The 288,358-nt window shown below is 45.9% G+C and overlaps 2 protein-coding genes across 4 annotated transcripts; both read left to right on the top strand.

The window, feature by feature from the left end:
• The first annotated feature begins 63,342 nt into the window (after positions 1 to 63,342).
• On the top strand, positions 63,343 to 202,536 carry ppox (protoporphyrinogen oxidase). Of its 3 annotated transcripts, XM_056285918.1 has the most exons (13): positions 63,343 to 63,579; positions 76,615 to 76,703; positions 76,872 to 77,006; positions 103,741 to 103,856; positions 109,611 to 109,743; positions 113,203 to 113,347; positions 122,863 to 123,056; positions 130,699 to 130,759; positions 144,833 to 144,951; positions 160,419 to 160,532; positions 176,189 to 176,338; positions 190,040 to 190,082; positions 202,109 to 202,536. In XM_056285918.1, exons 2-13 carry the CDS (start codon positions 76,620 to 76,622, stop codon positions 202,246 to 202,248), a joined length of 1,434 nt encoding a protein of 477 aa, XP_056141893.1. In that variant the 5' UTR covers positions 63,343 to 63,579; positions 76,615 to 76,619; the 3' UTR covers positions 202,249 to 202,536. The 3 variants fall into 3 exon arrangements, with proteins under 3 accessions (XP_056141893.1, XP_056141894.1, XP_056141895.1); XM_056285919.1 differs by lacking the exon at positions 76,615 to 76,703; XM_056285920.1 differs by lacking the exons at positions 76,615 to 76,703; positions 76,872 to 77,006.
• A 40,617-nt stretch (positions 202,537 to 243,153) lies between these two features.
• On the top strand, positions 243,154 to 273,014 carry fbl (fibrillarin). Its single transcript, XM_056286203.1, has 9 exons — positions 243,154 to 243,229; positions 251,686 to 251,811; positions 252,102 to 252,227; positions 254,732 to 254,826; positions 262,893 to 263,063; positions 265,059 to 265,191; positions 265,599 to 265,711; positions 271,402 to 271,547; positions 271,792 to 273,014. The coding sequence occupies exons 1-9, from the start codon at positions 243,220 to 243,222 to the stop codon at positions 271,814 to 271,816; spliced, it is 945 nt and encodes a 314-aa protein (XP_056142178.1). The 5' UTR covers positions 243,154 to 243,219; the 3' UTR covers positions 271,817 to 273,014.
• Positions 273,015 to 288,358: the final 15,344 nt, after the last annotated feature.

Below are 288,358 nucleotides of genomic sequence, written 5' to 3'. Positions count from 1 at the left end.
CTCCCAGGCCGCGACGAGCGCGTTAGATGCCCTCACCGCGCAGATCGCTGCACTCTCCACAGCGGTCTCCAGGATGAGCGACCACCCTGCCCTGGCCTCGGTCTCTGCCCCCAGCTCGGCCTCCGGTTTCCCCGTTCCTGGTCCCGACGTTCCCCCTCCTCCGAGTCAACCCCCACTGGACCCCCGGTGCGAGCCTAACCTCCCCTGCCCCAAGGCCTTCGGTGGGGAGTTCGAGCTGTGCAGGGGTTTCCTTGGTCAGTGTGAGCTCCTGTTCAAACACCAGCCAGCTAGGTATAGGACAGGAGAGACCAAGGTAGCCCTTGTCATGTCCCTCCTCACCGGCAAAGCCCTCAGCTGGGCCATAGCGGCGGTAGGCCATACCGAGCAGCTCGCCTCGGACTATGGTGCCTTCCGCCGCGAGTTCAATCTGGTGTTCGACCACCCAGCTGACGGGCAGGACGCTGCCGGCCGCCTCCATTCCATCCAGCAGGGAGCCAGGTCGGTGGCAGATTATTCCCTGGAGGTAAGGATACTCGCGGCAGACAGTGGGTGGGATGACACTGCGCTCAAGAGCGCGTACAGGAGGGGGCTGAGCGAGCCCATCAAATATCTTATCGTTCGGGACCGCCCTGCCTCCTTCAACGAGCTCGTCACCCTCGCCCTCCAGATGGACGAACGGCTGCGGGAGCGGCGCCAGGAACGCGCCCCGCGCGCTGGCCCCTCCCATAGACCAACCCCCGTCCGTCCTACCGGTGCCTTCCCTGGGTCAGCGTCCCGTGGGCTCTCTCCACCCTCACACTCCCCCTCGCAACCCTGGGTGGCTTCTGGATCCAGGCCGGAGGAGGAGCCCATGCAGAACCTCCCGCAGTAGAGGCAGAGGATGCATGGCCACCTCTGCCTCTACTGCGGGAGGTCGGGCCACTATATCAAGGCCTGCCCGACTTGCCCAAAAAGACCCGGCTCACTAATGAGGGGTGTCCTAGTGAGCCTGACGACCCTTCCTCAGCCCCAGCCCAAGAAGGAGCACAACCACCTTTTTCCGGTCACTCTCACCTGGGGTAACCGCTCACTGTCTGTTGGTGCACTCCTGGATTCGGGGGCGGACGAGTGTTTGATGGACACCTCGCTGGCCCGGCAGGCCGGCATTCCACTCGTCCCCCTAGACACACCCCTCACAGCCCAAGCCCTAGATGGACGTTCACTTGGTAAAATCACACACAGCACTGCTTCCCTCACCCTCACTCTTTTGGGTAATCACGTGGAAGCTATCCGTTTCTTGGTTTTGCACGCCCCCACAGCGCCCCTGGTGTTAGGAAGACCGTGGTTGGAACGGCACGATCCCTACATCTCTTTTTCTACTGGGCGGATTTTGGGTTGGAGCGTTGCGTGTCATGCCAACTGCCTTCGCTCCGCCCACTCCCCGTCCAGCGGCCTCAGGCCCGTGCCTCCTCCCACGGATCTCACTGGTGTTCCTTCCATTTATCACGATTTAGCCCCTGTATTTAGTAAAGAGAGTGCACTTTCCCTCCCCCCTCACCGTCCCTATGATTGTGCCATAGATCTCTTTCCCGGGGCCGCCCTTCCCACCGGTCGGTTGTATAACCTCTCCGTCCCAGAGAAGGAGGCTATGCGCAATTATATCACAGAGTCCCTGGCCTCAGGAATCATAAGGCCCTCGTCTTCCCCGGTGGCGGCGGGCTTCTTTTTTGTGGCAAAGAAGGAGGGCAGCCTGAGGCCTTGCATAGATTATCGAATGTTAAATAATATCACGGTGAAAAATAAATACCCACTCCCCCTTATGAGTTCCACGTTCGAGCCACTCACTCACGCCACGGTGTTCACGAAGCTGGACCTGCGCAGTGCGTACCACCTGGTGCGCATCCGGGAAGGGGATGAATGGAAGACGGCCTTCAACACTCACCTAGGGCAATTCGAGTACCTCGTTATGCCCTTCGGCCTCACCAACGCCCCGGCCGTCTTCCAGACATTGGTCAACGACGTGCTCCGGGACATGCTGAACACGTTCGCGGTGGTGTACCTGGATGACATACTCATGTTCTCCAGGACTGAGGAGGAACACCACCAGCATGTCCGCCTGGTCCTCCAACGGCTGCTGGAGAACAGGCTCTTCGTGAAAGCCGAGAAGTGCGTGTTCCACTCCGCCTCCGTGGAGTTCCTTGGCCACATCGTGGAGAAGGGGCTCGTCCGCACTGACCCCAGGAAGACCCGAGCGGTGGAGGAGTGGGCACGGCCCACCAACAGGACGCAACTCCAGCGCTTCCTGGGGTTTGCAAACTTCTACCGGCGCTTCATCAGGGGGTTCAGCCGTGTGGCCGCCCCCCTCACTGCACTCACCTCCAACCTCCGCCCCTTCTCCTGGACCTCGGAGGCGGAAGCCGCCTTCTCGGCCCTGAAGAGGCTGTTCACAACGGCTCCGGTGCTCGCCCACCCGGACCCGTGCAGACAGTTCATCGTGGAGGTGGACGCATCGGACACGGGCATCGGAGCCGTCCTCTCCCAGCGGTCGGAGGAGGACCAGAAGATCCACCCGTGCGCCTTCTTCTCCCGGCGTTTCAGTCCTGCGGAGAAGAATTATGACATCGGCAACAGGGAGTTGCTGGCCGTCCACGCCGCCCTAGAGGAGTGGAGACACTGGCTGGAGGGAGCAGGGCAGCCGTTCATCGTATGGTCCGATCACAAAAACCTGACCTACGTACGGACGGCTAAGAGGCTCAACCCCAGGCAGGCGCGCTGGGCTCTCTTCTTCAGCCGGTTCGACTTCACCCTCACCTACCGCCCGGGCACCAAGAACGTCAGGGCAGACGCCCTCTCCCGTCTGTTTCCCAAGGGGTCCCCTGACGCCCCAGACACCATCCTTCCCCCGGCCCGGGTGGTGGGTGCCGTCACCTGGGCCATCGAATCAGTGGTGAGAAGGGCCCAGCGCGCCCATCCCGACCCAGGCAATGGACCCCGGAACCGGCTATTTGTGCCTCCCTCTGTCCGGCCCCAGGTGCTGGAGTGGGGCCACTCCAGCCATCTTGCCTGCCACCCCGGTGTCTACCGAACGGCGGCCTTCATCCGCAGGGGTTTCTGGTGGCCCACCATGGAGGCAGACACCAGAGAGTTCGTGGCAGCCTGCACCACCTGCGCCCGCAGCAAGGCTCTCCATCGCCCTCCAGCAGGTCTCCTGCGCCCCCTTCCTGTCCCCGGCCGACCTTGGTCCCACATTGCCTTGGACTTCGTAACTGGCATCCCCGTGTCCCAAGGCAATGACACCATTCTCACCATTGTCGACCGCATTTCCAAGGCCGTCCATTTTGTTGCCCTCACCAAACTCCCCTCTGCAGCCGAGACGGCGGACCTTCTCGTCTCCCACGTCGTCCGACTTCATGGGATTCCCCTGGACATTGTCTCTGACCGTGGTCCCCAGTTCACTTCGAAGGTATGGCAGGCCTTCTGTAAGGGGATTGGGGCCACGGTCAGCCTCTCCTCCGGGTATCACCCCCAGACCAATGGGCAGGCAGAGCGGGCCAATCAAGCCCTGGAGGCGGCTTTGCGTTGCGTTACCACCAGCAACCCCGCCTCCTGGAGCAAGTACCTGCCCTGGGTGGAGTACTCGCTCAACTCCATGGAGAGTTCGGCTACCGGTTTGTCCCCCTTCGAGTGTTCCCTGGGCTATCAACCCCCTCTGTTCCCCCATCAGGAGTTGGAGGTGGCAGTCCCGTCCACGAGGGCCCATCTCCGCCGATGTCGGCGCGTTTGGAAGACCGCCCGGGCCGCTGTGTTGCGAGCTACAGAGCGGGCCCGGCGCAGCGCCAACCGGCGGAGAGTGCCGGCCCCAGCTTATCGACCTGGCCAGAGGGTATGGCTCCTGGCCCGGGACCTGCCCCTCCCTACCCTCAACCGGAAGCTGGCTCCCCGCTACGTCGGTCCCTACACCATCGACCGCATCGTCAACCCTTCGGCGGTGCGTCTCCATCTCCCTACCTCACTCAAGATCCATCCCGTCTTCCATGTCTCGCGCCTCAAACCCGTAGCCACCAGCCCCCTGTCTCCCCCTGTCCAAGCTCCTCCACCCCCCAGGGTCCTCGACGGTGGTGACATGGTCTGGGATGTCGACCGGCTGCTCGCCGTACGCCGCCGGGGGCGTGGGTACCAATACCTGGTGGACTGGGTTGGCTATGGGCCCGAGGACCGCAGCTGGGTTCCCCGGTCCTACCTGGCCGACCCTGCACTCCTGGAGGAGTTCTATCGGGCCTACCCCAACGCCATCGGACTGTCGCCCGGTGTCTCCCGTAGGAGGGGGGGGTCCTGTTGTGGTTACACCGCCCCGAGCTGCCTCCCCGGCACGTTCAAGCCACTCCCCCAGCTCGGACGTGCCGGAAACATCCGAGCGCTCGGCTCGCGCTCTGAGGAGACGAGCGCTGCACTGCACCAGGTGTTTGCCATCATCCATCAGGCACACCTGTGGCAATCAGGCAGCCTTCTACAAGAAGCCTCCCAGAACGTCTCTCAGTGCTTCGACGTACTGAACCCTGCGACTCTCCCTCCGCGATTTCCACGGCTCCCCGCGTCTCCCTCGTCCCCAGCGACCTTCACGTTTCTCCAAGGACCTCTCCTGCGATCTCCCCCCTTGTCCCTCTATCTGGACCCCTCCTTTCGGACTCGACTTCCCGGATCTCGGACCTGGACTTTCTCGGACAACCCCTCTTGGATCACGGACTGGACTTTCTCGCCAGGTGCACGCACATTTTTTTCAACACCTCCTGGTCATTTACATACCGCACCACACATTGGCTAAAAACACTCACACATAGTTATTCACGCAAACCACGGGACACCACACATAGTTTATTCACACATCCCACTAACAGAACGCCTTTTTTCACCATACATTTCCCTCCCACAATAAAACCGCCCTTTGTAGCTTTTGAAGTCATCTCGTGTCTGTCTGTCTTGGGTTTCGCCACACGGGTCAGGTTCTGGTGCGCGAGCTTAACAGCCCCCGTTACATTGGTGCCGTGACCCTCCTGGGGCCTGAGAGCGACATCAGTTGCTCGCCGCGGGAGGCTGCTGTCGTCATCAAGCCCCAGACGTCCTCAGGTATTTCTATAGACTGTACACTCATGTTACAGTGGACTGGAGTTGAGCTGTGTGGACACTGGACAGTCATAGCTGTGGTTACCATGGACTGGGCTTGTGAACAGGACATTTGTATATACTGAAGGAAGAAAAACACACGAAAAAAAAAGGAAAAAAGGTTAATGTTGATGTCACTGAAGAACTCGTGTGAATAATCTATTGATGTAAACTACTGGATATGTGCATATGTGATTAATCTATTGGTGAATTTGTTGATTGTGTGTGATTGTTTCAATCTCTTAGTGATTTCTAGATTCAATTATTTAAATTAATTGAGCTTTTCACTTTTTTATTTTATTTTTTATTTTATCTGAATGTTAGAGGTAGGAACATGGCAGAGGGTGGTTCGTACGTAGGTGGGGGTAACATTGCTGATCAGGATCTTTTGGATCGCCAGTGTGCTATGGAGAGGGGGTACCAGTTAGATGTGGGTGGGGGTTTACGGCTAGGTGTAGGTAGGAGTTTCGGGCAGCTCTTAGAGGGCAGGGAACCAGACACCAGAGCACCAGGACCTAGAGACCCGACCACATTTGGCACTCCTCAGTTCACCTCCACACGCTACGTAGAACGGGCCAGGCCAGGTATCAGCGAAGGGGCTGTGCTAGGTACCAGCGAGCAGCCAGTGGGTGAGTTAGCCACGCTCATTACTCAGTTAGCAGAGAAGATAGGAGAGTCAATCACTGCTAAGCTGCAGGAAACACAAATGCTTAGAAACACACACACAGACAGTGCTAGGTCTGCTGAACAGCGTTCGGAGACAGTGTCTAGTGTTAGAGTAGTAATGCAGACAGACGCTAGGGAGCCTCCTATTTTCAGGGGCGATAGCTCTGATAAGTTTACAGTTCATGAGTGGGAGAGCCTTATGACTTTGTATTTGAGGAAGCGAGCCATTCCAGTTAGTGAGCAGTCACATGAGATTCTAGCTAAGCTTATGGGGAAAGCAGGGGACGTGGTGAGGATAAAGCTGCGCAACACATCTATCGACCACATAGCGAACCCCCACATTATTTTTGATGTACTGAAGCAACACTTGAGTGACCTCACATACTCGAGCATGCCCCTGGCGGACTTTTACAGTACGCTGCCCAAGCCAGGTGAGGATGCTATGGAGTATTGGATTAGGCTTAATAAGACAGTGGAGGTGGCTGACGAATGCTTGAAGTGGCAGGGCCGTAGTATTGAAGAGCCAAGCCACGAGGTAAGCATGATGTTTATCAAACACTGTCCAGATCAGTCTCTTGCCAATGTTTTTAAGTTCAAGTCCGCAGGGAAATGGTCTGCTAGCGAGATCCAAGAGAGGCTTGATGAGCACATGCTGGAGAGGAAGTCCCGTGTTGCTGCAGGTGGACAACGTGAAGCAGGCGCGGTAGAGCGTAGGTTCCATTCACAGGTTCATGTCCCTGTAGTCGACGTGACTCCCGACTTGAACACGACCGTGCCGGTGGTGCCATCTCCCGTCCCGGCTCATGCGTCATCTCCTACACCATTTTGTGCAAGGTCTCCTACACCGTCTCCCGCACCTGTCTCTGGCGGTGATGACTATATGAGGAGTTTGGTGAGCTTGCTAGACCGTTTGGTCACAATGCAGACTCAGGTTCCAGTTAGCGCTGCAGTCCGGACACCGACGCAGACTCAACCGCCAGTTAGCGCCGCAGGGCAGGTGCCAGACGCACCGCAGCCGTTGTGCAGGGTTTGTAAGTCTCCGGATCACTCCACATTTTCCCACTGCAGCCGGAAGAACCGATGTATAAACTGTTTGTCTCCTGGTCATTGGAAGAGGGACTGTCCTCACCTTCAGCTACCCAACCAGCTCCGTTTTCAGCCTGGTGGAAGAGCTGGTTGTCAGTCTCGTCCGTTAAACTACTAAACCCACACCTAGAGAGGGATGGTGTGGGTAAAGTAGATGTATCCCTCACTGATGTCTCCGACCTGGCTCACTTGTATGAAGACAAGTGTGCCAAAGCACCTCAGGGTTCGCGTATGGTCATTCAGGCGACACAGAGGATTCAGGCTTTCAGTGACTTGTTCTTGTCAACCAGAGTGTGCAGCTTAATGGCATGTTGGATACTGGCTCTATGTCATGCAGTATCAGTGAAAATGCAGTAGAGAAGCTCCGCTCTGGGGGTGTTTTACCTGAGAAGCAGCAGCCTGAAGAGAACATTGTCTTGATTGGCTGCGATGGTCTGGAGACTACGCCTGATGGTTTTTATGACCTCAACATGCAGCTTTATGGTGTTTCCTTTGTCATACCCACTCTGGTCGTGCCCGGTCAGCATGATGATCTGATAGTCGGCACAAACGTCATTAAACATGTGGCCCATGTACTCAAGAGTGCTACTGAGTACTGGGACATCGCGTCCAGACAGGAACATCCGTTTAGTCCTGACGTTGAACAGTTCTTGTCCATGTTCACGAATGTAGAGCGCTGGAGGGGTGGTGCAGTTCCTGAGAAGATAGGTACTGTTAAGCTCACCCAGGCTGTGACACTCTTACCGAGGCACGAGCACTTAGTCTGGGGCAGACTTCCTGCTAAGGTGCCTATGTCAGCTGGAAGCACTGTTGTTGTGGAGCCGACAGACTCCAAGGCCATGCCACGCAGTGTCCTCGTAGGTCGACTTGTCACACCGCTCTGGGGCGATAGGTGGGTACCCATGACTGTTGTCAATCCATCTGACAAAGCCATCACGCTGAAAAGGAACTGCAAGTTGGCTGATGTGTTTCCATGCTTGGCGATTGAGGACTTTAATGTTTTCCAGGGACTGCAATCAGTTGCGGGGAGGCATGAGTCCAACGCCACAGATAGTGCCTGTCCCCCTGTCCAGCCGGCTAGGAGTTTGTCAGAGCTCGGACTCAGTGACATTGACCTCAAATCCTGTCAGGTTAGTGAGGCATGCAAGTCCCAGCTCACTCAGCTGCTCACCGAGTACCATGACATCTTCTCCAGGGACTCTCTGGACTGTGGCGAGGTCACAGGATACACACATCGCATCCATCTGGTGGATGAGCGCCCCTTTCACTTGCCCTACAGGAGGGTTCCCCCAGCCCACTATCAGAAGTTGAGACAGGTTCTCACTGATATGGAGGAGAAAGGGATTGTCCGGAAGTCCTCGAGCGCATACGCTTCACCGCTGGTTATGGTATGGAAGAAGGATGGCGGGCTTCGGATCTGCACTGATTTCAGATGGCTGAATGCTCGGACCTTGAAAGACGCTCATCCCTTGCCACACCAGTCGGACTGTCTTGCCGCGCTGGGTGGTAACTGCCTCTTTAGTACGATAGACCTCACCTCTGGCTTCTTCAACATCCCAATGCATGAAGATGGCAAGAAGTACACTGCTTTCACGACTCCCCTTGGGTTGCATGAATACAATCGCATGCCACAGGGCCTTTGTAATAGCCCTGCAGCCTTCATGAGAATGATGATTGGGATCTTTGGGGATCTGAACTTCACGAAGCTTTTGTGCTATCTTGATGATCTTCTTGTCTTCGCGCCGTCAGAGGTTGAGGCTCTGTCGAGGCTCCGTACTGTGTTTCAGAGGTTGAGGGAGAACAACTTGAAACTGGCTCCAAAAAAGTGTCATCTGCTGCAGAAGCAGGTGCGGTTTTTGGGCCACGTGGTTGATGGCGGAGGTGTGTCTGTCGATCCCTCCAAAGTAGAGGTCATCTCCAACATGACAGTGCAGGATCTCATGGAAGGTGATGGGTGCACGCCTTCTGTTCGTAGGATCAAATCTTTCCTTGGTATGATATTTTACTACCAGCATTTCCTCCCGAACTGCTCCTCCGTGGCTAAGCCCCTGTTCGCCCTTACAGCTGGAAAAAAGAGGAGGGGGAGGTCAGCTAAGGATAAGAAGCCCCATGGCAGGTTCCGTAAGCTTACCTCCACAGACTGGACGGTGGAATGTGGGGAAGCATTTGATCTGTTGAAGACGATGTTACTGGAGTGTGTGGTGCTTGCCCATCCAGACTTTGAGGTGCCTTTCATTTTGTCGGTCGATGCGTCTTTGGACGAACTCGGCGCGGTGCTGTCTCAAGTGCCCCGAGGAGAGTCCAAGGCCAGACCTGTTGGTTTTGCAAGCAAGTCCCTCAGTGCCTCACAGCGGAAGTATCCAGCTCATAGACTGGAGTTCATGGCGCTGAAGTGGAGTGTTTGTGAAAAGTTCAGCCACTGGCTGAAGGGTCAAAGCTTCACCGTTTGGACAGATAATAATCCGCTGACTTATCTCCTAACGAAGCCGAAGCTTGACGCGTGTGAGATCCGCTGGGTGTCTAAGTTGGCGTCTTACACCTTCGATCTCAAACACCTGCCAGGGAAGAAAAACGTGGTGGCGGATGCCTTGAGTCGCGACCCTTTTTCCAAGCCCATCAGTCAGAGGCTACTTAGGGAGCCCTACCCGGGCCTTGTTCAGGAAGCCGACGGGGTTGAGGGGGACTCTGTGCAGGATGTTTTCAGACTCCGTTGCCAGTCCCAAACAGTGAGTAGTGCACGATCTGGGTTTGCTTGTGATGCAGCTGAGGTCAGGGCTTTTTGTCAAGCCAAATGTGACTGGCCTGATGCATCAGTATTCACAGCACTCAGTTTGGTCCAGCACGTTCAGCATCTGTCGGGTGGTCAGGATACACTGCCAATGTTATCCACCGAGGAGCTCAGGTTGAGTCAGGAGCAGGACCCCTGCAACTCCAAGGTATTGCCCTTTGTCGCTGTTCGGAAGCGGCCATCGAGACGTGAGAGGCATGGTGCTGACCAGAAGGTCCTCAGGCTGTTGAAACAGTGGGAGAAGTTGGAATTCAATGATGGTGTCTTGTACAGGGTGACAAAGGACCCAGTGTCCAAGCAGAGGAGGTCTCAGTATGTTTTACCTCTGAGTCTGAACGACAAGGCACTGTCTGGCATCCACGATCACGCTGGTCATCAGGGCCAGGACCGTACTCTCTCTCTTGCAAGGCAGCGTTTTTATTGGCCTGACATGGAGAGGGATATCAGAGCATATGTCAGATGCTGTCGGAGATGTGTGTTTGGGAAGACCCCAGAGCCAGCTGCTTGCGCGCCCATGGAGAGCATTAAAACCTCCGCACCGATGCAGCTTGTGTGTATAGATTTCTGGTCCGCTGAGGACAGTAAGCAGCGGTCGGTCGATGTCCTAGTGGTTACTGACCACTTCACTAAGCTTGCTCACGCGTTCCCCTGCGCCAATCAGACAGTGAAGCAGGTCGCCAAGAAACTCTGGGATCATGTATTCTGTGTTTCCGGAGAGAATACATTCTGACCAGGGCACAAACTTTGAGAGCAACCTGATTGCAGAGCTTCTCAGGTTGGCGGGTGTAGCGAAGTCCCACACGACGGCCTACCATCCTATGGGTAATGGCGGGACAGAGCGGTTTAATCGCACGATGGGGAATATGCTCCATTCCCTTCCGCTTCAGCAGAAGCAACAGTGGCCTCAGCAGATCCATTCTCTCACGCTCGCGTACAATGCCACTGTTCACGAGACCACGGGTTACGCGCCTTTCTTCCTGATGTATGGGCTTGTCCCAAGACTGCCGGTGGATGTTATGTTCAGGCAGGTTTTGCATGACCCTCACGTTGTTGACTATGACTCTTATGCTCAGTCTCTGCTTTCCTGTCTAAGGAGTGCAATGGAGATCGCTCAGAAGCACTCCACGGCTGAGCAGCAGCATCAGGCGCGACAGTACAACAGACACGCCAAGGGCACTGTCCTGTCTGTCGGGGATCGTGTTTTGGTTGCGAACCAGAGTGAGCGAGGGAAGAGAAAGTTGGCTGACAAATGGGAGAACGGAGTGTACACGGTTGTCGGTGTCAACCCCAATATCCACGTCTACAAGATTCAGGATGCAGAGGGGCACACCAGGGTGGTGCACAGGAACCGTTTGTTGGAGGTCAACTTCTTGCCCCTCCCTGAGTTAGATCAGGGTGAGGAGTCCAGTACAACCAGTCAGTTGCTTGACTGCGCAGAGTCCGATGAGGAGGACAGTGCAGATGGCCTGACGGTCTCAGGGGATGCAGTGGGGCTAGCAGTCTCATCACTTGGAGACTCGCCTAGATCTGAGTGGGCAGAAGCGGAAGAGTTCATTCCGTCTAGTCTGGTAGTCAGTCCTGTGGGGGCCACTGCTCAGTCTCCACCCAACACACACGCACCACACAACACACATGCACCACACATAGAGGCATCACACTCACTCGATGTAGGTGTTATATCTCACACTGATTCGCACACAGGGGCACCACCCTCACTCGATACAGATGTTGCAGCTCGCACTGTCTCACGCACACAAGTAGAGAGCGATGGTCGGGTTAGGACACGCACAGGGAGGGTGGTGAGGTCAGTGAACAGGTTAATAGAATCTATGGCTCAGATGCCATTTCTACGGAGTGTGAGGGTTTGAACTTTGATGGAGGTTGGAGTCATTCAAACTAGTTTAATGTGAGTTATTAGGTGTCTATCAGACAGGGTTGTTTTGGGCCAAGTGCATGGTGTGGCGTATCAGGCGTCACATTGATCTAAGGGAATTCTGAGACTTGATCAACCTCATTATTTTCTGGACCTCGTAACCGAGGTAGCTCCTAAGTTGACTGGAGGACTAGGTCCTTCTTTTCACTTGTGCCAGTAGTCAGTGATGGGCTTTTCCTTTCCTCTTTCTCTTTTTATCCTGCTGTCAGGATGTTGGTGAATTTCAGGAGGGGTGAATGTAACCAGGTTAAAATTAATGTTTTTATTTTGTTTGAGCATGAAATATCACCAAATCCTGTCTGTGTGCTGTTATTTGTGTTTACTACATTTTATTTTATGTCATTATTTACTTTTATGTATGTTTTACAACGACCGTCATATACGTGTACTGTCGCTTTAAGAGAGCGGTCTTGTGGGTACACGGAAGAGAGAACGCGGGAGAGGCCATTTTTGTTTTGTGGGAGGAGTCTCAAGCAGCGATCGAACCGAGCCACGCGTGTTTCTTACCGTAGCACAGTTTTGCTGATAGAGGAGAACGTAACCTTGAGTGTCCCTGTAAGAAGATACTGCAAGCTGTGGGATAAAATACTTGTTTATCCTTTCTTACATCGGAGTCCAGTGGACGGTTTATCCTTCTAAAGCACACGAGCGAAGTCCGGGCAGTGGTTGAGCTTCGACCCCCACGTCCGTAAGAAACACCACTCCAGCTGGAGGACTGGACGTTTGTCGAAGAGTTTGAAACCAAAATAAATGGAAAGGTGGGCCAAATAGAGTCCTGTGTGTCCCCCCTCCTTCCTTGATCATGATGATGATGATGATGAGAGACTGAGGGCCCCCCACAACACCTGGGGCCCCACCCAAAATAGAACACAACGCAGAGCTAATGATGAGAGTGACGGGTGTGCAGCAGGCTGACCAGCATAGGACTGCCCCCGATACACACGCAACGCTCCAACCCAAAATCCGCCCAGTAGACCAAGAGATGTGGGGATCGTGCCGGTCCAACCACGGTCTTCCTAACACCAGGGGCGCGCAAAACCAAAAAACGCATAGTTTCCACGTGATTACCCGAAAGAGTGAGGGTGAGGGAGGCAGTGCTGTGTGTGATCTTACCAAGTGAACGACCATCTAGGGCTTGGGCTGTGAGGTGTGTGTCAAGGGGCACGAGTGGAATGCCGGCCTGTCGGGCCAGCGAGATGTCCATCAAACACTCGTCCGCCCCCGAATCCAGGAGTGCACCAATAGAGAGTGAGTCGTTACCCCAGGTGAGAGTGACCGGGAAAAGCTGGTTGTGCTCCTTCTTGGGCTGGGGCTGAGGAAGGGTCGTCAGGCTCACTAGGACACCCCTCGCTAGTGAGCCGGGTCTTTTGGGCGAGTCGGGCAGGCCTTGATGTAGTGGCCCGACCTCCCGCAGTAGAGGCAGAGGTGGTCACGCATCCTCTGCTCCCTAACCTCCAGCGGGAGCCGTGACCGACCCAAATGCATGGGCTCCTCCTCCGACCTGGATCCAGAAGCCACCCAGGGTTGCGAGGGGGAGTGTGAGGGTGGAGAGAGCCCACGGGACGCTGAGCCAGGGAAGGCACCGGTAGAACGGACGGGGGTTGGTCTATGGGAGGGGCCAGTGCGCGGGGCGCGTTCCTGGCGCCGCTCCCGCAGCCGTTCTTCCATGAGGAGGGCGAGGGTGACGAGCTCGTTGAAGGAGGCAGGGCGGTCCCGAACGACGAGATCTTTGATGGGCTCGCTCAGGCCCCTCCTGTACACGCTCTTGAGCGCAGTGTCATCCCACCCACTGTCTGCCGCGAGTATCCTCACCTCCAAGGAATAATCTGCCACCGACCTGGCTCCCTGTTGGATGGAATGGAGGCGGCTGGCAGCGTCCTGCCCGTCAGCTGGGTGGTCGAACACCAGATTGAACTCGCGGCAGAAGGCACCATAGTCCGAGGCGAGCCGCTCGGTCTGGCCAACCGCCGCTATGGCCCAGCTGAGAGCTTTGCCGGTGAGGAGGGACATAACAAGGGCTACCTTAGTCTCTCCTGTCCTATACCTGGCTGGTGTTTGAACAGGAGCTCACACTGACCAAGGAAACCCCTGCACAGCTCGAACTCCCCACCGAAGGCCTTGGGGCAGGAAAGGTTAGGCTCGAACCGGGGGTCCAGTGGGGGTTGACTCGGAGGAGGGGGAACGTCGGGACCAGGAACGGGGAAACTGGAGGCCGAGCTGGGGGCAGGAACCGGGGCCAGAGCAGGGTGGTTGCTCATCCTGGTGACTGCTGTTGTGAGTGCAGCGATCTGCGTGGAGAGGGCGTCTAACGCGCTCGTGGCGGCCTGGGAGCCGGACTAAAGATCGCCGATCTCTCCGGTGACCTGTGTGAAGGCAGTAGTAAGCTCTGAGTGGAGAGAGGCAAGTTGGCAGCTGTGACTTCTTACTACTGCCTCTAGGGGGACAGGGCTCTGGGGCGTCACAGGGACCGTCTGCTCCTTAGGTTTGCCTGGGTCCATAATGGCTCCGACGTTCTGTTGTGCTCGCGCACCAGAACCCGACCCGTGTGGCGAAACCCAAGGCAGACAGACACAGAATGACTTCAAAATCCAAAAAGGTGGTTTTATTGTGGGAGGGGAATGTATGGTGCGAAAAACGTTCTGTTAGTGGGATGTGTGAATAAACTGTGTGGTTGCCAGTGGTTTGCGTGTATAACTATGTGTGAGTGTTCTTAGCCTATGTGTGGTGCGGTATGTAAATGACCAGGAGGTGTTGAAATAATGTGCGTGCACCTGGCAAGAAAGTCCAGTCCGTGATCCAAGAGGGGTTGTCCGAGGAAGTCCGGGTCCGAGATCCGGGAAGTCGAGTCCGAAAAGAGGGGTCCAGGTAGAGGGACAAGGGGGGGGGGCGGTCGCAGGAGAGGTCCGGGGAAAAACGTGAAGGTCGCTGGGAACGAGGGAGACGCGGGAAGCCGTGGAAGTCGCGGAGGGAGAGTCTTGGAAGGAAGCAGAGACACAAATATAAGACACTGGGGACTAAACAGAATGCAAGGAACGCTGGAGGGCTTGTCAGAGCTTTACCGCAGGGTTCAGTACGTCGAAGCACGGAGTGGTGTTCTGGGAGACTTCTTGTGGAGGGCTGCCTGATTGCCGCAGGTGTGCCTGATGGATGATGGCAAACACCTGGTGCAGTGCAGCACTCGTCTCCTCAGAGCGCGAGCCGAGCGTTCGGATGTTTTCGGCACGTCCGAGTTGGGGGAATGGCTTGAACTTGCCGGGGAGGCAGCTCGGGGCGGTGTAACCACAACACCTTGGCTGAAGAACCTGCAGATCAGTTTAGCCCACCCGGGACGGTCCCTCCAACACCCACAAGCCCTACCAACCAGATGGACAGTGGGTAGCAGGGACCCGTGACTCCGCGGCGGCGGAGACGGCTTCCCCTTCACTATAGGGACTTTGTTGTCGGCTGAGGACAGGCGACACGCTGGAGGGGGTAATGTAGCGAAGAAGTCTACCCCGTTAGAATTGTTCCCTCCTGTTTTACCCATCGGGCACTGCGTTCAGATCGTTAGTTATGTTATTAAATGTTTTGCAAGTGTTTTAAGTGGTTGCATTACTACTTAGTGTGGTATAATTTTAGTTATCATTCTGTTATGTTGTATAATGGAACTTTAGTACTGAAACCATGATCGACATTGTTGTTCAGGTAGATGACTCCCAGTAGATGACTCCCATGTATTATTTCACATTTAACAAGTTTCCGTCTCTGGGTGAGTTCATTAAAGGAGACTGAAAAGTTACCTTTGTGATTGCTTCTGAGTTCGGCACAATACTAATGACAGGTAATGCAGTAAATGGAGTGAATTGTTAAAAATCTTACCTCCTAACTTATCAACTTACCACTGAAAGGGCTTGATATGCAATGGAAAGCAATGCTGTGAATATCAATGTTTGGAACTATTCATGGTCCCCATAACCTGGAAGCTGGCCGGAAAAGTCTCCGCAACCACTGTGTGTGTATCAGTGGTAATACAGTCATCAAACTAAGCATCTTCCCCGTTAGTGTCAGGCTCCCCTGCTAACGCCTGCCGTGAGATGGCATCAGCTGCTGCATTGCACCGCACGATACTGAAATTCAAAATCAAATGCGGCCAACTGTGCTACCCACCTTTGCTCTATGGCCCCTAGTTTTGCACTTTTGAGATGACAAGGGGTTGTTGTCAGTCACTACTGTGAATTTTGAACTAAGCAGATATCCACAGAATTTCTCTACTATTGGCCATTTGAGTGCCAGTAGTTCGAGCTTCATGTCAGGCCCTATACAGTTTAGTTTGTTTGGGTTTTGACTTCCTGTTTTAGTTTTGTGGATTCCCTCACTTCCTGGTTGTGTTCATTCTAGGTGTCTTGACTCCGTGTGTGTGATTGTCCATTGTCTTCACCTGCGCCTCATTATCTCCTCTCCTCATGTGTATAAATGCCTGTTTCCCCAGTGTGTCTTTGTCAGATTGTCTGCATCACTTGTGAGTAGCTTTCCGGCAGTTTTCTTGTGTATGTTTCCTCGTGTTCCGACCCAGTTTTTCCCTTGAGACCAGTTTAGCCTAGCATTCTGTTACCTTAGCCTTATCCCACCGTTTGATGGTTTTGACCCTCGCCTGTTTTTTGGACCTACCTTTCTGCCTCGTGTTTTTGTACTTCTGCCTGAGCTGACTGCCTTTTGTGTACCGACCCTGGACTGGTTAATAAACTGCCTCTCCACACCTGTCTGTCTCTGGTCTGCTCTGTGGGTCCCAGTTTGTCTGTCTGAACCTGACACTTCATGTTGCTATAATTCTTGTCATTCTTTTCTGCCTTTCTCAACCTCCGACTGGAATATGCAATTACCCTTTTTCTGTCACCTTGTTGCTGATATAGGACCGCTCCTAAGCCATGACTACTCGCATCGGTGTCTAATATGAATGGACAGGTAAAATCAGCATAACCAAGTGTGGGTGCACTGGTAAGTTTTTCTTTCAAGGTGTCAAAAGCATTTTGACATTCTGTGTTCCATAATGCACAAAACACTTGGTTGACGTTAGTTGTGCTGCCAGCATTAAGACACAAATTCACAACATCATGAAGTGGACTGGCAATCTTTGAAAAACCCTCAACATATCGCCTATAATAACTGCAAAAACCAAGGAATGATCTAAGTTCCTTCAAAGTAGCAGGGGCTGGCAACTGTTTTACAGCTGCTACTTTTCCAGGATCTGTAGCTATACCGTCTGGGAAGATTTGATGCCCCAGGAACTTGACTTCTTTTTGAAGGAGATGGCATTTCTCCAACTTCACCTTGAGTCTTGTCTCTTTAAAGCGTTTTAGCACTGTTTCTAGCCTCTCTGTGTGTTTATGGAAGCTCTGCGAATACACTAGTATGTCGTCCAAATACACTGGCATAATCTGGAAGACCAGGTCACTCATTGTTGCCTGCATTAACCGTTGGAACATTGCAGGTCCATTGCAAACACCCATGGGCTTGCGAAGATATTCAAATAGACCAAAAGGCGTTGCAAATGCTGTCTTATGCCTGTCACCTTCATCTACTGCCACCTGGTGGTATCCCCTGGCAAAATCAATGGTTGAGTTGCGCCTTGTAAAGTATAAAGGCTCTTGTCGATGCGGGGTGGTGGGAACGCACCTTTCTTTGTCTTCTGATTTAACTTTCGATAGTCTACACACAGACGTATAGTGCCATCAGCCTTTCGTACTATCACCACAGGAGAAGCATAAGAGCTGTCACTATCCTGAATGACACCTTTCCTCAATAGCTTTGAAATGTGCTCTTGGACCTCTGTACTGTGTCGGTGGAATGCGACGGTACGGTTGTGCAACTGGTTCCTCATCAACCAGCTTAATTTCATGCTTAACCTGATCGGTATAGCCAAGGTCATTATTGTCATCAGTGAAAACATTTATGTACCTAGCTAGTAACTCATATTGTTTGTTTCTCTCAACTGGGCCACTCAGCTTGTCAATAACTGACTGCACTCTACTCTGAGCATCAGAATAATTTCTCTCCACTGTGACCTGCTAAACATCAGCAGAGATGCGCTGAAAATTTACTTCGCATGTCTGTTCACTGTCAAAACTGTCAACTCGAGATACAATACCCAGTTGGGTTCTCGAGCACAGCCACACATCCTCTTGTGAGAAACTGACAACTTGGACTGGGAGAGTTTGACGCTGAGCACTCACCAGCGTTGGAATGACCGCCAGACCTTGAGGGAGCGGTGTGTTTGTTCTCAGGTTCTACCAGCAGTTGAGTATCTTTCTCAGCCCCCTTAAGGGTTCCCTTTACCATGACAATGGCTACGGATGATGCAGGTGTGTGTACCTTATCTCTACCATCGACTCTGGCAATGGCTTTCTTATCAACATTGCATGTCTGCATTTGCTGAAACACAGTTCTCCATTCCAAATCGAATGTCCCAGTGTAGTGTCAAATTCAGATTGATGATACAGGGTTCTGTCACCTGGGAGCTCTTAAGAGTCCTTCACAACCAAAAAGCCACAATCTGGAATTTTCATATCCATTGCTTCAACTTCCAATTCAAGGTAGCCTAGATAAGGTATCTCGAGTCCATTTGCTGCGGTTATTCGAAGCCAACTGGAGGTGGAATAAACATCCTTCCCTTCCAAGTGCTTCCGAAAGAACTTTTCAGTGATGGTGCTTACATTGCTACCAGTATCCACTAAACAATTTGTTGTAGTCCCACTGATATTAAGCTCTTTTACTGAGCATTTTCCTATTGCATGCTCTATCACCTGCTCTCGGGTTGGTTGACCTTCCTGTGAGTTGTCTATATGTCCCCGAATTGCCCGACTCTTTACAACCGGGGGGGGGGTGTCTCGTTACCCTGAACATCTGTGAAGGCAAGGTCTGTAGAAGCATTGTGTCACTTCTATCTGCAATTCTTAGCAATATGTCCCGCAGTCTGGCACTTGAAACATATCGGCACCAGTGCCCTTGGTCTGCATAGCCAAATCCTGTACTGTCTGAGTTAATTTACTGATGGCTTTCCCTTGCTCTGCAATGATTTTCATCAGATCCTCTAGAGAGACTGTCTTCTCACTAGCTGTAACTGTTGTACATTGCACTTCGGTAGTCTGATGACTAAAGCCCATGTTTTTACTTTTAGTCACCTTTACATTTTCTCCTGACTCCTCCATAATCCACAAGTAAGCTTCCTCACACACTTCTATCATAGTAGCATTTGGGTGAGTTCTGACATATTTACGGAGTTCTCGTTTCAATTAATGGTCTATGACTCCCTCAATAAACTGATCCCTGTGTTGTGGTTACACCGCCCCGAGCTGCCTCCCCGGCACGTTCAAGCCACTCCCCCAGCTCGGACGTGCCTGAAACATCCGAGAGCTCGGCTCGCGCTCTGAGGAGACGAGCGCTGCACTGCACCAGGTGTTTGCCATCATCCATCAGGCACACCTGCGGCAATCAGGCAGCCCTCTACTATAAGTCTCCCAGAACACCACTCCGTGCTGCGACGTACTGAACCCTGCGACTCTCCCTCCGCGACTTCCACGGCTCCCCGCGTCTCCCTCGTTCCCAGCGACCTTCACGTTTTTCCCTGGACCTCTCCAGCGATCTCCCCCCGTGTCCCTGTATCTGGACCCCTCCTTTCGGACTCGACTTCCCGGATCTCGGACCCGGACTTCCTCGGACAACCCCTCTTGGATCACGGACTGGACTTTCTCGCCAGGTGCACGCACATTATTTCAACACCCCCTTGTCATTTACATACCGCACCACACATAGGCTAAGAACACTCACACATAGTTATACACGCAAACCACTGGACACCACACATAGTTTATTCACACATCCCACTAACAGAACGCTTTTGCACCATATATTCCCTTCCCCCAATAAAACCGCCCTTTTTGGATTTCGAAGTCATCCTGTGTCTGTCTGCCTTGGGTTTCGCCACACGGGTCGGGTTCTTGTGCGCGAGTGTTGCAGCTGCCATCAGGACTGTGTAGGTAACATATAGCTAGCACAAAGCACTATTAACGGGGACAAACTGATACACGGTAGCCATCGGATCTCTGGTCTCACCGGAATGCCAAATAAGGGCAACCGGCCGTTTATTTATTGAAAAGCATAATTAGCAGCACCTGTAGAGTAATCACCCCCCCCCTCTGCACAGTGACGTCAGCATAAGGACATTCAAGACAGACAGTGTTCATCGGTGTTCAACACCCCCACTTGCTCTTGGGCTGATCACAGTATACAGTTGTCAGGTACATCTAGCAAAGAAAATAAAAACATCTTACATACCAAAAACAAAAGAAACAAACTTGTCAAGCAGAGCTTTAGTTACAGGTTTATTCAAAATATCTGCAATCATGTCTGATGTGGGGCAATACTCAATAGGTATCCTTCCATCACTAAATGCAGACCAAACAAAATGATATTTGATGTCAACATGTTGGCACCTTTGACGACATACAGGATTCTTGGACAGAGCAATGGCACCCTGGTTATCCTCATGGATAGTCACTGGTGTATAATCACACCCCATATCCATCCCATTCAACAGTTGAACAGGATACATACTCTCCTGTGTAGTAGCCGCCAAAGCCATGTACTCGGCTTCACATGTGGATAAAGCAACAGTCGGTTGTTTCTTAGACTTCCAAGAGATAACAGGACCCGTTTCAGAGAGGCAAAAACAATAACCAGTAATACTTCTTCTGTCATTCTGGTCTGCGGCCCAGTCAGCATCACTGAATGCACTAAGGTTAAGGTTCACATCACTTCTCTTGTAACACAATTCATGGTTAACAGTTCCCTTCAAATATCTGAGCATATGCTTTGCAGCTACCCAATGCTGCTGTCTTGGGTCAGACAGGTGTTGTGACAGTTTACTTACAATGAAGCTAAGGTCTGGTCTAGTACTTGTCATTACATAGATCAAACTGCCAACCATTTCTCGGTACCTCCTCGAATCAACAGGGTTACCTTCATCATCAAATTTCAGTTTGTTCTCACATGGGATCGATCTTGGTCTGCAATGAGTCATGTCAAACCTCTCCAGGATTTTTGTGATGTACCTCTTTTGGTTCATCTTTATTTCACCATCTCCCTGTGTAAAGTCAATACCAAGGAAATGTTTTAGTTTACAAAGATCTTTCATCTTCAATTGGTCTCCCAATAGCTCTTTCACATTCCTGAGGGTTTGACTGTCACTCGCTGCAATAAGAAAATCAAAATGATTCTATCACTCCCAGTTTGTTTGCTGTAAACACAGTGGTCAGCTGGGTTCTGAACAAAACCATTTTGGCAAAGGAAATCATGCAGCATTTTATTCCAGTTTCGTCCTGACTGTTTCAGGCCATAGAGTGACTTCTTGAGCCTACAGACTAGTCTCTCACCAGTTTGAGACTTAACCTCAAAACCCTCTGGCTGTTCCATGTATAGCTCACAGTCAATGGGAGCATGTACATATGCAGTTTTTACATCCATTTGGTGCAGCTCCAAACCATATTGTGCAGCAACCTGCATTAAACTGCGTACAGAGGTCATATCAGCGGTTGGGGAAAAGGTCTCACTATAGTCTATCCCTTCAATTTGACTATAGCCTTTAGCTACATATCTTGCTTTATATGTGGTTTCAACTGGGTTTTCCTTAACGCTGTAAACCCATCTGCCCCCCCACTGCATGTTTACCTTCTGGCAATGTTGTTAGGGTAAAAGTGTCATTTTCCCTCAGGGAACTCATCTCATCCTGCATAGCTTTAGCCCATAGTGAGGACTCTGGTGAGCCTAGGGCTTGTTTCAGGGTACATCACAAATAACCCTGTAACAATAGTCAATGCTGGTTAAAACCTGGTCATCACACTCATAATCATCTAGATACGGGGGAGGTCTCCGGTCTCTCCTTGGACGACTACCTTCCCCACTCATGTTGGTGTCTGACTCACATTGCTCTACATCTTGTGTACTCTGACTCGTCATTTCGATTTGTGGTTGGGTCTTAGCGCCCTCTCTAGGCAGAACACATGCACTGGTTTCCTGGTCTGTCTGAGTCTGACATTCAGTAGCGCTCTTTGTAATGAACTTCACCAACCTGTTCTTAAACACTTTCCCTGTGTCTGGATAGTATACCAAGTATGCAGGACTGTTCATGTCATAACCAACAAACATGCCCTTTTCACATCGGAGATCAAGCTTTTTCTTATTTTGTTTGTATGCATAGCACGCAGAGCCAAAAATATACATTTTGGAAAGATCAGGCTTCTTCCCGGTCAACATGTAATATGGAGTCTGCCCTACACGCCCATTATAACATCTGTTATGGATAACCGCAGCAGTCTGAACTGCATATGTCCACAGTTCTTTCGGTAGGCCACTCTCAAGCAACATACATCTAGACATTTCAAGCAATGTTCTCCAGCTTCTCTTGGATGTCCCATTTTGATGAGTTGAGTAAGGGGCCGAGGTCTCATGTCTAATGACATTTTTGCTAAGCTACTACTACTACTTTCGGCTGCTCCCGTTAGGGGTCGCCACAGCGGATCATCCGTTTCCATTTCTTCCTGTCTTCTGCGTCTTCCTCTGTCACACCAGCCACCTGCATGTCTTCCCTCACCACATCCATAAACCTCCTCTTTGGCCTTCCTCTTCTCCTCTTCCCTGGCAGCTCCACATTCAGCATCCTTCTCCCAATATACTCAGCATCTCTCCTCCACACATGTCCAAGCCTCTCAATCTTGCCTCTCTTGCTTTGTCTCCAAACCGTCCAACCTGAGCGGCCCCTCTAATATAATCGTTCCTAATTCTGTCCTTCTTCGTTACTCCCAGTGAAAATCTTAGCATCTTCAACTCTGCCACCTCCAGCTCTGCCTCCTGTCTTTTCGTCAGTGCCACTGTCTCCAAACTATATAACATAGCTGGTCTCACAACCATCTTGTAAACTTTCCCTTTAACTCTTGCTGATACCCCTCTGTCGCAAATCACTCCTGACACACTTCTCCACCCACTCCAACCTGCCTGCACTCTCTTTTTCACCTCTCTACTGCACTCCCCGTTACTTTGGACAGTTGACCCCAAGTATTTAAACTCAAATGCCTTTGTCACCTCCACTCCTTGCATCCTGACCATTCCACTGTCCTCTCTCTCATTCACGCATAGGTATTCCATCTTGCTCCTACTGACTTTCATTCCTCTTCTCTCCAGTGCATACCTCCACCTCTCCAGGCTCTCCTCAACCTGCACCCTACTCTCGCTACAGATCACAATGTCATCCGCGAACATCATTGTCCATGGAGACTCCTGCCTGATCTTGTCCGTCAACCTGTCCATCACCATTGCAAACAAGAAAGGGCTAAGAGCCGATCCTTGATGTAATCCCACCTCCACCTTGAACCCATCTGTCATTCCAACCGCACACCTCACCATTGTCACACTTCCCTCATACGTATCCTGCACCACTCCTACATACTTCTCTGCAACTCCTGACTTCCTCATACAATACCACACCTCCTCTCTCGGCACTCTGTCATAAGCTTTCTCTAAATCTACAAAGACACAATGCAACTCTTTCTGGCCTTCTCTATACTTCTCAATCAACATTCTCAAAGCAAACATCGCATCTGTGGTGCTCTTTCGTGGCATGAACCCAAACTGCTGCTCGCTGATCGTCACCTCTCCTCTTAACCTAGCTTCTATTACTCTTTCCCAAATCTTCATGCTGTGGCTGATCAACTTTATACCTCTGTAGTTGTTACAGTTCTGCAACCCAGCCACTGAGGATGCACAAGCCAGTGCATCCTTAGTGCCGGTCCCAAGCCCGGACAAATGGGGAGGGTTGCATCAGGAAGGGCATCCGGCGTAAAATCTTTGCCAAATCAAATATGCGGATCAGACAGGAGGCGGAGCTGGAGGTGGCAGAGTTGAAGATGCTAAGATTTTCACTGGGAGTAACGAAGAAGGACAGGATTAGGAACGATTATATTAGAGGGAACGCTCAGGTTGGACGGTTTGGAGACAAAGCAAGAGAGGCAAGATTGAGATGGCTTGGACATGTGCGGAGGAGAGATGCTGAGTATATTGGGAGAAGGATGCTGAATATGGAGCTGCCAGGGAAGAGGAGAAGAGGAAGGCCAAAGAGGAGGTTTATGGATGTGGTGAGGGAGGACATGCAGGTGGCTGGTGTGACAGAGGAAGACGCAGAGGACAGGAAGAGATGGAAACGGATGATCCGCTGTGGCGACCCCTAACGGGAGCAGCCGAAAGTAGTGAGTTGTTACAGTTCTGCACATCGCCCTTGTTCTTGAAATCGGTACCAGTATGCTTCTTCTCCACTCCTCAGGCATCCTCTCACTTTCCAGGATTGTGTTAAACACTCTAGTTAAAAACTCCACTGCCATCTCTCCTAAACATCTCCATGCCTCCACAGGCATGTCATCAGGACCAACTGCCTTTCCATTCTTCATCCTCTTCATAGCTGCCCTCACTTCCTCCTTGCTAATCCGCTGAACTTCCTGATTCACTATCCCTACATCATCCAACCTTCTCTCTCTCTCATTTTCTTCATTCATCAGCCCCTCAAAGTATTCCTTCCACCTTCTTAGCACACTCTCCTCGCTTGTCAGCACATTTCCATCTCTATCCTTGATCGCCCTAACTTGCTGCACATCCTTTGCAGCTTGGTCCCTCTCTCTAGCCAATCGGTACAAGTCATTTTCTCCTTCCTTAGTGTCTAATCTGTCATACAACTCTACGCCTTTTCATTTGCCTTTGCCACCTCTCTCTTTGCTTTATGCTGCATCTCCTTGTGCTCCTGTCTACTTTCTTCATCTCTCTTACTATCCCACTTCTTCTTTGCCAACCTTTTCCTCTGTATAATTTGCTGTACTTCCTCATTCCACCACCAAGTCTCCTTGTCTTCCTTCCTCTGTCCTGATGACACACCAAGTACCTTCCTAGCTGTCTCCCTCACTATTTCTGCAGTGGTTGTCCAGCCATCTGGCAACTCTTCACTACCACCCAGTGCCTGTCTTAACTCCTGCCTGAACTCCACACAACAGTCTTCCTTATTCAACTTCCACCATTTGTTCTTCGGCTGTGTCTTCACTCGCTTCCTCTTCGTGGTCTCCAAAGTCATCCTACAGACCACCATCCGATGCTGCCTAGCTACGTTCTCCCCTGTCACCACCTTGCAGTCTCCAATCCCTTTTAGATGGCGCCTTCTACATAAGATATAGTCCACCTGTGTGCACTTTCCTCCACTCTTGTATGTCACCCTGTGTTCCTCCCTCTTCTTGAAATATGTATTCACCATAGCCATTTCCGTCCTTTTCGCAAAATCGACCACCATCTGTCCTTCCACATTTCTCTTCTTGACTCCATACCTTCCCATCACCTCCTCATCACCTCTGTTCCCTTCACCAACATGTCCATTGAAGTCGGCTCCAATCACCACTCTCTCCTCCTTGGGTACCCTCTCCACCATGTCGTCCAACTCACTCCAGAATTCTTCTTTTTCATCCATCTCACACCCAACTTGCGGGGCATATGCGCTGATAACATTCAGCAATAAACCTTCAATTTCCAGCTTCATACTCATCACTCTGTCTGACACTCTCTTCACCTCCAGCACGCTCTTGACATACTCTTCCTTCAGAATTACCCCTACCCCATTACTCCTCCCATTCACACCATGGTAGAAGAGTTTGAACTCACCTCCGACACTCCTGGCCTTACTCCCCTTCCACCTGGTCTCTTGCACACACAGTATGCCTACCTTTCTTCTTTCCATCATGTCAGCCAGCTCTCTCCCTTTACCAGTCATAGTGCCAACATTCAAAGTTCCAACTCTCACCTCCACATGCCTACCCTTCCTCCTCTCTAGCTGCCTCTGGACATGCTTTCCACCAGTTCAAGTGCGACTTTAGCTTTTACATCTGCCTCTCTATTTCTGCTTTGGGCAAATTTACCTTGAATGCATATTTCACATGGCACCAAGTTACACTCAGTTTTGCCTTTAACACTCATTCCCTTAGTGACACTTTCCAATTTTAACACATCATCATAATTGCAGTGACCAAGGATTTCGTGCCAAGTCTGTACATCATAGCATGCATGACATTCATCATTTTCGAGTTCATGCTCACCATTGTCGAAGGTGTTCAGGTAATAGAGCCTGTTGCGCTCGCTGATGTCGAACCTGGTACCGTCCTTATGGACGAGCTGGTCTCTGCCTTGTTGAAAGGTCACTGAGGCACCGTTTGCAGTCGCTGTCTTCACGGAGAAGATGTCCTGTGGGTAGGAGGGAATGTGCAGTGCTTCCCTCAACGTCGCTTTCACCCGTCGGCCGTTGGTGTCCTCCAGAATCACCTCCGCGTCTCCTCTTCTCGTGGCAACACCCGTTGTCCTGGTCCCGTCAGCCAGCTCCAGGGTGTGTTTCGCTGGCTGGAACGTTGAGTCGAAGCTCTTAAACTTGCGTTGGTCGGTGATGATGTGGGATGTCGCTCCTGTGTCCACCATCAGGCCACCTTCGGAGCCCTCCCGCTGTCCGTCACTGACCCGGAATGCGAACTCGTGCTCCTCTTCGTCGGCGGTAAGTATGGTGGCGCGCTTCACGTCATCCCTCCTCCTCCGTCTGCATGCGGCGTCGCTGTGTGTTGTGCTCCTGCAGAGAGTGCACCACTGCCTGGGCCGCTGGCCCCCCTGGTCGTTTTGCTGACAGGCCCGGGCAATGTGACCCCTCTCCCCGCAGGAAAAACAGGTAACGTTCGCTCTCCCGCCCGCCCCGGGAATAGCAGTCACCTTCATCACTCCGTCATCAGGTTGCGTGTTCAGCTTCTCAGTGTTCTCAAAGCTTCTCAACTTAGCTCGGAACTCGGAAAACTCATGTTGTCATCAGCTTGGGTGGTGATATGAACAGCAAATGGCTTAAACGACTCGGGAAGTCCTTTCAATAGCATAGAAATTAGCAGCCCGCCGCTCAGAATCTCGCCTGCGTTTCTAAGTGCTGTTATCACCGTTTCGGCTCTGATGACATAGTCAGTAACAGTCTCGTTTGCTGGCTTCTGCAGCGTGGTTAATTCGACGTACAAGCTTATCACACGAGGCTTTCCTTTACCTGCGTAGTGTTCTCGGAGCAATTTTAATGCCTTTCGGCCATCATCTGCCGCTTCCCTCATGATCAGAGAGAGACTAGTGTCATCCAAAAATTGGATCAGTTCAGCGAACGCTTCCTCATTTCTGCTCTGCTCGCTCTCCTCGTCATAATCCGCGTGAGTTGTGTCGGGCTCGTAAAGGATGCAGTCCTTCAAGCCTTGAAGGCGCAAATGTCCCAGAAACTTCGTTTCCCACAACTCATATTTCTTTTCGTCCACGTCAAAAAACAATCTTCTCCTACGCGTTCCCACGTCCCTCCTGGGCCCATAACCTGTTGCAGCTGCCATCAGGACTGTGTAGGTAACACATAGCTAGCAGAAAGCACTATTAACGGGGACAAACTGATACACGGTAGCCATCGGATCTCTGGTCTCACCGGAATGCCAAACCAGGGCAACCGGCCGTTTATTTATTGAAAAGCATAATTAGCAGCACCTGTAGAGTAATCACCCACCCCCCTCTGCACAGTGACGTCAGCATAAGGGCATTCAAGACAGACAGTGTTCATCGGTGTTCAACAGCGAGCATAACAGAACGTCGAAGCCATTATGGACCCAGGCAAACCCAAGGGGCAGACGGTCCCTGTGACACCCCCGACCCCTAAGCCCCAGAGCCCCGTCCCCCTAGAGGCAGTAGTAAGAAGTCACAGCTGCCAACTTGCCTCTTTCCACTCAGAGCTTACTACTGCCTTCACCCATGTCACCGGAGAGATCAGCGATCTTCAGTCCGGCTCCCAGGCCGCCACGAGCGCGTTAGACGCCCTCTCCGCACAGATCGCTGCACTCACTACAGCGGTCTCCAGGATGAGCGACCACCCTGCTCTGGCCCCGGTCCCTGCCCCCAGCTCGGCCTCCGGATTCCCTGTTCCTGGTCCCGACCTTCCCCCTCCTCCGAGTCAACCCCCACTGGACCCCCGGTTCGAGCCTAACCTTCCCTGCCCCAAGGCCTTCGGTGGGGAGTTCGAGCTGTTCAGGGGTTTCCTTGGTCAGTGTGAGCTCCTGTTCAAACACCAGCCAGCCAGGTGTAGGACAGGAGAGACTAAGGTAGCCCTTGTTATGTCCCTCCTCACCGGTAAAGCCCTCAGCTGGGCTATAGCGGCAGTTGGCCAGACCGCGCGGCTCGCCTCGGACTATGGTGCCTTCCGCCGCGAGTTCCGTCTGGTGTGTGACCACCCAGCTGACGGGCAGGACGCTGCCAGCCGCCTCCATTCCATCCAGCAGGGAGCCAGGTCGGTGGCAGATTATTCCTTGGAGGTGAGGATACTCGCGGCAGACAGTGGGTGGGATGACACTGCGCTCAAGAGCGCGTACAGAAGGGGGCTGAGCGAGCCCATCAAAGATCTCATCGTTCGGGACCGCCCTGCCTCCTTCAACGAGCTCGTCACCCTCGAACGGCTGCGGGAGCGGCGCCAGGAACACGCCCCGCGCACTGGCCCCTCCCATAGACCAAGCCCCATCCGTTCTACCGGTGCCCTCCCTGGGTCAGCGTCCCACGGGCTCTCTCCACCCTCACACTCCCCCTCGCAACCCTGGGTGGCTTCTGGATCCTGGCCGGAGGAGGAGCCCATGCATTTGGGTCGGTCACGGCTCCCGCTGGAGGTTAGGGAGCAGAGGATGCGTGACCTACTCTGCCTCTACTGCGGGAGGTCGGGCCACTATATCAAGACCTGCCCGACTCGCCCAAAAGACCCGGCTCACTAGCAAGGGGTGTCCTAGTGAGCCTGACGACCCTTCCTCAGCCCCAGCCCAAGAAGGAGCACAACCAGCTGTTCCCGGTCACTCTCACCTGGGGTAACGACTCACTCGCTATTGGTGCACTCCTGGATTCGGGGGCGGACGAGTGTTTGATGGACATCTCGCTGGCCCGGCAGGCCGGCGTTCCACTCGTCCCCCTAGACACACCCCTCACAGCCCAAGCCCTAGATGGTCATTCACTTGGTAAGATCACACACAGCACTGCTTCCCTCACCCTCACTCTTTCGGGTAATCACGTGGAATCTATGCGTTTTTTGGTTTTACACGCCCCCACAGCGCCCCTGGTGTTAGGAAGACCGTGGTTGGACTGGCACGAACCAACATCTCTTGGTCTACTGGGCGGATTTTGGGTTGGAGCGTTGCGTGTCATGCCAACTGCCTTCGCTCCGCCCACTCCCCGTCCAGCGGCCTCAGACCCGTGCCTCCTCCCACGGATCTCACTGGTGTTCCTCTCATTTATCACGATTTAGCCCCTGTATTTAGTAAGGACAGTGCACTTCCCCTCCCCCCTCACCGTCCCTATGATTGCGCCATAGATCTCCTTCCCGGGGCCGCCCTTCCCACCGGTCAGTTGTATAACCTCTCCGTCCCGGAGAAGGAGTCTATGCGCAATTATATCACGGAGTCCCTGGCCTCAGGAATCATAAGGCCCTCATAAGCAGCGGGCTTCTTTTTTGTGGCAAAGAAGGAGGGCAGCCTGAGGCCTTGCATAGATTATCGAATGTTAAATGACATCACGGTGAAAAATAAATATCCACTCCCCCTTATGAGTTCCACGTTCGAGCCACTCACTCACGCCACAGTGTTCACCAAGCTAGACCTGCGAAGCGCGTACCACCTGGTGTGCATCCGGGAAGGGGATGAATGGAAGACGGCCTTCAACACCCACCTAGGGCATTTCGAGTATCTCGTCTTCCAGGCGTTGGTCAATGACGTGCTCCGGTACATGCTGAACACGTTCACGGTGGTGTACCTGGATGACATCCTCGTGTTCCCCAGGACTGAGGAGGAACACCACCAGCATGCCCGCCTGGTCCTCCAACAGCTGCTGGAGAACAGGCTCTTCGTGAAGGCCGAGAAGTGCATGTTTTACTCCGCCTCCGTGGAGTTCCTTGGCCACATCGTGGAGAAGGGGCTCGTCCGCACCGACCCCAGGAAGACCCGAGCGGTGGAGGAGTGGGCACGGCCCACCAACAGGATGCAACTCCAGCATTTCCTGGGGTTTGCAAACTTCTACAGGCGCTTCATCAGGGGGTTCAGCTGTGCGGCCACCCCCCTCACTGCACTCACCTCCACCCTCCGCCCCTTCTCCTGGACCTCGGAGGCAGAGGCCGCCTTCTCGGCCCTGAAGAGGCTGTTCACCACGGCTCCGGTGCTCACCCACCAGGACCCGTCCAGGCAGTTCATCGTGGAGGTGGACGCATCGGACACGGGCATCGGAGCCGTCCTCTCCCAGCGTTCGGAGGAGGACCAGAAGATCCACCCGTGCGCCTTCTTCTCCCGGTGTTTCAGCCCTGCAGAGAAGAACTATGACATCGGCAATAGGGAATTGCCGGCTGTCCACGCTGCCATAGAGGAGTGGAGACACTGGCTGGAGGGAGCAGGGCAGCCGTTCATTGTATGGTCCGATCACAAGAACCTGATCTACGTGCGGACGGCTAAGAGGCTCAACCCCAGGCAGGCGCACTGGGCTCTCTTCTTCAGCCAGTTCGACTTCACCCTCACCTACCGCCCGGGCACCAAGAACATCAGGGCAGGCGCCCTCTCCCGTCTGTTTCCAGAGGGGTCCCCTGACGCCCCAGACACCATCCTTCCCCCGGCCCGGGTGGTGGGTGTCGTCACCTGGGCCATCGAATCGGTGGTGAGAAGGGCCCAGTACGCCCAGCCCGACCCAGGCAATGGACCCCGGAACCGGCTATTTGTGCCTCCCTCTGTCCGACCCCAGGTGCTGGAGTGGGGCCACTCCAGCCGTTTTGCCTGCCACCCTGGTGTCCACCGAACGGCGGCCTTCATCCGCAGGGGTTTCTGGTGGCCCACCATGGAGGCAGACACCAGGGAGTTCGTGGCTGCCTGCACCACCTGCGCCCGCAGCAAGGCTCTCCATCGCCCTCCAGCAGGTCTCCTGCGCCTCCTTCCTGTCCCCGGCCGACCTTGGTCCCACATTGCCTTGGACTTCGTAACTGGCCTCCCCGTGTCCCAAGGCAATGGCACCATTCTGACCATTGTCGACCAGTTTTCCAAGGCCGTCCACTTTGTTGCCCTCACCAAACTCCCCTCTGCAGCCGAGACGGTGGACCTTCTCGTCTCCCACGTTGTCCGACCCCATGGGATTCCCCTGGACATTGTCTCTGACTGTGGTCCCCAGTTCACTTCTAAGCTGTGGCAGGACTTCTGTAAGGGGATTGGGGCCATGGTCAGCCTCTCCTGCGGGTATCACCCCCAGACCAATGGGCAGGCGGAGCGGGCCAATCAAGTCCTGGAGGCGGCTTTGCGTTGCGTTACCACCAGCAACCCCGCCTCCTGGAGCAAGTACCTGCCCTGGGTGGAGTACTCGCTCAACTCCATGGAGAGTTCGGCTACCAGTTTGTCCCCCTTCGAGTGTTCCCTTGGCTATCAACCCCCTCTGTTGCCCCTTCAGGAGTTGGAGGTGGCGGTCCCGTCCACGAGGGCCCATCTCCGCCGATGTCGGCGCGTTTGGAAGACCGCCCGGGCCGCTGTGTTGCGAGCTACAGAGCGGGCCCGGCGCAGCGCCCACCGGCGGAGAGTGCCAGCCCCAGCCTATCGACCTGGCCAGAGGGAATGGCTCCTGGCCCGGGACCTGCCCCTCCCTACCCTCAACCGGAAGCTGGCTCCCCGCTACGTCGGTCCCTACACCATCGACCGCATCGTCAACCCATCGGCGGTGCGTCTCCATCTCCCTACCTCACTCAAGATCCATCCCGTCTTCCATGTTTCACGCCTCAAACCGGTAACCTCCAGCCCCCTGTCTCCCCCTGTCCAAGCTCCTCTACCCCCCAGGGTCCTAGACGGTGGTGACATGGTCTGGGATGTCGACCGGCTGCTCGCCGTACGCCGCCGGGGGCGTGGGTACCAATACCTGGTGGACTGGGTTGGCTATGGGCCCGAGGACCGCAGCTGGGTTCCCCGGTCCTACCTGACCGACCCCGCACTCCTGGAGGAGTTCTATCGGGCCCACCCCAACGCCATCGGACGGTCGCCCGGTGTCTCCCGTAGGAGGGGGGGTCCTGTTGTGGTTACACCGCCCCGAGCTGCCTCCCCGGCACGTTCAAGCCAATCCCCCAGCTCGGACGTGCCGGAAACATCCGAGCGCTCGGCTCGCGCTCTGAGGAGACGAGCGCTGCACTGCACGAGGTGTTTGCCATCATCCATCAGGCACACCTGTGGCAATCAGGCAACCCTCTACAAGAAATCTCCCAGAACACCATTCCGTGCTGCGACGTACTGAACCCTGCGACTCTCCCTCCGCGACTTCCACGGCTCCCCGCGTATCCCTCGTCCCCAGCGACCTTCACGTTTTTCCCTGGCCCCCTCCAGCGATCTCCCCCCGTGTCCCTGTACCTGGACCCCTCCTTTCGGACTCGACTTCCCGGATCTCGGACCCGGACTTCCTCGGACAACCCCTCTTGGATCACGGACTGGACTTTCTCGCCAGGTGCACGCACATTATTTCAACACCCCCTTGTCATTTACATACCGCACCACACATAGGCTAAGAACACTCACACATAGTTATACACGCAACCACTGGACACCACACATAATTTATTCACACATCCCACTAACAGAACGCTTTTGCACCATACATTCCCCTCCCCCAGTAAAACCGCCCTTTTTGGATTTCGAAGTCATCCTGTGTCTGTCTGCCTTGGGTTTCGCCACACGGATCGGGTGCTGGTGCGCGAGCATAACACCCTGAGTATCACTTTCCATTAGCCACAGAACCGGGACTTTGTTTCTGCACTAAGTTTAGGGCTTGTGACAAAGCATGAGAAAAGTCACGTATGTTCTCACCTTCCCTCAGTTTACAGCTATAAAAGCTCTTCAGGACTGAGAAGCACTACGTTTGTCCCCAAAGGCTTCCTTGAGATAGTTAAATAGCTAGGTCACTTATCTGATCAGTTCTAGCATCATTTCTCAAACACACCTTTAAGGTTGGCTCTTTTAGGAGGGACATGACAAAATCAAACTGTTCTGGGGCAGATTGATTTCTTGCACGTAAAACACGTTCAACCTCTTCGATAAAATCATCAGCAGATCTCCCATCTTCATCAAAATCACAACTAAATGGCAAAATGTGACGTTCTCGAAGAACATAAACATAGGATCTTCTCTGACACACCAGGCACTGCTTCCTATATTTCAAGGGGACAGCTGGGCCACTTTTCATCACTACCGTGTTATTTATTTGAAGCTGCATTCACAAAATTTTTCCGAACTATCGGAATAGGGACCCCACTCCTGGTACCAAAATTTGAAGCCGGGGGAATTACACACGGGACATTCAAATATAATTTTAGGGTCTTTATTCAGATAGTAAAAATATGAATAGATAAAAGGGTAAAGGGTTCACAACGTCCCACTTTAACTCTGTGGGTGGGAGAGGGTTTTTTTTTGGAGGGAACAGCCGTTTCAATTCAATGTAGCTCGAAATAAAAAAAAAACTTGTATAAATCCAAATACAAATACAATAAATACGGCAGAGTGTGGTGATGCTAAGGGACCACTCGAAGACACACGTCTGTTAGCACTTCAGGTTTCAAAGTGGAGGCCGCGGGGGTCCGGGAGAGGAAAATGAAAAATGCAGTTAAAAAAAACTAATAATAAAAATTAAATTAAATATTTCAATTCAAATTCAATTCATAATTTTATTGTGCCGGTTTAAAATAAAATATCAATTGTTATAAATCCTTCCATACCCAAATGAGGTCTTTGCCACGCCCTTCTTTCAATCGCAGTCAATAAATAACTAACCATCTGCCTGTCAGTCAAAGCATTACGTTTAGCTGCTAACTGCTGCCCGAGCGTGTTAATCAAATCACAAGTTAGCTTACGACTGCTGCTTGCGCTAGTGAGCTAATGTTAGCTTTTTACTGTGGCCTTGGAATTTACCTAGTTAGCTGGTGCTCGCTTAAAATAATGGAGAAATTTTTGCAGAGAAAAACGTCAGACGAGCAGACTGGAGGCAGCAATGAGCAGTCTGGAGGCAGCAGCTCAGCTGCAAAAAATGCACGAACACGGAACTCCTGGCCAACTAAAACGCGACGATACGACCAAGCGTACATAAAGTATGGCTTTACATCCGCACGTAAAAATGGACATGATATTCCTTTTTCTAAAATTTATTTCTGATTTTTCCCTTTTTTCTCCCAATTTAGTGGCCAATCGATCCCTATTTTAATTCAAACACCCACCCTCGTACTGCATGCGTTCGCCAACTGCATCTCTCCGGCCGGCAGTCTCGAAGGAGACGCCTCCCCACTTTCCCCCCACAAGGCGACTCCAGGCCGAACCACTGTTTTTTCCGACACACACAGAGACGCATTCACGTGACGAACACAAGCCGACTCCGCCCCCTCTCGAAGACAGCGTTGCCAATGATTGCTGCTTCATCGAGTCCGGCCATAGTCGGATCTGACGAGAGCGGGGCGCGAACCCCAGTCCCCAGTGGAACATGATATTCCTAAATGTGTTCACTGCCTCGAGACCCTCTCGAATGAGTGTTTGAAGCCGTCTAAACTTGAACGACACTTGGAAGCAAAAGCACCCGTCAGAGGCCGACAAATCAGCAGAAGTTTTCAAACAAAAAGAATAACATCTTGCCAGGCAGTCGGCTACTATCGGGCAGCAAGCTACGGTCTCTTAACGGGCATTGAAGGCATCCTTTTTTGGCTTCATACCACATTGCCCGTGCTAAGAAACCGCACACAACTGGAGAAGAATTAATTCTACCAGCTACCAAAGATATTGTCGGAGAACTGCTTGAGCTTAGGAAAACGAGAGCGCCTAGTGCAGTTTCTCACCCTTCCCTGTGCACCAGTTACAAAACGGGGGACAGATCAGTTCCCTTTCTGTGTGTCGGGTGTTGTTGTGTCGTCTTCTATCTCTGCTGGTTCTGTTGCCAATAAGATCTGGAATGGCCTAGTCCACCTCCGTTGCTTCCAATCCTTTCTTCTTAGGTCCTTCACCACTATCCAGTCCCCTGGCCTCAAGTCAGGTAGTGGTCTGGATGCTGGCGGGGGAAAGACTGCTTTAACCTGCTTGTGGATATCAGAAAGCACAGGGGAGAGGTTAACATAAAATTTCATCTTCACAATAACTAGTTTGTGGGAGTTGCCATTTAACAGGTCCAATCCCAGTGTTGAGTGGTATATTTTCCATAATGCTGGTCAGCCGGGTCTTTTACCCTGTCACTGACGTGTTTTGAGAAACTGAGTCCTATTCTACAGTTGTCTTATTGTACAGTTGTCCACTCAATATCATCCTTCTCGTCTCGGGGTGTTCCACTTCCTCCTGAGGACCCTCACGTAGACGTCGCCACCTGGCTGGATCTGGTTTGGGACCTGGTCTGTAAACCACTCCTTCTCCTTACTCTTTTCCTGTTGATAGATAACTTGATGGACATTAAACAATTGCTTCACATAAAATTTTATTTAATCTTCCAATACCCCTAAGTTAGGTCCCTTTTGCATGCATCTATACAGCGGTGTAGGCATGGGCTGGCCCGTTAGCATTTCATGTGGGGTTTGTTGCGTTTGCAGTTAGTCTGGGACCTATTGCTATTAAAGCATATAGGTCATCTACCCAGTTTAGTTTAGTATCAGCATATATCTTATTTAGCTTGGCTTTTATTGTTCTATTCCCCCTTTCCACCATCCCTTGCGATTGAGGGTGGTAAATACATCCTAGCCTTTGCTTTATCCCTAACTTCTGATACATTCCTTTAATAGTTTTCTGTACAAAGGCCTTACCATTGTCTGAGCTTATCAAGGATGGTATCCCAAATCTAGGGATTACTTCTCTACATAAAAATTTTATGACCGTGTCAGCACTCTGATGTTTGGCTGGAGTGGCTTCTACCCATCTACTGAATCGATCTTCCACTACGAGAATTAATCTTTTTCCCTGAATCGGCTTTATCATGTCTACGAAATCCGTTGTGATGTGTTTGAATGGTCCCTCCGGAATAGAGATGTGTCCAATTGGGGTAGTTATACCTTTTCTAACAGTGTTTTTTATGCAGATTTGGCAATGTCCTAGTACTGCATCGACCTGTGTTTGTAATTTTGGTGACCAGAATCCCATTTGTGCTATTTTTCTTAGTACCTTCCCCATTGCACAATGGTCAATACCATCCACATCTTAAATCACTAGGGTGAGTAGGTCAACTGTTGCATCCAGGAGACCTTCATGATTTCTCCATATGCCCTGTGAATCTTGGGAAGCCCTCCTTTGTTGCCATAGCAACCGCTCCACATCTGATGCCGCTGCTTGGATATCAACAATATCCTTTTCTGTGATTTCTGTTGTCATTTCTGCTGTTAATGCCAATTGTGCTGTGACTGATGAGATTGAAGCCCTTTTGGTGGCCTCGTCTGCAGCATTGTTTCCAACTGTTTCTTTAGATTTGTCTTTTTTGTGCGCTTTGCATTTTATAATTGTTATTTGTTTTGGCCACATCATCACCTCTATTAGTGCTATGACTTGCTCATGATGCTGTATGGGTGAACCATCAGTCTTCTTACTTGCCGACATGGAGATCATCACCTTGATGAAGTTTTTATCTAAGCCATGCCAGACATTGGGATTTTCCGTTTTTTCCCATTTCTTGGACTGTGCCTCCAACACCATTGGTCCCAAGTGTTTTGACTCATAGTCTGGATTTATCAATAATGAAATATGGGGAGTAGCATGGAGCATTTTGACCTGGGTTTTGAGATACAGATTTGTTTCAATTTGTATAGCTGCACCTTGTTTCCCAATTATTATGGCTGCAGCGTTAATCTGCACATTAGGTGGTTGCTCTTTTATCCATTTGTCATTAAGCCTTTCATTGCTTTGTTCATGGTATTGCAGGGTGCAATGGTAGTCCAGAGAGGGGACGACTGCCTGTGGTATCTGTGCCCCAATAAAGGGTAGCAATTTGTTTACTACTTCCTGCATCTCCTGCTGCATCTGTCCTAACCAAAATACAGTTGCTGTGCTGCCTGTTCCTAGCACTGGCATCTGCAAGGCTTTGTTGCTTATGTAAATTCCGTCTGATGTGCATGAGATTCTACATCCTAACTTGCACAATGCATCTCTCCCTAATAGATTGACTGGAGTGCTATCTGATATTAGTATAAGGATGTGTATTTCTTGATTATTCACAGCTAGGGATACAGGTGCTGTGGTGGGAATCAGCTGCACCTTACCCGAGAATCCAACCGTCTTGACAAATTGTCCAGACTGGGGGAGATGAGAGGCACAGGATCGCGAGACACAGGTGTAGGCGGCCCCTGTATCTGTCATCATTGGTGTATTTTTGCCTTCAGTTTGAACCTGCAGCATTGGTTCACTATCAGCTCCGCTTGAGAGCATGGGCAGCTGACCCCCCCCCCCCATTAAATCCCCTGGGCATCCCTAGTACGCCTGGTTAGGGCCCTGCCAAACATTGACAGGTTCCCAAGGGGGGTCTCATGTCCTGCTGCGGTGCTTGTGGCCATGGTTGTGTGGGGCATTCGTTTCTCAGATGTCCCATCTGTCTGCATCCCCAGCAGGCCCTTGGTCCATTGTTGGGTTTTCTTCCTGGCCTCCTTCCTCGGGATGGTCCTGAGTGTCCTCTACCCCACCACCCTTGGTATCCTTCTCTTGGATAGGGAGGTTGTTGATATATGACCATTGGATGATGTTGCAAGGCTTGTATTCATTTTTCTGCTCCCTCATGCAGGTCAAAGAGCTTGTTAATAAGACCACTCATGTCCATTAATGTCCATGGAGTGTACTGCATGACTCTCCCTTTTACCAATATAGGAGCCATAACATCACTTTCCCCCACTCCTTGAGAGAATGAAGACTCCAGGCAGAGGGGTCCCAACAGCCCAGTCCCCGCTCCACCCGCTCTCCCCCTCCCCTCCTCTGGGGTGAATGTAAATGAGCCGGTCAGGGTCCCAGCGGTGCAGCCGTTTTTCACCCTATAGGGAGTCCCTTTCTCTCCTCTGAACCTTATCTGCTTTAGTTCTGCTATCTCCTCTGCTTCCCTCATAACATACTCCTGTTGCATTCGTAACTCCTCCTCCAGCTTTTTTATTTCCTGTCGGTAACACTCCTCCATATATAGACAGCTTTCAGCTGCCTCACTGCTCTCATTTCTCTCCCCCTTATTTCCTCTCTGCTCTTTTCAAGTCCTCTCTTACCCCTTACGGCATCTCTCTCTGTCTACTTACGGTATCTTTCTGTCTACTTACGGCATCTCTCTGTCTACTTACGGTATCTTTCTGCCTACTTACGGTATCTTTCTGACTACTTACGGTATCTTTCTATCTACTTTCTCCTGACCAAAGGAATGGCTCCTCATTATTCTCTTCCTCAGTGGCCTTCCCTTTAAATGTGAATTTCTTAGTTTGTGCCCCGGTTAACATCATATGGGAACTGTATGGTGGTGGAGACACCTGACCTTCTTTTTTTCTCAGTAATCCCCTGTATTTGTTACATAATTTTTCCCCTTGCTCCCTATACATTCTTATTATTTCTAATTCTTCTTGTCTTTTCTGTTTTCTCTTCTGATATTTTTCTTTTGGTTTATGGTTTTTTATCAGCGTCTCCATTTCCTCACACATGCTCAGATCAAAAGTGCCTTTCTCTGGCCACGGAGTGGCAGAGCCGCTTGTTCTTCGATGCCATCTCTTGTTTACATCTTTAATCTGATCTTGCAGCAGCGGGTGTTGCGTCAGCAGTATGCTTTCTGCTGTTCGAGGGGTTGCCATTGTCCCTAGTTTGGGGCCCTCACGTCTCACTGTATCGTCTCCTCTGTTTTCTATCTTGAATAAATCTCTTATTCGTTTCACTGTTACAGCAGGCACTGTTTCTTAATATGCAAATCCTGTCTTCAGATCTTAGTCAATTAACTGTTCGTGTTTCTACTGTAATTGTCACAACTAGATATGCCAACAATGCTCCAGTCACCCCTATTTGTGCTTCATAGCCAATTTCTGGTTGTTTTAGGTATAGGAGAAGACTTCTCCCATCAACAATAAATCTCCCGTCAACGATCCACACCCTGTTGTTATTATTTTCTCTAATACAGGTCCTTTCCTTGTGGGGCTTCCACAAATAATTTAATAATGCACTCGAAAGGAATTTTGGCTACTCTTGTTCAAGTTGAGCTATCCCTCTTAATATAGTAAGATTCTGTAACAGTGATCACTTATTTTCATCACTTAGGATTTCACGTCAGAATAAAACTGTTCTTTCCAGAAATGGTCTCTAAATACTTTTGTTTTTATCGACAGTTTTTCTCTATTCTTTCCTTCAATTAATCCCTCAGCTATCTATTCTCCTGTAATGCCTTTTGTTTATTTTACTCTTCCATCTTAACTTGCACTCATCTCCATATTATTATACAGAACAAAATCACAAAGACTCCAAAGAGTTTCTACTCTTAATCTTGTCTGGTCGTTTATTTTTGTTTCCTCCTCCCCTGTTATCATTTATACTAGTGTGTTATCTATAAGGGGCCTGACTCATAGGTCCTACAGTATTGTGGAGAGAAGTTTTTTTTTTTCCTTTTAGAGGTCAGGCGCTGGCTCCGTCCCGGAGTTTATGTGGGTCACACAGGCTTAAAGGGCTGGCTCGGATAACCTTGTCGTCTTTCCGCTGTTTCTCTCCAGCCTTCAGAAGGGGCGTCCACAGGCACTCTCCCCTATTGGGTGTCATGGGTCACACGTCCCTCAGCGAGAGTCAACCTGGAATGCAGCCCGGCCCCTCCGTTGGTTTTACAAGACTGCGGACCGGTTTAGGGCTCAACCAGGTCCAGGCTTTTATCTACAAGCTTATTATCCTTCAGGCTGGAGGATTTAGATACTGTATCCGGATGTACTATTACGCCCTGATACTATACCGTACCTGTCCCTGTTTCCCTAAACAGGCGCCTAACTCCCCTGAGCTAGGTCTTGGTGGACACGATATCAAACGTTTCTTACTGTTCCTTGATACTGTATCGTGCCCGAGACACTGTATTTTGCAAACGATACCGTATATCCCTATATACTGTTAAACAAAATACTGTCCCGTGCCTCGTCCCTATCTTTTCCTAAGATAGACGATTCAGGATGAGAAGCGCACGCATTCTCGCTTCTGACATGTTCTCCGCCGAAGCTAGCAGACAATTTTCAAAAGCACGTAGCCAGCTTGAAAAGCTTATCGAAGGTTCACCTGGAGACATGAGGAAAGGCGGCATTGGGTTCACATTCACAGCCAATCGTCGCCAATATGTGGTGATGCTAAGGGACCGCTCGAAGACACACGTCTGTTAGCATATGCTTCTTTACTTTAACTTCTTTGACAAGAAGGTAAATGACATCAGATCCTCCTTTTCTCAACACCCGGTTAGTGCTGCTTGCACTATCCCACCCTCTGCACCCTCCTTCACCTCTCCACGTCCCACCATATCCCACCTCACTCCCCTCTCCCCCGACGAGGTTCTAAACCTCATCACATCCAGTCGCCCCACCACATGCTCCCTTGACCCGGTCCCCTCCCCTCTTCTTCAGTCTATAGCACCTGAACTCCTTCCCTATCTAACACACCTCATCAACACCTCCCTCCAGGCAGGATGCTTTCCATCTGCCTTCAAGACTGCTAGAGTCACCCCCCTTCTCAAGAAACCATCACTTAACCCCTCTGATGTCAAAAACTACAGACCAGTTTCCCTTCTACCCTTTCTATCAAAAACTTTCTAACGTGCTGTCTTTAACCAACTTTCTTTGTACCTCCACCAGAACAACCTCCTGGACCCCAACTAGTCTGGGTTCAGGATGGGTCACTCGACAGACAGCCCTCCTTGCAGCTGCAGCGTCCAGGGAAACGCCAGGGCCGGCGGCGAGAACAGCAGGCTGTTGTTTATCAAGGACGCCTTATCTGGCCGGCGGCTGCTGGTCGATTCGGGCGCTCAGCGTAGTATCCTGTCTGCATATGCCGCGGACACCATGGCCGGTGGACAAGGCCCCCCGATGGATGCCGCGAACGGCACACCCATACATACCTACGGCACCAGGTATGTGGAGGTGTGTTTCGGCGGGCGGCGTTTCGGCTGGGACTTCGTTATGGCCGCGGTGTCGGTTCCCCTCCTGGGCGCGGACTTCCTGTGTGCCTTCAGGCTGCTGGTGGATGTTACGAACTGTCACTTGATCGATGCTGTCACTTTCGCTACATACCCGTGCACACTGGGAGGTGCAGGGACGCTCGGCCTGTCAAACATGCTCGCCGTCGGAGATACGTATCAACGACTGCTCGCAGAGTTCCCTGACCTCACCACACCTACGTTCTCATCAGCGGTGGCCAAGCATGGCGTGGAGCACCATATTGCCACCACCATATTGCCACCACATGTTTGTGACTGTGTCTAACCAGACACAGACACAAAAATGGGCATTGTAGCAGATGCTGAAGATTTCATGAATGGGAAATAGGCTGAATTAGTACAGTGTTACCTCCTTCAGTGAAAGATAGTGGTTAATCTTGACCAAAATCAACTTTATTTTTTATCGAAAAAAGTTAAAGAATGCTACTTTAATTGTTCAAATCCAGGGCAGACGATAAGTTACAATGCAGCTTCAAGTTTTCATTGCCAATCATTTCTAAATCTCTCATTCTTTTTTTTTTTTACAGGCGTGATGGCTTTACACCAAGCCCCTGCTCAAGGGTGTGCAGTTGGCATTTTCCAAATGGCAAAGCTGCTGGCCCATCACGTTTTGCTTGGAACGAGGGGAAGACTTTCCCAGGCCACCTCAGCCTTCCACACAAGAAGAGAAAAACAGTACCACTCCCTCCCAGTGGTGAAGAAGGGACAAATGAACTTGAATTACAAAATTCTGACATTGCAACCGCAGAGCCCCCTAGTACTTCAGACAACCCAACCGCAGAGACCCCTAGTACTTCAGACAACCCAACCGCAGACACCCCTAGTACTTCAGACAACCCAACCGCAGACACCCCTAGTACTTCAGACAACCCAACCGCAGACACCCCTAATACTTCAGACAACCCAACCGCAGACACCCCTGGTACTTCAGACAACCCAACCGCAGACACCCCTAGTACTTCAGACAACCCAACCGCAGACACCCCTCGTACTTCAGACAACCCTTTTAACAGTGTTGCGCTGCTAGAGATAGAGGTTGACATGTTGAGAAGAGAGAATGAAAAATTGAAAAGAGAATTGGAGAAACAAAAACAGACCTTTTCCTTCAGCCAAATATCTTCCAATCGTGTCAAAGTAAAATATTTCACTGGCTTACCAGATGTTGCTACCGTCCTGGTTTTGGAAGCACTCTTATCTAAGTTTGAGCTACAATATCATTCGAATTGGACAGTCCAGTCTATGCCACTAGTCGATCAGTTGCTACTGACTTTGATGAAGCTCAAACTTAATTCTGGTCATGAAGACCTTGCAACCAGGTTTAATTGCAGTACAGCCACAGTTACCAACATTTTTATCACCATTGTCAGTGCCCTGTATGACATTTTATATGTTGGTATGCTTGAGAACAACATCCCCTCCATAGAGAAGAACCAGGCATCGTTGCCAGAGTGTTTCCGTCCATTTCCTAACTGTAGGATTGTGCTCGATTGCACAGAGTTAGCAGTCTCCAGGACAGAGAGGCTTGACAAACAGAATCATTTATGGAGCCAGTACAAAAAACGGACCACACAACACACAAAGCCTTAATAGGTGTGGCTCCTAATGGAGTGATAACATTTGTCAGTGACTATTATGGTGGAAGTGCCTCAGACAAGGCTATTACATTAGATTCTGGAGTTCTCAATCATCTATGCCCAGGAGACATGGTGATGGCAGATAAAGGCTTCACAATCCGGGACATCTTGCCAGAAGGGGTTTCACTCAACATCCCGTCTTTCCTTGTTAATGGACAGTTCACACAAGAAGAAGTTAAGAAAAACAAACTCATATCCAGTGCTAGGATCCATGTGGAGCACTCCATTCAGAGGTTGAAATTGTTCAACATTTTGGACAATATCCCATATCAGTTCACTAAAAACATAAACAAAATACTGAAAGTGTGCGCGTGTCTTACCAACCTACAAACACCAATTCTTCGGGAAATAGCATGAAATGACTTGAATAAATGTAAGCAGAATCAGATTCATGTATTTATACTTTTAATAAAGTAATACTGAATTAAGAACACTGCTTGATTTTTTTAATCAAAACACATTTGTAACAAAATGCATAGTGCAAAAACTAATGTCACTGTAAAAAGTATAAAATGCAAAACATCAACATTAGTAACAAAATGCATAGTGCAAAAACTACTGTCAACGTAAAGAAGAGGATCACCATATGATGAATACAACATTTAAATATGCAAATTTGCATATTTAAATGATAATGATGTACCGTGCATGTTCACATCATGTATACTTTACATTACTTAACCACTTATCCAACCCATATGGTTGGACAGAGTCCTTCAGGGCTCTAACTAAGTGTCTTGTGTTTTATGTTATTATGTTATGCTCTCCTCGAACCATCACCTTAACGTGGTGGAGAGGTTTGAGTGACCCCATGAATCCCGAGAGCTATGTTGTCTGTAGCCTTGCGCTACTGTAGGGTCACACATGGCAAACTGGTCTAGGAGGGAACAGACTAAGAATGGTTCAAGAGCTGTGAAGAGTTGTGCCCCACAGTCCTTAAATACGCACAAAGGTTTAAATTTGATTAATTTGATTAATTAAATTTAATTAAAACCCTTGGCAAACTCGTCTGAGGATGACTAAATGAATGCTGGGGTTCATGTGGTTAAGACCGTTCTTCTAATATTACATGTTTCCAAACATTTTGGACAAAATAGAACATTTTACATCAAGGTGCCCAGAGATTTCCTGGTGCCCAGCTGACCTGTATCCAACGTGGCCTATAACGTTAATAAGAAACAGATCGTAGCACACATGGTAGCCCTAAAATGGCTGTGATCTTACATGTAAGTCTATATTTCATTAATTCCTAATATGTATTTTAAATTCATTAAACCTTTACAGCGTTACAGTATGTACGATCATAGCCATTCTGGAGCTAGACACATGAAAAGCTAGCCTTGGATCCAAGAACGTCAGAGTTATTTTAACAAGTCAAACGTCGGAAAACAATTATCTACCGACAAAATAAAGCACTGGCAGTCTTTATCCAAGGCTTATGAATCGCCAGTAAACGTGGGATATAACATCAGAAGCCAGAATACCCAACATTACCAAGCTAACGCTAGCTAACCCTGTTAGCTCACTCACCTCAACCTGATAAACTTTCTGTTTCATGGAAGCCTGTACCTTGCCTTTTATAATGCCCCCTGAAACATTTACGTTCACAACTCTATCTGAATTGAAAGCATTGAGACCCTTTTTCACCCTGAGAGGTTCGTCTTTAAAAAAAGACGTTAATGTAAATATATTTACGGGTTCAGACATATTGTTTTGAGTGGAAAATAATGCAGTGAGATTCCCCAAGGCACCGGAAGTATAACCCCGCCCACACGTGACGTCGCGTCGTGACGTCGTGCTTAAGAGCCGAATTGGCGAGAGATGCGTGCATCCGGGGTCTCAGTTGGGGAGCTGCTGTGATTGGCTGGTTTGCGTTCTGGGGGTGACGTCGGGAAGGTTGGTGCTGTAATGATCTGTGCCCTCTGGCTATGTTAACTTATAACATTAATAAAGCAAGGACGACTTCTCTCGTGCTGGGTGTTTATTCATCGACCGGATTCCGACTGACGTTGTTACGTACATCACGTGACTTTGTTGTGGCGCTACGGAAAGCCGTAAGGGACATTAGCAAATCAAATATTACTAGCAAATATTACATCTCCCTTTTTCTGAAAAGTGCTGCTTTCTCTGCAGAGATACAGACCACGTTGAGCACGTTTATAAGCGAATACAATCTTAATAAGAAAGAATATGAAAGTGGAACTCTTATATAACTGGACTGCAACAAAGTAGTGTAAAACATTTCCTTCACTGTCTAAATGTGACACCGTAATAACATTTCATCTTTTTTTTTCATTTCATTACTGGTAACTGCAAACAGCAGGTAGGTACACAAGGTAAGTGAACGCTGTAAATATTTCTTTTCAAAACATAGCAGGTATAGTACAGGTTGGTGTAAAATTATCTTTTTTTAACATTCATAAGTCAAGGATTTGTCTTGGTTTGATCGTGCGACCTGACCTCGTGGTGTAACCAGGCTGTGTGTCTGGTTGTCGCTGATTGTTCGTGTCTGGAGGTTCAGCATGCTCTTGCTGATGGGCTTGTGTGTTGTTGTTAGCGCTGGTAACAGTCTGCTGTGAAGTGTGTGTGTGTGTAGTGTGAGTGTTCACTCTGCTTTGTCGCAGGTGTTGACGGTTGCGTTGGTAGATCTGACCTTCTTTGGTTTGGATGTGGTAGCTCCTCTCTGTGTTCGCTGGTCTTTCCACAGTTGCAGGTCTCCAGTATCCATCCTCCTGCCGGAAGCGGATTGGTGTGCCTGCGGGCAGGTGGGGCAGAGGTTTGGCTGTTCGGTTGTAGTATGCCTGCTGGCGCTGTTGACATACCTCTCTCCTTTTGTGAACATCCTCCTGACTGGCGATCTGTGGCTGCAGGTGTTTTGCTGTTGATGGGAGAATGGACCGCAGCCTCCGACTCATCAGTAGCTGTGCCGGTGATTTCAGGTTGTCCACCGGTGTGTTGCGATACTCCAGTAAGCTCATGTAGGGGTCTTTGTTCTCAGCTTTGGCTTTGTCCAGGATGCGTTTGGCCGTCTGGACAGTCTTCTCGGAGAGGCCGTTGCTCTGTGGGTAGTGGGGGCTTGTGGTGGTGTGTGAGAAACCCCATGTCTGTGAGAAGTTGCGGAACTCACCAGAGCTGTAGCACGGACCGTTGTCGCTGATGATAGTCTCGGGGATTCCGTGTCGAGCCATTGCTGCTTTCAGCTTCATGATGACGGCAGATGAGGTGCAGCTGTAAAGTCTTTCTAGCTCGAAGAATCTGGAGTAGTAGTCCACAGTGACTATGAAGTCCTGTGAGTTCCATGTGAATAGGTCTGTGCCTATCACTTGCCACGGCCGCTCGGGTATGGCGTGTGACATCATTGGTTCCTTTGCATTTGCGCTGCGCCGTTCTTGGCATATGCTGCAGTCTGCTACCGCATCCTCGATCTGTTTCCCCATGCCAGGCCAGAACAGTAAGTCTCTTGCTCGGCATTTGCTTTTTTCCACGCCAAGGTGGCTGGCATGGATGCGCTGTATCATGTCCTTGCGAAGCTTTTGGGGGACAATGATTCTCTCACCTTTGAACAGGATACCGTCCATTTCTGAGATTTCTGCTCTGTGGTTCCAGTATTCCTGGATGCTGGGCGGGCACTTTTTCTTTGTGTCTGGCCAGCCAGTGAGTGTGGCTCGTCTGAGTGCGGTGAGCTGTGGATCTTGCGCTGTTTCCTGCTTGATTTCTGTGAGTCTTGTGTCGCTCACAGGGATGTTGCTGAGGACTGTGTGCACTTGGGCCTCCATCCCTTCCTGTAGGTCACTGTCGTGGTGTTCTATTGACTTGCGTGACAGTGTGTCGGCCACCGGTATGTCCTTACCGGGGCGGTGGATGATTTGGATGTCGTATTTTTGGAGCGCCAGGATCATCCGTTGCAGCCGGGGTGGTGCTGCTGCCAGTGGCTTTTTTAGTATTGCCTCCAGAGGCTTGTGGTCTGACTCCACAATCACTTTTCGTCCATACATGTACTCGTGGAACCTCTTGCAGCCGAAGACCACAGCGTAGAGCTCCTTCTCTATCTGTGCGTAGTTTTCTTCAGTGCTGTTGAGTGACTTGGACGCATAGGCAATTGGTTTGCCATCTTGGAGCATGACAGCCCCAAGGCCACTTTTGGATGCATCCACTTGGAGTCGCAGCTCTTTCTGCGGGTCGAAATATGAGAGTACTGGACCTGGGTGCTGTGTAATGAGATTCTTCATCTCTTGGAACGCCTTGTCGTGGACTGCATCCCACACAAACTCACTGTCCTGTTTCAGAAGCTGTCTGAGGGGTGAGTTTATCTGTGAGAGGTGTGGAGCAAATCTGGCGAGGTAGTTGATCATGCCGAGGACTGTCTCCAGCTCTGCTTTGTTCTGTGGGGGTTGCATGTCCTTGACCGCCTTCACCTTGTGTGGGTCTGGTTTGATGCCTTCGTGTGAGAGCGTGTGGCCGAAGTAGCTTACCTCGGACACGCATATGTGACACTTGTCGGGGTTGAGCCGCACCCCTCGCTCCCTTGTGCGCTTCAGCATCGCTCTGAGACGCTGGTCATGTTCCTCTTTAGTCTTGCCGAACACTAGTATGTCGTCCACTATGGCCGTCACACCGTCCAATCCTTCATATGTTTCATCCACGCGTCTCTGGAACTCGTCTTGAGCGGACACGATTCCGAATGGCAGTCTGAGGAAACGATACCTGCCAAACACTGTGTTAAATGTCGTCAACATTGAGGATTCAGTGCTCAGTTTGATGGCCCAATAGCCTGACCGCGCGTCTAACACGCTAAAGTACTCAGCTCCAGCGAGCTTTGTGGTGGCGTCCTCCAGCGTGGGGAGGGGATAGTGAGGTCGTTGTATCACTTTGTTAAGAGCTCTGGGGTCTAAACACACTCTAAGTTTGCCTGTCTTTGGCTTCTCAACAATGACGAGTGCGTTCACCCATTCTGTGGGTTCTGTTACCTTACAGATTATGCCGCCTTTCTCCATGCTGTCAAGCTCGTCCCTCAGTTTGCTGCGTAGGGCGATGGGGATTCTGCGTGGCGGGCAGACGACCGGCGTTGCATCTGGTGTGACGCGGAAGGTGCACTCGCCTGGGAACTCTCCTATTCCCTGGAAAACATCTGCATACTCATCCATTATGCTCTGTGATGTGACATTGTTTTCCTCGCTCACAGCCATCACTATTTTTACCAAGTTTAGGTCACGGCATGTTTTCATTGCCATGACTGGTGGGGCGTTTGTGTCAATGACGTAAAAGTCCAGCATCATTGCATTGTCTCTGTACTTACATTTGAGTTTGCATGTGCCTTTCACGCTCAGCGCGCCTCCTCCATATTCAGTGAGTCTGTGTATTGCTGGTTTCAGTGTCACATTTTTGAACAGCGCCTGGAACAGGTTGGTGGGAATAGTATTGGCCTGTGCCCCAGTGTCTAGTTTAAACTTTACCTTCTGTGGAGGTGTGCCAATTCCAACCTCTACGTAAGCCTGCTCGTTGCTTTTTCCGTTGTTCTCTATTGAGATGCAGTCTATGTACAGCTCTGTCTGTTCTCCCACAGCGGTGCTCTCCACTGTAATGTTGTCGAAGTACAGTTCTTCCTGTTCTCTGTCAGTGGTGCACTCTTCTGGGTTCTCTCCGACGGCATGTACTGTGCCGCGGTAGTACTTTGTCTGTCCCTGGGAGCTAGACTTGCATACTTTAGCAAAATGATTGAGCTTCTTGCATTTAATGCATTGTTTACCCTTAGCTGGGCAAGTGGCTTTAGCGCCGTGTAGCCCTCCACAATAGCTACACGCCCTGGCGGCGGTGCTAACGTCCCTTTGTCTGAAGTTAGCGTTAGCTGCTTTGGGTGCGTTCGGTTTGTAAGTCTTTCTGCCTATTGCGTGCACCGTTTCATGTGTGCTGCCCTGGCCCATAAACTTTAGCTGTTGCTTTGCTAGCTCGTGTGAGCGGGCTACATCTATGGCTTTTTCTAGCGTTAGCTCAGCTCCCTGGCTAAGTAGCTTTTCTCTCACTCTGGGTGAGTTGGTGGCAAACACGATGCGGTCCCTGACCATCTCGTCGGCATTTGGGTAGCCACAGTCTTTGACTAGGAGCTTTAGCTCAGTTATAAATTGTTCGAAGGATTCACTCTCTCCCTGCATCTTTTCATGAAATTTATATCTGGCATAAATCGGGTTTGCTTTGGGGGTGATGTACTCAGTGTACTTATCGTAGTACGTTTCTAGCTTCTTGGCTTGTTCTCCGCTGAGTGTCCAAGTGTTGTGCACATCGCGCCCTTTTTCCCCTATCCAGAGCAGGAGGTAGCTGCATTTCTCCTCTTCATTCTTCCCGCGCAGGGGGCCCGTGAACATTAGCTCCGTTGTTTGTCGAAATCGTCTCCATGCTTCAGGTAAGTTCGCCGATTCCCAGTCCATCCGTGGAGCTGGAACGCCGTACGAATCCATATTGGGTATTTAAACTCCGCTACTCTGACACCATGTAATGATCTGTGCCCTCTGGCTATGTTAACTTATAACATTAATAAAGCAAGGACGACTTCTCTCGTGCTGGGTGTTTATTCATCGACCGGATTCCGACTGACGTTGTTACGTACATCACGTGACTTTGTTGTGGCGCTACGGAAAGCCGTAAGGGACATTAGCAAATCAAATATTACTAGCAAATATTACAGGTGCAGCTTCGGAGCGGGGACTCTTTAGTATGACGGGACGAGGACGGACTGGTGAGTGATTGCGGGAGTGAGTGAGTTGTATTGTGTGTTAGTTTTGAGTTGAGGGTACTTGAATGATGTATGTTTGTATTTTGTGTGTTTTCTTTTTCAAGGTTCGTAACCTGTTGGTTAAAAATAAAGAAATTTTCGACCATTGAGTGACGTCCTGTTCATCCTCGCCTCAGCTGCGGGGCTTGTTTGAGAGTTAGCAGCACAGTGAGCTCTTCAGGTTGAAGAAGGAACAATTGGGGGCTGTAGCCCAATATTATGAGATAAAAACTGGGTCTAGAACAAAAGTGAGTGAGACTGTGCAGCTTACTGGGGATCGCCTGAATCTACCTGATCCAGAGAAGGAAGAGGCAGCCATGTTCAAGCAGGAAGAGGAGAATAGGAAGGTGGAAATGGAGAGAATTGCGCTAGAAAGAGAGAAGCTCCGGATTAAATTAAAAGAGGAGGAGTAAAAGACTGAGCAAACCCGCCTGGCTCTAGAAAGAGGCAAAGTGCTGTCTCAGGACCCTGCTTTGCGGCAGGTCCCAGAAAGCCACTTTGATCCCACTAGTTGTCTGAGGCTAATACCCAAGTTCAATGTAACCGAAGTAGGTGTTTTCTTTGAAGCCTTTGAGAAGGTTGCTGAGGAGATGAAATGGTCACGGGACAATTGGACATTGCTGATTCAGGGGAGTTTGCAAGGGAAAGGTCTGGAAGCATACGTCGCTTTAGATGCCACGCAAAATAAGGATTATGGTGTGGTAAAGAAAAATGTGCTAGCGGCGTATGAGTTAGTTCCAGAAGCGTACCGCCAGCAGTTCCAGTGCCTAAAAAGGAAAAGTGATGAATCTTTTCTGGAGTTAGCTAAGAGACTGGAGTTGGTGTTTGGCAGGTAGCTGGCCTCTACTGGGACCTCCACTTTTGAAGGCGTCTGTGCACTTGTGCTAATGGAACAGTTTAAAAAGTGTGTGCCCCAGCCCTTAGAAATATATGTATCTTCATGAGTTGGACGAGACAGATCTCAGAAAAGCAGCCACATTAGCCGACCAATATGAGGCAACTCACTGTAGCATGTCTGATAGAGTAAGATCTTTCAGACAAGATAGAGAAGCTGAACGAGATCCTGGTGCGGCAGGGAAAAATGCTTCTGACTTTAAGAAGTTTTCTGACCGACCCCGACGGGTCCAGGTTAAGTGTGAATGCATCTCTCCTCCTCCTGAGTCAAGAAGAGTTGAGCGACCTCCTCGAACTGAGGTTTATTGCTTTTATTGTAAAAAAAAAAAAACCCGGTCCCACGGAGTCTGTTTGCCAGAGGTTGCAGCACAAGGAGGCTAGTAAGGCCATAGCCTGTGTAGGTGTTTTGCCTCAAGTACTGGAAACTAGTGAGTTTATGAATCCCTCTGAGGAAGAAATATCAAAATATTACACGGGTTTTGTATCTCAAGGTACAGTTGCAGTGTCTGGAGATGGTCTGGAGGTCCCAGTTAAGGTGGTTAGAGATTCTAGAGCAGCTCATTCACTACTTCTGAAAGGAGTGTTGGATTTACCGCCGTCCACCGCCTCTGGGGTGCCGGTTGTGGTCAAGTGGGTTGGTGACAGTTATGTTCCCGCTCCTAAGCACAGATTTTCTTTTTTTTATAAAAACTGAGCTGGTGGCTAAGGTAGTGACTGTGGGAGTTATAGACACTCTCCCAGTAAAAGGTATTACCTTCAGTTTAGGTAATGACCTCAAGCACTTGGGTGCGCCCAAGTGACCCCGAAGACGCTCCGGCAGAGGTAGTTCAGAGTGAAATTGTTACCCCTATTGTGCAGGAACAGCCATGCGAAGCACCACAAACCATAGCCTTAGAGAAAGAGCACCCTGAAGTTTCCCCTGCCTTTGTCGTGACCAGATCTGAGTCACGGTCCCAGGGAGCTATGGGAGGCTCAGGCAGAGGAATCTCCTGTCGACCTGTCGGACTGATTTTTGGCTGAGTTGGCTGGAATGGAGCAAGGCAGTCACTTTACTCGAGAAGCTCTGGTTAAAGCTCAGTGTAAGGAGCCCTCTACAGTGGCCCTCAGGAAAGCAGCTATGTCATTCAAAGAAAGCCAAGAGGTAGCCACAGAGTACTATTTACATCATGATGTTCTAATGCGAAAGTAGTGCCCACTGCACCGTCCAGCTGATGAACACTGGACAGTACTCTCACAGGTGGTGTTACCCAGTAGCTTCACGAGAGAGGCGATGCACTTGGCCCATGAAAGTGCTTGGGCCAGCCATCTTGGTATCCGGAAGACGCAAGATAAGGTTATGCGCCATTTTTATTGGCCGGATGTATGTAAGGATGTGATTAATTACTATAGCTCCTGCCACATGCGTCAGCTAGGGGGAAAGACCAACCAAACTTCCAGTTGCACCATTGAGTCCCCCTCCGGTCATGGAGGAGCCGTTTTCCAGGGTAATGATTGATTGTGTTGGCCCCCTCCCCAGAACTAAGAAGGGGAACGAGTACCTAATCATGGACGTGGGTACCCGATTTCCAGAGGCAGTGCCATTATGCAACATCAGAACCAGACCTGTAGTAGAAGCCCTGTTACAGTTTTTCTCTTGGGTAGGGCTGCCGAAGGAAATTCAGCATGATCGAGGCACCAATTTCACATCAAGTCTGTTTCAGGAAGTTGTCTGCCAGTTAGGCATTAAGCGGGTGATGTCATCTGCCTAGCACCCACAGTCCCAGGGTGCAATAGAGCGGTGCCATCAAACACTCAAGACTATGATAAAAGCCTATTGCATGGAGTTCCCTGAGGACTAGGATATGGCTATGCCTTTTCTGTTATTCACCATTAGGGATGCCACTAATGAGTCTACAGGTTTCAGTCCATCTGAGTTAGTCTACGGACATGAGGTCCAAGGACCACTGAAGATGATGAAGGAGAGGTTGCTCCAGTGAACTCCTCAGAATGACATACTGCAGTATGTAGCCACATTTAAAGACAGACTACAGCCAGCTTGTGCAGTGGCTAGGCAGAATCTGCAGGCAGTGAAGGGCAAAAGGAAACAGCAGTATGACAAGAAAGTTGTACAGTGTACCTTTGCAGAGGGTGATAAAGTGCTGGTATTGTTGCCAATGAATCAGCCTAAGTTAGAGCTAAAATTATGTGGCCCCTATACTGTGGTCAAGCGTGTGGGTGAGTGCAACTACGTCGCTAGCACCCCAGAGCGTAGGAAGAAAACAAGGTTGTGCCACATTAACCTGCTCAAACCCTACTTTGAGCGGGATGCTGAAAGCGCTGTGTGTCTGGTAGTAACCGTGGCAAGTGGTGAGCCTGATTGGGGGGAAGGACGGTCCCAAACCCCTGAAACCAGTATCTGCTCGCTTACTCAATTCGGGATTACTAGCAGAGAAGCCCATAGCCTATTACTCTAAAAAATTGAACCGTCATAAGCAACGCTATTCAACCATTGAAAAGGAGGCATTAGCCCTGGTATTAGCCATACAGCACTTTAAGTTCTACGTGGCAGGTAGTCAGAAGAAGTTATTGGTTTATACAGACCATAATCCCCTTGTCTTCATTGAGAAGTTTAAAGGGAAGAACCAGAGGCTATTTAGATGAAGTTTGGTCTTACAACCCTACAACCTGGTGATCCAACACCTGCTGGGGAAGCTGAATGTCATAGCGGACACTTTGTCCAGAGGGTGAACCTCGCATGCAGTATCCAAGATAGTTCGGTGAAGGAAAGCTGTTCTCATAAAGGCAGGGGACCAATTTATTAAGGCAATGACCAATAAGACTAGCCGTCTTTGAATAGAATTCATTACCTATTCTGTCATTACATACGGGCTTTTGTGCCATAAATAACACAACTAATCAACAATTAATCAACAACTAATCAACTAACTTCGCCTAATCTCTTCATGTAAATATTTGTCTATATATAGTGCTACATTTGTCTCTAAAAGACTTTTGTGGTTTAGGTCTCCAGTAGGCAATTTTTGTAGTTCTAGGTTTAATGAAGGAAGACCAGGAATTTTAAGAAAATGTATAAAATGCTTTACTATAAAAAGGGGAAAAAAGTGAGAGAGAGGAAAAAAAACATCTTTGTATATGTATCTTTAGATTTTTTGTTTTTTCTCTTATAAAGGGGAAGGGACTGTTACGGATATGTTTTGGGGTCTTTCTTTCCACTTCCGGTCTATTTTTTGTGCAGAGCTGATTGTAAACATGCGATGCCACGGCTATACTTATTATTATGTGTTGTACGCTGTGTGACGCTTGAGAAGTTCAAAGGGAAGAAACTACAAATCCCAGTGCAGCAGGTTTCCTGAGTGTGGCGTCACATCCTGCCCATTCGTTTGGCGGGAAGGGCTGATTGATAATTGGTCACCGCCAGTGGGCACAAGATAGGGAAAGAGTTAGGGAACTGTATGGCACACGCTTGGCAGAAGCAACAGCATTTTCTACACACCTCTCTCTCCACCAAAAGACAAGAAACTTGAACACCATCCACATGACCAGGACTGGCCGCTCACAGGTGCTGAGACTGCATTATTTGGACCACTGAGAGGAGACGTCCTTGGGGGGGTCCCGAACCGGCTCAGTAAGCATAGCTGCCAGTTTACTCGCCTCTTTTTCCATATCAGCTCTGTGTATGTTTTTCTCTCTGTTCCTTTCACTTTGTGCTACTGCAGTGGCAAGCTCCAGTTGTGGGCGTGTCGCGGCTGTACCATAACACCGCTCGATGAAGACAGTCAGAGGCTAACAAATTTTATCACCCCTTTTGCCAGATATTGCTTTGAATGGCTCCCTTTCGGCATTAGCAGTGCCCCAGAAATATGTTCCAGCGGAAAATGGTAGAAACACTGGAAGGGCTGCAGGGCTGATGGATGACATCATTGTTCACGGGAGGGACATAGCAGAGCACAACCAGTACCTACAGAGGGTCATGGAGAGGCTGGAGTCTGCTGGGCTGAAATTGAATGCTGAAAACTGTGCACTGAGACAGAGAAGGCTACACTTTCTGGGCCACGAGATTGACGTAGATGGTGTGCAGCCTAACCCAGCCTAAGTGTCAGCCATCAATGAGCTCTCCCAATCCGAGAATGTTCAGGAGCTCAAGAGGGTCCTTGGTATGGTGAACTACTTGGGAAAACACATCCCCAACCTCGCCACTGTGGGCCAACCGCTATATGAACTGCTCAAGTCCAAGTCTGCGTGGACGTGGGGTCCAGCGCAACAGTTAGCGTTCCAACAGATCAAAGTACTCCTCACAACCTCACCTACCCTGACATATTACGATGCCCACATGCCCACAGCAGTCTCTCCAGATGCAAGCAGCTACGTGGTTGGTGGTGTGCTGATGCAGCTCCACGGCGAGGACTGGAAGGCCATGGCATACTGCCCCCAATGTCAATGCTCAGATTGAGAAAGAGTGTCTGGCAAGTGTGAAGTTGATCACAAACCCCGAGTCCCACTGATGAACTCCAAGGAGCTGGACAACGTACCCATCCGCTGCTAGAGGTTGCTAATGTGGCTGATGAGGTTTAACCCCAAAGCGGGGTATGCACCCGGCAGGACCCTGGTCATGGCGGACACCCTATCCAGGAGCCCCTTGAGAGACAACAGCGAAGACACACACATGGATGTAGTGTGCTATGTCGCAGCCATCATTGATGGTATGCCAGCTACAGAGCAGAAGATGGACAGCATCAGAGCAGCCACAGCAGCAGATGACAAGCTACAAGCCCTAATCAGGTACATACAGTCTGGATGGCCAGAACACATATGTAAAACACACCCGACTGTTAGAGAGTTTTCCCCCATGAGAAATGAACTGTCAGTACACAATGGGTTGGTGACGAGGGGTAACAGAATAGTCATTCCGGAAACGTTGAGCGCAGACATATTAGACCAAATACATGATAGCCATCAGGGCTTGACTAAATGCAGGGATCAAGCAAACACCTCGGTATGGTGGCCCGGGATATCATCCCAAATCAAAAACAAGGTCTTATCTTGCCCGTCATGTCAGGAACTGAGAAGAGGGCAGTCCAGAAAACCTCTAATCTCCACACCCCTTCCAGATAGACCTTGGAATAGAATAGGAATAGACTTGTGTGAACACAATAAGCCGAGTTACCTGGTCATCTCAGATTACTATTCACGGTATATAAAAATACTGCACATGCCCACGACCACCAGTGCTCTAATGGCCACAAAGTTAAAGGCTATGTTTGCCCGGTATGGAATTGCAGAGGAGAGAGATAGTGACAATGGGCCACAGTTCGCTAGTGTGGAATTCAAAGAATTAGTGCGCAAGCTTGACTTCCAACCCATAACCTCCAGCCCATAACATCCCCAGGGAAACGGGCACGCTGAAAGGGCTGTGCAAACAGTGAAAAGGATCTTAAAACAAAAAGACCCTCTTCTAGTACTCATGTGCTATAGATCCACTCCATGCAACAGCACAGGTGCTAGCCCTGCAGAACTCTTAATGGACCGGAAGATCCGAACAACCCTGCCTATTCTCGACAGCAACCTGCTACCCAAGTGGCCGAGTAGGCAGCACATCAAGGCCAAGGATGCGGAAAAAGGAAAACAAGCACACTATTACAACCAACGTTACGGGGTGAGATGCCTAACTTCCTTACAGCCAGGGGTCCATGCTCTCACCGAGCTGGGCAACCAAAAGTACTGGCTTACAACCACAGTAGTGACCAATGAGAGTGTCATACCGAGGTCCTACCTCATTGAGACGGAGCAGGGAGCTACACTCTGCCGTAACAGGTGCCACCTCTAGGCGGTGCCCACTGAAGGATCAACGGTGCCAGATACCACACCCATACTTAGCCCAGACCAGCCGTCGGACACCCTGGTAAGGCCAAAGAATGGTCCTCCTGTCCTGAGCGGGTGTAAACCCAAAGACACTGATGGACTGATACGGACTAGGTCTGGCAGAGTCAGTAAACCAGTCAAGAGACTGGACTTGTGAAAAAAATTTAAAAGGTAAATAATGAGAAAGGGGGGGGTATGGGGCAAGACATTGGCCGTTGAAATACCGTAAGTTCTTGGTTTTGAAATGTGAAGGGGAAAAAAAGAGTGCCACAGAAAACTGTAAACTAATGAGTGGTTACTTATTGTTCTGTAAAGTGAAAAGAGTTCCAAAAAGAGTTATAGAAAAGTAAAAGTAGCCAATAGGAACCCTAAAACTCAGTAACAGAAATGTAATGTTCTAGTTCGGGTTACTTAATGTTTTGTAGTGAGACAGAATATGCGTCACTGTTAGTTAAAATGTTGAGCAGTTGCACTATGGTGAGAGGGGAAAGAATTTAAAGGGGGAGATGTAATGGTATGCTTGATTGCGACAGTGTGAGTGACGTAAAGCAGAGTGGGATAGCCATAAAGGGGGTTGGACGTGGGCAGAACGACGACTGTGATACGTGAATGTAGTGCTTGAGTTATGCTAAGTAAAAGTTAACAAAACAAACATCCTAAGACTGGACATTGGATTATTTTAACAATAAACACCAAATGGGTTTATTACACTTATTACTGTGTTTTTTGTGGTCATCATATCCCTTGACATATTGCCCCTGACTGTGGCTTACTGTTTCATTTCTTTTGGGCTTCTTATTTATGGCACGTATCGTCACTGGCGCGGCTGCCACCCATCGTTCTGATCTGTTCCTGTGCTAACTCATGCAATCTAGCAATTTCAATGCCTTTCTCTAAAGTCAAATCTGGTTCGTGGGCAAGTAACTTTTCACGCACTTTTGATGAGCTGGTTGCAAAAACAATTTTATCCTGGACCATTTCATCACTATTAGCATAGTTGCAGTCTTTAACAAGTAACTTTAGCTCAGTTACAAAATGCTCAAAAGCCTCACCCACTGTTACATGCATATGTTAATGCTGAGTCTTTAATTACATCTACTACTACTACTACTACTACTACTACTACTACTACTACTACTTTCAGCTGCTCCCGTTAGGGGTCGCCACAGCGGATCATCCGTTTCCATTTCTTCCTGTCTTCTGCATCTTCCTCTGTCACACCAGCCACCTGCATGTCCTCTCTCACCACGTCCATAAACCCCCTCTTTGGTTTTCCTCTTTTCCTCTTTCCTGGCAGCTCCATATTCAGCATCCTTCTCCCAATATACGCAGCATCTCTCCCCCACACATGTCCAAGCCATCTCAATTTTGTCTCTCTTGCTTTGTCTCCAAACCGTCCAACTTGAGCGGCCCCTCTAATATAATCATTCCTAATCCTGTCCTTCTTTGTCACTCCCAGTGAAAATCTTAGCATCTTCAACTCTGCCACCTCCAGCTCCGCCTCGTCTTTTCGTCAGTGCCACTGTCTCCAAACCATATAACATAGCTGGTCTCACAACCATATTGTAAACCTTCCCTGTATCTCTTGCTGGTACCCTTCTGTCGCAAATCACTCCTGACACTCTTCTCCACCCACTCCACCCTGCCTGCAATCTCTTCTTCACCTCTCTACTGCACTCCCCGTTACTTTGGACAGTTGACCCCAAGTACACTGCTCAAAAAAATAAAGGGAACACCTAAAAACACAATATAGACCTCGATGAATGAAATATTTCAGCTGAAAATCTTTATTTATTAGACAGAGGAATGTGTTTAGAGCAAAATAACCCAAGAATGATCAATGGAAATCAAAATCATTAGCCCATTAAGGTCTGGATTCAGAATCATACTCAAAATCAAAGTGGAAAATGAGAACATAGGCTGATCCAACTTCTGTGGAAATTCTTCAAGACGATTCAAAATGAGGCTCAGTAGTGTGTGTGGCCTCCACGTGCCTGTATGCACTCCCTACAACGTCTGGGCATGCTCCTGATGAGACGACGGATGGTCTCCTGAGGGATCTCCTCCCAGACCTGGATCAGGGCATCGGTCAACTCCTGGACAGTCTGTGGTGCGACATCGCGTTGGCGGATGGTACGAGACATGATGTCCCAGAGGTGCTCGATTGGATTCAGGTCTGGGGAACGTGCAGGCCAGTCCATAGCATCAATGCCCTCGACATACAGGAACTGCTGACACACTCTGGCCACATGAGGACGAGCATTGTCATGCATGAGCAGGAACCCAGGGCCCACTGCACCAGCATATGGTCTGACAATGGGTCTGAGGATCTCATCCCGGTACCTAATGGCAGTCATGGTACCTCTGGCTAGCACGTAGAGGTCTGTGCGGCCCTCCAAGGATATGCCTCCCCAGACCATCACTGACCCACCGCCAAACCGGTCATGCTGGAGGATGTTGCAGGCAGCAGAACGTTCTCCACAGCGTCTCCAGACTCTCTCACGTCTGTCACATGTGTTCAGTGTGAACCTGCTCTCATCTGTGAAGAGCACAGGGCGCCAATGGCGAATCTGCCAACCAAGATGTTCTCTGGCAAAGGTCAATCGGGCTGCACGGTGTTGGGCTGTGAGCACAGGCCCCAATTGTGGACGTCGGGCCCTCATACCATCCTCATGCATTCTGTTTCTCACTGTTTGAGCAGAAACCATAAAAAATAAGACTCTGCATTGACCCAAAATCCCTAAATCGAGCATTGCTGAAGTCTCACTACCACATGCCAACACCGGAAGACGTGTTGTACAAGCTGCCCAAGGTTCGCTTATTCACACTGGTGGATGCTCATGATGCCTTTCTACAGTGCAAGCTGGATGACAAAAGTAGCTCTCTGATGACCTTCTGGATACCCTGCGGCCGAATGAGATGGCTCAAACTCTTGTTTGGCATCTCAGTGGCACCAGCAATCTATCAGACCAAGCAACATGAACTGCTATCAGGTCTGGCTGGCATTGAATCAATAGCTGATGACATCCTGGTGGTCGGATGTGGTGACATGGACGCAGAAGCGGAACTGGACCATGACAACAACTTGTTTGCTCGAATAGAGTGATGCAGGGCCGTGAAGCTCAGACTGAGTGAGCACAAGCTGCAGTTCAAACTCCAAGTTTTCCACTTCCACGTCCACATACTGTACTTGGAAGGACTGAAAATCAACCCAGAGAAAACACGGGCTATGTTGGAGATACCGACACCCACTGATGTGAAGGCTGTGCAACACTTCATTGGGTTTGTGACATACCTTGCCAAATGCCTGCCAAGCTCTCAGAGGTCTGTGAGCCACTCCGCATGCTCCTGGATAAGGACACTGAATGGCATTGGTTGCCCAAGCATGAGGATGCAGTGCATGAAATAAAGCGGATGGTCTCTAGCACTCCTGTTCTCAAGTACTATGACGTCACAAAGCCTGTTACGATCCAGAACGACGCTAGCACGACTGGACTGGGGTGCTGTTTGTTGCAAGGAGGCAGCCTGTGACCTTTGCCTCGAGAACACTGATGCAGACCAAGCAAAACTACGCTCAAATTGAGAAAGAGTGCTTGAGCATTGTTTTCACCTGCCAGAGATTCCACCAATACTTATATGGCAGGGAAACAGTCACTGAAGAAACGGACCACAAACCATTGATCAACATTTTCAAAAAGCCCCTCCTGGGCGCACCGAAATGTCTCCAGGGTGTGTTGATATAGCTGCAATGTTACAACCTCGACACTTTAAGCAAGGCTACACCGCTGTGCCACGGGTCAGACAATCCATACCTGCGACATGCAATGTGTACCATGGACAGCACTCAGACAGAGTACTCACAGCTTGACCAAGCGCAGCACCTGGATGTTACTGCCTTCAGATTCCACCAAATAGCACAGCACACAGAAACGGATGATGTACTTCAAGAGCTGAAATCAGTCATCTTTGGTGGGTGGCCTGACTTCAAGGAGGACATCCCATTGGCAGTGCGGGAATACTGGCCTATTAGGGGCTAGCTGAATGTGCAAAACGGGGTACTGTACAGAAGGTAGTGCATCGTTATTCCAAAGGCCTTGAGAGCCGAACTGCTCAAACGCATACACACCAGCCACATTGGTGGCGAGCCCTGTTACAGACAGGCCAGGGATACACTCTTCTGGCCAAATATGAAAGCTGAAATAAAGGACTGTGGCGAACTGCTCCACATGCAATGAATACGCACGGACCCCGTAGAAGGAATCTATGATGTCACATGAGATAGCAGCATGTCCATGGCAAACGATGATCATGGATATCTACTCATATGCTGGCAAAGACTTTCTCATCCTAGTAGACCATTACTCGGATTACAGGGAATAATAATTTCACCAGCTGCCAGATCTATCAGCCGACACGCTCACCACGCACTGCAAAGCTCAGTTTGCGTGTTATGAACAGCCAGACAGAGTGATTACTGATAATGGCCTGCAGTTTGCTTGTGAGCAATTCATGAGATTTGCAGCGAGCTAGGGTTTTACCCATATCACATCCTCACCCTGACATCCAAAATCGAATGGCAAGGCTGAGTCGGCCGTGAAAATAGTAAAGTCTCTGCAAGCAAGCAAAACTGGATGGTACAGATTCATGGATGGCCATCTTCTACTGGTGTAACACACCCACAGAGGGGTTAGACAGCAGCGCAGCCCAATGCTTAATGTCACATAGGCTCAAAACTTCTCTGCCAGTCACAGACAGCTTGCTTCTACCACATGTAGTGGTCGGAGTGACAGAGTAGTTGCGGTGGAAACGGTAGATGGCAAAATCAACCTACGACAGATCTGCCAGGGACCTCCCAGCGCTGAATGTGGGAGATCATATAAGAATGAGGCTTCTACCTGGTGATCGCATGGGATGATGACCTCTGGGCCAATGGCTCCAGAAAGTCACTCCTCGTTCATTTGTGGTGGATGTTGATGGCACACTCTACAGACGCAACCGTGTAGATATGCGTGTAGCAGAGCGCTCAACCCAAACACAGCAGTTGGGAATGCCTGAGCAGAGCAGTCCTGAACAGGGACATGTCACCGGAAAGACCACCTCAGGCAATACAAGGGATGTTTCAGGTCAGGGCGAACCAGGTGAGGTGGAACCTCCTCACACGCCAAGCTCATTAGCGCAAGGTCGGTGCTCGACACCAGGAAAACCCAGTGGCACAACAGGCCATGCCGTCTACTCACATAATGGCCGCCTGTCACAGTCACTACAAAGACTGAACTTGTGACTTTGAGGTGACATTGAGAGAACATGGGCACCAGGGTGTAAGCACATACACAAATAAACTGTTCACAAAAGACTGTTTGACTACTCCATATTCATCGTTAAAAAAAACAAAACAAAACAAAAAAACATTGTGATAGGACGGAGACAATGCAGTATGAAATGCTGTGCCATTTCTAATAAATGTGTAAGTTCAAGTTCAAAGTTTATTCATAGAATTCATACAGTATTCTTACAGGGTAAAATGCAATGCGATTGGTAAGGCTATGTAGTCTCTAAATGGTGAAGTGTTTACATGCACCTTAGAGAAGTTAAAAGAAATGGTTTACATTTAAGCACTTGATTACATTACATTCCAAAGCTAAAGGAAAGGAGACGTTACAGGCATATGTTAATGCTTAGTCTTTAGTGATACCTACTGGTGAAGTATGTTAACCAGGTTACCATGGCAATATTTGGTATGTGGGAACTTCAATAAAAAAACTACAAGTTGAAACACCCACCTGTAGCATCTTGTCGTGGAACTTGTACCTAGCAAAGATCGGGTTTGCTTTGGGAACACGTATTCCTCTTCTTTGTCATAATACGTTTGCAGTGACTTAGCTTCGTCAGCTGTGACTGTCCAGGTGTTGAAAACACCTCGGCCCTTTTCTCCAAGCCATAGTAGTAGATAACTGCATTTTCTTGATTCGTTTTGCGAACTTAGTGGACCTGAGAACATTAGCTCGACATGCTGCCGGAACTTTCTCCACGCGTCCAGTAGGTTCGTTGAATACCAGTCCATCCTAGGGCTCAGAACACTGCAAGAATACATCTTCTTTTCCTTTGTAGTGAGTTCGATCAGCTATTTCTGAAACCATGTAATATTTGTGTATCAACAAATCTCTCAAACGTGTTCAACAAATTGATTTTCTTTTTATTACCCTCACTCCAGAAATCTCTAATCTTTTTTTTTCCACTGCCTGCGCAAGTACATAACACGTCATACATATCCTGTCGGATCAGCTATAACATGATTGGTTACAGGAATATTACAGTGCTCAGCAGACATCAAATAGGCAAATCGGCAAATCCATGTGACAAAAGTTTAATTTAAAAAAAATTAATTGGGGCTTGGAGGTGGGGTATTTTGAACACTAACAGCAGTTAAAGGGTCATATTTCAAAATAATTTACGTTGAAATATGTTGAGTTTTATTTGATGTTATGATTTTATGTTGAAATATTTATGTTGAAATCTTAACGCTACTCGAGGGAATATTTGTATGTTACATAAAAATATCCCCTCAAGTAGCTTTGAGATAGAGAACTTTTGGCTTACCTTAAACAGCGAGTTTGTGAATTTCTCTAATTAGGTGATCGCAACACTATTTGTTTTTTAATGCTGAAAATTTGTACCTTGCTGGCCTAGAGTTAGACTCTGCATCGCGTTCACACCCTCTTTTCAGTTCAGTATGCGCCAGGGCAAGAGTTGCTCACTAGCCCTTGCAGCCAAATCGTACATACTGGATCTGTTGGGATATTTTCAGTGTTTTCCCCATTTCTATGGTTGTCTCAACCGATTGTTTTGGATCCAGCCAATTCGAACGAATTTATCGCGGATTATTCATTTATAAGCCTACGTCCTTCTGACATTCGGACATCATTTGCAGATAGGAACGAGTGCAAAACAATGTATCGCCAAGATTGGCTTGAAAATAGGGTGTAACAGTGGGGTGATTCTAGGCTAAATTTGGGCACTCGTTTTTGATGCCTTTGTGAATGTATCTGGTGCAAACATAAAGCAATGCAGAAAGTTTGCTTCCTGCTGTGCTGACTTTAACAGAGTAGGAAGTGTAGTATTTTAATCGATATTCTGAAAGATTCAGGGCTACTGATACATTCAGTCTCAGTAGACTGGTGGAAAGCTCTAAATTTGGAATCGCATTTTGCAAATTGGATTCAGTAGATGGCGGTAATGCAATGGTTTACGGGTGTTAACCACTTTGAAAACACAAGAAGAAGAATTTTCAGAGTTTACGCAAGCGACGGTTATTGACGATTGTGTAGATTTTTTTCCCTGTTAAAATGAAAAGATTCCGCGTATTTGTATATGTAAGCGTTGTTTAAACGACTACCCTGTGTCTTAAATGGCGTTTCGTGCCTCATGTTAATCTCGGATATTATCTTAGTGTAGCTTTGAAACGGGAAGATTTCCTTGACTCAGTTCAAACCATACCTCCCGGGCTCTTCACGAGTTTGCAGTTCACACCACGACTCAGAGAAAGGTAACGCTGCTTGTCGATCGTCTCTTTGCTGTTCGCCAGCCATTAAAGAGTGTTATGGTAGATGTTGCCCTTCATGTGTCCTCAGCTCTTCATAGCCTTCTGTTACTCTGAAAATAACAGCTCTGACTGCCACTACTGCTAAATGCACACTATCACCAGTACAGTAACACGTTTTCTTAGGTTTACGTTCTGTGAATTTTATTTTTATTCCTAAATTGAACATTTTCTGCGTTTGTGAATTATTGGTCATGAGGCACATCTTTTCACGCAAGACTTATCAAACACCCCAAAGATACGGTGCCGCGCGCGTGTGCCTGCGTGCGTGTGTGTGTATGTATGTGTGTGAATAAAATAAATAAATAGGAAACAGTAGTTATAATTTCTGTTATAATATACAGTAACACCATGTTTTGAATACTCACGTATAGGCTGTTGACGTTGTTATTGTTTTGTTTCCGATATCCGTCCGTGATCTAAGAAATCACGGAGAGCTATCGATGCGTAAATCAATAACCTGTCACGCGCTCCTTGCTTGTGTGAATCAAACACGACTTTAAACTAGTCTTTGCTTCAGCTGAGCAGCATATTCATTGTGGCTAGTTTTGGTTAGAAGTACCGGACATTGAGACATCTGATTAACTTCTCCGACCGGACATAGAAAACTCATTTGAAAACCGGACTGTCCGATTGAAAACCAGTGTCTTGGAAATATGTTTGGTTACCGAGCAGTGAATAGAAGTTGAAATCACTTCCCTAAGAATGGTTAAATTCACCTGCGTTAACTGCGGTCATCCGTCGGTCCTCTGTTGCGTAGAGACGGGAAATGCAGAATCCGCGTTTGTTACACGGAGCTACGCAGTCTACTTTTTTGGGTCTCATGTGTCCAACATGACTATGTCTTTTTTCATCCTACTTCAAACCCACCCATCCATCCATTTCCCCAACCGCTTATCCTGCTGTCAGGGTCGCGGGGATGCTGGAGCCTATCCCAGCAGGCCGCAAGTCTCTCTCTCTCTCTCTCTCTCTCTCTCTCTCTCTCTCTCTCTCTCTCTCTCTCTCTCTCTCTCTCTCTCTCTCTCTCTCTCTCTCTCTCTCTCTCTCACACACACTTTCATACCTAGGGACAATTAGTTTGGCCGATTCACCTGACCTACGTCTTTGGACTGTGGGGGGAAACCAGAGCCCTCGGAGTTTGCATGTTCTCCCCCGTGTCTGTGGTGGGGTTTCTCCAGGTGCTCTGCTTTCCCCCCACCATCAAAAAGACATGCATGTTAAGATGTGCCCCTGACCAAGGCATGGCAAGAAGAACTGGAGTTGGTCCCCGGGCAGCACTGCACGGCGGTTGCTCACTGCTCCTGGTTATACAGCTAGGATGGGTTAGATGCAGAAGAATTTCCCCAAGGTGGATTAATAAAGTAGTAAAACAAAAAAAACAACAAAAAAATAATCTCAAATGATTTCAGAGCAATATTTTGAAGAATTGTGCTTAAAAGGTAGAACGAGTAGGACTTTCCTAAAAATCAATGTATAGACTCATGTAAAAATAGTGAACGCCACTTTATTTGTCATTGTATTCTTACAATGAATTTGTCTTCTGCATTTACCCTTTCCTATTATATAGGAGCAGTGGGCAGCTGCAGCCCCCGTTGACCAACTCCAGTTCTTCTTTCCATTGCCTTGGTCAGGGGCACAGGCAGGAGTATTAACCCTAACATGCATGTCTGTTTGAAACCGGAGCACCCGGAGGAAACCCACGCAGACACGGGGCGAACATGCAACCTCCACACAGAAACGACCTGGGGCGGCCTGGGGCTTGAACTCAGGACCCTCTTGCTGTGAGGCAACAGTGCTAACCGCTGGGCCCCTGTAATCCCTCTTAGTCATTACTTATGATCCACTAGACGTGTGTGGCAGTGTCTGTATATACAAGAGACCCCGTTTCTTATTTTGCTGTGTATAGGATTTTTCTTGGTCTTAACATTGGACAGTGGGACTGTATAAAAACATAGCGACCAGTGCCAGATCGAGATCGTAAGTACGCATCCAAGAGGAAGCTATGACAATGGTGGACACGGCGCCAACAAGATGCAAATATAGCGAGGCGAGGCGAAACACCAAGTGTTTCTCGTTCTGAAACGAGAGTGAATCTGGAGTTGGTTTTCACCCGCTGGCAAGCACTGAAGGAAAGGGTGAGGATGAAGAGCGATGCAGAGTTGGCCTGTACACTGGGATGTGTTCTGGCAACTGCGGTCAGGGGGCGCGTGCTTCTGGTGAAGTTTGAGCCGGGGAGGAGGGGCCAACTTTGAAAGTTGTGTTTACAAACTGCAACTGACAAATCCTACTCGTTCTACCTTTGGAGAATGAAAAAAATGAAAATGGAGCCTATTCTGTATGGCTGAATTTTAATCTGAACATTTTACTAACTTCTTAAAGAAAGGCTACTTTAAATAATTGATTAAAAATTCCATTAGATAGGGCGTCTGGGTGACGTAGTGGTCTATTCCATTGCTTACCATTACGGTGATCTTTGGTTCGAATCCCTGTGTTACCTGCGGCTTGGTTGGGCGTCCCTACAGACACAATTGGCCATGTCTGTGGGTGGGAAGCCGGATGTGGGTATGTGTCCTGGTCGCTGCACTAGTGCCTTCTGTGGTCGGTCGGGGCGCCTGTTTAGGGGGGAGGGGGAACTGAGGGGAATAGCGTGATCCTCCCACGTGCTATGTTCTCCTGGTGAAATTCTTCACTGTCAGATGAAAAGAAGTGGCTGGCAACTCTACCTGTACCGGCAGAGGCACGTGGTAGTCTAAAGCCCTCCCCGGCTTGGCAGAGGGGGTGGAGCAGCAACCGGGACGAGTTGGAAGAGTGGGGTAATTGGTCAAGTACAGTTGGGGAGAAAAAGGGGGGGGGGGAATCCAGTAGATGAATTGGACAGAAATCGAAAGATAACATGACAGTTAAAAGAGGAGATTTTACCAAACGTCAAAATTGTACATGAGCAGGCACTTAAATACAATTGAGGTGGGCAGAGCCGCTTGTTCTCATAAGAATTTTTCCCATTCAGTCGATCTGTTGGCAATTGCTTTTAAGGGTGACTGTTACGTCCCGTATTGTTTTTGTGTTTAATGTATGCGGGCCTGCATGTTGTATGGCTGTGTTGCTCTGTCCTGGTGTGTTGTGGTTTTGTCTCCCCCTTGTGTCCCCATAATTCCCTTTCTTACAGAAGCTGCAGCTTGGATCCCCTGTCTATCAACACACCTGTTCCGTATCACCAATTAGCCACGCCCTGCTCCTCCTCCTATATATAGTCCTAGCTTTTCCATTGTTCCCTCTCATTCTCCTGGGTAGTGGCAGTATCAGGAGGCGAGCGGTTGGTTGGTTGGGTTTTGTGTTTGTCTTGTTTTTGATTGTTTAAGATTATGAGTTAGTTTACCTCTGATGAGCCTATGTTTGTTTGTTGGTTAGTCTTTCTTTGTTTCTTTTCTTGTTTAAGCTCATAGGGGACATTTGGGTAAGTTGGTAAGTTTAGACACCCTGGGGTCTAAACTGGTTTATGTTATTCTTCATTAGTTTAGCGGTGGGCACCAACCCATGTATTTAGGGGCGCTTGACGCCTGTTAAGGGGGGAGAGGTTTTCTTTTCAGTTTATAGTTCATTTGGTGCCACTGATTAGCGCCCTGTGTTGCTGTGTTTTGGTATTAAATAAATATTTCTTAAGTTGTGGTTCTTCCTGCTTACGTTGTGGTTTTGTGAGGCTGCACCCACATTTGGTTTGTTCTGTTGTGGTAAATGTTGCGCCTTGGTTCTCTGGCCACTAGGGAGCATAACATTTAATATATTTGATCCTTTTCACCCACAACAGATTCGATCCATATTTTGGTGTGTAGTGCACACGTACGTTTAGGCTGACAGAGGGTAGGTGGTGCTGGCTGTTTGTGCTGTTCTATTAGTGATTGTGTAGTATTGACCATGAGTGTATTCAGCCTGGATGAGTTTATCAGTAGTCCATCGGCGGACCTGATTGACCGCTGTAGGAAGGTTGACCTGTATGCCATAGCCGCCCATTATGGGATGGCAATGTCCAAGAGTTTGAGTAAACCTGCTTTGCGGGAAGCAGTGGTTCATGGGTTGGTGGAACAGCAGGTGCTTGGCACCGGCGATGCTGCGTCCCCTGATCCTTCCCCCTCCCCTAGGTCCGAGAAAGACCCTATAGTGCAGGGGTCGGGAACCTTTTTGACTGGGAGAGCCATAAAAGCCAAATATTTCTAAATATATTTCATTGAGAGCCATATAGTATTTTTAACGTATAATAAATTAAATATTTCTTACTTTTAATGCGACTTCTGGTGCTGCATGGTTTTGCTGATGGCCTTGTAGTCTGGTTCATACGTGGTGAGGTTGAGCTTCATGCAGGCGTTGAGGCTTCCATCAGTTAAACGTGAGCGTAGGTTGGTCTTAATGTTCCTCATATGCGAGAATGACTGCTCACATGCATATGTAGAGCCAAACATGGTCAATACGGCAATACTCACACGCTGCATTGTGTGGTATGTCACAGAAAGCTCGTTCCAAGTTTTAAGAATCAGCTGGTCTTCAGGTTGAAGATTTTTAATTTCTGTCCACTTGTGTTCCCTCGCCAGCTCTGCTCCCTGTCGCGCAAGACTTTCCAACTCTCCATTAAGTGACTTGAACTTACTCATCCACATGTCTGATGCCTTCAGGTCAGCAACTTCCAGCTCAAAGTCTCCGATAGAGACCCCGGGGATGCATGTCAGGTCGATTTTGTCCACTGCACACTCATGTGGATGAGTGATGAACTTGAAAAGACCAGTGCGCGCACGAAATTCTCCAAAACGTGCTTTGAATGACTGCAGGAGATTGAACGTAAAGCCAGCTAGCTGCTGGAGATCCAGATGTTGAGTGGAGTCACTTGCTAAGCATGCATCTCTAAATTGTTGCAGTCTTTCAAAGTGCAGAAGACGACCTGTTTCAATGTCCCTGAGAAAGACTTCCAGCTTGCTTTCAAATGCAAACACTGCTTGTTGAAGGGATGAGATTGTATTTCCAATACCTTGCATTTTCACATTGAGCTGGTTCAGATGGCCAGTTATGTCCACGAGATAGTGAAACTGCAGGAGCCAGTCAGTGTTGTCTAGCTCAGGATGCTTGACGCCTTTCATTTCAAGAAAAGTCCGGATTTCACTCAGGCAAGCTGCAAAACGGCTGAGCACCTTCCCCCTTGACAACCAACGCACGTTGCTGTGTAAAAGCAGACCGGGATAATGATTCCCAACTTTTTCTAACAGAGCTTTAAACTGGCGATCATTTAAAGCTCGGGCAACAATAAAGTTGACCACTCGAATGACCAGAGACATCACCTCGCCAAGCTCCTGGCCACACGTCTGAGCGCAAAGCGCCTCCTGGTGCAGGATGCAATGAAAACTTAGGATGGCTCTCTTTTCATGTTCACGGAGAAGCGCTACAAATCCTTTGTTCTTCCCCAACATACAGGGTGCACCATCAGTACAGACAGAAATAAGTTTATCCATCGGTAGTTTTTTTTCTTTAGCAAACTCCATGAAAGACATGAATAAATCCTCTCCTCTTGTTGTCCCTTTCATTGGCAAAACAGCCAAGCTTTCCTCACGCAGTGTGTCACCTGCAGCATACCTGGCAATGATACTGCACTGAGATAGATGGCTAACGTCTGTTGACTCATCTAACGCGAGAGAAAAGTATGTCCCGGCGTTTATGTCCTTAATTTGTGTTTCCTCGACTTGATTTGCCATCATGATGCTACGATCGTGCACAGTTCTTGCTGACAGGGGCATGTCTTTTATTCGTTTGATTATCTTGTCTTTATTTGGGAAGTCATCAAACAGTTCATTGGCCACATCAAGCAGGAATGTTTTGGCATACTCGCCATCTGTGAATGACTTTCCATTCCTTACTGTTGCCAAAGCCCCCGCAAAGCTAGCGGAATTCCCGTCACCTTGCTTGGTCCACACACGTAGTTGCTGCTGACTCGTCTGCACTCTCCGCTGTAGCTCCTCGCATACCCTTTTCCTGCTGTCCCCCGCTGGATATTTCGATGCAAATGAAGCATGGTGCGTATCGAAGTGCCGCTTTATATTTGACCGTTTCATCGATGCAATTTTATCATTGCATATTAGACATACCGCAGATCCTGCTCTCTCCACAAATGCAAATTCCTCTGTCCACGCAGCCTGGAATGCACGGTAATCATCGTCTTTTTTTCTTTTCGCCATCTTTTCCGTTACAAGGGTTGAAGCGGATAAACTAGTTGGCTATCTGATAAAATTGATTTCTTCACCTTTACAATGACCCGGACATGCTCGCGAGCCATTGGTTCCCGACCCGACCCACGGGTGACCCGTGACCCGTGAAATTTATCTTCAAAACTAATTTCTGTTTACTTTAAAATGACACAGTATTATTAAGAAATATCACAAGTATTTTAAAATCAGTTCCAAACTGATTTTTTTGAAAAAAAAAAAAATTTTCAACTCAAAATTGTCTGGGAGCCATATGCCGTCACCGGAAGAGCCATATATGGCTCGCGAGCCATAGGTTCCCGACCGCTGCTATAGTGGGCTCGGAGGAGGTCTATAAGGAGGGCCATGAGGGCCCTGAGGGAGAAGGGGAGGAAGAGAGGGAGGAGGATAAGGGGGAGTTGTTTGGGAAGCCCATGTTGGGCGGGGCTTCTGCATTGACAGATAGGCCATTTATGGCACGGTTTTCCCCCATGCCTTCGTCTACTGGTGTAAGTGAGGAGTTACGGCGCACTTCACCACGGGATCAGTTTCAGCGTGAGGCACAGGAGAGGGAATATACCCATCTGTTGTCTCTCCGGAGACTGGAGTTAGAGATGGAGATGTCTCGACACAGGATGGCGTTAGAAATAGCTGCAGAGAAGGAGGTGAGGTTAAAAAGAATAGAGTTGGAGGCTGCTGCGGCCGCTGTGAAGTCTTCCCCCTCAGCAGAGAAGCCCTGTGCGCTCAAGTATAGTAGCGCGGATTCTTCAGTAGCCTTTAATGTGACCAAAAACATTACTTTGGTTCCTCAGTTCTGTGAGGATGAGGTTGACGCTTATTTCGGTGCGTTTGAGCAGGTAGCTCACGTACTGAAATGGCCGAGAGATGTGTGGGCGCTATTATTGCAGTGCAAATTGACAGGAAAAGCCCAGGAGGTAATAGCCACACTCACTCTGGATGACAGTTTGTCATATGACGCCATTAAAGCTATCGTGCTCCGCGCTTATGAGCTGGTGCCGGAGGCATACAGACAAAAGTTTATAAATCACCGAAAGCCACCCGGTAAAACATTTGTGGAGTACGCCCGTGAAAAAGAAGCTCTGTATAAGCACTGGTGCAAGGCTAGCAGAGTCACTGACTTTGATGCATTATCTGAACTAATCCTCCTCGAGGATTTTAAAAACAACTTGGAAAATAGCAGGATGGTGACGTATCTTAATGAGCAGAAAGTCACCACGTTAGCTCAGGCTGCTATCCTCGTTGACGAGTTTGGGGCTTCCCGCCAAGACAACAAGAGCTGGTCTAATTCCCCTGCTCCACTTAAAGCGCAGTCAAGTCTGCCCAGCCCCACGACCCCTTCCAATAAGGAGCGGGAGTGTTATTTTTGCCATTGTGTAGGTCACATAAAACCAGACTGCCCAATTTTAAAACAAAAGATGGCGCAGACCAAACGCGTAAAAGAGGTGTCATTAGTGACTACTCTTCCGGTGAGGGGTTGTGACTCACCAGTGAACCCTGTGTTTAAGCCGTTCCTATTGGACGGGAAGGTTTCTCTCTCGGGAGATGAGTCTGATCAGCGTTCGGTGCGCATTTTGCGCGACACCGGAGCTGCCCAGTCTTTTATATTGTCTGGCGTGTTACCGTTTTCTGAGGGCTCCTCATGTGGGTCTAGTGTGTTGGTGCAGAGTTTTGAAATGGGGTACAAGTCTGTGCCTCTTCACCAGATACACTTATCCTGCAGTTTAGCCAGTGGTATTCACAAGGTGGGTGTGCGCTTCTCGCTACCATTGAAAGGTGTTTCATTCTTTTTAGGTAATGACATTGCGGGTGGCAGGGTAGCTCCGGTTGTGGAGGTTCTAGATCACCCAGTTGTTCTGCAGCCAGATACGCTGGCTCAAAACTTTTCTTATTTGTGCAGTCACTCGTGCACAGGCACGGAGATTGCCTGACATTGACTTAGCCGACACCGTATTCTCTCCGGTGTTCTCTGAGGGGACTGTCTCCCCCCTAGTGCCTTCTCTGGATGTTTTCGAGAAGAGTGTTAAATGTAAAAATGAGTCCGAGTGCGTTAAATCCCCTCCCGAGTCACAGTCTCTACCAATGACGAGGGAAAACCTCATTATAGCTCAGAAGGCAGATAATGGCCTCTCTAAATGTTTTGCCACGACTCGTACTCCAGAGACGGCTAAAACGAAAGAGGTGGTTTATTTTATGGAGGATGACCTTCTGATGCGGAGGTGGGCTTTGCGCTCAGATTGTGAATGGAGTGTTGTGTGCCAGGTCGTGGTGCCGGTTCCGTTCCGCCAGTCCATACTGTCCTTAGCGCATGACCATCTCTGGGCTGGACATTTGGGGGTAACGAAAACCTACGACCGGGTGTTAAAGCATTTCTTCTGGCCAGGGTTAAAAAAAGATGTGGCTAGGTTTTGTTGCACTTGCCATGATTGTCAGGTAACGGGGAAACCGAATCAAGTGATTCCACCTGCTCCCCTACATCCTATTCCAGCATTAGGGGAGCCTTTTGAGCATGTGTTGGTGGATTGTGTCGGTCCTCTCCCGAAGACCAAATCAGGTAACCAGTTCTTGCTCACAATAATGTGCGTTGCCACCCGATACTCGGAAGCTATTGCTATTAGGACGATCACCTCGCAGACGGTAGTAAGAGCCCTGATCAAGTTCTTTTCTACATTTGGGCTGCCGAAAATAGTACAAACTGATCTGGGTACTAACTTCCTATCAGGCATTTTTGAACAGGTAATGAAAACATTGTCCATTACGCACCGGGTATCCAGCGCTTACCATCCTCAGTCACAGGGCACGCTGGAGCGCTGGCATCAAACATTTAAGTCCTTCCTGTGCAAGTATTGTATGGAGACGGAGCGAGACTGGGACGAGGGGGTCCCATTGGCTTTATTTGCAGTGCGGGAGACCATACAAGAGTCCCTGGGTTTTAGTCCCGCGGAACTAGTAGTTGGCCATACTTTCCGGGGGCCTCTGAAGGTTTTGAAAGACCAGATTACGGGCGGGAGCTCGCCTGTTAAAAAGAATGTGCTGACCTATGTGAGTCGCTTTCGTGAGCGGCTGCATGAGGCCTGTCAAATGGCTAGGGAAAGTCTCTCTGATGCTCAAGTCGGTATGAAACGCAGGTTTGACAAGGGGGCCGTCCAGCGGTCATTGCAGGCCGGTGATGAAGTTTTGGTTTTGCTTCCAGTCCCTGGTTCTTCTCTACATGCTCGGTTCGCAGGTCCGTATCGCATTGACAGGAAATTGAGTGATACGTACTATGTAGTTAGAGCTCCCGATCGAAGACGGAAAGCCAGGGTCATTTGGACATGTTGAAGCGCTGCTGCGCTAGAGGTGATGGAGCATCCGAGACGTCTCCTGATGCGCAAAGTGGGCCTATGCCTGCTGCGGTGCTCACGACCGTCACTGCAGCGCCGACCGAGATCATATGCGCTCCTCTTCCCGAGTGGGATGAGGATGGCCTGGCGTTGAGTAAACTCCAGCAACAGACCCCTCGGCTGTGCAATTCGGAGATGTTGAGGGATCTGCCTTCTCTGATGCCTCATTTGAGTAATGAGCAGAAGTCTGACCTTGTTAGACTTATTTCTGATTTTCCCAGTCTATTTGGAGATGTGCCTACTCGCACTACGGTTCTGGAACATGACATAGATGTGGGTGGGAGATGGCCTATAAAACAACATCCGTACAGAGTGAATGTGGCGAAGAGAGCGCTGATGGAGAAGGAAGTGGCTTATTTATTAGAACATGATTTAGTCCAGCCTAGTACCAGCCCGTGGAGCTCTCCTTGTTTGCTGGCACCAAAACCTGACTCCACTGTTCGGTTTTGTACGGACTATCGTAAGGTAAACAAAATCACCGTCCCTGATTCTTTTCCCATGCCTCGGGTCGATGACTGTATTGATACGATAGGTTCCGCCTCCTATGTAACTAAACTGGATTTGTTGAAAGGCTATTGGCAAGTGCCACTTTCATCTCGAGCTGCGGGGATAAGTGCCTTTGTGACCCCTGACGCTTTTCTACAGTACTCGGTAATGGCATTTGGCATGAGAAATGCGCCCGCTACCTTTCAGCGGCTGGTGAATGTCGTTTTTGCGGGTGTGCCTAATTGCACCTCGTATTTGGATGATGTGGTGGTGTATTCGTCTGACTGGCCGGCCCATGTGTCTTCCTTGAAGACGGTTTTCCAGAGACTGGCTGATGCCTCTCTCACTCTCAATTTGGCAAAATGCGAGTTTGGGAAGGCAACAGTGACATATTTGGGTAAGCAGGTGGGAAGGGGTCAGGTGCGCCCTCTAGAGGACAAGGTTGCGGCTATAGCTGCGTTCCCTGTGCCAAGTACTAGGTGTGAGTTACGTCGGTTTTTGGGGATGTCAGGGTATTACAGGGGTTTCTGTCGGAACTTTTCGACAGTGGCAGCACTTCTGACTGATTTGACTAGTCCCTTGGTTCCGTTTGTATGGACTGATGAGTGCCAGTTAGCTTTCGAGAGCTGTAAGGCCCTCCTGTGCAGTGCCCCGGTTCTCAGTGCACCTGATTTCTCTACCCCTTTCTCTCTCGAGGTAGATGCCAGTTCCCTTGGAGCTGGTGCAGTTTTAACACAGATGGATGCGGATGGTCTGGTTCATCCCGTTGGTTACTTCTCCAAGAAGTTTAGCAGTTGCCAAAGGCACTACTCGACCATTGAACAGGAGACGTTGGTGCTGCTGCTGGCACTCCAGTTTTTTGAAGTGTACCTTAGCTCCAGTGCGGAGCCTGTGGTGGTCTTTACGGACCACAACCCTCTTGTCTTTTTGGATAAAATGTACAACCATAACCAGCGCTTAATGCGCTGGGCTGTTATGCTGCAAACATATAACCTTGTTATCCGGCACAAGAACGGCACTGACAATGTGTTTGCGGATGCCCTTTCTAGAGTTTAAGTTTTGGTTGTTGGATGGGCTGGTAGTGGAGGTAGGGTTGTTGGTGTCATCAGCCGTGGGCTGACTCTTTATGGGGGGGGAGTGTTACGTCCCGTATTGTTTTTGTGTTTAGTGTATGCAGGCCTGCATGTTGTATGGCTGTGTTGCTGTGCCCTGGTGTGTTGTGGTTTTGTCTCCTCCTTGTGTCCCCATAATTCCCTTTCTTACAGAAGCTGCAGCTTGGATCCCCTGTCTATCAACACACCTGTTCCGTATCACCAATTAGCCACGCCCTGCTCCTCCTCCTATATATAGTCCTAGCTTTTCCATTGTTCCCTCTCATTCTCCTGGGTAGTGGCAGTATCAGGAGGCGAGCGGTTGGTTGGTTGGGTTTTGTGTTTGTCTTGTTTTTGATTGTTTAAGATTGAGTTAGTTTACCTCTGATGAGCCTATGTTTGTTTGTTGGTTAGTTTTTCTTTGTTTCTTTTCTTGTTTAAGCTCATAGGGGACATTTGGGTAAGTTGGTAAGTTTAGACACCATGGGGTCTATATTTACTTTACATGTAGTTTGTTTATGTTATTCTTCATTAGTTTAGCGGTGGGCACCAACCCATGTATTTAGGGGTGCTTGACGCCTGTTAAGGGGGGAGAGGTTTTCTTTTCAGTTTATAGTTCATTTGGTGCCACTGATTAGCGCCCTATGTCCCTGTGTTGCTGTGTTTTGGTATTAAATATTTCTTAAGTTGTGGTTCTTCCTGCTTACGTTGTGGTTCTTCCTGCTTAAGTTGTGGTTTTGTGAGACTGCAACCACATTTGGTTTGTTCTGTTGTGATAAATGTTGCGCCTTGGTCCTCTGGCCACTAGGGGGCGTAACAGTGACCAAAACAATACTCAACACAGAATCACAGGAGTCCCTTGGATGATTAAGCAATAATTAAGTTATTTCATGGCCAGTTATAAAGGTTTCAACTTTTTTTTTATTTATGGGAATCATGTTTTTTAGTCTGTTTGGTAGTTAAAAACTACAGTAACCATGAGCCTCAATGGTTGTTACTATGGATAATCCACCACTCCTTTACAGAATAATGCAAAGGAAAGTACTACAATGCAGTTCTGACCAGTGCCGGCAGTCAGGAACAAAACAATACATAATTCTTGTTGTATTGGTTAAAATTACTGCTGAATTATTTCATGCGAAGAATTTAGGTAGCTATAAAGCTTCACCAGCACGGGCAACAGGATTTTACGGTTCATGATTGGATGTATCTTAAACGCAGTGCACACTGGGACTCAATAGTTGACTAATCTGTTATGTAAACAGTCTAGTATCTTTAACCTTTTTTCAAGAAACCTGAGTTTTTTCAGTGCAAGTGTTACATTTTTATATTAATGATTCAACTGGGAGAGTTTTTTGGCTATCCAACTGTTAAAAGTACTTGAACGGCCAGTCACACATTGTCAATGGGAAAATTTAATGGGATTTTTTTTTCTACTTACATCCAAGGCCCCCTGAAGTAACTCTGCCCACTTCTCCACTCTATAGGATGACATAAAAGATGATATTGTGCTAGATGTCAGTTTGCGGGACACTTCTGACTAGGGTCTGATAAAGGAACCGTCGTACGTTATCTGCAGACATCATGGGACCACCCTGACATGACTCAGTTCATTCACAGCACGGATGTATACTCTACTACACTCTGCTGCACTCCCATCTTTCTTGTTAATCTACCCTTTTCTTTTTCTTTTAAATCGGGATTTTTTTTTCTTTTATGTGGACGTATCTACTCTAATCTTTTTTGTTTCAGACTTGTTTATGAAATTTTGTTCTGTGTGGGCAGATTGAATGAAGACGGTAGCAGTATTAGGAGGGGGTATTGGGGGGCTTGCAGCATCTTACTACCTTACCAAGAGTGCTCAGGTTACCAAGGTAATGCAAATATTCACAATCTTTACGTTTATTATTTGTTTGATATTTGTATTCATTGTATCTTTGCATTTCCATTTGTATTCTTTTTCACCCAAGCCCATACAGGGATATCTTTCTCTGTTAGTTACAAGTAAAAGAGTCTGACTCTTTCTGTATTCCTTTTTAAAGGTGGTTGTGTTGGAGTCCAGCAGTCGGTATGGTGGTTGGTTGTGTACTACCAGGAGGTCAGATGGGGCAGTGTTTGAACATGGACCCAGAGGGATACGACCTGCTGGGACAGTAGGATACAATACGCTTAATATGGTAGGCTATACAAGTGTAATCTACAAGTATGAAGAGTTGCTTGAACATTTGGAAAAGTAACCTGCAAAAGGGGTGCGGCAACATGCTTCTATTGAAACAGTTTTCCTTTACTAATCTCATAAAACAAAATTCTTTCCCTAGGTAGTAGTTTAGAAAAAACATGCATATAATGTATGCTCGTAGGCAAAAAAGACAATATTCCCCCTGCAAACACTTGGTCAGTGCTGCCTTCACTTCACAATGGGAGTGACACATTTAAACTGTTCTGAAACTTCAAAAGTGATAAAGCACTGTATTTATTTGATTTTACTCTCTGTAGCATGAAAGTGTCTATTCAGTGTTTGTGTGATTGATACGTTATTAGGGGGACAACCAGGGTCAGTCACTGAAAGTGCATAGGCACCCAGTTGTAATTCTTCCATTCATTATTATTGTTACTATTGTTGTTATTGTTATTGCTGTTATTTTATTGATTGATTGATTGACTGATTGATTGATTGATTGATTGGTGCTTGGCCCCCTATTTTTTTCCATTGTGTTTCTTCTTCTTCTTCTTCTTTTGTCACTTTGAGCTCAGTTTTCACAAGGTTGCCATATTTGAAAACTCTTGACATTTGGTAGCCTTGTCAGGTTGGTGGGCACTTAGAGATAGACCAAGGCCCAGGTGATTGGTAACCTAGTTGTTGATATAGTCACAGGAAGAAATTTTACAGTTTCAAAAACTTCACAGCCACCCTGTTTGACCTTAAGTGCGCAAAACTTTTTTACACATGCAGTCAGTCATACTGAACAGTTTTGTTTATAGAACCCCTTAAAGTCTGCCTTATTGGATTTTACGCCTTCTTTTTTGTATTCCTCATTGGTCTTCCATCACTTGGTCTGATTTTAGCCTCCTTTGGCATTTGTCATATAGAGATAATCATCTATAAAATAAAATAAAAGTGATATCTGGGAAGATTGCTGTGATATTGTAGCAAATAATGAAAAAATGCGTGGCCTAAAACAAAAATGCTTCAACTATGTGACAGTGGGAATGAGCTAAAAAATGGAGAGGGAGATCCAGAGATTGGAGTGGGACATCGAGCAGACCCTTTGGCTCTTAGAAAACCCAGCATGGCAAAAGACGGAGGCTGCCAGAGATGGAAGTTTTCCAGCTCAACCTTATGGCTCCACTGTACCACGGCGCCACCGTCCCCTGAAGACCTGGAGGACCACCACCGGGGAGCGAACGCTTCTCGCCACCATTGATCGCCCCCTGGAGGCCAGGAGGACCAGCGCCGGGGAATGCATGCTGCCTGCTGCTGTCGGTCACCCCCTAGTGAGCAGCAGAGATACGGTGCCTAGAACACCAACCAAGCTGCCAAAGTACAATGGCATGAGACCGCTAGAGCCATACCTCTCACAAGTGCTCCATCCATTGTGCCATGCCACTAGTTGGACTTAAGAGAGGTACGGCTCTAGCTGTGTCATCCCGTTGTACTTGGGCAGCTTGGCTGGTGTTCTACATGCAGCATTCCTCCCGGACGCTACGAGGCAGTCGATGGTGGCGGGCAGCTGGCACTCCCCTGTATTGGCGCTCCTGGTCTCTTGGGGACAGTCGGCTGCAGCGGGCAGCATGCACTCCTAGGTGCTGGTACTCGTGGCCTCTAGGGGGCAGTGGAGCTGTGGTGCATTGGCGCCATCAGGGTGGGCTGGAAAACTTCCATCTCTGGCGGGCTTCGTCTTTGGCCACACCAAATTTTCCAAATGCCGACAGGTATTCTCATTGGCCCGCTCCAGTCTCTTGATCTCCCTCTCCATTCTTCAGCTCAATCCTATTTCTGACACCAATGTAGCGAGTTTGCATGGAGAATGAGAGACAGAAACTCCCATGTCCAATACACCGCATGACCTCGAGAGTGCTGTTTAATTGAAACACCATCAGAACCGAACAGAACTGACGAGAAAGGAGGAGGCAAGGATTTAGTTTGAATGGCAGCTCCTGTGTCCCATACACCGCATGACCCCAGGAGTGCTCCTCTATTTTGCCCCTCCCCAATGGTCACCAAATAATGGCTTCCCATAACAGTGTAACTATTGTTATGTTATTGTTATTATTGTTATGAAACTTTGTAGAGCTATTTATTGATGTCAGATGTGTGCAAAAGGATTACATTATATCAGGAATCAGGAACGCTTTATTTGTCATTTTATGAAATGAAACATCGTTTCTCCCAGCCCACAGCAGTGAAACACAAAGAGAAAAACCAATATCCAAAACTACAAGAACACACATATCTTTCCATAGGCGACTGCCACAAATGCCAGAAATATATATCTCATAAATGGATTGACCAAATATCTTGAAATTTGTTAAACATTACTGGACCAAAGTCCATTCATTGCAATAATACATAGGATCTGATGCCAAATCCTTTGTGCTGATATTTAGGGGGCTACACACGGATAATCCGCTGTGGCGACCCCTAACTGGAGCAGCTGAAAGTAGTAGTAGTAGACACACCTACCTAATTCAACACACCAATAGGGAAACATTTAACCAAACACACACACACACACACACACACACACACACACACACACACACACACACACACACACATGCATACTTGGGGCAGCAGTGGCTTGGAGGCTCGGAGGTAGAACAGGTCGTCTGGAGGGTTGCTGGTTTGATCCTCATTTCCTCCTTGCAAAATGTTGAAGTGTCCTTGAGCAAGATACCTAACCGCTCCTGATGAGCTGGTCATTACCTTGTGTGTGTGTGTGTGTGTGGGTGGGTGCGTGCATTGGTCACTGTGTGGCATTCATTGATTGTAAAGCATTTGCAGTGGCTGTTGCAGCTAGAAAAAGCGCTGTATGAATGTAATCCATGTGCAGAAATGTCCCTGCATTTAAAGGGAGGACATCAGGCAGTACCTTCATACATCTCCATAAAAATGGTTCCAAATTGCTTAGTTGGCTGCCAAACTCTTGATATTAACAACTGTAAGTTACTGGGACCGCTTACACTGCTGGCTTGTATAACAGCCCACCTAACAGGTGAGAAACCCGATGTTTTGTCCTTATTCTTGATATTAACAACTGTAAGCTAATGGGACCACTTACACCACTGGCTTTTAACAGCCTGCTCAGCAGGTATGAAACCAGATGCAACCCAGTATTTAACTGGGTTCATCAATAATGGGGTGCCTTCCACCCAAGATGTTTCGTTGAATTAGGCCCAGACACCTCCAGAATGCTTCTCAGTGAGTTGTAGTAGTACAAACCCCAATTCCAATGAAGTTGGGACGTTGTATAAAACGTAAATAAAAACAGAATACAATGATTTGCAAATCCTTTTCGACCTACATTCAATTGAATACACTACAAAGACAAGATATTTAATGTTCAAACTGATAAACTTTATTGTTTTTTTGCAAATATTCACTCATTTTGAATTTGATACCTGCAACACGTTCCAAAGAAGCTGGGACGGGCATGTTTACCACTGTGTTACATCACCTTTCCTTTTAACAACACTCATTAAGCGTTAAGGAACTGAGGACACTAATTGTTGAAGCTTTGTAGGTGGAATTCTTTCCCATTCTTGCTTGATGTACAACTTCAGTTGCTCAACAGTCCGGGGTCTCTGTTGTCATATTTTGCACTTCATAATGCGCCACACATTTTCAATGGGAGACAGGTCTGGACTGCAGACAGGCCAGTCTAGTACCCGCACTCTTTTACTACGAAGCCACGCTGTTGTTACACGTGCAGAATGTGGCTTGGCATTGTCTTGCTGAAATAAGCAGGGACGTCCCTGAAAAAGACGTCGCTTGGATGGCAGCATATGTTGCTCCAAAACCTGCATGTACCTTTCAGCATTAATGGTGCTTTCACAGATGTGCAAGTTACCCATGATGCCATGGGCACTAACACACCCCCATACCATCACAGATGCTGGCTTTTGAACTTTGCGCTGATAACAATCTGGGTGGTCCTTTTCATCTTTAGCGTGGAGGACACGACGTCCATGATTTCCAAAAACAATTTGAAATGTGGACTCGTCAGATCACAGCACACTTTTCCACTTTGTGTCAGTCCATCTCAGATGAGCTCGGGCCCAGAGAAGCTGGCGGCGTTTCTGGGTGTTGTTGATATATGGCTTTCGCTTTGCATGGTAGAGTTTTAATTTGCACTTGTAGATGTAGCGACGAACTGTGTTGACTGACAGTGGTTTTCCGAAGTGTTCCTGAGCCCACGTGGTAATATCCTTTACAGAATGATGTTGGTTTTCAATGCAGTGCCGCCTGAGGGGTCGAAGGTCACGGGCATTCAATGTTGGTTTTCAGCCTTGACGCTTATGTGCAGAGATTTTTCTTGATTCTCTGAATCTTTTGATGATATTATGGACTGTAGATGATGAAATCCCTAAATTCCTTGCAATTGTACGTTGAGAAACGTTGTTCTTAAACTGTTGGTCTAGTTGCTCACGCAGTTGTTCACAAGGTGGTGAACCTCGCCCCACCCTTGCTTGTGAACGACTGAGCTTTTCAGGGATGCTCCTTTTATACCCAATCATGACACTCACCTGTTTCAAATTAACCTGTTCACCTGTGGAATGTTCCAAACAGGTGTTTTTTGAGCATTCCTCAACTTTCCCAGTCTTTTGTTGCCCCTGTCCCAGCTTTTTTGGAATGTGTTGCAGGCATCAAATTCAAAATGAGTGAATATTTGCGAAAAAAAAAACAATAAAGTTTATCAGTTTGAAAATTAAATATCTTGTCTTTGTAGTGTATTCAATTGAATATAGGTCGAAAAGGATTTGCAAATCATTGTATTCTGTTTTTATTCATGTTTTACACAACATCCCAACTTCATTGGAATTGGGGTTTGTAGTTGTAGTTCTAGTTGTAGTTGTAGTTGTAGTGTCTCAGACCTGCCCCCCATAACTGCATCCAACACCTTCTGCCTACACCTAACCTGCAAGAACAACTTCTTAACAACTATTCCCCAAACCAACTCAGTATCAGGGACCCCCTCAAATGCCAGAAATGTTATATGGCACAAATGGAGGGACCAAGTGTCGTGAAATGTGTTGCACATGCTGTAGGGCTAAGTATTATTCAGCGTTCCACATGTGGTTAAAATTACTTCCAGTGGGCATGACCAGTGACATTGCAACTTATAACTGAGCTTGTGACAAGACGATCTCTACTGACGTCACCAGAAAACCTATTTAGCACCTTCTCATCACATGTAGTAACAATTGATGAAAGTATGGTTAAATAAGCGGCAGTATGAACCACATTTCGTTAGACAACTATTGTTTTGTTGGCCACTGAAAGATGTAGAAACTCCATTTAACTTTGTAAATACTCATTATGGCATATTAATCAACTGCGTAGCATTTCATAATGAAAGCTTTCATAGTTGATGAATTATAAAAATACATTGATGGATCAGGCCAGGACATTTTTGGTTTCTCACATAAAGGAATTACGGTAATGTAAAGCATCATTTCAAGTGTGTCTCTTGGGATTGTTACAGTGTACTTGGATGTGAGAGATGGAGTGAGAGAGAGACAACACAGGTTCAGTCATGAGCCCACTACCCTGAACTGACGTGAACTGCAATACATGTCACCATTTTAACATTTTTGCTTAGCCCTCTTAATTGCTGCTTGCTGAAGCTGATGATTGCTTATGGCATGAAACAGGCTTGTACTGTCTCATGAAGAATTTACTTGACTCACTGGATTATATACCCACACACACACACACACATCCTGCGCATCGTATTTTTCATAAATTTTATAATTGTGTTATCTTCTTTCAATGTTGTATTGTGTAAATTGCGTAAACACAACATCCATTGCAAGTTGTCTGTCTTGGGAGAGAGATCCCTCCTCTGTTGCTCTCCCTGAGGTTTCTTCCTATTTTTTCTCCCTGTTAAAGGGTTTTTTTTTTTAGGGAGTTGTTCCTTATCTGATGAGAGGGTCTAAGGACAGGATGTTGTGTTGATGTTAAGCCCACTGAGGCAAAGTTGTAATTTGTGATATTGGGCTATACAAATAAAATTGATTTGATTTATATATATATAACCACTAACTTTTACAAATTAAAACCTGAGCAATACGGCGACCTCCTAAAAAATAACGTCACAAAATCCTACAAGAGGGCTGCAGAGATCGCCGAAAGAGAGGTAATGATGAAAGACAAAAAAAATCGCCTCAGACCTAAAATTGGACAACCACATTGATGTCACTGCTCAGAACCAAGCCTTTATCGCCCTGAAGGACCACAAACCAAACTTTTAAAATAAGTCAACATGCAGACTGATCAACCCCACCAAACCGGAAATCGGAAAGATAAGTAAAAAAAAAAAATCATTGAAAACATGAACGATCAAATTTTGAAAAAAGTCCTCATAAACCAATGGAAAAACATGGACCAAGTATTAGAATGGTTTAAGAACACAGATGACAAGAAGAACTGCAAATTCATATATTTTGATATCTGCGAGTTCTACCCCTTCATAAGCAAAGAGTTACTATCCAAAGCCATTGATTTTGCCGCAAAACCCACAGTGATATCTGAGCAACACAGAGACATTATATACCTGGTGAAGGAATCACTTTTGTACCACAATGGAAACCCATGGCAGAAAAAAGGCAATAACAAATTTGATGTAACCATGGGCAGCTTCGACGGGGCAGAAACGTGTGAACTAATTGGAATATATTTGTTATCTCAACTACAAGACCGAGACGTCAGTGTTGGACTCTATAGGGATGATGGGCTAGCAATTTGCAGCAAAACACCAAGAGAGGTTGAGCAAATTAAGAAAACAATCTGCAAAATATTCTCAAACAATAGGCTAAAAATCACTATTGAAGCAAACAAAAAACAAATTGACTTTCTGGACATCTCAATGGACATTAGATTAGGAACGGCACATACTACAAGCCGTACATTAAGCCCAATGACACGCTGCAGTATGTCCATAGAGAAAGCAACCACCCACCCTGCATCTTGAAGAACATCCCAGAAAGCAATAATAGAAGACTCTCAAAATTATCATCTAATGAGTCCATCTTCAATGAAGCTACAACCTCACACCAAGATGCGTTACAAACGAGCGGCTACAATTTTAAGCTCAAGTACAACCCACCATTAAACACTGACTGCCAGGAAATCAACAAATGTAGCAGAAAATGAAACATCACCTAGTACAACCTACCCTACAGTGACACCGTGGCCACAAACATTGGTAAGCAGTTTTTTTTTTAACTTTTGGATAAGTGCTTTACCCGGGACCATCAACTGAGGAAGATATTCAGTAAGAATGTCATCAGAATTAGTTACAGCTGCATGACTGCATGACTGTTACGGACTAGTCGAGTCTAGGGGTTAAGAGTTAGACACGCATTACTAGTCCTAACCTGGATTGTGTAGAAAAGATGGAAACGAGGGAAAAAACAAGAAGAAGGACTGATCTCCAAGACGAGAGAAATAGCGGAGGTGGGTCTAGCTTACTGAGGTAGCAGGCTAGCAGTTAGCAGGTCCCTCCAACAAGGCCTCGGCCGTGTGGGTCTCGGCTTCCGCAAGTGGCGGACACTGACTTGGTAGTTTAGTTCAGTTTAGGTTGATAGTGGATGGATCAAAAATAAAAGAAACTTGGTTTTCTTCAAAGTCCTTCAAAGCTGGAATGGTGCGAACCTGTACCATGTTTTCAAAGTGACGTATCCTGAGGCGTTTATGCAACCTCCCGCCATTAACAAACTCCAGGAGATGCACACGCACCTCACAGTGACATCCTCTTATAAACCCCGCTTAACCACACCTCCAATCATTTCTCAATGAAAACCAGTCCAAGTAAGTAAGAAAAGAGGGAAAAGGGCAGCTATAACCAGGGGTTAAAGTGGGATTTGGTAAGTGGGGGATCTCTGTATTAGAAAGGTGGGCAAAAGTGCGGGAGTGATAGCATTGTTAGCTAATAATAGCTACCGGTAGCTAACTTTTGCTAGCTAGCTAGTTATTTGAATGAAAATATTGCATGGCCAGAGCTAAGGTTGGACAAACATAACTAGCTAGCTACCGGTAACGTTACCGGACGCTACCGATAGTTAGCTTGCCTAGCAGCATTCAAACAACTAGCCAGCAACATCAGCAACTAGCTAGCAACGTTACCGGGTGGAAGATAGCTAGTTAGCTAGCTAGCTAACGTTACGTTCGCTAACGTTAGTTGCTTGAATGAAAACCACAGCAGAGCTAGACAAAACTATTGGAAATACACTGAAGATACTCACTCTTTATGCCCCCCAATCCAAGATAATAGTGCAGGTAGCAGGTTGACGCTCTCTCGAGTCTTGTCTGCCTGGTGCGGTGAACTGACCCTGACCCGTGAGTGTGAAGCCAGTCTCTTTTGATGTCAAGTCTGGTGAAGCCAGACAGCAGGCAGGTGTGGGTCACGTGAGGACGCGATATCATTCAAACTTTTAGAAAAAGGAAAGTAGTATAAAAATTGAAGAACGACTTTATTTGCGATTTATTTTGTAATGCTTGTGAATTGGCTGCATCATGTTTTTTGTTTTAAATTTTACTGTGACAAAAAGGTTGAAATTACTCCTGTCTACAGAGTGCCGGATCTCACCTCCGGTTGACTTGGGGGAGGAGGGGAAGTGCCGGTGTCGGGATCCGGGTAGCTCCGGCCCACTTTAATCACTGGCTATAACCCCTATCACTTCTAACATTCCTCCCCCCTTACCAAAAAAAAAATCCTAAAACAACAACAACAAGACTGTGTACAATTATAATCTAATTCGTTTTTTGTTTTGTTTTTTACTCCACTGATTCAAGTGCATTACTATCAACAATGTGCTCCCAAACTTTTCAATAATACCCAAACCATATGTTCATCCCCTTGACAGGGTGTCCCGATAACATTTTCTCTGCCTGGCAAATGCACTACCGTCAGGTTATATGGTTGTAAAATTAAACTCCAACGGAACACTCTCTGACTGGATGTTTTGAACTTTGACAGGAACATAAGTGGGTTGTGATCAGTGAGGACTACCAGATCAGTTCCAGCACTAGAGACATAGTACACCTCAAAGTCTTGGACTGCTAGGACAAGAGCCAGGGCCTCCTTCTCGATGGTGGAATATCGCCTCTGATCGTGATTCAGTTTCTTAGAGAAATATGCCTGTCTATTCCTGACCCATCAGTCTGTAGCAGTACCGCCCCCACGCCAACATCACAAGCATCCACTGCAAGCTTGAATGGGACAGAGAAGTCTGGAGCAACCAGCACCGGTTCACTGGCTAGAATAGCTTTAACCATTTCCAGCACTGTCTGACAATCCGCTGACCAGCTAAACTTAAGTCCCTTCTTTACACAGGTTTGTTAGTGGTGTTGTCACAACTGCGAAGTTGGGAACAAAACGCGTATAAAAGCCACACATGCCCAAAAGGCGCATTAGCTGGTGTTTTGTTTTCAGAACAAGCAGGTCTGAAATGGCTTGCACCTTGGCAGTCCTTGGTCTCACTGAACCTTGGCCCACCTGGTGCCCCAAATATGTGACTTGCCCCTTTCCAATCTCACATTTGGGCAAGTTGATTACTAACCCTGCTTGTTTAAAACGCTCAAACAGCTGTCTCATGTGGTCGATGTGATCAGACCATGAAGTGCTACAGCAAACCACATTATCCAGATATGTGACAGTGTTCTGCAGTCTGGAGGTTGCCAAATTCATTAACCTCTGAAAGGTTGCCGGTGTGTTTTTCATGCCAAACAGGAGAACCTGACAGCGATACAAACTCTCTTGCGTTACAAATGCAGAAACATCTTTTGCCCTTTCTGTCAACGGGACTTGCCAGTAGCCCTTTAACAACTCAAATTTCGGCACATACTGTGCATTGCCGATCTTATCAATACAGTCCTCCAGCCTGGGTATAGGATATGCATCTGTTTTAGTTACATTATTTACCTTTCGGTAATCAATGCAAGGACACACAGTTAAATCGGGCTTGAGAACAGAGACTAAGGGAGAACTCCATTCACATGAACCTTGCTCGATCAAACCAATTTCTTCCATGTAGAGCAACTCTAGTTTCACCTGAGCCCATTTTTTTGGGTTAATCCAGTATGGATGTTGTTTAATGGGGGTTGCCTCACCAATGGCTAAATCATGAGTTATTAAATTTGTTAAGCCAGGGGTATCTCTAAACAGAGGACTATACTGATCCACTAGATGTAATACATCCTCTTTCTGCTCTGTGGTGAGATGACTCAGTGACTCTCTGAGATTGGCCAGGGCATTGGAATTCTTAAGCCTAGCTGTAACTGGTTCAACTGACCCAACCCCATCATCCTCACTCTCCTCCTCTTCCACAGTAACCTGAGATGTGATACACACAGCAGATGGAGTGTCACCAGTATAATAAGGTTTCAAGAGATTGATGTGACATAGTCGTGATTTCTGTCTCTGGTCGGGTGTCTCAACAACTTAATTGCAATCACCCACCTTCTTGATAACCTTGTATGGACCGTAGACTTTCACCCCCAGCTTACCTCCACCCATGGGCAACAACACTAGAACGTGGTCTCCTGCTTTAAAGGTATGCTTCACTGCCTTTTTGTCATAGTGAGCCTTAATCTTTCCCTTAGCTGCTTCTAAGTTACTCCTGGCCAAGTCACAAGCTGCATGCAGCCAGTCCTTGAAGGACGCTACATACTCCAAAACCCCACCAGGAGCACCTTTCTGCAAAGTTGACTGCAAAAGCTGTTCTTTCACCATCTTCAGTGGCCCTCTCACTTGATGTCCATAAACCAGCTCAAAAGGGCTAAAACTTGTAGCCTCATTCACCGAGTCTCTGACAGCAAACAATAAAAATGGCATGGCTACATCCCAGTCATTTCAGCAACCAACACAATAGGTCTTAATCATAGACTTTAAAGTCTGATGGTACCTCTCGATTCTACCTTGGGACTGAGGATGATAGGCAGATGGCATAATTTGTTTAACTCCCAGCTTGTGCATCACTTCCTGGAATACACCAGAAGTGAAGTTGGACCCACGGTCATGCTGGACTTCTAGTGGTAAACCTACCCGAGAAAAGAAATGGAGCAGAGCCTCCACTATGACCTTGGTCTTAATTGATTTCCATGGCACCGCTTCTGGAAATCTGGTGGCAACATCCATAATAGTCAGGAGATACTCTTTCACTTTCTTAGTTTTTGGCAAAGGGCCAACACAATCAAGTACTCTTGAGAACGGTTCCTCCATAACAGGTAGAGGGCAGAGAGGAGCAACTGGAATTGTCTGGCTGGGCTTGCCCACAACCTGACAAGCATGACAGCTACGACAGTACAAAACCACGTCTTTATGCATTTTGGGCCAGTAGAAATGTCTACTGATTTTCTCTTGCCTTTTACAGATGCCTAAATGACCTGCCAAGGATACTTCATGGGCTAAACACAGGACTTCCTTCCTGAAGCTCTCATGCAACACAGTTTGAGTCATAACAGTCCACTGTTCATCTGCAGGATGATCACGAGGCCGCCATTTCCTCAACAAGACCTGATCTTGGAGAACGAAACCTTCAGCTACAGCCTTCATGTCCTCAGCATTATCAGCCGTCTGTCTTAATGGAGCTACAGAGGGATATTTTCCTTGCTCTGATATAGGGCTTCCCGAGAAAACTGGGAGCAGGGGGGCACCTTAGCTAGTCTAGCAAAAAAGGTATCAGCCAAACCACCAGACACTTCATCCTGCTTACTGAAATTTCCCTTTTCAGCAGCCAGAGCCTGAGCACGTGTCACCACACATGCCGTAAACACCTCCGGATGTTCTTTCTCCAAAGCCATGGTCTCAGGGACCTCACAAGGTGTCTCACTCACAACAGGTGTCACACAAACCGGAGTACCAGCCAAATCATTGCCCAGTCCAAAGGCAACTCCTTCAGTCGGCAAGGAAGGAACAATACCCACCGCTACCAGTCCATTTACAATGTTAGATGCCAGAAATACTTTGTACAGAGGGGCACTAACAAAACCACCTCCTAGCCCCTTCACTGGGGTAGAAGCTTTTAAATAGGTGACCGAATGTAGGTCTATGACACCCTGAACCATTAAGGACTGTGTGGTACCTGTGTCCCTCAAAATTGATATAGGGACCATTTCGCCATCAGGTGCACCAGAAACTGTTCCTTTTGACACAAAACCTTCAAACCCCTTCACTATTGAGGCAGGAAGGCAGGTTCAAACTGTCCACTTCACAGGAACTTATCTGAATCTGGGCTCTAATCAGTCCCACAATTTTCCCATTTCCATTTTTCCTCTTTAGACCGGGACAACTGGACTTTATATGGCCAGGTTTTCTGCAATAATGGCAGATGACATCTTTGTGGAAAAAATAAGGCTTCTTAGATCTTTTCCCTGGCCCTGGAGACTGAACAGAGGTGGGAGTAGATTCTGTCATGACATCCTCACCAGGCCTGTCAGTTGCAGCCTGCCTCCTATCCTGTCTGCCAAACTTCCCTTTCCATTACATTTCTCTGTGAGTTAACTTATAAGAATCTGCTGCCATAGCAGCTTTTCTTAACTCAGTAATGCCCATCTCATTTAGATGTATCTCCATATGCTGGGGTAAACTGGTTTTGAGCTGCTCCACCAGCATACGTTGCCACAATTCTTGAAAGGTGTGAGTGTTAGTGCTTGCTAACCACCTGTCAAACACAACCTCCTGTTGCCTAACCAAATCAAGGAAAGTTTCACTTGATTTACACTGCAGAGACCTGAACTTCTGTTGATAGACTTCTGGCACCACCTCATAGGCTGCCAGTACCACCTTCTGCACGATATCATAGTCTCTGCTGTTAGAAGCATCTAACACAGTATAAGCTTCCAGGGCTCTGCCCTCAAGCACACTCTGGATAAGCAACGTCCACCTATTCTCAGGCCATTCAAGCTCCTTGGCAATTTTCTCAAAAGCGTCAAAGAAAGAGCCCACATCATCAATTTTGACATGAGTCTCAAACAGCTAGAAAAATCAAAACAAGCTTCGTGCTTACGTTGTAAGTCAATGTTATTCACTTTAAGCTTCTCTTGCTCTAATGTCAGCTTTGCTAACTCAAGCTGAAACAGCCGATCGCCCTCTCTCTCTTGCTGTGCTCTTTCATGTACATGATCTTTTAGATGTAACACTGAAATCAGGGTCTCCACAATCTCTGGCTTTTTAGTCTCTGGAGTGACGTCTACCTCACAATATTGAGCTACTGCAAGCAAATCGTCCTTTTTAAGCTTATGCAACTCCTTGCACCCAAAATCACTCCCACAAAACTCCTCTACGTTGAATGTTGCCATGGTTATTGTTATCAAATTCTCTCAAAAAAAAAAGTTAGGCTAACCAAAAGAGACAAGACTCTCACAAAATTACCTCTAAGGTAACTATTACCAAATAACCTTACTGACAAAACATATAACCTGCAACAGGAGGTAGCTCATAAATCGAAATATACCCAGAAATTGGTATGAACAGACCACACACAGAGCGCTCACGACGTTACTCGAAGACCGAAAAACGATACACTGCCGTACACACCAGCAAAACACCTGCCACCATTACCCAAGTAGCTATCAGCTAACAAGCCAAACCAACCTGTTATCAACCTGCAGACCTATATCCCCGTTTTTAACCTCAACACACACGATAAATGCATTCACTAACTTCCCTTCTAGCTAGCTTAGTTTTACATACATACGCAACCATCTGTTTTAAGTGAGAAGTTAGCACCATCCAGCTATTCTGCACGTAGCTGTATGTCCGTGGCCTACTTCTAAACCTAGCAACATACGGCTTTTCCCAAGCTGAATCCAACTCAACTGTGCCTCTTCTCATAAACAGAATGCTTGGATGTCACTCGTTACTGACATCTAATCGCTAACCAGTTTTATCAAACATTAATATGCATTTAATCTTCAAATAAATCACGGACGAGCGCCCCAAATTATGTTATGGACTAGTTGGGTCTAGGGGTTAAGGGTTAGACATGCAATACTAGGCCGAACCTGGAGTGTGTAGAAAAGATGGAAACGAGGGAAAAACAAGAAGGACTGATTTCCAAGACGAGAGAAATTGCAGCGGTGGGCTAGCTTACCGAGGTAGCAGGCTAGCAGTTAGCAGGTCTCTCTGACAAGGCCTCGGCTGCATGGGTCTCGGCTTCCGCAAGTGGCAGACACCGTCTTGTTAGTTTAGTTCAGTTTAGGTTGATAGTGGATGGAGCCTCAAAAATAAAAGAAACTTGGTTTTCTTCAAAGTCCTTCAAAGCTGGAATGGTGTGAATCTGTACGGCGTTTTCAAAGTGGTGTATCCTGAGGCATTTATGCAACCTCCCGCCATCAACAGACTCCAGGAGACGCACATGCACCTCACAGTGACATCCTGTTATAAACCCTGCTTAACTACACCTCCGATCATTTCTCAATGAAAACCAGTCCAAGTAAATAAGAAAAGAGGGAAAAAGGCAGCTATAACCCCTATCACTTCTAACATTAATTAACATTCAACAAATAATATTGTCCCACAACACAAGAATCATGACCAAATTAATGACACCTTCATCACAAACGGACAGCCCCAACTGCAACTGCCGTTTGAACGACTCATGCCCCCTCGAAAGAAAATGCCAGACGAAAGGAGTTATCTACCAAGGTACGGTGACGAGAAATTACAACAGCAAAATAGAGACATACGTCGGTCTAACAGAGGGAACATTCAAAAAGAGGTTCAATGCACAAAAGTGTAGCTTTATGTGGGGTACGTGGGATTTAGTAGCCCCCATCTATTTTTTATTTTATATACTTACCTTCATTGACCACTCACTACTAGTAAAGAGGGAATTGTCTGCTGTGTTGTTGTGATAGCCGGTTCTCGCCACAGGAGGGCACTGCAGGTTAATTGCTTCTAGCCTGTGTGACGTAGTGCTGGCTCTCGCGGTGCACTCTGGGACATTCGGGTAGAGTCGTCAGATGAGTGTTGCCGTTCGTATAGTGAGCCATGCTCTGAAAACGTGTCCTCTGTAATGTCTATTTGACAGATGGAGTAAAACAACAAAAACACCAGCCCTTGTAAGTGTCATTCTTATCAAGTGTGCTACAAATATTGGTGCCGAAACCCGGGATCAGCGCCATTGCCACCATTGTCAGGAGAAGAAGTGGGGAGCGGAGTGAGAACACGTGACCAACAATGGAACTGGAGCTTGAGCAACTGCAAGACAGGCTGAGTGAGACCCTCCTGCAGTTAGGGCTGGACCAGTTAAAAGAGGTGTGTGTTATTGCTAAAGTCCCCACTGAAAACCAGACAAAGAGGCATGCGCTGATCAGAGTTATTAGTGAAACTGTGGATGAAGCAATTGAGAAGGAGGATGAAGAGGTAGCACGTCAGTTTCTGTCCAGACTAGTGGACCTCTCTAGTGAAATGAAGCAGAGAGGGGCGGAGTCACATACTGGTGCAGGTGCAGACAGTACTAACAAGGATGCTGCTGAATTGGCAAGCTTACATGAACAATATCAGGCCTTACAGTCCAGCTTTACTGCATCCACAAAAGCGCTTGAGGAAGAGATATCACGCCTCAGTGAGAAACTAAGTCTTAAAGAACCCAGTAGACCTAGTCAACCTTCAAACCCAATCCCGTCAGTAATCCAACCCCCTGAAGTGACCATATGCAGAGACTTTAAGATAAATGGCCAAATAGGAGAACGGGGGCAGATAGACAGGTTGTCTTATATAAATCTTACGCATCAGATTGATATGGGGGTGAGAAAAGGCCACAGCGAGTTGGAGATAATAGAGGCTGTAATCCGAGCCATCAGCCCTGGGCTGACTCTCCGTGACTTGTTAGAGATCAAAACCGAACTCACCCTCCCTCAGCTGAGGACCATTCTGAAAGGCCATTTCAAAGAGGATAGCTCTGTGGACCTATATCACCGACTAATCAACATCACACAGGACAGTCAGGAGTCACCACAGAACTTCCTGTTCCGAGCCATAGCCTGTAAAGAGAGACTCTTAGCAGCAGCGAGAGAGCCTGGCTCTGATGAACAATACAGCCCTGAACTGATACAGAAGAAGTTCCTAAGAGCTGTGGGAACTGGGCTAGTGAATGACCAGGTAAAATATCAGCTCAAGAGCTATCTCGATGATCAAGCAACTACTGATGATGTTCTCATTGTTAAGATGATAGAGGCCGCAAGTTTCGAGTCAGAGAGACAGCGGAAATTCAAGAAGAGCTCCCACAGTAAGGAAACCAGAGTGCGGGAAGTGCGAGCTGAGGCACATCTGTATCTAGGAGCGGAAGCTGCAGTGGTCGGGGGTCAGGAGTCGTCACCATCAACATCCGCGAGTGTGAAAGCCCTTAAGACACAGGCAGGGAACCAAAAGGAGTCTGCGTTCTACGAGATAATCCAACAGCTGAAAGGAGAAATGGAACAGATGAGAAAAGCCATGAACCACTCCTCTGGCCAAAGACCTTCTCGTCAGCAGCAGCCTGTGAGGAAGCGCGGATGCAAAGCCTGTCAAGACAGTGAAAGGGGCGACCAGTGCAACCACTGTTTCAAATGCGGACAGAGTGGCCATCTTTCAAGAGGGTGTAGAGCTCAGAGGCCTGAAAAATCGGAGCAGGTAGACACATCTAGCTGTACTGTCACCAGCAAGCTCATCGACGACAGTATTCAGCTACTAGAAGCCAGAGTGTCTGCCCGCCAGCGAGACGAGGCAGGGCGGGAACAGCAAGCACCCACAGTGAGTCATATCTCCTCAAAACGCCAGTCACAGCTGCTGAACCTAATTGGAAAGAAATACATGATAAACTGTTACATTGATGGTGTAGCCACACAGGCATTGTGGGATACCGGGTCGCAGGTCTGCCTAATCAGTGAAGAATGGAGGAGAAAACATCTCCCACACACCAAGGTGAGAAGCACAGAAGAGATCCTTGGCCCTGGCACCCTGACTGGTAAAGCAGCAAACCAGACAACCATTCCTTTCTCTGGATGGGTGGAAGTGACTGTCCAGTTAGCACCGAATAGCACCACTCAGACCCCACCAATGGAACTCACTGTGCCAATACTAGTAACCACACACCAGGGCACCGCAGAAGAACCGATCATCGGTTACAATGTAATTGAACACCTGTTAGAGTCTGGAGCTGGACAGCCATCAATTGTAATCACAAAGGCACTAAGCATTGCGTTCGCGGTTGACTACAAGAAGGCTGAAGTCCTCTTGAAGCTGATAAAGAGCCGAGATGATATGGAAGGTGAGGGGATGGTTAAAGTGGGCCGAGAAAGCATGACTATTCCGGCGGGCCAGACAAAGACTGTTAAGTGTGGTGTTAGAGCAGGGCCCCTCCAAGCAGACCAGAACGTCCTCTTTGAGCCTAATGTGAACCCAAAGTGGCCAGAGGGCCTGAAGGTGGATGAAAACATTGTATGTTTACAGAAGGGAACCTGGTCACGCATCGCTGTCCCAGTGACTAACGTCACAGCTCATGACATCACACTGCCGCCACGGACTCCCCTGGGGCAGACCCAAAGAACTAGAGCCATCTACCCTGCCGCCGTGAAGCCGTTGGATGTGGATGGGACTAGTACAGTGAACCCAGTCATCCCAGGGACCTCCACAACAGGTACAGAACGAAGACCTGTGATTAGAGACACAACAAAGCTGAAAGGGCCAGGTGATGTCAAGACGGAACACCAGGAGGAAGATCTATGGGACCCGCCTGTCCCTCTGAACCACCTGACACCTGAACAACAACTGCAGGTGAGAGAGCTACTGCGGGAGGAGAGTAGTGTGTTCGCACGCGATGACCATGATATGGGGACTATTCCATCACTCCAGCTCAAGATCCGCCTGAGTGACACCACACCGGTGAAGCGGACATACACATCAGTCCCAAAGCCTCTTCATAAAGAAGTGAAGGAATACCTCGAGGATTTACTGAACAGAGGCTGAATAACTAAGTCAAAATCACCCTACTCAAGCCCAATCGTGTGTGTGCGGAAAAAGGATGGGAGCCTCCGCCTCTGCTGTGACTACCGTGAGTTGAACAAGAGGTCCATACCAGACCGCCATCCAATACCACGCATCCAGGATATGCTCGACAGCCTGAAGGGGAGTGCCTGGTTTTCTGTCTTGGATCAGGGGAAGGCATATCACCAGGGGTTTCTTGAGGAGTCCAGCCGCCCACTGACTGCATTCATCACCCCGTGGGGATTATATGAATGGGTGAGAATTCCCTTCGGACTGTCCTCAGCACCAGCAGTGTTCCAGAGGTCCATGGAGGAATGTTTGATTGGGCTGAGGGACGACATTTGTCAGCCGTATTTAGATGACAACCTGGTCCACTCAACCACATTCGACGAACACCTCCAGCACCTGAGAAGAGTACTGCACCGCTACAGAAGCCATGGAATCAAGCTGACGGCAAGAAAATGTGAACTCTTCAAAAACCAAGTAAGGTTCCTGGGAAGGCTTGTGACCAAGGATGGATACACAATGGACCCCGCTGATGTGGCCCCGGTCCAGGCACTGAAGGAGAGAGAACCTACGACCATCGGAGAGCTCAGGAAGATGCTGGGATTCATCTCGTATTACCGGCCCTACATACCTAACTTCTCCCGAATCGCAAGGCCTCTCTATGACCTCCTCACCCCAGAGAAGACAGCAGCGGGGGAGCTCAAACAAAAGAGAAAGGACAAGGGGAGGAAGGGCTCCCGAGACCATCTGCCCTCCTCCCACCCAGTTAAGTGGACAGCTGAACACCAACAGGTCCTCTGTCAGTTGATTGAATTCCTCATCCAGCCACCAGTGTTGGGCTACCCAGACTTTGAACAGCCCTTTATCCTTCACTGCGACGCGTCACGAGAGGGCCTCGGGGCAGTATTGTATCAAAGACAGTCACAGGGTGGGCTGGCAGTCATCGCGTACGGGTCTAGGACACTGACAACTCCTGAGAAGAACTACCATCTCCACTCAGGGAAGTTGGAGTTCCTCGCGATGAAATGGGCCATATGTGAGAGATTTAGAGATTACCTCTACCACGCTCCATCATTCACTGTCTACACAGACAATAATCCCCTCACCTATGTGCTCACGACAGCCAAACTGAATGCGACCACCCACAGGTGGGTAGCAGAGTTAGCCGATTTCCAGTTCTCTATCAAGTACCGGCCTGGACGAGCCAATGGGGACGCAGATGGCCTCTCACGCATGCCGATGGAGCAGTACATGCAGACCTGTTCACAAGAAGTACACCCCGAGGTCATGAACAGTGTGACCCAGGCGCTGTCAGTACAGCTGGAGAGAGCTGAGCCTTGGATGTGTCCGGTAACCATAGCCACAGCACTAGCCGAGTTTGAGAAGGAACATACATCACCTGTGGCAGAGATACCCAGTCAGACGGTGAGAGACGCCCAGAGGGAGGATGCTGTCATTGGTGAGGTGCTGAAGTACATAACCTCCAATCAGTGGCCTCGGGGAAAAACACAGTGTGCGAGCAGGGGTGTTGCGACACTCATGAGAGAGAAGCATCGGCTGTGCCTTGATGATGATGGCATCCTGCGCCGGAAAACAGCTACCCGAACTCAGCTAGTCCTGCCGAAAAAGTTCCATGAGCTGGTGTATAAAGAGCTGCACAGAGACCTGGGCCATCTAGGCGTGGAGAGGGTGTTGCACCTGTTGAGGGACCGTTTCTATTGGCCTCACATGCAGAAAGATGTGGAACATTACATCACACAGGTGTGTAGCTGCCTGAAGACCAAGCGCCCCAACAAACCAACCAGAGCCCCTCTCACCAACATCGTGACCACACACCCATTTGAGATGGTCTCCATTGACTTCTTACACTTAGAGAAGTGTAAGGGAGGGTACGAGTATATACTGGTGGTTATGGACCACTTTACCCGTTTTGTTCAAGCCTATGCATGCAGAAACAAAGCTGCCAAGACCGCCGCAGAGAAGGTATTCGGGGACTTTGTGCTGAGATTTGGTTTCCCGGCGACGCTGCACCATGACCAAGGGAAGGAGTTTGACAATAAGCTCTTCGCCAAGCTGCAGGAGTACAGCGGAGTCAGGGGTTCTCACACAACACCGTATCACCCGCAAGGAAACGGTCAGGTCGAGCGTTTCAACAGAACGGTTCTGGCGATGCTGAGAAACCTGCCAGCGGTTGCGAAAACGGATTGGAAAGCGTCACTCCCAAAGGTGATACATGCATACAACTGCACCCGAAATGAAGCGACCGGATTTGCACCTTACTATCTGTTGTTCGGCAGAAATCCAAGACTTCCCATTGACCTGATGTTTGGCCTTAGAGCAAAGGACCAGGCACTATCCCATCAAGAATATGCAGAGAAGTGGAAGGCCCGCATGAATGACGCCTATCGCCTAGCATCAGAGACAGCACGGAAGGAGGGGGCCAGAAACAAAACACTATACGACAAAAAGGCCCACGGGACAGAGCTGTATCCCGAATGCAGAGTTCTCATCCGCAACCTGAACGAGAAAGGAGGACCGGGGAAATTAAGACCATTCTGGGAGGACAAGGTGCATGTAGTAACACAGAGGAAGCACGCCGACAGCCCTGTGTATGAGCTGAAGCTGGAGAATGGAAAAGGACGAACCAGAATCATGCATAGGAACCTTCTTCTGCCATGCGACTTCCTGCCGGTGGAACCAAGAGAAGAGGACTTACCTGTGAAACCTAGACGGGAGAGAAAGAAGACAGACAGACAAATGCAGTGGAACCAGGAACAGGACAGTGACTCAGATGATGAGGATAACTGGAGATGCATCGTGGGACGACCAACAGTCAGGGCCAGTGAGCGGATCCAGAGTCAGCTGAGCCCAGACGCCTTGGAGTTCTATCCGGAGGAAAGAGACGGTCAAGATGAAGAGGATTTTGCGGAGCAGCCTGCAACAATAGAGGACAATGGGACAGTGTCAGAGAATGGCGAGACATCTGGAGCTGAAGAAGAGGATGAGCCCGATGACGACAAGAGCCCGGAAGATGCCTTGCAGCCTCCACCAGAAGATGCCTTGCAGCCTCCTCCAGGGGAAGCTGTGCAGCCTGCCAGAGAAAAAGCATATCCTTTGAGAAATAGAAAACCTACACCAGTGTTTACTTATCACAGACTAGGGCAGCCTAGTGTGTCTGGTAGATAAGCAAATCAGACAAGTCAGTATAAATAAATAAATGAAAAAAAAAAAAAAAACTTTTGACATGTTACAATTGTTATAGCTATGTGATTTTAGTTGTCCTGTGATCACCAGACATAGAGTTACTGTAGCATTGGTGTTTTAGAACACACCTGTTACCACCAGGGATATTACTATTACAAAGTTATTTGCTTTTAGTCAGATACTATAGCTCCCCCGCCTCAAGACGGACGAAGCAGTGGATTCAAGTGCACATTATTTACTGCAAACATATACCATTAATAGGAGATGTGTGTTATATGTTATGACTGATTACAGTACAGTATCCAGATTGACTCCTGCTTAGTAATAACCTATCTTTTCAATGAAAAGTTATGCAATGTGGACTGGTAGATTTGTTATGTCGGGACGCCATTATCTTTTTGAGGGGAGAGTGTGGGGTACTTGGGATTTAGTAGCCCCCATCTATTTTTTATTTTATATACTTACCTTCATTGACCACTCACTACGAGTAAAGAGGGAATTGTCTGCTGTGTTGTTGTGATAGCCGGTTCTCGCCACAGGAGGGCACTGCAGGTTAATTGCTTCTAGCCTGTGTGACGTAGTGCTGGCTCTCGCAGTGCACTCTGGGACATTCGGGTAGAGTCGTCAGATGAGTGTTGCCGTTCGTATAGTGTGCCATGCTCTGAAAACGTGTCCTCTGTAATGTCTATTTGACAGATGGAGTAAAACAACAAAAACACCAGCCCTTGTAAGTGTCATTCTTATCAAGTGTGCTACATTTAGAAACAACCGTTTAAAGAATATAACATCTTTAAGCCGTTATATTTGGTCATTGGTGGACAGAAACATTAATTATTCAAACACCTGGAAAACCCTCTCAAAGAAAAAAGCATATTCAACCAGTAGTAAAATGTGCAAGCTATGTCTAACTGAAAAATGTTTTATCATTTGCAAACCAGAAATTTCCGCATTGAATTGGCCAGCAGTTCAAGATTCAAGATTCTTTATTTGTTACATCTCATTATAAAAGTATAAGAGTGCAAGCTATGTCTAACGGAAAAATATTTTATCATTTGCAAACCAGAAATGTCCACAGGAATGAATTGGCCAGCAGTTCAAGATTCAAGATTCTTTATTTGTTACGTCTCACTATAAAAGTATAAGAGGATAAAATTCTTGAGTTTCGGCTCTTCAACACTGCAGCAACAATAGTAACTGACAGGGGCACGGGAAGGGGGGTGCTGAGGGTGAGCACCCCTACTGCTGCTTGCATTTTTTTTTATATTAAAAAGATGTAATAAATAATGTTGCTTTGGGGAAGAAAACATGTTAAAAATCAAAATGTGCTTATTAGTTTCTAGTGATCACAGACCTACGGGTTCACGGCGGTGTCACTTTGATGTTGATACAAACGCTCAGTCACGAGGCATTGATTGGCAAATGGCCGTCGGACGAGGTAACTTAACAACATGGTGCAAAAATGAATCTTAGACTTTTTCGATTCTAAAAATGCGAAAACAGCAAGGACGACCAACTTAGAAGATGCAGCACCTAGGCCTACTTCTACTGTCCCCACTGACAATCACCAGGAGGATATTAGCAGTGCAGACAGTGTAGCTAGCGAGTCAGCGGCTGCTAACACCCAAGAGCTAATGTTAGCAAACACAGACTGGCAGGACTGAGCAGGCTCAGCAGCTACATGTTCCAGGCCAGGCTGCCCAGCTAATGTGAGTGTGAGAGGATCTGACGAGCCTTGTCAACCAGACCTGCGTTTTCCAGGGAGGAAAATTGGAACAGAGACCTTCGAGCGGTCATTTCAAAAAAGCTGGTTTAACAGGTGGAAATGGTTGTACTATGTCACTGAGAGAGACACCGTTCTTTGCTTCACCTGCAAAGCCGTAGAGAAGGGATTAAGACTTCACGATAGAAAGAAGAGTTCATTCACAGTAGGAGGCTTTTGTAGCTGGCGTAAAACAACCACAAAGTTTAGCCAGCACGAGATGTCAGACATACATTCAGAATCCGTGAGGATGCTTGCTTCGCTCAACAACACTTCAATTAATGTTCTACTGTCGGGCAGTGTTGAGAAAGAGCAACAAACTGCCAGAACTGTCTTAGAACTGATATTTAGATCGATAAGATTCCTTGGCAGTGAAGGGCTTCCATTAAGAGGCCATGATAATCGAGATGGAGTGCTTTGGAAACTAATGATGGAGAGGACATATGATTTGCCTAAATCACGCGAGTGGCTACAGCTAAGAGACAACTGGATGTCGGACACAATTCAAAATGAAATACTGGAAATACTTGCCCATGCTCTTCAAAGAGAAATCGTGTCCAAAGCGAGAGAGCATTATTTCTATGATTTAACTGCAGATGCGACCACCGATGTAAGTACAACAGAGCAATAGTCTGCAATATGTGGATTTAAAACTTGAGGCAGTGAATGTTTTCCTTGGGTTTTATAATGCGCCTGATTCAACTGGAGAAACACTTTTTTTCCTGCGTTAAAGGTGTTTTTGTGCACTTGAATTTGCCACTGGGACATCTAAAGGGATTTTGCTTCAATTGTGCTGCTAATATGTCAGGCCGCATCTCAGGCGTGCAAGCAAAACTGAAAGAGCAGTGTCCAAATGCACTCCATGTGCACTGCAGTAACCATTCACTAGATCTAGTGTTACAAGAAGTGGCAAAGGACGTTCGCGTTGTTGCAGACACGCTAAACTTTGTACGGAATGTCTCAGTGGTGATAGGGGAGTCCTCAAAGCATAAGACGCTGTTCCAGTCTATGTTTGGTAGTGATGAGGTGGTCTGCAACTTGCTGTCATTATGCCCGACTCGATGGGTTGTGCGCACTATTTCACGGGTTTGCTCCTCATATACAGCCCTTTTGGAGACACTGAAGGTGCTAGAGCAAGACAAGACAGTAAGGGGAGATACTCGGGCGAAAATATCTGGTCTATACAAACAAGCTACAAAAGCAAGAACATACTTTGGCCTTTTGAGCTGTGAGGCTCTTTTTGGACCGTGCGAGACCATAGCCAGAACTCTCCAAAGTAAAAAGGCAAGTGTGAAGGGTGCACTGGAGTGTGTGACTGCGCTACGACAGTGCATGCATGCACTGAGAGAAGATGGAGTTATCTAGGAGATGACTGCCAAAGTGGAGGCTTGTGCAGAAAAAAACAATCTCCAAATGCCCCTTCCAGAACCACCCCTGCCCGTCTAAGGGATACAGAGAAGGCCGAGGCCATTGTGACTGATGTAGGAGAGCAGCAATGGCGGCGTGCGTTCTATGAGGCCTTGGATCTTGTGACAGCAGAGCTAGATCGCTGATTCAACCAAGAAGGACTGCAAGTCGCTGCCCTGAGAGAGCAGACTCTTATCAATGGAGCCTACTCTGGGTGGAATGAGATCAATGCTGCACAGCTCCCCGATCAGATTGACAAATCTCGTCTACATATGCAGCTCACAAGGATGGGTGAGCTCTCCAAGACAAAAGGACTCAAGTCAGCTCAAGATGTTGCTGGATTTGTCGGAGCACTGCATCCTCAAACAAGGGAACTACTGACCGAGGTGGAAATGTTTATTGAACTTTGCTTATGTCTACCTGTCTCTGCCGCTTCCTCTGAGCAGTCGTTCTCCACCCTTCACCGCGTCAAAATGTGGCTATGGAACAATATGACCCAGAGACAACTCACACACCTGACTTTAGTGCACGTCCACAGTGACATTCTTGATCGGATGGACATTCAGCCACTGATGAAGAGATTTATCGACATCACACCAGAACAGAAATCCACATTTGGAGTCTTCAAATAGGTAAGACTGACGACATGCATTATTATTCACTTTTGGTTATCGCTGCCGCCGTGCAGAATGTGTGTAATAGTCAATGTCATGTTTGTAGTAGGCTATGTATGTGGCCAGGAATTGGCAATGCTATGAGCTGAGGGGCATACTTTAAAATAACATTCATAATAACTAGCAGGAAAAACTATTTCACATGATTGCTATTGCACCAGTTGATGTGCGCAGCGCAGACTGTTCTTAATGTAGGCCTAATGGATATCCTGTGTCTGTGTTAATGGCATGTTTTTGGCTAGCAGTGTTGTCATGAAAAAGAGGTGTTTGTGTGGGTAACCAATATGGGCCTGTTAGAACTTTGGTGTGTCAAACGATGGGCATACGTATGTGTCATTTTATTGACTGTGTAGCTGTTTACATTACTGCATCTGTCCCAGAGCACTGACATTAGTTCTGAATAGCTTCCCTTCCTTTTACCTCTCATCTGACTGTACATTCCAACACATTGTTAGTAAAATATTTAACGTTACATCTTTGTAGTGTGTGTGGGTGTGTGTGTGTGTGTGTGTGTGGGTGTGGGCCCAGCCCCAATAAATGTGCACGTGTGTGTGTGTGTATTTGTCGCCATATCCGTGTGTGTCTGTGCATGCCAAGCTACCTCTGTGTGCATATGTGTGCGCGTGTGTGTGTGTGTGTGTGTGTGTGTGTGTGTGTGTGTGTTGCAGACATAGATATAAGCATCTTTTTGTAATTATAAATAAATAATGCCAATAGACAAATACTACCCCCCCCCATTGGACCATTAGCGATCATGTGTTTTTGAATTTTTGAATGTCACACCTCTCCTTTCCCCACTGGACGTTGTGCACATGATGTGCATGATGAGGCAGTAAATGGTATGTCCTTTCCTTGAGTAGTTTTATTGACAGCTGATGATTGCTTATGGCATGAAACAGGCTTGTACTGTCTCATAAAGAATTTACTTGACTCACTGGATTATTTTGCTCCTTATTTGTTGAGCACTTTCCCTACCATTGAGTATTTCTTTTAACAAAGTTATATCAGGGGCCCAAGTATGTAGTGCTGGAACCTTACTGTTTTTGTTCAGATATTATCCCCCCCCCCTTTTTTTTTCTCCCCAATTGTACTTAGCCAATTACTCCACTCTTTTGAGCCGTCCCGGTCGCTGCTTCACCTCCTCTTCCGATCCGGGGAGGGCTGCAGACTACCACATGCCTCCTCTGATACATGTGGAGTCACCAGCCGCTTCTTTTCATCTGACAGTGATGAGTTTCACCAGGGGGACGTAGCACGTGGGAGGATCACACTATTCCCCCCAGTTCCCCCTCCCCCCTGAACAGGCGCCCCGACCGACCAGAGGAGGTGCTAGTGCAGCGACCAAGATACATACCCACATTCAGCTTCCCATCCGCAGACACGGCCAATTGTGTCTGTAGGACGCCCAACCAAGTTGGAGGTAACACGGGGATTCAAACCGGCGATCCCCGTGTTGGTAGGTAACCGAATCGCCTGCTACACCACCCAGACATTATTATTAATTCTGCTTGGACTCTTCTTATTCTTTTTCTTGACTAAGAAAGATTAATTGACTGAGAAAGTTTTTTCTGATCTTTGAGTCAAAGTAAGTTATTGTGCTGCCGCGTTTCGATGGTGATAGCAAGAACAGCATTCATGCCATTCTATCTCTCACTCTGTCATGCTGCAGGTGGAGGATTTGGGTCTGGAGAGGGAAATTCTACCAGTCACCTACAGTCATGTTGCTTCTAAGAACAGATATCTGTTTGTCAAAGGAAAACTTCACAAGATGCCTTCAGGAATAAGGTAAGACATGTAGATGTTACCAATTACAATATGGTTTGTCAGCTCAAGTTGATCATTTAACTAAGTGGGGGTGGTACCATCCCACAGCGGGCATTTAGAGGACGATGAGGAGTGCCGGGAATAAAGCAGCACACTGAGGGCATTCATAACAGCCATTCATTTCATCTGCCACCAGTTCTGGAAATGGTCTTATACTCACCTGTACACTATACAGGTGTTACACCAAAATGGGTTGCTTATAATATTCCGTAACTTTCCACTGAATTTGCTCTTGAACACCAAACTTGCTCTCATGCTGAAACTAATGAACATAAGCTTTTTATGTAGGATATGTGAGATTTGTTTCCCGGCTCAGTGCTGCTGCTCTTTCAAAGAATCTTTCCTCTCATTCAATGTATTCTGTCTCTATTAAAGATGTCTTTCAACTTGTTATGGAGACTTCATGCAAATCAATGATATTGCTTTTTCCATTGCTGTTATCGCATAAAAAGTATTTCTCATAGAATGAAAGATGCAGACCACCCTTTGAAAGACACTGTCACTGGAGACAGAAAACAAGTGCTCTCTACAAACCTACTGTGTCGTTTTTACTTTTTGAATTTCAGGGCGTTTATTAAACTTTTTTATTCATGTTAAACTTTAATTGTACTGTTCATTCCTAATTTAAGGAAAATTTGATTAAAATTCAGTACCATTTTTGAAAAAAAAGTTTCTATAAAAAAAAAAGGAATCTTTTTAAGAGGAAATACTTCACGCCAGAGAAAGTTGAATCAGTTCACCTGGACACATTTCTTGAGAGAAACGTTTCATCACTCATCTAAGTGACATCTTCGGTCTCGACTGACTGCAGGTATCCCCACCCTTATAACCAATACTGTGGCATAACTACTGAAACCAACGATCAGTTTCATATGCAAATTACCATGATCGTTAACTAGAGTTACAATGGCCATGTGTACTATTCACAGATGATTTGGGAATAGTTGCAATCACAGCATGGTAAGTTGGCGACAGATGTACTCTTACTGGATGGTCGTTCCCGCTTCACATAGATGGCCTCTTTGACTCCCCGTTCAAACCAGCATTCCTCCCTATCAAGGATGTGCACAGCCTCATCCTTGAAAGAGTGGCCACTGGCCTGTAGAGGGTTGAGACTGTGGAGTCCTGACCTGACGTGTTAGCTCTCCTGTGTTGTGCCATCCTCTTGGCCAGCATCTTTTTGATTTCCCCAATGTACAAGTCACGGCAATCCTCCTGGCACTTACCTGAATCCTTACCTGGATTATTGAGCATGCAGAAAGACTACCAAGCTCGTGTTTGTTACAGCATGTGAGCTGATTTTCAAGTCCATAGTTTTTAGATAGAATGTCCTTAATTTTAGTTTACCGTCATATTTTATGTGCTTCAGTGACAACATTTATTCCATAGAGAGCCATGACGCAGCCCCAACACAGCCTTGCTAGCTAGTTGTAAGCCTTGCATACCTATGCAGCTGTTGGTTGAACAGTTGACACATATTACAGGCTAAACCTGCTCTGGTCCAACAGCTTCTTGGGCTAAGCCCTTAATGATCATTCATTCATTCATTCATTCATTCATTCATTCATTCATTCATTCATTATCCAAACCGTTTATCCTTACTCAGGTTCGTGGCAGACATTGCAGTCATTGGTTGTCAGTCAGCAGTCATTGGGCGGCAGGCGGGGAGACACCCTGAACAGGCCGCCAGGCCATCACAAGGCCGAAACACACACACACACACACACACACACACACACACACACACACACACACACACACACACACACACACACACACACACATATATTCACATCTAGGGACAATTTAGTACGGCCAATTCACCTGACCTAGTATATGTCTTTGGACTGTGAGAGGAAACCAGAGCACCCAAAGGAAACCCACGCAGATGCGGGGAGAACATGCAAAGTCCACACAGAGGATGACTCGGGATGACCCCCAAGGTTGGACTTCCCCGGGGCTCGAACCCAGGACCTTCTTGCTGTGAGGCGACTGCAGCAAGAAGGTCCTTAATGGTCAATCTCAAATAATTTACAAGAGACTGTCCAGACCCACAGCACACCAGCCAAGTGTGAAGCCAATCGGATGGACAGTTGCTGAGATAATCGAGGACAGACAGACAGAGACTCCTTCCGTTTTAGTTGGATTATTAATATTCCGAGGAATTTTGAAATACATATAGTTAATATATCAAAGAGTAATGAGCGCGCTTTTGCGTCCCACTAAACATTCCTAATAAACTTCCCTTTAAGGTCGTCTATGAGTGAGTGACCACAGTTTGCGATGCATGGGCCATGGCGGCAGTTGAGCTATGCATCTCGCATTACAAATATTGCAGCGAGCCTTGTCTGTGTGGAAAAATGTAACCACACTTGCAACTGTTTTCGGCTTGCCATTGTTTTGACTATACTGGACTTGAACAAGCTGTAGGTTTAGGGGAGGATTAATGAAGTCTCGCTCTCTCTCTTTCTGGGCAGCATGGTGGCCCATTGGTTAGTGCTGTCGCCTCACAGCAAGAAGGTCCTGGGTTCGAACTCTGGGGCTGTCCAAACTTGGGTGGTCATCCCAGGTTGTCTTCTGTGTGGAGTTTGCATGTTCTCTCCATGTCTGCGGTGGGTTTTCTCCGGGTGCTTCGGTTTCTTCCAACAGTCCAAAGAAAGATGCATGTTAGGTTTATACTCCTGCCTGTGCCCCTGAGCAAGGCAATGGAAAGAAGAATTGGAGTTGGTCCCCTGGCGCAGCATAAAGGTGGCAGCCCACTGCTCCTAGCTACACAGATCACAGCTAGGATGGGTTAATTTACAGTAATTGAATTTCCTCAAGGGGATTAATAAAGGAAACTTGATTCTCCCTAGTGTATACTCTCACCCAGATGTGCATAAACTAAGAGGGATTTTCCCAAAGGCTCATAAGGAATCTGATAAATATTTATTTTAATTCACAACCTGCTCTCAAGGTACTGAAATTTGGCACCAATTGATTTAGCGTGAATCGGTACTCTGTAATACTGACGTAGTTCGGTCGGTGCCCAACCCTACCGCTGACTGAAGTAAAAAGTGTCCATTCCTGTGTGCAGCTTGACTTCACACTTTAGTGGGAGGTGTGGGACTGACACCGTTTTTTAAAATGCAAACACTTTCAGAACTAAAGGCTTTCATTATTGAGAGTGAGCTGAACCGTTGTTGTTTTACCATGGTCGGTGATAGACAGTTTCCAAACACGTCTGTTTACCTGAAAAAGCTTGAGGCTGCCAGTTTATTAACACGATTATTTATTAAAGTTTACGTATAACTGGCACAATAACACAATCGGGCAAAAGCAAGAAGTGACGATATCCACTACTACTGCTGCTACTACTGCTACTATTACTACTACTGCTGCTACTACTACTGCTGCTACTACTAGTACTACTGCTGCTCCTACTACTACTACTACTGGTACTACTGCTGCTACTACTACCACCACTACCGCTACTACTACTACTACTACTTTTGGCTGCTCCTGTTAGGGGTCACCACAGCGGATCATCTGTTTCCATCTCTTTCTGTCCTCTGCATCTTCCTCTGTCACACCAGCCACCTGCATGTCTTCTCTCACCACATCCATAAACCTACTCTTTGGTTTGGCCTTCTTCTCTTCTTCTTGTCCTGGCAGCTCCATATTCAGCATCCTTCTCCCAATATACCCAGCTTCTCTCCTCCACACATGTCCAAACCACCTCAATCTGGCCTGTTGTCATATTGTTGTCACTTGCAACAATATAATGTGGAACATCTTAGCTGTTGCTTCATACCCTCTCCCATGGATGTGCAGCCCATACTGTGCCTATTTTACAAGCAGATTTCTCTTTTCTCTTAGCTTGAAGTCCTTTTATTTTTCTCCAGACCATTTTGGCCTTTCTTTGTTTTGGGCCATTCTATTACAAATGCCATTATGGCACAATTCAGACCTTTTTTAAATATATAATGTGTGACCACACTGTTAATTTCTTTTAAAAAATATTGATTATAATTAATTTCTTAAGGATCTTAATTGATGTTTAGATATGAATATATATTTTTTAACAAATGCCCATCTTGCCCACATTATTTGAGTTGTCAGGGAAAAGTTTCAGGAGCAGGAAGTTTCTGTATGTTTATTTGGCTATATTTGGGTGTCAGTGGTTAAATTGTGGCATTACATACCCCTTTTCCACCAAGGCAGTTCGAGGGCTGGTTTGGAGCAGATGCCTAATAACAAAACAGTTCTTTGCATTTCGGCAGCCAAAGAACCAGCTGTCAGCCAGGAGAACTAGTTCCAGAGCAGCACCAACTGGGTGCCGGGCTAGAAGAAAGAACCGCTCCGTCAGGGCCTGGGTATGAATTATCCATACCCCCCTTAACACTCAGTAATGATGCTCCAAATCAAAGTTGTTAGGAATCAAATGGTTTTTATCAGCACAGATTTATTTGATCGACTTGGACAGAGTGAATTAGAAACCCCACATTCATTTTTCAGCATTTAAAAACCTCATCCTATGCTTAAAAACACATCAACAAAGAACATCGAATAATTCGCCCTAATAAATATTGGGAGCTTAATCAAGGAAACCTTGTAAATTTCAGACCAATCACCCCACAGGAGAACAAGGTAGATAATCACAGGTTCTGTTAATTTTAGCATGGATATTTGTGTTATGATATTCAAACAAACCATCCATCAACAGGGAAATAGAAGCCTCTTGCTCATTAGATCAGTATCTAGAGAGAGCTCCAGCCAGCTCACTGCGGGGTCTCTGAGCGTGACCAGCCGGCTGGTCACCAGTATGTGGAGCTTCTCAACTCTGAAAACATTGGAGCAAATTTTCGATTCGCCATCAATTTTTGTAAAACTGCCAATATTCTTGCCTCAAAAATTCTCAGATGTGAATTTAATGATGAAATAGCATATGAAAATTATATACGAAAATTGTTAAACATTCGAAATCTACAGTTGATTTCTTGCCTCATCATGCTAGGAAAACGGAGACGTATACAGACATATACAGTGATGTAATGATGTGGCTGTCTAGCCAGCTCTCGCCCGTGGAAAAGCAAACCAGTTCTTAAAAGGGTTGCAAGTTGAACCAACTGCAAACTGGCATTAGCACCAGCCCAGAGCTGGATCCAGGTTCATGTTGGTGGAATCGGGGTAACAGTGACCTTGAGATGCCTACGCCTAACTCACATCTTACTTGCCAACTCTCCATTGGTTTTACTTGTTTTGTGCTTACACTCCTCTTGTTATGTTATTTAAGGTTAAAACATGGCCAGAATGCAGGAAACCAAATTTATAAAGCTGCATTTCTTTCTGGCAGCAGTGTGATCACATCACACTGCTAATGTCACCACTATAAATAGGCATTTTTAACTGTTTTCTCATTGTGGAGGGCAGCAAAGAGGTCTGGGTATGATGGAGAGAGGCATTCACCCAAAAAAGGGTTGAGAAACACTGAACTAAGACATGTAGTCACAGTAGAACAGAAACTTGCTGAACACAAGTCCAGAGAGCTGGTGAACAAAAGCCAAAATATCCAGAGCAAGGAAACATGTTTGTGTCATCGTACAGCCTCAGAAGATGCATTGTAGGATGGGTGGTCTGTTACAACTGTTAATGGTCAATGATAAGCTTGTAGAAGGGTCTGCAGGGTTCAGTGATGGTGTCTCATGCTCTATCCCTCACTTTCCTTCTCTCAAGTGGCGCTATCCGCACAGTCCCTCCCTTCTCTCGGCCCCTTCTGCTGAGTGCTGCCATGGAGATGCTGGTGAAGAAAAGCAAGAAGGATGATGAGTCTGTCTATTCCTTTGTTTCCAGGCGGCTGGGGAAAGAGGTGAGAGGAAAGGGCTGGCTGGGAGGGTAGAGGAGGAGAGTAGAATGCTGTGGAGCTGAGCTAGGTTGAGGGGAAAAAAATTATTAGGGCATAGAACATATTTTATGTTTAGAATTGAAAGTGAGATATTTAAGACCACTTGATCTAAAATATAACAAGTTCCCCTTTTCATTTCTATTTAAAATGACCAATTTTAATAGAACAACCAATTTGAATATTGAGTAATCTATTGGTAATTATTGGTCTTTCCAGAAGCTAATGCCAACAATTCACCATATAGATAGCTCATGCTCCAGACGACACAGAATTACGATAGTGTAGCCTGAGAATAGTGTTTGGGGATCCAGCATGAGCAGTTTTTGGCTGGCCGTAATGAAAGTAGACTAATTTCAAGTTATTTGTCTGAGACTAAAACTGAGTAGAGTTCAATTTCTCCCTCTGGGAGCCAGGTTCATTGATCCTTTTTATCACTGATTATAGTGTATTAAGCAGAACCAGCGCTATCACTGATAATGAGGACTTTCAGCCATGTCAACTCCATAGCTATCTCCACATTTAAGATGGTTTTAAGTGCTATATTTAAGGTTTTATGATCAATAACCGTTCTTTTCCAGCTGGAGAGTTTCCATGAGCACATTTGTGCTGTAACTGCTGTAGGCCCAAATCTAGTCTTCGCTTTCTTAACAAGATCCTTTTAGAAATTAACACTAAAACAACTACGTTTTTTAACCTTAAATTGCACTCTTTAAAAAAACTTCCAGGACCTAATTTACAAAAATTGTGCTTGGCAGAACCTGCCAGCAATGACAGAAAAATGTCTTCCTGCTATTCATAAAGCCTGTGGAGTGAGTGTTGCACAGACTAAAGTGAAACACATGGTGACTGCTGCAGTGCTGTTCTTTCACATGTACATAGGTAACTTGACAAGTACATTAGACTTTTTGCTCTTACAAAAGTGCTGCACAAGTAAAACTTTTTTATAGGTGATTTTAACTGAATAATGGTTAGATACTACGTTTTGAATGCTTATGTAGGAATTGAGCCTCTTAGTTTAGATTTGATTATTTAGATTAGGTTTCATAATTGCAGCTGTTGTTGATTCAAGACAGACATTTTCAGCAAATCAAACAAACGAGAGGATTTTCTTTATCCTGGAATTTCTGTAATTAAAACTGTTGTTTCTTAGGATGCCTTCTAATATCTTCCCATCTTTCTTATGGCCCCAAGCTTTCTTTTGCCTCCATCACCTCAAATATCAGCTGGGTATTGGTGGCCCCCAGTCCAGAGGGTGACCCCATACAGCTAACATTAGGGGTGATGGTGTTCTACAAATGATTCTCTCTGTATATGGCAAGTCTTTTTGACCTTATTATGACATAACTTTTCCAAGTTCCGACATTCCGTTGAAAAAAAAGAAAACAAGAACACTAAGCTTTTAACCAAGCGGTTTAGTCTTATGTAGTGTAACAGTAAATAACAATTATCAGTAGTGTGTAATATCAAGAAGAAATTATCGGTAACAGAATCAACCAAATCTTGTAAAATGCATAGTGGTCTCGTAATGTGGGCTGTTCAGTTGAGTTAGTTCGAACACTCCAGTGCATAGAAAGTAGAATGGTGTGTTTCAGTTGTTTTGTCGGTGGTTTATCATCCCTTTTTGCTAGCTTCATTCATATGGAGTCTTGGATCTTGCACATGCAGTCTGAAACAAAAAAGAAGTCGACATTCTATCTTTGTCTTATTCAGGAGTGAAGCTGGAGTGAAGCGCCCCACATTGCAGGTCACTGAATTAAAATGACACTTTTTTCTTCATTTTATCATATTCTGACAATTGTGAGAATCCATGAGAGTTTTGTTTCATGTCTTTGAGACAGGTGCAAAGTAAAAAAAATAGTCTGGTATAAAACATGAGATTTGACAGGTTCGAGGGTCTTTTAATTTGGGATTCAGTGTCCACTTACGATGAATATTTTAAGCTTGATTCAGTTCTAATGCAAGGATCTAATTGATGTATGAAAAGGTGCAATCCATTACTGTCAGGCGCCCTTTGAAGAATTCCATTTAATATATACGTCATCAAGATGGTGCCATAGGTGGTAGCCTCAGTTCTGTGCTCTCGTACTTTTTCTGTTTTTGTTTATGTTTAGTTCCAGGGCCCACTCATTGATCACACACAGCAGGGAAGAACTGTTAAGTCTCCAGCTATCCACTGGACAAATTGAACACACTCTTACCAACTTTAATTGAACATTTTAACGAAAGTCTTGCCAAGGTCTTGATCAGCACAGCCGTGTGCAGATTACACCGAAGACGCTGAAGGGGTAAGCGAGCCAGCACGCTCGTTAAACTGCAAATGTGTGGATTTAGAACCATGCTCCCATCACCTGGTGAATGTCTGCTCTCTGACCAACAAAATAGACAAATTGCTGTCAATCCATTGGATAATGGAATGGAGAAGCACACCGCATCCAGTGTGGGAAGATGGTGGCACAAATTCATGTTTGCAGTGGCCTCCCCCAGTACCGGTATGGGAAGATGGTGGTGCGAATTCACATTTGCAGCAGCCTCACCCAGTACCATCGATGCAGTGTCTTTGTCCACATCTCTGTCTAAGTTTGTGTTCATTTGATGGCTGGGAGAGCTGGCGCTGGATCGGCTGGAAGCACTTGGTCTGCTGCATCCACAGCCCTGCCCGGAGCTGCGCACGAAGAGGTAACATCGAAGGTGGTTTGACAGGACGCAGAAGCGGGGCAGGCTAAGCTAACTGCTAGCTCTAGCAGACCGGCAGTTCCAATAACACCGAGGGCGGTCTGGCGGCAGCCTCACCTAGACTTGACTGTGTTTTTAGTGTCGTCATGCGTAGTGTGGGGAGGTGTGTTGAAGGTGTCTGGCTGGGAGAGCTGGTGTTGGATCAGCTGAGGGAGCTTCGTCTGCTACCTCCTGTGGGCTCAAGGACCACAGCCCTGACCGGAGCTGCGCCCGAAGAGGAAACACCGAGGGCGGTCTGACAGGACGCGGAAGCGGTGCAGGCTAAGCTAACTGCTAGCTCATGCAGACCGGCAGTTCCGATAGTCATCCTGGCTGGCGTTTGTTCTGCTGGACAGTGATTTTTTTTTAGTTTAGATACGTGTTAGTTTGAATTCTTGTGTTTTTGTAGTTTTTGGATATGTGTTTTTGTCTTTGTGTTGCACTGCTGTGGGCTGAGGAAATCAGTGTTTCATTTCATTTCATGTGTGCAAGTGCATGAAATAAAATGACAAAGTGTTCCTGATTCTGAAAGTCTGATAAGCTTGTGTGCAGACCCATCAGAAAGAGCACCAAAAATCAGTTTGGCCTCCAGCCCATAGTTTAAGAAATGCCAGTATAACAGAATAAAATAACAAAATAATTTGTATGTTTTGTCATCTTTTCTTTGTTTTTCTCTTTTCCTCGGTGTCTGATACGTGGATGTATGTACAGCTGGCAGACATAGCAATGGACGGTTTATGCCGTGGTGTGTTTGCGGGGGACTGCAGAAAGTTGAGCATGCGGTCTTGTTTTCCTCCCCTCTACAATGCAGAACAGAACAGTGGTTCCATTGTGCTGGGTATGCTCCTAGGATCAGGTAATAACTAATTGTTATAACTTGAACTATAAATTATATTTTGACTGTATATACACTGCCGTTCAAAAGTTTGGGATCACCCAAACAATTTCGTGTTTTCCATGAAAAGTCACACTTATTCACCACCATATGTTGTGAAATGAATAGAAAATAGAGTCAAGACATTGACAAGGTTAGAAATAATGATTTGTATTTGAAATAAGATTTTTTTTACATCAAACTTTGCTTTCGTCAAAGAATCCTCCATTTGCAGCAATTACAGCATTGCAGACCTTTGGCATTCTAGCTGTTAATTTGTTGAGGTAATCTGGAGAAATTGCACCCCACGCTTCCAGAAGCAGCTCCCACAAGTTGGATTGGTTGGATGGGCACTTCTTTGAGCAGATTGAGTTTCTGGAGCATCACATTTGTGGGGTCAATTAAACGCTCAAAATGGCCAGAAAAAGAGAACTTTCATCTGAAACTCGACAGTCTATTCTTGTTCTTAGAAATGAAGGCTATTCCATGCGAGAAATTGCTAAGAAATTGAAGATTTCCTACACCGGTGTGTACTACTCCCTTCAGAGGACAGCACAAACAGGCTCTAACAGGTACTATTTAATGAAGATGCCAGTTGGGGACCTGTGAGGCGTCTGTTTCTCAAACTAGAGACTCTAATGTACTTATCTTCTTGCTCAGTTGTGCAACGCGGCCTCCCACTTCTTTTTCTACTCTGGTTAGAGCCTGTTTGTGCTGTCCTCTGAAGGGAGTAGTACACACCGGTGTAGGAAATCTTCAATTTCTTAGCAATTTCTCGTATGGAATAGCCTTCATTTCTAAGAACAAGAATAGACTGTCGAGTTTCAGATGAAAGTTCTCTTTTTCTGGCCATTTTGAGCGTTTAATTGACCCCACAAATGTGATGCTCCAGAAACTCAATCTGCTCAAAGAAGTGCCCATCCAACCAATCCAACTTGTGGGAGCTGCTTCTGGAAGCGTGGGGTGCAATTTCTCCAGATTACCTCAACAAATTAACAGCTAGAATGCCAAAGGTCTGCAATGCTGTAATTGCTGCAAATGGAGGATTCTTTGACGAAAGCAAAGTTTGATGTAAAAAAAATCTTATTTCAAATACAAATCATTATTTCTAACCTTGTCAATGTCTTGACTCTATTTTCTATTCATTTCACAACATATGGTGGTGAATAAGTGTGACTTTTCATGGAAAACACAAAATTGTTTGGGTGATTCCAAACTTTTGAACGGTAGTGTATGTTCCATTATTGTGTGTAATAATTTTGTGCTTCATTGAATGGTTGTTGTAGATCTGCTACTCCTTGCCTACTCTGTCATCTTGGCAGCTATTGCATGTCTTTCTGTCCTGGAAGAGAAATCTCTCCTCTTTTGCGCTCCCTCAGGTTTATAGCATTTTTTTCCTAGCAAGGGTTTTTTTTTTAATTTCTGAATTGAGGGTCTAAGAATAGAGATGTCTTACATTGTACAGAATGTAATGTCAGAATTTAATGCCAGAAATTTTCAGTCAGGGGTCAAGCTGGTGTTCCCTTGCTACAGTAGGTGATGTAATCACTCTCTCCGGCTCACAAGATGGATTTTTACAAGTTTCACTTTTTTCAACACTTAATGATTGTCATACTTCCACGTAGTGATTCAGTTGAAACTGCAAAATGTTAATCTACTCCTGGATTAACTCGTGTACAAATTTCATAGCATTTTCATTCATAATGTTTGGTGGTTTTTGAGTTGTGAGCGTTTAACATGAGTACCCACTTTCTCTTCGTAGGGTACCGTTCAAGTTTTTGAGCTGCAAATAGAAAAGTTAATTTGTGTTTAACCTGGGATAAAACCCACGATTTTTAATCAAAATACATACATTAACACGAAAATGTCCAGCTACTGCTTCCACAATTAACGATGTAAAAATCTCAGCGATTTCAGTGAACATTTTTGAAATACAAGCTGTGGTTTGACAGTAGCTCTTCTCATTGAAAATAACGCAGAGTAACTCACTCTACCTCTCCATGGAGTTTGCTCTGCATCTCCAGCCACTCTGGTTTTCATATGCAAATCAGATGCATCTGAGCCGTTTCTGATTGGCTGCTTCAACTCCTGCAGTTTTAACAGCCATTCTACCCCACTCTAGTAGAAGTTACACACACTTTTCTTAAAATCTTTTTTCCTTCAGCTTGCCTCCCACATTCTTTTTAGGTTAATATGTAGGTTGTATTCCACTGAAGTTCGAACTTATTTTTTTATACCTTTTACAGATATGCCAGCTGTTACAGTTTACCCATAGCAGCTGTGGAATTTGATCCTCTGTTATGGGGCTATGGGGAGGGTATCAAATCCTAAATTTTTCTTGTTTCCCAATCCCATTTATTCTTGCTTCAGTCCAGTTCTTGCTTTATTCTTGCTTCATCAATCCAGTAGAAGTGTTGAAAAGATGTGTCCAATAATGAAAAGTCATGATGATTAGGGCTAGCATGAGTGTTGAGTGCAGCAGACAGTGATTGGGCTGTCTTCTTCCTCCTGCAGGTGGATGCTGTTGAATCTGAAAACTCACCAGTGTTGGTGTCTGACACAAAGAAATAAAGGCCAGGCAGCCAAAAATTCAGAGGCGTATTCAAAATAATTCTCTTTGTTCAAGTGATGCAGAATTTTTTAATTTAATGCGTTTTGCGATTACTGCAGGCAATAGTAGTCTCTACCTGTAGGTAATACTGCAGGTAGAGAAGGAGGACTTTGGAATTGTGAGGATGCAAAGAGTAGAGGTGATGAAGGCGTATGAGTTTAAATACTTGGGGTCAACTGTCCAAAGTAATGGAGAGTGCAGAAGAGAGTGCAGGCAGGGTAGAGTTGGTGGAGAAGAGTGTCAGGAGTGATTTGCGACAGAAGGCTACCAGCAAGAGTTAAAGGGAAGGTTTACAAGATGGTTGTGAGACCAGCTATGTTGCTTTGGAGACGGTGGTACTGATGAAAAGACAGGAGGTGGAGCTGGAGGTGGCAGAGTTGAAGATGCTGAGATTTTCATTGGGAGTGACGAAGGACAGAATTAGGAACGAGTATATTAGAGGGACAGCTCAGGTTGGACAGTTTGGAGACAAAGCAATGGAGGCAAGATTGAGATGGTTTGGACATGTGTGGAGGAGAGATGCTGGGTATATTGGGAGAAGGATGCTGAATATGGAGCTGCCAGGGGAGAGAAAAAGAGGAAGGCCAAAGAGGAGGTTTATGGATGTGGTGAGAGAGGACATGTGACAGAGGAAGATGCACAGGACAGGGAGAAATGGAAACGGATGATCTGCTGTGGCGACCCCTAACAGAAGCAGCCGAAAGTTGTAGTAGTAGTAGCAGTAGTTGCGATTACTACAGGTCTGACATTTCCATTAAAGCTGGGATAGGTAACTTTCTTTCATTGTTATTTGTGAAAAATTCATACTTTTTACATGCGTTGATTAACAACTACAATATGAATTTCTATAGAATATTTTTGCAAGGATAGATTATCAACAACAACATGAATTTTGCCAGTTAGGACTGTCAAACTCAAATGTACTATACAGGGTTTGATTTTACTTGCCCTTACAATATTTGCACTCACACTAGCATGCAGTGTTTAGATATTTATTGACGTTTGTTTCTAAGACAATTCCCTAATTTTCCTACCCAGGATATAGCCTTGAGGATACCTGAGGCTGAAATCCAGGATCAGTTTCTAAGACTTGCTAAACATCAACCAAGACTTCCTGTATCTACTCCTTTGTCCTTCTGTTTTCTTTCTTAACACTATAATGAACCGGGATTTCACTCCTACCTAAAACCACCATGGGCGGTCAAAATGACGGCCGGTTTTGAACTCCTATGTTTTGTCAAGATAAATACCCAATTGAGATATTAATGCATTACATATGTTAATATGTCTCTTAGGAAACGACTGACACCAAAATTAACATTTTAACAACTATAATACTATTTTTAAATTTCAGAGAGACATGGTCGAACTTGAATAGCAAAATTGAAAAAGTGAAAATATTACCTGGAACAACAAAACGGAAAACACATATTGCTAATCTAACAAACGTAAAAAAGAACTGAAAATAAATATTGAAACAGTCCCAAACAACGACTGGAACTTAAAAACTACTAGAACGATCATGGGCCATCAAAATGACCCCTCATGGTTTTTAAACTCTATATTCTGTCAAGATAAATACCTGATTGAGATATTAATGCATTACATATGTTAGTATGTTTGTTATGACACTGACACCAAAATTAACATTTTAACAACTTTAATGCTATTTTTCAAACAATTTAAAATGTTCACTGTCCAACGCCTGTAAATACTGTAACACCTCGGTGGTAGTCCTGATGTGTCTGTAATGGTGTCTTTAGGCAGACATGTTGGCAATAATCAAAAATCAAATTTAGACTATTACTCTGCACTGGAGAACGCTAGTGTGTTTCTAGAACACAGCAATGAGCTTCGCGAAGGAAATGATGCAGCCAAAACACGTCATAAATAGTAACATGAAGCACACGATCACGCGCAAATTACGAGATGGTCACGTTGACCGCTCATGGTCATTTTAGGTAGATCTTATAACTTTTTGTGTGCAATTGATCTAAAACTAATTTTTAATGCAAAATGTTTTAGGAGAATTCAGGGAGCAGCAGGTCTGTTTCTTTCTTCTTTTTTTTCATTTTTTTTTCAGAAAGTTATTAAACTTTGAAAATCCGAAACGGTCATAATGACTGTGTTGGTCGTTCTTAAATTATGGATATATGGGGCGTCCAGGTAGTGTACTGGTCTATTCCGTTGCCTACCAACATAAGGAAGGTGGTTTGAATCCCCGTGTTACCTCTGGCTTGGTCGGGCGTCCCTTCAGACACAATTGGCCGTGTCTGCGGGTGAGAAGCAGGATGTGGGTATGTGTCCTGGTTGCTGCATTACCACCTCCTCTGGTCGGTCGGGGTGTCTGTTTGGGGTGGAGGCGGAACTTTATTACTCTGCACTGGAGAACGCTAGTGTGTTTCTAGAACACAGCAATGAGCTTCGCGAAGGAAATGATGCAGCCAAAACACGTCATAAATAGTAACATGAAGCACACGATCATGCGCAAATTACGAGACGGTCACGTTGACCGCTCATGGTCATTTTAGGTAGATCTTATAACTTTTTGTGTGCAATTGATCTAAAACTCATTTTTAATGCAAATGTATGCATGTTTTAGGAGAATTCAGGGAGCAGCAGGTCTGCTGCTTCTTTTTTTTTCATTCTTTTTTCAGAAAGTTATTAAACTTTGAAAATCCGAAACAGTAATAATGACTGTGTTGGTCGTTCTTAAATTATGGATATATGGGGCGTCCAGGTAGCGTACTGGTCTATTCCGTTGCCTACCAACATAAGGAAGGTGGTTTGAATCCCCGTGTTACCTCTGGCTTGGTTGGGCGTCCCTTCAGACACAATTGGCCGTGTCTGCGGGTGAGAAGCAGGATGTGGGTATGTGTCCTGGTCGCTGCATTACCACCTCCTCTGGTCGGTCGGGGCGCCTGTTTGGGGGGGAGGCGGAACTGGGGGGAATAGCATGATTCTCCCACGTGCTACGTCCCCCTGGCGAAATTCCTCACTGTCAGGAGAAAAGAAGTGGCTGGCAACTCCACATGTATCGGAGGAGACGTGGTTCTGCAGCCCTCCCCGGATCGGCAGAGGGGCGGAGCAGCTACCGGGATGGCTCGGAAGAGTGGGGTAATTGGCCAAGTACAATTGGGGGGAAAAAGGGGGGGGGGAAATGCAGAAAAAAAAACATAAAATAAATTAAACATTTATGGATATATTGTTCATTGTAAACAGTCATTGGCTGTTTTGGGTCGTTGGTTGTGATAGCGTCAAGGACAGCCAGACAGTGCTGATTGACAGAATTGCAGGCTCTTCAAAAATTCTAGCAGTGTAAGAAAACTTAGGCAGGAGTAGTGTGGCACCAGCTATGATGATTAAAAACTATGGCTTCACCGTCCTGGTGTAGCCATAGTTTTTAGTCATCTTGATAAATCAAAGCGTCATCGAAAATGTTGATTTTTTTTTTGACAGCATCACAAGCCTAATCTCTTTCTGTGTGTGTGTGTGTGTTTGTGTGTGTGTGTGTTGATGTTGGAGAATCATTGATAATTCTCTGCTAGTCAGAAACAGTTTAGTGAGAGAGGCTGGAGATATTTTTGTGCAGAATTGCAAACCCATGTTGTCTTCTTGTACCAAGCCCAGACTAGGTCAACATCATCCTCACTTTTAGGGGCCCAAGCAGCTGGAACCCTCTTGTGTTAAAAATTAGATTACTACAATTGAACTGATATTTTGTTCCAGCTAATGCATGCATAACTGGAAAATGAAATATTAACAATGAGATTGCATTTTCATTGGAATTTAGTCCATTCTGACATTTCAGATTCAGACAACTTTATTTATCCCAGAAGGGCAATTCAGTTTTTACAATCTACCCAGACCATACACAAACTCACAGACAAGTGGCAATCATCATTATGTCAGACACAATAGACAGATCAGTACATGGGCAAGAGATGCACTCTGTCACCCTCATGTCACCCTGCATGCAGGCTCACACGAGGACCAGGCGAAGGGCAAAAATTCATGTAAGTTAAAAGAAGTTAAAAGAATAGAATAATAAATAAATAAATGAAGCACTGTAAGATGCATTGCATGTTACATTCCCCCACTATAGTCAGTGAAAGTACAGGCCCACAAGCCATGCAAAAAACAAACAAGGTATAAACCAACTATTGTTGTTTAAAACAATATAAAGCATTTATTTAAAATGACTAATCTCAGCATTTAAAAGCCTGATAGCAGAAGGAATGAAGGACCTAGAATAGCAATTTGTTTTCCTAGGAAGCACTTTATAGCGCCGGCCTGAGGGGTTACAGTGAATTCACTTTCATATACACTTACTGTATTTCATGGACTATAAGTCGCTGACTTTTTACTCGTCTGGCTGGTCATGTGACTTATATTCCAAAGTGATTTATACACTGATTTCAACTAAGGCCACTAGTTTTGGGTTTTTTTGGGGGGATTTTTTCCCGCTTTTTCTCCCCAATTGTACTTGGCCAATTACCCCACTCTTCTGAGCTTTCCCGGTCACTGCTCCACCCCCTCTGCCGATCCGGGGAGGGCTACAGACTACCACATGCCTCCTCTGATTCGCCAGCTGCTTCTTTTCACCTGACAGTGAGGAATTTCACCAGGGGGATGTAGCGCGTGGGAGGATCACGCTATTCCTATGAAACCAAGATTGATCATGTCAGAACTTTTATCACCTTTAATGTGAAATTGCAACCTATAAAAATAAAGTGAAAATCAATCAACCATTTTAGGGAAAAAAAGAAAAATACAAAACTTACAATAACCTGGTGGCATAAGTGGGCACCCTCTTTTATAATTGGAGCTGTGGCTGTGTTCAGAATTAACCAATCACATTCAAACTCATTAAATAGTAGTTAGTATAGAATAGAATAGAAAATAATTAATTGTCGACTTTTTGTCTACAAAAGGCAGAAATTTGTCTTTGGCTTGCATGTGCAAAAAACTTCTATTAAAAAGGGTACATTAAAACACCTCGCATCCAGACGGAACACGTGAAAACACATTTACATAAAAACACAGAAGCTACATTAGAAGCAGAAGCAGGTGATGAAGAGGTAGATATGAAGTGGCTGTGTGCTGAGTTAGCAGGCTGGCTTCATAAAGTGGCTGTCCTTACTGATTAAGATGTTTCATGGCCACAGGACCAACAGTTTTCTGTAGATGTTTGTCTTTGCACAGAGGACTCTGTACCTCTGGCCTGAGGGCAGTTGATGAAAGTGGTAATTTAAGGGACTGCTGCGGTCGTCTCAAGATTTTGCCACTTTAGCGTTGGACTGCTTCACCATGGTGATAGGACAGTTGGGTTTGTTTGCACCCTGTAATTGTACTGCCCAGTTTAACTATTTTGGAATAAGGAAGTTTGGAGATGTGGGATTGTAAGTGAGGAGATATCGCCTAACAGAGAGATGGAAGGGGGACAGGTGGATGCATGCTGAGGTCAAGGATCTCGGACAGCTTCCCCATGACCTCTGACCAAAACCACCTAGCTGGTGTGCAGAGCCAGAATTAATGGAAGTGGTTGTCTATTGCAGTGGGACATTATGTGCAGGTGTTGCTATCTGAAGCCCATATGGCACATTTTGTGAGTAGTGATATGTATTCTGTGTAGGACCTTGTATTGAATTAGCTGAATGTTTGAGTTGTATGACATGGAGAATGTGTTGTTGCGTACGGTTTGCCAATTGATATTTGATTGATGTATATTCAAGTATGCAGTGTGTTTCTTTGTTTATTATACCTATACACACATTCTCTCTCTCAATTATAAGTACTGTACTGTAGTTACATTTATTATTATTATTATTATTACTGCATTATTATATTTGTGATGTTTTAGGTAGGTAAAATATATACTATATACAAAGACATACATTTGACTAATTGACACTAGATGTGAACTGTATGTAACTGTTCCGACTTAACATACAAATTTGATTTACGAAAAGACTCAAAAACGGAACTCATTCGTAATCTGGGGACTTCCTGTATGTTAAGCACGATGGCCCAGTGGTTCGCACTGTTGCCTCACAGGAAGAAGGTGCTGGATTCAAACCCCAGGCCATCCCAGGTCCTTTCTGTGTGGAGTTTGCATGTTCTGCCCGTGTCTGCGTGGGTTTCCTGTGGGTGCTCCGGTTTCCTCCCACCATCAAAAAGACATGTTAGCATTAATACTCTTGTCTGTGTCCCTGAGCAAGGCATTGGAAAGAAGAATTGGAGTTGGTCCCCGGGCACTGCACTGCGGCTCCCCACTGCTCCTTGCGTAGGATAGGTTAAATGCATAGAACAAACTTCTTTTCTTTGTATGTATGTACAATGACAAATAATAGTCTTCTCTTCTTAATGTTTTTATACTGATTTATACTCATATCTGTAATGTTTCAGTTTTACAAACAAAAGCTAAAAAAAAAAACAACAAACAAATGAAACTAGTCAGTAAAATATAAGAAAAGCCAAGAATTGTGTGTTTAGTGGAGGACTTTTGAATGTTAACTGGCTGTGTAACATTGCACAAGAGTATACGCTGCAAGGGCAGTACACTGTTAGTGTGCTCGCTGGAGTATAACTCAATAGCACATGGAGTGAAGTGTCATATCCTATGTATTGGTAGAGGCCTGATAAAGATCTGTGGAGGATAGTGTCTTCTGGGCTTCCTACATTGTTTGTGGCAGCTCTGCTGATAATACTACTACTACTACTTTCGGCTCCTCCTGTTAGGGGTTGCCACAGCGGATCATTCGTTTCCATAATACAGGTGGGAAAATATTGTAAATGCTTTTATGTGAGCTGGGCATAGTACAGGCACTAATGCTATATGGGAATTGTGCTTTACTTCATTCATATATTGTATGAATTCCTCCAGGTACCAGTCATGTGGTTCGCCCTGGTCCTCTGGCCCAGAAATCAAGGAATCAGTCATGGGCCCAGTGGTCTCTGCGCAAGGGGATGGAGTCTCTCCCAGAGGCAATCGTTGATTGGCTAACACAAAGTGAGAAGGTCCATCTTCACAGGCATGCTACTGTCAAGCAGCTCCATCTTTCTGGTGCAGACTGGGAGGTTAGTTGGTCAATCAAAAATATTCCTACACTGTTTTATTTAAAGGAAACACTGACCATTTAAAAATAAAATGATACAACATGATAGATAAAATGCTGTGCAAACATTTTGCAAGGGCATGCCAGGAAACCACCAGATAGTGTTGGTGATGTAAATGAATTTTAGAATTCCAACAATATTTGCAGTCTAAATCAGCATGCCGTCACCCTCTGAGTCTCTTGTGTGAACAGCAAATGCGTCTATGACAAGGAAACGATGTCATACTTTTCTAACATGTCATGTTCCAGTGGTTCAAAGTGCTGTCCACTAGAGAAAGAATTCCATGGCAGATTTTCCATGCTGCATCTCGTTTTCACTGGTTTCCTCTCCCATTTTGTAGAACAGTGGTTCTCTACCTTTTCGAGTCGCAACCCCCCAGAATAATCAGGTTGGTGTTCGTAACCCCCCCCCCCCCGAAAGCACTAGGACATTTAACTTACAACACTCCGATGTAAACACACTGATCACTCATAAACTGTCTGCCCAAGACTCTTCGAGGGATTATACTGTAATATTACAGATGAAAGATACCAAACGCACACAGGAAGGCCACTGCTTTGCCCACAGACAGAAAAACAACAAATTTGATTTTGGCTTTAATTAGTGTTTTACATTTATTGAAATAACAGCACCTCATGTGCACACACTTTGTCATGAACACACTCAGTAAAATCTATTCTAAGACAAATCACTGGTACAGGTGATGTAATGTAAAAACCATTCCCCAGTCTAAAATATGTTTATTTTTCTCACGGCGCTGCGGAGCTGCTGCCATGGGCTACGCGTCAGAAATTGTGGTCATTCACTCCTGGACGCAAATTGTGGTCACTCGCCTGTGAGCGTGTCCTACTAAATGTTAGTCTTTGATATATTAACTTTATACATGAGAGCTATCACAATGCTCCTACTCACAATGTTGCCCTCCGCATACATACTATGTGAGTCATCGTTTCCTTCAATGAACTCGATCAAGAACTAGGAAAGACACAGACTCTCCAATGCACATCTTGGCCAGTGCCTCAGGCTTGCCACAACAGAATACAGGCCCAACATCAGAAAGATTGCCTCACCCTGTCACTCTCACTTCTCTCGCTGGTTGGTGAATGAACATCCATTTATTTTTGTCCATAATTAAATGGTTGGTTTTGGACTCGTGTTTCGAGAGTGCATTTTTTTTCTTGTGTGATCCTCAACACAGGCTTTAAGAATCCCAGGCCTAAATTATTACCACCACCACTATTACTACTAATATTAATAATAACAATTTTATGCACCATTGAGGTTGACACAACTTCACTGTCATTGTGCTCAATGACACTGAAGTGACCAGAATATATACTGGGGTAATGAAACAGACAAGCAACAAGAAACAGTCCATTCAGAAGGGCATCGTACTGAGCCTCCACATTCCAAGAACAGTTAGCAGCCAATGTACGAAAGTCAGTGGCATAATCACAGACTGACCTCCTCCCTTGGCGTGCCTGCAACAAGACTCGTGCTGCCTATCTGCCACTGACAGACCTGTCGAACACCTTCGTTTCCTGAGTGAAGCGATCCAGGGAGGCACAGACAGGTGAATTGGCTTCCCAAACTGACGCCCCCCACTCCAGGAGAGTGATGATGTAGGCAACTCTGGAGCGATCAGATGGCTGTTGCTCAAACACCAAAGAGCATTGTGATAAAAACGAACCGCAAAGGCCAGGCTCACCACTGTAGTGACTGGGAGGAGGCAGAAGTGGCTCATGGCTGGGATGCAGCAATGGTGGAGAAGCTGCTGGGCTGGATGGAGCTGTGTCCTGGAGCTGCCGTAGCTGAGCCGACAGGTGATCAATGCTGTTAGCGAGTACTTGCAGGTGCCGTGTTACTGTGGCCATTTCCGTCTGATGAGTGTTGAGAGCGGAGCCTTGCTTGTCCACCAGAGCTTAGAGGTGTTGAAATTCTGCTGGGTCCATTCCTGGCCAGATCATACTGTCACAAATCAGAGACGACCCACACGCAGAATCGCTGAGCAGAGGCAGGAGTTAGGCAAAAGAGTGACTTTACTGGCAGGGCAAAGTACAGTCCGTTCCAGAGATCGAAGAATAACAAAAAAATCAAGCCGACCGAGCTGAGGTAGGTGAAAGGTTCAAACAAGGAAGCAGGCACAGGTCAAAATCCAGAAAAAAGGCAATACATACAATCAGGCAGGATACGAAGCAGGCAGTGAGCACAAACTACGATCTGGCAAACAACAAAGGCCAATGGACCAGAATATATACTGGGGTAATGAAACAGATAAGCAACGAGTGTGGCAAAATTAACAACAGATAGGCTGACATAATGCAGGGGGAGTGCCAGTGGGTGGAACAGCTGGCAGATGCTGATTGGAGAATGAGCGGAGGGGTGTGTGCAGGAGAAGCAGCAGGAGGGAGGGGGCTAAGAGGAACGGGAAACTCCAGCAGAGTCCATGACACCATCACTCAAGTAACCAATTATAGCTACTCATTTAATGAAAATGGTAAAATATATACCGGTAATCCATGTTTATTATACCAACATTTCTATTTAATGAGCTTAACATGGAAACAAAACGTCCACATTCCTGAGTGATATGCCATTATTTCCGTGGAATGGGGTCTCAAAAATCCTCATTCAATAGTGGTATAAAAGTTAACATTCACACTAAGTACAACAACTAATATTCATGTTTGTAGCCAAGGCTAAGCGTTTTCAGTTTTTACCGATTTTCACTGAAAAATACCCAGTTTTTTTTTTAAAGGAGCAGATCGGTTTAAACTGATTTTCACCCGGATTTTATGTTTCCACGGATCCAAAAGTTGTTCCTGTTCGTGTGAGGATATGTAACAGTGTCCTCTTGCAGCAAAATTCGGCATGCTGGATGGCTTTGAAAAATAAAAACCGAACATGCTGAGCCTTGTTTGTAGCGCATTTCTACTCTGCCCTCTATCAGTGGACAGTATAATTACAATTGGGATCCGGTTTAAATGTGATCAAATGGACCGATTGCTTCCAACGCCTGTGAAACCAACAATTTATTGATTTTTAGAAATTGACCCGCGGCCCATACTGAGTAAAGACAGGGGCTGAATGCAGCCCGCGGGCTGCCACTTGCCCATGTCTGATGTACATGAATGGCTGGCTCTGCAGACAAAGTAGCTATTTCATGCTTGGGATGTCTGTGTGCAAGTGGCTGTGACAACAACATAGAAGATCCTACTCCTCTGTCTTGAGCCTGCTAGTTAACGCTCAGGAATGTATGGACCTAAGGCACTACACTGTAATCATTTCAATTGTTAACCCCACACTTCTCTGTACCTTGAAGACACATTACGTAGGCACACCACTGGATACAGTTTTTGAACTTTTTTGGGTCCAGCAGGAGTTGTATTGATCTGGGCTCCACTCATTTCTTCACTCTGGCCCATAAGGAAAGGCCTACACAAAACAGAATGATAATTACACATGGCAACTTGATGAACATAGGTGAAACCATCTAGCTTCAGCACCCTCGTTATTGCCTTTTTTTATCATACTACATATTTACCAGGTAAATGCAATATAACAATAGTTACTCTGCTGTTAGTTACACCTTTAAATAATAAGGTAGCTATTTATAAATCACAGCCCAGCCTTATTACTGATCACCTTATTACCTTATCACAATTACTACTTAGCAGTAGTAGTCAACTTAAACACAGTATAATTGTCAAAGGTTATTTAAATAAATGTGTGTTAATTGTATTAGTTGTGTATTTTGTTTACATGTGAAATTGTTACTCAGAAAGATGTGATGTAAGATTTCATATACATAGGATGATGTTTTCACAAACAATCAGAAATAAAGATGTTGTAAAACATCCACTCTGGAACTGAAACAAAGTAGTAATCACTGGAAAATGATAAAAACCTTTTGTTAAGTCCTTAAAACATCTGTCCATCCATTGCTCTATCTTGTTTTAGAATTAAAAACATTGAAGTTAATTTGGTGCATTTCATTCACAGATAAAGCTGGGTTTTTTTTTAAATTGATGTTAACATTTTAAAAGCTGTAGCGTTGTTGTTTGAACCTCAGTGAATGTGTAAATTTTAAAAAGTGAGACAACTTATTGGAAATTTTAAAGATCCGGTCCAAAAGCTGTAGCATGGTAGGTTGTTTGAACCTCAACAATTTTGTGAATTTGAAAAAGTTAGACAACTTATTGGAAATTATAAAGATCCGGTCCAATGAAAATCATGTTTTCTAATCTCGATATGTTATTTGACACAAAATTTGTGGTGTGTAGAAGCCACACCGGTCGTGGCTGTAGTTGCCGCAGTAAGCACAGCAGTTTTATGACAGTCTGCCAAAAATAGGCTTGTTGCAAAAGACGTAAAGAGAGCAGTTGAAGTTGTGATGTGCGGCACACAAAGTCAAAAAACAGTCCAATGACCATTTTGAATGCGGTTTGCATTTTCATAGATAGGCTTATTTTTATTTAATATAGGTTATTTATTTTAGATAATTTTTCATTTACATGTTGATATATTGTGCAGCTGTATATTTTAAAATGGAAGGAAACCCTGTCTTTGCATTTTATTTTGATCTTTTTCAATAAAAGTGCTTGTGACATCTCACATGTGGCTTTGACTTACAACTGAAAATTTAGCCGACTTCGTAGAAAATACCAAGCTATATATCATGTATTGCCATTCAGCCTAAAAATACCGAGATATAATTGTTGGTCCATATCGCCCAGCCCTCCTAGTGTTAACAGCATAGTCTGTCACGTGGCAGAATAATCCACATGGCTATGCTGGTAACTGGCACTCTGCCAGATTACCTAGTTAGGTTGAGTTCAAGTGCAAGCACAACTGTGTTGTTTCAGTGGTTTCTTATGGGGGGGGGGGGAGTTGTGTATGAGCCACACCAGTCATGGCTGTAGTTGCCGCAGTAAGCACAGCAGTTTTACGACAGTCTGCCGAAAATAGGCTTGTTGCAAAAGACATAAATTATGGTATTAGCGCTTGTGACCACCACCTTTTTGCTGCAAATCCAACAAATCCCCTCCTCCAAATTATTGGGCTTAAAACCAAAATGTGCCCACAGCGGTGCTGTGGTGTTTGGCTTTGCAACTATGTCCATGATGTTAATGTTAACAGATGCTCATCAAAATGCAGTCGTCGAATATAAGCGTCTCAGGATAAACAGTTTGTTGGCACTAATTCACCACTCATGCCATTAAACCATGGCAGAAGGGCGCAACAAGATGACGCCATAAAAAGAGTGCCAGTGAAACAACAAATTGTAGAAAACGATGTTGAAATAGTGATGGAAATATGAAATTTCTGTTAGTTTCATCCAGCTGTTTTTATACAAATGAATGGAAAGGATTCTAACGATTATGCAAAATGATCGCTGTCAGGTCAAATAATCGCAATCAGGTGGTTATGTAATAATTGTGACAGCCCTAAGATCACTAAAACAATTACAATGAACTAATTTTTTTTTTACACTAAAAAATGACACTGAACATTAATATTCCTCAATAAAACTTGTCTGACTGAATTAAAAGTCTATGGAGTGGAGCTTTGGTATTATTAAGGATGCCATGTTCATTGGAATGACTGTCTCACGTAGGACCCTTAAGATTAGTCTGACAACTTAAAGGTGCTTGAGTTCAGCTATGACGGTAATTGCTTCAAGATTCAATAATTTATTGTCATATCAACTTTACAGTTGATTTGGAATTTGTTTCAGTGTGCTCAAAGATAACAGTAAACATATAACCACACAATACATACAATGAGTGTCCACAAAAACTGTTAAAATTATAATTCAGGTTATACAATCATGTGTTCCATGCCATTAAAATGACCAATCAAAGTGCATGTGCTCAAGGAGACTGTACTTGTACAATCAGTGAAGCATTTAGGATGTGGATTGCTGCAGGGTAAGATCTATTGTGGAAGCAAGATGTTCAAGTCATGATACTGCGGAGATAATTGAATAAGGGGTTGACTGGGTGTGAGGAGTCCTTTAAAATTTTAAAAGCTTCCACTAAATGTGAATATGGTTTAATTCAGAAATGTCGGGAGTTCGCAGCCAATTATTTTGAAGCTGTGCACGCGACCCTGTCCAGCAGTTTGTTTTTTTTTCTTTTCTCGTGGGTTGCAGCATTGCCATACCATACAGTTATTGAGAAAGAAAGCACACTTTTTATTACATCTCTGTAGAACTGTGACACTGCAACCACTGACACTCCAGATTTCCCAAGGGGCCTTAGAAAGAAAAGAATAGTCTTTAGTGAGCTTTCTTGTGGATGAGGGTGAAGTTGTCTTCCCATTTCAGGCAGGAGGAGATTGTCGTCCCAAGGAATTTGAAATGATCCACTGTCTACCACCTGGCTGTTAATGGCCAGCGGTAGTAGCTCTCCCTGATTTTTACAGAAGTCAACCACAAGTTCTTCAGTACTGTTGATGTTCAGTTCCCAGATTGTTATTGCTACACCAGTCAACAAGAGGGACCTCCTTTCTATAAGCTGTCTCATCATTACAGGAAATCAGTCGCACCAGTGTTGTATCATCAGCAAACTTGGTCATTTTTAAAGTGTCAGAGTGTAAAATAGTCATTGGTGTATAATGAGTAGAGCAGAGGTGAGAGGACACACCCCCTGAGGGGCATCTGTAATATGGTCAATGAGTTTGGATCTATTGTTGAATTTGACAGCCTGTGTTCTGCCCAGTAAGAACTCCAAGACGCAGAGACATAGAGACCAATGGAAGACTATCTACAAAAGTTTGTTATGGGTATTATTGTATTAAAAGCTGAGCTATAGTCAATGAAAAGTACCAGAGCATAGGTGGCAGTTGGCTCAGAGATTCACTGACCTATTGGCCCTGTATGCAAACTGATTGGGGTCTAGCTCAGCACTGGACAGATGTTTACATACTATACAGCCAAACACTTCCATTATAACATGTTAAGGCAACGGGACTGTAGCCAGTCAAACAGCTAACAATGGGCTTCTGTGGCACAGAAATTATTACTGCAGCTGTAAAGCATGCTGGGACTTTACACTGGTTGGTAGACCAATTAAAAATACAAGTCAGAGCAGAAGCAAGTTCAGTAGCACACCATTTTAAAATCTATCAAAAGTTCACAAAAATGTACAGGAGTTGTTAATTTGTAATAAAAAAAGATTTATTTACAAACTAAAAATTTATGGAACACTACAACTGCTAAACAAACTAATGAATAGAAGTCAAGATAAGAACTATGAATAATAAGATATGAATGAAAGAAATGGAAACAGATGATCCGCTGTGGCGACCCCTAATGGGAGCACCCGTAGTAGTAGTATTAGATAAGAAGATATGAATAACAAATAACAAATGGGCAAAGTAAATGAATGAGGAAATGGATGAATCAGGAACTCACTGATGAAGGCATAGTGTGCGTACGTGTGCGTATGTGTGTGTACGTGTGTGTGTGTGTATGTGTGTGCGCGCATGTGTGTGTGTGTGTGTGAGTAATTGCGAATGCTTTAGTTGAGTTGTGCTGATTCTCCTGCCATCATTGTGTTATAAATGCTTTGTCCCTGGGTGTGCGGATGTGTTGTTGTAGATCCAGTTGGAAGATGGAACCATAACAGCTGACCACATCGTCTCTGCCATGCCCGCTAAAGGTGAATATTAGACTATACTATATCTACAAGGACTGTACTTTGTGTTATATGCACGGTTGGGTTATTATTTGGAACGTGCTCATTTCAGATTCCATTTATCGATCCCTGGATTTTATTCTCATTATGATTTTAAACAGTTATGTTTTTTATTATTTCTCCCACTTTTTCCTCCCAGTTTGGCATGTCCCATGTCCTACTCTCCTCAGTTCTACCACTGTACAGTCCCTATGGTGGTTGGTCAGGGCTTGCACCATGTTCAGCCCTGACGACTGCTCCTTTCCACCTATCTGCTGCAGGTGTCTGCGGGGGAATGCAAAGCATGTAGAGTCTCTCACCATTCCCCCCCGGATTTCCCCACACTTGAATCTCAGTGGCGAGACACATTACTCTTGCTGACCCCCCATGCAGGCCTGCAATGCCAGGGTTCATATTAGTCTGTTAAGCCACCAAAGGGCCCTTCTAATTATAATGTATGAGAAAGAAACTAAAAGCAAAAACTAATCTCCCACTATAGTGTTTTGGGTTTAGAACATCATCTCCCTGCAATGTTATACTTAAATTACTACACTTGGACACGGTCATTGTTTGAATTCTAGTTTTATTATCACAAAATATAACAAATATACATTATATACAGTGGTGCTTTAAAGTTTGTGAACCCTTTGGAATGTTCTATATTTCTGCCTAAATATGACCAAAAACATCATCAGATTTCCACACAAGTCCTAAAAGTAGATAAAGAGAACCCAATTAAACAAATGAGACAAAAATATTATAATAATTCGTCATTTTTTTATTGAGGAAAATGATCCAATATTACATATCTGTGAGTGGCAAAAGTATATGAACCTTTGCTTTCAGTATCTGGTGTGACACCCCCCCCCCCTCCTGCAGCAATAACTACAACAAAACGTTTCTGGTAACTATTGAGCAGTCCTGCACATCGGCTTGGAGGAATTTTAGCCCGTTCCTCTGTACAGAACCACTTCAACTCTGGGATGTTGGTGGGTTTCCTCACATGAACTGCTCGCTTCAGGTCCTTCCACAACATTTCGATGGGATTAAGGTCAGGACTTTGACTTGGCCATTCCAAAACATTAACTTTATTCTTCTTTAAGCATTCTTTGGTAGAAGGACTTGTGTGCTTAGGGTCATTGTCTTGCTGCATGACCCCCATTCTCTTGAGTTTCAGTTCACGGACAGACGTCCTGACAGAATTTGCTGGTATAATTCAGAATTCATTGTTCCATCAATGATGGCAAGCCGTCCTGGCCCAGATGCGGCAAAACAGGCCCAAACCATGATACTACCACCACCATGCTTCACAGATGGGATAAGGTTCTTATGCTGGAATGCAGTGTTTTCCTTTCTCCAAACATGACACTTCTCAAGTAAACCAAAAAGTTCTATTTTGGTCGATCCGTCCACAATTTTTTTTTCCATTAGCCTTCTGGCTTGTCCACATGATCTTTAGCAAACTGCAGATGGGCAGCAATGTTCATTGGAGAGCAGTGGCTTTCTGCTTGCAACCCTGCCATGCACACCATTGTTGTTCAGTGTTCTCCTGATGGTGGACTCATGAACATTACCATTAGCCAATGTGAGAGGCCTTTAGTTTTTTAGAAGTTACCCTGGCTTCCTTTGTGACCTGGCTGACTATCACACGCCTTGCTCTTGGAGTGATCTTTGATGGTCGAGCACTCCTGGGGAGGGTAACAATGGTCTTGAATTTCCTCCATTTGTACACAATCTGTCTGACTGTGGATTGGTGGAGTCCAAACTCTTTAGATATGGTTTTGTAACCTTTTCCAGCCTGATGAGCATCAACAACGCTTTTTCTGAGGTCCTCAGAAATCTCCTTTGTTCTTGCCATGATACACTTCCACAAACATGTGTTGTGAAGGTCAGACTTTGATAGATCCCTGTTCTTTAAATAAAACAGGGTGCCCACTCACACCTGATTGTCATCCCATTGATTGAAATCACCTGACTCTAATTTCACCTTCAGATTAACTGCTATTCCCAGAGGTTCACATACTTTTGCCACTCACATATATGTAATATTGGATCATTTTCCTCAATAAATAAAAGACCAAGTATAATATTTTGGTCTAATTTGTTTAATTGGGTTCTCTTGATCTACTTTTAGGACTTGTGTGGAAATCTGATGATGTTTTCAGTCATATTTATGCAGAAATATAGAAAATTCTAAAGGGTTCACAAACTTTCAAGCACCGCTGTATGGTCATTTTTATTATAAATAGCAGAATGCAAATGGTAAATAAATTGATACCCTGTCGATAGCAAGGTATCAATAATTTGTTATGCCTTTCTAAATGAAGAAACACAGTGGTTGAGGAGGAATGTAATCCTTTCACAACATGTCACCACTTGGTGTCAGCCCTGCCACTCCAGTGGAGAACAGCGTTTCCCTAGTAGGAGCTCTCTGGGGGTGACTTTGAAGAGTTCATACTGCTCTAAGAAGTTGTTTCTAAGAGAAATCTAGAAAATAAAATTTACATCATGGAACTTGAGGGGATATCAAAAACAGCTGGTAATTAACTAAACGTTGCAGACTTTTAATGATGTATTCAACTCGCTTGGTAATGAGACTTGATGCTTTCAGGATTCGATAAGTGGCTTAACACAAACTCAGTTCTGGGAAATTGGGAATCGATTTCAAGTCGGACCCAATTATCAATGTCAATATCACTCCCTGATTATATGAATGGAATGGAGTACCGTAAAACATATAATGTCTTAGACATAAGCAGACGGGCCTTTGTTTATGCTTGTTTCTGTTAGTGATGACTGATTGGCATTCCAAAGAACTTCAACATTGCCACTCTTATCTAATTCCTATATAAGTTGTTCTGCTGTTTGAACACTGAAGGCCCTGTTTTTATGAATCAAAGCACATGGTGCAAAACACAGTCAACCCAAGCACCCAGTGACTTTGAGGAGTAGTGAGCACACTTTTGGTATTTTTTGTGGCAGAGGCACATTGTGCACCTGCAGTACATATGGGAATGAGGAGGAATATATTATCATATTATCAGCAGGTGTGGGTCAGGCTGGTGTTGAATGAGCCAAATATCAATCAAATCTTTTCCTTTCCTTTAAAATTAGCATGCACTGTAAGCACATTGCTAATTTGGTAATAGAAGCAAGAGAGCATGGTCCCGAATGTTCCACACAGAAAAATTTTCTCCCAAGAAGAAACTGAAGTCTTTGTGTTGGAAGCATAGAATCACCTGGAAAACACGAACCAAGTTCTATTTAAATAAAGTTTGGCGGCACGATGACCCAGTGGTTAGCGCTGTCCTGGGTTCGAACCCCAGGTTTGTCCAACCTTCGGGGTTATCCCAGGTCGTCTTCTGTGTGGAGTTTGCATGTTCTCCCCGTGTCTGCGATGGGTTCTCTCCGGGTGCTCTGGTTTCCCCGATCATCAAAAGAAACATGCATGTTAGGGTTTATACTCCTGTCTGTGCACCTGAGTGAGGCAATGGAAAAAGAACTGGAGTTGGTCCCCAGGCACAGCATGAAGGCAGCAGCCCACTGCTCCTAGCTACACAGATCACAGCTAGGATGGGTTAATTTGCAGTAACTGAATTTCCCCAAGGGGATTAATAAAGGAAACTTAAACTTAAAACAATAGGATTAATTTTTATTCCAGAAGTATCAAAACCAAACAAAAAGACTTCATTTTGATTTGATGGTTTAAAGGCCAGTGATGCCATCAAATAATAGTTGACAAGATGTTGGAGATACCATGTTTTGAAATAACATCACAGATTTGGCTTGATAACAATCTGACATAATATAATCTACATTATTTCAGTTATCGTAGACAGAGCCAAGAGCATCAAAGCCCAGGGCCATTCATTTTCTCTATCTCTCCAGCTGTGCATGACAATTTTTGCATTTAGGAAAAGTAGAGAATACTCTTAACAACACGTGTTTGAGATGCAAGCCATTAATTATTATGAATCAAATTGCCGCTGTTTCTTAATTGAATGTCCAATTAGATCAACAGAGGGAAGATTACTTTTAGGTTACAGCATGACAGTTATGACATGCCACGTTAATGTTTTGTGTTAACATTTATGAATGTGGCACGGTATGTTTGTAACATGCGTGCATCAGTGTCTGTGGGCATATGGAGGTGTATTTGGGTGCGTCTTGGCTAACAAGGTGATGAAAATTACACCCAAATGCAGGCATGAAAATCACTCACCTTTCGGCGAAATTCGCCGTTTTGAATCCGAAATAGGTGACCTACGTGAATCGTGTAGATCCGATGAAAAAAAATGTTGGGGGGGGGGTATGGACCGGACATGGAGTTATACACGAGAGCGCGGAGCCATGGTGAGCTGGCCTATCGAATTCGAATTCGCCTTTTTCATTGACAAAAATATTCCCCCTACGAGCGCGAGGGGCCTCGCGTCACCAGTCTTCTCTGGGAAGGTACCGCTACCCGATTGGTTCGTGAAGTGCTCGTGCAGCGAGTGCTTGTGCTGACCAAAGCGATTAATGGAGCAGCGCACGGGGCTGAGCATTCCATGGGGCTGAGGGAAGACGACTCTTTGGACTAACGTTAGCTGACTGATGCCTGCCTGACTGAATTTGGTGAGCGTTTCAATCATTTCAATATTTTCTGATGTATAACGTTACTCAGGAGCTCTGTTGACATAGCCTAGTCCTACATGATTTCAGGTAGCTAATCTATCACTAGCTAGAGATTTAATAAAGAATCCGCATGTCATCGACGCATACGTTGGCTATATTCCACACTGACAGGTGGAGAGATTTGCGTTTTGTGGAAAATTGTTAGCTAGCTAGTTAGTAGGGTAACGTTAGCTAACGTTAGCTTACACCGTATACGCGGCAGACTAGGTTGTATAGCTAACATTATCCCACAAAAAGAAACACGATGAACGTTAACTGTTGGCTAATTCTCAAAATCTCTAAAACCCATTTCAGGACGTGTGGACTGAGGAACTGGTGCGGTGGGAGGCTGAGGTAATGTTAACGCTAGCTAGCTAATGTTAGCTAGCTTTTTGTGTTCTAAGTTAGCTAACTCACATTGTAGAATCTGAGTCAACAAATTAGCTAACGTTACGTTAGCGAACGTTAACAATATTTTAGTGGTTATGGGGATACATAATTCCCCTTATTGAGCTAGTAGGAATGTTGGTTTACAGCTGCTGTTTTCTCAGTTCGGGTTTGCAGTGATACACTTCCGCTGCGCGGGTTTTTGTTGTTGTAATGGTGGAAGGAATAAATGGTGCATGTTGTGTAGCCGAAAGAGAAAGTTGTCACGACTCCAATCCAATATCATAATTTCAATGTCCTATGTGTATGTGTCACAGGACAGGCTTATATCAAAGAACTGGACTGTAACCGTCGATTTATGAGTGGCTCAAGCCTGGGGGCTCTCTAGTGCCTGGCTGTTCCAGGATCACGCTAAAGCACAGACGAGCGTAGCGAAATACATCGTGTAACTTTACATTCACAGAATTATGTTGAGTAATGTTAGTCAGTGGAAGGGACGTAATGTTACTTATTAACCTACTATATTGTAACTGTAAATACCGGATGCCTTTTAATCTGAAATCCAACTATGTATGTAGGCCTAACTTTGTGTGTAAAACAATTTTCAATTTTAGTCTGTGGGTTAGGGTAACGTTAGGCCTATAGTCTAAGTTACTTATCTGAACTTGTGAAACACTCGTTTACACATCTGATTTCAAGTGGACAGATATCTGTATAACATGTAACGTCAGATCCAAGTGTGAACAACCACCACTTATCAGTTAAGCTAGAAGTTAACCCTACTAACGTGAACATTGTTTTTCCAGAATGAGTGTGTTAGGAGAGAAAGATGCTCTTCTTGTAAAACAAGTGGATGCAGGCATCAAATGCAGCTGGAATTGTTCGTGGCTTAAACTAGAAGGGAAAATAAGAGTGAAAGAACAAGAGCTCTCATTCCATCTGTCAGATGTCTTCCGGAAGATCAATAAACAAGGATTTGCACGGTGCATTCTCTGCCAAAAAGATATAAACTACACTCATACACATGTTAGTATTCCTATCTTGTTTTGCCACTATTACCCTATATTAAAGCTGCGCTCTTGCGCATTTCATGAGAGAAGTTGTTAGTCTTGTTTCTTATATAGCATAATGTGAACATATACATACTATCTTGTAATTATGCTTGATTTTTCTCTCAAAGTGCACCAGATTGATGCATTTAAATATAAAATGTTCAAAATTTTCTTCCGGGGGAGCATGCCCCCGGACCCCCCCTAGAGGGTCATATCCTTCTCACCTTTTTCACCCCTGACCCATTTTCATGCCTGCAGAGTGTGCTTTGCTGTTGTTGTTGTTGTTGTTTTTTTGTTGTTTTTTTTTCCAATATTTTATTAGGACAAGAATGTAATACAACCGCACAACTACAAAAGAACAGGTATTTTCGTATTTTACAATTTCAAACCCGCTTTACCTCAAACCAGGGCCCCTATAAGCCCACTAGATGATTCCTGCCCCACAGTCCTCCTTGACGGGATTGAAACAGTGCGTGAAGCATGAAGTCAAATCGAGCACTTACATACACAGTGACACAAGTAATCAAAAAGTAAAAAAATCACAATAATAAAGACATATAAACAAACACTAGAAAAGAATAGTTGGTAGTTGCTGACATTCAGCCCGTTATGCTGGACTAATGAAGAGCCGAAGGTCAGGAAGACACAACATGCGTACTACTGCACACACACAGCCTTCGTATACCCCTTCGTATACAGAGATCTTATATGGGGGCCGTGTGGCAGACAGGCAGTGAAACCTGTGCCTGATACAGGCAGACACAAGGCATACATTACTGCAACACCCTGCCAGGGGGAAGCTGGTATAATGGTCTCCAGTGAGAGTAAAATCTATCGGAGGAACCTCTCAGTGTAAATTTAATTTTCTCCAGTTTTAGGAGAGACAGAATATCAAGCAGCCAGGATTTAAATGAAGGTGGCAGGCTGGACTTCCATAAAAGGAGACTTTTCCTACGGGCGATCAAGGAGGTGAACATGATAACGTTGGTTTGGATGGTTGTTGTAGTGATTTCGTCTGGAGGTCTACTAAAAATAGCTACATGAGGGAAGGGAGGGATTTCGAGTTTTAAAATTTCTGAAAGCGCATCAAAAAATGATTGCCAGAATCAACTCAATTTGGGGCACGACCAGATCATGTGGGTAAGATCACAGGAGGCTTGTGTACATCTAGTCTATCTGGGTAAAATCTGGAAATTTTAGTCTTGCTATAATGAAGTCTATGAAGTACCTTGAACTGTATAAGGCTAAGTCTGGTGCAGCTGGAGGATGTGTTGATAGCTCTTAGGGCTTCTTCCCAGAAATGATCAGAGAATGTAATCTGCAATTCATTCTCCCAATCGGTTCTGATCTTGTTAATGATAGACTCATCCACTGGGGATAAGAGGCCATAAAAGTAGGAGACATGGCCCTTGGGTAAGGATCTGGCTCTAAGTATAACATCTACACCATTGGGGGGGCAGGATTTGGTGGAACTGGGGGGTTCTAGCAAAATCCCATAGCTGAAAATATCTAAAAAAAAATCAGAGCTGCCAAAATCAAAAGCTGCACATAATTGATCAAAGGTAGCAAATAGGCTGTCTATTTAAAAGTTTTCAAAGTGGTGGATGTCTTTCCTCTTTAGAGAGGTAAATTTAGAGTCAATTCCAGCTGGCAAAAATAAATGATTATTGCAAACAGGGGTCACCTGGGGGAGAGTGAGCCACCCAAAGTGACACCTAATCTGTGCCCAGATTCTCAGAGTGCCGATAACAATGGGGTTAGATGTGTACTGCGAGGGGGAGAGGGTAGGGTGCTGCATGCCAAGGCCGGGGGTGAAGCTGAAGAGCATGAGTCAGCCTCAGTCTGATACCAGCTACTCTGAGGCGAAACAAACCAGAGCACGACCTTGTGTGCATTGGTGGCCCAGTAGTAGCCATGGAAGTTGGGTAAGCCAAGCCCACCCAATGACCTGTCTCTCTGTAGCAGGGGTCGGGAACCTTTTTGACTGGGAGAGCCATAAAAGCCAAATATTTCTAAATATATTTCATTGAGAGCCATATAGTATTTTTAACGTATAATAAATTAAATATGTCTTACTTTTAATGCGACTTCTGGTGCTGCATGGTTTTGCTGATGGCCTTGTAGTCTGGTTCATACGTGGTGAGGTTGAGCTTCATGCAGGCGTTGAGGCTTCCATCAGTTAAACGTGAGCGTAGGTTGGTCTTAATGTTCCTCATATGCGAGAAAGACTGTTCACATGCATATGTAGAGCCAAACATGGTCAATACGGCAATACTCACACGCTGCACTGTGTGGTATGTCACAGGAAGCTCGTTCCAAGTTTTAAGAATCAGCTGGTCTTCAGGTTGAAGATTTTTAATTTCTGTCCACTTGTGTTCCCTCGCCAGCTCTGCTCGCTGTCGCGCAAGACTTTCCAACTCTCCATTAAGTGACTTGAACTTACTCATCCACATGTCTGATGCCTTCAGGTCAGCAACTTCCAGCTCAGAGTCTCCGATAGAGACCCCGGGGATGCATGTCAGGTCGATTTTGTCCACTGCACACTCATGTGGATGAGTGATGAACTTGAAAAGACCAGTGCGCGCACGAAATTCTCCAAAACGTGCTTTGAATGACTGCAGGAGATTGAACGTAAAGCCAGCTAGCTGCTGGAGATCCAGATGTCGAGTGGAGTCACTTGCTAAGCATGCATCTCTAAATTGTTGCAGTCTTTCAAAGTGCAGAAGACGACCTGTTTCAATGTCCCTGAGAAAGACTTCCAGCTTGCTTTCAAATGCAAACACTGCTTATTGAAGGGATGAGATTGTATTTCCAATACCTTGCATTTTCACATTGAGCTGGTTCAGATGGCCAGTTATGTCCACGAGATAGTGAAACTGCAGGAGCCAGTCAGTGTTGTCTAGCTCAGGATGCTTGACGCCTTTCATTTCAAGAAAAGTCCGGATTTCACTCAGGCAAGCTGCAAAACGGCTGAGCACCTTCCCCCTTGACAACCAACGCACGTTGCTGTGTAAAAGCAGACCGGGATAATGATTCCCAACTTCTTCTAACAGAGCTTTAAACTGGCGATCATTTAAAGCTCGGGCAACAATAAAGTTGACCACTCGAATGACCAGAGACATCACCTCGCCAAGCTCCTGGCCACACGTCTGAGCGCAAAGCGCCTCCTGGTGCAGGATGCAATGAAAACTTAGGATGGCTCTCTTTTCATGTTCACGGAGAAGCGCTACAAATCCTTTGTTCTTCCCCAACATACAGGGTGCACCATCAGTACAGACAGAAATAAGTTTATCCATCGGTAGTTTTTTTTTCTTTAGCAAACTCAATGAAAGACATGAATAAATCCTCTCCTCTTGTTGTCCCTTTCATTGGCAAAACAGCCAAGCTTTCCTCACGCAGTGTGTCACCTGCAGCATACCTGGCAATGATACTGCACTGAGATAGATGGCTAACGTCTGTTGACTCATCTAACGCGAGAGAAAAGTATGTCCCGGCGTTTATGTCCTTAATTTGTGTTTCCTCGACTTGATTTGCCATCATGATGCTACGATCGTGCACAGTTCTTGCTGACAGGGGCATGTCTTTTATTCGTTTGATTATCTTGTCTTTATTTGGGAAGTCATCAAACAGTTCATTGGCCACATCAAGCATGAATGTTTTGGCATACTCGCCATCTGTGAATGACTTTCCATTCCTTACTATTGCCAAAGCCCCCGCAAAGCTAGCGGAATTCCCGTCACCTTGCTTGGTCCACACACGTAGTTGCTGCTGACTCGTCTGCACTCTCCGCTGTAGCTCCTCGCATGCCCTTTTCCTGCTGTCCCCCGCTGGAGATTTCGATGCAAATGAAGCATGGTGCGTATCGAAGTGCCGCTTTATATTTGACCGTTTCATCGATGCAATTTTATCATTGCATATTAGACATACCGCAGATCCTGCTCTCTCCACAAATGCAAATTCCTCTGTGCACGCAGCCTGGAATGCACGGTAATCATCGTCTTTTTTTCTTTTTGCCATCTTTTCCGTTACAAGGGTTGAAGCGGATAAACTAGTTGGCTATCTGATAAAATTGATTTCTTCACCTTTACAATGACCCGGACATGCTCGCGAGCCATTGGTTCCCGACCCGACCCACGGGTGACCCGTGACCCGTGAAATTTATCTTCAAAACTAATTTCTGTTTACTTTAAAATGACACAGTATTATTAAGAAATATCACAAGTATTTTAAAATCAGTTCCAAACTGATTTTTTTGAAAAAAAAATAATTTTCAACTCAAAATTGTCTGGGAGCCATATGCCGTCACCGGAAGAGCCATATATGGCTCGCGAGCCATAGGTTCCCGACCGCTGCTCTGTAGCAAGGCGTGCTTACCAGCCCAGATAAACAAGGACATAATGCCGTCAAGAGAGTTGAAAAACAATCAAAGCAAAAAGATAGGGATACATTGGAAAACATATACATAAGTATCTAGGTAAAATGTTCATTTTGATAATCTGTACTCTGAAAGTGGTAGATGACTCCACCTCTGTAGGTCAGATTTGACTGTTGCCATTAGTTCCGTAAGGTTTTGTTCGCGTATTGAATGAATGGCTCGAGTAATAACGATGCAAACATATTTAAATCCTGAGTTAGATAGTTTGAAAGGTATTGATGACATTGGTAAATCTTCAGCCAATTGATTGATAGGGAAACATACACTTTTTTTGGATATTTAATTTATAACTGAGAGCACACCAAAAGATTCCAAGACTGAAAGAATATGAGGGATACTAGACAAGGGGTCACGCACAAATAACAGCAGGTCATCAGCATATAGTGAGACTATGTTCTGTACCCCACCTCCGGATGCCCTTAAGCCTGCTTTCTGCCTTTACAGCAGTCGACAGTGGCTCAATAGCAATCGCGAACAAGAGCAGCAACAATGGACATCCCTGGCATGTCCCACGGAACACAGGGAAGGGTTCAGAGCAGTGGGTGTTTGTACACACCGATCCGTGAGGGGAAGAGTAAAGTAATTGTATCCATGAAATAAGGCCTTCACTAAAGCCGAATTGTCGTAGCGTAGCAAACAAATAGGCCCACTCCACCCTGTCGAAGGCTTTCTCAGCGTCAAGAGATATGATCACCTGTGGTTCAGTACAGGGTGGAGTGTGAATAATGCTGAGAAGTCTTCGTATGTTCGTGAAAGAGTCCTTCCCCTTTATGAATCCCGTCTGATCTTCCGAAATGATTGAGGGCATAACATATTCTAATCGCCGAGCAAAGACTTTAGCTAATATTTTTACATCCACAAATAAAAGTGAGATTGGATGATGTGACGCACAGTTCAACAGATCCTTGCCTTTCTTAAAAATCAAAGAGATAGAGGCCTGCGTAAGGGTAGGTGGCAGCAAGCCCTGGTGGTGAGACCGATTAAATATTTTAAGTAATAATGGGGCTAACTGATGTGAAAACTTTTTATAAAATTCCACCAGGTACCCATCAGGGCCTAGGGTTAGGGTTAGGGACCTGCCACTGTGCATTGACTTAATGGCTTCTCTGATTTTAGAAAGCATTAAGGGGGCATCATGCATTTGGCAATTGCTGATAGAAATCTTGGGCATGTCTAAATTCTCAAAAAAGTTAAGCAGTCGAGCTTCATCCTTGGTAGATTCTGATGTGTAAAGCTGGGAGTAGAATGCCATAAAGATATTATTAATCTCACCCGGGTCAGAAGTAAGGGAGCCTAAATCATCTCTAATCTGGGTGATTTGATTTGATGCAATCTTGGCCTTCAGTTCGTGGGCCAATAAGCGACCAGACTTGTCTCCATGTTCATACATGGTTCCCCGAGAGTGCAGTAAGAGACTTCCTGCCTCTCTTGGTAGAAGATCGAGTTCCGTTTTGAGTCCCATCCTTTCTTTATATAGATTGGGTGATTGATTAGTTGTGAGCTGGTTGTCTATGTTGGCAATAGACTCTTCTAGTTCCTTTTGGTGTGCTCTATGAGGTTTATTGGCATGAGACATGTGTGAAATAATTTTACCCCCAAGGCTTTGAGGGTTTCCCATATCAGAGGTGCGGGAGTCTCTTCATTTTTATTTGTCTCAGAAAAGAATGTAATTGACTCAGAGATGTAACTGCAAAAGTTTTTATCAGCTAACAAAAGAGGGTCAAAATGCCACGATCTAAATCCCTTGGGCTTAAGGTCCAAGTGAAGGTCTAGAATCACAGTAGAATGGTCTGATATAGTTACTGGTGAATACAATAGATGGGATGAGTATTTTATCCACGATGAAATAATCTATATGAAAGAATGAACGATGTGCATGGGAGAAAAACTAATATTTTCTAGTGAGGGGTTTTGAAATCTCCATGGGTCAACATAACCATATTGGTCCATAAAAGCGGAGAGAGTCTGAGACATTTTTGAGGATACAATATGTCTTCGGCAGGATCTGTCAAGTGTTGGGTCTCTAACACAATTCATGTCTCCTCCCAGTATCATTAAGTGTGTATTTAAAGTTGGAATAGAGGACAGCAGCAATTTTATAAAGCTATCGTCATCCCAGTTGGGGGCATAAACGGATGCTAAAACGACTGGTTTCTGATAAAGTATACCAGAGGCAATGACATAGCGGCCATTTATGTCGGTGATGACGGTGTTAGGAGTAAAATGTACATGTTTTATAATTAGTATGGCTGTACCCCTTGTTTTCAAATTAAATTTGGAATGGAGTACCTGTCCAATCCAAGGCCTACTTAGTTTATGCTGGTCAGAGTTAAATAAATGTGTCTCCTGATTAAACATTATGTCTGCGTTTAGACTTTTGATATGTGCAAAATGTGCAAATATGACACTTAGGCTGCACATTTTGTTGTGAAACTAACCGTGCCTACATTCTCTAAAAGTTTGGAGAGAAAATTACAAACTCCATTATGCATATGAGGGATGGCCTTTTGCGTTATGTAATGGCGACTGGACAAAGTGTAGCGAGGCTCGATTAAGGGTCAAAACCCCACATTTTCTATCACCGAAAGGGGTTGGTCATCCAGGACAATAAGCTGAACTAGCTTCTCTCATCGATTTCGTCTTGTTGCTGTCTGGGGGCAGTTTCTCTCGCCTGTTCCATCAGTGTCTGCTGTTGGAGCATTTTGCTTTTCTTTGCAGCTGTTGCATGCAGAAATTCCTAGTGTTGTTCCATGTGGTGTTTTTCCAAATGCTTAATTAAGTTTGTGGTGTTAAACTGACCAACAGCGCTGCCACCCCTCGAAACATTTGCACTGCAAATTTTACATTCGGCTGTTGGATTTTTTTTCCTCTTTAAGGTTAAAATACTTCCACACCACTGACATGACGATTCTACAGGTGGCTAACGCTCATACACATGCGACTAATTGGCTACTACTGTTGCTATCACTTGACACGCTGCGCCACTTAACTGGAGGCATGTGGCACAGGAAATGCTAATATGAAGAAGAAAGCCAGAAAGAAGACGGAAGGAGAAAAAGATGAAGAAGTAGACAAAGAAGAAAATGTAATATACAAGCATTTAGGCGATGGTTTAAGCTAGATTTCCCCATGATTTATATCGGATAGGTATTGGATCATATTTTTTTCTCCCCTTCGATATCCGGTCCAGTATTCTGGGGCAGTATCGACCCGATACCGATGCCATGGATTGGATCAGGACATCCCTAGTCAAAATTATGAAACTCAATACAATCTAGGTTGTTACAGTATTCACCTTTTTTTACTTTTATTAAGCGTTTGTAAATACATGTTTTGTTTAGAGTTCATAAAACTTGAAGTTGGCTAATTTAGTTTATCTACTGGATAGCCATCTTTACATTTGGAGTTCCCTTTGTACGATCATATGTTGGCCTTTCATAGCCCAGTAGTAAGTGGGCTAGTTTTATCCACCACTGCATTTAAGTCCAGTATTCTGACTTTCTCTGCCCCTCTCTTCCCCACCCCCACCAGCCCTCGCGTCTGTCCTCCCTCACTCCCTTCAGCCCCTCATCCAACTGCTCCAGGATGTTTCCTCGGTAACGGTTGCCGTGGTAAACCTCGAGTACAAGGGTTCCATCCTGCCTATCGCGGTAAGAACACTGATACACATACACACACACACAAAGAAAACTTTCCTGGGCTCTTTGCTTTCCTGCTGGTCCCATAAAAATCAAGGTATTCTGGGCATCTGAATCTGTTAGTGGTATTATCATGGTTTCATGTGATAAGAATGGATGTATATCAAAAAACTATCTTGGATACATTTTTCCTGATTGTGAAATAACAGGCTAGATTATTTTCATGGATGACTCCAGCAGAGTTTGTGTCATATTTAACAGCTCACACATGACTGATAACACAATAGCTAGTCACAGAGCTACTGCACTGTGCTACCTAAAATAGTAGTTTCCTAGAGGCTAAGGTGTGGTAGTTCTTTGGTTGGCCAAAACAAAACTTTCTCAGATACTGGTACACACGTGCAGTCTCTGGCATAGCATTCACATGGAGGGAGTAAGAAGAGCAGAGAAGTGATGAGAATGATGCAAACTGGTTTTAGCCAAAACAAATGATGCAAAAGCAATTATAAACTAGAATGCAAATAGCTGCGTAAATCTCCAGGAGGAGGGGCTGTGACCAAGGGAAGACCAGACACTGAACAAACAGGATCCTAGAGCCCAAAGTTGTTGGTGAGTCCAGAGAGAGATGGGGATGGGGCTGTGGGGCAGTCATTAGAAGAAGAATTTGGGTCCTGAATGAAAGATAGAGAGGGGGAGACAGGTACACAACATGGGCAATCATGGCTGTCACTGCTCATGACTTTCAGAGATACAAACAGAGGGTTATAATGGTGAAATACTTTGAGAGAGGACTTAGGAACATTCTCATCAACAGTAAAAGACTTAAGAAATTATGGGAGGACCGACAGTCTTACAAACCCCAATTCCAATGAAGTTGGGACATTGTGTAAAACGTGAATAAAAACAGAATACAATGATTTGCAAATCCTTTTTGACCTATATTCAATTGAATACACTACAAACACAAGATATTTAATGTTCAAACTGATAAACGTTATTGTTTTTTACAAATATTCACTCATTTTGAACTTGATGCCTGCAACACGTTCCAAAAAAGCTGGGACAGGGGCAACAAAAGACTGGGGAAGTTGAGGAATGCTCAAAAAACACCTGTTTGGAACATTCCACAGGTGAACAGGTTAATTGGAAACAGGTGAGTGTCATGTTTGGGTATAAAAGGAGCATCCCCGAAAGGCTCAATCGTTCACAAGCAAGAATGGGGCGAGGTTTACCACTTTGTGAACAACTGCGTGAGTAAACAGTCCAACAGTTTAAGAATGTTGCTCAACATACAATTGCAAGGAATTTAGGGACTTCATTATCTACAGTCCATAATGTCATCAAAAGATTCAGAGAATCCGGAGAAATCTCTGCACATAAGCGGCAAGGCTGAAAACCAACACTGAATGCCCGTGACCTTCGATCCCTCAGGCGGCACTGCATTAAAAACCGACATCATTCTGTAAAGGATATTACCACGTGGGCTCAGGAACACTTTGGAAAACCAATGTCAGTTAACACAGTTCATCGCTACATCTACAAGTGCAAGTTAAAACTCTACCATGCAAAGCGAAAGCCATATATCAACAACACTCAGAAACGCCGCCGGCTTCTCTGGGCCCGAGTTCATCTGAGATGGACTGACGCAAAGTGGAAAAGTGTGCTGTGGTCTGAGGAGTCCACATTTCAAATTGTTTTTGGAAATCATGGACGTCGTGTCCTCCGGGCTAAAGAGGAAAAGAACCATCCAGATTGTTATCAGCGCAAAGTTCAAAAGCCAGCATCTGTGATGGTATGGGGGTGTGTTGGTGCCCATGGCATCATGGGTAACTTGCACATCTGTGAAGGCACCATTAATGCTGAAAGGTACATGCAGGTTTTGGAGCAACATATACTGCCATCCAAGCGACGTCTTTTTCAGGGACGTCCCTGCTTATTTCAGCAAGACAATGCCAAGCCACATTCTGCACGTGTTACAACAGCATGGCTTTGTAGTAAAAGAGTGCGGGTACTAGACTGGCCTGCCTGCAGTCCAGACCTGTCTCCCATTGAAATGTGTGCCACATTATGAAGCGCAAAATACGACAACGGAGACCCCGGACTGTTGAGCAACTGAAGTCGTACATCAAGCAAGAATGGGAAAGAATTCCACCTGCAAAGCTTCAACAATTAGTTTCCTCAGTTCCCAAACGCTTATCGAGTGTTGTTAAAAGGAAAGGTGATGTAACACAGTGGTAAACATGCCCCTGTCCCAGCTTTTTTGGAACGTGTTGCAGGCATCAAATTCAAAATGAGTGAATATTTGCAAAAAAACAATAAAGCTTATCAGTTTGAACATTAAATATCTTGTCTTTGTAGTGTATTCAATTGAATATGGGTCGAAAAGGATTTGCAAATCATTGTATTCTGTTTTTATTTACGTTTTACACAACGTCCCAACTTCATTGGAATTGGGGTTTGTATATATACATATACATTGAGACTGAGACCCTCCCAAAAGAGGATAATTGTGACAAGGGTCAGAAGGATGATGGAGATAAACAAAGAATTAAAATGACTACTTGACTGCTAGATAACGAAAAATTATGGGTTTTCAGTTTAGGTTGGTAGTCTACATAATCAGATTCTCTGATGCCAGCCAGGAGACTATTCCAAGAAAGGGGCTTGGTAAGAAAAGGTTCTACAGTCTGCAGACTTCTTTGTTATGCTGGGGACAGAGAGGAGGCCTGCACCTTAAGAACGGAGGGCATGAGATGGTGCATAAGGCTCAATAAGATCTGACAATTACGAGCGTCTTGAGTAGCATAGTGGTCTATTCCGTTGCCTACCAACACGGGGATCGTTGGTTCGAATCCCCATGTTACCTCTGGCTTGATCGGGGTTCCCTACAGACACAATTGGCCATGTCTGCAGGTGGGAAGTTGGATGTGGGTATGCACTAGCGACTCCTCTGGTCGGTCAGGGTGCCTGTTCGGGGGGAGGGGGAACTGGGGGAAATAGCGTGATCCTCCCACATGCTATGTCCCCCTGGTGAAACTCCGCACTCTCTGAGGCGTTACATGTGAAAAGATGTGGCTGGCAGCTCCACATGTATCGGAGGAGACGAGTGGTAATCTGCAGCCCTCCCCGAACCAGCAGAGGGGGTGGAGCAGTGACCAGGATGGCTTGGAAAATAGGGTAATTGGCCAAGTACAATTGGGGAGAAAAAGAGGAGGGGAAAGCCCCCCCCCCCAAAAAAAGATCTGACAGTTATGAAGAGGCAACCCATTAAGTATTTTATAGGTTAACAGTACGACATTAAAGGCAGATCTAGCATGAATGGAGAACTAGTGACAGGAGGCTTGAATTGGTGTGATATGATTACATTTTTTAGGTTTAAATGATAATCTAACATCAGCGTTTTGAACCAAATGAAGGTGTTTAGTACGTGCGTGTGGTAGGCTGGAATAAAGGACATGCAGCAATCTAATCTGGATGAAAAACGAATGAATCTGGGTGTCAGCATCAGCCAGGGACAGTATAGACCAAATTTTAGCAATATTTCCTAGGTGGAAAAAAGGAGTCTCAGGTGATTTTTTTCTGATAACCAAAATATTTACCTGTGGAACTTTGAGAGATCACATAGTTGTCAAGAGACACAATTACTTTATCATATAGGTGACTTTATCTAGCAGAGCCAATAACCAGTCTCTCAGGTTCTCTCAGAATTAAGTAGTGAGAAGTTAGATGATATCCAGTTTTTCATTGCAGACATGCATGCCTCTAAATTTCTGATATGAGAGTGATTGTCTGACTTCACAGGTAAATACAACACAGTAACATCAATATAGCAGTGGCAATTTATTCCATAGCTTTGTATACTTTGTCCAAGAGGTGCGATGTAAAGAGAGTCAATTTTCAAGTCAATTTTCAAGTCAAGTCAATTGTATAGCCCATTATCCGAAATTACAAATGTCCCTCCATGGGCTTTACAGCAACACAGCATCCTGTCCTTAGACCCTCTTAACGTATAAGGAACAACTCCCTAAAAAAACTTTAACAGGGAGAAAAAATGGGAAGAAACCTCAGGGAGAGCAACAGAGGAGGGATCTCTCTCCCAAGATAGACAACGTACAATGGATTTTTTGTGGACACAATTTACAGAATACAACATTGAAAGAGGATAACAGAATTATAATGGAATTATAAAATATATGAAGAATATGATGAGGAGGATGCCAAGCAGAGTCCAGATGCCACCGGAACAGCCCAGGATCTGAGCCATGCGACCACCATCACCATGTAGACCTGACAGGAGGACAGATTACACATGCACACAGGGGAGACTAACATCATACCATTCACATACGCGGGAGAAGAGACAAGAAAAAACAATAGTCACACATCAGAGTGAGAGAAGGATATAACATTGACGCAGGATAACAAAATTAAATAGATTTGTAAGATATGTAAAAAATGTGATTAGGGGGATGCCAAGCAGTGTCCAGGCGGTGACCACCATCACCATGGAGACCTGGGAGGAGGACAGACTACACATACACACAAAAGACACACATCACACCATTGACATACAGAAGAAGAGAAATGAGTAGACATCATTCAGAGAGAGAGAAAAAACATGTGGAAAAAGAGAACAGTTTGCAATAGTCAATAATCTATAAGCTATAATCTCATCGGCAGAACAGTGCTTGGTAAATTCATTGAGACAGAAACCGACCAGTCATGCTGTACAGGTTGTGAAGCACTCAAAGGCAACTAATTGTAGGCTAAGGCAAAAAGATGAGTTTTAAGTTTAGATTTAAAGGACTCAACATACTCTGATTGTCTGCTGGCAGCAGGCAGGTTATTCCACAAGAATGGGACCCAATAGGAAAAGACCCTGCCACCAGCTGACTTCTTGTTAACTTTGGGTACACAAAGGAGCCCTGTATTTTGAGAGTGAAGCGCTCAAGATGGAATGTATGGTTTAAGAAGACCAGACAGGTAAGATAGGGCAAGCCCATTTAGGATTTTATAAGTCAGCAGAAGCACCTTGAAGTCTGGTCTAACATCGATAGGAAGCCAATGAAGGGAGGCAAAAATTGGTGTAATAAGGTAAAATTTTCTAGTTTTAATTAGGATTCTAGCTGCAGCATTCTGAACCATCTGAAGACTTTTAGTACTAGCATGTGGCAGACCTGAAAACAGAACATTACAGTAATTATAGAGAGGACCAAGAACTGAGCCTTGGGGTACACCCTATTTCACTGTAATGCTACATGCATTACTGTGGAAGGAAGAATGGCTTTGCATGCTTAATAATCCAGGCAAGGAAATCACAGAAAGTTGAATCAGTTCATCTGGACACAGCATTTATTGGGAGAAACACTTCATCACTCATCTAAGTAACTTTTTCAGTCTCAACTGAGTGCAGGTATCCCCACCCTTATAAACAATACAGTTGCATAAAGACCTAATCAATGATCGGTTTCATATGCAAATTGATGTGACCATTAATCTATGTGACTTATTCTTTAAGTTTAGTTTATGGTCATGTATGAATATGCATATGCATATGAAACTGATTGTTGATTAGGTTGGTTTTCCTTGTCGCTTAATTTTGCTAGTTGAAAGTGCCACTGACTGGAGGAGATTAGAAAAAGTTGTCTTTAGCTCACTTAAAACTGTCGACAGGCCAGTCAATGCAGTGAAAGGAGCCAGGGCCTCTGGCAATCTGGTATGGTGTTGTCGGTCCACATACCAATTTAGCAAAATGTTACGTCGGATGCCCTTCCTGACATGACCACTAACCCTATGGATGGGGGCATGGGTAAAGCGCTGGATACCATCCCAGTATTCATGGACTTGCACCCATGCCTGTTGCCATACCTTACAAACAATTATTGTTGTAATAAACATATTTGTGGGGAAAATAAACATTTGTAATGCATTGATCAGTCATTACAATATTAAACCTCAAATAATTACTTCCTGGATTTAGCTGTTGATAAACTAGTTACAAACATAAACTGAAGTTCCAATTACAGTTGTCATTGCATTATTTAAGTGACAGTGGTTAGGCGACTAAAACTTTTTATAGCCTTGTAGCACCCAATAATGTGTGTGTGTGTGTGTGTGTGTGTGTGTGTGTGTGTGTGTGTGTGTGTATATTTTTTTTCATTTATTTAACCAGGAAAGTCCCACTGAGATAAAGAATATTATAATGAACAGCCAATAAATTTGGCCACTAGGTGGAGCTCTAATGGAGCTAAACCTCTTTGATACATCCAGCTAGCTAGTAGCTACGTTGAAGTTTGAGGTTGCATTGAAGTTAGCTACATCAAAGCATTGGTGTTCTTTTCATTGAAGTTTTCTTTTCACTTGGCAAGGTATAGTATGAAATGTCACATCAATTCCTGCATATTTCTGTAGGATATCAGAAAGGTTTGATAGGATATTCTTTGAGACAAACATACATCACACGCTTTAAGCGAATGTGTTGAAGGTGCAAACAAACGCTTTTTGCGTGGATTTATATGGCCAAATGCCCATATGTTTGTCTCAAAGAATGAGGATAAAATGGTAGCATTCAGGCTAGATTTTTTTATTGACTACATGCTGTATTAGGCTACATGCTAGTTAGAAGTTGATGCTAATGCTTGTTGATGCTAAATTCTTATCACATTAGCCAAGGCTTGGCTACTTCTTTAATAGCTTAAGATTTCTATAGTATCTCAGAAGAGTTTGATAAGACATGAGGATAAAGTGGGAGACAAGAGTTTTTTGACCATGTATTACATGCTAATTAGAAGTTAATTAAGTTTTCACTTTACATTAAATACATATGATTGTTTATGTCTGCATACAAAGCCAGCCTGTAAAACGTTGTTTGGATAACACACTACCATACTGTTTTGAAAAGTTTTATTAAGAAAAGGAAAAGATGACATTGAACATTTATGTTGTGTTCTGTTTATATTGATGTTCATGTTACCCTCTTGCACCACTAGGTGGTGCTATGTTTTATGCTGTTTCCTGTTTTGACGTGAATAGAATGTAATGATGGCTGCCTACATGATCCTTGAGTTAAGTAAACGTTTGTTCTAATCCAACCTGCCTCCTCGTGATTGTGCACCATCCATCACTACAAACTGACCACAAGTGAACCCAAAGATTGTTTTTATGCTTTTGGCTGGTATTTTCTGAAAATGGCTATGAATGTGCCTTCTCCCGCACTGTTCCTGCCTTGCGGGCGAACCTGCAATGCTATTCAATACATGGCTACGGATATTCAACAATTACTTACTGGTGATCAATGCAACTGGAAATACTTGGCCTGAGGCTCGCAAGAGAGCTGTTCTGTTACATTGTCTGGGCACTGAAGGACAATTGATTTTTTACACATTACCAGATATGGGTGAGACATTTTCTTCTGCTGTTACTGCCTGAAAGGCTTACTTTACACCTAAGACCAACGTCGTTGTTGAACAGCATATTTTCAGGAAGCGGACACAGGCCCCGCTTGAGACTATTCTGCAATATGTTGCTGCTTTGCATGAACTGGCTAGTAAGTGTGACTTTGCTGATAAAATGGATGAGATGGTCTGCGACCAGTTAATTGAGCATGTAGTTAGCCAGTGTATAAGAGAGAGACTGCTACTTGAACCTGATCTAATGCTAGATAAGGCTATCAATATAGCAACACAGATTGAATCTGCTACTGAACATGCTAAAGCAATGGCACCAGACCACAGTGTCCCAGTACAGACTGTACAGTCCAGGTCACGTGCTTTTAGGAAGTGGGACAGACAGCCCTCCCACTCAGTTGAGCCACCTACTACTTCACAGCCTATATCACCCCGCTCCTGTTTCAGATGTGGCTCTGACAGTCACTCGGCTTACTCTCCACAATGCCCATCTGCAAATGCCACTTGCAATGCATGCCGCAATGTAGGACACTTTGCTCGTGTCTGCAGATCTGCTCAAACCCAGCCTGTGCATGAGGTTGAACTCCCTGAACTGACAGTTCTCTACTTAGATGATGCTGACTATGCGCCAAAGAAAATTCTGTGCAATGTACATGTCCACACACCAACTACTCCTGCCCAGGAAACTGAACTAGTTGTGGATACAGGTTCAGCAGTATCCATAATGCCATGCTCTACCTTCAACAAGTACTTCAGTACCACACCACTGTCTGCACCTGCTGTTCGCCTTGTGTCATACAACCGGTCTTGCATACCTGTTCTGGGTGCCTACAGGCTCAAGTGAGTAGAGATGGCATCACTGCCCCTGCCACGTTCTTTGTAGTGGATAAACGAACCCCACTGCTCGGGATGGACCTGATGACTGCTCTACACCTCTGTATTAGTGGAAATACCGTCCTTCCCTCTTCTGCTCCAGCTACCTCTGCTCTGGTGATGACCACTGCTCTCACCACTCCTACTGCCCCTGCCATAGGCTGTGCAAAGGACTTTTTGCATCGAGTTAAGCCTCGTTCTGCACCCCTACAACCAGTACTTCTGCCAGATGGCCCATGGAGAAGGCTGGGTTTTGACATAGTAGGGCCTTTTGAGACAGCTGTGCCCGCCTGCCATTATGCTATTATGCTGACGGACTACTACTCCAAGTGGGACTACTACTCCAAGTGACCCGAGTTGGCCTTTTCCCACACTGCAACAACTACTGACGTAATACAGTTTCTTACCTCTGTTTTTAGTAGACATGGTGACCCAGAAAAGATCGTTACAGACAATGGAGCTCAATTCACATCGGCAGCTAGCGCTGAGTTTCTTGAGAAAAGCGGCATCCTCCACAATCGGGTATCAGTCTACTATCCGGCGGTCAATGGGGCCATTGAACATAACAAACAAGCCTAGTTGGCATAAGGACTCTGTGCTGTGGTTACACCACCCTGAGCTGCCTCCCCGGCACGTTCAAGCCACTCCCCCAGCTCGGACGTGCCGGAAACATCCGAGCACTCGGCTCGCGCTCTGAGGAGACAAGCGCTGCGCTGCACCAGGTGTTTGCCATCATTTATCAGGTACACCTGCGGCAATCAGGCAGCCCTCTATAAGAAGCCTCCCAGAATGTCCCTCCGGGCTTCGACGTACTGAACCCTGCGACTCTCCCTCCGCGACTTCATCGGCTCCCCGCGTCTCCCTCGTCCCCAGCGACCTTCACGTTTTTCCCTGGACCCCTCCAGCGATCTCCCTCCATGTCTCTCTACCTGGACCCCTCTTATTCGGACTTGACTTCCTGGATCTCGGACCCGGACTTCCTCGGACAACCCCTTGCTCTACGGACTCGGACTTTGGTAGCCAGGCGCACATCATCTCAACAACGCCCACCTGAGACTCACCTGTCATTATCCCCTGTGGCAGTTTTGCTGTTTATTTTCCCTGCATTAAATCGCCCTTCGGGTTATCCCAGTGCTCTGTTGTCCGTCTGTCCTTTTGGGTTTCGCTACACTGGCCTCTGGTCTTCATTCGTGATTCGTAACACTCTGTCCCGTACTGAAAGTTTGACTGTAAGTTTAAGCCATTGGATGGCTAGAAAAATGCATGGGAAAGAGAAAAAATAATATTACAAGGCAGCCTGTTATAAGGGAAACATACTGTTGACAAATCTTTATTTGATGTGTACTCTTGTTTTGAAGAATTGACCATGGCCTAAAGAGAAAGATAGTATCAGGAAAAAAAAGGTAAATGAAACATGTTATTGTAGGATTAGAGATGTTCTTGTTTACATACCATTAAGTGTTTTGTTACTTTTCCCTAATGTTAGTCATCTTTGGAAAATAATAAGCAGTGATTACAGAATCTTACTGATGCTGGTTTGGCAGTAACATTTTTTTACAGAGAGAGATGTTGTGTTCCATTTATATTGATATTCATGTTACCCTCTTGCACCACTATGTGGTGCTATGTTAATATGCTGTTACCTGGTTTGACATGAAGAAGAGAATGTAAGGATGGCTGCCTACATGATCCTTGAGTTAAGTAAACGTCCGTTCTAATCTGACCTGCCTCCTCGTGATTGTGCACCATCCAACACTACAATTTATTTCACAGAATTGGCCCAATCAGGCTTCTTGGACTGATTTTGCTCCTGGCCCTCTGGCTCATGTGCATGGGGTATGGTCATCGACCAATGGATGAGGAGAGCTACAATGTCATTCTCAAATTGTTGAAAGGCGAGTTCAATGTCCCGGTTGCAAGGCGAACAAGAGTACAACGCAATGCTATAATCAGGTTTTGGAGGAACAGAGACCAGTTTTCCTTGGCTGATGATGGCCAGACTGTCCTTTTTAATGGGAAGATTGTCCTTCAGAAAGACACTATCCCAACACTGGTGATGAAAGGCTTAGAGGAAACAAAAGGCTCTGGGCCAAGAAAACTCACGGTGCGGCTTAGGGAACGCTACACAGGCATTAGTGAGGACAGGATTCGGGGTGCTCTAGATACATCCAGACAATACCAACACCTTCAGGCCAGATTTGTGAACAAGCCCATCCTGAAGCCAGTCGGGGCTAAGAGCGTACAGATCAGACACCAGATGGGTCTTGTGGACATGAATAAATGGAAAGTATGGTATGGCAAAGCCACATATAGATATATCCTAACGGTGCAAGATGACTTCAGTAGATATATCTGGCTTCAGCCACTGAAACAGAAATGTAGCAGTGAAATAGCCAAACACTTGTCTTCGATCTACAGTGAACATGGCCCTCCTGAAATAATACAACATGACCAAGGTAAAGAGTTCCATGGTGCTGTGAGGGAACTTATGCAGTCCCTCAAAGTGAAGATCATTCAAATTGCCCCTTATCATCCACAGAGTCAGTACAGCGCATGCATCAGTCATTGCGTAAAAAGATATTGTATGACCTGCTAAACCTACAGCGAGAAGGAGTAAACTGAGTAAGTCATTTGCCAGTTTATGCCAAAGTACTGAATGAGGACCCAAAGAAGACACTGCACTGGGCTTCACCTTTTGAGATCTACTATGGCAGAAAGAGTAACAATGTCATGCAACCTCTGGAGTGTGATCTTACAGAGATGGAAAGAAAGACCCATCCAAGTGAGTTCAGTAGCACTTTACCTACCAAGAGACAACGACAATCATTTGACAGGATAAGATCAATAATTAGGCAAAGAGCACATCGAGCAAACGAGAAATACATGAATAGACTAATCCTCAAAGCCTCAGGATCCACACCAGTGTCAATATATCGTGTCGGTGAAGAGATTTTGGTAAAAGTAAAGGACACAAAGCATTGTGTCACCAAGAAGTACGCAGTTATTCCTGGCACCATTGTCAAAATAAATTTGAGGTTGTCCAAGTACAATGTACAATATCAAACACAAAATGGCTCCAAGTAGAGATGGTTTTCAGCGGCTGACATCACCAGTATCACACGTGGTGAGGAAAAAAGCAGAGGGAAACTTTTCATCAGTTGACCATACCTACAAGAAAAACCTTTCTCTTTGCCAATACCCACACACAGCATGTCCAATCATTAATTTCTTCTGGAATGACAGTGAAGCTTGATCCTCTCTCAGATGGAAACTGCCAGTTTGCAGCTATGGCTGACCAGTTAGCAGACCTGGGAATCTTTCAGTCACCTGCAACTCGACGAGAAGAGATTGTATCAGATTTAGTTGCAAATCCTTTTGCTGTTGATGGTACATCATTAACTTGCTTTGTAGATGGTAATTGGAATGACTACACAAGCCATATGGGTGAGGTTGGGACCTTTGGAGATCACATCACTCTCCATCGAGCTGCCCAAATGTTCAACGTTCAATTTCTGATTGTTTCAACTCTTGGCGTGGACGCTACCTCAGTTGTTTCACCCACTGAAGGATACCGTGAGGACTTACCCATATTAGTTCTTGGCCATATTGCAGAAGGGCATGGGGATCACTATGTCAGCCTTAGTGGTCCTGTCAGTTCCTACATAAAGAGTATTTATGAGGCGGAATTGCAAAGGATCCCAGCAAGTAGACGCACTGCACCAAGGCCAGCATGTGAATTTGAAGTTAATGGTGGTTCTATTCTTGACATTCCTTTGGTTAGTGCCCCTGAATCTCCTGTCAATGTGTCCAATTCTGACATAGCATCCCCAGTCACCCTACCTGAGGAAATTCCTGGAACTAATCATCAAGCTCACCCTTGAGATGGACATGAGCATGTTAGGGACATTCAATAGGGTTTCTCGTCTTTTCCGACATCTATTCAGATCTTTCCTACCTTGGATCTTTGTGCGAGATGCATTGGCTACCAGTCTGAAATTGGACCAGGAAAAGGAACCTACCATCAGTATGTTGAAACTATACAAAGCATCTGGTCGAAAAAGCGGCTTGGCACTTAGACTCAAACAGTTCTTCTCTAAACAGTCAGAATGGATGAAAGCGTGGCTTGTGCTTAAAAATCTCAAATTTGGTAGATATCAAGTGAAAGATATATACTGGAAATAAATGAAATGGGTGAGTTTTCTGTTCTATTATAGAGTATGGAAGGCGCAAACAGAGAAGGGACAAAGCGAGAGTGATGAATATGGATACTGTTTAAAGTCATTCACTGTTAAATGACTGTTTAAGGTCATTCACTGTTAAAGTTATAAAATTACTGTTTAAAGTCATTCACTGTTAAAGGTATACAAATGGCTGTTTAAGTCATGTAACACTGTACAGGTTACATTTACGATCATTGTTGAGGAGATTAGTTGAGGAGATGTTACTGTAGCCTAAACGGCTGTTTTGATTAGATTGGCTTGCCCTGTCATGTCATGTCATGTTGAGTTCAACATTCTGTTCTATGGGCTATTATAACAAAATAAACATATAAAAACAAGTACGGTTAAGTCTGGTTACTTACTCAACATAGCATATTTATAGAATTTAATCCATTCCTGTCTCTACAATATCATATTTAAAAAAATAATAATTGTGGTATAGGCTATTGCAATTCTGCACCAGTAGGTGGCATAATTGAACGAATTGCAATAGCCTATTCCAAAATTATTATTTTTTTAAATCAGCCTTATTGCCTTGACGGGCGCTCAGCAGTTATATTATTTTCCATGCTTGCCAAAACAATTAGGCTGTGAGCTCACAGACATTTGATAGTACCATTCTCAATGCAAAGTGAGGCTAACAGGAAATAAATCACCAGGGGTGTAAAAAGTACCCAGTAGTAGACTTGTAGACTTGAACACTTTACATTTCCAAGAAAAAAAGCATGTTTTTTTAACGTTATTACACCAGCCGTCAAAATATTACATTATCAGTTTTGAAAAAAAAATGACCCACCTGAAAATGTAATAAATTCCCAATAATGTAATAAGTTATTACATTATCTGTAAAATGTTATTACAATATCAGTCAAGACATTTTATTACATTATTGGTCAGGTTATTACATTATTTGGTGCTACAAGCCTTTTTAATGCTCTTTGCTTACTACTTATTTTGTGAACACAACTGAAACTTTTCATTCAAGATTTGATGAGTGGCTTTGGAACTCACGTTTCTTAACGTAAAACCGGTTCTTGGAAATTTGGAAATGGCTCCATGTCAGAACTATTTATGATACCTACTGTGTAAGGTATTCTAGCCATCGAATCAGTGGGTTTTTAGACCTGACAAAGCAAGAGACCATAATGAACTACCTGGCAAAATAGGAATCAAGCTGTGTTGGGGATCCCTGAGAACCAGATCAAGAATCATTGCTATTGGTTCTTCATCAGGGCTATTGACAGTTAAATACATTTTTACGAAAGCAACACAGCACAACACGAATCTTCAGATATTTTTTTTTAAAAAGAGAACTCCAAATGAATTAGTGGCCTAATGCACATTAGTTAACATAAAAAGGTTTGAGTGTCCCAAAAATGGACAAGAACGGTATTTATTTATTTTTATTCTTTTAGTTACTTTCACTAAAATGTAATCCAGTAAGGGTGTTGGAGCCATTTTTGCTTACATAGAATTATTACTGTTCGATTAATTGTCTGACGTGTGTAAGATTTTATTTTCCTAATAAATTGATTTACATATTTACCTGGGTCTAATGAGTTTGGAACTAAAGACTCCCCCTGTGGCCATGGTAGGGAAAGATAACACCATGTTAGATATTATATATCTAATAGATATTACACTTATTTTTACACTTATGCATACATTATAGTATGTTGATTGTGCTGCAAATGTGTGTCTATTTTTATTTTGACTATTTGTATATATTTTATTTATTTTGTACCACTGGGGAGTTGCACTTAATTTCATTGTACAGCTGTGCAATGACAAATAAAGGCATTCATTCATCCATGTGTGCATGACTATAGGGAGCAGAGTAGTTGAGACAGGTGGACATGGTTAGACAGGGGAGTGGTATAATCTTTTGACTACAAGCTCTTTTTGTTTTCAGTCCTGAGCTGACTATGTGATGCTGCTTTACTTCAGCCTAAGCCTGTGCAACCATTTTCATCTTCTCCACCTCTTCTACGCTCAGCCCTTTCCTTCCTTAGCCCTTCCAGGAGCTCCTGGAAGGCCCTGGTCTCTCTCCTCGGTGAGATATTATGTAACTTTGGAGAGCAGCTTCTTCGCATCCTCGATTGAACACAAAACACTGGACATCTTTTCGGACAGCAGATCATCTCTCTGGGTCAGGAGGGTGTCTCTGTCGGACAGCAGGCCATTCCTCTCGGACAACAGGCAGTCTCTCTCAGTGATACACGTCACATTAGAGAGCAGCTTCTCCAAATCATCGTTAGAGCTCTGAGCACTGGAGTTGATCTCAGACAGGAGAGCCTCTCTCTCAGCTCCCAAACTCCTCATTCACCATGTGAATCTGGCTTTGAAGCTCTTCCAGTTGGAGGTGGATTAAAATCTTTTGGAGCTTGTAATCCAGACCTGCAAGCATACACAGGTGGTGATATCACCCCCCTACTGTGGCCACAGTGCCTGTTAAAGGGCAATAATAATTCCATGAAAGCAAAAATGACTCCAACAAGGACTGATAACCCTACTACATTTTGCGTTTTAAGATAAAACAAAAATAGTGGCTTGTTTCCAGTTTATTAACATTCTTGCTTGCATCTTTCTCTTGGAATATCATGCAATGCTGCATATCTAGAAAAATGTAAAATCATTGTGTGATGTCCTCTGCATTGTAGATACACTCTGCTTTACATGGGATCACTCCTGAATTAAAGAATAAATGGCCCATGTTTAATTTGTATTTTGGTGACTGGTGCCACTGAAAAACCTAGTTTTTGTTGAGTTTTGACAAACCAATACTTGATAAGTCTGAAATATTACAATACTCTAAACCAAAAAATCCAATGTGAGCATAAATGGCCCTTTTTGTGCTTGGGTCGGAAAGTGTTAAGGAACCAAGAATTCCATCATGCATTTGTTCCTTACATACAGTGTCTATGTGTGCATGCATCTGTAAGTTCATATATGTGTTTAATCATCGTTTGGTCATTCCCAGGGTTTTGGTCATTTGGTTCCATCATCGGAGGATCGAGGTCTGCTTGGAGTTGTCTATGACTCTGTCCCCTTTCCTCAGCACGACAGTCCTATTGGAGTCACAACTAGACTGACGGTACACACACACCTCTTCTTGGCTATAACAGACTTATACAGAAACGACCACTTGTTTGCAAATGTAGTCTCATTCAAAACCACTCCTCAAAATGCTCTTGTGAAATGTCAAACATAATAATCTAAGTCAGATTTTTTAAATCTCAGAAATAACCAACTGTTAACGATCTGAAAATTACCCATAGCAATGATAACAACCTCAACCTATTGTCTTAATAAGAAAATTACTCATTATCTAGTTTTTCTCATGATCTTAATTTTAACCACTCACATAGACACATATTGGGACGGAAGTGCAGACACATTATCACTTGATAAGATTATATATTGAAAAGTAAGAAGGCTCAAAATGTCATATTATATGAATATTTTCCCTGAAATGACATTTATCTGCTGGAACAGTCATTTACAGATAGTGCGAGATAGTGTGGGATTAATAATATTGGGTAATAACGTTAGACAAAGTCAGGAAAGCTTGGATTATCATTCTTCCATGGTTAGATATCTTTATTAACGAATGTCTTTTCAGACTTTTTGAAAGTTACACCCTGAAGATGGTCTTTTTTTACAATTCACTAACATCCTAGATATGGTAATATGTGGTAACTGCACTGGTGCTTGAAGAGTTCAAACGTCAGTGATTCTTTCAAAATGTTAGTTGCCAGGTGCTGATGTGCTAGCACCTTCTACACAAAACACAAATCTACCTTAAAGATCAGCCTCAACTAGTTTCTTCATCTGGATGTTGCTGCTGTGCTGAAGATAGAAAACACTATCGATCATGTAATTTTTCCTAGGAACATCCTAGCTAATATTAACCAAAATATTCACAACGGCAAAAAGTGTTCATGATTTGTAATTTTGAAAATGAGCTATTAAATGATATGATGTGGACTGCTAGCAAGCAGGCAATGGAGTAGGCTGTATTTTTGACAAGCTCTGCTGAAACTCTTGTTTAAAAGTTTTGATTAGGCACTCTACACCCACAAAAAGCTACAAAATACTGTTCTAAGTTCATGTTCACTTTTCATTAGTTTAATTTTGGTACTGCTGCACCAATGTCCCAACAATTTGTGAAAGTTTAAATTCACTGGAGGAACCTCCACTGTTGGGCCTAAAGCCCGAGTGCTTCATTTACCAGGAGCAGCAGTGACTCCCTTTGACCAGATAACCAGATGGAACTGGTGGGCCTGAAAGTTGAAATCCTCAACTTGTTGAAAAAAGACATTACTATACATTACATTACATTACAGTCATTTAGCCGACGCTTTTATCCAAAGCGACTTACAATAAGTGCATTTTACGTAGGAAATCAGGAGAACTACTAGTCATCAGAGGTCATAAGTGCATCTAAACAAGCATCTAAGAGCAAAACCAGTGCTAAAGTAAAAGCGCAAGAAAGAGATTTTTTTTTAAATGAAAGAATACAATAAGTGCTAAGAGCAAGTAACAGGGTAGTAGTTCTTGAAGAGGTGAGTTTTCAACCTGCGTCAAAAGATAGGCAGCGACCCCGCTGTCCTGACATCAGTGGGGAGTTCATTCCACCACTGTGGGGCCAGGACAGAAAAGAGTCATGACCGGGTCGATTGGCAGCAGGGACCTCTGAGCGATGGGGCAACCAGGCATCCCGAGGCAGCAGAGCATAGTGGTCAGGCGGGGATGTAGGGGGCTTGACCATGGCCTGGAGATAGGAAGGAGCTGTTCCTTTCACTGCCCTGTAGGCTAGCACCAGAGTCTTAAACTGGATGCGAGCAGCTACTGGGAGTCAGTGTAGGGACATTAGAAGGGGAGTTGTGTGGGAGAACTTAGGGCGGTTGAACACTAGTCGAGCTTCAGCTGTCTGAACAAGCTCCAGAGGTCTGATAGCCGACCCCGGGACGCCAGCAAGGAGGGAGTTGCCGTAGTCCAGCTGGGAGATGATTGCTCAGGTCAGAACGAAATACCGTGCTGGTTGAGAAAGTTGAAGCTATGAAATCCGAACTACACATAGTAAAAACAGATGTGGCAAATAATACTGCAACAATTTGCCCCAACGTGGAGATGATGAAAACAACCATAGCAGAAATAGAGCACAGGTTATCATCATGCTCAGATGATGTGACTTGGCTGCAAACCAAGATAGGCAGGCTCAAGATGGAGGTAGCCAGTTTACAGGAAAAAATACGTTATATCCATGGACACTTCAAATCCGATCCTGAAGCATTTTTTTAAGATCTGGACACAGTTCATACGACCTCTTTCATTCAACGATGCTCCTATATGAGAAACCATGTTTATATCATCAACTATAGTTTGAGTTTTTGATTTTTGGGTTAGAAGTGGGGTAACCACAATAAGAGATCTATTTATTGATAATACTTTCACATCCTTTGATCAGCTAATGCTAAAGCTCAATGGCCCCCATTCTCTTTTTTTTTTTTTAAGATTTTTGTAATTCCCTAGTTTTATTTTAGCATCCTCCACTTATTTTCCATCACAACCACCCAGCTCTCCTTTAGATTCCAGTTTGAAATTTGATTCATATTCCAAATGGACCATTGAGATGGTTTATTCTCTATTAACTCACATAATTTGGAACCCTTGACTTTGTTAAGGAATAAGCGGGAGGGAGATATGGGGACAAAAGTTTGCCGATAAAGTTATGAAAAAAAAGCTTTAGATAGGATACAGTTATCTTCAATCTGCTTATGACATACAATTATCCAGTTTAAGGTTTTACATCATCTTCACTGGTCTAAAGCAAAGCTAGCAAATTTCATGCATAGTGTCCATCCTATCCGTGACTGATACAAGCAGGCACCAGCCACCCTTTCTCGCATGTTTTTGTTTTGTCCAGGAATAAATAGTTTCTGGCTATCAATATTTAAAACCTTTTCAGATGTTGTGGAAGTACCCATAGAACCTGCTGCTATTACTGCAGTATGTGGAATAACGCCACTGGCTATATATCTTAGTCGCCAGGCAACAAATATAATGGTAGCTTCTACATCTCTTTTAGCTAGGCGAGTTATACTGTTTAAATAGAAGGAAAAAAATCCCTCCAATCTTTAAGCTATGAATTAAAGACCTTATGCATCATTTGACATTTGGCATTACGTTTTGTAATACTGACTCTATTCTTTCCCTGATGCGTTTCATCTACGCAAAAACCGACAGATAGCTAACAAACAGGATTCAGAGAAAAGTCGAACCACGGGAATGGCGTTAAGGTGTTTTACTGAGTCCTCGTTTCTCTTCTTTTACTTTTTATTTTTGTAAAACAAATAAATGCAGTTACAATGCTTTGGTTCAAACTGTTCTAAAAGTGCAGCACAAATGAATTCTCATTGCTTCATCGTCGTTGGCGTCTCTCGTGTCTGAGGATCCATTCCAAGAGATAGAAAAAAAACTCTTGGAGCCATTTGCTAAAGCCTTGTATAAAGCAGTGATCAGGTCGTGACGCTGGTCCACACTGCTTGGCCTGGGAGGATCTAGTTCCATTGCAACACAAGAGTGAAGACGATGGGATCCGCCACAGGTTGCACCCAAGTGATGGTCGGATTGGGAGTCCGACCATCACTTGGGTATACACTACCGTTCAAAAGTTTGGGATCACCCAAACAATTTTGTGTTTTCCATGAAAAGTCACACTTATTCACCACCATATGTTGTGAAATGAATAGAAAATAGAGTCAAGACATTGACAAGGTTAGAAATAATGATTTGTATTTGAAATAAGATTTTTTTTACATCAAACTTTGCTTTCGTCAAAGAATCCTCCATTTGCAGCAATTACAGCATTGCAGACCTTTGGCATTCTAGCTGTTAATTTGTTGAGGTAATCTGGAGAAATTGCACCCCACGCTTCCAGAAGCAGCTCCCACAAGTTGGATTGGTTGGATGGGCACTTCTTTGAGCAGATTGAGTTTCTGGAGCATCACATTTGTGGGGTCAATTAAACGCTCAAAATGGCCAGAAAAAGAGAACTTTCATCTGAAACTCGACAGTCTATTCTTGTTCTTAGAAATGAAGGCTATTCCATGCGAGAAATTGCTAAGAAATTGAAGATTTCCTACACCGGTGTGTACTACTCCCTTCAGAGGACAGCACAAACAGGCTCTAACCAGAGTAGAAAAAGAAGTGGGAGGCCGCGTTGCACAACTGAGCAAGAAGATAAGTACATTAGAGTCTCTAGTTTGAGAAACAGACGCCTCACAGGTCCCCAACTGGCATCTTCATTAAATAGTACCTGTTAGAGCCTGTTTGTGCTGTCCTCTGAAGGGAGTAGTACACACCGGTGTAGGAAATCTTCAATTTCTTAGCAATTTCTCGCATGGAATAGCCTTCATTTCTAAGAACAAGAATAGACTGTCGAGTTTCAGATGAAAGTTCTCTTTTTCTGGCCATTTTGAGCGTTTAATTGACCCCACAAATGTGATGCTCCAGAAACTCAATCTGCTCAAAGAAGTGCCCATCCAACCAATCCAACTTGTGGGAGCTGCTTCTGGAAGCGTGGGGTGCAATTTCTCCAGATTACCTCAACAAATTAACAGCTAGAATGCCAAAGGTCTGCAATGCTGTAATTGCTGCAAATGGAGGATTCTTTGACGAAAGCAAAGTTTGATGTAAAAAAAATCTTATTTCAAATACGAATCATTATTTCCAACCATGTCAATGTCTTGACTCTATTTTCTATTCATTTCACAACATATGGTGGTGAATAAGTGTGACTTTTCATGGAAAACACGAAATTGTTTGGGTGATCCCAAACTTTTGAACGGTAGTGTATATCTCATTGCTTACAAGTAGCCTAAATGCACATGCTACGACAAGGAGCTACATTTAGCTTAGCTTACCATTTTTAACCTTAGTAAATGAAATTATCACAAATAGCATTATTAATCCAAACGTTATTAATATACACATTTGCACAAAACACAGAAAAGGTAACAAACTTACAAGAAATGGCTCTCCAAGGCACAAGTGTAAGGAAAAACGGAGTGGAACTTTCTGGCTGATGCATGGAGAAATTCTTACAAACTGCCGTCTTTACTGGTTGACCTCTAACCTATGAGTCACATGATCTGAACTGACCACTGAGAAAACACTTTACATTTATCACCGTTTTTTGCAACAAACTAAAGGGGTGCTAAAGAATATGAATTTAAAGGCCACAGAACGTGTGCCATGACTGACTCCATTTTATATATAGTTCATCCATCTATCCATTATCCGAACCGCTTATCCTGCTCTCAGGGTCATGGGGATTCTGGAGCCTATCCCAGCAATCATTGGGCGGCAGGCCATAGTTCAGTAACTGAAATTTAACACAGTCATTGGCTCTGCATACTGTGTTAAAACACCTTGAAGGAAAAAAAACCACCTATGTCAGAATGTTGTTTATTCTCTATAGCTCTGAATTTAATACCATTGTACCATCTAAATTGGAGTTAAATTGTTGGGACCTTGGTCTTTGTAATTCCATCCTTATGTGTGTAACTCCTTGTTGACAGCTATGGTTACTATTTCAATTTTCCTTAAACAGGATCCTGAATTCTCAGCGGTTGGTGTTGAGTTGGCTGAATGTAAATTATAAACATCAGAATAATAGAACGTTCAGGACAACAATAATATAAAACAAAACATTTATTCTCTGGTAGGCTAGTGTCGTTTTTATATTGTAGCGAATTCGGGGGACAACGCAACCACAGGAACTGCCGCGGCTGGGAAGCGAACTCGTATCGCCCGCACCGCAGGAGACATCGCCAACCGCTCGACTAAAGGGTCAGACCCGCCAGCCAGCGGCCAGCGTGTCTTCTTATCCATGCACGTTACCCTACCCCCCTCCTTCGGGAAGCGCGTCCCCGCGCTTAAGCATATCAGCTCCTTCACGCCTCAGGGCGCATACGCTTCTGATGGCCTTGCGGTTGCTCCATCCCACTTCTGACACCAATGTAGCGAATTCGGGGGACAACACAACCACAGGAACTGCCGCGGCCGGGAAGCGAACCCGTATCGCCCGCACCGCTGGAGACATCGCTAACCGCTCGACTAAAGGGTCAGACCCGCCAGCCAGCGGCCAGCGTGTCTTCTTATCCATGCACGTTACCCTACCCCCCTCCTTCGGGAAGCGCGTCCCCGCGCTTAAGCATATCAGCTCCTTCACGCCTCAGGGCGCATACGCTTCTGATGGCCTTGCGGTTGCTCCATCCCACTTCTGACACCAATGTAGCGAATTCGGGGGACAACACAACCACAGGAACTGCCGCGGCCGGGAAGCGAACCCGTATCGCCCGCACCGCTGGAGACATCGCTAACCGCTCGACTAAAGGGTCAGACCCGCCAGCCAGCGGCCAGCGTGTCTTCTTATCCATGCACGTTACCCTACCCCCCTCCTTCGGGAAGCGCGTCCCCGCGCTTAAGCATATCAGCTCCTTCACGCCTCAGGGCGCATACGCTTCTGATGGCCTTGCGGTTGCTCCATCCCACTTCTGACACCAATGTAGCGAATTCGGGGGACAACACAACCACAGGAACTGCCGCGGCCGGGAAGCGAACCCGTATCGCCCGCACCGCTGGAGACATCGCTAACCGCTCGACTAAAGGGTCAGACCCGCGAGCCGGCGGCCAGCGTGTCTTCTTATCCATGCACGTTACAATATCTTTCTTTCTCTCTATGTATCAGAACAGTATTTACTTATCAAACAACCAAATTCCTCTTGTGTTATCACATCAATATACTATGAAAAAGGAATAACCCTCTGGAATTGTAAACCAAATACTAGAATACAGAATTGAAAAGCTATCAAATATATGATGTGAACACCTTACTAAATAACCTTGACTCCATAATGAATTCGTAATATCAGACAAAGTCCTGAATAAAAGTCTCCAAATACACTGTTCAACTCAGAGCAATGGTGAACTACACTCACTGGCCACTTTATTAGGTACACCTTGCTAGTACCGGGTTGGACCCCCTTTTGCCTTCAGAACTGCCTTAATCCTTCGTGGCATAGATTCAACAAGGTACTGGAAACATTCCTCAGAGAGTTTGGTCCATATTGACATGATAGCATCACGCAGTTGCTGCAGATTTGTCGGCTGCACATCCATGATGCGAATCTCCCGGTCCACCACATCCCAAAGGTGCTCTATTGGATTGAGATCTGGTGACTGTGGAGGCCATTTGAGTACAGTGAACTCATTGTCATGTTGAAGAAACCAGTCTGAGATGATTCGAGCTTTATGACATGGCGCGTTATCCTGCTGGAAGTAGCCATCAGAAGATGGGAACACTGTGGTCATGAAGGGATGGACATGGTCAGCAACAATACTGAGGTTGGCTGTGGCGTTGACACGATGCTCAATTGGTACTAAGGGGCCCAAAGTGTGCCAAGAAAATATCCCCCACACCATTACACCACCACCTCCAGCCTGAACCGTTGATACAAGGCAGGATGGATCCATGCTTTCATGTTGTTGACGCCAAATTCTGACCCTACCATCCGAATGTCGCAGCAGAAATCGAGACTCATCAGACCAGGCAACGTTTTTCCAATCTTCTATTGTCCAATTTTGGTGAGCCTGTGCGAATTGTAGCCTCAGTAGGAGTGGCACCCGGTGTGGTCTTCTGCCGCTGTAGCCCATCTGCCTCAAGGTTCGACGTGTTGTGCGTTCAGAGATGCTCTTCTGCATACCTCGGTTGTAATGAGTGGTTATTTGAGTTACTGTTGCCTTTCTATCAGCTCGAACCAGTCTGGCCATTCTCCTCTGACCTCTGGCATCAACAAGGCATTTTCGCCCACAGAACTGCCGCTCACTGGATATTTTCTCTTTTTCGGACCTTTCTCTGTAAACCCTAGAGATGGTTGTGCGTGAAAATCCCAGTAGATCAGCAGTTTCTGAAATACTCAGACCAGCCCGTCTGGCGCCAACAACCATGCCACGTTCAAAGTCACTTAAATCACCTTTCTTCCCCATTCTGATGCTCGGTTTGAACTGCAGCAGATCGTCTTGACCATGTCTATATGCCTAAATGCATTGAGTTGCTGCCATGTGATTGGCTGATTAGAAATTTGCGTTAACGAGCAGTTGGACAGGTGTGCCTAATAAAGTGGCCGGTGAGTGTATATTACCAAGTGCTTGGATTTTTAAACAATGGGGCCCATACGTTGGTTTACAAAAAAAAAACACACCCAAAAAAAACAATAGAACAAAACACCCAATAGGAATACGGTGATAGTCAGTGTTTGAATAGTCTTCTCTTACTCACGCGACCACACAGCCGATTCACGAGTGGTCCGTGGGTGGGTAGATGGTTCCAACAGCGTAACGTCGATGAATGCCACAAGGTCCGTGTTGATCACGAAGGTCCGGAGCTAACTAGCTAATTAGCTTCAGTGAACTCTCGTGTCCCGTTTCCCTGCACAGACTACGGCCAGTGTTTATAGATGACTGTCCCCACGACATTTCTGGCAAAACGTCCACGCTTGATAGTTAGACGATACACTTTCACAAAGCTAGCTAAGAAAAAATAACCCGGTAAGCAAAATAGCTAACGTTAAGCTAACTGGCTGTAGGCTAGCCAACTTCCACGGCAAACTGGGGAAGAATGAGTTGTGAAACGTCGAGATGCACAGGACTAGAAGCTGTTACACTACAATAATTGTGCAAATCCTTAGAATTATTTCAGTCCACAAAATATTACTTGATTCGACACTAAACTCAATCTCTCCCAACATAACTCCACCAAACTCCTCTCTCACGTTCCGCTCCCTCCCCCAAAGTCGTCTCTGATTGGTTTAGAGTACAGCACTCTCTTAGACTGAAATTAACAGGCTTAGCTAAGCAGGATATCGAAGCTCACGAAAGAATCAAATAATTCTGGCAAATGCACTACTCCAGTTATTTTACCCATATTGAAACATGTATAACCGGGCAGACTAAAAAATATATTTCACATATCCATATTCCCGTATTTGGCAGGCCTCTACATGTGGTTATATGACTTTCTGACAGGCAGATCTAAGACAGTGAGAGCAGGTACCAGCTACTCATCTACCATAGTTCTCCACACAGGAGCACAGCAGGGTGGTTGTCTTAGTCCCTTACCCTACAGTCTGTTCACACATGACTGTGTCGCTAAATATCATCGCTTACAGTAATTGGACTGATAAATGACAACAATGAAGATGCCTATAGGAAGGAGGTGAGGAACCTATCCATATGGTGTCAAGATAACAACCTCCCCCTAAATGTTGAGAAAACAAAGGAGATAATTATCCAAAGGATTTGAATCAAGTGCAACTGGACTTGGTTATATATCCGTGAAGACGTTTCGCCTCTCATCCAAGAGGCTTCATCAGTTTGTGCCTTTCTGACTAGACCAAGCTAGTCTGACTGGCTGGTGGTGAAACACAGATATTTAGTCTCTTTGGAGTCGTTATCAGCGCTATTGATGTCAATGGCTCAACAGTCGGTCACTAACGGCTCCAACGACTCATGACAACTGAATGGAGCACTAACGAAGTCGAAACTAACACCTCCAACGACTGTCGCTGCTAAACATCGGAACACAAAATCGCCATTGACATCAATAGCTCTGATAACGACTCCAAAGAGGCTAAATATCTGAGTTTCATCACCAGCCAGTCAGACTAGCTTGGTCTAGTCAGAAAGGCACGAACTGATGAAGCCTTCTTGGATGAGAGGTGAAACGTCTTCACGGATATATAACCAAGTCCAGTTGCACTTGATTCAATTCCTTTGGATAACTATGACTTGGATGAATGAGAACATTCACAGACAAAGGAGATAATTGTTTATGTTAGGAGATCCAAAACAGTTCGGACACCAGATTACATCAATGATTGTGTCTGTTGAAGTTGTGAAGAACTTCAGATTTTTAGGCATTCAGATCTCAGACTCCCTCTCCTGGTCTCTAAACACCAGTTGTGTCATTAAGAAGACACAACAGACTATACTTTCTGGGATGTCTTGAGAAATTCTGAATGTCCACAAAAACCCTGGTCAGTTTCTATCAGACTACCATAGAAAGCATCCTTACACTGGATCGCCGGGTCAAATCCCCGCGTTACCTACGACTTGGTCGGGTGTGCCTACAGACACAATTGGCCGTGTCTGTGGGTGGGAAGCCGGATGTGGGTATTTGTCCTGGTCGCTGCACTAGCGCCTCCTCTGGTTGGTCGGAGCGCCCCCGGATCGGCAGAGAGAGGGTGGAGCAGTGACCGGGACGGCTCAAAAAGAGCAGGGTAATTGGCCAGATACAACTGGGGAGAAAAAGGGGGAAATTTGGGGGGGGGGCATCCTTACTGGAAGCATACTGGTGTGGTCTGGCAACCTGACTAAACAGGACCACAAACATTTGAGAAGGACAGTAAAAATAGCTTCAAAATCATAGGAACAGCACTGCCACAGCGTCAGGACATTTACACTGCCTGTTGCAGTGGGAAGGCCCTAGGTATCATGAGTCACACCAGCCACCCAGCGCATGGTCTGTTCTCCTCCTTCCCTCAGGACAACGCTTACAGAGGATAAGAGCTCAGACCAGCCACCTCAAAGACAGTGTTTACCCCCAGGTGGTGAGAATAATGAACAGTAGGCTCCTTACATAACTTTCATTAATTTATTATTTTGTGGGATTTCCGATTTCTTATGTATTGTTTTGTTATTATTTCCGTATATATAGTTTTAAGAACTGAGAGCCAAGGTACGTGCATTTCATTGCAGCCGAAGGTACATGGTACTTTTTATATGATAATAAAGTGAACTTGAACTTATTCATTTTTAACTTTTAAATTTTTTTAATGTTTTTTCTGACCACTTTTATCATTATTTATTTTTCTTATTTTTAATTTTTTTTTATTTGTTGCCTCAGCTATGATTTTTGTCACATTGAATTTATTTATATGTACATGAAATCGTATGGAATATCTTGTTTTTGATCACTAAATGGTGCCGTAATACTAAAATAGAGATCGGGCTCTGTTAGAGTAGAACGTGGAGGGATGTAACATTTTTATCCAAGTGTTTATCCAACTATATTAGTGATTTATTACATTTGTATTACTTTAAATACCAATAAAAAGACTGAGCAAAAAATTGACATGATATTGTGGAGGATGAAAGAAAAGAGACAAGACCACTTCTCCTTTTGACCACACAGCCGTGGGGTCGTTTATCTCCTCCAACTAAAACTAAGTCAGCAATTCATTCCGCTAAATCTCAGCATCGTGTCTACCCACAATACCCTTTGCTAACCCCCGCCCACTGTCTTAAAGGGACCGTCTCTGTCCCACATGTTGAATATGTAACCTGCAAGTAGGTCACTACAATATAATATTAAATATGCCACACAAAATGTTGGAAAAGGCTGTTACATTTAAAGGATTGTAAATTGAACAAATTTACAATCCTAATAAACCTGCAAGAAGGTCACTACACACGCCCCCCCAGAATTCACCATGAAAAAAATAAAAAACAATCAACATGGTGGGGGACAAATAATGCGGCCAAAACGGCTCCTCTTGACGGGTGTAGGGGCAGGGGGGTATCTACGCCGAGGGGACTGGGCCAGTTGAACCAGCCTGTCTTAAGTCCAGGTGAGCCGGCTTGAGGAGGTCGACCGAAACCCACTCCTGCTTACCACTGACATCCACAACAAAGTTCTTAGCCCCCACTGCCAGTACACGGAAGGGGCCATTGTAGGGGGGCCGCAGGGGGGTATGGTGGGCATCATGCTGGATGAAGACGTACCCGGCCGACTGCAGGTCCTTGGGGATGTAAGCCTGAGTGAGGCCGTGCCGCGAAGTTGGGACTGGAGTGAAAACGCCGGCAGCATCCTGGAACACAGCCCGTTGGCGGGCAGCAGACCAGGGTGCCGCACCGTCTGGGAGAAATTCCCCTGGGACCCACAGTGTCTGGCCGTAAACCAGCTCGGCTGACGAGGACTGGAGGTCTTCCTTAGGGGTGGTCCACAGGCCAAGCATGACCCATGGGTGCCGGTCAACCCAGCTACTGTCTGTGAGGCTGGCCCAAAGAGCGGCCTTCATAGAACGATGAAACCGCTCACATAAACCGTTGCCCCGCGGGTTGTACGCCGTGGTGCAATGCAGCTTCACCCCTAGGCTTTCAGCGACTGCAGTCCAGAGCTCGGATGTGAACTGCAGGCCACGGTCAGAAGTGAGGTCAGATGGTGTGCCAAACTGGGCTACCCAGGACCCGATGAACGCCCGGGCCACCTCAGCAGACATGGTGGTTGACAACGGAATAGCCTCTGGCCACCTAGTGGTCTTGTCCACCATGGCAAGAAGATGAGTGAAACCACGGGAGGAGGGAAGGGGTCCTACTAGGTCCACATTGGCTTGGTCGAAATGCCTCCCAGGCACTAGGAATAGCGTGCCTGGGAGGGTGCCTTGGTGTGGCGGTGAACCTTGGAGTGCTGACACGCCACGCAGGTGCCTGCCCAGTCCTTGACGTCCTTCCTGAGGTCATGCAACACGAACTTGGCCCCCATCAACTTCGTTGACGCCTTCACGCCTAGGTGTGAAAGGCCATGGATGGGGTCGAAAACCCGTTGCCGCCAGCCCGTGGGCACCATGGGCCAGGATTGACCCGTGGAGATGTCAGAGAAGCGTGACCCCGGCGTCGTCGAACACCACATTCTTCAATTGCAGCCTCGTGTCAGCAGTCCGGTAGGCCTGCACTTCTATGTCAGCAGCCTGGTCTGTAGTCATGGCTGTGTAGTCAAGTCCCAAGTAGATGGCCCCCAACATCGCCCGGGAGAGGCAGTCGGTGACGAAGTTGTCCTTGCCGGCGACGTGCCGGATGTCAGTGGTGAATTCGGAGATGTAAGAGAGCTGGCACTGTTGGCGCCCAGACCATGGCTCGGTGGCTTTGGCCATGGTGAATGTCAGCGGCTTGTGGTCCACAAACACAGAGAACCGGCGGCCTTCCAGCAGGAACCGGAAGCGGCGGTTGGCGAGAAACAGGCCAAGAAGCTCCCGGTCGAAGGTACTGAATTTCCTCTTACTGCTGCACAGCTGGTGGCTAAAAAAAGCAAGCGGCTGCCAGGCTCTGCCCACCCACTGCTCATACACTGCCCCCACGGCGTAATCTGAGGCATCCATGGTGAGTGCTACTGGGGCAGTTGGTGATGGGTGCGCCAACAAGGCGGCGTCAGCCAGCGCAACCTTAGTGTCCTCAAACGCCCGGTTTCTCTCTTCCAACCAGTCCACTGGGCCCTTGGGGTCCTTACCCTTCAAAGCCTCATACAGGGGGCGCATGAGATGAGCTGCCTGGGGAATGAACCGGTTGTAAAAGTTCACCATGCCGAGAAACTTCTGCAGGGACTTCACCGTGTTTGGGCGTGGGAACCTGACGACGGCATCCACCCTGTTGGAGAGGAGGTTTACTCTGTCCTTTGTAACCCGGTGCCCGAGGAAATCAATGGTTGGCAGGCCCAACTGGCACTTTGTCGGGTTGACGATGAGCCCATGCTGGCTGAGCCGTTCAAACAGCTGCCGGAGGTAGACCAGATGCTCCGCTGCAGACGTACTGGCCACGAGAATGTCATCCAGGTAAACAAACAGGAACGGCATATCTCGCAGCACAGAGTCCATGAGCCGCTGAAAGGTCTGTGCAGCCCCCTTGAGCCCAAACGGCATCCTCAGGAACTCGAACAGGCTGAACGGCGTGATTACTGCCGTCTTTGGCACATCCTGTCAGCAGACCGGCACTTGGTGGTATCCACGCACGAGGTCCACCTTGGAGAAGATGACCACCCCCGCCAAGTGCACGGAGAAGTCCTGGATGTGTGGGATGGGGTAGCGGTCTCGCGTCGTGGTGTTGTTGAGGCGACGGTAATCACCACATGGGCGCCAGCCACCGTTAGCCTTCGTGACCATATGCAGGGGGGAGGCCCATGGACTGTCGGAGCGGCGCACGATGCCGAGGCGCTTCATGTTGGCAAACTCCTCCTTGGCGATGGCGAGCTTGGCTGGGTCGAGGCGTCGTGCACGGGCGTAGACTGGGTGGCCCGTGGTGGTGATGTAGTGTTCCACTCCATGCTTGGCGACTGCTGATGAGAAGATGAGCGTTGTGAGTTCCGGAAATTCAGCGAACAGACGCTGAAATTCATCCCCGGTGGCTATCATGTTGGACAAGCCAATGGGACCCGCCTCCCCCAGCATACATGGGTAGGAGCATAAGGAGACGGCGTCAATCAAGCGGCGGTTTTTAACATATACCGACAGTCCATAAGTGCGCAGGAAATCTGCACCCAGGAGGGCAATGGACACCTTCGCCATTACAAAGTCCCAGCCGAACCGCCGACCTCCAAAAACCACCTCCACATACCTCGTGCCATAGGTGCGTACGGGGGTGCTGTTAGCAGCACCATAGGGGGGCCGAATCTGCCAGCCATCGCGTCCACTCGTGTCACAGGCAGGATGCTCCGCTGCATGCCTGAATCAACTAGCAAACGCTGGCCAGAGATGGTGTCCTGAATAAACAGCAGCCTGCCTTCCTGGCCAATGCTCAGGGCTACTACTGAGCACGGGCCGTGGCTTTTCCCTCCCTGTTGAAAGTGCATGGTGCACGGCATTGCTTGGCTTTGGTTCCAAACCTAGAATGGTAGAAGCACAGTTCCCCTGAGTCCTGCTACCGACAAGAAACTGCTGCCGCAGTGACAACCGCAGCCTCAACCGGCGGCGGTGGAAGAGCGTGGGCAGGCAGCAGACCGGTCGCACAGTGCTGTCGGCTGGCGAGAAAAATCCTTTCAGCCTCCACGGCCAACTCCCGAAAGTTGCTGGTGGTGGACAACTTGGAGCTAGCCAAGGCAGCATGGACGTGCGAGGGAAGCTGACGGAGGAACAGCTGGCCGAAAAGGAAGGCGGGGTCACACGAACCCAGCATACTCAGCATCTTGTCCATTAGCTCCGATGGCTTGCCGTCTCCCAAGCCTTGCAGCAAAAACAACCAGTCCTCCCGCTCCACCTCTGCTAGCTCAAAAGCCTGCAGCAGTTGTCTTTTAATCGTACCGTAGTTATCCACAGGTGGCGGGGCTTGCAGCAGGCCAAATATCCGTGACGCCGTAGATGTTCCGAGTGCCGCCACGATGTAGTAGTACTTGGTCACATCCACGGTGATGTTCTTAATAGCGAACTGGGCTTCAATGTGAGCGAACCATGCTGCCGCAGCCATTTCCCAGGAGTCAGGCAGTTTGAGCGTGACGGTGTTAGCCACTGCTGCTGCACTGGTAGCTTCATTCGCCATGGCTCATGTCGGGGTCACCAATGTGGAGGATAAAAGAAAGCAGATGAGACCACTTCTCCTTTTGACCACACAGCCGTGGGGTCGTTTATTTCCTGCAACTAAATCTAAGTCAGCAGTTCATTCCGCTAAATTTCAGCCTCGTGTCTACCCACAATACCCTTTGCTAACCCCCGCCCACTGTCTTAAAGGGACTGTCTCTGGCCCGCATGTTGAATATGTAACCTGCAAGTAGGTCACTACGATATAATATTAAATATGCCACACAAAATATTGAAAAAGGCTGTTGCATTTAAAGGATTGTAAATTGAACAAATTTTTTAAATTAAGTTTTGTGTTTACCCTTACATTCTTGTTCAGGATTTTTATGGTTCTTTCTCCCAGGTGATGATGGGTGGAGCCTGGTTTGAGGAAGTTTTTGGGGACCCAGAGGAAGTTTCACAGGAGTACCTTCTAGCAGCTGCCTCCAGGGCAATCTCCAGCCACCTTGGAATTAACATTGCACCCACTTGGAGTAAAGTGACTGTCCAAAGGGTAAGAAAGGAAAAGTGGTCTATATTTTCTGTCATATTTGTGTACCAAGTTTGATAAAGTGGCTCAAGTATATTCCTGTTCTTGTACCTGTTGCAGTCCTGCTGTACCCATCTCCGCCTCACTAGGGATCCCAGTCAGCTGTGTTCTGTTCTCAGTTAGCGGGCCTCATTTTGCTTTAGTCGTATCACAATCAGAAAGTTTTCTCTCCAAGTAAAGTAAGTTGACTTTGTGTAGTAGTATTGGTTGTCTTGGGGAATTGGAACAAATGACAGAAAGCAATAAATATAACTTACATGCACAAGGCTTATATGTAAATCCAATTTTGTGGCAAACTGTATATCATTGGTTATAAAGTGATAGGAAGGAATAAGTAGTGCTTTAGTCCAGTGTTCTGCATTTACCAACCCACACAATAGTGTATAACGGTCCCGACATACGACATTGATTACTTGCTGCTAATAATATTCGAGGGTTATGAATCGCAGACATTAATATAGCTGCAAGCTGCAATTAGCGGGGTCCAAGTACCTGATGGCCCATGAGGCACGGGCATAATCAAGACATATGTGGGAGTATGGTCCCTGTGACAGTTTAATATTTGAAACCCAATTCCCCCCTCGGGGATGAATTAAGTATTCTGATTCTAATTCTGATTCTGAAATCCTGATACCAAGACACTACATGATCATAAATACAATGGAAGTGAATGGAATGGACCTCCTTAGACTGTCGTTCATTTTAAAGCGCATCAGCTATATGTGACAGCACCATGAGCTCGTGTATTTTCATCTGTGTTCAGTACTGACGATTAGAAAGTTTGTACTGCTTACTATGGCTGAGTTACATATAAAATACTTGTCGCTAGTGACTGAAGTTATTAAAGTTAAGACTAGTTTAAAGTTATCTTCATTGAAAAGTACAGTGCTTTTCCTTCAAAAATATGGACATTTCAATGTGATCCCAAACTTCTGAACGGTAGTGTATATATAACTTTGTTAAAAGAAACACTCAACGGTAGGAAAAGTGCTCAACAAATAAGGAGCAAAATAATCCAGTGATTCAAGTAAATTCTTTATGAGACAGTACAAGCCTGTTTCATGCCATAAGCTGATGATTGCTTATGACATGAAACAAACTTGTACTGTCTCATAAAGAATTTACTTGAATCACTGGATTATATATATATATATATATATATATACATATATATCCCTCCATCATCCATTCCGCTTATCCTGCTCTCAGGGTCGCGGGGATGCTGGAGCCTATTCCAGCAGTCATTGGGCAGTAGGCGGGGAGACACCCTGGACAGGCTGCCAGGCCATCACAGCCCCCCCCCCCCCAACACACGCACACACACACACACACACACACACACACATTCATACCTAGGGACAATATAGTATGGCCAATTCACCTGACCTACATGTCTTTGGACTGTGGGAGGAAAAAGGAGCCCTCAGAGGAAACCCACGCAGATATTGGGAGAACATGCACACTCCACACAGAGAACGTTTGTGAGCAGTGGTCCAGTGAGAACATGTGCCAAATTTGGTTAAGATTGGACCAAATTTGTAGGAGTAGTAGTGAAAAGCATTTTTTGAAATAAATTCAAAATAGTGGATAATCCAGTCATATGGATGGCTGACTGACTGCAGGTATCCCCACCCTAATCACTTAGATGAGTGCTGAAACATTTCTCTCTCAATAAACATTGTGTCCAGGTGAACTGATTCAACTTTCTTTGCTCCTGATGTTGGTGCAAGAGAGCACAGTAGGGAAGATAAAAGTGGGTCGTGGTGGGTGGGCATCAATGTTAGGATCCGTGGTTGTCTGGGGGCTTTTTAGAAAGGCTACTACTGCTGCAGGGAAGAAGCTGTTCTCGTGGTGTGAGGGTTTTGGTTTGTATAGACCATATGGTTTTCCATCTCAAAGTATTAGGATCTCAAACACTAAAAAAATCACAGGGATCATACTCCCATATACATCCAGATTACACCTGCGCCTAAGTTGTCAGGTGCTTGGACCCTGCTAATTGCCACTTGTGGCTATGTTAACTAGAAAATGCAGTTCCTGAAGAAAGTGCGTAGGCAGGCTGAAAGCTATTGTTGAAAATAGCTTTCAGCTGTTGTTGTGTTATTTGTTATACAAACTACTTGTGAAATAATTACTAATGTTTAGTAATTGGGTTTAATTTAAGTTTGAAAGCAGGAACATTGAGTTCAAATAGCTGTTGAGTGTAATGAACCTTAAAAATATAAATGTTGTGAGTTTAAAAAGGTTTAACGAAAGTTTGAAAACTGCACAAGTGGATCAAAATCCAAAAGTTAATTTTTCTCTAAAAATGAATGCTCTTAATGTGTTTTGAAAAACAAAATGAATATGTTGATTTGGGACAGCTTATTAGTTCAGTGCACCTGTACAGGTATTATCAGCTTAAATAGAGTTGGAATTTCAGTGGAATATAACCTACAACCAATGAATAAAAATGAGTACAAAGGGTTGTCAGAATTGTCGGATTGTTGGGAGTAAAATTGATTAATCTTATGAAAGTCTATCAAAAGGGAAAGTCTATCAGAAATGATTGCTGCAGTAGTTATACCCTGCAAAAGTACAAAAAAAATTCAAAGACTGGGGTAAAAACTTATGAATTTTATGAATGAAAATTCACACAATTATTAATGTAGGAGGGGAGACGAGAGGAAACAGGTGTGAGAGAAGCATATTGTGTGAAATTTCTGCTAGATTAGAGTAGAATGGCTGTTTAAACTGCAGGTGTTGAAACAGCCAATCAGAAACAGTTCATAGTAATTAAATTTAACGTAACTTAAAAAATATATAGATTTTGACTTGAAAGAGCTTTTAAGTGTAATGATCTTTTAAAGTTTCAAAGATTCAAATAAAAAGTGTGCAAATGTTGAACAGACATTCATAACTTGGAAATTATGAATCAAAACACTTCTGTCAGTTAAAGTGGGAGTTGCTTATCATTTTTGCTAAACAAATTTGAATGGAAAAAAAAAGTTGAATCAGTTCATCTGGACACAGCTTTGATCCATCTATCTATTTGTACAATGGTAACATAATTAATGATACCAATAAAAGTACTTTCTCCACAATTAGCATAGTATAAAAGTATATTTATCCATCTACCTATCGATCTTCACATAATAGTATAAATAGAGGGGATTTTTTACAGGTCGGACCCTTTAGTCTACTGGTTAACATAGTCGCCCGCAATGCGGGGAAGTCAGATTCAATTCCCGCCTGCTCCCTGAATACACACTACATTTGGTGGCAGTGGTGGGATGCATATGTGCTCAGAGGCATGAGGGGGAGCTGGTATGCAGGTGGGGGGTCGAAGGTGGGGGGTCGTGTAACAGTGTAACGATCACGGGTGTGTAGACTCACTGGCCCTTGGCTAACGGGTTGGACCCTTTAGTTGACTGGTTAGTGCAGTTGACTATGGTGCGGGGAACTCAGGTTCGATTCCCACGTGCTCCCTGAATTCATGCTACATTTGGCCCAATTTCCCATTGGGGATGAATAAAGTATTTCTGATTCTGAACAATCAACTGCGATCAACTTTGTGTTGTCTTGGGTCCAAACACTCATGAGTGAACCACCTCTGTAGCCTACAAATGTACACTGATGAGGCAAAACATTATGACCACATGCCTAATGCTGTTGGTCCTCTGTGTGCCGCCAAAACAGCACCGACCCGCCAAGGCATGGTCTCTACAAGACTCCTGAAGGTGTCCTATGGAATCTAGCACTAAGACATTCGCAGCAGATCCTTCGAGTCCTGTAAGTTATGAGGTGGAACCACTATGGATCGGACTTGTCAGTTCCGCACATCCCACAGGTGCTCAATTGGATTGAGATCTAGAGAATTTGGAGGCCAGGGTAAAACCTTGAACACTGCATCATGTTACTCAAACCATTACCGGACAATGTGTGCAGTATGACAGGGCGCATTATCCTGCTGAAAGAGGCCACTGCCATCAGCGGATACCATTGCCATGAAGGGGTGTACCTGATCTGCAACGATGTTTAGGTAGATGGAACATGTCAAATTGACATCCACATGAATGGCCAGACCCGACGGCAGCGTGTGACGTCATTCATACCGCCATAGCTCATCTTCAGATACAACACCCGAGTGCCCTAAAAATCTCGAGTGACTTCAACCATGTCTCCATGGTGAAAACCCTGCCCGACTTTGCCCAGTATGTGAACTGCACAACCAGAGAGGAGAGGACACTGGACTTGATGTATGCTGACATGAAAGAGGCTTACAGCTCTTCTCTCCTCCCTCCCCTGGGTAAGTCAGATCACAACCTAGAATATCTGAACCCCTTCTATGTGCCCCTTGTAAAACGGCAGCCTGTGACCACAAAAACAATGAGAAAATGGTTGGAGGCGGTCTGCGTGAAACTCCAGGACTGTTTTGAGGTAACAGACTGGCAGGCTCTCTGTGAGCCACACGGGGATGACCTGGATGGGATCACAGGGTGTGTCACCGACTATATAAACTTCTGTGTGAACTGCATTGTCCCTGAAAAGACTGTCCATTGTTATTCAAATAATAAGCCATGGATAACGAAGGACATCAAAGCCATCCTGAACGAAAAGAAGAAGGCCTTTAGAGCTGGCAATAAGGAGGAGTTGAGAAAATACAACGGGACCTTAAAGTGAGAATCAGGGAGGCTAAAGATAACTACAGGAGGAAGTTGGAGCAAAAACTCCAACAGAACAAGATGAGAGAGGTCTGGAGTGGTATGAAGACCATCACTGGTTTCAGGCCGACTGGCAGCAGAGGAGTGGAGGGCAGCTTGGACAGGGGCAATGAACTTAATGTGTTTTTTAACAGATTTGACACAATGACCGCTCCCCGTCCTCCCCTGTCTCATCTGTTGCCTGCCCTCACCAACCGTCAACTTCACTGCCCCTCCCTCCCCCTCCTCCTCCCTACATCCCCCCAGCCTCCAGTGGGGGCACTACTAACCCCCCCCCGGGTTCCTGGACTAATGGCCCTCTCCATCCTGATGCCCCCCCACCTGTAACACCTACAGTGTGCTTCATGGTTGACCATGTCAGAAGACAGTTGTTGAGACTTCACGCATGCAAGGCGGCAGGCCGGGATGGTGTTAGCTCCAGGGTGCTCAAAGTCTGTGCCCCTCAGTTATGTGGAGTGCTTCACCATGTCTTCAACATGAGCCTTAGACTTCAAAGGGTCCCCGTACTGTGGAAAACATCCTGCCTCATTCCTGTGCCTAAAACGTCGCATCCCAGGGACTCCAAGGACTACAGACCGGTAGCATTGACTTCACACATCATAAAGACTCTGGAAAGACTCATCCTGGAGCAGCTTCGGCCCATGATCAAGCCATACTTAGACCCCCTCCAGTTTGCCTACCAACCCTGACTGGGAGTTGAGGATGCCATTATTTTCCTGCTTAACAGGAATGTCCACCTGGATAAGCCAGCAAGCTCTGTAAGAGTCATGTTCTTTGACTTTTCCAGTGTCTTCAACACCATCCAGCCAGCTCTACTGTGTGAGAAGCTAACAGCAATGCAGGTAGATGCCCCCTTGTGTCCTGGATTGTTGACTACCTTACTGGTAGACCACAGTATGTGTGCTTGCAACACTGTGTGTCAGACAGAGTGGTCAGCAACACTGGGGCTCCGCAGGGGACAGTCCTGTCTCCCTTCCTTTTCACCCTCTACACCACGGACTTCAATTACCACACAGAGTCCTGCCATCTTCAGAAGTTCTCTGATGACTCTGCTATAGTCGGATGCATCAGTAATGGCGAGGAGGCTGAGTACAGGGCTGTGGTGGGAAACTTTGTCACGTGGTGTGAGCAGAACAATTTGCAGCTCAACGTGACTAATACAAAGGAGCTGGTTGTTGACCTGAGGAGGGACATGACAGCTGGGACCCCTGTCTCCTTCCAGGGGGTCAGTGTGGACATTGTGGAATACTATAAATACCTGGGGGTGTATATAGACAATAAACTGGACTGGGCTAAGAACACTGATGCCCTCTACAAGAAGGGACAGAGCCGTCTCTACTTTTTGAGGAGGCTGAGGTCCTTTAACATCTGCCAGACAATGCTCAGGATGTGGTATGAGTCTGTGGTGGCCAGTGCTCTCCTGTTTGCTGTTGTGTGTTGGGGCAGAAGGTTGAGGATAGCAGATGCAAACAGGCTCAAAAAATTGATCCACAAGGCCGATGACGTTGTGGGGGTGGAACTGGATTATTTGGCGGCGGTTTCTGAGAGGAGGATGCTGTTTTACGTGCCATCATGGACAATGTCTCCCACCCACTCCATGATATGCCGGTTGGGCGCTAGAGGACTTTAAGTAATGGACTCATTATGCTGAAAAGCACCACAGAGCGCCACAGGAGGTCATTCCTGCCTGTGGCCATCAAGCTTTACAACTCCTCCCTCAGACTCAGACTGTCAGACACTCTGAGTTAATGGTCATTGGATTGGCCCTGTTGAGTTTTGTTTGTGCTGCTTGTTGTGTGCTGTGGTAGTGCAGTATAGATAGAGTGTTATGTGCACCATGTTTGTTGATATATTTTGTTCTTATTTCTATTTCTTATTTATCTTTTATTTCTGTTTGTTTCTGTTTCTATTTTCTTATCTTGTATCTTGTTAGTTTTTAGTTATTAGAGTGTGAGTGTCTGTAATAGAACTCAATTTCCCCTCGGGGATAAATAAAGTATTCTGATTCTGATTGTGATGACACTCCCTCCACCAGCTTGTCGTCTTCCCACAGTGCATCCTGGTGCCATCACTTCCCCAGATAAACGGCAGACACATACACGGCCATCCACGTGATCTAAAAGAAAATAGAACTCATCAGACCAGGGAACCTTCTTCCACTACTCTGAAGGTCCAGTTCCGACGTTCGCATGCCCATTGTAGGCACTTTCCACTGTGGACACGGGAACTCTGACCAGTATGTGGCTACGCTGCCCCATACGCAGCAAGGAAATAAGCATCCTTCAGGTCTATGGATGCTAAGACGATGGATGGATGGATGGATGGATGGATGGATGGATGGATGGATGGATGGATGGATGGATGGATGGATGGATAGATTAAGAATTTGTTTTTGGTACACAAACTCTGCAGCATAATACATACATGGACAACAACGGACACTCCACATATTATCACGAACAACACAGTTACACAATAATAGAAATAAACATATTGTGCATTACAATTACGTGAATGGTGGTATTTAGGCCAATGGTGTGTTAGGAGGGGACTATAGGCAAGAATTCAGAGTCCTGATGGCTAGGGGAAAAAAACTGTTTGTGAAGCGTGTTGTCTTAGTGGACAGTGACCTGAAGCGCCTCCCTGAGGGAAGGAGCTGGAAGAGGTGATGAGCAGCATGTGAGGGGTTGGAGATGATCTTCTTTGCTTGTTTTATAGTCCGGTTATTATGTAGAGATTCAACTGAGGGGAGTGGGTTGCCTATGATTTTGGATGCCTTGTTGACAATCCGCCGCAGTTTTTTCCGTGTTTGACTGTCCCTGCCACCGTACCATACTGTAATAGAAGATGTTATGATGGATTCAGTAATGGCCGAGTAAAACAGAGCGAGCAGTTGATGTTTGATCTGGTATTTTTCAAGCTGCCTAAGAAAGTAGAGTCGTTGTTGAGCTTTTGCAATGATGTGTTCTGTGTTGATTTTCCACTTCAGGTTATTGCTGATGTATGTTCCAAGGAATTTAAGAGTCGTGATGGTGATGGGGTCTCCGCATTTGTATGGTTGTTTTAGGATTTGGTGTGCATCGGAAGTCAATAATGAGTTCTTGGGCTTTGGCTGTATTAAGCAGAAGGTTGTTGTTTGCACACCAAGTGACAGCTTGGTCTACTGCAGTGCGGTACTGGGTTTCATCATTGTTGGAGGTGAGGTCTACAATGGTTGTGACGTCTGCGTATTTTATTATTTTCACAGAGCTATCCATGGATGTAAAGTGGGTGGTGTAAGTCAGAAGAGCTAGGGGGAGAGAACACAGCCCTGAGGAGCACCTGTACTGAGGGTAAGAGGGTGTGAGGTTAGGTTATTAACCTTCACTCTCTGTGGCCTATTCCACAGGAAGCTCCAAATCCAGTGGCATATGGCTGGGTCAATGTTCATATCCAAAAGTATGGTAAAGAGTTTGAGTGGGTTGATGGAGTTGAAGGTGGAACTAAAGTCTATGAACAGGATGTGTGCGTAGGTATTTGGTGATTCCAGGTGTTGCAGGGCATGATAAAGGGCTATGCTAACTGCATCCTCAACAGATCGGTTGGCTTGATAGGCAAATTGATATGGGTCCATCACTGGGGAGGTGCAAGATTTCAAGTGTGACAGAATGATGCGCTCAAATGCTTTCATGGCCACAGATGTTAGAGCAACTGGTCTGAAGTCATTGAGGTAGGTGATCTTTGAGGACTTTGGCACAGGAATGATGGTAGAGTGTTTGAAGCACTGTGGGACTGTACATTGGCTTAGAGAGGTGTTAAATATGATGGAAAATATTGGGGCCAATTGTGCTGCACAGTGGCTTAACAAAGCAGGACTGATGCCGTCTGGCCCTGCTGCTTTCTTAATGTTCAGCTTCTTGAATGTTGCTCTCACCTCATCCTCTTGGATGCAGAAAGGTGGCATTGGAGTGGGAGAAGGGGGGGGGTGGCAAGTGGAATATGTTTTTCAAACCTTGCATAAAAATTATGTAATTTATCAGGGAGGTTATGGTCATTATCTGGAGGGGAGCAGGGGCATTTTTTTGTAATCTGTCATTTCCTTAAGATTTTTTCCATATTGAGCTGGAGTTACTGGAAGAGAATTGTTGTTCAAGTTTTGTTGCATAGCTAGACTTTGCTTTTGTTATTGCAGCATGCAACTTATACTTGGCTGCTTTGTACTGATCCCTGTTTCTGTTTTTGTATGCCCGGTTCTTTTCTTTGTGTAGGAGGTGTAATTCTTTGGAGAACCAGGGTTTTTTATTGCCATACAATGTCACTGTTTTGGCAGGGATGCGCATTTCCTCGCAGAACTTGGATGTATAACGTCACTGTGTCAGTGAGTTCATAAAGGGGGTCACAAGCTGCACTAAATACATATGTTCCAATTAGTTCATTCAAAGCACCCTTGAAGCGTTTCAATGGCATCCAAAGACCTGGACCTGACAGATTTGGTTGTTTTCTTGATGGATTTAAGCTTTTGTTTGTATTTTGGGATGAGGAGTAACACATCGTAGTCAGACTTCCCCAGTGGGGCCCTCAAAAATGCACGGTAAGCATTCGAAATTGAGATGTAGCAGTGAGCCAATGTTTTGTTTTCTCTGCTATGGCAAGTAACTTGTTGTTCATAGTTAGGTAGTTCAAGGGACAGATTCGTATGGTTGAAATCTCCTTACACGATGACAGACGTGTCAGGGTTGGAGTTTTCAACACAGAAAATGTGTTGCGAGAGTTTGCTAATGGCTGTGTTAGCATTAGCTTGTGGTGGAATGTAAACAGCAACTAATAAAATTGAAGCGAATTCTCTTGGAAGGTAATATGGTCTACAATTCAAACTGATGAATTCAAGATCATAAGGGCAGTAGCGACGAAGGATTCTTGAGTTGTTACACCAGCACTGATTGACCATGAGACAAATACCTCCGCCTTTAGACTTGTGAGATAGTTTGACTGACCTGTCGGCTGTGAAGATAGTGAAGCCAGGGGGGTTACCGCTTGATCAGGGACTGATTGATCCAGCCATGTCTCGATAAAGCAGAAGGCTGAGCAGTCTCTGTAGTCTCTGTCGGGTTTGTGTTAATGACAAAAGTTCATTCATTTTATTTTTGAGGGATCACACGTTGGATAAGATCAGTGCTGGTAGTGAGGGCCGATAGGGCCGTGTCCCGAACCTGGAGAGCACCCCTGTTCTCCGTCTCCCTGTGCTAGGTGTATTTCCCCAGGGTGGCGATCCAGTGTTGTTTACAACCTGTATATCCTTCTGGAATGTTGGCAGATGGTCCTAAATTGCCACATGTGGTCCTCCTGATGGACAGCAACTCCTCACGGTTGTATTTCCATAGACATGATGCTTTTCTGACATAAACCATAGACAAAAGTGCAAGACACAGCAGCAGAGCAGGAACCGGGGCAAGCCTCACGGCGGTCATCTTGGATATGTACTGTTGGATGTAACTATTCTCCGTGTTGAACATACTGAATTAGATTCTTCGGTGTGAGCATTCGGAATTTCTTTGTTACAGTTGACAGATGGAGCAAATGGAGAACCGGAATTGGCCCCATACTGCCCAACTTCTTGGGAACCAGAAATTAAAGGGAGAAAAATCCTTTCTCTGTGTTTTTTTGAGTAACCATCGTTATGGCCCCTTTGGATAGCAGCTCTTGAGACAACCGTGATCACCATCAAGTCTGGTAGCTCAGTATGAATCAGTCCTGAGAAGGGCAAGGTGGGGGCTGCGTGAACTGGAGCACATAACCCAACCATAATGCGTTGTCTAGCTAATGTGGCATGGGACATTTTTCTTGCCAGATGTAGTCATGCTGAGAGTGGGTGTTCAGTCCGCTGAGGAGCATTTTTGACAAACACTTTAAACTCCACGATGGCTGCTGCCAACGTTGTCACCATTTGTGCCGTAACAACCCAAGGGGGGCCTGTCATGAAAGGGCCAGTCTGAAGAAGGAAGTATCTTGCCACAGTCCCTCATGACAGATGAGCGTGAAACACTTGCCATGTCTGTCATGGGCGAGCTAATAATAATTAGCCACTGCCATGGTGTTATGTCCATCGTTGAGACAATAGAATTAAACAGAGTTGAAACACAGGGCTTAGCTGTCAACTCTGTGTTGCAACAGGCATGAACAGTGTTAATTCCACCATTCTCCATCGTCGACGCGATCAACTTAACCGAGGATGAAGCATGGAGCTTGGCAAATGGCTTTGTGATATGACTGGTTTGGGTGGTGTGAGCTGTCATCCTCCATCACCAATGTGGAGGTAATTGTTAGGGCAAGTGAACACATCATGGCTGAACTAGCCCTTGGTTCTGTACGGGCCGTACAGACTCTATTACTCTCCGTGGCAACTAGAAAGTAGCACTCAATGCATAGACTGCGTCCATTTCTACTGCTGAGATGGAAGAAGTAACAGCGACCGGAGAGCAAGTCGGATTTTGGCTGTAGCTCTTTATCAGATTATAGGCAGAGTGTATTGCAGTGTTGGCCATACTGTCATTAACCCCAGGGCAGGGAGCAGCGAGCCAAGACACAGAAAATTTTAAATATTGGAGCAGGGATATCATTGGCAAGTGCAGCAGAGACATCCAAGCCAGCACCCTGCTTATAAACTTTGTCCGGGCAAGTCGCTTTAGAAGAAGGAGTGGTCCATGAGCCCACGGGGAGAGGACACATCTCAACAATATGACTGGGGGGAACACTTTTATTCAAATGACTGTGATGAGAAAGAATCGCTCATTTTTTGGATGGTGCAACTGTGTTCATTCAAATGTTTAATTTTATTGTCAATAGCTAGACAAGCGTCACACAGTTTTGGGGGCACAGGAGCTACCCCACTCTTTTTTTGTCTCTGGAGAGCAAGTTCAGGTAGATGCTACCCCCTTAGTCCTGGCCAGTGGATGTCCCTTGGTGGCCGGCAGCACAACAGGAGGAGGAGCAGCAGTGCTGTCTTAGTCAGTCGGGTGGCTGCTCTCTTATCATGACAATCAGTCAGTCTGTCTTTCTGGTGACAAGGGCGGAAGGAGGCGGTGGAGATAAAATGATGACGGCTTGATTTATCTTCCTCTGTTGAGTTCAGCGGAGGGAGAAGAACATGATGTACTTGCTTTCAGCTAATCCACTAATAATAGTTATCTGAGCAAAAACAATAGGGTCCCAGCTCTACGTGCTTGGATCCCTAATTACACATTACCCAAAAAAAACACCCCAATTTGATTTTTTTTGCATTATTGCATGTTGTTCCCACTGACAAATATTATAATAGGTTTCATTAATGTAAGATAAGCTATCCTGTTTGCCAAACAATAGCTTGAACCCGATAACTTCAGCATATGACTTTTCTAACTGGGAGATGCCTTATGTAAAGATAAGATTCAGGATGGAATCCACTGCTCTCTGGTGCTGCATTGACATTGTGGTCGATTATGGTAAACAGCAAGGGATATTCATTATTTTAACAGCACAATGCTAAACAGCCGACACCAATTTTACAATTTACAATTTCATTTAGCAGACGCTTTTATCCAAAGCGACGTACATCTGAGAGTTAATACAAGTATCTAGTCAGGAGGCGACAACGCAAGTAAGTGTGAAAAAAAAAACTAGGTTCAAGTCCAATAGGACATAGGTGTCAACAGGCACAAAGGCAAAGGTGCATAGAAGCAAATGTTATTTTTTTTTAATACTATCAGGTGTGGAGGGGTTTGAGAAAGAGCTTGGTCTTTAGCTTCTTCTTAAAGATGGAGACGGACTCAGCGGATCAAATGGAGTTTGGTAACTCATTCCACCACCGGGGAACGAGGGAATTTCCAGTCTTTGGAAATGAGGACACCCCTACTGCCTCCATGCCTAACAGAAAGGGGTGTGTGTGAGAAAGCAGAGTCAACAGAGAGTGCGGCCAGTGTGACAGTGTTTTCTGGGCGTACCCAGGTGTCAGTCAGGGCTAGTACCTGGATGTCTGACAGATTAGCAAGTGCTTGGATAAATTCTGTTTTATTTACAGCCTTTTAGCAAATCCATAATCCAAACATGAAAGAGGAGTGAGTAGAGGAGGCTTTCCTGAGTGAATAGAGGTTTTCATAGTTGCATTGTCTGCGACAGATGTGATTTTTTTCGATAACCGTGAATGACAGGGATGTCTTTGCAGCACATGGTGGGTGAGGCAGGCAAGGAGAGAGAATAGTAGAAAAGGGAATTACCAGGCTGTGTCCTTGTTCGGTGGACTCGCACAGGTAGACTCGCAGGTCTTTACCCAATTCAGTTTTAACACAATGAGGGCTGACGCTACAGCACAGCTGTGTGTTTAAATACCAGGAAGTACCAAAACTGAACCCGCCCCCATCTGATTTTCATAACAAAGGAAGCAATAGAGGACCTACTCGCTGAATCAAAACTCAAAGCAAGTTTTAAATCACTTACCAAGCGACTGCAGTCTGCTATTTTCAAGATGTCCAGCAAAATGACATTTTGTACTTGGTGTTGTCAAAATGGATGTAGTTATGTCTGAATGATTGAGGAAATGTTACATTTTGGAATTGACCAGAGTCCCAGCTTATGCCTTATCCATCTTTTTCAGCATCAGTATTAAGTCAATATCTCAAGAAATGTTTTGTTTGTTTTCTGTCAAGATATGTGTTGAGTTAGGTACAGTTACCATTATTTTACTCTGCGCTTGTTTCTTTCAGATTGGTGAATTTCTCCCAGCTAAAATGAGCTTATCCAAAAAGCTATACTTGCATTGAATTCCCTCTTTAATGAAAATAGTCAAATCATCTGTACAGTAAATGATTGTTTTCTTCCACCTTTTTAGGGGGTGGGGATGTCTAGTGGCTGTAATCAAATGATATACGTTTTTATTTAATATATGTAATAAGTTGTCTCATTGCTCTGTAATAAGTTGTCTCAAGTGACTTCTGCTTCTTTTTCCTCTCAGGACTGTATACCTCAGTATTATCTGGGACACTGGGAAAGAGTAGGTGAGTTGGTTTTGTCATTTTAGATATTTGTTTATGTATTTATTTATTTTTACACAATTACTCAAAATATATATAAGAAACCCTGCCAATGCAGAAGAAGTTGGCCCTCTCTTGTGACACACTGTGTCACAAACAAACAACAGCAACTCCGTCGCCACACTTGTTCAGCTTGTAAATGGATTACCGAGTGGGCTAATTGCATGATCAAACAGACTTTGGAAAAGGCATGATCATGAGTGCACAAAGGGTGGGTCTGAGCATCATTGTCTGTAGAGTTGCTTGGCTTTTTAAATGAGACAATCTCAAACGTGTACAATAAATACACCAGAACACAAGACATCTCAAAATGTTTGCTCTCTGAGAGGCAGCCCTTGGTGAATGTGATGTATGAAGTTGAATGTGGGAGATGTCTGGTGGCTCAGGCTATAACAAGTAATCTCCAGTCCATGATGCTGGAGCCTATCCCAGCAGTCATTGAGCAGCAGGCGAGAAAACGCCCTGGACAGGGCGCCAGGCCATCACACAGAGCCAGAGTTTTCTGACATGTACAGGTTAAAACTATCTAAAGGTCAAACACATGCTAGACTGGTTTTGATCCTCTGTGGTGTAAGCATAGCAGGTTAAATACAGCTGCAGCTAATAAAATGAGTAATGGGTCAGTTTTATTCAGGTGTGCCAGCACACCTATCGGCATTGATAGACAGACAGACAGACCCAGCTCTAACAATTGTCAATAGTATGGTCAATGCTGGTTCTTTGGTCTACTTTCATCTAACAGACCCATTATTCAACAACAACAAAAAACCCCCCCCCCTTTTCTCCCCAGTTGTACTTGGCCAATTACCTTATTTTCCGAGCCGTCCCGGTCACTCCTCCACTCCCTCTGCCAATCCGGGGGGGAGGGCTGTAGACTACCTCATGTCTCCTCCAATACATGTGGAGTCGCCAGCTTCTGATTTTCACCTGACAGTGAGGAGTTTCACCAGGGGGACGTAGCACGTGGGAGGATCACGCTGTTCCTGCCAGTTCCCTCTCTCCCCTGAATAGGCGCCCCAACCGACCAGAGGAGGTGCTAGTGCATTGACCAGGACACATACCCAAATCTGGCTTCCCACCCACAGACACGGCCAATTGTGTCTCTGGGGATGCTCGACCAAGCCGGAGGTAACACGGGGATTCGAACCAGCGATCCCCGTGTTGGTAGGCAATGGAATAGACTGCTACGCTACCCGGATGACCTCATTATTCATTTTATTAGCTCCGCTGTGTTTATCCTGCTAGGCTAACATAACATAGTTTTTTTTTTAACATAACATAGTACCAAGAGCAGCCTGACGTGTTTTTAATCTTTACATGGTTCATAACCTGTAGATGTCAGCAAAGGCCTAGGGTTTAGTTATTCTGTACCATCACAATACAATTGTGGAGTACAGCAACCAATTTCGGAACACACGATGTGTCCCACTCTTGCCTGAATGGTGTATAAGAGCAGATAACCATGCAAGGTTTCTCTCCTGTCCATGCTAAACTGCCAAAGGTGTTTTCAGTTACCCTAAAAAAAACATCAGCACTGGACTATCGATGACTTGAAAAATTTGTAGTTTAATAAATCGCAGTTCCAACTGCACCACCACAATAGCACACTCAAGGTGTGGCATAAAACACATAAGGCAAAGGTGCTGTCCTGCATGGTTACAACTGTAAAGACTGATGGGGGAGGTGTAATGGTTAGGGAGGCATTAAGCTGGCATACACTGGGTCCATTAATACCTATAGATTGATGCCTTGATGCCAGAACATGCCTTAGCACACAAAAGCAGATCAGGGTCATCAATTCATGGGTATAATGTGCCCTCATGATGGATATTTTCCATGAGATTATGCTTCCTGTGAAAGGGCAAGAATCATCCTGGGATATGTTTCCCAAATGCGTCGTTATCTAATGATGGTTGTAAATTCCATTAGAGGAGCTGTTGTTAGCAGAAAAACTGTTTCTCAAAGCCATTGCTGGAACAAACATTCGTAACCACCATCATAAAGTTGTGTCAAAACAACACTCCTCCACCCACTTGTAGTGAGAAGCATCGTTCAACATCAACAGCAAAGACCAGGAAATGGTCAAGGTACCCCGGTGGCTCACCTGGTAGAGCGTGTACCAGATAAGGCTGGGTCCTTACCGCAGCGGCCTGGGTTCAAATCCAGCCCGCGCCCTTTGCTGCATGTCATCCCCTCTGTCTCCCCTGCCTTTCCTGTCTCTCTCTTGATTATCACTGTCAAATAAAGGCGGAAAATGCAACAACAAAAAATCTTAAAAAAGGGCAGGAAATGATCAGCTTTTGATACAACAGTGATGCATTACAAATTATCTTGATGCATGCTCAATAATCCAGGTAAAGAAATCCCAGAAAGTTGTATCCATTCATCGGGACACAACGTTGGGAGAATCGTTTCATCACTCATCTAAGCAACATCTTCAGTCTCAACTGACTGCAGGTATCCCCACCCTTATAAACAGCAAAGTTGCATAACAACCGAACCAACAATGATCGGTTTCATATGCAAATTGCCGTGACCATTAACTGGAGTTACAATGGTCCTATGTACTATTCACCTATTCATCTACTATTCCCCCGCCCCCCGGTTCCTCCCTATCAAGGATGTACACATCCGTCAACCTGTCCATCACCATTGCAAACAAGAAAGGGCTCAGAGCCGATCCTCGATGTAATCCCACCTCCATCTTGAACCCATTTGTCATTCCTACCGCACACCTCACCACTGTCACACTGCCCTCATACATATCCTGCACCACTCCTACATACTTATCTGCCACTCCCAATTTCCTCATACAATATCACCTCCTCTCTCAGCAACTTGTCGTATGCTCCTTCTGACCTGACTTCTAACTTCTGACTGAGGTATAGAGAAGGTCCTTCTGACCTTCTCTATATTTCTCTATCAACATTCTCAAAGCAAACATCGCAACTTTAGTGCTCTTTTGTGGCATGAAACCATACTGCTGCTCACTAATCGTCACCTCTCCTCAACCTAGTTTCCGCTACTCTTTCCCGTATCTTCATGCTGTGCCTGATCAACTTTATACCTCTGTAGTTGCTACAGTTCTGCACATCATCCTTATTCTTGAAAATCGGTACCAGTATACTTCTTCTCCACTCCTCAGGCATCCTCTCAGTTTCCAAGATTGTGTTATACAATCTTGTTAAAACTCCACTGCCATCTCTCCTAAACATCTCCATGCCTCCACACATATGTCATCTGAACCAACTGCCTTTTCACTCTTCATTCTCTTCATAGTTGCCCTCACTTACTGCTTGCTAATCCACTGCACGTCCTGATTTACCATCCCTACATCATTCAACTTTTTCTCTCATTTTCATCATTCATCAGCTCCTTAAAGTACTCCTTTCACCTTCTCAGCACAGTCTCCTCGCTTGTCAGCACATTTCCATCTCTATCCTTGATCACCCCAACCTGCTGCACATCCTTCCCAGCACGGTCCCTCTGTCTAGCCAATCAGTACAAGTCCTTTTCTCCTTACTTAGTGTCTAACCTCTCATGCAACTCACCATACACCTTTTCCTTTGCCTTTGCCACCTCTCTCTTCACTTTACGCCACATCTCGTTGTACTCCTGCCTACTTTCTTCATCTCTCTGACTATCCCACTTAACAACGATCTGTTTGAACAATTCCAGCCAGGTTTTTGCTCCATGCACAGTACGGTGACAGCCTTGGTGAAAATCACTAATGATCTGTTGATGGCAGTTGACTCTGGGCTCTCAACCATACTTATTCTCTTTGATCTAAGTGCAGCCTTTGATACTATCTCACATAGCAGCCTCCTAGAAAGATTAGTTTCCATTGGAATAACTGGCTTATTAAACCTTGACTGGTTTAGAACATATCTCTCTGGCCACACTCAGTTTGTCCAACTTAAACATTTGAGATCATAGTCCTTTCCTGTTACTACCAGTGTTCCCCAGGGCTCTGTATTGGGATCCCTCCTATTTATTATTTAACTACAACCTCTTGGCCACATTTTCAGGAAATTTGGCATTTCACTGATCCACAGATGACCCAGCTTTATCTATCCACCAAGCCTCCCTCCACTCTTCCGCCCACTTCCCTTTCTGACTGCTTACAAGAAATGAAATGCTCAAACTTAATAGTGATAAAACCGAGGTCCTCCTAGTAAGCACTAAATCTACTTTGGCCAAACCCGATAGTTTTTCTCTGACTATTGACAATACTATAACTGTCTGCTTAAACTTCAGTTGGTCCAGAATTCAGCTGCCCATATCATTACCAGACCTCCTTCCATAAATCATAACACTCCCGTACTTCAGCAACTCCATTGGCTCCCTGTTAAATACCATATTGACTTCAAGATCCTGCTGACAAGTGACTTGACCTGGACATGACAAGATGGTTGACCTAGACATCACAAGAGAGTTGAACTAGATGTAACCTACACGACAGGGGAATGGGCCTATGCTTGCACAGGGACAGTTTACGGTCTAATGTCTAAGTTCAGTGGAGATTGGTGTAGGTTTTTTTCTAGACCAGATTCTAGTACTCACCCCAAAGACAACACACACACTCGTGGGTATAGTTTACAATAAAAAAACCAATTTATTTCAACAGTTCAAAGTAAAGTTATTTCAATATCAATACTAAATTAGATGTGATATATATATATATATTTTACTCTATTATACTTTTTAAAAGTTCTTCCTAATATTCTATTTATTGTCTATATCTATCTATATTCTATTTTATACCCTTCTAATATATTACTTATGCAGCCATATTCTACACTAACAAATTAAAGAAAATAATCCAAAATAAAGTATGAGTGCACTCAAAGAAAATAATAAAGAAAAGGGGGAATGATTCAGTCTTCCAATCTGTGCAAGGTGCAATGTCCAGATCCTACCACAATCACAGGGGCAAGTTAATGTAGAGGCGATGATGATGAATCCAAATCCAGGGCGATGATGGGGGCAATCCAAAGGGGGTATCCAAGGGTTCCAAAAGGGTGTAGCGAGGGGGGTTGTTCGGGGGTACTAAAAAAACCAGTCAGGATTCCAGCAGCGTACAAAACACAAGAGAAAAGAGTCTTCCTTCTTCCTTCAACAGGAGATCATCTGTCAAGGAAGCTTCGTGGGAGGGATCTTTTTTGTCGTAGTTCAAATGTCCTGTAGCTCAAATATCCGTAGTTCAAATATCAATAATTCAAGTATCCATAGTCAAAGTTGTCCGTATTTCTAAATATCTGTATTTCTCTTCTCTATTGTCGACGGTTGTTTGTATGGTTTAAACTCTGTAGCTCGTGTGCCTCCTAGAGGCAACTTGTGGAACTTACATACATCACAGGGTACATGTAATCATGTGGGTTACATAGACATGACAAGAGACTTGACCTAGACATGATAAGAGGGTTGACCTAAACATGACAAGAGACTTGACCTAGACATGGCAAGAGACTTGACTGAGACATGACAAGAGACTTGACCTAGACATGACAAGGGGGATGACCTAGACATGACAAGAGACTTGACCTAGACATGACAAGCGACTTGACCTAGACATGACAAGAGGGTTGACCTAGACATGACAAGAGACTCAACCTAGACATGACAAGAGGGTTGATCTAGACATGACATGAGACTTGACCTAGACATGACAAGAGACTTGACCTAGACATGACAAGAGGGTTGACCTAGACATGACAAGAGACTTGACCCTAGACATAACAACAGACTTGACCTAGACATGACAAGAGGGTTGACCTAGACATGACAAGAGGGTTGACCTAGACATGACAAGAGACTTGACCAAGACATGACAAGAGACTTGACCTACACATGACAAGCAAAGCTTGACAATCTGGACCGGGGGCAATGAAAGAGCAGGCTTAAATATGGTGCTGTGGCGGACACTAGGGGCTATGCCTCTCACCCAGCAGGACTGTGAGCGGGGGCGTGGTTTACGTTCCCGGGCTCGCCGGTGCAGGGTTGTTCCTGCTGCAGTTGGTTTTTGGAGTTGAGGAATAAACATCAAACTCGCCTTGCTCTCCTGTGTTTTTCCTCATTCCTGCCACATTGGTGACCCCGAATTGAACATGTTTGGAGCAGAAGAGGAGTGTGAATCCACTTCGGCCACGCCGCCCCAACTCTCACAGCCGGCCATTCTCGCCGCGGCTGTGAAACTCCCAGAGTTCTGGCAGAGCGACCCGGCCTCGTGGTTCCAGCATGTCGAGGCGCTGTTCCACCTGTGTGGAATCTCCGCGGACGACTCCAGATACTATTTGGTCGTCGCTGCACTGGACCAGCAGTCCACACGCCGGGCCATGCAGCTGTTGCGCGCCCCTCCGCAACACGATAAATACGTCGCCCTCAAACATCTTCTGCTCTGGAGGTACAGCCTATCTACCGCAGAGGGGGCAGATAGAATCCTTTCCCTATCCGGTTTGGGCGACGGGACGGCTGTGGATCTCATGGACAATATGCTGTCGCTGCTAGGCTCAGACGAAGGTGGATTCCTTTTCCCGCACGTTTTCCTGCGCCAGCTCCCGTCTCCTGTGCGCGCGGCTTTGGCTAACTCCCCGTGTCTGGCCGCTGGTGACTGCCGAGGTTTGGCTGAGGAGGCCGATCGGGTCCTGCTGGCTACCAGACGGTTCTCTGTGCAGAGTGTGGCACCGGAGCCTCTGCAGCCGACGTCGGAGGACGCGGACCCGGCAGTAGGGATGGGTATCGTTAGGATTTTATCGATACTCATACTCTTATCGGTACTGCTTATCGGTTCGGTACTTTATCGATACTCTTATCGGTTCTTTTTGATTATTATGCAAGAAAAAAAGACACTTAATTAAGAACAGAAGCAACATTGCTTTATTATTCTATTATATAACTTTATATAAATACAAACAAATATTATTTATTCAGCAGCAACAGCAGCAGCAATGTTTTAAATGCGTCTGAATTATAGACTTTATAATCAACATTCAACAACAACAAATAAGATAAAAAATAAAAGTAGATAAAGATAAAGAAAAAATACATATATATTAAAAATAAATTTTTACAGCAAAAGGCTAACGGAAGTTCAAACAAACAAGAACCTAGAACATTATCCTAACAGTTCTTCTGCAGAAAAATCAACATATCTGCCTTCTCCGGCAGGAGTTGTGATCTCTCCTGACTTATAGTGTCCCCGGCTATTAGCCTAGCTAACTCCGTATCTTTGGCTTATATATTTGTAGCTAAACAATTAGCTAAGCAATTATATTTTATTTATTGGCCTATTCGTAATAATCGTTATTAGCCTAGCTAACTCCGTATCTATGGCTCATACGGCTTACCTGCAGTGGACGTGGATGGAACACTATGAGCAAAGCAGTGGAAAACGCCGCATTTCTGCAGATTAATACCATGTTTCGACAAGAGATGTTTCGACAGATTGCTTGTATTGCCGCCCTTACTGGCAAATGATTTGTTGCACTTGTGGCAACGAGCGTTGTTATCATCGACTTTTGAAAAATATACCCAAACTTTTGAACGTTTAGTTCCCTCCGCCATGATGAGCACTTGAGCAGAGCTGTGTGTGCGTGTGTCAGCGAGTGTGTGGAGCACAGCACAGCACCGCCCCTGCGCAGTAAGAGAGAGAGACAGAGAGATGGAGAAAACGGCAAACAAGATTATGTTTGCCACAATATAAATCTCACTCCATGATTTCTCGAGTACCTACCGACTACCGATAGCAGAACCGAAAACGTCGGATCTTAAAAATGCTCCGGTTTTTACTAATTTAGAACCGGTTCCCGTTTAGAACCGGGTTTCGGGGGGCATCCCTACCCGGCAGTGGTGGCTGAAGAGACAGCGCGGGAGAGGCCTCTGTTTCTTCCGCCAGCGGTTCGGCGGCGCTGCGTCCCTCCATGCACGTTTGAGGCGGCGGGAAACTCCAGGGCCAGCGCTCAGTAGCGGCTGTGGGCGCTGGCGGATGTAGTGAGCTGCTCTTCATTAAGGACACGATGTCAGGAAGACGGTTTCTGGTGGACTCAGGCTCGCAAAAGAGCCTACTCCCTCCTGCTAAGACAGACAGGTCGGCCGAAGGCGGCGGCCCACAGTTAAGTGCAGCTAACGGTTCGTCCATTGCGACGTTTGGCACAATGTTGGTGACTGTTTGCTTCCACGGGCGCCATTTTGAGTGGGACTTTGTAGTGGCCGCCATTACGGTTCCTATTATCGGCGCGGATTTTCTGTGTGCTAATGGTCTGCTGGTTGATGTTGCAAACCGCCGTTTAATTGATGCTGTGTCTTTCGCCACTGTTCCGTGCGAGACAGGGGGAGCCGGGCCGTTAACACACGCTAACTTTTTAGCATTAGGGAATGTTTTTCAGCGTTTGCTGGCGGATTTTCCATCGGTGACTACGCCTGCCTTTTCTACCGCGGTTACTAAACACGGTGTAGAACAATTTATTCCCACTCTGGGATCGCCAGTTTTTGCGCGCGCGCGGCGCCTCGACGCGGTAATATTGGGTATAGCTAGGGAGGAGTTCGCCATCATGGAGCGTCTGGGTATAGTGAGGCGTTCCAACAGCCCGTGGGCCTCGCCGCTTCACATGGTGCCCAAGGTGGATGGGTCGTGGCGGCCTTGCGGCGATTTTCGCCGCTTGAACAACGTCACCGCCAATGACCGCTATCCCATCCCACACATACAGGACTTTTCCATACGCCTGGCAGGTACCACTATTTTCTCTAAGGTGGACCTGGTGCGCGGCTATCATCAGGTTCCCGTGCGCGCAGAGGACGTTCCCAAGACCGCAGTGATCACCCCGTTTGGGCTTTTTGAGTTCATGCGCATGCCTTTTGGCTTGAAGGGGGCAGCGCAAACCTTTCAGAGGCTGATGGACTCGGTGTTGCGTGACCTTGATTTCGTGTTCGTTTATCTCGACGACATATTAGTGGCCAGTCCGTCAGTTGACGAGCACCTGGCGCACCTGAAACAGGTTTTCCGTCGTCTGGACGAACACGGCCTGATAGTCAACCCGGCCAAGTGTCAGTTTGGACTGCCGGTGATTGACTTCTTGGGTCACCGCATTTCGCCGCAAGGCGCGGTCCCGTTGCCTTCTAAGGTGCAAGCGGTGGCGGAATTTCCCCGCCCAGTCTCTGTTAAGGCATTGCAGGAATTCTTGGGAATGGTGAATTTCTATAACCGTTTCCTCCCTCACGCTGCCCACCTCCTTCAGCCACTTAACGAAGCCCTGCGGCTTAAGAAGGCTAACGACCGTCTCGACTGGACTCCCGAACAGGTCCAGGCCTTTGACGGAGCTAAGTGCACCCTGGCTAACGCTGCCCTCCTCGCCCATCCCACACCCACGGCGTCCATAGCTTTAACAACCGATGCGTCTGACATAGCCGTGGGGGCTGTGGTTGAACAGCGTGTGGCGAATGCGTGGCAGCCACTCGCATTTTTTAGCCGCAAACTGCGAGATAGCGAGCGCAAGTACAGCGTTTTTGACCGGGAGTTGCTGGCAGTGCACCTTGCAACCCGGCATTTCCGCTTCCTGCTGGAGGGTTGCCCATTCACGGCTTATGTGGATCATAAGCCGCTGACTTTTGCCATGTCCAAGGTGACTGAGCCATGGTCTGCTCGTCAACAGCGCCACCTAGCGGCGATCTCCGAGTTCACAACGGACAATCAGCATGTGGCCGGGAAGTCCAACCCTGTTGCTGATTGTCTGTCGCGTGTGCTTGTGTGTCCTGTGCATCTCAGTGTGGATTTCTCCGCTATGGCTGCCGACCAGCCCAGCGACCCGGACGTCCTTGCCCTTAGGTCAACGCGTACCGGTCTCAAGCTAGAGGACGCTGTGATGCAGGAAGGCAGTCCTGCCCTCCTCTGCGATGTCTCCACCGGCCGTCCCCGCCCCGTTGTTCCAGTGGCCTGGCGCCGTCGAGTTTTCGATTCGATTCACTCCCTCTCGCACCCTGGAGTTCGGGCGTCAGTGAAGTTGGTCGGTTCCAAGTTCGTCTGGCCTGGCCTCCGCAAGGACGTCAAGGGGTGGGCAGCTGCATGTGTAGCGTGCCAGCGCGCTGAGGTCCACCAGCACACTAAATCGCCCCTTGAACCGTTTCCGATCCCGGCCAGACGTTTCGACTACGTGCATGTGGACCTGGTGGGCCCTCTACCTTCTTCACAGGGTTTTACGCACCCGCTCACAATGGTAGATCGGACCACCAGGTGGCCAGAGGCTGTCCCTCTATCCTCCTCCACAACATCCTCGGATGTTGCACGCGCTTTTCTTTCCTCCTGGGTCGCCCGTTTCGGCACTCCGTCAGATATCACCTCAGACAGGGGCCCCCAGTTTGTGTCAGAGCTCTGGTCGGCACTTGCGCGATCCTTGGGTGTGCAGGTACACCGCACTACCTTGTATCACCCTCAGGCTAACGGGTTGTGTGAACGTTTTCACCGGTTGCTCAAGGTGCTCTCGGATGGTAACTGGGTGGATCGTTTACCTTGGGTTATGCTCGGGTTGCGTTCGGCTCCTAAGGAGGACCTCGACGCGTTACCCACTGAGCTGGTGCTCGGTCAGCCACTCCGCGTCCCTGGGGAATTTTTGCCTGGGAGTTCCGCTCCTCGACCCCGTCCGGCCGTTTATCCTTTTTTTGTCCGACAGCACTCGGGTTCCAGGCCCCGTTTACCACTGTTTTCCGCGGTCGTTCGTGCCTGCAGAGCTCATGTCGGCTCGTTTTGTTTTTGTACGGCATGATGCTCACCGCTCGCCCCTCCAACCCCCATACGATGGCCCATTTCGGGTTCTTGAGACGGGTCCTAAGGGTTTTGTGCTAGATATGGGTGGGCGTAGGGAGCGTGTCACGCTTGATAGGCTTAAACCGGCGCACAGGGTGGCAGGCGAAGTTGTGTTTCCGGCCCAGGTTCCGCGTCGGGGTCGTCCTCCTTCCAGGACCCCGGCAGTGTCTTCACGGGTTCAGCGTTCTGCTTCTCAGCCGGCTTTGGACTGTGTTTCACCTACTGTTTCGGCTGAGGGACGGCGCAGCCGTTATGGCAGGCTGCTTAAGCCTCCAGTGAGACACTAAGTTTCTTCCAGGAGTCCCTTCTGGGTGTTCGGGGGGGGGGGCTGTGTGGCGGACACTAGGGGCTATGCCTCTCACCCAGCAGGACTGTGAGCTGGGGGCGTGGTTTACGTTCCCGGGCTCGCCGGTGCAGGGTTGTTCCTGCTGCAGTTGGTTTTTGGAGTTGAGGAATAAACATCAAACTCGCCTTGGTCTCCTGTGTTTTTCCTCATTCCTGCCACAGTGCAGTGATTAATCCTGACAGGGAACAGGTGAGTAACATAATGAGTGGTACAGGACAAGGATTAGCCAAAGGAGAATAGTACAGAAGGCATGAATGTGACAATAGCATCACGCAGTGCCAGCAAATTTGTTTGTGCTGTTGATATAACATGGTATTGATTAGGGATTCATCATGGTTATGTCAAATTCTGACCCTACCGTCCGCATGTTGCAGCAGAAATCACGATTTGTCAGACCAGGCAACAATTTACCAATCATTCAATCCTATGTAAGTGATCTTATGCCCACTGTAACCTCATCTTCCTGTTCTTACCTGACTGGGTGGAACCCGGGGTAATCTGCTGCTATGTAGTCCATCCACCTAAGGTTTAATGCATAGAGTGGTCAGAGATGATCTTCTGCACACCATTGTTGTAAATAGTGGTTAGTATTTATGCCTTCTTGGCAGCTTAAATGAGTATTGCCATTCTTCTCTGACCTCTCATTAGCTAGGTATTTTCACCTAGAGAACTGCTGCCCACCTGTTGCTGATGCATGCCTTTGTTTATGTAGTGACATGCAAATAGTAAGGGAGGGCCCACTTCTTCTGCAGGGGAAGGGTTTCAATTTTTCTTTATTGTGTGTGTGTATATTTATATGTATATAAATTGATGTATTTATATATTGTGTGTGTGCGTCCATGTATTCAGAGTCCATGCGTAGCTACATAAGACAGAGGCTCCTCCCCTTGTCGCTGGCTGGCTCCTCCTATGATGGTGTCTCCGTAAATGATGTAATCTTCAGTGGACGCTCTGCTGTGGAAGGGCTACAAAGAAGTGCAGTCTCATAAAACTGACCACTGTGTGAGCTGTTATACTGAGCGACAGGCCTGGGCCCTTCAGCATCTCAACACGGCATGGACACAGCAGTAACACTTCATTAACAAACAGATTTAACTTTGTAAAGCTGGTGGGACAAAAATAAATACTGATGAAAGTAATATATGAAAAAAAGTGTCACAAAAAATGATTTTGGTGATAACTTTGTGAGATTATACACATGGTCAGACTTATATTTCAATCAAACACCTTTACCGCATTGAAAATCTCTTCAAAATAAATGACTTTGAAATATTGCAACTATTTTTCACGTGTGAAAAGAAATTGTTTTTGAAATACAGAGGAAATTTGTTATAGTGATTGTAGTTCTAGTGATCTAGTGATGGGACATTTTAAAAAAAAAAAGACTTTTACGGCGATCGGGTAGCGTGGCAGTCTATTCCGTTGCCTATCAACACGGGGATCGCCGGTTCGAATCCCCGTGTTACTGCCGACTTGGTCGGGCATCCCTACAGACACAAATGGTCGTGTCTGCCGGTGGGAAGCCGGATGTTGGTATGTGTCCTGGTCGCTGCACTAGTGCCTCCTGTGGTCGGTCGGGGCGCCTGTTCAGGGGGGAGGGGGAACTGGGGGGAATAGCATGATCCTCCCACGCGCTACCTTCCCCTGGTGAAACTCTTCGCTGTCAGATGAAAAGAGGTGTGTGGTGACGCTACCTGTATCGGAGGAGGCATGTGGTAGTCTGCAGCCCTCCCCGGATCGGCAGAGGGGGTGGAGCAGCGACCGGGATGGCTCTGAAGAGTGGGGTAATTTGCTGAATACAACTGGGGAGACAAAAGTGGGGTGGGGGTTTAAAAAAAAAGACTTTTAAAGTCAAGGTAATTGAGGAAATCTAATATGAAAATGTTTAATCATTTTTTGCGCACTATCATTACACAGAAACGGCACCACCTCCGCTATGAAATACCCAAATAGCCCAACGTGACATAGCCTTGCTTTCATTTTTAGGTCTCAGTCTGCTGTTTTGAAAATATACTTTAGGCAACACTAAGTGATGCTACTATAACCCATTGTCTTTTTTTAAGTTGCTGTTTCATGCGGCTATTAATTTATTTTTTTGCCTCATCTGGAAAACAAAAGTTGACTATGCGTAAAGTAATCAACCAGTTATGTTGATCATACTGACCTTGACAAATCTGCTCATAAGTACTTTACAGTGTGTATCATAAAGGCTGCTGTGCTTAGCGGATGCATCATGAGACATGTGAGTGACAGCTGAGCAGTGTGGATGTGGATGAGAAGATGAGGTGTAAAGTCATACTGCTGTAGCCAGCGAAGTGTAAAATAGGAAAGTGGAAGCCATTGTCAGCTGTCATGTCAGCCTTCATTAAGCTGGTGCATACCAGTATGTGATGGTTATTGATTTAAAAGATCTGCTGAAATGAACACAGTGAGCTGCAGACAGTGGGAACATGACATGTAATGTGCAGGTTTGTGTTTCATGTCTTATTTCTCCAGTCTGAAGGAATCAGAAGACTTTTTAACCCTGTAGAAAATGACGCACACCACTCCGTTGGGATTATTGCTTTAAATGCTCCCTCTCACTCACAGCAGGACACATGATGGAAATATAAGTGGGGAAGTTGCCATTTCAACACGTTTGGCACTTTGGAAGTGGAGGTCTTCCATCTGTTTAATGTTTTATTTATCCAGTATGAATGAATTTGAGGGGGTTCTAGCCTTCTCTGAAGTAATACATAGTACTGAATTGTGTTCATTGCTTTACAAGCTTCCTCTCTGGAAAGAATGTTTCATAAAAGGTATTTAATACCCTATGTAGCCTTTGCTAAAGTAATAGTACTGAATGGTATTTATTGCTTTTGAAGTTTTCATTTACTGAAAGGAATACTTTTAATGAAAATTCATATGTGACTATTCCAGACAGCTGAACACACGGGGTATTGCAGAACTTGAGCATGTCCTTCTGTTTCATGTGTTGTTTCTCCAGGCTGAAGGAATTCACGTGTTGTTTCTCCAGTCTGAAGGAATTCACGTGTTGTTTCTCCAAGCTGAAGGAATTAATGTGTTGTTTCTCCAGGCTGAAGGAATTCATGTGTTGTTTCTCCAGGCCAAAGGAATTAATGTGTTGTTTCTCCAGGCTGAAGGAATTCATGTGTTGTTTCTCCAGGCCAAAGGAATTAATGTGTTGTTTCTCCAGGCTGAATGAATTCATGTGTTGTGTCTCCAGGCCAAAGGAATTAATGTGTTGTTTCTCCAGGCTGAATGAATTCATGTGTTGTTTCTTCAGGGTGAAGGAATTTGAAGGTGGTGGAAAGTCATGCATTGGAGTGAATAGCAATGATTGCATTAAAAGCCTGTTCTCACTCAAAGGAGCGTTTTATGACAACTCCTACAACCCATACACAGGCCAGCACAGCACTGTAGCTGCAACAGGTTTATCAGATCACTCTCATAATTAATTTTAATTAATTTTGGTTGTACAAGATTTATAATTGAAAGATTCAAACTGATGGAATAATGTTGCACCAATTGCAGTACTTTACTTGGCAGAGGATCCTCCAATAAATACTGTCACCACACAGGCAGAACTTCTTACTTCAGTGAAAACAATTTATTAGAACAATCAATCAAAAGAGGAAATTGACTAATGCTAATCAACACTAATTATAAGCTAATGCTAATCAACACTAATTATAAACTAATACTAATCAACACTAATTATAATCTAATAATAATCAGGTACATTCAATAACAGGCAGCAACGTTATGATCAGGGCAAAAACGTGATAGTGAGGCTGTGTGTGTGTGTGTGTGTGTGCGTGCGTGCGTGCGTGCGTGCGTGCGTGCGTGCGTGCGTGCGTGCAGGTTAGAGAGAGAGCGGGTTGAGTAATGGATGGGAGCTGCTCCCTGAGAAGACAGGAGAGTGTCTGCCATCCTACTTTAAGACATTTAGAGGAGCTCTGAAACATTTTTGTGTCACAGATTATAGATTTGTATTTTTCTGTTCATTAAAGTCCCTGACGAGTAAAAATATGCCAATGCTGTGTTGATTTGCTCATTAGATTCCAATTTCCAAATATTTGTCTGCTATGATAAACATAATAACAACAATAACAATAATACTTTAATACTTTAATAATAATACTACAGTTTACTCACAATGACAGGGAATTCTTTATTCTTAATGTATGTAGACCATATGAATGCTAGCAGAATGAGGATGAATATTTTAATAGGCTTGTATTCAAGTCAATTTTATTTGTATAGCCCAATATAACAAATTACAAATTTGCCTCAGTGGGCTTAACAGCAACCCAACATCCTGTCCTTAGACCCTCTCATCGGATAAGGAACAACTCCCTAAACAAAAAAGACTAAAAAAACCTTTAACAGGGAGAAAAAATAGGAGGAAACCTCAGGAAGAGCAACAGAGGAGGGATCTCTCTCCCAAGACGGACAACGTGCAATGGATGTTGTGTTTACACAATTTACACAATACAACATTGAAAGAGGATAAACAGAATTATAATGGAATTATAAAATGTATGAAGAATATGATGCGCAGGATGCCAGGCAGTGTTAAGACGCCACCAGAACAGTCCAGGACCCAAGCCACACGACCACTATCATCGTCTATAAAAAAAATATATATATATATATGTATATATATATATATGTGGTGGAGACGTATTGGGGATAGAATTCACCCCAGGAACTAAGGGTTAAGTCAGGGTTGCCCTGGCAGGTTAACGCAGGGTTAAGTTATGGTTGTTCAGCCAGTTTTCTGGTTATTCTTGCCGCCTCCGCTCAGTCGACTTGTGGTTTTGTTGTCTCTTTGATTTACCGTTAATTAAAGAAAGTTGCCCACTGTCGGGGTATCGTTTGCTATCCCCTCATCCGAGTCCGTTAATGTGAAGAAAAGACAGTCGAGACGTTTCTGGAGATAATTCCGCAGTTTATTATTTTGACAGATATCTGGAGACACAAACAGCCAATCCTCCCTATGTGTCTGTCTTTCTTTGTGTGTGAGATTCTTTATATGCTAAACCTCCCTTGTTCATGCGTCACAGACGGCCTTGAGCATTCTTACCGACTTGTTTTACTTCTCTATACTATCCCTTCTGTCTGCATAACCCCCCTTTCTGTTAGCTATCCCCCTTTTGGGTAGGGAGAGTTCATCCTGTGTTGACATGTCGTGTCTACCTCGGGGGTCTTTCTGTTCCAGACTTCTTATCTCCTCTCGCTGGCCTTGGCTACACAAGCATTCCTATCTACATGTAGCAAGTAATATAATTCACATAATGACATTTAGTTACCCCACCATCATTTGATATATATGGTTTATGGTTCCAATAATATTTTAAGTATTACATTTCCCCCTTTCGATCTCCTACCGGAGATCACCAACTACATTTAATATCTTCATCTAGGTCCCTTTCCACAGGTGTCGGTACCAGAAGGGGCATCATGGGAGGTGGAAAATCCCCCTCTCGACGTTCAATTGCTGTAACTATTAGTCGGTTAATGAGAGATCTAAAGCATGGTATGAAACAACAGCCACAGGTAACCAAAATTCCCATAAAAACGGCTAGGGATACAAATAATGACATGATCAGTCCCTTCCATTTTCCAAAGAAGTGAGTCATCCATTTTTCAAAAGGATTGCTAATACCTGAATGATCGTGCATAGTTTTTGAAAGGGTACGTAAACCCTCTAGGGCCCTGGTCACTGAACCATCGGGGGCCATGTTATTGGGGATAAAGGTGCAACACTGATCTCCGAACATTGAGCATACGCCCCCTTTTTCAGCCAGCAACATGTCTAAAGCCCTGACTGTACCTGAACTCTTCCCCCCTTTTCACTTCATCTCTTTTGGCTCTTAGAAGGGACTGATCCAGGGCCCACAACCCTAAACAAAGGCATACCATCATAGTCATTATCCCCATTATAAACCTTGTTCCCCTTGTCTGCCTGACTGTCATTCGTAGTTATATCTGTCAATACGTTGGTCTATCTAGTCGTCCGCCCCTCAGTTCTCCGTCTACGTCTACTTCTGGCCGGGAATTGTGATTGTCCGGCTAGTTCATCTATGACCTAGGGGAGAGGTTACCAGCACTTTCACCCTGACTTCTGCTAACAGTGTCGGCTTCGGGGAGGATCGGTGAACCTTCGAGTCCACCCGAAGAGGTGGACGCTTCTTGTAGATCGTCCTGTATGTCTTGCAGGTGTAGTGCGTGTCCTAATCAGGTTTATGTGCATGACGTTCCTGCTCCAAGGCCGTCCTAATGAGGTGGGTGCACATAGTGTTTCTACTCCAAGGCCGTCTCTATCAGGCCGGCGTACAATGTTCCTACTCTCAGGCCCAAGCTCCTTTAGTCCCCCTGTTGAGGTGATTTATCACCTCATATAATATTTTAAGTGTGGTGCGTGGGTATCTATATCAGTATTCGGTCATCGGTTCCACCCCAGGGTGGGATGTCCCCCAGGCATCCTTGCAAGGCACCGCTGTGGCTTCCTCAGTGACCTGCGAGGCCTATGTGTAGCGTGTGGGTACATCGGTGCTAAATACAAGCAGCAAGCGTTTCTTCATTGCACACAGCAGAGATGTATATAAGTAATACAAAGTGTAGTTAACTGAGGGAGGCTAGGCCGTTTCTACAAGCATAGAGACATAAATGCAGAATGCATGCTTTACGGATCCTCTTTCAGACAGGGCTGTCCAGCGGGCTGTCTGGGTCATCCGAATCCAACTCGCTGAGGTCCGGTCCGTCTAGGCCCCCTTCGTCTCGTGGGGGGTGGCCCATACCGAGCATTCCAGAATGGTAAGTGTTGAGAGAGTGGTTATCCTCCCTAAAAGTCCCTGTCTCACCTTTTAACAGGCTCTCTCCGTCTGGGTTGAGAGGCCTGAGCAATTCTACTTCTTTCATTTGGTAGGGCAGGGGGAGGGATGTTATACTAGATTTCATGTGTTCGTCCATGCATCGAATGCATAAGGCCTTGTACACAGGTATACAGAAACAAACTCCAATAATCAACACTAATATTATGACCACCCCACAGTTTGTGAAAAACAACAAATCTTTCCCTGTGTCCTTATTCTTTCTCTTACTTATTTCTTCCTAAATTTGCAACAACTCTCCGTTTTTACAGGAAAGAAAAAGACGGTCCCAGACTCATACTTTTAATTACGTCTTATTTTGTCCAAATGTTTTTGCTGTACTAAACTAGGACACTTATTTTCTTTCCCTTGTGGTGTTTCTCTATGTATTTTAAACATTACACGTGAAACACATTCATAGCATGGTATGCCACAATACAATTATATTTTCTCATACTTTTTAGTAGGGACTTTTCTCCTCCATCTCCCCCTTTTTTCTGGAACAGAATGCCATTTACCACACCTTCTGTTTCAGAAACATCTAAAAAGAATGGCAGGGTGTGATCTTTGCTCCATTCTAGCTTTGGAACATGTCCCCTATTGGGCGGGGGGAATTTGTCTCTGACTGCGGTATTTATCCCAGCCACTTCCCTAATCAGAGGTACATCATCCGGCTCATATTCTATGTCAGCCTCTTTCTCTATATCCCTCAACTCGGGACCTGACATGCTGCGGGCAGCCACCGCCCTCCAATCGCCAAGAGCTAACGTTTTTCCTTGTGTTAATTTATCCAATTCATTCAACCAGGCTCCCCCTCCCTCCGAAATGCGTGGGAGCTTATCTACTAATGCCTGCACGTCCCCCAGGTTCCATGGTTTGTATCTATGCCCGAGCCCCCCCACGGTTTGGATGAGCGGGCACTGGAGGCGAGCCTTTTTTCCCCCTGGTTAGTGCCGGGGGGGGCGGTGCCTTCTGCGGTCTGTCTTTGTCTACTCAATCTTTCCTCTGCTTGTATCATCTGCTTTGCTGGCGACGTCAGCAGTCTTTCCACTTCGGTCCCTTCTTCATCTGTATCACTGTCTGTATCTTTTTCTGACGTCTCCCATTAGCCTTGGTCGCCGCTCATCGCCTCTAACCTGCAACACACCTCACTTTCGTCATCCCTTTATATAGCCCGGACAATGTTGGAAAAAAGGGGGAAAAAAACTTTTTTAAAAAATGTTCCGGTTATTCGTACCGGTTGTGTCCTGACGCTCTGCCTTTTCCTCCTTCTACTAGTTTCCCCTTCTCTCGCTATTCTCCCTCTAAATGGCATCGCTTCCTCGGAGTCCTCTTTCCCCGAGGAGCCCTTTTTTTTTTACTTCCCTTATCTATCTTAGCTCTGGCTCCTGTGTTTGGTCTAGGGTCGGATGCGCTTGGTATGGGTGCGGTTTCTATCTGGAATTGGCCGTCCGCAACGTTCAGTACGGGGTATAGCCCTGCTCTTGGCGGTCCCTGAGATGCAGTAGGTTGGACTTTGGCGTCGTAAGGTGGGGGATCAGTTTTTTTAGGTAGACTATCTTCTTTCTGTTTTTTCTCCTCTGATTCTTTCAGGCAATGGCTTATCCCCTGCCACATGATGGCATAGTTGTACCATCTTAATCTATCTTCCTCAGCCTTTCTCATGGCTTTGTCCATTTACGTTGCGACATTAGACCGCACGTTTGTCTTTGTTTACCGGCTTCTTCCCCACTCTCCTTGCACTTCTTTTCCTGTTTCCACAGTATTTTACCCAGTGGTACCGCGTCTTCTAATTTTCCTTCCCCCTGTTTTATGACTTCTTCTATCTTTGTCTGAACCTCGGCTTTCACTCTCGCTTTTTCTTTTCCACTATCGTTTTTTCTTGCATTTATTATTATCTTCGTCAATACTTCTATTTGTTCCTGAAGTGATTTCCACTTCGGTTTTTCCGCCTCCTTTTCTTTCCTATCTTCCATTTTTCTCGTTATGACTTACCACTGAGGACTCTAACCCCTTTTTAGGCCTTCTAGGCTTCCTAGTCTTTTCTTTGGGGGTCCTCAATTCCCCGGGAGCGTTATCCCAGCCGTATCCTCACTCCCTCATCAGGGGGTGAGTGGGTTCGCCACAACCTAGGAACTAACGGGGACTCTAACCCCTTTTTCTTTTCCTCTCTTTTTTTTCTTTTTTTATTTTTTTTTCTCCCCCTTTTTTTCTTTTTCTTGGTCTGCCCACTTCCCCTCCTTATGAGCTCATATCATTTTGGCATTTTGGTCAATATGCAGAGTTCGATAAAACAGGTTCTGCTTACCTTTTTATTGTAGGTCGACCTTGAGCTCTTGGAAAGTCAGCGGGCGGCCGTAATGTCCAATTCTAGATTTTTCTTCACATCCCGGACGAAGCCCCATGATTTGTCGGGGTATCGTTTGCTATCCCCTCATCCGAGTCCGTTAATGTGAAGAAAAGACAGTCGAGAAGTTTCTGGAGATAATTCCGCAGTTTATTATTTTAACAGATATCTGGAGACACAAACAGCCAGTCCTCCCTATGTGTCTGTCTTTCTTTGTGTGTGAGATTCTTTATATGCTAAATCTCCCTTGTTCATGCGTCACAGACGGCCTTGAGCATTCTTACCGACTTGTTTTACTTCTCTACACTATCCCCTCTGTCTGCATAACCTCCCTTTCTGTTAGCTATCCCCCTTTTGGGTAGGGAGAGTTCATCCTGTGTTGACATGTCGTGTCTACCTCGAGGGTCTCTCTGTTCCAGACTTCTTATCTCCTCTCGCTGGCCTTGGCTACACAAGCATTCCTATCTACATGTAGCAAGTAATATAATTCACATAATGACATTTAGTTACCCCACCATCGTTTGATATAGTATATGGTTTATGGTTCCAATAATATTTTAAGTATTACACTACACGGCTAAAGTGTGAACCTACGGTCTTCTCCGTTACTTCGGCTCTACACTGGTGACCCCGACGTCGGTTTTCGGATAAGTTTTCTGAAACCACACACATTATGGCTACGAACGCCGTTGCAATTAAACTGCCGGAGTTTTGGGAGTCTTCCGCGGCTACATGGTTCGCGCAGGCTGAGGCACAGTTCGCGCTCAGAGACATAACAGCAGACGAGACCAGGTACTACTACGTAGTGGCAGCGCTGGGGTGCGCTACGGCTTCCAGGATAAGCGGTTTCATGGTATATACGCCGCACTTAAAAATCTCCTCCTTGAAACTTTTGAACTGTCAACAACGGAGAGAGCACGTCGCCTCTTCGCAATTCAGGGCTTGGGAGATGGCAAACCATCGGAGCTAATGAGCAGGATGTTAAATCTACTGGGTCAAAGAAAAGCCATGTTTCCTGTTTATGGAGCTGTTTCTGCGCAACATGCCGCCCCACGTCCAGACTGCGCTCGCTAACTCCACCATCACTGATCCCCGTGAGCTGGCAAAGGAGGCTGACCGATTCTTCGTCGCTACACAACGTTCCTCCCATGCCGGGGTGCTGGCTCCTACCTTCACTGGCCCCCCGCCAACATCGCGGGCGTGGCCCGACGGTGGCGCCACAGCGTCAGACCGCTACAAGCCCTCTGGACTCTGTAGGTACCACGCTCGATTTGGTGCGAAAGTTAAACGGTGCCGTTCCCCCTGCAACTACAGGCCGACGGGAAACGAGAGGGCCAACACTCAGTAGTGGCCATGAGTGTTGGCGATACGAGCAGGCTACTCTTCATCCTCGACACCATCTCCGGTCGGCGATTTCTCTGTGACACGGGCACACAGAGAAGCGTGCTCCCTGCTACTGACGTCGACATCATGGGCAGGGAGCGGGGCCCCCAGTTGGTGATGGCTGACGGCAGCCCTATCCACACCTACGGCGTGCGGTCTGTAGAACTGTGTTTTGGTGGACAACGTTTCACGTGGGAGTTCGTCATGGCCAATGTAACGCTTCTCCTCCTCGGAGCTAATTTTTTATGCGCTTACGGTTTGCTAGTGGACATTCAGAACAGCCGTCTGGTCGACGCCTTAACCTTCTCCTCCTTCGCATGTACGCGGGGGGAAGCGGCCTATGCAGGTCTAGCCAACTCTCTCTCAGAGGCAGACAAGTTCAACCGCCTCCTCGCTGAGTTCCCTGACCTCACCCAGCCTACCTTCTCTGTACCCACCGCTAAGCATGGGGTGGAGCATCACATTGCTACGAAGGGGTCCCCGCTCTACGCCAGAGCCAGGCGTCTCGACCCCGCCAAACTCGCCATTGCCAAGTCTGAGTTCGAGCACCTGGAACGCATGGGGATCATCCGCCGCTCTGACAGCCCGTGTGCGTCCCCACTCCACATCGTCGCTAAACCTGATGGAGGTTGGCGCCCATGCGGGGACTACCGCCGACTAAATGACGCCACCACGCTCGACCGCTATCCTGTCCCGCATATCCAGGACTTTTCTGCAAACCTGTCTGGCAAACGCGTCTTCTCAAAAGTCGACCTGGTCCGTGGTTATCATCAAGTTCCCGTGCACCCCTCGGACATCCCCAAGACAGCGGTGACTACCCCATTCGGCCTATTTGAATTCCTACGAATGCCATTTGGACTCAAAAACGCGGCCCAGTCCTTTCAGCGGCTAATGGATTCAGTGCTCCGTGGCCTTCCTTTCATCTTCGTCTATTTGGACGACGTACTCATCGCCAGCGCCTCCGAGGACGAACACCTGTCCCATCTTCACGCCCTCTTCACACGCCTCAGCCAGCATGGGCTGATCGTCAACCCGGCGAAGTTCGGGCTGACGGCCATTGATTTCCTCGGGCACCGCATCACTGGGGACGGGGCGGTCCCCCTGCCCTCAAAGGTGGAAGCGGTGGCGGCCTTTCCACGCCCCCAAACAGCTCGTGCGCTCAGGGAGTTCATCAGGATGGTGACATTCTACCACCGCTTCATTCCCCGAGCCGCCTTTATCATCCGGCCACTGTACGAGGCGCTGAAAGGCAAGTCCCCCAACCAGGCGGTCGACTTGACAGCAGAGCGGGACCGTGCGTTCACCGAGACTAAAGCTGCGCTCTCCCAGGCTACCCTGCTAGCGCACCCTTCACCTACAGCGCCTATTTCCATAACCACGGATGCATCGGACTATGCTGCTGGTGCGGTTCACGAGCAGTGGGTGGGGGGGTGGGGGGGGGGCTTGGCAGCCTTTGGCCTTTTTCAGTCGCCAGCTTACACCCCGAGAGCGCAAGTATAGTACTTTTGACAGGGAACTCCTCGGTCTCTGGCTCGCCGTCCGGCATTTCCGGTTCCTGCTAGAGGGCTGCGAGTTTACTGCGTACGTGGACCACAAGCCCCTCACGTTTGCCATGTCCAAGACGGCCGAGCCATGGTCCGCTCGCCAGCAGCGACAACTCTCCTACATTTCGGAATTCACTACCGACATCCAGCACGTCGCTGGTAAGTCTAACCAGGTAGCTGACTGCCTCTCTAGGGCAGTGATTGGAGCGGTCCACCTAGGCCTGGACTATGCACAGATGGCCGCTGACCAGGCCACGGACCCGAGCATCCTCCGTCTCCGGACCTCCGACACGGGGCTCCGCCTGCAGGACGTTCCTTTCAGCGACACAGGTGTCACCCTCCTGTGTGACGTCTCCACAGGACAGCCCAGGCCCATCATCCCGGACAGCTGAAGACGCCCCGTGTTTCAAGCTGTGCACGGCCTCTCTCATCCAGGCGGTAAGCCATCCGTGCGCCTGACCTCTGCTAAATTTGTGTGGGAGGGACTTAAGAGAGACGTGAAAGCGTGGGCCGACTCGTGTGTTGCCTGTCAGCGGGCTAAGATACACCGCCACATTACGGCGCCCCTGGAACGCTTCGCAGTGCCGGAGAGACGATTTGACCATGTCCACGTCGACCTGGTTGGTCCCCTACCCCCCTCCCATGGGTTCACCTACCTCTTCACTGTGGTGGACAGGACTACGCGCTGGCCTGAAGCTGTTCCCCTGGCATCCACGACGTCTGCTGATGTGGCCCGGGCTTTTATTGGGTCGTGGGTCTCACGTTTTGGTACGCCTTCCGACCTTTCATCTGACCGCGGGCCACAGTTTACCTCAGAGCTATGGAATGCTGTGGGTGAGGCTCTGGGCGTCAAGCTTCACCGCACTACCGCCTACCACCCTCAGGCGAACGGCCTATGTGAGCGCTTCCACCGGTCCATGAAGGCTGCGCTTCGGGCTACTCTCAAGGACTGCAACTGGGTCGACAAGCTCCCATGGGTCATGCTGGGCCTGCGGACCGCCCCGAAGGAAGACCCACAAGCCTCCTCTGCGGAGCTGGTGTACGGTTGCGAGTCCCAGGCGATTTCATGCCCAACGCAACGCGTCCCTGGTCAGCTGTGGACCAACGAGCCTCCTTGCTGGACGGGGTCAGAGCTTTCACACCCGTCCCTACCGCCCAACACGGCGCTCCGGTGTCCCAGGTGCCCCCAGGTCTGCGGTCAGCGGACTACGTGTTCATCCGTCACGACACACACCGCCCCCCTCTGCAACCCCCTTATGACGGCCCCTTCCGCGTCCTGGAACGGGGAACTAAGCACCTGGTGGTGGATTTTGGGGGCACGGCCAAGCATGTTTCAGTGGACCGAGTTAAACCCGCACACCTGGACTTGACGCAGCCGTTGGAGTTAGCCCAACCTCCTCGTCGCGGACGTCCCCCGGCTCCGCCTCCTCCCCCCGTGGAGGCCCGCGCTGCCTCTTCTGATCCTCAGGCCGACCTCCACAGGCCCGCGTCAATGCCTCCCAGAGACACTCCGGCCCCTGTTACCCGGAGCCGCCGCGGACGGCCTGTCGTCCCCCCGCGCCTGCCTGACTTCGATTACTAGGGCGAATTCTGGGGGGGCTCATGTGGTGGACACGTATTGGGGATAGAATTCACCCCAGGAACTAAGGGTTAAGTCAGGGTTGCCCTTGCAGGTTAACGCAGGGTTAAGTTATGGTTGTTCAGCCAGTTTTCTGGTTATTTCTTGCCGCATCCGCTCAGTCGAGCTGTGGTTTTGTTGTCTCTCTGATTTACCGTTGATTAAGAAGGTTGCCTACACGGCTAAAGTGTGAACCTACGGTCTTCTCCGTTCCTTCGGCTCTACATATATATATATATATATATACACACACATACACTCACTGGCCACTTTATTAGGTACACCTTGCTAATACCGGGTTGGACCCCCTTTTGCCTTCAGAACTGCCTTAATCCTTCGTGGCATAGATTCAACAAGGTACTGGAAACATTCCTCAGAGAGTTTGGTCCATATTGACATGACAGCATCATGCAGTTGCTGCAGATTTGTCGGCTGCACATCCATGATGCGAATCTCCCTGTTGTGCTCGCGCACCAGAACCTGACCCGTGTGGCGAAACCCAAGACAGACAGACACGAGATGACTTCAAAAGCTACAAAGGGAGGTTTTATTGTGGGAGGGAAATGTATGGTGAAAAAAGGCGTTCTGTTAGTGGGATGTGTGAATAAACTATGTGTGGTGTCCCGTGGTTTGCGTGAATAACTATGTGTGAGTGTTTTTAGCCAATGTGTGGTGCGGTATGTAAATGACCAGGAGGTGTTGAAAAAATGTGCGTGCACCTGGCGAGAAAGTCCAGTCCGTGATCCAAGAGGGGTTGTCCGAGAAAGTCCAGGTCCGAGATCCGGGAAGTCGAGTCCGAAAGGAGGGGTCCAGATAGAGGGACAAGGGGGGAGATCGCAGGAGAGGTCCGGGGAGAAACGTGAAGGTCGCTGGGGACGAGGGAGACGCGGGGAGCCGTGGAAATCGCGGAGGGAGAGTCTTGGGAGGAAACAGAGACACGAAGATAAGACACTGGGGAATAAACAGAATGCAAGGAACGCTGGAGGGCTTGTCAGAACTTTACCGCAGGGTTCAGTACGTCGAAGCACTGAGAGACGTTCTGGGAGGCTTCTTGTAGAAGGCTGCCTGATTGCCACAGGTGTGCCTGATGGATGATGGCAAACACCTGGTGCAGTGCAGCGCTCGTCTCCTCAGAGTGCGAGCCGAGCGCTCGGATGTTTCCGGCACGTCCGAGCTGGGGGAGTGGCTTGAACGTGCCGTGGAGGCAGCTCGGGGCGGTGTAAGCACAACACTCCCGGTCCACCACATCTCAAAGGTGCTCTATTGGATTGAGATCTGGTGACTGTGGAGGCCATTTGAGTACAGTGAACTCATTGTCATGTTCAAGAAACCAGTCTGAGATGATTCGAGCTTTATGACATGGCGCATTATCCTGCTGGAAGTAGCCATCAGAAGATGGGAACACTGTGGTCATAAAGGGATGGACATGGTCAGCAACAATACTCAGGTAGGCTGTGGCATTGACACGATGCTCAATTGGTACTAAGGGGCCCAAAGTGTGCCAAGAAAATATCCCCCACACCATTACACCACCACCACCATGGACAAGCAGAGTGGGCCCTCGTCTCCAGCGACCTTCACGTTTTTTCCCTGGACCTCTCCAGCGAGCTCCCTCTATGTCTCTCTACCTGGACCCCTCCTTTCGGACTTGACTTCCTGGATCTCGGACCCGGACTTCCTCGGACAACCCCTCGCTCTACGGATTCGGACTTTGGTAACCAGGCGCACGCACATATTCTCAACAACCCCCACCTGAGATTCCCCTGTTATTATCCCTGTGGCAGGGTTGTTTATTTTTCCTGCATTAAAATCGCCCTTCGGGTTATCCCGGTGCTCTGTTGTCTGTCTGTCCTTTGGGTTTGGCTACACTGGCCTCTGGTCTTCATTCGAGAGCCGTAACATGGTCAATGTTACCAATTTCATTAGCGGGCCGCATTAATATAGTTAAAATTACAGTCTTACTGTCACAGCCTCTCGCCCTTGACATCAAAGCGATCGCCCTTGACACCTGCTACACCAGCTGACACCTGCTACACCAGCTGACACCTGCTATGCCAGCTGACACCTGCTACACCAGCTGACACCTGCTGACCCCCCCTTCACCCCAGCAATCGCCCTCACCCTTAAAAGGCCTCCACTATGGACCAGTCTTCGCTGGAACGTCGCCATTCATGGACTTCTGCCTGCCTGCCTACCTGCCACAGAGCCACCTCCTGCTCTACCCCCGAGATCGGTCACTTCAATAAAGACTGGATTCTTCCCTTACCTGGTTGTCCCGTCTGCTTTTGGGTTCCTTCCCGATACGTGACAGTATGTTCCAGCCACTATGGACCCAGCAGGCCATTCCACCACAGACCTGGCCACGGTCTGCCAGGCTGTAGCCAACCAGGAATCGGTCCTCGGCCAGCACAGCCAGGTGCTATAGGGGATGGCTGACGCCCTCCGTGGTCTCAGCTCAAAGATCTCCGGAATCGAGACCCAACTTAGTGCCTCCGCTAGCCCGGGATCCGCCCCTCCAGCTCCGCCACCCCCAGCGCCATCAACTTCGGCTAAGGAACCATGGGTTGCCCCGCCCGATAAGTATGATGGAGATTTTGGACTTTGTCGCCCTTTTTTGATGCAGTGTGAGATTGTGTTTAACCAGCAGCCCCAGTCATATTCCACGGATGGAGCCAAAGTCGCTTACATCATGGGTCTTCTCCGGGGAAGCGCCCTGGATTGGGCTACAGCGGTGTGGGAGATGCGGGCCTCCACTTCCTCATCCTACGCTGAGTTCACCACTGCTTTTCGCCAGGTTTTTGATCATCCCGTGCGGGGAAAGGATGCGTCAAAAAGACTTATCTCTCTCCGCCAGGGTTCCCGCAGCGTCGCTGACTACTCAGTTGAGTTCCGTATGCTATCAGCGGAGAGCGGATGGAACAACGAGTCCCTCCAGGCCGGCTTTTCCAACGGGCTAAGCGAATCCATAAAGGACGAACTGGTTTCCTACCCCGAGCCTGGAGGGTTGGAGGAATTGGTTACCCTGGCCATTCGTGTGGACAACCGTCTCCGGGAGCGGAGGCGAGAGATGACGCGCTGCTTTCCTGGTCACAACAAATTACCACGGGCCACACCTCCAAACTCTGGGGGCCGAGCTCGCTCGACTGAGGTTGCCGTCCTCCGAGAAAGCCAGAGGCGTGACTCTTCCCCAGCTTCGGAGCCGATGCAACTCGGCCGCTTCCGGCTCAACCCGGAGGAGCGTCAACGCCGCATCACCGAGAACAGCTGCTTGTATTGTGGTCAACCTGGTCACTTTCTCGCCTCCTGCCCTCACCGTTCCGTCAAACTAGCAGGCTCACGAGGGAGGGGGAGGATCCTTGTGAGCCAAACTGTCTGCCCTCTGTCTCCTCGTCCACGTACCCAGTTGCAAGCTACCATCAGTTTTAAAGGTCAGTCCACTAAACTTTTGGCTTTAATTGACTCTGGAGCTGATGAAAGCTTTTTGGATGCAAGTGTTGTGAAGCAGCTAGGTCTTGCCACTGTGAGTCTGGACCAGCCTCTTGAAGCTAATGCCCTGGATGGACGTCTCCTGGACCGGATAACCTCTAAGACCGAGCCTGTGCGCCTCCTGTTGTCGGGACACCATCAAGAGGAGTTAAGCTTTTTCGTTATCAATTCTCCCTTTGTTCCCATTATACTTGGTCATCCCTGGCTGGTTAAGCATAGTCCCCATATTGATTGGTCATCAGCCAGAATTTCAAGTTTGAGTCCCGTCTGTCATGCCATATGCCTCCAGTCTGCTCTGCCTCAGTCTGTCCCCTGTCAGGTGTCAAGCTCTGAGACCTCTGACCTGTCACTGGTGCCTCCAGAGTACCATGACCTCCAAGCCGTGTTCAACAAGCAGCAAGCTCTCTCCCTGCCTCCTCATCGCCCCTATGATTGTGCTATTGACCTGCTGCCGGGCGCTCCCCTCCCCAGCAGCCGCCTATATAGCCTCTCCAAGCCTGAGCGGGAGTCCATGGAGAGGTACATCAAGGACTCCTTGGCTTCTGCTTTTGATTCTCTCCAGGGAGCCACAGTGTTCAATAAACTAGACCTCCGCAATGCTTACCACCTGGTCCGGGTTCGAGACGGAGATGAATGGAAGACTGCCTTCAACACCCCCCTGGGGCATTTTGAATATCTGGTGATGCCGTTTGGTCTCACTAATGCCCCAGCTGTCTTCCAGACTCTGGTCAATGACGTCCTACGTGACATGTTGGGTCGTCTCGTTTTTGTTTACCTGGATGATATCCAGATTTTTTCCAGAGACCTGTCAGAGCATGTCATGCATGTCCGCCAAGTCCTTCAACGGCTTCTGGAGAACCGCCTTTTCGTAAAAGCAGAGAAGTGCGAATACCATGCCCCTTCAGTCACCTTCCTGGGCTACATCGTGGCCGATGGGCAGGTGAGAATGGACATCGCCAAGGTCAGAGCGGTTCTTGAGTGGCCAAGCCCGACCAGCCGTAAGCAGCTTCAGAGGTTCCTCGGGTTTGCCAACTTCTACAGACGGTTCATCTGCAACTGCAGCCGCATTGCGGCCCCACTAACCGCTCTTACCTCCACCTCCAGACCGTTCCTGTGGACCCCTGTAGCAGAGGCAGCTTTCCAAGCCCTCAAGCACCGCTTCACCACAGCCCCTATCCTCATCCAGCCAGACCCAACCAAGCAGTTCGTTGTAGAAGTGGACGCCTCTGAGATTGGGGTGGGGGCGGTCCTTTCTCAGCGCTCCAGTGAGGATGGCAAGACACACCCCTGTGCCTTCCTGTCTCGCCGTCTCTCCCCAGCTGAAAGGAACTATGATGTGGGGAATCGTGAGCTCCTGGCGGTGAAATTGGCACTGGAGGAATGGCGACATTTTCTGGAGGGGTCTGAGCTTCCTTTCATAGTGTGGACTGACCATAAGAACCTGGAATACATCCAGTCAGCAAAGCGACTCACCGCGCGCCAAGCCAGGTGGGCGCTCTTTTTTGGTCGTTTTAATTTTTCTTTGACGTACAGACCTGGCTCCAGGAATGCCAAGCCCGATGCTCTGTCTCATGTGCATGGGGAGGAGTCTGAGCCCAAGCTCCAACCTGACACCATCGTTCCCTCTACCTGTGTGGTTGCGGCTGCGGCTGTCACCTGGAACATTGAAAGGGAGGTCATGGCAGCACAACAGACTCAGCCTAACCCAGGTAATGGTCCCCCCAGGCGCTTGTTTGTTCCAGACGCTGTTAGATCTAGCGTGTTGCAGTGGGCTCACTCTTCCAAACTTACCTGCCATCCTGGAGTAACCCGTACCCTAGCCTTCCTCCGCAGACGGTTCTGGTGGCCTTCCATGACGGAGGATACTGGGTCTTTTGTTTCTGCCTGTCCTGTTTGTGCCCAGAATAAGCCCTCCACTCGGGCCAGTGCCGGTCTGCTGCGCCCCCTGCCTGTTCCACACCGTCCCTGGTCGCATCTGTCCTTGGATTTCATCTCTGGTCTGCCCGCCTCCGACGGTAACACCGTTGTACTGACTGTCGTTGATCGCTTCAGTAAATTTGCTCACTTTTTGCCCCTGTCTAAACTGCCTTCGGCCCGAGAGACTGCGGATCTGCTGGTCAGGGAGGTTTTCCGGGTCCACGGTCTTCCCCGTGATATAGTGTCTGACCGTGGACCCCAGTTCACTTCTGCTGTCTGGAAGGCTTTCTGCTCTGCCATCGGTGCCACCGTCAGCCTGTCATCGGGGTTCCATCCTCAGACCAAAGGCCAGGCCGAGAGGGCCAACCAGGCATTGGAGACGGTTCTCTGCTGTCTGGTGTCTGCCAACCCATCCTCTTGGTCCTCACAACTTCCCTGGGTAGAATATGCCCATAACACCTTGCCATCGGCTGCTACTGGGTTGTCCCCTTTTCAATGCCTTTACGGCTATCAGCCCCCCCTTTTTCCTTCTCAAGATGTAGACATTCCGGTTCCGTCTGTCCAGGCCCATGTCCGTCGGTGCCGTCGGACCTGGCAGCGAGCCTGTGCTGCACTGCTCAGGGCCTCCGGCCGTTACCAGCGCTTGGCGGATCGTCATCGCACCCCTGCTCCGGACTACTCCCCCGGTGACCAGGTATGGCTCTCTACCAAGGAAATACCCTTGAGATCGGAGGCTAAAAAACTGTCCCCCAGGTATATTGTCCCTTTCCCATTGTCAAAGTCATTAACCCCTCTGTGGTCCGTCTGAAGCTGCCCCGCACTCTCCGGGTTCACCCTTCCTTCCATGTGTCCTGCCTCAAACCTGTCTCTACCAGCCCTCTAGTTCCTCCGGCCCCCCCGCCCCCACCTCCTCGTATGATCAACGATCATCCGGCTTACACCGTTCGTCGTCTCCTGGACTCTCGTCGCTGCGGTCGCGGCCTGCAGTATCTCGTGGACTGGAAGGGATATGGCCCGGAGGAGAGGTGTTGGGTCCCTCGTCACCTTGTCCTGGACGCAAACCTCATCCGGGACTTCCACAGGACGCACCCTGACTGGCCTGGTAGGTCGCCCGGTGGCACCCCTCGGCGGGGGGGTACTGTCACAGCCTCTCGCCCTTGACATCAAAGCGATCGCCCTTGACACCTGCTACACCAGCTGACACCTGCTACACCAGCTGACACCTGCTACGCCAGCTGACACCTGCTACACCAGCTGACACCTGCTGACCCCCCCTTCACCCCGGCAATCGCCCTCACCCTTAAAGGGCCTCCACTATGGACCAGTCTTTGCTGGAACGTCGCCATTCATGGACTTCTGCCTGCCTGCCTACCTGCCACAGAGCCACCTCCTGCTCTACCCCCGAGATCGGTCACTTCAATAAAGACTGGATTCTTCCCTTACCTGGTTGTCCCGTCTGCTTTTGGGTTCCTTCCCGATACGTGACACTTACCCAGATTTCTCTATCTTTTTCAAATGTTTTCCATATTCATACCTAAGACAACTTTTCAACAATTGGACAGATTAATTTCATCATTCATCTGGAACAATTCAAACCCCAGGATGAAGAAAATATACTTGGAGGTCCCTAAGGAGACAGGGGGATTAGGCTGGCCTAACTTTATTTGTTACTACTGGGCTGCGAACATTGTAAAACTTTTACATTGGGCATTTACATATAAGAATCAACAGGGTATAGACTGGGTTCACATGGAATTCTTATCCAATCCTTTACCGATATTCACTTTTCCACTACCACATAATCGTAACATACAAATAACAAACCTGGTGGTTAAAGCTTCACTTAGCATATGGCTCCAGTTTAGGAGGCATTTTAGATTAAAGCATGCTAGCGGGCTTTTTCCAGTAGCAAATAATCAATTATTCTCGTCATCTGTGTTAGATAACGCATTTCAACATCAGCATAGAAATGGACTGGGTTTTTTTCTGTGATCTATTTAAAGACGGAACATTCACCTCATTTGAAACACCACAAAGACCATAACATACCCAGATCCCATTTTTTAGATACCTTCAAATCCGTAGTTTTGCCAACAAAGTGTTTCCATCTGCCACCCAGGAGCCAATTAGATTTTATTCTAGAGATGGATCCCTTCTGGAAAAAAACAGGTCTCTATAATTTACACACTGATACAGGGATTGAAACAGATATCCAAGGACAAACTGCATGGGAGAGAGATTTGGGTGTAGAGCTTTCTGAAGAGGCATGGCGGGACAGCCTAACTTGTATACACACTCCCTCATTGTATATACGACATGGTTTAATTCAATTTAAGGTGCTTCACGGTCTTCACTACTCGGGGGACAAACCTGCCAGAATCTTTCCCACCACAGACCCTGGCTGTCCAAAGTGCAGCCATAGTCCAGCCTCGGTGGGACACATGTTCTAGGCATGCCCCTCTCTCGACAGTTATTGGGGACATATATTTAATGTATTCTCACATATCTGTAAACAGACCATAAACCCTGATTTTCACACAGCCATCTTTGGCATACCACCCCCTAACTGTAAGGTCACAACTTTGAGCATTTGCCTCATTACTAGCACGCAGACTTATCTTATTTAACTGGATGTCGAATAAAGCTCCATCATTTTTGCAGAGGTTAAGGGGGGTGCTGTCCTTTCTACCTTTAGAAAAGCCCCGATATAAAATATGTAAAACCCGCAAAAACTTTACTTTGACCTGGAGTCCTTTCATAGACTTTATTGAAGGTTTTCCCTTTAATTGAATGTACTTTTTTTTAACCTGGTTGTAACGACAATACGTGTGTGTGTGTGTGTGTGTGTGTGTGTGTGTGTGTGTGTGTGTGTGTGTGTGTGTGTGTGTGTGTGTGTGTGTGTGTGTGTGTGTGTGTGTGTGTACAACGTTATATCGTCTCAAAAACATGGTCATTATGTGGAATTGGAATAAGAGATCCCTGCATAGTCCTTTTTTTTTTTATCTTTCTTGAGCCCTGGGGGAAGGGGGATTCCTACATGTTTCTTTTCTTTTTTCTTTTTTTGTTGTTGTTGTTGCTCTTCGTGTGTCTTGTATACCTGTTCCAAAAAACTTCAAAATTGGAAATTAAAGTTTTTAACCAAAAAAAAAAAAAATCAGTGGTGACGTACCATCTGTATTGGAAGGAAGCTTTTTCAGAAAGGATGATGATGCCTACAACCAAGCATGGGCAACACTGAACACCCGGTATGGTCATCCCTTCGTAATCCAGCGCGCATTTAGGGAAAAGCTGAATAACTGGTCAAAGATTGGTTCGAGGGAGTCAGTTAAACTGAGACAGTTCAGTGATTTTCCCACAGGTTGCAGCAACGCCATGCCCCATGTAAAAGGGCTTCAAGTGTTAAATGACTGTGAAGAGAATCAAAAGATGCTTCAAAAACTCCCTGATTGGGTAACCTCTTGCTGGAATCGTCATGTCACAAAGCAGTTGAAACAAACAGAGGAATACCCTAACATTAAGGAGTTTGCAGATTTTATGGCACAAGAAGCAGAAATTGCATGCAATCCTGTAACGTCCTTTCATGCCTTGAAGCCTACCGAAGAAAAGCCACCTGGAGATATAAAGCGCCCAAAGGCTAATGCATTCATCACAAATGTGAAAACGTCAGATAAATCAAGTACAGTGACAATAACATATGGTGCTGTGGAGAACAGCTCAGGTGATACTAATGCACCCATGAAAGTGAACACTTTATTTTCATCTTCAAACCCAGTTAAATGCATGTGCTGTAGAAAAAGCCACTCCATCCACAAATGCCAAAAGTTTGCAGATAAGCCTATGGTGGACAAGAAACAGTTCATATTTGACAATAACCTGTGCTTTGGCTGTCTTAACAGAGGACACAATTCAAAGGACTGTACTTGTGGCATATGCAAGAAACGCCATCCACCACCACCACTTCATGAAGACCGTCCTTTTGCAGATGAATCATCTTATGCCATGCAAGCAGAAAAAACGCATCTTCCCTTTCTTGCTATGTATACCAGCACATCCATAATAGTGCCTGTAGGGATCTCCTCGACCAACACCACCACTGAAACAGAGACCTTAGTGTATGCCCTACTAGACACCCAGAGTAGCAACACCTTTGTAGACCAGGAGCTGTGTGAGCAGATGGGAGCAGCTTCGGAACCAGTGAAGTTAAAGCTTTCCACTATGATGGGAAAAGACTCCATCATTAAGAGTGAAAGAAATAGTGGATTCAGAGTTAGAGGGTTTTCCTTGCAAAGCTTTATCAACTTGCCACCTGCCTACACCAGGGATTTCATCCCACTGGAATGTTCCCACATTCCTACCCCTGACACAGCCAAAAAGTGGAAACATCTGGACAGCATAGCACATAAGATACCAGAGCTGATGGATTGTGAGGTTGGATTGCTAATAGGCTATGACTGCTCCAGAGCATTAGCACCAAGAGAAGTCATCACGGGAGGAGATTACGAGCCATATGCCATTAAGACAGACCTAGGTTGGAGCATTGTCAGCGGCACACCACAAGATGTAAAGTCAACAGATGTGACAGGTCTGTGTCATCGTATATCTGTTAAGGGACTTCCACCGATGACACCAGCCGCTGTCATCAGAGCCCTAGAATCAGACTTTAAAGACACAAACCCTGGGGAAAAAAGCATATCACAAGATGACATACAGTTCCTACAGACCCTGAATGGAAGAATACACCAGAACACTGATGGTCACCTGGAAATGCCCCTCCCCTTTAAGACACACCCATAACTCCCAGACAATAAGCAGCTACCTTTAGTGCGACTGAAGCACCTGAAAAGAAAACTTGAGAAAAAACACAAGTCAAATCAACACAAGTACTACAAACTGAAGTAGTAGAAGAGGACCATTGTTTGGAGAGATTTGAACGGTTCTCAAAATGGCACACAGCACTGAATGTTGTTGTCCGGATCCAGCGTCTAGCAAAAAGAGACAAAACAGCAGAGCCCATAAATGTGGAAGACAGAAGCACAATCTTGTGCTTGTGAAATTAGCACAAAGGGTTGCCTTCAAAGAAGAAATACGGGCACTGAGACATGGCAAACATAGATGGCCACATAGCCATCAATGGCACCAGCTTGATCCAGTATTGAAAGACGGTGTTCTCAGAGTGGGAGGGCATTTAAAGAATGCTTCCTTACCCCTCAACTTGAAGCACCCACTAATCCTGCCACGGGATGGTGTAGTCACACATCTGATCCTAGAGCACTACCATGGCAAAAATCAGCACCAAGTCAGAGGACAAACATTAAATGAACTAAGAGCAAATGATTGTTGGATTGTTGGTGGGAGCAAAGCTGTGACAAACCACATTAAACAATGTGTCACATGCAGCAAAGTTTGCAGGCCTACAGAAGAGCAAAAAATTGCAAATCTACCTGCTGACCGTGTCAATCCCTCACCACCATTCACTTACTTTGGAGTGGATTGTTTTGGACCATTTCACACAAAGCAAGGTCATAAAGAGCATACGAGATATGGTCTCATACTCACCTGTCTGTCCTCAAGGGCAATTCAGATAGAAATGTTGGAGGATTTAACAACTGATGCTTTCCTGAATGCCTTGCGGTGTTTTATAGCCATCCGTGGCGCTGTAAGACAAATCAGATCGGATCAAAGGACAAATTTTGTTGGGGCAAAGAACGAACTAACAAAGATGTTAAAGGCAGTGGACAAAGACAGACTGGCTGCTTACCTGGCTGAAAAGCAGTGTGACTGTTACGGCTTACCCATCCCGCGCCTGCAGCCAATCAGCTCGTCAGGGCCGGGCTTAGTCGTCAGGGCTGGGCTTAAGTTTGCTGGTCTCCCGGAGCCCGTTGCCAGTTCATGCCGTAACATCCTCGTTGAAGTGGTTACGCTTCCCTCCCTGTGTATTCTCTCCGAGTTTATCTCAACCCGTGGATTTGCTATTTTCTCTGCGGAGTTTTTTTCCCTGCGGAATCATCCTGCCGCATCCGTAATTTGGATTACCCGTGAGTTTTCCCGTATTTTCTCTGTTTGTTGGTGACTACCCGCAAAGCGACTCGCCGGACTCTTTTCGTTGCCGTGCATGTTGTCCCGTTGGACCTTTGTATGAACTGTTAATAAGGTACGCCAGTTTCGGCAAACTCTATCTCTGTCTGGTGTCGTGCGCTTGGGGTCTTCCACAAACCCTAACAGTACGAACTGGCCATGACGACCCCAGACGGCACAGAGAGCGTACCGACCAGTCCGGTTCAAGCAGCTCTCATGGAACAGATCCGCCTGACCAACTCCCACACCTAGCAGTTAGAGGCGGCCTCTGTCGCTGTGAGGGATCTCCAGACTCGGGTCCAGCCCCTCCAGGTCTCTGTGGATAACCTAACGGGCCAGCAGGCGGCATTGGCGAGCCAACAAGCAGAGATCCTGCGGCAGTTATAGACCATCACGGCGGCTCTCGCCACCCAGCCGCCGGGCCAGCCTGCTCCTGGAGTCGTGGGTAACCTGCCCCTGGGCCCGCTGCCCCAGTCAACCCTGTGGGGCTCAACCCAGTTCCCCGGGAGCCCTGCCTCTCCAGTCCATGACCATTTGATGGCAACTTCGAGACCTGTGCCACATTCATCACGCAGTGTGAGCTGGTCTTCACGCACCAACCTAGTCTGTTCACATCTGATGCTGCCCGTCTCGCTTACGTGACCAACCTGCTCACAGGCCGAGCAGCTCAGTGGGCCACTGCTTCCTGGTCCATGAGGGCCAGTTTCTGCTTCACCTACGAGGACTTTGTGGCAGAACAACGGAAGGTTTTCCACCATCCAGTCTGTGGCCAGGACCCTGGTGCTCGGCTGAGCAATATCCAGCAGGGCAGTGGCAGTGTCACGGACTATTCAGTGGAGGTTAGGCTGGCCGCAGCTGAGAGTGGCTGGAACGACCAGTCACTTCGGGTCACCTTCCGGAGAGGTCTCAGCAAGGCTGTCAAGGACCAGCTAGCCACCTGGGAGGAGCCCACCTCCCTCGATGACCTGATCAAGCTCGCCATCCGCATCGATGGACGCCTCCGGGAGAGGAGGCGCGAGCGAGCCATGCGTGGATCCCCGTCCATTCCCCAGTCATCCAGCACTCCTGACAGGACCCCTACTCCTGCTCGCCCCACGTTCTCTGTGGCCGTTTCTCCCTCTGCGCCCCAGACTACGACGGGGGAGGAACCTATGCAGCTGGGGCACACGCGCCTTAATCCGGCTGAACGGGAGGCCTGGTTCAAGGCGGATCAATGCCTCTACTGTGGCCAGAAGGGACATCTGATCAGCAGTTGCCCCACTCAACCAAAAAACTAGGCTCACTGGAACCCCAGGAGATCCTAGTGAGCCGCCTTTCCTGTTCCTGCCGTCCTGCCCCACAGAACCATCTGGTTAGCGTTACCCTGGCCTGGGGTGACCAGCGGCTCACTTTGGGTGCACTCCTCGACTCAGGAGCTGATGAATGTTTCCGGGACTCAGAGTTTGCTGCCCAGGCCAACATCCTGCTAGAGATGCTGGAGAAGCCCATGGAGGTCTTCGTGCTGGACGAGCGCTGCCTGGCCAGCGTCACCCAACACACCCACCCTGTCTCTCTCACCATAGCCGGGAACCATGTGGAGAGACTTCGGTTCTTCATTATCCAGTCCCTGTTAGTCCCTGTGATCCCAGGGCACCCCTGGTTCGTGCATCATGAGCCACACATCGCCTGGGCCTCCGGTACCATCATGGAGTGGAGCTCCTCCTGTCATGCCCAATGTCTCCAGGCTGCTCTCGGCCCGTCCCCCCGACGTGACCCTAGTGCCCCTCCTCCCGACCTCTCCTCTGTTCCCCCCACGAGTACCATGGTCTAGGGGAGGTTTTCAGCAAGACCCGAGCCCAATCTCTTCCTCCTCATTGGCTGTATGACTGTGCTATTGACCTTCTCTCTGGGGCACCCCTTCCCAGCAGTCGCTTGTACAGTCTGACCATCGCCGAGAAGGCTGCAATGGACGAGTACATCTCCGAGTCCTTGGCAGCGGGGCTAATTTGGCCCCCGTCCTCCCAGGTGGCAGCTGGATTCTTTTTCGTGAAGAAGAAGGGTGGGGGCCTCCGGCCCTGCATTGACTATCGTCAACTCAATGAGATAACCATCAAGAACAGGTATCCCCTTCCCCTCATGAGTTCCCCCCTTGAGCCCCTCACCCAGGCTACTGTCTTCACTAAGCTGGACCTCCGGTGTGCCTATCATCTGGTCTGGATCCGGAAGGGGGACGAGTGGAAGACAGCCTTTAAGACGCCCCGGGGTCATTATGAGTACCTGGTCATGCCATTTGGCCTCACCAACACTCCGGCGGTATTCCAGGCTCTCATGAATGACATTCTCCGTGACATGCTCGACGAGTTCATTGTGGTCTACCTTGATGACATCCTCATCTTCTCCAGGACCCTCGAGGAACATGTCCAGCATGTCCGCCGGGTACTCGAACGTCTCCTCCGGAACCAGCTCTTCGTCAAGGCAGAGAAGTGCCGGTTCCATTCCCCTTCTGTTGACTACCTGGGCTTCGTCGTTGAGAGAGGACAGACCCGGGCCGACCCCCGCAAGATCCAGGCCATGGTGGACTGGCCCGATCCCACATCCCGGAAGGAATTGCAGAGCTTCCTCAGTTTGCGAACTTCTATAGGAGGTTCATCAGTAACTACAGCCGCGTGGCAGAACCTCTCACCAGGCTGACCTCCCCCTCCCAGTCGTTCATCTCATCCCCAGCTGCCCGCTCGGCATTCCAGTCCTTCAAGGAGAGGTTCACCAGCGCCCCGGTCCTGCTCCACCCCGACCCCAAGAGGCAATTCATCGTGGAGGTGGACGCTTCGGACACCGGGTTGGGGGCTGTCCTCTCCCAGCGGTCAGCATCTGACCAGAAGGTCCATCCATGCGCCTTCTTCTTTCGCCGGTTCCTCCCCGCCGAGGAGAACCACGATGTTGGGAACCGGGAGCTGCTGGCAGTGGTGGCTGCTCTGGAGGAGTGGCGCCATTGGCTGGAGGGGGCGGAACAGCCGTTCACCATCTGGACTGATCATAAGAACTTGACGTTCGTTCGAGCAACCAAGCGTCTCAATGGTCGACAGGCACAGTGGGCCAGCTTCCTCAGTCGGTTTGACTTCACGCTGACTTGTCACCCCGGGTCCCGCAACACGAAGGCAGACTCCCTGTCCCGACAATACCCGAGGAGGGAGCCAGCTACGGAGGAGCCGGCTTCCATCCTTCCTGAGGCCAGGGTGGTGGGCGTGGTTACCTGGGGCATCGAGACCGTGGTCAGGCAGGCGTTGCGCTCCCATCCCGCATGTTCGTCCCGGACTCAGTCCGGCCCCGGGTTCTTCAGGGGGGCCATGCCAGTCAGTTTGCGTGCCACCCGGGTGTCCACCGCACCTTCTCCTTCCTGGCTCGGCGTTTCTGGTGGCCCACCATGAAGAATGACGTCAGGGAATTCGTAAAGGCCTGCTCCGTCTGTGCTCGCAGCAAGGCCTCTCACCAGGCACCCGCGGGTCTGCTGCAGCCCCTCCCAACTCCAAGCCGGCCCTGGTCCCATGTGGCGTTGGATTTCGTCTCCGGACTGCCTCCCTCCCAGGGTAACACTGTGATCCTGACAGTGGTGGACCGCTTCAGTAAGGGCGTGCACCTGGTGGCCCTCCCCAAACTCCCATCGGCTTCTGAGACGGCGGACCTCCTGACAAGCCACGTGTTCCGTCTCCACGGCCTTCCCCTGGACGTCGTCTCGGACCGAGGGCCCCAATTCATCTCCCATGTATGGCGGGCCTTTTGTAAGGGGTTGGGTGCCTCTGTTAGTCTCTCCTCTGGATATCACCCACAGACTAACGGGCAGACGGAGAGGATGAACCAGAGCGTGGAGTCCGCCCTCCGGTACGTTGCCGCCAAGAAGCCCAGCTCCTGGAGCCGGTTCCTCCCCTGGGTCGAGTATGCGATCAACTCCCTGGTCAGCTCTGCCACCGGCCTCTCACCTTTTGAGGTGTCCCTGGGCTACCAGCCGCCTCTCTTTGCTGCGCAGTAGTTGGAAGTGGCAGTTCCCTCCGTGCAGGCCCACCTGAACCGGTATCGTTGCGTCTGGGAGGTGACCAGAGCTGCTCTGCTCCGGGCAGCTGAGCGCGCCAATAGGGGAGCCAACCGACGCCGGTCCCTAGCGCCTACGTACCAACCAGGCCAAAGGGTGTGGCTGTCCTCGAAGGACCTCCCGCTTCAGCCCACCACGAAGAAGCTGAACCCCTGGTTCGTCGGGCCCTTTGAGATCAGGAAGGTGCTCAGTCCCGCGGCGGTGAGTTTGAAGCTTCCGGCTTCCATGAAGATCCATCCTGTTTTTCATGTGTCTCGAGTTAAGCCTGTCTCCCACAGTCCTCTGATGCCTCCGGCCCCAGCTCCGCCTCCCCGAGATCGTGGATGGGCACCCCCAGTGGAAGGTCCGCCGGCTGATTGATGGACGTCCGGTGCCGAGGACGGGGGTTCCAGTATTTGGTGGACTGTGAAGGCTACGGTCCGGAGGAACGTAGCTGGGTCTCCCGCCAGCTCATCCTGGACCCTGGGCTGCTCACGGAGTTTCATCGTTCCCATCCCGACAAGCCTGGCAAGTCGCCTGGTGGCTCCCGTGGAGGCGGGGGTACTGTTACGGCTCGCCCATCCCGCGCCTGCAGCCAATCAGCTCGTCAGGGCCGGGCTTAGTCGTCAGGGCTGGGCTTAAGTTTGCTGGTCTCCCGGAGCCCGTTGCCAGTTCATGCCGTAACATCCTCGTTGAAGTGCTTACGCTTCCCTCCCTGTGTGTTCTCTCCGAGTTTATCTCAACCCGTGGATTTGCTATTTTCTCTGCGGAGTTTTTTTCCCTGCGGAATCATCCTGCCGCGTCCGTAATTTGGATTACCCGTGAGTTTTCCCGTATTTTCTCTGTTTGTTAGTGACTACCCGCAAAGCGACTCGCCGAACTCTTTTCGTTGCCGTGCATGTTGTCCCGTTGGACCTTTGTATGAACTGTTAATAAGGTACGCCAGTTTCGGCAAACTCTATCTCTGCTTGGTGTCGTGCGCTTGGGGTCTTCCACAAACCCTAACAGTGACTTTACTATGAATTTACCTGATGCCAGTTACATGGGAGGTGTTTGGGAACGGCAGATTAGGACAGTAAGGAGCGTGCTGAGCTTGGTCCTCTCAGAGAGTGCTGGAAGATTAGATGATGCTTCATTGAGAACATTTTTCTATGAAGCCATGTCAGTTGCAAATAGTCACCCACTCACCACTGACAGTATCAATGACCCCAAAAGCCAAGAGCCACTTACCCCAAACCATCTAGTTACCATGAAGGCCTCGGTCCCGCTGCCTCCACCAGGAAGGTTTGTGGCGGAAGAGCTGTACGCCAGAAAAAGGTGGCGCAGAGTACAATACTTAACAGAGCAATTCTGGAGCAGTTGGAGGAAGGAATATCCCGCGAACATCACCCTCAGACAACACCGGCAATCACCAAGACAAAATGTGAAGATTGGAGATGTCATTGTCAAAGAAAATGAGATCCCCGCAATGAGTGGAAACTAGGTGTTGTACTTGATGTTTGCAAAGATGACGACGGATTGGTGAGAAAAGCCACCATACAAATAGGAAATAGAAAGCTAGGGAAAGAAAGTCAACGCCTCAATCCATCCATTCTTGAACGTCCTATACATATGTTGGTGGTACTTGTAGAAAACAGCCAAGTCTAGTTCCAATTGAACTAGACTCTAAACACTTCACACACTTTACACAACTGCACAATAGTACCTGTGTCTCCAGTTAAGTAAGCAGAAAGGGTCGGGTTCATATAGTGTGATTTAACAAGAGTTGAACAAGAGTTGTTATAAACAGTAAGTTGGTTCTGGAAATTACTAAATTTAGTTAATAATGTCATCATAAATGTTGTGGTTACACCGCCCCGAGCTGCCTCCCCGGCACGTTCAAGCCACTCCCCCAGCTCGGACGTGCCGGAAACATCCGAGCGCTCGGCTCGCGCTCTGAGGAGACGAGCGCTGCACTGCACCAGGTGTTTGCCATCATCCATCAGGCACACCTGTGGCAATCAGGCAGCCTTCTACAAGAAGCCTCCCAGAACGTCTCTCTGTGCTTCGACGTACTGAACCCTGCGGTAAAGTTCTGACAAGCCCTCCAGCGTTCCTTGCATTCTGTTTATTCCCCAGTGTCTTATCTTCGTGTCTCTGTTTCCTCCCAAGACTCTCCCTCCGCGATTTCCACGGCTCCCCGCGTCTCCCTCGTCCCCAGCGACCTTCACGTTTTCTCCCCGGACCTCTCCTGCGATCTCCCCCCTTGTCCCTCTATCTGGACCCCTCCTTTCGGACTCGACTTTCCGGATCTCGGACCTGGACTTTCTCGGACAACCCCTCTTGGATCACGGACTGGACTTTCTTGCCAGGTGCACGCACATTTTTTCAACACCTCCTGGTCATTTACATACCGCACCACACATAGGCTTAAAAACACTCACACATAGTTATATACGCAAACCACGGGACACCACACATAGTTTATTCACACATCCCACTAACAGAACGCCTTTTTTCACCATACATTTCCCTCCCTCAATAAAACCCCCCTTTGTAGATTTTGAAGTCATCTCGTGTCTGTCTGTCTTGGGTTTCGCCACACGGGTCAGGTTCTGGTGCGCGAGCATAACAAATCAGTAATTTGGTGGGAGTGTAGCGGTCTCAGAAAGTGAGACACTTTTTTTGGTGATTTTTATTTTATGTTCTGTTAAAAAATATACATGATTATCTTAGTTTAAGGCTTTTCAAACTTGATGACAATAATATTGGTTAAAAAGGTGTAGGTCACATGATTTCAGAATGAGTTGAGTTAATCTACATAATGCATTATGGGTAATTTTGGGTCAAGGAAACAAGAGGGACCCACATTCTACACGTCTTAAGGTGCACACGGTAATGTTATTTATTTGATTCTTTGTTTTTTATGTACTTTTGGACGTGATATTTGAGTAATTGTTTTTGAATGGTATTTCTGTTGGACACTTATGTTTGCTATGTCTATTTACTTATAGTTTTCACGGTGTTGTCTGAGAAAGAAAATAAACAGTCCGACATCTGTATGAAGCGTGGCCTTTGTTGGACTTGTGTAGCTACATTTAGTGTATGAGTATGTACCAGGGTTTATGAGGGCACAGGTACTGGTAGATGAGGTGAGGGGAAGGGGTGATGAAATGTGGTTGGGAACGGTGGAGAAGATATTTAGATAGATCAAAGGGGGATGCTGAGAGAATGGGTCAGTATGATTGAGAGAGAGACTGTGTTGGATGAGGAAGGAGTATGTGGAAGAAGGAGAGAGGAGAGTGAGTCTGATGAGTGTGAACATGAAAGTGATGAATAGATGTTGAAGAGGGGAAGAAGTGAGAAAACTGGCTGCGAAGGTGTAGGAGAGGGTTATGAATGAGATGGATGTAGGGAGGATATGGAGAAATCAGAGTGAAGTGGAACAGTGTTGAATGTGAGAACCTAACATTCACATGCTAACAACACAATGCTACATTAATAGCCTTATTGCTAGCGTACGGCGATTAGCCGAATAGCCTGATTGCTAGGCTAGTTTACCAAGACGGGTGGGATGCGATAACCTCGTTAAAACGGCACTCTTCACAGCCCGTGCTGTAAAACCGATTCGGTCAATTACCCACTTGAAAAGTTTTATGTTTTTATCTCTCAATTTTCTTTTTATCCTCTTACCAAGCTCAAGCACGTTGCGAAGCAATTATCGCTTCATAAGCTGCTCGCAGCGTCCACTCTCTCGTCTCGTGTCACTGCCCCTCCCTTCTCTAGTCACACAGACACTCTCTATCCTAGACTCGATCAATCGAGGCAGGTAAGAATGGAGCCGATAGAGGTAACCGATTTTAACGAAGTAATAAATCATAACTATAATATAAAATATATGAACTTAAAACAAATTAATATTTCTAACTTCATAATTAATTTTTATAAATATAAGTTTGTTTTTGTTTAACCCATTATTTCTGGCTGGGTTACAGATAGAATAAAAGAAAAAAAAGGAGAGCTCTCTGCTGCATGTATGATATTGTTGATGATGACATAAGACACATAACATCAGGCCTGGTTGGAACAAGTATGTCGCTGGGTATCACGAAGAAGCCCGTGAAGCCTTTAAATCATGGGCTATGCCAGGCAGACCTAGACAAGGGCCTGAGCTTGAATACAAGAAGCTCACTAATGCAAGCTACAAGTACAACATTCGCTTCATTTTTAAAAATGAGCAAGCCATGAGGGCAGATCAGTGGCGCCCCCAGAAAATTGTCATAGTGGTGGCCAGATCAGGCTAGTGAAAATCTTAGGGTGGCACACCAAATCGGTCCATGAGAGCGGGGGGGGGGGGGGGGGTTGCTGGATGAAATCCGTGAGAGCGCGGGGGGGGGGGTGCTGGATGTCATCGGTAAGAGCGGGGGGGGGGGTTGCTGGATGAAATGCGTGCTAATTTAGTGTCAACTAACACTAAATTCAAGCAACGTGCATTGCAGTAAATGTAGAATGCTAAAGGCGCCTCTCCTTTAATGCGGGCCTGCACACCAGTGTTTTTACCACTCATCACTGAGGCACCGTCATAAGCTTGCCCAACCAGGTGGTTTTTATAATCAAGGCCATACTTTTGCAGTACTTGTATTTTTTGTGCAAGTGCTGCTGCATCAAGACGCTCAGCCGCTTCAAATGTTAGGAAACTTTCACATACTTCTCCTTCATAATAGTACCTAATTACAAAGGACATCTGTTCCTTCTTGCTAATGTCTTTGGTTTCATCAACTAAAACGCTGAAAGCGTCGATTTGGGAAACCTCACTTATTATAGAGGTGCGGACCATTTCTGCCAGGCAGTCGATTATCTCATTCTGCATTCTATGGCTAAGGTAGGTTGCATTTCGTTGGACCGTCATTTTTGTTTTCACACGATTATCGTGTTTAGCTAAAAGTTCCATGATGGACAGGAAATTACCTTTGTTCTCACCTTCTGTTTGAGTATGGCCTCGCTGTGCAATATTTTGTGTCGCTGTGAGAAGCAGGGTTTCATCAATAGTTTTTATATACTCTCTATTTTCCCTCAATGTTTTTTGATATTCTGCATTTAATGTGGCTGAAAGAGAGCTGTGGTTTGCAGCTGCCTTTTCATATTCTGCCCAAGCTAACATCGCATTAACATGCAGTTCCAACTTAGCATGGCTTGAAAATCCCCCATCTTTGTACATGGCCTTCTTCCAGTTACAAAACCCGTCTATAGAGGTAAACGCAGAGTCCCCTGAAGAGGGAAGACTGAAATGCCGGCAGGCATAGTAGAAGGCTGAATCTTTTTGTTGAGAGTATTCAAACCATTTATAAGAAGAATACCACTCTTTATTAAAGCACCGTCTTCGGTCTCCCTGAACAGTCCTGGGGAACACCTTGAGCTGTGGCTGTTTTGGCCCCTCTGCTCTTGACTGAGACAGATCTAGGATACAAGAGGTAAAATCAATTAAAGTAACAAGAACAGCAATAAGATAAATAGAAATACTGACAGTATTAAGTGTTCTCCACTGTAATTACAGTTGTAATACTCACCTATAAAATCTTCTATTCAAACTATTCTTCAGCATCAACAACTACTGATAAAGGTTAATCAAAGATTTTATATATTGCCATGAAACTTCCTCACTCATTCCAAACATACTATAATCACAGATTTGTTAAAATCATTTTACCATGTAGCCATCCATTTTATTATCATGGCCACACACAGATAATTTCACCTGTTGGTGCAGGGACATGTTGGATGGCTGGTCTAGCTCTGGCTGAACTACTCTCTGCTCTCTCGGCTGATTGTGCTCCCTCTTCCACACTTTCATGCATAGAATCTGCAGAGATGTTGGCATGTTCTGACTCTGTGCCTGTGTCTGTCTCATGCTGCCTTCCGGCCCCTGCCTCGACTACATGGTCATCATCCTCCTCACTGCTGTTAGGAAACGGTTCCTCCGTCGACTGATTCTTTTTTGTGCTTACTTTTTTAGAAAAGTAAGATGTAATTGATGATGTTGATGGTGACTTTCTCTCCATTATCTGCAAATTGACATGAAAGCACACCGCAGTCGGCACACACGCTGACTATGCCAACGTCCGGTAACGTAACTCTCAGCTGTTTGAAAATCGTCAAATAAAGCCATGATAACATTAAGTCAAACATTTAGAAATTAACCTCGGAGAATTAACAAAAAGGTACTTACCGGTTAGCTGTTTCGACTGTCAGCTTCACCAGCGGGTGTTAGCTTGACACCGTGTTTATTCTAGCAGATACAAGATTCTGGCAACAGAGAAGCCGAAAGGAAATTAGGGTCAAAATTAGTGAGGCAACTGATTTAATGATTAAAGTCCGCAAAATGTGACTTCTTTGCAATTTAATTTAACTTACGGCGAGTGATACGATGTTCAAAAACTGCCCCATTGCTTCTTCTGCTTCCTTCCTCTGACTTTTCGGCCTTTCAGCACATTACCGCCGCAACAGGTTGGAGGTCGGAATTGCCGTTCCTCATAGAACCAGCGCCCCAGTCAGAAATTGGTGGGCAGCCGGGGTGTATATTTATTTTACTCTGATTTAACTGATTTATTTAGTTACTCATGCTTTATTCATTTATTCATTGAGTTTTGCATTTATGTATTGATTGAAAATGACTGTATGGTTAGTACGAACTGACTGGGATTTATTAAAGGGATGTGGCGGTGGAGGGTAGGGGTTCTCTGGGGGGCCAGTGGGGTGGCCAGCAATTTTCCAGGGGTGGCCACGGCCCCCCGGCCCCCCCTTGGGGGCGCCACTGGGGCAGATTCCATGGCTAAGAAGCTGCTTGGAAATAATCCTGCTAATTTTTGGAAAGAAGTGAGAGTTCTCAACAACTATAAAACATCTCTACCTTGCACTGTTGATGGTATCTCTGGTACAGACAATATTGCTGAGTTATGGCAACAGCAATATAGTACCTTATTCAACTGTGTACACAGTGATCTGTATAAGGTGGGCAATATTGAGAGTGATGATTCAATGGTGATCATGTCACATGAGGTGTACTAAGCTATAGACAAGCTGTCTGTTAACAAAGCAAGTGGTTTAGATCATATTACTGCTGAACACCTTAAATATGCCAGTCCAAGGATAGCTCCTGACCTTGCTATTTGTTTTACTGGCTTTATGATCCATGGCTTGTTACCAGACTCAATGTTGTCTGTACTGTTAGTGCCAGTCATTAAGGACAAAGCTGGTAAAGTTTGCAGCCTAGATAACTACAGGCCTATAGCTTTAGCCAGGCTACTGTCAAAAGTCCTAGAAAGAGGGCGTTCAGGTAGCATGGCAGTCTATTCTGTTGCCTACCAACTCGGGGATCGTCGGATCGAATCCCCATGTTACCTCCGGCTTGGTCGGGTGTCCCTACAGACACAATACGCCCATTTCACGCCGCGGCCATCTTGGATTAAAAAAAAAACAAGTGGTGGGAACTTAGCCACGCCCCCTTCTTACTCAATCGGAAATCAATGCAGCCGGGGCCAGCAGCAAACATGGTTTGGACTACCAACCTCGAGCACCTACCGTCATTTACCACAAATGACATCGAAAAATGGGCAGAGAAGGGGCGTCGGATCCCAAGGGATGTACTGCTAAAAGGATATAGCAATTGGATAGAGGGCTACATCTTTGATATTGAAGGTAAGTCAGCTAGCTAGCCTAGCTAGCGTTTGTTATGGTTGTGTTGACAACGTTATCAGGATAGCCGATGTGACACCTTCCGATCCAACACTTTCAGCTGTAGCTTGTTAAGTTACTAAGTTAAGGTACACTGTATTTGTTGATAAACTTGCTAACCTTTTGTGCTGTCATACGATTTTACAGTCAGGGCGAGTGAGACAGGCATTGCTGTCAGGGCGAGGGCATATCGCTCAATGAGGAAGAATGAGCCGCCTTACCATGTGCAGGTAGTTGGTTAGTAGCCAGGCAAAGTTCAGACATACCTTCAGGAGAACACTTCCATGATGTTTGGTAACACTATGATCTAGTGCTTCCTAAATGCACACTATTTTTTTTCCCAAGTCCTTGTTAACCCAAACAACATTATGTCAACATTCAACATGCTTTTAGTTTGAGGATAATAATTAAAGCCTATTCATGACTTCATCCATGATTCTTTCTCTGTTACCAGGTCGATTTTCCATCAAAAGGCGCATTCTTCGGGCAGTCGACATGCAGTTGCTAAGCAGGACAGGGCCACTGCAACCATCAGATAGGGTTGTACGTACTTGCACATTACATCAAAAAAGGTTACAAAGCTGTGCCACCCACAGTCAGCAAGACCTTGCTGCCACAGACATGGCATATTCCATCTCGGGCCTTGGGCTTTACACCACAACCTGTGAATACACTCAAAGTATGCAAATTGAAGCCACCCACAGATAAGATGCCCCCAAATAAGTACAAAAGAAGTAGTGGTGCCATAAGGCCCAATGTATATTGCCCCGTTCCACTCCCCCTACCAAGTGACCAATTTGCACTTGACCTCCAAAAGAACCTTGCTGCCATTGGAAGTAACAGCCAGATGTTAAAGGTACTGCAGGCATCGAGCAGACACCCAGCAAAAAAGGTTGAAACTAAATATGGAGACCTGCCCCTTGGCTCAGTATTGACCTACCAAACACTTAACCTGCCCACCACTAGTGATGACCCCCACTCTCCATTTCCACTGCCACCACAACCATCAAACTATGCCACAGCTCTCAACAGGAATGAGAGCATCTATTACGGTGGCATGGCTGTCACCCACCCTGATGCTGAGGCACTGGAGGTCGAGACAAGGGGGCAGAGCACAAGTAAGACCTGGCACCGTGTCCGCGCCCAGCGTCTGACATCATCAGACTTCAAGAGTATAGTCTCAAGGTAAGACTGGACCAATGGCTATTTATTTCACAACACATTTCAGTACCCTGTAGTGAATAAAACATCTTTCTAATACTACATATGTTGTGATGTATACATTCTGAAGTTGCTTTACCCCTCTGCCCCCAATATCTCAAGGGTGGCAGACTTCGAGACTCTGGCAGCCGGAATGCAGAGACCGAAGAGGACTGTGCAGACATAGGCCATGATGAGAGGAATCGAGTTGGAGCCCGTTGCAGCTATACAGTATGAGGAAGTAACTGGACAGTCGGTCTCCCCTTGCGGTTTCACCATCAACCCCAACGCCCCACATTTGGGTGCCTCCCCTGACCGAAAGGTGGTGGATGACTTCGGTCAGCTTCAGGGACTGCTGGAAATCAAGTGTCCTGATGTGGACAGCTTTGTGGAGTGCAAGTACCTTTCTCTAAGACCAGATGGATCTTTTGCTCTCAAACGCTGCCATGGCTACTACAATCAGATGATGGGACAAATGGGAATCACAGGGATGATGTGGTGTGACTTTTTTGTGAAGTGCCGAGATGACTACCACCTGGAGCGAATCTACTTTGATGCGGAGGAATGGGAGAATATGAAAACTAAGCTGGTTCTTTTCTTTTTCGAGTACTTTCTGCCTCTCCTGTGCCAGTGAGGAAAGACACACACAGGGCTGTATTCAACGAAGCTGTTTAAATCACAATAAAATAACAAATAAGATACATTTCATTTTTATACTGTACATTCAATATTTATACATTAGATTGTCCCATCTACAATATTTTCATTCTTTGTCCTTTAACTTTAACAAAACTGTTGGTTCATTGCAAACTAAAATATGTTCGGTCAACTGTCATTCTGTTGTAGCAATAAACTGGAACTTGCTACCAACTCAAATCATCAATTGTTTACTAAACTAAGATAGTGATTGCTCATCTCAAGGTGTGGGCTAAAAAATGGGACTGTACTGAAAGGAAGTTAAATATGTTTCAATCTAGCTAAGGTTTGTGTGCACTATTTTCTTGTCAGCTGAATTTAACAAAGGTTTAAAACAGTGGTCCCTGAAAATTATCTCTTTCCCTTCTTTGATAGGAGTTGCAGGATGGTACACAGCAGTACGACATGTTGCTTCCAGCAGGGTTTTCAACGAAGTAAGAAGGGGGCGTGGCTAAGTTCCCACCACTTGTTTTTTTTAAATCCAAGATGGCCGCGGCGTGAAATGGGCGTATTGGCTGTGTCTGCGGGTGGGAAGCTGGATGTGGGTATGTGTCATGGTCGATGCACTAGCGCCTCCTCTGGTCGGTCAGGGCATCTGTTCAGGGGGGCTGGGGGGAATAGCGTGATCCTCCCTCGTGCTACGTCCCCTTGGTGAAACTCCTCACTGTGAGGTGAAAAGCAGCAGCTGGCGACTCCACATGTATTGGAGGAGGCATGTGGTAGTCTGCAGCCCTCCCCGGATCGGCAGAGTGGGTGGAACAGCGACCGGGATGGCTTGGAAGAGTGGGGTAACTGGCCGAGTACAATTAAAAAAAAAAAAAAGGTCCTAGAAAGAATTCTGCTGGATAGACTGCATGAGTTTATCAACTCCACGGATAATCAGTTTAGCTTTAAAGCTAAACATGACACTGATTTATGTATATATGCCTTAAAGGAAATGATCAACAAATACAGAGGCCAAAACTCATCAGTTCTTACGTGTTTTATTAATGTTTCTAAAGCTTTTGATCGTGTTAATATAGAAAGTTGTTTGTTAAATTGAGTCAAAGAGGGATGCCTAAATACATTGTGAGAGTCATGGTTTATTGTTATGCCCACCAGACTATGCAAGTAAAATGGGTTAATAACGTTTCAGCCCCATTTCTATATTAATGATTTGTCTAAGCAGTCGTAAGCCTGTAACACTGGGTGCATGATTGGTAATACCTTGGTGAACCATGTATATGCCGATGACCTTGTCATCCTTAGTCTCTGTAGCGCTGGTCTCCAGCAGCTTCTTGATATATGTTCTGTGTATGGTGTGGAGCATGATATCAAATACAATACTAGGAAGTGTGTGCCCATGATCTGCAGAACCAAAGAGGTCAATCATCTAAAATTTCCTGATTTTAAATTGTCTGATAATATTCTTGGGGTATGTAATAAGGTGAAATATGTTGGACATATTTTTTCTGAACAAATGACAGACTATATTTCTAGGCAATGCCCCATGATGTATGCACAAGCAAACATTCACTTCGTCTGTGTTCAGTTAGTGTGAAGATGTCTCTGTTCAGAGCATATTGTACACCACTTTATACTGCACACCTGTGGTCAAACTATAAAAAAGCAAGCTTACAGGGGCTTCGAGTAGCTTATAATGATGCTATGTGAATACTACTAAAAAGACCTAGATGGTGTAGTGCAAGTGAAATGTTTGTGGATGCAGGTGTCAGTACCTTTCAGGCTCTTCTAAGAAAGCTCATGTATACATTTATTTGCCGGCCCAGTGTCTCAGATAATGTAATCATCAAGGGTTTAACTAATATAAGATTCAGTGCCACACACTACCAATCCCGGCAGTGGGACCACTGGTGTAGCTCCATCTTATAAGACACTGATTTGTTCCATTTATGTTATTTTATTGTGTTTACTCTGTGTATTGTCTGGGGTTTGTCTTTTACCTATTTGTCTTTGTTTGTTATGGACCCTGAGTCTGCAATAAAGTTTTGAATTGAGTTGAAAATAATAATAATGGATTACATTTATATAGCACTTTATCTACATACCAAAAGCACTTCACTGACACAATTCATTGATATGCAGGGTTTATTAGCTCAGTGTTTAGCTGTTTATACATATCATAGATGGGTTGCTTCACCAAAACTTTTGGTCAGCAGCCACCACTGGTGCCAGCACATGTCAGGATAGATGGGATAGTGTGGATGGCAAAACAAGCTCTTAAACAGGAGAGGGTGGAGATGCAGGCAGAAATCAACAAGTCAGAAGCCCAAATCACAGAAAGTTGAATCAGTTCATCTGGACACAATGTTTATTGAGATAAATGTTTCATCACTCATCTAAGTGACCTCCTCAGTCTCAACTGATTGCAGGTATCCCCACCCTTATAAGCAACACAGTGGCATAATATGGAAGCCAAAACTTTTACATGAAAAATGTGATGATGAGGTAACAGAAGAGATGAGAAAAAGAGATCATTGGAAGGAATCTTTTCTATATTCAAAAGATTGTTGGACCTGGGATAACAAGAAGGAGAGGCAGAAGAGAAGATGTCATAGGCTATGCATTGGACACAGTGGTTTATACTCAACGCTATGCTTAATAGGGAACCATAATACAGGGGAATGTTGCAGGTGTCAGGCGAGTAAGACAGCACAGCATGTACTGTTGCAGTGTAATCAACACCAGAGGGACAGGGAGAGGATGAAGGAAAGTTTGACAGAAAAGAGGATTCAGCAAGTTAACATGCAGAGTATTATATAGGTGGAATCAGGGAAAGAAGGGCAACACTTTTTACTTTTTGAGGGAAACAAGGGTGCTCTGTAGAATCTAAGGTGTGTCTTTTTTTCCGAGTAGCTTTGTTTCAGAGCTTTAGCTCGCACTCCAGCTCAGTAGATGGCGGTCATGTAATATATCGTTCGATGTCAGCTTCCTCAATAAGAGGAAGAAGAACGACGACGCCGGGCCACATGGGTAGCGCGTGCGCTCAGTGTACAAATAACAGCGGAAACGGCTGGGGGTGCAACGTTTGTAAGCCAAGACACGGGAATTAATATTATTCAGCATGAGACCAGGTAATTGCTTTTAAACTTACTTCTTTGTTATTAAAATGTTTGAAGCGTAGTTGTACAATTGTGTTTTTCATAAGATTGAAAGTTTGTTTTAACAGATTGCTCGTCTATGCGATCAACAGTAAGCGTGAGCTTGTAAGACCAGACGCGTGCGGAGACATGGGTTGCATATCATTTTCATGATAATGTTAGGAACAACCTTCACCAGCTTCTTGAGGTTCAGAAACAATTATTTTAGTAAGCATATGTGACATTACAGCGCACGTCACCCCAGCAAATGGGCACGTGGTAGCCAGTTTATTTAGGCCATGGTTTTACCTTTTAAAAGGCTCAAGCTTTCGTCACCGAGATTAAGCTAAGGTTACAATACAAGTCGTTTTTTAGTCATGTTGGCGCTATTTGCCTCAGTTTATTTTAATCCAACTAAGTAAATTTAAGCTTTAATCGTTATAATGTTTCGTATTTATAGCGTGCTTCCTTAGAAGACGTGTATGCTAGATTGGTAGGCGCGATGCCGGTTCCTACAAATTAATCTTGTCTTGTTTACGGGTGGCTGCGACTTACAGTCTAAAGTAACAAAAAAACCCAACTTTAAGAATTAAAATCATAATACATTCTAAAATCCATTCTACAGAGGAACATGGCGCAGTCTCGCTCGCTTAGCTTGATTTGAGTGCTGCTCTGTAACTTCATTGCTGCCCCTAGTGGTCGGGGTTATGCTGCACCAATAATGACGGAGGTGAACAGTGCTGCAAACAGTGCGCAGGAAGTGGTTTGAATTAGTAAAGATTTCATCTGTGTAACACTTCTGACAGATACTGCTAAATTACGAGTTTCTACACAAAAATCAGCAGAGAGAGAGGCGAAAAGATTTTGAAGAAAGTCTCATCACTGACTAGTTTACAGACAACGAAGATCTCTCACCAGCAATATCATTTTATGTACAATTTTCCAGTTATGGATGTATCACTAATCCATAATATTCTCCTCTCATCCATGGGCTCTTAGCAGCGAACAATGGACACGATTTCTGACCGTTTTCTCGTGGGTCGATACTAATAGTCGACCCAGCATCGGATGCCTGAGTCTGTCCTACATCAGTTTGAATGACTGCTTGGAATATATCGTCCCCATTCCCCTGGCATCGACCCAAAGCAGGCCAGAATATCCTGTTTTTGTGATGATGACAGTTGTTTATATTTTTCTGTCAGCTTTTTTTTTTGCTGTAGGCCTCTTAGCTATATTTAAACAATTATGATTAACGAGAACAAACAAACAGAATAAATAGTACAACATTTATTAAAAATGTGTTAAACCATTGTGATTGTCACATTTTTTTTTAAAACGTAGGGTCTAGAGGCTTAAATTATGATAAACCCTACTAAACACTGATGCAGTGATGTTTCCCAGAGGCAATTCAATATTTGAGGGCCCACACAATTATATACATTGGAATCTATACACTATATACGTTAAAGGTTTTTATCCTTCATTTAGCTACTTTGTCTGCACCGGTTTTCATTTGCATATCATGTGACAAAAAATTCACAAAAACGTACTGCCGTTTTTATTTGAGTAAAGAATCCTGTATTTTCTCTTTCTGGAAAACGCATCAAATTCAGTTATGTCTCTGTAAACGTGTGTGCAAGGCATCAAGAAAAAGTGTTCACTAGTAATTTGATTTGAATTTCCCCACCCCTCCCTCACCATATAAAATGTAAATGTGTGCAGCTGTCCACAATCCGCATTATGGGACGCAGTTGTATCTTGGCTGTTAACATCCAAAAAAACCCTTTCCTTTCTCAAAAACTCTGGCTATGAAAACAACGGTTGTCGTTCATTCACTATGAGCAGGGAGGCATTTGTGAAAATTGTTGCCTGTGCGACAGTTTTCACAAATTTCATGCCTCTTTACAAACCCCAATTCCAATGAAGTTGGGATGTTGTGTAAAACGTAAATAAAAACAGAATACAATGATCTGCAAATCCTTTTCGACCCATATTCAATTGAATACAGTACAAAGACAAGATATTTAATGTTCAAACTGATAAGCTTTATTGTTTTTTTGCTAATATTCACTCATTTTGAATTTGATGCCTGCAACACATTCCAAAAAAGCTGGGACAGGGGCATGTTTACCACTGTGTTACATCACCTTTCCTTTTAACAAGACTCAATAAGCGTTTGGGAACTGAGGACACTAATTGTTGAAGTTTTGTAGGTGGAATTCTTTCCCATTCTTGCTTGATGTACGACTTCAGTTGCTCAACAGTCCGGGGTCTCCATTGTCGTATTTTGCGCTTCATAATGCGCCACACATTTTCAATGGGAGACAGGTCTGGACTGCAGGCAGACCAGTCTAGTACCCGCACGCACTCTTTTACTACGAAGCCACGCTGTTGTAACACGTGCAGAATGGGGCTTGGTATTGTCTTGCTGAAATAAGCAGGGACGTCCCTGAAAAAGACGTCGCTTGGATGGCAGCATATGTTGCTCCAAAACCTGTATGTACCTTTCAGCATTAATGGTGCCTTCACAGATGTGTAAGTTACCCATGATGCCATGGGCACTAACACACCCCCATACCATCACAGATGCTGGCTTTTGAACTTTGCGCTGATAACAATCTGGATGGTCCTTTTCCTCTTTAGCCCGAAGGACACGACGTCCATGATTTCCAAAAACAATTTGAAATGTGGACTCGTCAGACCACAGCACACTTTTCCACTTAGCGTCAGTCCATCTCACATGAGCTCAGGCCCAGAGAAGCCGGCAGCGTTTCTGGGTGTTGTTGATATATGGCTTTCCCTTTGCATGGTAGAGTTTTAACTTGCACTTGTAGATGTAGCGATGAACTGTGTTAACTGACAATGGTTTTCCCAAGTGTTCCTGAGCCCACGTGGTAATATCCTTTACGTAATGATGTCGGTTTTTAATGCAGTGCCGTCTGAGGGATCAAAGGTCACAGGCATTCAATGTTGGTTTTCGGCCTTGCCGCTTACGTGCAGAGATTTCTCCGGATTCTCTGAATCTGTTGATGATATTATGGACTGTAGATGATGAAATCCCTAAATTCCTTGCAATTGTACGTTGAGCAACGTTGTTCTTAAACTGTTGGACTATTTGCTTACGCAGTTGTTCACAAAGTGGTGAACCTTGCCCCATCCTTGCTTGTGAACAACTGAGCCTTTCGGGGATGCTCCTTTTATACCCAATCATGACACTCACCTGTTTCCAATTAACCTGTTCACCTGTGTAATGTTCCAAACAGGTGTTTTTTGAGCATTCCTCAACTTTTCCAGCCTTTTGTTGCACCTGTCCCAGCTTTTTTGGAATGTGTTGCAGGCATCAAATTCAAAATGAGTGAATATTTGCAAAAAACAATAACATTTATCAGTTTGAACATTAAATATCTTGTCTTTGTAATGTATTCAATTGAATATAGGTTGAAAAGGATTTGCAAATCATTGTATTCTGTTTTTATTCACGTTTTATACAACGTCCCAACTTCATTGGAATTGGGGTTTGTAGTATGGAATGCTTTACGAACTACGTACCAGTCATGATAAGCTTTGTGAGATTTTTATTCTCTGAAGGCAGTGGTCGACCCATCAGCGTACATGGTAGAATGTCAGTCAAATAGACTGCCCCCCCATTATTAAGTCCCACCCCATTGCAGATGTTTATGTTCTAAATGCTGGTTCATGTTCTTTTAAGTACCTAATATTCAATTAATGGCACTCAATCTTTCCTCTATTGTTTCATTCAAGTGCTTTATTTTCGCTGACCGTGCGCCAGCCTCTTCTTTTTCTTAAAGCCTTTCTCTTCGGGCCTTTCCATTAGATCCTGACCGATAAATCAGCGTGCTGATGTTATCAGCCGATCTGAGCCAATTGCAGATAAATCGGTATCAGCGTTTATAATGACAACCCATTAAGTCCAGATGCAACATTCGTGTGTATAACTTTTAAGATCGGGTGCGATGTGCGTGCTTCTCCCTTTAGAGCTGGATATGACGTGAGCGTTTTAGATGATGTTGTAGTGACCTATTTGCACGTTAGATATTCACCATGTGGGTCAGAGACGGTCCCTTTAAGAAAGTGGGCAGGGGTTAGCGAGGGGTATTGTGGGTAGACACGAGGCTGAGGTTTTTAGCATTAGCAACTGCTGACAAAAAGTTTGTTGGAGGAAATAAACGACCCCATGGCTGTGTGGTCAAAAGTAGAAGTGGTCTCATCTCCTTTCTTACATCCTCCACATTGGTTACCCCGACATGAGCCATGGAGAATGAAGCTACCAGTGCAGTGGCAGTGACTAACGCCGTTTCGCTCAAACTGCCCGACTTCTGGGAAATGGCCGCGACAGCATGGTTCGCTCACATCGAAGCCCAGTTCACGATTAGGAACATCACCGTGGATGAGACCAGGTACCACTACGTTGTGGCAGCACTCAGAACATCTACGGCGTCACGGCTATTGGGCCTGCTGCAAGCCCTGCCGCCCGTGGATAAGTACGGTATGATGAAGAGACAGTTGCTACAGGCTTTTGAGCTAGTAGAGATGAAGCGGGCGGACTGGTTGTTTTTGCTGCAAGGCTTGGGAGACGGCAAGCCATTGGATTTCACCACTGACATCCGGCACGTTGCCGGCAAGGACACCTTCGTCGCCGACTGCCTCTCCTGGGCGATGTTGGGGGCCATCCACTTGGGACTCAACTATGCAGCCATGGCTGCAGACCAGGCTGCTGACACAGAAGTGCAGGCCTACCGGACTGCTGACACCGGGCTGCAGTTGAAGGATGCCGGGGCTTCTCTGCGACATCTCCACAGGTCAGCCCTGGCCCATGGTGCCCACAGGCTGGCGGCGACAGGTTTTCGACACCATCCATGGCTTTTCATACCCAGGCGTGAAAGCGTCAACGAAGTTGGTGGGGGCCAAGTTCGTGCGGCATGGCCTCAGGAAGGACGTCAAGGACTGGGCAGGCACCTGCGTGGCGTGTCAGCACTCCAAGGTTTACCGCCACACCAAGGCACCCCTGGCGCTGTTCCCAGTGCCTGGAAGGCATTTCGACCATGTCAATGTGGACCTAGTAGGACCCCTTCCCTCCTGTGGTTTCACTCATCTCCTTACCATGGTGGACAGGACCACTAGGTGGCCAGGAGCTATTCCGTTGTTAACCACCACATCTGCTGAGGTGGCCGGGGCATTCGTCGGGTCCTGGGTAGCCCGGTTTGGCTCGCCATCCAACCTCACTTTTGACCGGGGCCCACAGTTCACATCCAACCTCTGGACTGCAGTCGCTGAAAGCCTAGGGTTGAAGCTGCACTGCACCACGGCGTCCACCCGAAGGGCAGTGGTTTATGTGAGCGGTTTCATCGTTCTATGAAGGCCGGTCTTTGGGCCAGCCTCACAGACAGTAGCTGGGTCGACCGGCTCCCATGGGTCATGCTTGGTCTGCGAACTGCCCCTAAGGAAGACCTCCAGTCCTCGTCGGCTAAGCTGGTTTATGGCCAGCCACTGAGGGTCTCGGGGGAATTTCTCCCAGATGGCGCGGCGCTTGGTCTGCTGCCCGCCAACGGGCTGTGTTCCAGGACGCTGCCAGCGTTTTCACTCCAGTCCCAACTTCACGACATGGTCACCCTCAGTCTTACATCCCCAAGGACCTGTAGTCGGCCGGGTACATCTTCATCTGGTATGGCACCCACTGTACCCCCCTGCGGCCCCCCTACGATGGCCCCTTCCTTGTCCTGGCGGCGGGGGCTAAGAACTTTGTTTGCGGATGTCGGTGGTAAGCAGGAGTGGGTTTCGTTGGACCGGCTCACCTGGACTTGGACAGGCAGGTTCAACTGGACCAGCCCCCTCGGCGTGGACGCCCCCCTGCTCCTACACCCATCCAAAGGAGCCATTTTGGTCACATTATTTGTCCCCCGCCATGTTGATTTTTTTCCTTTTTGTCATGGTGAATTCTGGGGGGGCGTGTGTAGTGACCTACTTGCAGGTTAGATATTTATCATGCGGGCCACAGATGGTCCCTTTAAGACAGTGGGCGGGGGTTAGCAAGGGGTATTGTGGGTAGACACGAGGCTGAGGTTTTTAGTACTAGGAACTGTTGACAAAAAGTTTGTTGGAGGAAATAAACGACCCCACGGCTGTGTGGTCAAAAGGAGAAGTGGTCTCGTGTCATTTCTTACATCTTCCACAATGTCATCATTTTCAGGACATGTTTCTAAAGTTGTGCTTCAGACAGTAACAATGGCTGACAAGCTTAGTCAGTACATCCAAGTCTCCTTGTCTTTCTTCCTCTGTCCAGATGACATACCAAGTACCTTCCTATCTGTCTCACTCACCATTTCTGCAGTAATTGCCCAGCCATCTGGCAAGTCTTCACTACCACCCAGTGCCTGTCTTAGCTCCTCCCTGAACTCCACACAACAGTCTTCCTTCCTTCAGCTTCCACCATTTAATCCTTGGCTCTGCCTTCACTGTCTTCTTTTTGATCTCCAAAATCATCCTACAGACCACCATCCGATGCTGCCTACCTGCGTCCTCAACTGTCACCACCTTGCAGTCCACCTTGCGGATATAGTCCACCTGTGTGCACCATCTTCCGCTCTTACACGTCACCCTGTTTTCTTCCCTCTTTTTGAAATGTGTATTCACCACAACCATTCCATCCTTGTTGCAAAATCCACCACCATCTGTCCTTCCACATTCTTCTCCTTGACACCATACCTACCCATCACCTCCTCATCACCTCCGTTTCCTTCACCAACATGCCCATTGAAGTCCACTCCAATCACCATACTCTCCTCCTTGGATGCACTCTCCACCACACACTGCCCATCTCACACCCAACTTGCAGGGCATCTGCACTGACAACAATCATCATCACATCCTCGATTTCCAACCTCATACACCAATCAGCCAAAACAGTGAAACCGACAGCCTAATATTGTGTAGGGCCCTCTCATGCCCCAAAACAGCTCTGACCTGTCAAGGCATGGACTCCACAAGACATCTGAAGGTGTCCTCTGGTATCTGGCACCAAAGAGGTTAGCCGCAGATCCTATATGTCATGTAATTTGCAAGGTGGGGTCTCCATGGATTGGACTTGTTTTTTCAGTGCATCCCACAGAAGCTCGCTCCGGTTGAGATTTGGAGATTTTGGAGGCCAGAGCAACACCTTGAAATCTGTCATGTTCCTCAAACCATACCTGAACAATTTTTGCAGTGTGGCAGGGCACATTATCCCACTGAAAGAGGTCACTACCATCAGGGAATACCGTTTCCATGAAGGGGTGTACCTGGTCTGCCACATTGTTTAGATAGGTGGTATGTGTCAAAGTAACAGACACATGAAAGCCAGCAGAATATTGCCTGGAGCATCACACTGCCTCCGCCAGCATGCGTTCTTCCCATAGTGCATCGTGGTGCCATTTTTTTCCCCAGGTAAATGAAGCACACGCACCCGGCCGCCCACATGATATAAGAAAATAACATGATTCGTCATACCAGGCCACCTTCTTTCATTGCTCCATGGTCCAGTTCTGATGCTCACATGCCCATTGTCAGCACTTTAGGTGGTGGACAGGGGTCAGTATGGGCACTCTGACCGGTCTGCGGCTACGCAGCATGCTGTGATGCACTGTGTTCTAACACTTGTTTATCAAAGCCAGCATTAACTTTTTCTGCAGTTTGAGCTACAATAGCTCTTTGATAAGATTGGACCAGACTGGCTAGCCTTCTCTCCCCACACACGTCAGGTATACGCATGTATCCTAAACTAGAGTGTTGATGGCCATTAAAAAACTAGTTAAAGGTTACACCCATATTTGCGCATGAAACTGGTCGTTGGTTTCGGTCGTTATACAACTATCACCATTTTACAATGCTGTGATTGCAATCCCTAATGCTCTGTGAATAGTACACATGGCCTTTGAAACTCGAGTTAAAAGTCACACCCATATTTGCATATGAAACTTTGTTGGTTTCGGTCATTAGGCACTGTATAGTTTATAGATTGAAGAGATCACTTAGTTGAGTGATGAAACGTGTCTGTCAATAAACGTTGTGTTCAGATGAACTGATTCAACCTTCTTTGAGCAGAATCAAAAGGTTATGAAGCAAAAGCTAGCCGCTATCTTTGAATCTTTATTGGACCTGCTACTGATTCAGTGTTTTGCTATGGTTACATAGCAAAATTGTGCCCAGTGTATGAACCTAGAACAGTGATTAATCTTGGGGACATTTTTTTTTATATAAATAATTCATTAACTACATAAAACTTAAGAGCCCAGTTTTCTAAAGCAAACTTTTTGACATTTTCATCTGATCTTTTTTGGATTTTGAAAACTGTCCATTTTGAATTACCTTACGTATCGAATTACCTTCTTGCGTCTATTGTCTGAATCCATCGTAGTGTTTACATTTTGAAATGGTCGTGTTTGTATCTGCTACAGGTTTCAGTCCTCGTGGGGACCGTGGTGGAGGTCGAGGAAGAGGAGGCTTTCGTGGTGGGCGAGGTGGAGGAGCTGGGAGAGGCTTTGGGGATCGTGGAGAGAGGGGGGGTTTTAGAGGTGGAAGAGGTAAGAATTAAATTTATGACAAAATGAAATGCATTTTGACATCTCCTGTTTAGTCTTAACAATTTCTTCTTTTTTTTTTTTTATTTGATGAAAAATGATTTAGCCTGACCAGTGGTTAATGCAACCTGAAGTCTAGATAATAGACTTTATGTTCATTTTCAACTGACAATTGCCAAATATTTCAACGGTCCACATTTTTACATATTGTTAGATATGAATTGGTTACAGGTGTGCAAATTGACATCTTGAAACATAACATCTTTGAACATTCCAAACATCTGTTTTTGCAGGTGGCGGTTTCCAATCACCAGGGAGAGGGGGTGGCAGGGGCACCCCAAGGGGTAGAGGAGGAAGGGGTGGGAGAGGTGGCTTTGGTGGAGGGAGGAAAGTCTTGGTGGAGCCACACAGACATGAAGGTAATTTACTGAATGTGCCAGTGTTGTGTCGTTAGATGGATTTGGGTCTTTTAAACTGCTCTTTGGTATGAACAAAGGGAACAAGAGTCATACTGAGTGAGAACTGTTCTTTTTTTTTATTGTTAGTGACTGTTCCCCAAAGAATGGCAGCAGAATAATAGATGTCAGTGTGCGGTTGTGTGGTGTGCAGAGCCCATTCCGATTCCATTTTGTTTTGCAAAGTCAGAGAGGGAGCCACCGCCAGCTTTTTGTGTTGTGCAAAAAGATCTTTGCAAAACTCAAACGCTGCATTATTTCTTCAAAATTTAGGGGAAAAAAAATCAAAGCACGGTGTGGTACTTGCAACAGAACGTGCTGAAAGGAGTTGGTGGAGAGTCGGGGTGATTGTACATGGTGCACCTTCAAACGTCGATACATTTTTGAATATCAATAAAATGAAAAAAGGTTATATAATGGAGGGTAATAACAGACAGGAGAAAAAAAATCTGAAATGCAGAGGAATGTGTTGTGGAAATTGCATGCAGACACTTAAGACTCAGAAATAATTACAAAAGCCACTGGTGGTTGATGATAAAAGACACAAGTTGTATTGCATGCAATAAGAGAATACAAGCAGTGAACTTGCGTCATTCTCACTGAACAAAATAGTTACCTCCCTTATCACAGAAAGTTGAATCAGTTCATCTGGTCACAACGTTTGAGAGAAACATTTCATCACTCTTCTAAGTGATCTCTTCAGTCAAAACTGACTGAAGGATGAAGATGTGCACATCCTTGATGGGGAGGAACACTGGTTTGAATGTGGAGTCAAAGAGGCCATTTATGTGAAGAGGGAGGGGGCTAAGAGTACATCTGTCACCATCTTAGAATGCTGTGATTGCAACTATTTCCCAATTGTCTGTGTGAATAGTACACATGGCCATTGTAACTCCAATTAATGCTCACGGCAATTTGCATATGAAACTGACTTGTGTCAGTTGAGACTGAAGAGGTCACTTAAATGAGTGATGAAATGTTTCTCTCAATAAACATGTCCAGATGAACTGATTCAACTTTCTGTGATTTCCTTACCTGGATTATTGAGCATGCATGAAGATTTCATCTCCCTTATATTCCCTTTTCCTTAGGCAAAGAAAGAACTGACCATTGGTCAGCTAAAGCCTTATCATTCCCTATATCTCACAGCATCAGTCAGTTTAAACATCAGGTTATCTCCAGTTATGGGGGTCATATGGCATTATAAAGGATTTTGAATTAAGTAGGGAAGATGGGAGAGAAAATAACACACTATCCCCTTTATATTCTTGAATTCTCTCTGGAAAATTTACAAGACCCTCCTCAAACACTAGAACGACCAAGATGGTCATTTTGATCGTTTTGGATTTTCAAAGTTTAATGAGAATTTGTGAGAAAAAAAAGATATAAACCTGCCTCTCACTGAATGCTCCTAAAATTGCATATATTTGCATTAAAATTGGTTTTAGATCAATTGCACACAAAAAAAGTTGATAAGATCTACCTAGAACAACCATTAGCCGTCTAAAAGACGGCTCATAATTTGTGCGTGATCGTGCATGTCATGTCACTATTTATGACGTGTTTTGGTCGCATCATTTCCTTCGCGAAGTTCATTGCTCTGTCCTAGAAATACACTAGCATTCTCCAGTGCAATAGTAGTCTAATAGTCTAAACTTAATTTTTGATTATTGCCAACATGTCTGGTTCATGTTCAGGTATCTTGGGGTCTTGTTCACGAGTGAGGGTAGGATGGAGCGGGAGATTGACAGGCGGATTGGTGCAGCCTCAGCAATAATGCGGACGTTGTACCGGACTGTTGTGGTGAAGAGGGAGTGGAGCCGGAAGGCAAAACTCTCAATTTACCAGTCAATCTTCGTTCCAACCCTCACCTATAGTCATGAGTTTTGGGTAGTGACCGAAAGGGTGAGATCGCGGATACAAGTGGCTGAAATGAGTTTCCGCCGTTGGGTGTCTGAGCTCAGACATCCGGAGGGAGCTCGGAGTAGAGCCGCTGCTCCTTCGTGTTGAAAGGAGCCAGTTGAGGTGGTTTGGGCATCCGATTAGGATGCCTTTGGAGGTTTTCCGGGCATGGCCAACTGCCAGTTTATGTCTGCCAGCCAATCTCATTACCCAGGTGCTGGGACAGCACTAACGTGCATAACAAAATGTATGTAGTGTAAGCATTGGTAGGGTGACATAGTACATCGTGTGAACATCCACTAGTTGGGCTGCTAATAGTTGCAACCAAATTTTTAGGGGCTTTAAACTCAGGTAAGTTGAAAAGGGGAGCCTTTCAAGTTTGGTAGTGGAGAGATAAGTTGGCTATTTTAAATCCATATTTAAAAAAAACACTTCTAGATTGGTGGTTGTTTTTAACAAGTAATGATTCTACTTAAGGCCAAAAGGTGCGATTCAAATTCATAAAGTCAGGAAAACTATTAAATTCACATGGCATTGACCCATCTTTTGTTTGTTTCTCTCATCAGGTGTGTTTATCTGCAGAGGCAAAGAGGATGCCCTTGTGACCAAGAACATGGTTATGGGAGATTCTGTCTATGGAGAGAAGAGGATTAGTGTGGAGGCAAGTTCCTAATTGATAGTATATAAAACATGGTCTATGAAGAGATGAGAATTGCTTTTATGAGTAGCAATAAAGTTTCTAGATGGGATTATCAGTTCTGCTAAAAATGTGGACAAACAAACTCAGCATCAGTGTGATTGATCTTTTACCCTAAACCCCTTAATCGCAGCTTCAGTGTGGCAAGTAACATTCCTCCACACAGGACATGCTGGACAAAGAAAAATGTGCTGTCACCTGCAACTCTTATTTGAACAATGAACAATTATAAGACGGAAACGGTCATACTTTCTAACTTTTTGTTTTTCAGTAGTTATCGTTCAAATGTGAGTGCTGTCCTCTAGATTGAGAAATTCATGACTAGTTTTCTGTGGATGTTCTTGTGTTCATTGGTATCCCCCTCTACTTTTATAATGATGAGACAAGATTAACACTAGAACGGCCAAGGCCGTCATTTTGACTGTTTTGGTTTTTCAAAGTTTAATAACTTGGTGGGGGGGATACAGACCTGCCACTTCGGTGAGTGCCCCTAAAATTGCATTTGCATTTAAAATGAGTTTTAGGTCAATTGCACAAAAAAAAGTTATAAGGTCTACCTAAAATTACCATGAGTGGTCAAAATGGCCACTTGTAATTTGCGTGTGCGTCATATCACTATTTACGACGTGTTGGTCGCATCATTTCCTTTGTGAAGTTCATTGCTGTGTCTTAGAAACACACTAGCGTTCTCCAGTGCAGAGTAATAGTCTAAACTTGATTTTTTTGATTATTGCCAACATGTCTGGGTACAGACGCCGTTTCAGACGCACCATGACTACCAGCTAGGCATTGCGGTATTTACAGGCGTTGGACAGCGGCCATTTTAAATTGTTTGAAAAATAGTATTAAAGTTATTAAAATGTTAATATTGGTGTCAGTTAGTTTCTTATCAGACATACTAACATATGTAATGCATTAATACCACAATTGGGTATTTATCTTGACAGAATATAGAGTTTAAAAACCGTGGCAGTCAAAATGACCGCCCACGGTCATTCAAGTAGTTTTTAAGTTCTGGTCGTTGTTTGGGACTGTTTCAATGGTTATTTGCAGTTCTTTTTTTACATTTCATGTTTTATACTCCTTGTTACGTTTGTTAGATTACCAATATGTGTTTTCCATTTTGTTTTTCAGGTAATATTTTCACTTTTTCAATTTTGCTATCTAAGTTCAACCATGTCTCTGAAGTTTAAATTGTTTAAAAATAGGGTTATAGTTGTTAAAATGTTCATTTTGGTGTCAGTTCTTTCCTACCAGACATACTAATATATGTAATGCATTAATATCTCAACTGGGTATTTATCTTGATAGAACAGAGGTTAACTGTCGTTTTAGGTAGAAGTGAAATCCCAGTCATTCTAGTGTTAAGACGGAGAGAGGGGGAAGGAAGAACAAAAGTCAAGTCTATTACCGTATTTGAATTGAGCTTATAACTTGTTTATAATTTACATTACACCAGTAAATGCAAGGAAAAGCACAGAAAACCTGTCATGGATTTCTCACTCCAGTGGACAGCACTCTCATTTGAGCTTCAACTACATTAGTTGTTCAGATAAAAAAAGCTTCAAAAGGTAATGACACCTTTATTTAGATATCAGATGTTGAAATGCTGTACTTTATATTGCCATAGGGAAGCTGCTGCTGTTTACAGTGATGGTGCTGTCATCTGGTGGTTTCCTGGCACACCCTTGCAAAATAAGTGTATATGAGCAGGTTGCAGTATTTTGTCTGTGACCATTAAGCCCTTGTCACTTAACTCATCCATCATTTCAGTTATTGATGTCCTTTTCCATAGAACTGCAATGGACATCGTAGGCCCATTTGAGAAAAGTAGCTCTGGTCATAAATACATTCTGGTTGTCTGCGATTATGCAACCCGCTCCCCTCAGGCTTTTTCCACTCAGAAGCATCAAAACTCAAAAAGTAATCCATTGTTTTCTCAGTCTCTTCTGAAGAATTTGTCTTCCTGATGAAATTATTACTGATCAAGGTACCAACTTCACTAAAAAATCTCATGAAACGACTCGACATCATTGTACCACCCACAAATGGATGGACTCAGAATCATGTTTATTGGCCATGTAAGTTTCCAAATACATGGAATTTGACTCTGGTTTCGTGGCTGTCTTAGTGTACTTAGGATAACAATACGACAACGCAACAATCTTCAGATACGTATATACACAAGGATTGACTTATACAGGTGAAATAAGAGGAGATAAAGTGCAATGGTGCAGAGAATATATCAGATGATGAAATAGATGTTAGCAGATTACTTCCATACATGGTACAGTGCCTTGCAAAAGTATTCAGCCCCTTGACAGTCATCACTAATTTCTGGATTATAAAAGATGCCCACACATCTGTTCCTGAGCAATATATTTTTGTGAACCCAAAAGTTCTAACAACATGTTCCCAAAGCCAAAACAAGTTATCTTACACTGACTTTAAAAAAAAAACAAAAATATAGTGCTTGTACAAGTATTCAACCCCCACATATCAATACTTTGTAGATTACCCTTTTGCTACAATAACAGCCATGATTCTCTTGGGGTAAATATGTACAAGCTTTGCACATTCTTCTGGAGTAATTTTTGCCCATTCTTCTTGGCAGAATTTGTACAGGTCTTGCAGGTTGGTGGAATGGCGCCTCTTGACTGCAATTTTCAGTCTGTGCCACAGATTTTCAATGGGTTTGAGGTCCGGACTTTGACTTGGCCACTCCAAAATGTTCACCTTTTTGTTGCTGAGCCATACCATTGTTGCTTTAGCCTTGTGCTTAGGATCATTGTCCTGCTTGAAGGTGAACCTTCTCCCAAGCTTCAGTTTTATGGCAGACTGCAACAGGGTTTCTTTCAATATTTCCCAGTATTTTAACTCCACCCATTCTTCCTTCAATTTGAACAAGGTTCCCAGTGCCTGCAGATGTAAAGCAACCCCATAGCATTATGCTGCCACCGCCGTGCTTCTCTGTAGGGAGGGTGTTTTTTTGGACATGAGTAGTGTTAGGTTTGCGCCACACATAACGCTTTGAGTTTTGGCCAAAAAGCTCAACTTTCGTCTCATCTGACCACAAAACCTTGACCCGCATCCTAACTGGGTCTCTCTCATGCTTGGTAGTAAGCTCCAAGCGTGCTTTTATATGCATAGTTTTGAGCAACGGCTTCTTTCTTGCCCCCCGCCCATACAGGCCAGATTTATGGAGAGCCCGTGATGTGTTTGACTCATGCACATTTACTCCAGTTTCAGCCACCGACCTCAAGGGCTCCTTCAAAATGATTGCAGGATCATCTGTGGCTTTTCTCACCAGCCCACATCTTGCTCGGACACTTAGCTTTGAGGGACGGCCTGTCCTGCAAAGCGTGTGGGTGGTGTAATACGGCTTCCACTTTCTGACAATGGATCCAACAGTGTTCGGTGGGGCATCCAAACACTTGGATATTGTTTTGTATCCATTTCCTGCCTTCTGTATTTTAATCACTTTGTCTGTAACTTCATTATTATGCTCCTTTGTCTTCATTTTCTGATGGAGTTAATACCCGGCTAATGAACTTTACACCGAGTGCTTTTTATACCCATAAACGAGACCATTGCTTTAATATCTTGCAGGTGCACACTAATTATGTCCATTTGTGTTTACCTGAGTTTGTTTTAGGAATAATTTTTCATTTGTGTAAACTTGGAGCTTTCAGAGCACAAGGGGTTGAATACATATGCAAGCACTATGCTTTAGTTTTTAATTTATTTATAAAAAGTCAGCAACACATAACGTATTTTGGCATTGAGAACATGCTGTTAGAGCTTATGGGTTCACAAAAATAATATTGTTCAGGAACAGATGTGCGAGTATCTTTTATAATCCAGAAATTAGTGATGACTGTCGAGGGGGTTGAATACTTTTGCAAGGCACTGTAGATGGGACATGACAGAGCATACCAGTATACGTACAATGTACAGTACAGTATATACAAAATGGTTGGATTTATTTGACAGTGTTAAGCGTTTCTTTGAATGGCCACCCGGTGGAAAGAAACTTTTTATATCTGGTTGGGGTACAGTGCTCTGTAGCACCTACCAGAGGGGAGGAGTTGGAACAGGTTGTGACTAAGGTGTGATAGGTCTGCAGTTATGTTGCCTGCCCATTTCCTGAGTCTGGAGGTGTATAAGTTCTGAATGGAGGGCAGTCACCAATGATTTTCTCTGCGGACTTAACTGTCCATTGTAGTCTGTCCCTGTCCTGTTTGGTGGTTGAAGCAAACCAGACACTGATGGATGTGCAGAAGACAGACTGGATTATTGCAGTGTAGAACTGAATCGACAGTTCCCCGAGGCAGGTTGAATTTCTTGAGTTGGCAGAGAAAGTGCATCCTCTGCTGGGCCTTTTTGATGATTGTGTTTATGTTGGAGGCCCACCTTAGGTCCTGAGAGATTGTGGAACCCAGAAATCTGTAGGTTTTCACCATAGACAACGTGCTGTTGAGTATAGTGAAGGGGGCAGTGTTGGGGGACTCCTTCTGAAGTCCACTGTCATCTTTACTGTTTTGAACATTTTCAGCTCCAGGTTGTTATCGCTGCACCAAAGGGCCAGCTGATCAACCTCCCATCTATATGCAGACTCATCACCATCCCAGATAAGGCCAATGGGGGTTGTGTTGTCTGCAAACTTCAGGAGTTTAACAGACGGGTCACCTGAGGTGCAGCCATTTGTGTAGAGGGGAGAGCACACTTCCCTGGGGGGCACCAGTGCTGATTGTCCGGGTGCTGAATGTGATTTTCCCCAGCCTCACCAGCTGTCTCCTGTCTGTCAGGAAGTTTTTAATCTACCGGTAGATGAGGACTTGTACAGTGAGCCAGGTGAGTTTGAAGTGGAGGATATCTGGGACGATGGTGTTGAACGCTGAGCTGAAGTCCACAAACAGGACCCTTGCCTATGTCGCTGGGGAGTCGAGGTGTTGGAAGATGTAGTGCAATCCCATGTTGACTGGGGGCCTGTGATTTCCTTCAGGTGGGCCAACACCAGGATGTCATGACCACAGACGTTAGGGCAATGTGCTTGTAGTAATTTAATCCTGTGATACCCCCGGGGTTTCTTGGTGACCGAGATGATAGTGGAGCTCTTGAAGCAGGAGGGGACTTCACACAGCTCCAGTGATCTGTTAAAGATCAGTGTGAAAATGGGGTCCAGCTGATCAGCACAGATTTTAAGACAGGAGGGTGACACGCCATCCGGGCCCGGTGCCTTCCTGGTTTTCTGTCTCTGGAAGAGCTGGTGCACGTTTTCAACACAGATCCTGAGTGCGACTGGGGGTTCAGTGGGGAGGGGAGAGTGGCTGGCAGGGAATGAGAGTGTATACTTCCTTCAACTCTTTTTCGAACATGTAACAAATAGTCTGATGCATATGGAGATTTGTTGGCTGAGTTTGATGTGGGGATTTGCTGATCACTTCAGGTTATTGGCAATGGCTTATCTTTGTTATATCCTGCTGATTTACTTGTTCGAAATAAACCATCATTCATTCATTCATAAACGGTGGACAACCACATCAAGTTCACCAGGAAGGACGTAAAAAATGACAGGTTAGCCTTCTTAGACTGTGAAATTGCAATTGGTGATGGGGAAATTTGAGTGTTAATGTTTTTACTGTAAACCAACACATACTGATCAGTACTTAAGGTTTGACTCTCATCATCCACTGGAGCACAAACTAGGAGTCGTCAGGACGCTGTACCACCGAACTGACACCGTCTCCACTGTCAGCAGCTGGGGAAGAGGAGAAATCCCACATTAAACAGGCCCAGGTTGTGTGGTCATCCCAACTGGGCGTTTGTCAAAGCCAGGAAGACGCCCAAACAGTGCACCAGCCAATCGAAGAGGGGAGAAGGACAGCAGCTGTCTAAGTGTAAACGAGTGGTGATTCCATATGTGGCGGGAGTTGTTGTAACAGTCGAGACGTGTATTTTCCAAACATCGTGTCTCAGTTGCTTTCAAACCCCAAATCACGCTGTGCCAGAAACTGGTCCACCCCAAGGATCGGGTCCCTCGCCACAAACAGAGCAATATAGTTTACACTGTTAAGTGCCTGGAGGATTGTTGGGACTTGTACATTGGAGAAACCAAACAGATGCTGGCCAAGAGGATGGCACAACACAGGAGAGCTAACATGTCAGGCCAGGACTTCACAGTCTACACCCATCTACGGGTCAGTGGCCACTATTTCAGGGATGAGGATGTGCACATTCTTGATAGGGAGGAACAATGGTTTGAACGAGGAGTCAAAGACGCCATCTATATGAAGAGGGAACGACCATCCCTGAACTGGGGGGGGGGGGGGGGTGTCTAAGAGTACATCTGTTACAATGCTGTGATTGCAACTATTCCTCAATCCTCTGTGAATAGTACACATGGCCATGTGTATGCAGGTTTTTATTCCAGCTGGACTCCACACCAGGTGATTTCACTGATTAGCAACCTTCAACCAAAGAGGAAGAATGTATCAGTGAAATCACCTGGTGTGGAATCGGGTTGAAATGAAAACCTGCATACACATGGCTCTCCATGGCACATGGTTAGCCACCGCTACTCTAGTTCAGGGGTTCCCAAACTTTTCCATGCCAAGGCCCCCCAAATAGCATTAGCTTCTGGCCGGGCCCCCCCTTTTTGCAAGATGTCTTTAAAAACCCATTGACAATAGTACAGCAAATGTTAAAAAGAAGAAGAAAAAAAACTCCTGAATATATGTCCTTACTTTTGTTAATGCAATAATAATGACATTTATACTTCAAATTTTAATCCTTCCATTATATTGAATATTTCTGTTTTCCATTATAAGCATTTTTTGTTATGAAATATATTTGATCATAATATACATAATTCAATTTATTTTTCAAAAAAAAATTTTTTTTTTTAGCATTTTCCCTCATCTTCCCTCCAATTTGCTGAGGCCCCTTGGTGTCCCCTGGCCGCGGCCCCCACTTTGAAAACCACTACTCTAGTTAATGGTCATGGTAATTTGCATATGAAACCGATTGTTGGTTTGGTTGTTATGCAACTGTGCTATTTAAAAGGTTGGGGGATAGCTGCAGTCAGTTGAGACTGACGAATTCACTTAGATGAGTGATGAAACGTTTCTCCCAATAAACGTGTCCAGATGAATTGTTTCAAGTTTCTGGGACAAATTAAACATTGTATTTAATAGCAAATTTCTTAAAATCTTGCTTGAACATAGTGGTGCCAGTCGAGGTGTTGGCAAACTTGGTTTTCCCCGCAAAAGTTGTGGCCCAGACTGAGAACAATACATGTAGTATATGGTGCCTTTTTCTTTGCTAAATCGCAGCCATGGATATTGCACAAGCTATTCATGTCGAAAGGAATACATCCTGGCCTTTTCACATAAGCTGCTGCTTCCTCGTCTGAACTGTCATCAGTTTGGGTCGGTGGAACAGGAGGAGGGTCTGAAGGAGGGTCTTTTCTTTTTAAAAAAAAATCAATAGTTCATTTCACTGTTTGTTCCACAGCGAGAGCAAGTCCTACTGAGTGGCGACTGACATCCCGTGCGCGATCCCCCCCCCCCCCCCAATGTTGCTTTGCTTTGGTCACATCACGTGAGCCTCGCAGTAACTCCTCTCTCTCACACGTGTATACACACACATACACCAAGCCCACTCATTAACACACAAGTTCTCCTCTTACTGGTTTTCACATGATTTAAAAAAAAACAACAACACGGTTATATTGCAGGTTGCACCAGTGCACCTAGGTTTAAAATTTATTCGCACTGACACCAAAACTAGGTGCAAAATGTGACTAAATGGTTGCACTCTGGAGCCCTGCAAGCAAGCAGTACAGTTTACTCATTATGTGACTAGGCTTTTTTTTTCTCCTTTGTTGCATGTTAGATGCTGGTTTGAGAGTATACAAACATTTTTTTTTAAAATATTTTGGAGTTTGAAACTCATTTTGTGCAAAACAATTCAGAGTTTTAAGCCTCTTTACTGTTCTTTCTTTCCTTTTTTACCCATTTGATCTTTAGGAAGGAGAGACAAAGATTGAATACAGGGCATGGAATCCATTCCGTTCCAAGTTGGCAGCAGCCATATTAGGAGGTGTGGACCAGATTCATATAAAACCTGGGGCTAAGGTCATGTACCTAGGAGCTGCTTCTGGGACCACTGTTTCCCATGTTTCTGACATTGTTGGACCGGTAAGTACAACACCTCAGTGGTTCTCAAAGGAAAGGTCTTTAAGTCGATTTCTTTTTAAAAAAAATTTTTTTTTATCAAGTTTAGAAGAGCATCAATGTTCTAAAGGTAGAAGATTAAGGCACACGTCAATATTTAGACAAACAAGTTAACTGTTTAGCGTGTTTAGTGTGAAGGAATCAAAACTCATCACAATTTATTTTTGGCTTATAGATGTCAGTCTTATTAATTCACGTTAACCGTATCATACAGAGAGTACTGTTGCCTTACAGGAAGAAGGTCCTGGGTTCGAATCTCAGGCCATCTCAGGTCCTTTCTGAGTGGAGTTTGCATGTTCTCCCTGTGTCTGCGTGGGTTTCCTCCGCGTGCTCCGGTGTCCTCCCACCATTAAAAAGACATGCATGCTAGGGTTAATACTCCTGTCTGTGCCCCTGACCAAGGCAATGGAAAAAAGAACTGAAGTTGGTCCCCGGTGCTGCAGCTGCCCACTGCTCCTATACAATAGGATGGGTTACATGGAGAGAACAAATTTCAGGGGTGTCTGGGTAGCGTAGCAGTCTATTCCATTGCCTACCAACGTGGGTTCGAATTCCCGTGTTATCTCCGGCTTGGTCGGGCGTCCCTACAGACACAATTGGCTGTGTCTGCGGATGGGAAAACTGGATGTGGGTATGTGTCCTGGTCGCGGCACTAACGCCTCCTCCGGTCGGTCAGCGCGCCTGTTCGGGGGGGGGACTAGGGGGAATAGCGTGATCCTCCCACACACTATGCCCTCCTAGTGAAACTCCTCACTGTCAGGTGAAAAGGAAGCGGCTGGCGACTCCACATGTATCGGAGGAGGCATGTGGTAGTCGCCCCCCCCCCCCCCAGATCAGCAGAGTGGGTGGAGCAGCGACCGGGACGGCTCGGAAGAGTGGGGTAATTGGCCGGATATAATCAGCTCTGTCCATAACTGTAGTCCACTGACTTCCGGTTTCTACTGCAGCGGTCATACCAGTTTCCTGTTTGTTGGCGCGTGCTATTGACAATGGCATATTTTTCGTGATGCCTGCAAGATTTATCATGGATAAAGGTCAACGACATGCACAGAATGGTTGACAACCTTTCACCTGCACCTACCAGCAAATGGGTGAAGTTTCAAGTTGTACCTATTAAGTTACGTCCACCATCATGAGGATGAGCGGACGGACGGATGGAATTGTGGCCGTAACTTGATATGTACAACTTGAAACTTTTCACCCTTTTGCTGGTAGGTGCAGGTGAAAGTTTGTCGACCAGTCTGTGCATGTCGTTGACATTTCTCCATGGTAAATCTTCCAGGTATCATGAAAAATATGCTCGCCAACAAACAGTAGAAACTGGAAGTCAGTGGACTGAAGTTATGCACAGAGTCGATTGGGGAGAAAAAAGGAGGGAAAATCCAAAAAAAGAGAAAACAAATTTCATTGTAACCTGTACAATGACAAAATAAAAGTGGCATATTGTTATGTATTGATTATTAAATTTGTTGTTTTGCATTGTACTTGATTTTTACCTATTTTGTTTCTTATTTTAAATGCATGTTGAAAACCAAGTTGTGGGGCACAGGCATTTTTAAGCCCTCGAAACAAACTTCATATTTTTACCCCTTTCTCAATTTTTTATTACAAACATTTCTACAAGCAATACATCTGCTCTAAATAACGCAAAGTTCACGCAAATCCTTATCAGTGCAGTTATTATTTTAAAAACTAAGCTGAATTGTCATCATATAACGCTCTCAGGAACTTGTTATAGAATTGTACATACTTATGTTGTGACCCCAACATAAAGTAAGGATCAACATGAAACATCATAGGTTTGGTTTTGTTCCTTCACACCCGTTTGTCTTTTACCCACATTTTTGTCTCTCCTTCCCTTCTCTGGTCAATGTTGAATATAAAAACACTATAAAATGTAGATAATTTGTTTTTGTTTCTAATTTGATGTTGTTTTTTTTTCGTACAATTTGTGGGCAGGATGGTCTGGTCTATGCCGTGGAGTTCTCCCACAGGTCAGGTCGTGACCTTCTCAATGTGGCAAAGAAACGAACCAACATCATTCCCATCATAGAAGATGCCCGTCACCCACACAAATACCGCATGCTGGTTGGTAGGTATTGTTAAAAGTCCAACGTGGAAAAAAAAGTTGGTGTGTGTGCATGTGCTTGTGCGCGCGTGTGTGTTATAGACAATTTCAAATGAAGACTGCAGAATAATGGATTGAAAAGGAAAGGGCAAATTTAACAATGACAAATCTTTAGTAAATACATAAAGCAGCATAATGATGTTCAGTACCACAAAAAAAGTAAGTTTGGAAACAAAGAAAATAATGTTTAGGAATAATTGTTTAAAGTTTCTAATAAACAATGCCCATGTTTTGTATTTTAGTTAAACACAGGTACAAAGGGAAAAGAGGACAAACAGATTTGGGTTGCGCAGAGGACAACCGCATTTTTATTTTTACTTTCCCCACTTACTTGTCCATCAATGCCTGTACTCAGACTTCTCTCTTCTTAGGAATGGTTGATGTCATCTTTGCTGATGTTGCCCAACCTGACCAGACGAGGATTGTTGCTTTAAATGCTCACAATTTCCTGAAGAATGGTGGACACTTTGTAATTTCAATAAAGGTATAATTGCAATTTTATATGGAAGCTATCCTTCACAGATGACATTAGATTTTCCTACACATAGAAAGTGAATTATCTAATCTAAGATTTATAATTTGATCTCTTAATCAGCATGGGCCTTAATAGTGTGTTCTTAGTGCCAGTTCCATGCCTGGATAAATGGAAAGGACTTGTGTCAGGAAGGGCATTCGGTGTAAAACCTTTGCCAAATCAGATATGCAGATCATAAATCAGATTTCCATACCGGGTGAGTTGAGGCCTGTGTTACCAACGGCCACACCAGTACTGTTGGCCAGCAGGATGCTGTGGGAAATTATGCTACTGTTGGGAGAGGGAGATGAGGAAGGCATGTCCAGAGGCAGCAGGAGAGGAGGAAGGGTAGAAGTGTCGAGGTGAAAGTTAGAACTTTGAATGTAGGCACTATGACTTGTAAAGAGAGAGAGCTGACTGATATGGTAGAGAGAAGAAAGGTAGGTATACTGTGTGTGCAAGAGACCAGGTGCAAGAGAAGGCCAGCAGCATCAGAGGTGGGTTCAAACTCTTTACCATGGTGTGGATGGGGGGTAGGGATAATCATGAAGGAAGAGTATGAGTGTGTTGGAGGTGGAGAGAGTGATGAGTATGAAGCTGGAAATCAAAGATGTGTTGATGAATGTTATCAGCGCATATGCCCCGCAAGTTGGGTGTGAGATGGAAGGGAAAGAAGAATTCTGGAGTGAGTTGGATGAAGTGGTGGAGAGTGTACCGAAGGGAGAGAGAGTGGTTATTGAAACAGACTTCAATGGACATGTTGGTGAAGGGAACAAATGAGGAGGTGATGTGTAGGTATGGTATCAAGGAGAGAAATGTGAAAGGACAAATGGTGGATTTTGCGAAAAGGGTGGAAATGGCTGTGGTTAAAACATATTTCAAGAAGAGAGAGGAACACAGGGTGATGTATAAGAGTGGAGGAAGGTGCACACAGGTGGACTATATCTTATGTAGGAGGTGCAATCTGAAAGGTATTGGAGAGTGCAAGGTCGTGAAGGGAGAACGTAGCTAGGCAGCATCAGATGGTGGTATGTAGGATGACTTTGGAGATCAAGAAGAGGAAGAGCATGAAGGCAGAGCCAAGGATCAAATGGTGGAAGTTGAAGAAGGAAGACTGTTGTGTGGCGTTCAGGGAGGAGTTAAAACAGGCACTGGGTGGTAGTGAAGAGTTGCTGGATGGCTGGGCAGCCGCTGCAGAAATAGTGAGGGAGACAGCTAGGAAGGAACTTGGTGTGTCGTCAGGACAGAGGAAGGAAGACAAGGAGACTTGGTGGTGGAATAAGGAAGTAGAAGTAAAGTAAAGTATACAGAGGAAGAGGTTGGCAAAGAAGAAGTGGGATAGTCAGAGAGATGAAGAAAGTAGACAAGTACAAGCAGATACGGCGCAAAGCGAGAGGTGGCGAAAGCAGAGGACAAAGCGCATGGCGAGTTGTATGAGAGGTTAGACACTAAGGAAGGAGAAAAGGACTTGTACCGGCTAGACAGAGGGACCAAGCTGGGAAGGATGTGTAGCAGCTTAGGGTGATGAAGGATAGAGATGGAAATGTGCAGACAAGTGAGGAGAGTGTGTTGAGAAGGTGGAAGGAGTACTTTGAGGGGCTGATGAATGAAGAAAATGAGAGCGAGAGAAGGTTTGAGTGGAAAGGTCCAGGTGGACATACCTGTGGAGGCATGGAGAGGTTTAGAAGAGGTGGCAGTGGAGTTTTTAACTAGATTGTTTAACACAATCTTGGAAAGTGAGAGGATGCCCGACAAGTGGAGAAGAAGCATACTGGTATCGATTTTCAAGAACAAGGGTGATGTGCAGAACTGTAATAACTACAGAGGTATAAAGTTTATCAGCCATATCATGAAGATATGGGAAAGAGTAATAGAAGCTAGGTTAAGAGGAGAGGTGACGATTAGCGAGCAGCAATATGGTTTCATGCCATGAAAGAGCACCACAGATGCGATGTTTGCTTTGAGAATGTTGATTGAGAAGTATAGAGAAGGCCAGAAGAAGTTACATTGTGTCTTTGTAGATTTAGAGAAAGCATACGACAGGGTGCCGAGAGAGGAGGTGTGGTATTGTACGAGCAAGTCGGGGGTTGCAGAGAAGTATGTAGGGGTGGTGCAGGATATGTATGAGGGAAGTGTGACAATGATGAGATGTGCGGTTGGAATGACAGATGGGTTAAAGGTGGAGGTGGGATTACATCAAGGATCGGCTCTGAGTCTTTTCTTGTTTGCAAGGGTGATGGACAGGTTGACGGACAACATCAGGCAGGAGTCTCCATGGACGATGATGTTCGCGGATGACATTGTGATCTGTAGCGAGAGTAGGGTGCAGGTTCAGGAAAGCCTGGAGAGGTGGAGGTATGCACTGGAGAGAAGAAGAATGAAAGTCAGTAGGAGCAAGACGGAGTACCTATGCATGAATGAGAGGGAGGACACTGGAATGGTCAAGATGCAAGGAGTGGAGGTGATGAAGGCATATGAGTTTAAATACTTGGGGTCAACTGTCCAAAGTAATGGGGAGTGCAGAAAAGAGGTGAAGAAGAGGGTGCAGGCCGGGTGGAGTGGGTGGAGAAGAGTGTCAGGAGCGATTTGCAACGGAAGGGTACCAGCAAGGGTTAAAGGGAAGATTTACAAGACGGTAGAGAGACCAACTACACTGCTCAAAAAAATAAAGGGAACACCTAAAAACACAATATAGACCTCGATGAATGAAATATTTTAGCTGAAAATCTTTATATATTAGACAGAGGAATGTGTTTAGAGCAAAATAACCTAAAAATGATCAATGGAAATCAAAATCATTAGCCCATTAAGGTCTGGATTCAGAATCATACTCAAAATCAAAGTGGAAAATGACAACATAGGCTGATCCAACTTCTGTGGAAATTCTTCAAGGCGATTCAAAATGAGGCTCAGTAGTGTGTGTGGCCTCCACGTGCCTGTATGCACTCCCTACAACGTCTGGGCATGCTCCTGATGAGACGACGGATGGTCTCCTGAGGGATCTCCTCCCAGACCTGGATCAGGGCATCGGTCAACTCCTGGACAGTCTGTGGTGCGACATGGCGTTGGCGGATGGTACGAGACATGATGTCCCAGAGGTGCTCGATTGGATTCAGGTCTGGGGAACGTGCAGGTCAGTCCATAGCATCAATGCCCTCGACATACAGGAACTGCTGACACACACTGGCCACATGAGGACGAGCATTGTCATGCATGAGCAGGAACCCAGGGCCCACTGCACCAGCATATGGTCTGACAATGGGTCTGAGGATCTCATCCCGGTACCTAATGGCAGTCATGGTACCTCTGGCTAGCACGTAGAGGTCTGTGCGGCCCTCCAAGGATATGCCTTCCCAGACCATCACTGACCCACCGCCAAACCGGTCATGCTGGAGGATGTTGCAGGCAGCAGAACGTTCTCCACAGCGTCTCCAGACTCTCTCACGTCTGTCACATGTGTTCAGTGTGAACCTGCTCTCATCTGTGAAGAGCACAGGGCGCCAATGGCGAATCTGCCAACCAAGATGTTCTCTGGCAAAGGTCAATTGGGCTGCACGGTGTTGGGCTGTGAGCACAGGCCCCAATTGTGGACGTCGGGCCCTCATACCATCCTCATGCATTCTGTTTCTCACTGTTTGAGCAGAAACCTGCAGATTAGTGGCCTGTTGAAGGTCGTTTTGTAGGGCTCCGGCAGTGCTCCTCCTGTTCCTCCTTGCACAAAGGACCAGATAGCAGTCCTGCTGCGGGGTTGTTGTCCTCCTGCGGCCCCCTCCACGTCTCCTGGTGTACTGGCCTGTCTCCTGGTACCTCCTCCATGCTCTGGACACTGTGCTGGGAGACACATCAAATCTTCTTGCCACAGCACGCATTGATGTGCCATCCTGGATGAGCTGCACTACCTGAGCAACTTCTGTAGGTTGCAGATACCGCCTCATGCCACCTCTAGTGGTGAGGGCACTAGCAAAATGAAAAACTAACCAAAGATCGGCCAGAAAAGATGAGGACAGGCAAATGGTCTGTGGCCACCACCTGCAAATCCATTCCTTTTATAGGGGTTGTCTTGCAAATTGTCTAATTTCCACCAGGTGGAAATTAGACAATTTACCAACCGGTGAAATTGATTCACAAATCAGTGTTGCTTCCTAACTGGACAGGTTGATATCTCAAAAGTGTGATTGACTTGGAGCTACATTGCATTGCTTATGTGTTCCCTTTATTTTTTTGAGCAGTGTATGTTGTATTGTTTAGAGATGGTGGTACTGACGAAAAGACAGGAGGCGGATCTGGAGGTAGCAGAGTTGAAGATGCCACAATTTTTCTTGAAAGTGACGAAGTTGGAAAGGATTAGGAACAATTATATTAGAGGGACAGCTCAGGTTGGACAGTTTGGAGACAAAGCAAGAGAGGTGAGCTAGAAATGGTTTGGACATATGTGGAGGAGAGATGCTGGGTATATGGGAGAAGGATGCTGAATATGGAGCTGCCAGGAAGAGGAAAATAGGGAGGCCAAAGAGGAGGTTTATGGATGTGATGAGAGAGGACATGCAGGTGGCTGGTGTGACAGAGGCAGATGCAGAGGACAGGAAGAAATGGAAACGGATGATCTGCTGTGGCGACCCCTAACAGCAGCAGCTGGAAGAAGAAGAATCAGAATGGGCCTTGACGCTTCATTTATATCCGTGTATATTGATACTCGGTCTTGAAAGAACATTAATTTGACTTTTTTTTTCTGACATTTCCTGCGAAAGTTGTCTCTTGGAAAGTATCTCATTAGTCACAATCATATATGGCAAATTATGGAAGGTGAAAAACCTGAAAAGGAACTTTTATTGCAATCAATCTGCACATTCTGTAAGTGCTGGTGGTCTATGTAGTGTTTTAAAACTACCCGCCTCAGTCAGTGTCATTCACTTTAATGGAGAAATCGCTCTTCGGCAAAGAGAACTGTTGTGCATTGTTGTATATATCAGTCCACATTGCACTTTAGTCTGTTAATGGTAGAAATTAGGAAATGAACATCTCAGCCATGTAGTTCATTTGCCATCTATAGATGTTGATGGATGGCAGAAGTAAACCGGTTAGCTATTGCGGGCTATGGCAAAACAAACATCGGCTAGTAATGTCTACCCAGATGTCAACACAGCTACCACTAATAACATTAACAACAGCTCAGTTTGATGTAGATGTACCAGCACACCTATCAGCACTGACAGGCACTGGCAGCACTAAGAGTGGTTTCACACTTAGGACCTGGGCCCTAATCCGAGTACACTTGACCCTAAAGTCAGTTCGTTTGATAAGTGTGAACACTGTGTACCTGTAACCGGGCATAGTTCATTGATCCAGGTCCACTTGAAAAGGTGGTCTTGAGTACGTTTCATGTGTACTTGGGTTAGGGCTGTCAAAATTGGCCAAAAATGATTTTCGATTATTCCTTCTAAAAACACACATAGGTTGGAACCCATTCGAATATATTTTTGCGCATTATGTCCATAAGAGGGCAAACCAATACAACGAGAGACATAACTACTTGTATAGGTATATTTATTTCAATGTAAACATGTCTTTTAATTGTCAATGCTTTCAATAAAATGTGGTCCCCACCTTTGAAGTATTTCGAAAGATGTCGATATTCTTTTATTTCCAAATCTTTCTTTTAGGCTAACTGTATAGACTCCACAGCAGCTCCAGAGGCAGTGTTTGCTTCAGAAGTGAAGAAGATGAGCTCAGAAAACATGAAACCACAGGAACAGCTCACACTGGAGCCCTATGAGAGAGACCATGCTGTAGTGGTAGGAATCTACAGGTACATGAACTTTAACATTCACAAGAACATGAGGAAGATGGCTTATAAATGTTGTCTGTCTTCTCAGTCTTATTTAGAAACTGGTGTCATTGTGACACATGAGGTGAAGGCTATATGCTAGCTAGGTATATATGCGAGTACGAGAGGGAGGTTTATACAGTGGTGTAATTTATGTTTACTTGCATTTATGCATTTATATAACTCAGTTTAACACATTTTCCTTGTCTCCTGCTGTCTTCCACAGACCTCCTCCTAAACAGAAAAAGTGAGGTCAGCCTTGAAGACATGTTTATTTTATTTTATTTTATTTCATGTACCTCACCTGCTTTCAACCTATCTTCCCCCCATATTCCAAATGATGTCAGTTGTCTGTTGTTTTTTTGCTCTTTTGTGATTCTTAACCCACTCTGAAAACTGTAGAGTTGGACGTGTACTCGCCAATATCCAAGGTTAGGTTAAACAGGGCTGTGGTTCTCAGCCACTGTGACAGTGCATGTGCATTGAGGTTCTGGTCCACCTACTCACTCCTAATAAGGCCAAGCAGAGTGTCAGTTCTGGAAATCTTGTATTTCCCCTGGATAAACAAGTATTAGTCTGAGTGCTGTACTAAGTATTACTGTGGCCAGAGACCTTTGTCTGGTTTAAAACATAGCTTTTGGAGGTTTATGTTGTATATGTCGAAGATTATTTTTGGCATTAACAACAATTTACATGTTTTTTTCTGGACAGTAGAGTACTTGAAATTGCAAATTGACCTTTTATAAGGTGTCCAAATGCCCCTTGTAATTAAAGCTTTTACTTTGATTTGTGCAAACGGATGACTTTCCTGAATGGTTCCCAGTTCTTTTGTGCAGTAGTCCACATCCATACATGATCACTTACTCAAATGATTATGCATGGATGTGGACTATTGAGATAACAATTCATGGCAAGGTGTCTGATTCTGAATCAAAAGTTAAGCATATTTTAGGATTTGTGTATTCAGATTGTAAATGGTTATATCTTTGATTAATGTTAGGTTGTTTTGGGCACCCCAGTGGCTCACCTGGTAGAGTAGTACCACATCAAGCTGAGTCCTTACCACAGCAGCCTGAGTGTGAATCCGGCTCAGGCCCTTTGCTGCATATCGTCCCCTCTCTCTCCCCTGCCTTTCCCGTGTCTCTCTTCTATCATTATCCAATAAAGTCAGAAAATGCCAAAAAAAAAATCTTTAAAAAAAAAGGAATTGTGTTTTTTTTTAATAAAGGGAGTATTTTGTAATGTGTGAGGGTGAACTAGTAGAGGATACCATGCCTAATTTTAGGCCCTCTTGAACTAGAGTTTGAACCCCTGATGCAAATTGACTTGGCAAGGTGGTATTGTAGACCCTTTCAGATTTTTCTTATTCTAGGAAGTTGAAAGTAAAATTATATAACCTAAAACAAGCTATGCTTAATTTTTGTAACCCTTTAATAAAAATGTGCAAAAGCAAAGCAGTTTGAATTGTCTTATGTGACTTGCAGCAGCTGTGGTATGGCAGCTTCAGATGATGATACATGGCCTAGTTGTCAGTAGGAGGAGGCATGCGGTTTGTTTCTACTGTCAGTCCTTGTAGAACTGTGCTACTAGAAATGAAGTGAACCAGTTAGCACAGTAAACTGTCTCGCTGGGCCAGACGTGACAATGGCGCACAATGAAAATAAAAGGCCTAGTTGAAATGTTGTGGACTCCAGGCACAATATTGCAAATGAGTGGCAGCAAATCCCTGAGCTCTATTTTTAAGTTCCTGATAAAATTGAAATTAATAATTCCCTGATCTTTTTGCAACAAAATTTCCCAAAAACTACACCAAACATGTCAATTAGAGACAAGCGGAGAGAGTTTGTGATAAAATGTGTGTAATGACCATACATCTGTTACAGGGTAGTTTGAGTTTTCTGACAGATGGTATGAGCACCCCATGAGGAGGTGTATTGATTTTAGAGATGGGACGGTAGGGAGATTTCATATCAATTAAAATGACCAAGATTATAACGGTTTATATCGTATCATTAAAACATGCTGAAAGTACTACAAATACATAATTTCACCATGTGTTGTATTTAAACAGACATTTTGCATGCACACTTAACATAAATACAAATTGGTCTTGAGAAGACTGATAGCAATTGTGCATCGTTTTGGACTTTTAGACTTTTTTTCAGAATGTAGGAAAGACACGTTTGGCGTCAGGTAATTGCCCTTCAGCACTGGCTGTGTTTTGGAAACCTTTATATTTCCAATTTTTGTCCCCTTAGACGAGCAAAAGATCTCCAGAGCACAGTAACTGCTGAAGTACATTACACAGTACAGTACACTATAAATGAGTACAGCCCTTCTGAAATCTCATACATATAGCTGTCGTTCTTTACCAACAAGACGTGTTTTGGGTTCATATATATGATGTGATGTTCAAGCAACTCTGGTTTATCAGTTAAATATGTTTTCTTATCAAAATGGTAAGGTTATGTAGCAAAAATCAGTAGTGAAAGTTAGAAAATAAAAATTTAAAATGTCTTCTGGTGCTAGTTAAAGACAGCTGATGACCAGATTAGTGTTGAACCATCACACTCAAACGTACCTGACCCGTTGAATCGCTGTCAGACAATGCAGATAACAATGGCGTCGAAAGTTGAACCAGTTCATTCAGGTCAATCCCAGGTTTGTGCGTACACACAGTTTGTTGTTTGTTGTCAGCATGCTCCAGGTGAGGAAATCACAGAAAGCTGAATCAGTTCATCTGGACACAGCGTTTAGTGAGAGAAACGTTCAAAGTGACCTCTTCAGTCTCAACTGACCGCAGGTATCCCCACCCTTATAAACAATACAGTGGCATAACAACCACCCTCCCATCCGGGTCCAGGGATGGTCGTTCCTTCACATAGATGGCCTCTTTGACTCCCAGTTCAAACCGGTAGTCCTTCCTATCAATTCTTATACATTGTTTATAAGGGTGGGTATACCTGCAGTCAGTAGAGACTGAAGAGGTCATTTAGATGAATAATGAAACGTTTATCTCAATAAACGTTGTGTCCAGATGACATGGTATCCGCGGAGACTAAAAAAGTCTAAAATCGCAAAATCTCAATTTTAGGCCTTAAATTGTCTTTTAAGTCTTAAATACGATTTTGACAGGTCTTAAATAAAAATTGACTAACGTTACTTTTATAAAGTTACAAAGTTCAGTCTCACTTTTATTTTAAGAAATGTTTTGATTACGCTGTAACAAAACTACGAAACGGAACGAGCATGGAACCAATAACCACTAACGTCAACTGCAGCCCGGTCAGAATTGATCGGAGCACAGCACACCCAGCATGAGGGCTTCGCTAGCTGGCCAGGCAGGTAGTTGAAGTTGGCAGAGACAACGGACGAAGCAAAGCGAGTGTGAAACAACGGCCTTAGCGAGCGTGTACTTAGAAAAACGAAACCCAGGGTTCTTTGCATACAATGGGTAAGTGCAAGTTTAATTATAGATGGTTAGAGTACAGGGAATTCAGTGCGTGGTTGAAGCCTGCTGAAAACCAGTTTCAAGCCCGCTGCAACTTATGTAAAAGAACTCTGCAACTTGGGACGTTGGGTATAAAATCATTACAATCGCATGCGAAGTCAGAGAAACAAAGCGGCCATTAAAGCGCAGCAGCCCGCTATCAACCAATGTTTTCGTACATCAGGAGCGGGAGCTTCAAAATCCGCCCCCAACACGACGCATTCTGCAGCTCCTCCAGTTAGCGGCCTTCGGACAGCATTTGGATCTACGCCAACATTGAAAGCGGAGGCGCTATGGCTATTACACACGGTGACTAAACATCAGTCATATGACAGCGACGATGGCATCGGTGAGCTGTTTACGACCATGTAGCTATACAGGTCCAATTTACTTTAATAAAAGGCCACGATTCATACTGATGTCCAGTGTTTATTACTCTCCCATTCGCCTCCTCAGACACCGTGAAAACTAAAGTCAAGAACAAGAACAGAACGACAATTACTATCATGGCTGCACATGGCTAGGTTCCATCATTGTACAACGTAACATACAACGATATAGAGAATCAATTACACACAAGATCAACAAACATAAAGATATGACAGGATACATAAAATAATACAGAATGTGAAATAGTTACCGTGTGCGCCTCTCAGACCATGTGTAGAATGAATATTTGGAACTTTGCATGGCGTCTCAGCACAGCGGTAGGTTTCTCTTTCCCATAATGCAGTAGTTGTAGGTGCAACTACGTACAGCAATCATGTGATCATAACAAACTTTCAAAGTAAAAGTCACTTGTTTTAACTATTAAGATTTTTAACCTGTATTTATGTTCTTAATCACATATTTATCACATGAAATTGTTTATGAAATAATGAAACTATAACAAACCAAGTCTCTACTTTTGAGACAGCTACACTCCCACCAAATTACTGCGATTTGGGATGTAAGTATTGAGCAAATCTGGTAATTTCAAGAACCAACTTGATGTTTTAAACAACTCCTCTCAAGATATTAACTGTACTTTACTCTCTTTTACAGGTAAGATCTATTCACAGGTAGTATTTAGTTGGTTTCTACAAGTACCACTAACTTGTGTATGGGACGCTCAAGAGTGGAAGGACTTATGAGCCTTTGACCTTCTTTCCCTCGATTTCTATCTCCTATTTGGATTTTGGCTTTCCGTACCAGTCCATCATCATCTCTGTGAACATTAAGCACTCTTCCGAGTTTCCATTCATTACAGTGGGTCTCCTTTTCTTTGACAATGACAACATCTCCTATCTTCAGATTCCGTCTTGGGAGAGTGCCGCCGCTGTCTGAGAGTGATATTTGCAAGATATTCCTTCCTCCATCTGCTCCAGAATTGCTCCGTTAGATACTGTACTCTGCGCCACCTTTTCCTGGCATACAGATCTTCAACTACAAACTTTCCCGGCAGAGGCAATGGAACAGAGGACTTCATGGTGATCAAATGGTTCGGTGTAAGTGGCTCTATGCTTTTGGGGTCATTGATACTGTTGACTGTGAGTAGGCGGCTATTCACGATTGACATGGCTTCATAGAAAAAGGTTCTCAACGAAGCATCATCTAATCTACCTGCGCTCTGTGAGAGGACCGAGTTTAGCACACTCCTTACTGTCCTAATCTGCTGCTCCCACCGACAATCCAATATCCACTTGCTCTCAGTTTATTGAGGGTCATTCCTCTGCCTTGGTGTTGAGTTTTTGTATGGCAGTAGTCCAGAATCAGACGTGTAATCACACCATCCCTCAGCAGGGTTACTGGGTGCTTCAAGTCGAGAGGTAAGGAAGCCTTTTTTAGACGCCCTCCCACCCTGAGAACACCATCTTGCAGGATTGGATTGAGCTGGTATAACTGGTGGTTTTGTGAACGTTCGCCATGACTCAGAGCTTTCATTTCTTCTTTGAAGGCATGCTTTTGTGCCAACTTGACGAGCACAAGACTTGCCTTTCTTCTGTCTTCCACTTGTATGGGCTCTGCTGTTTTGTCTCTTTTTGCTAGATGTTGGATTCGAGCAACAACATTCAGTGCTGTCTGCCATTTTGAGAACCTCTCGAATCTTGACAGAACATTGTCCTTGGCACAGACCTGTTAGTCTGTTGACCTTATGACCCGCGGTGAACCGCCGACGATGCTCCAGCCCAGATCTGTCTTGATGGCATAGGGCTCGTAGTCATCTCCAGTGATGACATGTCGTGGAGCTAATGCTCTGGAGCAGTCGTAGCCTATTAGGAGTCCAACCTCGCAATTCATTCTTTCTGGTATTTCTTGTGCTATGTTATTCAGATGTTTCCACTTTGTGGCAGTGTTTGGGGTAGGTATGTGGGATCGTTCTAATGGAATGAAATCCCTGGTGTATGCGGGTGGCAAGTTGATAGTGATTTGTGATGTGAACCCTCTAACTCTAAGCCCACTTACTCTTTCACTCTGAACTACAGAGTCTTTTCCCATCATTGTGGAAAGTTTCAACTTGACTGGTTCTAAAACTGCCCCCATCTTCTCACATACATCCCTGTCTACAAACGTGTTGCTACTCTGAGTATCTAGTAGGGCATATACTAAGGTCTCTGTTTTGGTGGTGTCCGAAGACATCCATACCGGCACCATCATGGATGTGCGTCCTTCATCACCTCTGTTTACATAGCAAGACTGAGAAGATGTGGTTTCTTCTGCTGCTTGCATGGCATATGCTGATGTTTTGTCTGCGGGAGATCTGTCCTCATGAAGTGGAGTTGGATGTTGTTTCTTGCATATGCCACAAGTAGCCTTTCTCGTACAGTCTTTTGAGTTGTGTCCTTTTCTGAGACACCCGAAGCACAGGTTGTTGTCTCTTACAAACTTTTTCTTTTCTTCCACAGGTTAACCAAGGAGCTTCTGGCATTTGTGAACGGAGTGGCTCTCTTCACAGTACATACATTTTACTGGGTTCGACGATGAGGATTGTTCCTTGTCTTCAGAAGACTCCTTTGTGTTGTCTGTCATTGACTTCTCTGGTGATGCATTTGTTAGGAATGCATTGGCCTTTGGGCGCTTAATATCTCTGGATTGCCTTTCTTCAGGAGGCTTCAGCGCGTGGAGGGATGTCACAGGATTGCATGCGACTTCAGCTTCTTGTGCAAGAAAATCAGCAAACTCCTTGAAACTTGGGTAGTCCTCTGTTTGTTGCAGTTGCTTTGTGACCTGACGATTCCAGCGCGAGGTCACCCAGTCCGGCAGTTTTTGAAGCATCTTTTTATTCTCTTCGCAGTCATCTAACACTTTTAGCCCTTTCACATGTGGCATAGCATTGCTGCACGCTTTGAGAAAGTCACTGTACTGTCTTAATTTAATGGACTCCCTCGAACCTATCTTGGGCCAGTTATTTAGTTTGTCTCTAAAGGCACGCTGGATCACAAAGGGGTGGCCATACCGAGTGTTCAGTGCCGCCCATGCTTGGTCGTAGGCTTCATCATCATTTCTAAAGAAGCTTCCTTCCAATACAGATCGTGCCTATCCACTGATGTATTTCTGTAGGTAAAATAACCTGTCAGCTGGATTTGTGCAGCGATGTTCAATCAGCGCTTTGAAACTTGTGCTCCACTCTAGGAAGCTCAGCGCATTTCCTGAGAAGACGGAGGGCTCGGGTGTGGGAAGTCTGGTAAGTATCATTGCATCATGTAGGGCTTGTACAAATGTTGTTTCATTGTTAGTAGTACTGTTTGTTTGTTTATTATCTTTGCTCTTAGGCCTACACATTTCCTCTTTCTTAACTTCCTTTCAGGTACCGGGTGAGTGACATCTACCTCACCGCTTATTGATTTATTTTCATCATATTTCTCACCTAAATCAGCTTCAGAGTATGCCTTAAGCTTGGCAGCTATTACTTTTAGATCTCTCTGGTTTTCTAGCCGTCTAAGTTCTAGTTGTTGTGCTGCAATCTCATCTGTTCTCTGATTTTCTAACCTTCTAAGCTCTAGTGTTTGTGCTGCAATCACATCTGTCACCTCTATTTCTGCCTTCTTTGCAGCAAGTGCGGCGGCGCACTCTACTCTTTGTACTGTGAGGCTATGTTGCCCTGCTGATAGGCCTGTGTGGTGGCTAGGGACAGGCCTAGAGACTGTGCTCCCAAATATGGACCGGGCATACTCGACATTCAGCACATTATGCAGTCTTGCATTTTCTGCTTCAGCATCAAACTCGTCTAGTCCTGTTTCACTCATACGTACCTTCAATAGATCCATCATCCTCATTGTTGATGCTCCGCAGGTATCCATCTTTCTTCTGATATCAGGGGAAGGTGCAGCCTGGACTCGTATTTGATCATATGCATCCTTCACTTGTGTCTCTAGCCCTTCAACGGCTTCCATCATATCGATCAACTCTGGGTCAGAGCACTCAGCTTTCAGTTTATTACGTGCAGTTCTAACTCCCTCTTTCCACTTTTCGTACTGCATGCTAAATCTTCTTTCCATTTTAGAAGCCTCTTGCTCCTTCAGTGTTGTTTGGTGTGTTACTATTTCAGTATATATCTCATTGATGAGTACCTCAGATTTCTTTTTTTCAGCATCATCCACCTGTTTTTCAGCTTCTTCACATAATCTGATAAGTTCTAGTTGGAGAGAATCTTAATTGTTTCCTTAATTCACCACCATGTGATGTTTCACTATGTTCCGACATGTTGTGCAATGTGCTGTATCAATTACAATGGTATTGTAAGGTGCAAATAAATGCTTACCAGAATGGTGTGCTTCTTGTGAGTGAAAACCAAGTAGGCTACTGATATTCAGGAGTAATGAATTAGGCTATTCAAATAAACCTTATGAACTTGAATAAATTAAATAAGCCTACACTCTTCACCCAAAGCTTTTCTACTATAGTTGGCTTTCTATTAAATCAACATTAATTTTCAAGCACACATTAGACCATTCACAACAATGCAGCAGTAGCATTCAAGAATAGCCAATAGGTTTTGATGTTGATTAATCAATGTCTCTTTTCCTATAGTACCATTTCAGACTTTTATAACGTTGCAGGTTATCACTCAAACCTGACGCTGGTTCTTGGATGATGCAATCCACAGGCTCCTCTTAGCGACAATGAGTCCCACACTGATGGTTGCTCTTTGCAGTATGCAGAACTGTTTACTGTCCACCGCTTCCCCCTTGTGGTAAAACCGCGGCTCTACACATCTTCGCCTGCAGACTTTCTCTCAATGGAATATTCTTCAGCTCACGTTGCTCCTGCTCCGTTTTCCTCTCGTGCGCCTTGGCGGTGGTTTAGCTGGCTAGCTATGTCACTGCTAGCTCTCGTCCTCGCTGGCTAGCTCTGCTTCTCTTGGCCGCGTTGGCGATTATTTTCACTTTTCTCTTCTTGGCAGCATCGGCGTTACGTTTTCACTGTAGCTACACAGGTCCAATTTATTTTAATAAAAGGCCACGATCCATACTGATGTCCAGTGTTTATTACTCTCCTATTCGCCTCCTCAGACACCGTGAAAACTAAAGTCAAGAACAACAGAACAATTACTATCATGGCTGCACATGGCTAGGTTCCATCATTGTACAACGTAACATAACAACGATGTAGAAAATCAATTACACACAAGATCAACAAACATAAAGATATGACAGGATACATAAAATAATACAGAATGTGAAATAGTTACCGTGTGCGCCTCTCAGACCATATGTAAAATGAATATTTGGAACTTTGCATGGCGTCTCAGCACAGCGGTAGGTTTCTCTTTCCCATAATGCAGTAGTTGTAGGTGCAACTACGTACAGCAATCATGTGATCATAACAAACTTTCAAAGTAAAAGTCACTTGTTTTAACTATAAGATTTTTAACCTGCATTTATATTCTTAATCACATATTTATCACATGACATTATTTATGAAATCATAATGAAACTATAACAAACCAAGTCTCTACTTTTGAGACAGCTACAGACCATGTTCCCTGACTCTGACATCGCTAAAACCTTTACCTGTGGAAAGGACAAGACGGCGTACATCACGCGATTTGGACTGGCAGACTTCGTTAAGAGAGACCTCATTTTGTCCCACGGACAGGCCTCTGTGGAAAGAGGCTTTTCTGTCAACAAAGAAGTTGAGACTGTCAACATGTAGGAGGACACGATGGTTGCACACAGACTGGTGTGTGACTTTGTCAGTCAATATGGAGGGGTTACCAAGGTTCCTCTCACAAAAGAACTCTTGACATCAGCAGCATCAGCCAGGCCCAGGTATCGTATACACCTAGATCAAGAGAGAAGGAAGCAAGAGTCCGATGCAAAGACCCAGAAAAGAAAGGCTGCAGAGGATTACCTGGAAGAACTAAAGAAAAAAAGGAAAACCCTCCAGGAAGTTTCTGAAAGTCTGGCTAGAGATGCAGACATGTTTGCAGAACAGGCTGAAGGCAAGACTGGAAGTCAGATGGCCCAGCTCATAACAAAGTCAAATGCTCTGAGGAGGGGCTGCAAGGAAAAATTAGCTGAGCTCAAGAACATTGTAGAGGAGATTGAGGTAAAGAGAGAGGAGCTCAGATCAACGTAGCCTAGTCCTTGTGTGCGCACACAGACACACACACAGACACACACACACACACAGACTCAGACACACATAGTGTAGGCATTAGCTGTAGAGTTTGTATTAAGAGTTGTTGGTTATGAGTTCAGAATACAAAACCAACAAGAGTTCATTGTTATCCAGCGTACTACAGGATAAGGTACATTTTTTGCGTCATTCTATATGATTTCAGGGAACATGGCTGTAAACAGCCCTTTGTCTTCATTTGTAAAATTACACTTGAGCTCTGTATAGTCATTAATAAATATATTTTGCAAGTAATTCTGGGACTTCTTCATATTTTCCTTTATATCCTTCATACTTTTTTGCCAGTATGGACGTGAAATGGGTCTTAAATTGCATTCATGGTGGTCTTAAAAAAGTCTAAAAAAAGTCTTAAATTTAACTTGTAACCTGCAGATACCCTGGATGAACTGATTCAACTTTCTGTGGTTTTCTTACCTGGATTATTGAGCATGCATCAAGACATGCTGACAATGGGCCTCATACACAAACATTGTATGCACAAATCCAGGATTCATCAGTAGTTTCTTACCTGAATTTGTTCTTGCTCTGCGAACAAATTTTAGAACTGCCTCAGACAATGAAGACCCTATCTTCCAACATGTACACACACCTTTTACCTGATTGCATAGCATATTAAAAACACATTCATTAAAAAAGGCTTTATAGACTACAATATTTAAAACTGGTAATTTACTAATGCATTGACCAAGTTTATTTAACAAACAGCAACAAACAGCAAAGTGACCCCTTTTCATCCTCATCAATTATCACAAATTATTCAACTAAAAACTTGAATGTCCCCAGTCCTACCTTACAATGGAGTATACTAGAATATCAATATCGAAATGTAACGGTTTTGGTTTTCATTGTTTTTATTTACTTGGCCTGGAATGATTGGCTACTCACCAGTTTCTAGTGACATCATTTGGGCTAATGTAGCCAATGTGCAACTAATAGGTAGCTTATTAAAAGGCATGCAGTGTATATAAAGGATTCTGATTCACCTCCAAGCAGATTTTAAGACGCATATCTAGCCTTGCTGGAAGATATTGCAGGCCAAGCCTCTTTTATTTCCTTCTTCTTTTTTTTAGCCATTGTCACTCCAGAGGAAACACTACAGAAAAGTGTACCTTTTCTGGCAACAATGGTGTGACACAATGGTTTCAAAATTTTCACTAGTGAAATTCTTTTTCTTTTTGTCTTTAGGGGCCATGTTTCTCCCTTCTTCCAACAACTTCACTGCTTTCTCCATGACACACCTCTAGGCAATATTTCTTATATGGAGAAATGGGGGCATTGCCATATGCTAATTGCAAATAACGGGCACACGCCTCATGTATATCAATTCACACATGCGCACACATGAGCACACATGAGCTAGTGAGGTATAAATGGAGTTTAATATGAAGCAATACAGCCAGTGTGGAGTTGACATGTAAATATATAAGATGTAAATATAAGATCGACTTCTGTGAGGTCATAGATTGGCTATAACAAACACCATGTTTGAACATAAGTGTTCATAAGTGTACTTGGTACCAGAACACCTTAGGCTGAAGATTGATGATGGACTTTGTGGTCATATCATCCGATCTGCGGCCGTATGTTTTGGACATTTGGGGGAAGAGAGGAGCAGAGCTGTCAACTGATCACCACCTGGTGGTGAGTTGGATCAGATGGCGGGGAAGGCTGCTGGACAGACCTGGCAAACCCAAACGTGTAGTGAGGGTGAACTGAGGACGTCTGGCGGAGGCCCCTGTCCGTGAGGTCTTCAACTCCCACCTCCAGAAGAAGTTCCCATGTATCCTGAGGGAGGCTGGGGAAATGGAGTCTGAGTGAGCCATGTTCAAAGTCTCTATTGTAGATGCGGCAGGCAGAAGCTGTGGTCATGAGGTCATCGGTGCCTGTCGAGGTGGCAACCTAAGAACGCGCTGGTGGACACCGGCGGTGAGGGAAGCCGTCAGGCTAAAGAAGGAGGCCTTTCGGACTTGGTTGGCCCAGGGGTCTCCTGAAGCAGCAGACAGGTACTGGGAGGCCAGAAGGGCTGCCGCTTCGGCGGTCACGGAAGCAAAAACTCGAATGTGGGAGGAGTTTGGCAAGGCTGTAGAGGGGGACTGAAGGAAGTTCTGGCAAACCATCCGGCGACTCAGGAAGGGGAAGCAGGGCTTGACTCAGGCTGTGTTCGGCCGGGGAGGGGAACTGTTGATCCGGACAGGGGATGTTGTCGAACGGTGGAACGAACACTTTGAGGAGCTCTTGAACCTGGCTAACACGTTCTCAGGAGGTTGCGTCTGAAGACTCAGGGGAAGCCCCACCCATATCCCTGGCAGAGGTCTCTGAGGTAGTTAAAAAGCTCCTCGGTGGCAAGGCACCAGTTGTGGATGAGATTCACTCTGAGATGCTAAAGGCTCTGGACATTGTTCGGCTGTCTTAGCTGACATGCCTCTTCAGTGTCATGTGGAGGTCAGGGACAGTACCTGTGCGGTGGCAGACTAGGGTGGTGATTCCCATATTTAAAAAGGGGGACCAGAGGGTGGGCTCCAATTATCGGGGGTATCACATTGCTCAGCCTCCCTGGGAAAGTCTACTTTAAGGGGCTGGAAAGGAGGCTCCGACCGATTGTCGAACCTTGGATCCAGGAGGAACAATGTGGATACCGTCCTGGCCGCGGAACAACAGACCAACTCCCTACTCTTGTGGACATGCTGATGGGGGCATGGGAGTTTGACCAGCCAGTCTACATGTGTTTTGTGGACTTGGAGAAGGTTTACGACCGTGTACCCCAGGGCACTCTGTGGGGGGTACTGTGGGAATATGGGGTACCAGCAAGGCCAGATTAAAGTAACATGGGCCCCAGGGCTATGAGTTTTTCAAGCCCCCCCCCCCCCACCACCACCAACAATCACTTAAGACTGCAGTTTTATTTTATGACAATGAGATTTTTGATGATGGCTATAATGTCTAAGTGAGTAAACAGAACAGTCTGGTAAATTTAGAAGATTACTTCATTTTACTGTAATGAAGCATTTGAAACCAGGAAAAGATAACACTTATGCCATATCACAAAATCTAAGGCAATATATCTAGTCTCATATCGCAACATCTGATACACATGTTAACACATTGCCAACTGCTGGTATGACAGAGAAGCAGCCGACTTCTCCCTCTACTAATTCCACTTATCCTTCCTCTCATAGCAGTTCACACACACACACACACACACACACACACACACACACACACACACACACACACACACACACACACACACACAGATGAAAGCAACCCCTTTGCGTTGCCTAGTAAGTTCAAGTGCCATACAGTCTAAATGGCCACAATAAAATGTCCAATGTCCAAAAACTAACTCATACAACCAAGGCTGGATTAAAGTAACATGGGCCCCCGGGCTATGAGTTTTTCAAGCGCCCCCCCCCCAATCAACAATCACTTAACACTGCAGTTTTATTTTATGACACAATGAGATTTTTGATGATGGATATAATGTCTAAGTGAGTAAAGGCAAATAATAGAACAGTCTGGTAAATTCAGAAAATTACTTCACTTTACTGTAATGCAGCATTTAAAACCAGGAAAAGATAACACTTATGCCATATCACAAAATCTAAGGCAATATATCTAGTCTCATATCACAATATCTGATCCTGTGGCAGGATGAGGAAAAAACACAGGAGACGAAGGCGAGTTTGGTGTTTATTCCTCAGCTCCAAAACCAAACTGCAGCAGCAACAACCCTGCACCAGCAAGCCTGGGAACGTAAACCACGCCCCCAGCTCACAGTCCTGCTGGGTGAGAGGCATAGCCCCTAGTGTCCGCCACAATACACTTGTTATCACATTGCCAACTGCTGGTATGAGAGAGAGAAGCAGCTGACTTCTCCCTCTACTAATTCCACTTATCCTTCCTCTCATAGCAGTTCACACACACACACACACACACACACACACACACACACACACACACACACACACACACACACACACACACACACAGCAAGCCCTTTGCTTTGCCTAGTAAGTTCAAGTGCCATACAGTCTAAATGGCCACAATAAAATGTTCAACGTCCAAAAACAAGCTCATACAACACTGGGAACTGAAGCCTGCATGCATCCTTTTGTCCAGTGTTCCTCCACTCAAAAGTACTGCAAGCATAAGAATATTGCATGAATCAATCGTAACAACCACAACCGCAGGTATTAAAGTCTGTTCTTACCCTTAAAACGACTTCCTCCTGGTTTTACGCGTGGCAAAGTCTTTGATTAGAGCGGTGAAGTCCAGGGCTCTAACAGTGTTACTTTCCAATGGCATCAATGTTAAGTGGCTGAGTCTTTCTTGTCTCATTGTAGAGCGCAGTCTGTTCCTGACAAGTCCACATTTTGAAAAGGAGCGCTCTCCAGAGGCACAGGTTACAGGGAGAGTTAAACAAATCCTGAAGGCTATATCCATGTTTGGAAAAACTGATGACAGGTTCCTCTTCCTTATTAATTGAAGCAAGGCCTGTGCACTTGTATTTTCTTCGTTTCTGATGAATTCTTTGAGCTGCCCTATTTCATCAACAAAGTCCTCCTGTAAATCTGCGTGGTATTTCATCTGAAGGAGTGTAACTGCTGAACGAAGTTCTTGAGATGAGATGATGTGAATTGTATTTAGGAATCCAAAGCTGCTATTCAGTGCATCATAGGATTCATACCTCCGGTCTAGTTCTGCCACAAGTTTATCAATGATCACAGTGAAATCATCCACTGCACATTTTTGTCAGCCGGTCATTATCATTCCAACATCTAGCTCAGATGAGTCTGGTGATTTTTTACGCCACCCATCTCCCTCTGACTGTGTCGGCCTTGTAAGTCTCTGCGACACTTGGTGACAGCTCCTTTGCTGTAGACTCAAACCTGTCAAACTGATCCTGTAGATCTGCGATAAAATCCCTCAATGAGTGTGCCAATTCCACTGCACTGGAGAGGTCGAGCTCAACTTCTTGGAGTTTGATGTTTGTTTTCTGGACACGCCCCAGCACAATGTTCCATAGATTGCATAGGAAAGCTATGTCTAGCCTTTCCATTTGCCTGCAAAGAGCCAGAGCTTCGTTGCGTGTGGTTATGTTTTGATTAACATCCTCTGCGATTTTAAGAAGCAAGTTGTGAATGTTGTCATAATTCAGACATAATGCACTGGTAGCCTGTGCATGGGCGCACCACCTTGTGTCAGATAATGACTTCAGAGTCTGAATTCTCCTGTTTGCATTCAGTTCGAGGCCTGACGTGACAATCTGCCACCGAGAAGTGGAGTTTGAGCAGAAGTTGAATACACTTTGAACAAACGTGAAAAACTGATCTGCTTGAAGGCAGCAGTTCACTGTATTTATGCCAACTAAATTCAGAGTATGTGCAGCACAAGGCACCCATTCAGCCAGTGGATTGATGTTCCTTATTCGTGCCTGCACGCCTTTATATAGTCCTGACATATTGCTGGCGTTGTCGTACGTCTGTCCACGGCAATTGTCAATGTAAATGCTCAACTCGCCCAGAACAGAGAGAATAGCATCAGAAATAGACTCCCCTGTGTGACTTTATCGGCAGGAATTTCACAAAGCGTTTCTGTAAAGATCCCTCTGGGGACAAAGCGCAAAATAAAAATGAGCTAGTCTGTGTGTGACACGTCTGGAGTGGAATCTACACTAATGGAAAAATACTTGGCTATTTTAATGTTATTTACAATTTCAGACAGAACTTGTTCCCCCATTAACTGAACAAACTCATCACAAATTGTTGTGGAAAGATATGGTGGTGTCCCCTTGTCTGCATTCCCAAAACGTGCAATGTGCTCCCTCAAGAATGGGTAGAACTGACTGATCAATTCTAAGCACCCCAAACAATTGCCATTATTGGGTGAGCCAAATGTGTGTGTGTCCCCTCTAAAGGCAAGCCCATGCTCAGACAGAAATTTCACAGTGGCTACGACCCTTTTTAGCACCTCGGTCCAATACTCAGTCTCAAACTGTTGACGCAGTCCAAAATCAATTTGTCCCTTCTCCGTGGTTCTGTTGATCCACACAAGCATACTCTTGCGATGGGCCTCTGAACCTTCATGCTCAACAACACACTCTCCTGCGTGTTTGCAATCGTTAAAACCACAACTGACAAACTTGGAAGCATTCTGCTCACTGTTACCAAACAACCGGCAGACAAAGCAAAACACATCCTTTTGATAGTGAGTAGAGTAGCCAATCACGGGGTACAGATTCACCGTTGACAAGTTTTCGGGTAAATAAACTTTTTGGAAAGCTTCTCTTTTGAAGCTTGTATTGTTCCGATCCTGAAAAGTCAGCCTCCCGATTCTGGCACTGGATCGGTCCTTTACTAACCCAATAGTTCACTGCATCCTCATTGATTTCTCCCCAGTATGCCGGGTCTGTGCTAGTATATGCAGGTGCTGTGGCAGGTGGTTCTTGGGCTGGGACAGCTTGCAGTTGGTCGCCATGGTCGGGTTCAGTATCAGCTGCTGTTGATATCCCAGGGCTGGGTTCTTCTACAACTGTTGCTGTCAGGATTTGAGGTTGTGATTCTGAGGCTCCAGTGTCATCTAGCACCACCTTGAAATTAGACTAGACAGGCTAAATTAAAACTCTACCTTATTGGTAACACTTTATAATTACTTTGTAATTACTTAATAGTTACTTTGTACA

This window comes from Lampris incognitus, chromosome 9, assembly GCF_029633865.1.
Source record: "Lampris incognitus isolate fLamInc1 chromosome 9, fLamInc1.hap2, whole genome shotgun sequence".
Taxonomy (NCBI): domain Eukaryota; kingdom Metazoa; phylum Chordata; class Actinopteri; order Lampriformes; family Lampridae; genus Lampris; species Lampris incognitus.
Note: the sequence above shows the minus strand (reverse complement) of the source record. Positions and strands in the feature narration are given on the sequence as shown.

Bases quoted from the DNA above. Each gene is read 5' to 3' on its own strand.
- ppox (XM_056285918.1), top strand. From the start codon at position 76,620: ATGAAGACGGTAGCAGTATTAGGAGGGGGTATTGGGGGGCTTGCAGCA. The intron at 113,348-122,862 runs GTAATAACTAAT...GAATTCCTCCAG, and splicing joins GGGTATGCTCCTAGGATCAG to GTACCAGTCATGTGGTTCGC. The intron at 176,339-190,039 runs GTAAGAAAGGAA...TTTTCCTCTCAG, and splicing joins GTAAAGTGACTGTCCAAAGG to GACTGTATACCTCAGTATTA.
- fbl (XM_056286203.1), top strand. The intron at 251,812-252,101 runs GTAAGAATTAAA...CTGTTTTTGCAG, and splicing joins GGGTTTTAGAGGTGGAAGAG to GTGGCGGTTTCCAATCACCA. The intron at 271,548-271,791 runs GTACATGAACTT...TGTCTTCCACAG, and splicing joins GTAGTGGTAGGAATCTACAG to ACCTCCTCCTAAACAGAAAA.